Here is a 246,423-nt window from a genome sequence, read left to right on the forward strand (position 1 = left end):
GATTTACATTCTCTCGTTTCCCTGTCCATCAAGCTAGACAATCGGTTGCGGGAGAGGCGTCGGGAGAGAGGCGATCGGCCACATCTAGGAGGACGAGTTCCCCAGCCTTCAACCACTCGAGTCTCGCCTCTCCGGAGTCGGCAGCTTCTTGTTCCTGATTCCATCCCGAGCACAGAGGAGGAACCTATGCAAGTGGGTCGAGCTCGACTACCTCCAGCAGAGCGGCAACGGCGCCTCCAGGCGGGTGAGTGCCTGTACTGTGGAGACGCCACACACATTCTGGCTACATGCCCTAAGCGGCCAAAAGACAAGGCTCGCTCGTAACGGTGGGTCTACTTGCGAGCCCAGAGTTAGATCCTGAACCCATCATTCCCCGATTACAAGTACCTGTAACCTTACGTTTCCAGAGTCATTCCCTGCCACTCTCAGCTCTCGTAGACTCAGGTGCAGAAGATAACTTTATTAGCCACCAGTTCGTTACACAAGCTCGTATCCCCATGGAGCCACTACCTACCCCCATTCGGGTCACAGCCCTTGATGGGCGCCTCCTCGGAGATAACTCATCAAACCACCCCCGTTTCCCTAGTGATTTCTGGCAATCATTGTGAAAGCATTCAGCTAAGAGTTATGTCTGGCTCAGCTACCTCCCTAATCCTTGGCTTCCCCTGGTTGGCTCTTCACAACCCACAAATTGATTGGACACGTCACACCATTCTCAGTTGGAGCACTAACTGCCATTCCGAGTGCCTGAGGTCAGCGGTTCCCCCACTAAGTGTAACCCAACTCCTCCCTCAGCTCCTCTTGATCTGTCATCTGTCCCCAAAGAATACCATGACTTAGCGGAGGTTTTCAGTAAGGACAAGGCTCTGTCTCTACCACCACATAGGCCTTATGATTGCCCTATTGAACTGCTTCCTGGTGCTCCCTTGCCCTCTAGTCGGTTATACAATCTGTCCCGACCGGAAAGAGAGGCAATGGAGCAGTACATTGGTGATTCTCTGGTCTCGGGCATAATCCGTCCTCGTCGTCTCCTTTGGGTGCAGGTTTCTTTTTCGTGGAAAGAAGGACAAGTCGTTACGCCCCTGTATCGATTTCAGGGGTTTAAACAACATAACTGTTAAAAACAAGTATCCCCTTCCACTCATCAACTCAGCTTTTGAACCTCTGCATGGCGCCACAGTGTTTTCCAAGCTCGACCTCAGGAATGCTTATCACCTTGTCCGAATCCGAAAGGGAGATGAGTGGAAAAACCGCTTTCAACACTCCACTGGGACATTTTGAGTATTTGGTCGTGCCCTTTGGGCTTTCAAATGCCCCTGCGGTTTTCAAGCCATGGTGAACGATGTTCTTAGGGATTTTTTGAACCGTTTTGTCTTTGTATACCTGGATGATATTCTTGTTTTTTCCAAGTCACCCGAGGAGCATGAGTCACACGTCCGTCAAGTCCTTCAACGGCTCTTGGAGAACAAGCTGTACGTCAAAGCAGAGAAGTGTGAGTTCCACAAACAGTCTACATCGTTCCTTGGATTCATAATTGAGAGCGGGCAGGTGAAGGCGGACCCCGAGAAGATCCGGGCAGTGACGGAATGGCCCACACCCACCACCCGTAAGCAACTTCAACGATTTTTGGGCTTTGCTAACTTCTACCGTGAGATTCATTAAGGGTTTTAGTAGAGTGGTGGCACCCCCTACGAGACTCACATCTCCTAAAGTCCCTTTTCGGTGGTCCCCTGAGGCGGAGCAGGCGGTAGGGGGTTTTGAAGGAACTGTTTTCCACCTCCCCGTGTTGATACACCCCAATACCTCTCTGCAGTTTGTTGTGGAGGTGGACGCGTCGGACTCAGGTGTGGGAGCAGTCCTCTCCCCAGCGCTCCCCCACTGACCAAAAGCTTCACCCCTGTGCTTTTTTCTCCAAGAAATTGTCACCCACAGAACGAATTACGACGTTGGAAACCGGGAACTGCTGGCGGTCAAGCTTGCACTGGAAGAATGGCGGCACTGGCTGGATGGAGCTGAACTGCCGTTTGTGGTCTGGACTGACCACAAAAACTTGGCTTACATCCAAGCCACTAAGAGACTCAACTCACGCCAAGCCAGATGGGCCCTGTTTTTAGTAGGTTTAACTTTATTCTTACATACAGACCGGGGTCAAGAAATGTTAAACCAGATGCTTTGTCCCGCCAGTTTGCTGACCCTTCGGAGACCAGCGAGCCTGGAGGCAGTCCTGCCTTCCTCATGCGTCGTGGCGGCTGTTCAGTGGGAGATCGAGTCTCTGTGAAGACTGCACTTGCCACGGACCCGGGACCGGGTGATGGACCTCCCAACCTACTCTTTGTTCCCGAGACGGTCCGGTCTCAGGTGTTGCAGTGGATTCACACCTCCCGTTTTGCTGGTCACCCTGGGATGAGACGCACGTTGACGCTGCTTAGGAGACATTTTTGGTGGCCTTCAATGGAAACTGACGTTCGGGCTTTTTGTGGCAGCCTGTTCAACCTGTGCTCGGGGCAAAGCCTCCCATCAGTCCCCTTCGGGGCTGCTGCTACCCCTCCCAGTTCCCAGCCGTCCCTGGTCCCACATTGCCATGGGATTTTGTCACCGGCCTACCCAAGTCTGAAGGTAATGATACTATACTTACCATTGTGGACAGATTCTCTAAATCTGTCCACTATATAGCATTACCAAAATTACCGTCTGCCAGTGAGACAGCGGACCTCCTAGTCCAACATGTATTCCGTCTCCCATGGAATACCTGTGGACATCGTATCTGATAGAGGCCCACAGTTTACTTCCCGTGTTTGGAAGGTTTTCTGTTCTGCTTTGGGTGCTTCCGTTAGTCTGTCCTCAGGGTTTCATCCCCAGACCAACGGTCAAACAGAAAGAGCCAATCAAAACCTCGAAGCAACCCTTCGTTGTGTGGCTGCTCAACATCCATCATCCTGGGCCAAACATCTGCCCTGGATAGAGTACGCCCACAACTCCCTCACCGCCTCTGCCACCGGTCTTTCACCCTTCGAGGTTACCATGGGTTATCAACCCCCTCTGTTTCCTGCTCAGGAGAAGGAATTGGCTGTTCCTTCGGTTCAGGAGAACCTCCGCCGCTGCCAGAGAGTGTGGAGCGACGCTCGGGAAGCATTGCTTCGGACCACCGACAGGAACAAGACAACAGCGGATAGGAGCAGGACTCCCGCACCTGTGTTTCATCCTGGTCAAGAGGTTTGGCTGTCATCTAAGAACGTACCTCTTCGTACCAAATCACGCAAGCTGTCTCCTCGGTACCTGGGTCCGTTTGTGGTGAGTCCATCATTAACCCCGCTGCGGTTCGTTTGAAGTTGCCTTCAGCCATGAAGATACACCCTACTTTCCACGTCTCCCAACTGAAACCTGTGTCCTCCAGCCTTTTGTGTCCGCCCGGCTGATCCACCTCCACCTGTTCGCCTCATTGACGACCATCCGGCCTAACACCGTCAGTAGGCTCCTGGACTCTCGGAGGCGGGGTAGGGGTCTCCAATACCTAGTCGATTGGGAAGGTTATGGACCAGAGGAGAGGTCTTGGGTCCCTAAGCGTTTTGTGTTGGATCCTCAGCTGATCACGGACTTCCATCACGACAACCCTGACAGGCCTGGTGGGTCGCCAGGTGGCGACCATTGAGGGGGGTACTGTTATGTGGGCAGCTTGTCTCTCCCTTTTCTGTTTCCCTTCCTCCTTGTTTTGTCCCCTCTTTTTCTGTTGTATCTGTATGTGTGTTTGTCCCCTTTATGTGGGTGTGTCTGGAGTGGATCAGGGGCGTGCTCAGGATCTGCCTCTCCTGTGCAGCTGCGGGTTGTTTCCAGTGATTCCTGCCTACGCAGCTGCATCCTATTCTCTCATCAACCTGCACTACTTATTCCTGGGCATGGCTCTCCACCGGCGCCAGATCGTTGTTCTTACCAGAGCGTTTCGGACATATCTCCCAACCTGCCTGCCTTCCTGCCTGTCGGTCTGCCTGCCTGCCTGCCTGCCTGCCTGCCTGCCTGCCTGCCTGCCTCAGCCTCTCCTTCCTCCGGAGCCACTAGCCCACTCTGTTCCTTTACTTCAGTTGTTTTTTGGACTAAGACAATTTTAACTTTGATTAAATATTTTGTTTCTTCCACTCCCTTTGTCGTGTTGTTTCTCTGAGTGCTGGGTTGAACCATAGCCTAACACCTCTAAAATGGTACACACATCCCTGGAATAGCAGACATTATTCAGACTCTGTTCTTCCTAGTCACAAAGAAAGGGATTTGTGTATGTTTGGTAGTGGAAGTAGGGAGCCAAGATATCAGTATGTTGGGCTGGTGTCCCTATTGATATTCCTTCAGTCTGTTACACATTCAATGCTCCTCTTTACTGGCTCTCCTCCAGGTTTCCTTGAAAGACCAGATTAAGCTTTAAGCCTCCAATCATTGCTGTCAATACACATTGACAGTTATTCTACGCAGGGCCGTGTGCGCTGAATGCCAAAACACAGAGGGAACTTAACTTTCAGACAAATCCCGTTTGGGGATGTGAAAGAAAGATCTCTCATTGTGTCGGACATGCAGCAGTGTTTATTCTCCGCAAGAACTTTCCCCCCATCCCCCCTAAATCAGTTTAAAAGAGCACACCACACTGCTGTGATGGGATTTTCAAATTCAGAAATGATGACATCACAGACATTTTAATTGTTCCTTCTACGGTGACAATTCCTTCTACGGTGACAATTACCTTTTTGAATCCCACCGTACCTTCTCCGCTATGCAATCTGGTTTCCGAGCTGGTCATGGGTGCACCTCAGCCACGCTCAAGGTCCTAAACTATATAATAACTGCGATCGATAAAAGACAGTACTGTGCAGCCGTCTTCATCGACCTGGCCAAGGCTTTTGACTTTGTCAATCACCGCATTCTTATTGGCAGACTAAATAGCCTTGGTTTCTCAAATGACTGCCTCGCCTGGTTCACCAACTACTTCTCAGATAGAGTTCAATGTGTCAAATCGGAGGGCCTGTTGTCTGGACCTCTGGCAGTCTCAATGGAGGTGCCACAGGGTTCAAATCTCGGGTCGACTCTATTCTCTGTGTATATCAATGATGTCGCTCTTGCTGCTGGTGACTCTCAGATCCACCTCTACGCAGACGACACCCATTTTGTATACATCTGGCCCTTCATTGGACACTGTGTTAACAAACCTCCAAACGAGCTTCAATGCCATACAACACTCCTTCCGTGGCTTCCAACTGCTCTTAAACGCTAGTAAAACTAAATGCATGCTCTTCAATCGAACGCTGCTTGCACTTTCGCCCGCCCGACTAGAATCACTACTCTCGGCGGGTCTGACTTAGAATATGTGGACAACTACAAATACCTAGGTGTCTGGTTAGACCGTAAACTCTCCTTCCAGACTCATTAAGCATCTCCAATCCAAAGTTAAATCTAGAATCGGCTTCCTATTTCGCAACAAAGCCTCCTTCACTCATGCTGCCAAACATGCCCTCGTAAAACTGACTATCCTACCGATCCTTGACTTTGGCGATGTCATTTACAAAATAGCCTCCAACACTCTACTCAGCAAATTGGATGTTGTCTATCACAGTGCCATCCGTTTTGTCACCAAAGCCCCATATACTACCCACCATTGTGACCTGTACGCTCTCGTTGGCTGGCCCTCACTACATATTCGTCACGAAACCCACTGGCTCCAGGTCATCTATAAATCACTTCTAGGCAAATCCCCGCCTTATCTTAGCTCATTGGTCACCATAGCAACACCCACCCGTAGTCTGCGCTCCAGCAGGTATATCTCACTGGTCATCCCCGAAGCCAACACCTCCTTTGGCCGCCATTCCTTCCAGTTCTCTGCTGCAAATGACTGGAACGAACTGCAAAAATCTCTGAAACTGGAGACACTTATCTCCCTCACTAACTTTAAGCATCAGTTGTCAGAGCACCTTACCGATCACTGCACCTGTACACAGCCCATCTGTAATTAGCCCACCCAACTACCTCATCCCCATATTGTTATTTACATTGTTATTTATTTTGCTCATTTGCACCCCAGTATCTCTATTTGCACATCATCTTCTGCACATCTATCACTCCAGTGTTAATACTAAATTGTAATTATTTTGCACTGTGGCCTATTTATTGCCTTACCTCCATATCGTACTACATTTGCACACACTGTATATAGATTTTCTATTGTGTTATTGACTGTACATTTTGTTTATTCCATATGTAACTCTGTGTTGTTGTTGTTTTTATCGCACTGCTTTGCTTTATCTTGGCCAGGTCGCAGTTGTAAATGAGAACTTGTTCTCAACTGGCTTACCTGGTTAAATAAAGGTTAAATAAAAAAATAAAAAATAAAAATTTGGAGACGTTCTTACCCTCTAGCCCTCCAGGATGTCTCATCTTACAGCTTGACCTCAGATGAACTATAGTCATTTCAGAACTCCTAATCTCCTAATCCCCTTACTATAGCCCCCGACGGTTGTCTTCTAACATTTTACACTTGATGCACTTGACACGGAGGTCAAGCAATTGGCTCAATTGCTCATTCTCCTACTGTTGTGTTAAATGGACGAGACTGGGGCTTTAGTCCTGCTAGCCAATGTAGTATAATAGTGATAGCATAAATCATTCAGTCTAACAACAGAGGGGTCCTGGAAGAGAGAGGCTTTCCTCTCCCCCTCTAACCACCTGTATTGATTCTTCCAGGCCTCCCTGTGAGGATGCTCCACCCAGGCCAGCAGGCTCTTACCTATGAATGATTCATGGAGCAGCAAAGCGTGGAGATGAATTGGAAATGAGGAACTATCTTTCTGAATAAAAGAGGAAACGTCTTAGGAAAACTGTCAGGGTGAGATTAGCTAGTGGGGCCAGGCAGTAGGGGTGCTCTCAGCTCTCTACTGCTACTCAGTGTTGTTGGTACACCTTTAGAAAAAAGGGTTCCAAAAGGGTTCTTCGGCTCTCCCCATAGGAGAACCCTTTTTGGTTCCAGGTAGAACCCTTTCGCGTTCCATGTAGTGGGGTTCTTCAAATGGTTGAAAAAAGGGTTCTTCAAATGGTTCTCCTATGGGACAGCCGAAGATCCCTTTAAGGTTCTAGATAGCACCTTTTTTTTTCTAAGAGTGTGCTGACATGACGTTTTCTCAGTGTTCTCTTGATGCTGACTTATGGGTGCTGTTGTTGTTGGATAGCATGGGAGACACGTAGCAGGATCTGATTATTAAACCTGTCGGTTCCGGTTGGTTGCTTTGACGCGTCCATTATGCCAGGTTACCAGGTCAAATAAAGGAACTCTCTTCACTCGAGGAATGAGGACTTGAGATATAATTCCATCAGGTTAACTGTACTGTAGACCTACTGATTGCCTCAACAGGCTTTGTAGTGTTAATGTACCATTATGTGAACTGCCGAGCTGAAGTGTACACTACAGCCTCTTCTCTTGGATAGCATGGGAGACACGTAGCAGGATCTGATTATTAAACCTGTCGGTTCCGGTTGGTTGCTTTGACGCGTCCATTATGCCAGGTTACCAGGTCAAATAAAGGAACTCTCTTCACTCGAGGAATGAGGACTTGAGATATAATTCCATCAGGTTAACTGTACTGTAGACCTACTGATTGCCTCAACAGGCTTTGTAGTGTTAATGTACCATTATGTGAACTGCCGAGCTGAAGTGTACACTACAGCCTCTTCTCTTGAGTTATCATTGACATTTAGTTTGGCTACTGGAGCTGACCTTCGCCCTCGCAAACTGTTATTCTACAACTGATAGGAAAAGAGTCAATCACTCTTAGTCCCTAAGGCTTGGTATTTTCATAAAGTGAGCCCTTACGCAAAGCTGGCTGCAAAACCTGGACTGGAACCAAATGCCCTGGCTCCCTGTTCTGTGTTTGATCTGGTTCAGTCAGGAGAATAGTTAATACAGCTGTACAGCATAGCAACACATTGTGATTGTTGTGTATATGACTGGTCAGCTGTCCTTTTCCCCTCCACACAGTTCTGCTGTTTCCCTTTGGGCCGTGTAGCATTGTAACATCCCTGTTCATGTTCATCTTAAGTAAGTGACGGCATCCCACTGGGCACAGACGTCAATTCAACGTCTATTCCACATTGGTTCAACGTAATTTCATTGAAATTACGTGGAAACAACGTTGATTCAACCAGTGTGTGCCCAGTGGGATGGTCGTTAATCAAGAAGGAAGGGAAGGCGGCCACAGCTCATGAGGGTTATCGAAACACTGGTCACTGATGCTCGAACACTTGTGGCAGAGTTAACGTACGGCGAGGGGGTATCTTGACAAACAGGACGTGAAGGATATCTCTCTCTCTCGTCTTCCCCTATCCTCTCTGATGTGATGTCCGTATGATAAAGCCATGTGTTCTTTCTGATAGAATAGATATTCAAGACGGTTTGCTAATGGGGGGCTTGTTGTGTGAAGGAGTAATTGCGTAAAGATGTGCCCCTACTATGACCCCATGGTACGAGGCGCTAGCTGCTCAATGTGCAAATGAACAGTGATATGAGTGGCACTCGAGTCTGAAGGCATCTCTATACTGCTGTGCTTCACCACCTCTACTCACAGTCCTTTCTATCTCATTCTTGCCATGATGTCAAGTCAGACATACACTATATATACAAAAGTATGTGGACACTCCTTCAAATTAGTGGATTCGGCTATTTCAGCCACACCCGTTGCTGACAGGTGTATAAAATCGAGCACACAGCCATGCAATCTCCATAGACAAACATTGGCAGTAGAATGGCTTTACTGAAGAGCTCAGTGACATTCAACGTGGCACCGTCATAGGATGCTACCTTTCCCAACAAGTCAGTTTGTCACATTTCTGCCCTGCTAGAGCTGCCCTGGTCAACTGTAAGTGCTGTTATTGTGAAGTGGAAACATCTAGGAGCAACAACGGTTCAGCCGCGAAGTGGTAGGCCACACAAGTTCACAGAACGGGACCACAGAGGGCTGAAGTGCGTAGCGCGTAAAAATCATCTGTCCTCGGTTGCATCACTCAATAACAAGTTCCAAACTGCTTCTGGAAGCAATGTCAGCACAATAACTGTTCGTCAGGAGCTTCATGAAATGGGTGTCCATGGCTGAGCAGCCGCACACCAAGCCTAAGATCAAAATGCGCAATGCCAAGCGTCGGCTGGAGTGGTGTAAAGCAAGCCGCCATTGGACTCTGGAGCAATGGAAACACGTTCTCTGGAGTGATGAATCATGCTTCACCATCTGGCAGTCCGATGGACGAATCAGGGTTTGGCGGATGCCAGAAGAACGCTACCTTCCCCAATGCATAGTGCCAACTGTAAAGTTTGGTTGAGTAGGAATAATGATCTGGGGCTGTTTTTCATGGTTCGGGCTAGGCCCCTTAGTTCCAGTGAAGGAAAATCTTAATGCTACAGCATACAATGACATTCTAGACAATTCTGTGCTTCCAACTTTGTGGCAACAGTTTGGGGAAGGCTCTTTCCTGTTTCTGCATGACAATGCCCCTGTGCACAAAGTGAGGTCCATTCAGAAATGGTTTGTCAAGATCAGTGTGGAAGAACTTGACTGGCCTGCACAGAGCCCTGACCTCAACCCCATTGAATACCTTTGGGATGAATTGGAACACCGACTGCGAGCCAGGCCTAATCGCCCAACATCAGTGCCCAACCTCACTAATGCTCTTGTGGCTGAATGGCAGCAAGTCCCCGCAGCAATGTTCCAACATCTAGTGGAAAGCCTTCCCAGAAGAGTGGAGGCTGTTATAGCAGCAAAGGGGGGACCAACTCCATATTAATGCCCATGATTTTGGAATGAGATGTTTGACGAACAGGTGTCCATACTTTTGTTCATGTAGTGTACATTTGCCAATTTGGCTTGGTTAAAATGGGTCCATAGTTAAAGAATTTTCAGCAATTACAGCTCCTTTTCAATTTCCGAGCCCTTACCTAACACACTGCTGGATTGCTTGATAATGGTGACAACTGACCCTAAACCAGTACATTTGATGCTCATTACCAATTAACTGTTTTAGTGACTGATGAGTATATGGATTTGAATATCCCAGTATGGACAAAACCAGGGTTACAGGGGGTCAGTGGCAATGTCCCCTCTAAGCTGCTTGCGTGCATGGCTGCGCACTTCCTCCAGGACTGCCGCGCAGAAGAAATGCCATGCCTCGCAAAGACGCAAGATTTGAACTTCACTGAGTTCTGCCCATTAGTTTGCACCAGTGGCGATTTTAGCATGTCAATCTTGGTAGGGCAAACAAAAACAAAATGTGAGGAATGCGTGCCAGCAAAGCCACTACACAACACAACACTAAACAATATATTAATTGCACTATAACGGTGACAAACGGTGCCCACAATCTGTTCGGGCCTACATAAAGCTGTCCCAACAGCAGAGTCCCAACAGCAGTCCCAACACCTTACCACTGCTACACCTAGCTATTAGCGGAGCCTTGTCTGGCAGCAAAACAGTTCATTCAGCCTCATTTACTGCCTTTAAATAAAACATAGCTGATATGGCTGACTTGCTTAAACAAATGTGGTTTCTACTGACAATTGAGATGTACAAACTATGGCATAAGGGGACTACGAGCGTATAAGATATTTCGATAAAGATATTAATGAGTGAGCTAGGACGGACGTAGTCAATATAACTATTTGTTCAGCACTTTTGAAATGTACAGTGACAGAATTCAGAACATGGGCCGTTCTTACAGTAATCTCCCTGTACACCAAGTCAGAACCGTAGGATAAATAAAGGGGGCATATTAGCAGACAATGAAAGCTCTTACAATATTCGATGATTACATTTCTCTAAAACAGGTTATAGGCTACATGTGCACCACCAAGTCAGAACAGTAGGTGAAATGATGAGGGGAAAAGGGACCAAATTATTAGGGTGAAGCACATGGGCTACTAACAGCTTACTACACAACATACACTTAGTATTACTTTCTTAGTTACAGTATACATATCTCCCTGGCATATTACATCATTTATGCAGAAGCATACAATACATTTTTGGACTCACCTTGTTGTGCTGTGATCACTTGAACAGGAATGTGGCGCGACGGTCCTTCATGGGCAAATTCTGTCATCAAACTTTGTCATCAAAGTTTGGCATTCTCTGGACTTATGGTGCTTTTGTCACAAACGAGACTCCCGCTGTTCCTCCTGCTCACCACCAGAGGGAACCCTCTCCTGAGTATTAAACCCCTGAACTACATTTCCCACATACCTGGCTCTGATTACCGTTGCACCTGACTCCCATCAGTAGACTATTTAGGTGCTCTCAAACTCTCTCTCTTTGCGAAGTCTTGTTTACCCTGGTGATCATTTCTGAGCGTTTTCGCCTGTGTCCGTCTGCCCGTGGATTTACTCTGGACTGTTTTCCCTCCTTGATTCTTTGCTGCCTGCCCTGGACTATATTCTTTACTGGACTGATTTTTTGTAAGCTTGCTGCCTGCCCTGACCTTATGCCTGTACCTGGATTACGAGTTGCCTTATCCCTACTGTTGTGTCTGCTGGCGATTGACCCTGTTTGTACGACCCAGATTGTAATAAAACTGCAAATGGATCCTCACTCTCCTGGAGCGTCATTACAGAAGACTTCGCCACACACGATCCAGCAGCTCTGGTTCAGATGTCCACGGAGATCTCCACTCAAGCTCACCAACTTCGCCATTCATCAACAGCAGCTAACCCATTTAACTACAGTAACAGAGGAACTCGTCAGGACGCTACAGAGGTTGCCGGTGTATGCTAGCGAACCCAGCCCCTCCTCCACCGAACGCGAGTGTGGGGCTTCTCCACCACCGTCACTCACAGTTAACCCCACGTCTGGCTCTCCCTGATAAGTTCGACGGCAACCCAACTAAAAGTAAGGGATTTCTACTGCAATGTTCATTATTCATTGATCAACAACCAGCTATGTATGTCACCGATGCCAGCAAGATTTCCTTGGTATGCTCACTCCTCGCTGACAAGGCGTTAGAGTGGGTGACGGTCGGTCTGGAGAGAGGATGGCACTGCTTTTCCATCGTTTGGTACCTTTCTTCAACGCTTCGGAAATATTTGAACACCCGGAGGGAGGTATGAGAGCTGATGACCGACTACTTGCGTTGAGCCAGGGCAGAATACCGCAGCAGAATATGCTTTGACATTTCGCACTCTAGCAGCTCAAACCGACTGGGTGGAGAGCACACTTAAACTGCTCTTTCGCCAAGGGACTCAGCTTAGTTGCAATCCGAACTGGCCTGCCGAGATGAAGGGAAATCGCTGAATCAATTCATCGAACTAACCATTCAGATTGACAATCTGATTCGTTCACGTCGTCCACTCAGAACGGTACCCACCAGCACACAATACCCGGTCACTCTGTCTCAAACTGAACCCATGCAGCTCGGATATACTCACCTGACTCCGGAAGAACGAGAACGCCGCATACGTCAACATCTCTGCCTCTATTGTGGTCAACGGGCCATCTGAGGGCGTTTTTGCCCCACAAGACCACCTCCTCGTAATCCCTCTTCGGTGAGTCCTTGTGTTCAAGCACATCATTCCAGTTCTTGCATCAAAGTACCTATAGTATTATCTCTAGAGGGCAATCATATATCACATCAGCTCTATTAGACTCAGGAGCAGCCGGGAACTTTATGTCTCACGAGTTTGCCCAACAACAACAACTCCCATTAATCTCCTGTAACTCTCAATTAGCAGGTGGAGGCGCTAGATGGACGGCCTCTCGGCGATGGGAGGGTCCTGCACACCACCGTGGACCTTCAACTACAGACCGGTACCTTCACACTGAGGTAATTCGTTTCTACGTCATCTCATCACCTCATAACCCGGTTATTCTTGGACTCCCCTGGCTACGTCAACATAATCCCCTCATCTCATGGAGGGAGGGTCGTATCATCAAATGGGACCCGTCATGTCACTCCAACTGCTTAACTGGCAGCCCTTCACTCTCCATTCAGACCGTCACGCTAAAGGACGAGCCGGTCCTTTTCCCCACTCTTCCCATTGAATACTCTGACCCTCATCGAAGCTTTTAGCAAGACCAAGGCGATGGAACTCCCCCTCCACCCGATCAAGCGACTGTTCCATCGAACTATTACCAGGCACAACACCACCTAAGGGCCGAATCTTCCCCTATCACAACCCGAATCAGAAGCCATGAACAACTACATCGAGGAGGAACTTTCGAAGGGGTTCATTAGAACGTCGACATCACCTGCAGCCTCTGGCTTCTTCTTTGTTAAAAAAAAGACGGTGGCCTACGCCCTGTATCGACCACCGGGGTCTCAAACGACATCACCGTCAAGTTTCGATATCCTTTACCGCTGGTACCAGCTGCCCTAGAACAACTCCGCAAAGCCAAGTACTTCTCCAAACTGGACCTCCATAGCGCCTACAATCTCATTCGCATCTGGGACGGTGATGAATGGAAGACAGCCTTCTCTACCAGCACTGGGCACTATGAGTATTTGGTGATGCCTTTCGGCTGTCCAATAGTCCGTCCGTATTTCAGTCGTTTATCAATGGCGTCTTTCGGGACATGCTTAATCGTTGGGTAATTGTTTACATCGATGACATTCTCGTCTATTCCAACACCTATGAGGAACACGTGCAACACGTGAGAACAGTATTACAACGACTCATTGATCACCAATTATACGCCAAAGCAGAGAAGTGCGAATTTCACCAGACTTCCACGTCTTTCTTGGGCTACATCATCAACCAGGAGGGGAGTCGCCATGGACGAGAAGAAGGTCAAGGCCGTTCTAGACTGGCCACTGCCAGTAACCTTAAAGGAGTTACAACGCTTCTTGGGATTTGCGAACTTCTGCACCCTTCATCAGGAATTTCAGCTCGGTAGCCTCTCCCCTTAACCTCTATGACTAAGAGAAATGCACCACACCTCACCTGGTCAACTACAGCACAGGAGGCTTTCGCAGAAACCTCAAGTCACGTTTCACATCTGCCCCCATCCTCCACCACCCTAATCCTGAAATCCCGTTTACAGTTGAGGTGGACGCTTCTATTACGGGCATTGGAGCCATCCTCTCACAGCGGCACGGATCCCCACTCAAGCTCTATCCGTGCGCCTATTACTCCCGCAAACTTAGTCCAGCCCGAACAGAACTATGACGTCGGAAACCGAGAACTGTTGGCCAGAAAGCAGCTATGGAGGAGTGGCGTCATTGGCTGGAGGGAGCTAAACACCCGTTTGTGATTCTAACTGACCACAAGAATCTGGAATACTTGCGATCTGCCAAGAGACTGAATCCCAGACAAGCGAGGTGGGCTCTCTTCTTTACACGATTTGACTTCACCGTTACCTATCGTCCCGGTTCAAAGAACACCAAAGCAGACGCATTATCACGCCAACACGACGGTGTAGTTCCCACTGAATCAGGAAACCCTGCTTCCTGAGTCATTAATCGTGGCCCCTATTCAGTGGGACATCATGACAGAGCTCACCCAGGCCAATTCACAAAGACCCCTCCTCCCGAATGCCCCCTAACAAAACTTTTTGTACCTCAGGATCTCTGTCAGAAAGTGCTACAGCAAAGTTCACTCCGTACTCAGCTCCGGTCATCCTGGAATCGCTGCCACTGTTCACCTGCTTCAGAACAGCTTTTGGTGGCCAACCTTGCGGGCAGACACAATAAAATTCATTAACGAATGCACCACCTGTTAACACAAGCAAACATCTCAGACAACTACCATCGGGCCTACTGCAACCACTGCCAGTTCCCCACCCGACCATGGTCCCATCTTGCCATAGACTTTATTACCGATCTTCCCAAGTCCAATGGGAACACCACAATACTCACTGTCATAGATCGCTTCTCCAAGGCCTGCGGTTGATTCCACTTCCCAAACTGCCCACAGCATTGGAAACAGCCGAACTCATGTGCAACCTTGTGTTTCGCTTCTATGGCCTGCCTGAGGACATCGTGTCGGACCGGGGGCCCCAATTCACATCCAGAGTATGGTCAGCATTCTTCCAACAACTCAACATCAACATTAGCCTCACTTCAGGATATCACCCACAATCTAATGGTCAGACAGAACGCCTCAATCAGAGATCACCCGGTTTCTCAGAGCCTACTGTCATCAGAACCAAGCAGACTGGAGTCGATTCCTCATGTGGGCGGAGTAGCCCAGAACTACTCCAGAAACCCTCCACCGGTCTAACTCCATTCCAATGTGTCATGGGCTTCCAACCTCCCCTATTTCCCATGGTCAGGGGAACCCACCGAGTACCCTCTGTCAACGACTGGCTCCAGAGAAGCGAGGACATCTGGAGTCAGGCTCACACCCACTTGCTACGTGCTGTCAGGAAACAAAGTTGCAGGCCAATCGTCACCGTCGCCCCAATCCCGAATATACTCCAGGTCAATGGGTCTGGCTATCCACTCGAGACCTACGCCTCAGACTTCCTTGCAAGAAACTCAGTCCCAGGTATGTAGGTCCCCTTCCAAATTGTTAAACAGATTACACCAGTTTCCTTCCGTTTGGCATTACCCTCTAATTATCGTATCTCTCCCCACTTTTCATGTATCACTTCTCAAACCCGCTGGTGGTCCGAGAGCGGAGGAGGAGGAGCAGACCAGTGATCAGGGCCCCCCACCCATCTTGGTGGACGGCGGGAGGCATATCAGGTTCGAGATCTACTCGATTCCAGACGCCGGGGCAGGCTCCTCCAATATCTGGTGGATTGGGAGGGGTACGGACCGGAAGAGCGATCCTGGGTTAATACAGAGGACATACTCGACCCCGCACTCATGACTGAGTTCCATAGGGCGCACCCGGAGAAACCCGGCCCCCGACCTCGAGGAAGACCCCCGGCGTCGTTCGCCTCTTCGCGTCAGGAGCCGCTCGCAGGGGGCTCTGTCTACGAGACTCCGCTGTTCCTCCTGCTCACCACCAGAGGGAACCCTCTCCTGAGTATTAAACCCTGAACTACATTTCCCACATACCTGGCTCTGATTACCGTTGCACCTGACTCCCATCAGTAGACTATTTAGGTGCTCTCAAACTCTCTCTCTTGCGAAGTCTTGTTTACCCTGGTGATCATTTCTGAGCGTTTCGCCTGTGTCCGTCTGCCCGTGGATTTACTCTGGACTGTTTTCCCTCCTTGATTCTTTGCTGCCTGCCCTGGACTATATTCTTTACTGGACTGATTTTTGTAAGCTTGCTGCCTGCCCTGACCTTATGCCTGTACCTGGATTACGAGTTGCCTTATCCCTACTGTTGTGTCTGCTGGCGATTGACCCTGTTTGTACGACCCAGATTGTAATAAAACTGCAAATGGATCCTCACTCTCCTGGAGCGTCATTACAGATTTCAAGACAACTGGGTACTCGGAAAAAAACAAGGTTGAATCATGATGACGTCAGTGACCTTCAGATCGGAGCTCTAGAAAGAGGCCCGAGTTTTTTCGACTTGCAATTCCGAGTTGGATGACCGTTCAAAATGTATTTTCCCAGTCGGAGCCAGTTTTTTTCAGAGTTCCCAGTTGTCTTGAACTCACTGAATTCTGAGATTTCCCAGTTCCGAGTTTCCAGTTGTTTTAAGCAAGGCAGAAGTCATGCTGGATTGACAGCATGGCCAATGTTGAATGTTTATCCTTTTAACCTTGGAAAAGAGACCCTTAAACCCAGACTTGGGACCACACACCCACTCCACTGAATAGCAGCCTAGTGATTGCTTGCAGTTAGCCACTGATTCCTTCCAAATCACTCATTGTTGAATTTGCGACTTCAACTTTTTTGTTTCTGTCCGATGAGCACATGTACGTTTATTTATAATTTCTCTTCATTATCTTTCTTCATATGACAAAGGGTTGAAAAGGATTTGCCAGTAGATTGTCGTCTTGATTCATGTTGATGACTGCTAGCTTGAGTTTGAAATAAATGTTGACATGATCAGTCCAATCAAAGCTACTGTAGATATAACGTGATTTGACATCATTTTATCTGTGGCCAATGACCTTGAGCCTTCTTGGATGGGCACTTCTAGTGTAACTCTATAGCAGCACCCAAGGGGCTTGAATTTTCGAGCTCTACCCTTAGATTTTGCCGCAAAGTAGTGTCCCCGTGAGTGACAGAACACTGAGCCAATCACAGCGCAACCAGAGAACATTACCAACCCCTACACTCCATATTTTCTGCTGGCTGCTGCACTCCAGGCTAAAACACCTGCATTTTGGAGCTGCCTTACTGAAAGCAAAAAGAATACACATTTGTATGCTGCTTTATTAACTCAATTATGTTTCGTTTTTTTCTACATTGTTTGCAAACTGATATGTGACACATATTAATGCCAAAATAACATGCAAAACAGAAGAAGAAAAAAGCTAAACAGGTGGCATACTGGTTTGCACTATTAGATCATCGTTTTTCTGTGATCGAATCAACATAATATCAGCCACTTTGCAATGCAACAAACCAAAACAAATCTAACTTAGCAAGATTGAGTCTGTGATTTTGTTTTAGGCAGAGCCAGACCAGAGCGCAACTGGAGTAGAATTCTATTGGGGGGTAGCCCATGAGCGGCCTTTCAATCACCCCGCAGAGTGAAACCTCTTTTCAGATCAGAATGCAGAGCCGCAGGTGTCCACATTTGTTGATATTCTTTGCTAGTTAACGAGTTATTAGCCCAGTTATAGATAAGTATAGTTCAGCAATGCGGAGTTACTGCTTCCTACAAGAGCACAAAACGTGTCGGCTACATTTCAAGCAGTCTTTGAAAAGCCAGTCAGGTAAAAAGCTTAGGTCTTAATTAAAGGGGCAGTGTTTTATTTTGAGACAGGCTTGAATATGCAAATAAGCCAATAGGCAGAGGGGTAGCCTACATTGTCTAATTCTCTGTATGGTAATAATAATGTATTTTATTTTGTATTGTGGTTTCTTGTTTCATACAACAGGTGTTGACTGAGTAAAAAATCATTAATTAATGTCAAGCCCTTCATAAAAGTCTCATGCAATGTAGGCCTGCATTGAACACCATATATAGGCAACTGTGGCCTATATATATTTTTTATTTATTTCACCTTTATTTAACCAGGTAAGCCAGTTGAGAACAGGTTCTCATTTACAACTGCGACCTGGCCAAGATAAAGCAAAGCAGTGCAATAAAAACAACACAGAGTTACATATGGGGTAAAAAAACATAAAGTCAAAAATACAACAGAAAATATATATACAGTGTGTGCAAATGTAGCAAGTTATGGAGGTAAGGCAATAAATAGGCTATAGTGCAAATAATTACAATAGTATTAACACTGGAATGCTAGATGTGCAAGAGATTATGTGCAAATAGAGATACTGGGGTGCAAAAAGAGCAAAATAAATAACAATATAGGGATGAGGTAGTTGGGTGGGCTAATTTCAGATGGGCTGTGTACAGGTGCAGTGATCGGTAAGGTGCTCTGACAACTGATGCTTAAAGTTAGTGAGGGAGATAAGAGTCTCCAGCTTCAGAGAAATCAAAGCTATTTTTCATGTGAAATGTTATGGGATTTGCTCCATTGGTTTTGTTGGTAGGCCCACAGCACATTATGCTCAAATAGCCACAACAGCCTATTGGCTACTGTCTAAAACTGTATGGGTACAGCCTCAGTGTTCACATACATTTCTCGCAAGTGTCCGCTCGACAAGACCTAAAATCTGCTCAATGCCCCAAAACATTTGAGGGAACATTGGGTGTAAATTCACATGAATGAGGCTGACCCTGTCCCTGGACAAATGCCACTGTGGGTATTTGTTTGCCTGGGCCGGTGTGATTAAGAGGGAATTGATCAGTGTCTTACAAGGCATCACTGTCCCTTTCATCTGTGTCACCAGACCTGGGGACAGCAGCACCAGGCCACTCATAACTCTGGAAACCCCACGTGGTACCAGCTCTGCAAAGGGAATGAATGGGAAAAGTTCTTTGAAGCTCCCGAAGTCATTATTGTCCCAGGATTCTCAATCAGCATTACCAATTAGGAAGTACACATTTTGCCCTAGGATTTGTAAGGCTATCATTCCTGATTGAGGATGGGTATGTGGTGGATTGAGGATTGTGTTGGGAATAACCCTGTCTTTATTCAAATGCAATCTATCGGTTCTTGGCATTTACTTGGCTTTAGAATAAACTTGGCATTTGCTTCAGACAGACTGCTAATTGTTGTTGTAGAAAGCATTTGTTGATGTAATTGCCTTAGATAGTAGTAATAGTAGTAGTACAACACCATTTTATGCCATGTTTTTGTACAGAGTACCTCTTCAGTACACAGGGGGCTTGATGGAGTAATGAGTTGTCCTGATCCAGCCGGATCCACCCAGAGGGATGTTCTCTAACTCTCCCTGGCCCGATTGATTCCCTATTAACAGTTAAATAGTGTCTCCCCCTCTCCTCCTCTCCTCCTCCCCCACCCTCCCACGTCCTCCCCTATCCCTTGTAATCACACAGGTGAGATATCCCATAGGGGGAGGAAGGGAAGAAGAGGGAGAGGGAGAGGGGGGAGGCAGAGCGAGTGGGATGGAAGTGTCTCCTATGGATGAAGGAAGGACCAAATGAAAAGTCTCCTTTCTGTGTGTGTTAGAGGGCTAGATTAAAATGTTGCCGGGGTGAAAGGGTCAATGGACGAATGGTGAGATTGCAGCACGCTGGGGAGCATTATGAGAAAGAAGGAGTTATTCCAACCTGTCCTCATTACTGGCCCTGGTCTCAATGGACACACACACACACACACACACACACACACACATATAACACATACACATACAGACAGAGGCTAGGGGAGAGGGATTCTCATCACCATTAGGAGACCCTACTCATAGATGTTCTGTCGCTACATCATTTGACAGAGGGGTAGAGGGTCCTCTCTGTACACTTGGTTTGGCTGGCTGTGGACTGTAACGTGGTGCTAATGTTGCATGCACACATCAAACTGCTTCGACAGCACTGGCTCCAGCTCGCACGCCACACGCCACCGCTGTCATCCTCCTCCTAATTGTATTTTTCATCTGAATTACCATGCCCGTTGGGAGTTTCTGATTTGCAATGTACTTTTTCACTGAATATGTTTAGCTCAATGGGGTGTACACACGCTGAAGGATAGCTGAGGTGGCATAGTTAATAGCCTAGATCCAGACACCAAACACAAAGCCCAAAAAACACAGTGATATTTTTGGGTCGCTTTGCTCGAACCACAAACCCTGCTGGGTTGCCAGGTCTGGTGGTCATGGCAACCCAGTGGTTAATTTCCCCAATTTGTCAAACTCAGGTCCCTCTTTTTGCAGGGGCAGGCAGTGAGTGGGGAGGCTAGGGTTTGGGCTGGGTGGTGATGGAGTGGATGTGGCAGTACAGAACTTACTCCTAGACAGTAATCTGGAGCCTGAGTGGCTGTCAGTTCATATATACAGGAGGATGGACACACACACACTGCATGGTGGGTAAAATAATACTGAGACCCGCAGAAAATGAAACATTGGAGAGACAAAGGAATCAGACTAGTTTCTGTTTGTCTCATATGAGAGTGATGAAGAATTATCTTCAGGAATGTTGCTTAATGTTAACAAAACAGAAAGTTCAATGTTTTACCATAATAATCATTCTGTGTGTTTCACCGTGTGTGTGTGTGTGTCTGTCTTTCTGTCTGTCTGTGAGTTTGTCTGTGTGTGTGTATGTATGTATGTATGCGTGTGTGTGTGTGTGTGTGTCTGTCTGTCTGTCTGTCTGTGTGTGTGTGTGTGTGTGTGTGTGTGTGTGTGTGTGTGTGTATATGCGTGTGCGCGCATGAGTGTGTGTGTGTGTTAATCAGGTAAACCCTTTCCCTCTCTAGATCCAGGGAAGTCAGATTATTCATGGTCTGTTGAGATAAACCATGTATTACCAGCACACTAGCACCACAACCTTACATTATTGATAAGACAATAGCTCTCATCCCACTGGCTGAATTACTACTACTGGCCTGGGGCTCTTGACTGGACCTGAGCTCCTCTGATTGGATGGCCTGGAGATGACTAGGTAGCCTGGTCCCAGGTCTGTTTGTGCTCTTATGGTCGTTGGCATTGACAATGACAAAGAGTTGGCAAGACGGCACAAATAGATCTGGGACCTGGGTATGGGGTATTTGTGGAGCTGTAGCTGCTTCTATTCTGTAGTATCTATACTGTTCTCCATGTATTTTAGTATTTGTGTATCTTAATATAATCTCAATGTATTTCTACAAAGGATTGTTTTCTTCCTGATGTAATTGTAGGTCTGTTTTGCATCTATGTGCTACTGAGTCACAGTTTCAGCAGGGGTCCTTATGCCTGAGGTGTCTTACTGATTAGCCTCCCCATTAATGCTATAAACTTGACCAATCTTCAGAAGACTTAATCAGCCTGTGTGTTATTTAGACTCCTGCTGAGAGCTCTACATTTACACTGCTGATGCTGCGAAGGAAGGGGATGTGATTTTAGTTCCACTGGAGGGGAATGGAAGTTTGAGGAATGCCATGATGATGCCGAAAAAACACATCAGTTTACGCATATTTGTAGTTTGTTCTTCATTTGTTTGTTTGTTTGTTTGTTTGTTCATTAATTAATTCATTCATTAATTCATTCATTCATTCATTCATTCATTCATTTCTTTCTCCTATCCTCGGAGTTACCTGGAGATACTGTTCATTCCCCCACCCTAATCACCTGATCCACCTTGAGACCGACCTGTCTGTTCCCTCTGGACAGACTTATTCCTCCTCCTAGTCCTGCGAGATGTCCTCCTTCCACAGACCTCCCTGCAGCCAGACCCCTCACTCCTCATCTCCTCTCTGCTACACTTCCTCTGCACTCCCACTGAGAAAGCCTTAGAAAGCCCACCACATTCTATATTCTATACACGGTCCATCTCAGCCCAGACTAGCCCAGTCCATCCTCCTAGTCTGAATGCGGAATCCAGCCCCAATGCCTGCACTTCTTAATTCAACCTAGCTCAAGTTAACCCAGTACTGGTGTGATGTGCTGGTTCCCACTCTAATCTCCTAGGACTTCCTGTGTATCCTGCTTCGCTTGGTCCCTGAATTATTGATCCTTTCCTATCTGAATTCTCCGCAGGTCCAAGCCCCCGCACACCAACACGTTACATTTTAAATGGAGAGCAAGGAGAAGATGGGGCAGTTGTAACTACTGGCTTGGTTGAGAGACCATGAAGGGGTTGGTTGGGGGTTTCATTACATTTACATTTTAGTCATTTAGCAGACGCTCTTATCCAGAGTGCATACATTTTTATACTGGCCCCCCGTGGGAAACGAACCCACAACCCTGGCGTCTACCAACTGAGCTACAGGGGACTAGCATGCTCTCCAGTTAGTGGCCTAGAGTCAGTGTCGTTTTCATTGCAGGGAAATGTCATATGTAGCTATGGCAGCCCTTAACTAGATGACAATATGTTTGTTTAATTAAGCCACCATGTTCTGATGGAGAATCACAGGGGTCATTTTATTCAGCAGTGTAATGCACTCATCAATTAATGATGGAAGAAGTCGGCTCTTGGTGTGTGCTTAAAGAACACGTTACACATAAACAGATACACGCGTAGAGTGAACATGGGTGAACACATGCATACACGCAAGCACACAGACATGTGCATGCACAAAGGCACGCTCGTACGCACATACACACACACAAAACAACCCGTGACTGAAGCAAATGTATCTTGTGTTGATACGTATAACACCAATTATTCCAGAACGTTTCCTCGTGATAGAGAGATAGGTGGATGCATTTGAGATCCCTCCTTTGGAGTGCATGAGAAACACAGGGGAAAGGAATCCCAATTGTCATTGCCCCCATAAACCTCTCCTGAGTCTCCTCCAGACTCATCAATCAGCTGTCATCTGCACAGAATGATAAGGAACCTTGAGAGGAAGCTTACATCCATTAGACGTAGCCAGCATTCTTGGGGCTGCCGCAAGATTCATTACATATTGGAAACATTGGATGTATGATGTTTCTTGCCCCTGTCTTAGTCTTAGTGACGGACCATGAGGTTAAATTCAGAGGGGGAGGGAGCGCAGTTGGTTTCTCCTCTCTTTTGTTTTGTCCCTTCCTCACCTCAGAAAGGCTTCTGGGAATTCACATGACTGCATCCTCCATTTATAGCAGACAGACAGTAAGACAGACAGACAGAGGAGTCTGGAGGATGCGTCTCACCTGTCTAGACAGGGATAGGGAGGCTTGGCCAGGAGCCAGTCCTTGGAACTCCAACATCCTCATTGTATTTCCCTGTGTGTTCAGCTGAGATTCTAATGGTGAATCCCCCAAGCGACCAGGGGGAGAGGAGAAGATCTGTCTGGCGGCACAGGCCCCAAGCTGAGCTCTGGTCCATTTGGTCCGTGGACAGGGAACAGTAGCCATGAGTGGGCGATTGGAGGCTGGCGGGCCCAGTGTGTCTGTTACAGTGGCAGAGCAGAGAGAGCCTCTTAAAGTGGTCCATAGGGGAACAGTGTGGGGCCACGTTAAGTGCACATGAATGGGCCATTTTGTCAGGCGTCTCTGGAAAGCTTGACAGGCCAATGTTGTCTGGGCGTAGTCAGTGGGAATGGTTCATTCTTCTTCATCAGGACAATAGAGGCTGGCTGCATATCTACATGAAACGCAGAAATGCAGACAGGCAGCTCAGACTGTCTGTGGAGGGTTTCTGTGGTTAAAATGATGCAATGACACACATAGGGCTACATGCACACATGCACGCGCACACGCACACATACATATATTTTTAAAGCAGACATTTAAAAACAGACATATTTTATACTTATTTACACTCCACATGCATGCATCAACAATCTGGCTTATTTCTTTATAATAGCATATCATTCAAACCCTGTTTAAAAGCAAACAGATAGTCTCTCCCTGTGTCCCTGAGGTGGGCGGGGTGTATCTGTGATGTCGTAAGAGCCTGACTCAGAGCTCAGGGGCGGTTTGCACGACGACAGCACGGCGACGACAGCCCAACCAGAGCTCACTGTATGTGTGACCTGTGATTAATTCACACACCAGTAATCAACACTGGCTATAGCTCACTCTCTGTTTGTGATGTTTGCCTCGCTACCATCTGTGTCTAAATACTGTTGATTCACCCTCTTACTCACTTGGCTCTTAAACAGTCCATTTCAGTTTAGTGGAACTATGTTGTTCTGTGCTTGTGATTGATACTTACTCACGTGTCTCCTGTACTTCATGACCACTTAGCAGTAGCATCTGCTGTTGTTTCCAGACACACCTCCCTCCGGTGTGTCATTGATTATTATAGATCATTTAAAATATCACACCTGTCTTTAAATAATGCACATTCTGCTCAATAACTGGAGAGTCCAGCAGCAAATAACTCCCTTTTCATGAAAATGCCAATTTCCTTCTAAAGGTTGGTTAGCCCCGTTGGGGCAGTGGGTAGATGGACAGGGAGGCGGGCGGAGCCTGCAGAGCATGCTGGGTAAGTATGCATTCAGTTCCTGCCCTCCCAGTGTAAATATTAGTCATGCAGGTTTCAACGCAGAGATATGATTGCATTCAGGCAGCTGACACTGGGGCCTCAGTGAGAGTGCCGCCGCCCGTGCATGTGTGTGTGTGTGTGTGTGGGGTGGGGTGGGGGGGGATGGACGTGCGAGTCATGCTCCCTACCCGCTGCCCAGGCTTCATTAACAGCTGCTCCTCAGTAAGGCATCGGCACCGCTGGATCGGTTGCCTGGCAACTGAGACCCTCCGCGACCAATCAGAGGGCGGATGGATGCAACAGGAGTAGTTCTCACTAGACACATGCAAGAGGAATGAGATCTCTTCTAATTTCAATAGATTTTGCCTCTCTGTCACTCACTTCTAGGGCAGCGGGCCAGGCAGAGCAGGAGCAGAGCAGTGGCAGAGACGACAGCCCCATTTGAGGAACAAAGTCATGTTAATTCAGCTGTTTGGAGGGATTCTCACACATTGCTGCTGTCACAAGCGCTCACTCGGCCTCGACAAACAAATCGGCAGCAAAAAGACCAGACGTGTTAAAGGGTGATGAAAAGACAAAATCCCACTCCTCCTCTCCTCTCTTGAATGGGGTCAAATATGTGAGACATGCACACTGTATGGAACGACAAAACAAGAGGAAGTGCTGATGCAAGTTTGTCTTTACGCTATCCCTGTCGTTTATATTCACCGGCGCGGCCATTTGCATAAGATGGGGCCGGCGAAGATAGGACAGTAAAGAAAGGTCCATTAGAGCCACCCTCTGAGTCATTTTAAAACATGGCCGCCGCCCAAATCGTTGGCGAGGAGGAACACGGCTAATACATCATAATACATTTCTCTCTCTCTCTCTCTCTCTCTCTCTCTCTCTCTCTCTCTCTCTCTCTCTCTCTCTCTCTCTTTTCTCATGCTGTTCAGATAAACGAAGTGTTGCTTACATGAAACTGCTACAGACATATGGTCTTGTTCAGCTAGTTAGAGAGGACACTTTACACCATGCACCAGCACAGTGTGTATGATCAGAAGTGAGATACCATGTCCAGCATATCTACCACTCTGTCTCCAGCAGTTCTTCCTAGATCAGTGTTAAGGCGCTGCTTCCTTCACACAAGTTTCTCTTACACGCTCTGTCTATCCCATGCTGTGCTGTGCTGCTGTGTTCTATAAAAACATCTATCACAACAAGCCAGTAGAAAAGGACTGAGCCATGAGATGAAAGCCTCCTAGCTTTTATCTGAGATAAAAGTTTCTTCTCTCGGCTGCTTGTGTGTTTCTGAGGATGTTTGTGTTGTGTGTTGTTGTCCGACTCAAGCAGACATGAAGGTGGCCGTGCTGCAGTTTGATCAGCTCTTTGGTGCTTCTGAGAGAAATGTTTACCTCCAGCTCACATCTCCAAATGCATCTGGTGAGATTGCAATCATCCGACTGTTTTTTTTCTTCAGAGTTTTACTCAAAACTGAGGAATGACATTTTTCCAAAATGTGCTATTTATCCTCCATGTACTGTAGATCTGTTCATGTCTCAGTGTTTTCTGGTAATGTATCCCCGTTTGAATGCCTAGAGCATGTTGATACATAACAGGCCTACAATGCCTGGTCTTTCCCCCCTGAAATGAACATATAACTGCTCTGAAATATTGTACTTACTGGTAGTCATATTCCTTTGTGACAATGTAACAGTCATAACACCAGTATGTACGACTTGATCTGCAATAGATGCTGATGGTGCACACTGGACCATGCCTGGGGGTGCTGTCTCTGCGTCTACAGGCTAACCCTGATCTATGCTCTCCTATCCCCACAGCTCCCTCCCTCTCTCTCTCCCTCCCTCTCTCCCTCCCTCTCTCCCTCCCACCTTCCCTTGCTCTGACACAAAAAGTAAATTGGATATCCAATAGCAGCAAGGCACACTCAATTAATATTTAACTGCAACAGCGGTGGCGCTTGTCTCTCGGTCCATGTGATGAATAGCACGGTTACACCTGGGCCTGGACCTCAGCACAGATCCACAATGCATCACTCTACCCAGCCCAAGTAGGGGAAACATATTGGCCGTTATCTTTTTCAGGCTGTCTCACTGGAAGACAATGCCTCTTCTTTCTATCAAATTAGTTTAGATATCGTAGTAGATTCTCTCTCAATGTTCATTACAAGGAGATTGAAAGACAAGAGACTGTGCTCCCTAGATTTGGCATGCATTGGAAAAGCTCTAGATGAAAACAATGTTGAATTATTGGCGTTTACAAATACAGTGTGTGCATTGAAATACGTTTGTATTGCCATTACCATTTGTAACACAGATCTACTCCATTTCCACTGTGTTCCATCTTGCAACATAAGATTATAAAACTCAATGTTCTATTCTCAGCTTCACTCCATTCTCTTCCAATCTAACCTTTGAGCATGTTGTTGACTCTATGGCAGGGCTCTCCAACCCTATTCCCGGAGAGCTACTCTCCACGAGTAGGTTTTCGCTCCAACCCTAATCTGGCACACCTGATTCTAATAACTAGCTGGTTGATAAACTGATCTGGTTAGTTACAACTGGGTTTGGAGTAAAAACCTCCGGGAACAGGGTTGGAGAGCCCTGCTCTATGGTACACCTCGCCGGTTCTCATGGTCTTTTCACCTGTGTGTGTTTCCATTGACACTGACCTGTGTGTGTTTCCATTGACACTGACCTGTGTGTGTTTCCATTGACACTAACCTGTGTGGTACTAGCGCTCCCTGACACAGGTGTCTCTCCAATGAACTCCTTGCTGACAGTCGACAGCACCAATCTAATTCCGCCCTGGTTTGTGCCGCTCCTCCTCGGAGGAGAAGGAGAAGGTGTGGTGCTTGGCATGTCACAGTCAGCTGTAAGACAGTTCTGTTTCATTACTCTGCTACACCAAGTACAGCAGGAGCACGCTTCTCACACACATCACACACACACACACACACACACACACACACACACACACACACACACACACACACACACACACACACACACACACACACACACACACACGTACTTCAGCTCGGAGCATGGTGATAATCAGGCACCGGGAAGAGAGATCATGTTATTATAATAACTTTAGGACGCTGATTGTCTTTGCTCCCTGAGTGAGTGAGAAGGGCATTTTATGCATGGTTACAGTCTAATGAGGCCATATGAGAATGGGAGCTAGTCGGCCTGCTGTTTATTCAAACAATGAACCATCACAGCAAGACACAGATAAAAGATGAATGGGACTTTTCACTGCGCTACTTTGACTGTGCTGACATGGTTTGCAGTAAAGATGACACCATTCGTTTTTGGTAGAGGACTACATTTTAGAACTTAAACATGGCTATTGTTTTATCCGGAGTCTCTACGGTTTCGCGGCTAGCAGTGAACGTTAAGGAGGTAGAATGAATGAGGTTGTCCGAAAATGTCACAATTAATTTTGCTATGAATCAATAACATAATAATGATTTAGGGTCACACCCTGTAACCTAGGTCTAATCTGAACAACACCATACAAATAATTTACAGTAACATTAAGGCTATCCTTTCACATGGCCATGTTCACAAATGGAATGTTCTACTGCAATAGGCTGCCCTTATGCCACAGATGAATGTGTTTTGATATAACTCTTACCACCAATAGGTCACAGCTAGTATATCTCTTCTGTGAATATGACCCCCATTTTTTTTACATAATCAAGTCTATTTTCCCTGAATGCTGAACACATTGGATTATTAGTGGGTGGGATGAGATATGTTAATGTGTAATCTACAGTGAAATCTGATTGGCCACCCTCCTCTGTAGGAGCTTATTAAGCTCACTCACTCAGTGAGACTTAAGATCAGGGGATGAACTGAACCAGTCCCGTTTCCTCTTAATGAATGGATTTAAGACATGCAGCTAATCTTTACACGCCCACCTATCATTTTCATGGGCTAATAATGACAGCACTAGCCTGGTTAACCCTGTCTGGTGTACACAGCATTCAGTCTGGTTTCAGCAGCCTATGACAACACTACATTTGCACTTAATCTCCAACAAACACAACATCCAGTATGTTGGTTCACCTTTATAAGCATGCGTTCACACTGAAGCAGCTATCTAGGGTGGATCTATAATACTAGCCCTTTCCTCATTCAAGAGGTGTGTTTCTCAATCAGTGCAGCCTTTCAGTGTTTGGCTGGGCAATAAAGCTGTTTATTGTAGGTTTATTGTGTCTTTGTTCACAGCCGTCCAGTGTGGAAGGCAATGGGTATTAAGGTGTAATAATATTGCTTCCCTGGAGGGGTGGTACGGCGAGATAAAAGGATTTATCGGACTTCAGACACTTGTAATCCCTTTTCAGTCCCGTCTGTTGCTGACAGGGATTTTGTTCCCACCACCCCGCCCCGCCCCGCCTCCACCCAGCCCAAAACCCATCTCTGTTATCACTGCATCAAACGGGGTCCAACGCAGGGGCCCCGACCCCTCCTTCCGAAGCCAGGGTTAGAAGGCAACAGGTTCAGACAGTAATAGATAGCAGCAGACCTCTGGTGGCTCCAGCTCTGCACAGCCTGCTGTTGATATATGCCCATTTGTGTTTTATTAACCCTGATCGCCAGGCTAAATCATTGGAGGATTAGTGTTTTATTAACCCTGATCACTAGGCGAAACCATTGGAGGATTTGTCAGGCTACAGCTAGAGTACAGGGATGAGACTGGTGATAAGGCCACGAATGAGAGAGTTCTGTAACAGCTGAGGAAAATGTTAAGCTTGATAAAACACATTTTCTTTGATCTCGTAAAAGATTCCTGAAAAGCAGGAAGTGTAAACCCCCGCAAGGCAAAGCCCAGGGTAACTCCTCTAGAATTTGTAATTGAACCTCCTTGGCGGTGTCTTCGTATGTATGTGTTTGTATTTATGCTTAGTCATAAATATGAATAGTGGCACCAAGAATCCTCCATCATCTTGGGTAAACATTTGCCAACTTCAGCACTTCTGCTGCTGAGCGAAGGCCTGACCCATGTGACTACTAGGCCGTCTTTTGTTATTGTCTTGGAAGAGTTCAACTGCCTGCCTTTCCAGTAGCAGGAAGCAGGATCATTGAGATTGTAATGTACGATTAGCATTCACAAACGCTGCATATGAATCGGGTTAATTTGCATGACCAATGGAAGACGCTGGGAAGTCTGATGACGTTTGCGCTTTATGTGAAGATTAGGAGGATCAAATTTGATCGGCCTCACAGCTTCTTTCTTTATAGTATATTATTTATTTATTTATCACTTGGTGTCATCACTGTGAGGATACTTTAAAACATGATCATATCTAGGCAGAGGTCTATTTCCACATGAACTATATGATCTGTCTCTTCATTGTTCTGTTGTTACAGCTCCAGTGTCAAACGTGGAACCATTTTGATGTTCCAGGAGCGACATGCAGCATTACTATAGGAAATAAAGGTACTTAGTGACACTCTTTGGCTTCATTGGCAGGTTTGAATCATCCAGATAATGTCAGCATCATCCATGTAGACCTAGATGCATACTGGGCTCTGAGCTACAGACACTCTCCTCCAGGGGAATTAATGTGGAGCCATGCCATGATGCCATGCTATAGTCAAGCAGACTCCCCACACACACACTACAATGGATCAATAAACTAGAAGAAAACCTAAAAGAGCAGACATCTGACTTAATATACAACCACTGTACTGATAAAGCGATGTGATGAAACCACTATTATGCAAGGGCCAATGAGAGTTCAGCGTTCATCCATGGTTAAACCTCTCAATATGTCTTAGTTCTGGGTTTAGGCCTGTGATCATGGCCTAAACCCAGTATCTCTGCAAGGAGGCATATGCTCAGCCTTAGCCGTGCTCTCCAGTTGATTCCTACGCTCCAGTTGGGAATAGAAATGTGCGCTCAGTTCCTTATTGTGTCAGTCACCCAATATGTGACTTCAACACATGGCGTTTACCTTTCACTACAAGAGATCGATGAACATTGAGGATAAAGCCACAGTTCTTCTAATGTACAGTATGTTGTGTCTGGTGCTGCCATGGACTTTATACTGTTAAACCCTGTTTCTGACACAATACAGCAATGTTAATAGTGACATGAATCTGATAAAATAGGCCCCTTTTGCAGTCTCATAGCAGACACAGTTGATCCCTCCACTGTATGGGCGGCAGGTAGCCTAGCGGTTCAGAGCGTTGGGCCAGTAACCGAAAGGTTGCTGGATCGAATCCCTTTGCAGAATAGGTGAAAAAATTGGCCTGTGCCCTTGAACAACCCTAATTGCTCCTGTAAATCACTCTGGATAATAGCATTTTCTAAATTACTAAAATGTATGAAAAACTGCACATAAACACACTCACACTATCTCATGACTGGAATGGAGCAGGGACTTAGATTTGGGACATGACACATGATGGGTATGGGGTAAATGACCACCTCTATCTCCTGAATGTTTTGGCATTCAGGTCCAAAAAGTCACTTTCTGACCACTTCTTCCATAAGAAACAAAAACCAAAAGTACAGTATGGTTTAAAGCAAATATTTTAATATATTTTTTACAATATGTAACAGTAAAGACAAATAGTTCAGCTATTCATATAAATTCAACTGGGCAATTTGACTAATGTCACTTTTAATATCACTACTGATCATCTTAACTGATATTCCTGGTTTACTATCTCAACCACCATGCCCCCAGGAGCTGCGGTACAGTATACCAATCAAACTGTAAGCTGAAAGAGCTGCCTGAGTCCATGCCAGATTCAGCCCCACGGACAGCGACACCACACTCAGTACAGTGTACCAGTCAAGCTGTAAACTGAAAGAGCTGCCTGAGTCCATGCCAGATTCAGCACCACGGACAGCGACACCACACTCAGCCTGCCTGGTGGCTCCAGTCTCACTCTCTTCTACACTACCAGTGGTGGAGACGGAAAGTGCCCTGAGGCACTGGTCCAGAGCCAACTTTGTTTATCAAGCTAATGAAGCCTGTGGATAGGCAATGGAAAACAAAGGCAGGTCCTAGATCAGATCTTGGGGGTATGCTATTCTCTGCCTCTAGTCCCGAGCAGTTGACACCACTGCACTATTGCATGAACACCAGACCTGGGTTCAAATACATGTGTATTTGATTATTTAAATACACACAACTTTCATAAAGAAAGGCCTTTAATGTCCCTTTACAGTCTGTTGAAAACCCTGCAGCCATACTTTATGAACATACAGGCTTCCTTAATGATCTCTCGTCACTAGTAATTGAATGCCCATAAAACACAAAGCAGCCGGACTGTGTTAAAACATGTATAACTTGCTCTGTGAGAATGCTTGTTTTACAAAGCAAAGTTATACTGGGTTCATCAACCTCTCCTAAACAACTTTAATATTTGATAAGCTGGAACAGTGTGTTACTGTTACTGCTCACTATAGTGTGTGGCTGCAATGTAGCTACATACAACAGTGGCTATCATTGCATTTTCAAAGCTAGTCTGTTTGAGCGATAGTTGAAACCTGCTTTTTACTTTTATTTGTGAAGTATTCTGGATTGCTCTGGATATTATATAATGTAATTGTATAGATGGAACTCACAGAAATAAAAAGGTACCTGATAACCTGTAAAACAAATACTGTTAGATGCACACTTGACAGCTCTATGGATTCATCAAGTTGACTGTCAGTAAATTAAAGTCAAAGTAGTTCAAAACAGAGAATATAAAGAGAAACAGAAGGGGTAAGGCCAGTCCAGGGGAGTTCACATTTGTAGCTACATTTGTTTCCTATTTGGCCGTATAGATTTTTCTAGCCATCGGTTAACAGGCCCTGTTGTGAATTCAGACTCTCAATCTGGTTTGTATATTTTCAATCACAAGATTGCTCAACAAACCTCAGAGGGAAAATTGATTTTCAAGTACAAGATTAAGGTGACATTTTCTAATGAACAAACTTGACATTGCAATCAGTTTTATTGCTGTCATGTTCGTTGAATACAGGATTGGACCAAGGTGCAGCGTGGAATGCATACATGTTTATTAACGACGTTAACACACGACAAAACAACAAAAGCAACGTAACGTGATGCTCACAATGGCTACACACAAACAAGCCAAACAAGAGTCAAGATCCCCACAACATAGGTAGGCAAAATGGCTACCTAAGTATGATCCCCAATCAGAGACAACGAACGACAGCTGCCTCTGATTGGGAACCACACCCGGCCAACATAGATCTAAACATACTAGATCTACACATAGATATACACATTACATAGATACTCACACCCTGACCAAACCAACTAGCGAACTCTATGTCAGGGCGTGACATTACCCCCCCCAAAAGGTGCGTACTCGGCCGCACCAACCTGACTCATTAGGGGAGGGTCCGGGTGGGCATTCAGCCTCGGTGGCGGCTCCGGCTCCGGGCGTGACATCCTCTCCCTTACTGCTCCCCGTTGCACCCCTGGTCCGGTCTGGACCTCGGCGCGATGCTTCTCCTCTCAGTCCTCCCACGATGCACCAAGCCCTGTCTGGACCCTGGTGTGGGAGGCCCCGACCCTGGAGAGTGGCTGACATCTGGTTCTGGAGTGGAGCCACTGACCGGAGCTGAACTGGACCCCCCGGTGGAACGGACTACTCTGGCACTGGAGTGGAGCCGCTGACCGGAGCTGGACTAGGCACCGGTGGAGCAGACTGCTCTGGCACTGGAGTGGAGCAGCTGACCAGAGCTGGACTGGGCACCGGTGGAGCGGACTGCTCTGGCACTGGAGTGGAGCAGCTGACTGGAGCTGGATTTGGCACCGGTGGAGCGGACTGCTCTGGCACTGGAGTGGAGCAGCTGACCGGAGCTGGACTAGACACCAGTGGAGCGGACTGCTCTGGCACCAGCCGTACTGGGCTGGGGACACACACCACTGGTCTGGTGCGAGGAACAGGCATGGGCCGCACCGGGCTGGGAACACGCACCACTGGTCTGGTGCGAGGAGCAGGCACGGGCCATGCCGGACTGGAGACGTGCACCACTAGTTTGGTGCGAGGAGCAGGCACGGGCCGTGCCGGACTGGATACACGCACCACTAGTTTGGCATGGGGAGCAGGTACGGGGCGTACCGGGCTGGCGACATGCACCACTGGTTTGGTGCGAGGAGCAGGTACGGGCCGTGCCAGGCTGGAGACATGCACCACTGGTTTGGTGCGGGGAGCAGGTATGGGACTGTGGAGTGTAAAGCTGGCACAACCCGTCCTGGCTGGATGCCCACTTTCGCACGGCACGTGCGGGGCGCTGGCACAGGACGCACTGGGCTGTGAAGGCGCACTGGCGACACAGTGCGTATCTCCGCATAACTTGGTTCCTCAATGAACACACGCTCCTTCTGTTGCCTGGCCAGCTCCTCTCTCCGTGCATCCACTAATTCCTTCTCCCTAAGGGCCTCCTGCAGTGCCTCCTCTTGAAGGGAGCTCTCCTGCTCTATCCTCGCTATCAGCCCCCATAATGTGGTGGCCTCCTCTCTCAAACTGCTGATCCGCAGGTCTTGGAGGACCTCTAAAATAGCGGCCTCCTACTCTACAGTCAGCCCTTTCACGGCCTCCTGCTACTTCGTCGACCACCCCGTGTGCCCCCCCCCAAAATCTTTTCTTGGGGTTGCCTCTCGGGTATCCTTCGTCATTTCGCATTTTGGAGTCGCCGTTGATCCAGACTCCAGCCCTCCTCCATTACCTCACCGTAACGGACAGCTCCTCCTCAGTAATTTTTCCCCAACCGAGGAGGACATCTACCTACAGTGGGGGAAAAAAGTATTTAGTCAGCCACCAATTGTGCAAGTTCTCCCACTTAAAAAGATGAGAGAGGCCTGTAGTTTTCATCATAGGTACACGTCAACTATGACAGACAAATGGAGGAAAAAAAATCAGGAAAATCACATTGTAGGATTTTTTATGAATTTATTTGCAAATTATGGTGGAAAATAAGTATTTGGTCACCTACAAACAAGCAAGATTTCTTGCTCTCACAGACCTGTAACTTCTTCTTTAAGAGGCTCCTCTGTCCTCCAATCGTTACCTGTATTAATGGCACCTGTTTGAACTTGTTATCAGTATAAAAGACACCTGTCCACAAACTCAAACAGTCACACTCCATACTCCACTATGGCCAAGACCAAAGAGCTGTCAAAGGACAACAGAAACAAAATTGTAGACCTGCACCAGGCTGGGAAGACTGAATCTGCAATAGGTAAAGCAGCTTGGTTTGAAGAAATCAACTGTGGGAGCAATTATTGGGAAATGGAAGACGTACAAGACCACTGATAATCTCCCTTGATCTGGGGCTCCACGCAAGATCTCACCCCGTGGGGTCAAAATGATCACAAGAACGGTGAGCAAAAATCCCAGAACCACACGGGAGGACCTAGTGAATGACCTGCAGAGAGCTGGGACCAGTAACAAAGCCTACCATCAGTAACACAGTACGCGCCAGGGACTCAAATCCTGTGTCCCCTGCTGAAGCCAGTACATGTCCAGGCCCGTCTGAAGTTTGCTAGAGTGCATGTGGATGATCCAGAAGAGGATTGGGAGAATGTCATATGGTCAGATGAAACCAAAATATAACTTTTGGTAAAAACTCAACTCGTCGTGTTTGGAGGACAAAGAATGCTGAGTTGCATCCAAAGAACACCATACCTACTATGAAGCATGGGGGTGGAAACATCATGCTTTGGGGCTGTTTTTCTGCAAAGGGACCAGGACGACTGATCCGTGTAAAGGAAAGAATGAATGTATCGTGAGATTTTGAGTGAAAACCTCCTTCCATCAGCAAGGGCATTGAAGATGAAACGTGGCTGGGTCTTTCAGCATGACAATGATCCCAAACACACCACCCGGGCAACGAAGGAGTGGCTCGTAAGATGCATTCAAGGTCCTGGAGTGGCCTAGCCAGTCTCCAGATCTCAACCCCATAGAAAATCTTTGGAGGGAGTTGAAAGTCCGTGTTGCCCAGTGACAGCCCCAAAACATCACTGCTCTAGAGGAGATCTGCATGGAGGAATGGGCCAAAATACCAGCAACAGTGTGTGAAAACCTTGTGAAGACTTACAGAAAACGTTTGACCTGTGTCATTGCCAACAAAGGGTATATAACAAAGTATTGAGAAACTTTTGTTATTGACCAAATACTTATTTTCCACCATAATTTGCAAATAAATTCATAAAAAATCCTACAATGTGATTTTCTGGATTTTTGTTCCTCATTTTGTCTGTCATAGTTGACGTGTACCTATGATGAAAATTACAGGCCTCTCTCATCTTTTTAAGTGGGAGAACTTGCACAATTGGTGGCTGACTAAATACTTTTTTTCCCCACTGTACCAATGTTGCTTCCCGCTGTGTCCAGGGTGTTTGCTCCTCCTGGGCATGCTGCTTGGTCCGTTGGTGGTGGGATCTTCTGTCACGTTCGTTGAATACAGGATTGGACCAAGGTGCAGTGTGGAATGCATACATGTTTATTAACGACGTTAACACACGACAAAACAACAAAAGCAACGTAACGTGACGCTCACAATGGCTACACACAAACAAGCCAAACAAGAGTCAAGATCCCCACAACATACAGTGGGGGAAAAAAGTATTTAGTCAGCCACCAATTGTGCAAGTTCTCCCACTTAAAAAGATGAGAGAGGCCTGTAATTTTCATCATAGGGACACGTCAACTATGACAGACAAAATGAGAAATAAAATTCCAGAAAATCACATTGTAGGATTTTTTATGAATTTATTTGCAAATTATGGTGGAAAATAAGTATTTGGTCAATAACAAAAGTCTCTCAATACTTTGTTATATACCCTTTGTTGGCAATGACACAGGTCAAACGTTTTCTGTAAGTCTTCACAAGGTTTTCACACACTGTTGCTGGTATTTTGGCCCATTCCTCCATGCAGATCTCCTCTAGAGCAGTGATGTTTTGGGGCTGTCGCTCGGCAACACAGACTTTCAACTCCCTCCAAAGATGTTCTATGGGGTTGAGATCTGGAGACTGGCTAGGCCACTCCAGGACCTTGAAATGCTTCTTACGAAGCCACGCCTTCGTTGCCCGGCGGTGTGTTTGGGATCATTGTCATGCTGAAAGACCCAGCCACGTTTCATCTTCAATGCCCTTGCTGATGGAAGGAGGTTTTCACTCAAAATCTCACGATACATGGCCCCATTCATTCTTTCCTTTACACAGATCAGTCGTCCTGGTCCCTTTGCAGAAAAACAGCCCCAAAGCATGATGTTTCCACCCCCATGCTTCACAGTAGGTATGGTGTTCTTTGGATGCAACTCAGCATTCTTTGTCCTCCAAACACGACTAGTTGAGTTTTTACCAAAAAGTTATATTTTGGTTTCATCTGACCATATGACATTCTCCCAATCCTCTTCTGGATCATCCAAATGCACTGTAGCAAACTTCAGACGGGCCTGGACATGTACTGGCTTAAGCAGGGGGACACGTCTGGCACTGCAGGGATTTGAGTCCCTGGCGGCGTAGTGTGTTACTGATGGTAGGCTTTGTTACTTTGGTCCCAGCTCTCTGCAGGTCATTCACTAGATCCCCCCGTGTGGTTCTGGATTTTTGCTCACCGTTCTTGTGATCATTTTGACCCCACGGGGTGAGATCTTGCGTGAGCCCCAGATCGAGGGAGATTATCAGTGGTCTTGTATGTCTTCCATTTCCTAATAATTGCTCCCACAGTTGATTTCTTCAAACCAAGCTGCTTACCCTTTGCAGATTCAGTCTTCCCAGCCTGGTGCAGGTCTACAATTTTGTTTCTGGTGTCCTTTGACAGCTCTTTGGTCTTGGCCATAGTGGAGTTTGGAGTGTGACTGTTTGAGGTTGTGGATAGGTGTCTTTTATACTGATAACAAGTTCAAACAGGTGCCATTAATACAGGTAACGAGTGGAGGACAGAGGAGCCTCTTAAAGAATAAGTTACAGGTCTGTGAGAGCCAGAAATCTTGCTTGTTTGTAGGTGACCAAATACTTATTTTCCACCATAATTTGCAAATAAATTCATTAAAAATCCTACAATGTGATTTTCTGGATTATTTTTCCTCAATTTGTCTGTCATAGTTGACGTGTACCTATGATGAAAATTACAGGCCTCTCTCATCTTTTTAAGTGGGAGAACTTGCACAATTGGTGGCTGACTAAATACGTTTTTCCCCCACTGTAGGTAGGCAAAATGGCTACCTAAGTATGATCCCTAATCAGAGACAACGAATGACAGCTGCCTCTGATTGGGAACCACACCCGGCCAACATAGATCTAAACATACTAGATCTACACATAGATATTGTGACGTCACGAGAGGCTACACAGCTTTCAGCGGGATTGCTCAAGTAGTGCAAGGAGACAAGGTTCAAACAAAACAAGGATTTTATTAAAGGTCTTGGGGAACTAACGAAAGTATAACACAATTCTGTTCTCTGGTGGCTCTTTAAGGGTTAACAGTTCAGGGATGTCTCTTCCACATCCAAAATCATAACTCTCCCTCGCTCAAATAACTTTTCCCCAGTCTTACTGTATTCCACGTTGCAGCTAGTGGCCAACCCAGCAAAACGTCCTTCCAAATGTCCCACACGTATTTCCACAGGTGCATATATCCAAAGGTGAGTATTTCCCAAAGGTAAGTATCTCCAAATCCTTATATTCCTCATGGAAGTGGACGTGCAGCACTCTTGTCCTCCAGAGAGCCCAGCTTGGAGACCGTGTCTCTTCCCTTCAACAAACCTTCAGCTCATCAGCTCCTCATTGGTTTCAGCTGCGTGGGAAGATTGGCCATAGAGGGTTGGAGTTCCCGACCATACCAGCAGATGGAGCCATAGCTGTCTGGGTTTGCAGCCATCTCAGGGGGATGTAACGTCCCTCCAGGACACAGCCTCTCGTGACATCACAATATACACATTACATAGATACTCACACCCTGACCAAACCAACTAGCGAACTCTATGTCAGGGCGTGACAATTGCAAACACACACTCCCGTTCAAAAGTTTGTGGTCACTTAGAAATATCCTTGTTTTCGAAAGAAAAATAATTTTTTTGTCCATTAAAATTACATCACATTTATCAGAAATACAGTGTAGACAACTCCGGGATGCTGACCTAGGCAGAGTTGCAAAGAAAAAGCCATATCTCAGACTGGCCAATAAAAAGAAAAGATTAAGATGGGCAAAAGAACACAGACACTGGACTTTTTCTTTGCAACTCTGCCTAGGTCAGCATCCCGGGGTGCCTCTTCACTGTTGATGTTGAAGCTGGTGGTTTTGCGGGTACTATTTAATGAAGCTGCCAGTTGAGGACCTGTGAGGTGTCTGTTTCTCAAACTAGACACTCTAATGTATTTGTCCTCTTGCTCCGTTGTGCACCGGGGCCTCCCACTCCTCTTTCTATTCTGGTTAGAGACAGTTTACGCTGTTCTGTGAAGGGAGTAGTACACAGCGTTGTACGAGATCTTCAGTTTCTTGGCAATTTCTCACATGGAATAGCCTTCATTTCTCAGAACAAGAATAGACTGACGAGTTTCAGAAGAAAGTTCTTTGTTTCTGGCCATTTGATCCTGTAATCAAACCCACAATTGCTGATGCTCAAGATACTCAACTAATCTCAAGAAGGCCCGTTTTATTGCTTCTTTAATCAGCACAACAGTTTTCAGCTGTGCTAACATAATTGCAAAAGAGTTTTATAATTATCAATTAGCCTTTTAAAATGCTAAACTTGGATTAGCAAACACAACGTGGCATTGGAACACAGGACTGATGGTTGCTGATAATGGGCCTCTGTACACCTATGTAGATATTCCATAAAAAATCAGCCATTTCCAGTTATAATAGCCATTACCAACATTAACAATGTCTACACTGTATTTCTGATCAATTTTATGTTATTTTAATGTACAAAAAAATTGCTTTTCTTTCGAAAACAAGGACATTTCTAAGTGACCCCAAACTTTTGAACGGTAGTGTACATTGGCTATTTGAGAAAAGGAGACTGGAAAACGATTGATATTGCTCTGTGGCAATATTGTAGTGAAGGACACATTGTTAGATGATTTTATATTCTGTTAGGGGGCTTCATTCATAACACATTGATAAGCATAACATATCAATTCATAGCTAATTAATACATATTTAAAGACTACTAATGTACACAGATTGCAGTATAGTCTTGGTATGCTATAGCAATATGAATTTCAGTTGATCTTATTACTATATGATCAAATGAAACTGCTATTTTGAAAGACACAATCGACCTACTGCAGGCTACTGGTCCCACATTCGTTCCAGATGCCAGTCAGTGTTTTCCTGCACAGCAGAAAGATAGAGGCATTCTGGAGGGTAATGCTGCTGGAGAATACCGTAAGCCTATAGTGCATGCTTACTAGACATCCTTATAAGGTAACCTAAGGCTATTCACCAATGCATTGAGTGCAAAATACAACCCTGTGTGTTTAATCAGATGATGAGATAAAGTATGGAACAATCTCAAATCATAGACTCACAGTCAAAGTATGGAACAATCTCAAATCATAGACTCACAGTCAAGGTTTGCATGGCAATGTTTGTAACATCCATGAAGGTATTACATTTTTGGAACCCCTCGTTTTTTTAAGAGAGCAGAGAGCACCAATGTGGGTCAACAGAGAAGAGACGACAACATATGCCTAGGCCTATAGTCCCCTCGGAAACGGTCTGAAGTGGAAAAGAAAGGAGGTCCAGTGGTGACATTTGCCTATAAATGGGACCAATAATAGGAAACTGCATTTGTCCGACGGAGCAGTTTGAGGTAGGCCTCCTCATCTTACATGACCATGTCTGTCCGGTCTGACATCTGTCAGTGACAGACTGGCACATCTACCTGTAGGAACGTCCTCAGAGGTGTAAAAAAATAAAATAAAATAATGTACTGCGTGCCCAATAAATGCTCCACAGAGCCTAATATCTCGGGCAAAATGTTGTAGGTTTAAAGAGCAACAACTAAAGATATGTTCAATGTTGCAGTCGTCTGGCGAGATGTAAACGTAATTGGAAGCACAGGCTTGATTACTACACATTTTATTCCGAGCCTGGCAGAAACCATCTCTGTGAAAGGGAAAGGTGAGAATGCAGGGAAGTGGAGGGAATATTTTGTTGTGAATGCATTGATCCGATTGTAAAACTGTCATGTGTGTTTTCAATAGGCTAACTGGACCAATAAAATACATTTTAAATGACATAACATTAGGCTGTGACAATATGATGACTGTATTTTTAAAAGGGCTATTTATATATGTAATGTTAATATATATCATACAGACATGTTGCAAATTCCTGACACTTCCAAATGTAATTTAGTATTCGAATGGACAGCATTAGGCTGCCCTTTACGCATTAGGCTATTCTTCTTTTAAATAAAACTTGTGCATAATTTTTCTTACAAGAGAAAAAATAAAAATGTAATACACAAATTCCATGTATCGTGACCATATTCTGGTGAGCAGAGAATTGAACAGCTGCAACTTTAAGATGCAGCACACCTCCCCTCCGCCAGCTAAAACAATGGTCCTTACCGACTCTGCTTCTCGCATCAGGAATTTGTAACGTGCCATATTTTTACCAATGGGTATATCTAGAGAACCAAATGTCACCACCGAACAGGGCAATTTCAAGTTTTTGAAAATGCCAGCGGTTTATGCAGCCGCACCTTTCATCGGAGATTTCTTGTCGCTGCTTTTTGCCAGTGACGCTTCATCCTAGGACTGGATTGCCCGCTAATGGTCCCAGCTGTGCGAATCCTTTAGCTCTCCGAGACCGCAGTTGTCATTGATCCATTGAAGGAGCCTACATACAGTAGCCTAAAGGAAAAAAAAAACGTAAGTATGGAAATTGTTGTCGGCGAATAGAATGTAATGGATTGTTTCACCGGGTGCCTGTCGAGATTATGATTGCACCCCACGACCTGCTATTTGCACAGAGTGCGCGCTCAAGGTGGTTTAGAAATAGGCAACCTCTCATCCTCAACTTCCTTAATGATGTGTAAGATGCTGGTGTAGCCTACTAAAGATGAACGGACGTGGCCATAGCCTACATTTGCGTTAGTATGTAACCAATGCCTATAGTATAGTGGAGAGCTACAGAAAATCCGGACACTGTCACAGTGTAGCGAAAGAGATAGTTCAAAGGGGCGGGATGGAGAGGCATGCATGATGTAATGCACTTAACAACGGCCAAGGATTCTCCCCAATTATCATTACAGAGCATGGAAAACAATGTTACTGTGCAAAGATGAGATGAGTTCACCATTCCGGTGCATGTCATGTGTTTCTGAGGAATAGAACACTGAGAGGGCTGTCACGAGGAGAATATGTGCCCCTTCTCTACATTAGCAGTGAATACTATTCACATCTGAGGAATGAGTGAACATGGAGCATTCAGGCTCATTCTGCCCACACACACACACACACACACACACACACACACACACACACACACACACACACACACACACACAGAGTGATGGATGAATACCTAATTAAATCACATATATGCCCTTAACTCAGTAATTATAGCGCATTAACATCTCATTCAATTATGCAAGTTATATCATTATGCTCTTTGCCACTGCAATGTTAATGTAGAAAATGACAGATGAAACCAAATATACAAGCCATACCATTATTACAAATGCTCTGCTCGTGTTCTCTGATCCACCTTTGGGTGCACGTTCTACTGGATACATGTGCAAGTTTAATGTAGACTAGTGATATAGTAATATAAATAACTCAGTTGATTTTCCTCTGATGCAAATACACTGTGCTTAATATGTCTGGTGAGAGAACTGCCCTTATTGCTAGATGGGATCATGCAGATGGCTACCAGTAGTAGCAGGCAGAGAGAGAGAACTGCCCTTATTGCTAGATGGGATCATGCAGATGGCTACCAGTAGTAGCAGGCAGAGAGAGAGAGCAGCCTTTATGCCCATAAAATTATGATTTAATGGCATTTTTTATGGCCCAATTTAAATGATTGCCAGACACCAAAGTAAAAGTAGGGAAAATGCCCGGCTTTTCCATTGAAACGGTGTCAGACTGACCCTGCCGACCGGCTGCAAATCAGATCTGGCCTTTATTGTCTTTTTGGGCCATTTCTATTTGTGTTCTTATTCATCTCCATCGATTGATGGTTTGCATGACCTTGCTGTAGGGGGTTTGTGGTATAGGGGAGGCCGTTCTCCGGCAACGCTGGTTCGAGCACATATATATATACACACACACACATAAACAGTCCTCTGCCCACTCCCTCCTGCTCCTTAATGACAGCGTGCTGGGTGAAACTCTACACTCAACCCCACTTCTCATCCCCACCCCACCCTAGTCGGCAGCCCATTCACTAGTTGTGAGAGTCAGTGGGGCGGGGGGAGACGTGATGCTTTACTCAATGAACCAGCCACTCACAGGTCCTGTGCCCTACATTTGTATCTAACTTGGGTTATATTACACACACAATGTACTGAGCTCAGTGGCATGGTCGGATGACATTGATTTCATGTCAGAAAACCAGGCACTGCTTGCCTTGTCAATATTTGACTCATTAAACATATGGAGAGGTCCTAGACTTCCAGTGCATTGAGCATTGTTTAAATGTGAGGGATCTTCCATCATCAACCATGTTAATGTTCTCTGAACCTGCTTCTCAAGAGACTAGGGTTCTGTCGCAGTGATTGCATTGGAAGGGGTTGAATTGCTGTCTTTTTGGCAGCCAAAAGCATTGTTTTCTGCAGTGTATTTGCGGGTATAGGCTGTCATATGAAGGGGAATTTCTGTCCTCTTCTCCCTCATTCACAAAACTGCTCTGTCATTTGTTTCCACCTGCCCATGTGCTACAGATGCCAAAGTGAGAATGAGTGAGTGTGGCTTAATAGTTTTTCCTGATACGCTTAAGATCATCAAAGCATTCCACTGCTGCGCATTGGGCCTAGGCGCATGCCAAGAAATCAAACACGAACATTATTTAAAAGTAGATCTGCCTTTAGTCAGCATCAATGTACCCTCTAAGATGCGCACACTTCCTCCAGGACTGCTGCACAGAAGAAATGCCAGGCCATGCAGAGAGACGCACTTTATACATCATCGTTTTTTCTGTGATCGAATCAACATTATAAACTGGGTGGTTTGAGCCCTGAATGCTGATTGGCTGACAGCCATGCTATATCAGACCGTATACCACGATTATGACAAAACATTTCGTTTTACTGCTCTAATTACGTTGGTAACCAGCAACAAGGCACCTCGGGTGTTTGTGATATATGGCCAATATACCATGGCTAAGGACTGTATCCAGGCACTCCATGTTGCGTCATGCGTAAGAACAGCCCTTAGCCATGGTATATTGGCCATATACCACACCCCCTCGGGCCTTATTGTTAATTATATCAGCCCCTTTTCAATGCAACAAACCAAAACAAATCTAACTTTGCAAGATTGAGTCTGTGATTTTGTTGTAGACTGTCTTTCAATCACGCTCGAGTGAATCTGCTTTTCAGATCAGTTCAGATCAGAGCGCAGAGCCGCACGTGTACACATTTGTTGATATTCTTTGCTAGTTAGCGAGTTATTAGCCCAGTTATAGATAAGTATAGGTCAGCAATGGGGAGTTACTGCTTCCTACAAGAGCACAAAATGTGTAGGCTACATTTTCAAGCTGTCTTTGAAAAGCCAGTCAGGTACAAAGCTTACTTCTTAATTAAAGGGGCAGTGTTTTATTTTGAGACAGGACTTGAATATGCAAATAAGCCAATAGGCTACATTGTCTAATTCTCTGTATGGTAATAATAATAAATTGTATTTTGTAAAGTGGTTTCTTTCATCATACAACACAATACAATGCAATTTACAGTCACCTATTTGGACCATGGTGTTACAGACCAAATAAAAAAAGTATTAATTAATGTCAAGACCTTCATAATGTAAAAACGTTTTTAAAAGTCTCATGCAATGTAGGCCTGCATTGAACACCGTATATAGGCTACTGTAGGCTATATCATAGAAATCAAAAACTATTTCCATGTGAACATTTTATGGGATTTGCTCCATTGGTTTTGTTGGTAGGCCCACAGTACATTATGCTCAAATAGCCACAACAGCCTATTGGCTACTGTCTAAAACGTTAAGGGTACAGCCTCAGTGTTCACTATAAACACGCGCCGGAAGTTGCACAAAATTCTCACAACGTTCAAGTTTCCGTTCATAAGACCTAAAATTAGCTCAGTGCACCAAAAAATGTGAGGGAACTTTGCACACAATACCACAAAAAATACATAAAACATACTATACAGAGGAAAGGTACAAGTTCATCAAATACACAACAACCTTTCTGATGCATTTCAGTCACTTCAAACCATACTTCCTTCAGATTGAAATACTGTCAAAAGTACTGTCAGACTGATTTGTAATAACTGTCATAGCCCCAATTAAAAAAGTAAACATTGGCCTTTGATTACATCACTTTTTTTATATGGTGGGGGTCGCCAAAATGTTTTGATATCAAAATGCGGTCACGGGCCAAAAAGGTTTGGGAACCACTGGTCGAGTGCATATTGTGCTGATGTAAGTCTTGGTGTTGTTCATCGCACAACAGCTCTCCTTGTCATTCACATGGTGAAGAATGGGAACAATTGATCTCAACTCAGCTAATATTTCACACCTTAGAAATGTGTTGCAGTTTACTAGGTGTCAAGGTTTATGTGACTTATCAACAGGTGGTTTCTAGCATGCCCTCTGTAACGTAGGTACAGAGGACTGTTGGTACATAGGAAATTACTGACATAGTCAAATTATTGATAATTTGACATATGTCATAACCTGTTAATAAGATGTCTACCTGTATGTCATTTTTGACGAAGGTGTCAGAACCACATCATTCAAATTAGAGTACTCTAACATTACTGATAAAAAGGTCACAGTATGTCTCTGATGTGATTACAACCTGATGTATACGCTTCATTTGATTTCTTATATCCCTACTTTTACACATCCTCTCTACATGTCTTTCCATGTTCCTGGGTGTTGAGAATAGTGCTGAATAGCCACGCTTGGCTGTATCACTCTGGTCCAGGCCCTTGTTGTGTGGCTGTTGTGGAGCTCCTTATCTAATATCTACCCACTGAATCGTTCCCATTAATTAGATTAACTCAAGACATTCAGGAAATTAGAGTGAACTTGCTGATGTGCACTTGCCAGAGTGGAATGGTTAGTGCAGGACCGTTGGGACTTCCATTTGTAAGTGCCTTGGTCACAGTTCCAATGTGGATGTTTAGCCACCTGCTGTGATGTAATATTTCTCATTACTTTTTATTTGTGGACATTTTCTATGTGCTTTCTGTCTTCCAACCATAGCCAGTAAATAGTCAATTAAATATCTAAGATAATTCCAAAGATACATGATGGCAATCAATATACAGTACAGTGATACAGTGAGGGAAAAAAGTATTTGATCCCCTGCTGATTTTGTACGTTTGCCCACTGACAAAGAAATGATCAGTCTATAATTTTAATGGTAGGTTTATTTGAACAGTGAGAGACAGAATAACAACAACAAAAAACAGAAAGACGCATGTCAAAAATGTTATAAATTGATTTGCATTTTAATGATGCAAATAAGTATTTGACCCCTCTGCAAAACATGACTTAGTACTTGGTGGCAAAACCCTTTCAGACGTTTCTTGTAGTTGGCCACCAGGTTTGCACACATCTCAGGAGGGATTTTGTCCCACTCCTCTTTGCAGATCTTCTCCAAGTCATTAAGGTTTCGAGCCTGATGTTTTTGATATATAGGGTTGTTCCATGCATGCGTTGTGATAGACACCTTAATGTGGTGAGTAACGGGGATGGTTAAAGTGCTGCATTGTCATAGGTCAACATCTGCTTCTGTGAGGTTTGTGGACACAGCTGACAAGGTACAGACCGGTGGAGGAGGTGAGCAAAGATCAGCCATAACCTCCTAGGAATGATATAGCTTCAAATATTCACAATAGTATAGATCTGCTGCATTATGCAACCAGACACAGGCTGGCCCATAAAATAGTATGAGTGTTAAAACTAGGGCAGAACAAACGGCCAGCCTCCCAAGGCTTCGACGCAGCCTTGAAACACTGGAGAGATGTGGAGCCATGCTCCAAGTGTGTCTCTCTCTCTCTCTCTCTCTCTCTCTCACACACACACAACAAACAACACACGCACACAAAACACAACACACACACGTCCTTGCCAAGAGAATCTCCCTGCCCTAAGCAGGAGGTCACTGAGGACCAGAGCTCTCTAAGCCGTCTGGCCCCATACAGTGGAGACACTCTCCTCTGTCATCCCTCACGTCGTGTCCCTGGTGTCTTTGAGTCTGAGGGAAGGTGACACCAATCAAGGCTTTGTAAACACAGGGTTGATGCTGCCTCTCTAGATGAGATGGAGGCTCACAGTGCTGCAGTTTTGAAAGTGTAGGACTACATAATCTCTATTTCTGGTCGAGATCTTTGTATTTTGTATGACTGAAACACAGAATGAATCACCTAATCATCACTTAAAACATCTGATTTATGTACAGGTTTATGGCTTGATCATTAGACTGTTGTAAGATCCACAAGGTTTTCCTGTAACAACATCACAATAAAACGCCCTAGCCCTAGCCCTACCTCACATAGAACAACCACTGAGCATCACCCTCTGACCTGGCTAACCTTTGACCCCCTTCCCCCCCACCCAGGGCGAGATGATGTGCGAGGTGATGCCCACCATCAGCGAGGACACGGCGCTGAGCCAGCGGGGCTCTCAGAGCAGCGCCTCGGACCCCGACTCCCACTTTGAGCAGCTGATGGTCAACATGCTGGACGAGAGAGATCGCCTGCTGGACACGCTGAGGGAGACCCAGGAGAGCCTGGGGCTGTCCCAGCAGCACCTGGAGGATGTCATCTACGACCGGGACTCACTGCAGCGCCAGCTCAGCTCCGCCCTGCCACAGGTAACATACCATTCAGCCCAGGAGCCTCTTCCTTCTTAATGTATATTAAGCATACAGTAATGTGCAGGTCCATCATGGCTATTGGAGATGACAGTGGTTGTGTGTACAATGCCCATACTGTATGGTCCAGTTCTATTCTGAGATAAAGCGCATAGATATTGATGGAGCACAACTGTGCACATTTTCTTAGCTCCGCTCTGCCACAAGTATTGTACGGCATAGGAGCCAATTCCTTCCACTTCAGAGATGAGAGAGGTTGTATTTTTATTGCACATACCATACAGGATGGTCCAATTCTAGATTTAAGCAATAAGGCCCGAGGGGGTGTGGTACATGGCCAATATACCACGGCTAAGGGCTGTTCTTAAGCATGATGCAACGCGGAGTGCCTTATTGCTATTATAAACTGGTTACCAACGTAAATAGAGCAGTAAAACTAAATGTTTTGTCATACCCATGGTATACGGTCTGATATACGACGACTGTCAGCCAATCAGCATTCAGGGCTCGAACCACCCAGTTTATAATGAGATGAAGAACATAGGTGAACATAGGTGACCGTCACCATTAACTTTTTTTTTGTAATTTATCTTCCTGAAAATAAAGACCCATCAACATTTCACAAAGTGAGCAGCTTGCATGTTCTCTGTTTGGTTGAAGATTAAGATAAAGACCGTAAGTCAAACCCCTTGGTTGTGGCATCCATATTGATATCTCTCTTGGCTTGTGATACACATCTCATTGAAAGTGAGCTGCTACACAATATTAGTTTCAATGGCGGCATGTAGCCTAGGGGCTAAGAGCGTTGGGCGAGTAACAGAAAGGTCGCTGGTTCGAATCCCCAAGCCGGCTAGGTGAAAAATCTGTCTGTGCCCTTGAGCAAGGCACTTAACCCTAATTGCTCCTGTAAGTCACTCTGGATAAGAGCGTCTGCTAAAGGATTAAAATGTAATGTAAATGCATTCATCCATAGTGGTCCCATGGCAATAAAAACACAATTTGGAATACAGTGAGAAGCAGTGAAATGGAATGGAATTGTGCTGTAATTTTGGGTCTAGTGTGTTCATTGATTGTTCGTTTCCCAGCAATATGGGCAAATAATGGCTTGCGTAATAATTCCTATTAAAGTAGAGATTATCTCGCTGGCAGAAAGTGTGTAAATAATTCTAGTCACAAGTTCCCCCTGCTTCCTCACCAGAAGACTCTTGAGGTTTCACTGGAAGAAAAGAGATCTTTGTTCACAGGCGGTGCTGGCCGATACCGACTATTAATCCACATGGTTTTAGAGACACAAGCAAAGCATACATACTGTATTCGCTTTGGTTTGATCACACAGGCAAACACTTACTTAAAAGGGGTTGTCGGGTGTTATAATGCCATAATAATGTATCTGAAATCACATAATACTACCAAAAAGTAGTTTCTTTATGATCTGGTCTTGCCTCTGGAACGTTTTAAATCTCACATCTATTTTCTTAGAATTTATATAACCTAGAAATTGACCAATTACCTTTATAGGTGACCGGGTCATAGGGTTACAGACCAGGTCTTAGAGTTACAGACCAGGACATATGGTTACAGACCAGATCATAGGGTTACAGACCAGGTCATAGGGTTACAGACCAGGTCATAGGGTTTCAGACCAGGACATATGGTTACAGACCAGGTCATAGGGTTACAGACCAGGTCATAGGGTTACAGACCAGGTCATATGGTTACAGACCAGGTCATAGGGTTACAGACCAGGTCATAGGGTTACAGACCAGGACATAGGATCACAGACCAGGTCATAGGGTTACAGACCAGGTCATAGGGTTACAGACCAGGACATATGGTTACAGACCAGGTCATAGGGTTACAGACCAGGTCATAGGGTTACAGACCAGATCATAGGGTTACAGACCAGATCATAGGGTTACAGACCAGGACATATGGTTACAGACCAGGTCATAGGGTTACAGACCAGGTCATAGGGTTACAGACCAGGACATAGGATCACAGACCAGATCATAGGGTTACAGACCAGGACATATGGTTACAGACCAGGTCATATGGTTACAGACCAGGTCATAGGGTTACAGACCAGGTCATAAGGTTACAGACCAGGTCATAGGATCACAGACCAGGTCATAGGGTTACAGACAGTGGTGGAAAAAGTACCCAATTGTCATACTTGAGTAAATGTAAAGATATCTTATTAGAAAATGACTCAAGCAAAAGTGAAAGTCACCCAGTAAAATACTACTTGAGTAAAAGTCTAAAGGTATTTGGTTTTAAAAATACACTACCGTTCTAAAGTTTGGGGTCTCTTAGAAATGTCCTTGTTTTACATTTCTAAGTGACCCCAAACGTTTGAACGGTAGTGTACTTAAGTATCAAAGTAAATGTAATTTCAAAAATATACTTAAGTATCAAAAGTGAAAGTAAAATTATAAATAATTTCAAATTCCTTATATTAAGAAAACCAGGCAGCACAATTTTCTTGTTTTTTATTTAACTTATGGATAGCCAGGTGCACACTCCAACACTCTGACATAATTTACAAACGAAGCATTTGTGTTTAGTGAGTCTGCCAGATCAGAGGCAGTAGGGATGACAATGGATGTTCTCTTGATAAGTGTGTGAATTTGACAATTTTTCAAAATGTAACGAGTACTTTTGGGTGTCAAGGAAAATGTATGGAGTAAAAAGTACATAATTTTCTTTAGGAATGTAGTGAAGTAAAAGTAAAAGTAGTCAAAAATATAAATATTAAAGTAAAGACCACGTCATAGGGTTACAGACCAGGTCATAGGGTTACACAGTAGATGTATGTTCAGTATATCCTCTGTGAGTCTGTGGGTTCTATGTTCTATCTTTAGCCTCAGTGACTGTATATATTTCTTATGATTTATTCATGCATGTGTCTGTGTTTGAACTCAGGGTTATTTGGTCTATTGCTCCAACGGTATACTTTGCCTTAGGGGGTCTCTCACCCTCTTCAGCTGCTATTATCACACCGGCATACAGAGGCTGGCTGGGGGAAGGAAACAGTGCTACTGGACCAAAACACAAAACTCCTTGTGAAAGACTGAGGGTTTGTAGTGCTCTGTTTGCAAATACACACCGTTCAGTTGTCAGTATGCATCGCCCTGATGGATTACAAGTTAAGATAAATATTAAAATAGCCACAGCGCTCCGCAGGATATGAGTATATAGCCACAACCCCTACTTCAAACTTCAACTCAGATATTGAAATCCATTGGCAGAGTGCTTACATCTGGCAGTGGTAGTAGTATTGAGAGCATCTTTCCCGTCATGTCTATGAATTTATGCCCGCTTCATTCCCGGATGAAAACGTCTGGGGCCGAAAATGAAATAGCGACAAAATGAAATAGCGCTGCCATTATCCCATGTTTCTAACAGATGTTTCCTCTGCTAGTAAAACACAACAGTTAATGATGTATGGCTTGTCACTGTCTAATGACATCGATGTTGACGTACTATTCTGTGGCGCTCCTAGGCACCATTTTAAATGAGATGTCACCGGGCATCTCCGGCAATGTTACCCCCATGCACAAACGCTTCCATTAATTAATGTGGTGGCAGCATTTTTATTAGCCTGTATGATATCAACATCACACTGATGCTTTATGAAGCAGTTTGTTGGACCTCTGTAATTGTGGGGAGGTACTTACCCAGGAGAAAAGGTGGCTCCTGTCTCCCATTTTAATGGATGACTGATAAAGATTCCTTGTACAGAGAGAGAGAGACAGTTGGACAAGGAACGGGATAACGGATTTTTATAAAACAGTGTACAAAACATTAAGAACACCTGCTCTTTCCATGACATAGACTGACCAGGTGAATCCAGGTGAAAGCTATGATCCCTTATTGATGTCACTTGTTAAATCCACTTCAATCAGTGTAGATGAAGGGGAGGAGACAGGTTAAAGAAGGATTTTTAAGCATTGAGACAATTGAGGCATGGATTGTGTATGTGTGCCATTCGGTGGGTGAATGGGCAAGACAAAAGATTGAAGTGTCTTTGAACAGGGTATGGTAGTAGGTGCCAGGCACACAGGTTTGTGTCAAGAACTGCAACGCTGCTGAGTTTTTCATGCTCAACAGTTTCCTGTGTGTATGAAGAATGGTCCACCATCCAAAGGACATCCTGCCAACTTGACACAACTGTGGGAAGCATTGGAGTCAACATGGGCCAGCATCCCTGTAGAACGCTTTCGACACCTTGTAGAGTCCATGCCCCGACGAATTGAGGCTGTTCTGAGGGCAAAAGGAGGTGCAACTCAATATTTGGAAGGTGTCCTTAATGTTAGTGTATAACTGTAGTAGAATAATGTCATATGTTACATCATTTTGATAGTGCTTGGTTATGTTTGTAGGATCTTTCAAATAATTTTGAAACATTGCTTTTTTCAATACTACAAGGCAGTGCAGGGAATTAAGTAAGCTGGTAGACATAATTATTTAGGGTAGATCTTAAAGAGGCCGAGAGATAGCTGCCGGGTGAATGAGTTTGTGCTTGTGTTTGTGTGTGTGTATGTGCGCGTGTTTGTGTGCGTGTGTGTGTGTGTGTGTGTGTGTGTGTGTGTGTAGGGTGGTGAGATGAGGAGAGATGCAGAGACTTTCTTTAGAAATGGAATTGGCCTCATTCAGTAGCTTGTGGTGGAGCCCACACCGAGGTATGGAGCAGCAGCAGGCTTCAGTTAGGCCCATCCCAAACCTCTGCCCTATAGTCCCACTTTCTCTCTCTCTCTCTCTCTCTCTCTCTCTCTCTCTCTCTCTCTCTCTCTCTCTCTCTCTCTCTCTCTCTCCCTCTGTCAGGGTCATGGCTCGTCTGTTCCTCGTCACGACACGTCTGGCTGATCAGAGTGACATACTCTGTCCCACTCCACGCCTTGAGGTCATATCCTATCCGCGTTGTGCATAACAATGCAACAACATCCGTCTTCCATCCATCCCTCCGTCCGTTGTGGTCCAGAACAGAGGGGAGGTGGGGGGGGACATGGAGCGGTGGCGGGCAATGGGCAGCCATTAGCTCCCTTTGTGTCGGCAACTCATGCCCGCTTGGAACCCGTGCATGGCAGAGCCGGCTGCCAAGAAGCCACTGACTTCAACGGCATGTTTAAGCCCTGCCGCCGCCTTTGTATGGGCAGCATGTGGTGGTTTGTATGGGCAGCACGTGGTGGGCACGCTCACCCGAGACTGTAGAGACTAGTGAGAGAGGGAGAGGGCCTTTGGACATGGCCGCTCAGCTGGTAGCACAACAAACCCAGCTGGCAGTGGGCTCGGGACCTGCTGGTGCCTCTGTTTCTGTCTCATAGACTGACTGGCTGCCCAGAGCAGAGACGACCGTGGCTCTGTGTCTCTGTGTCCTGCTCTCTCCAAACTGTCTGACTCTGACAGCACTCCTGCACCTGTAGGAATCCCACCTTACTCAGTATACTAAAGTTGATCATGCCCATATGAGCTTGGGGTCAGTGGGGAGTTAGCATAGACAGCTAAAACAGACTGTAGATATTTCTCTACTGTGCCCTTTAAAAGCAGACATTATTTGTATTTCAACACCTGATGCAAAAGCGCATCTTCTTTTATTAATTGATCCCTGTCTAATTTTTAGTCCCCACAACACCATACTCCTGTGTCAGTCAGTCAGTGAGTGAGTGAGTGAGTGAGTGAGTGAGTGAGTGAGTGAGTGAGGTGAGAGAGAGAGTAGAGAGAGAGTGTGAGAGAGAGAGAGAGAGAGAGAGAGAGAGAGAGAGAGAGAGAGAGAGAGAGAGAGAGAGAGAGAGAGAGAGAGAGAGAGAGAGAGAGAGAGAGAGAGAGAGAGAGAGAGAGAGAGAGAGAGAGAGAGAGAGAGAGAGAGAGAGAGAGAGAGAGAAAGCAGACATCCACAGGGCCTGCAGCGTGGTGCCGGGGACAATGTGACCTGCCTGTGTGTCCTCTCTCCCTGAAACAGACTTCCTCCTCCGGTGCACTCAGCTGTGTTACTGTACTGTAGTCAGAGAGCCCCAGGCCCTCTGTGTGTCTCCCATTCCCTACGCTGTTTAGTTACCAAAACATGGCCGCCTCGTCTAAAGGCTGCTCTGGCTGTTCATTCCTACTGCTAGTGGGCCACTGACAGTCACTACCACTCCCATAGGCTCAGGCCCAGTCCCAATCTGACCCCTAGCCCCTATCCCCCTACACATTGTAAATCTGGAAGGATTGGATCAGTATAAACAATATGGTAATAGTCCCATAATGCAACAGATTCTAGTCACAGATTCTGTCTATCTGACTTGATTGAACGTCAGTCGAAGGTCTTGTTCTGTAAAGGAAGTGATGTCATTAACTGTGTGATGCCAGGTCCCCCCTGGTGAGAAGACAGGCACTCTATTTGTGGTTGATGTACAGATGTGTAAATCCTAGTTATCAGACACTCTCCCCTCCCCCCAGCCCAGACGCCGATCCCAGCTCTCCTCTCCCCTCCCCACCCGGCCAGACAGTAATGAGATACTAGTCTATTGATCACTCACGCAGATGTTAGAATGAAGGTCTAAGATTGCACTAGATTACTGTATAGGCACCCCTCGCCAAGCCCATTCATGTCTGTCTGACTGGCTGCAGTTGAAATAATACCAGACAACTTCTCAATAAAAAGTCCTGAAAATCAACTTGGGAATGATTTTTATAGTAATTGTGGAGCATTAGCTTGTAATGATTATAGTCATCATGACCCCATTGAAATTATCAGAAGGGGTAAGCATTAAGTGTGACACCTCTGCCTTTTGGCTTGATAACACTCATTAGTGAGTGTGTCATTAGTGAGGCGAACCAAGTCAATGATTCCCCCACGTTCCCCCCATCCATACATCATACATGGTACGGCCATCCGTCAACACTCTGGCCACAAGGCAAATAGCTGCCTCCTCAAGATCCAGCCAATAACACTATACAACCATGTGTAGTCATAGACTGAACTATTACGTTCCTTTCTGAAGGGGTGTCTGGGTTGTGGGAGTGAGAGGGAGTCAGTGGAAGCCTCACAAGGGGCAGAGCGTGGAAGGAAGGGAAGATGACTAAGCCGAGGAGGACGACGAGGGGCGAATCCCCTCTGCTCCTCCCCTCCCTCTCTTTCTTTCCCTCTCTCTCTCTCTCTCTGGATGCAGTGTGCTACTGCTGTTGCACAGCGGCCCTCTCGCTCTAGGCTGAGGCAGGCAGCACAACGCAAGCAGTCAGTCAGCTGGTCTGGTCTGCCAGAGCAGCACATGATTTGCCGTGATTACTGTTATTGTTTGTGCCCCAGTTCACTTCCGCCGCAGGGTAGATCAACGGTGTGAGAGAGAGAGAGAGAGAGAGAGAGAGAGAGAGAGAGAGAGAGAGAGAGAGAGAGAGAGAGAGAGAGAGAGAGAGAGAGAGAGAGAGAGAGAGAGAGAGAGAGAGAGAGAGAGAGAGAGAGAGAGAGAGAGAGAGATGCTGATGATCTGGTGTTTCTGTCCCCAACCAAGGAGGGCCTACAGCAGCACCTCCATCTTCTGCACAGATTCTGTCAGACCTCGACCCTGACAGTAAATCTAAGTAAGACAAAAATAATGGTGTTCCAAAACAAGTCCAGTTGCCAAGGACCACAAATACAAAATCCATCTAGACACCGTTTCCCTAGAGCACACAAAAAATGATACATACCTCGGTCCTAAACATCATCGCTACAGGTAACTACCACAAAGCTGTGAACGATCTGAGAGACAAGGCAAGAAGGGCCTTCTGTGCCATCAAAAGGAACATAACATTTACAAAAAAACTGTGCAAACTAGAATGCTATTTGGCCCTAAACAGAGAGTACACAGTGGCAGAATACTTGACCCAAAATTAAGGAAATCTTTGTACAGACTCAGTGAGCATAGCCTTACTATTGAGAAAGGCCGCCGTAGGCAGACCTGGCTCTCAAGAGAAGACAGGCTATGTGCACACTGCCACAAAATGAGGTGGAAACTGAGCTGCACTTCCTAACTTCATGCCAAATGTATGACCATGTTAGAGACACATACTTCCCTCAGATTACACAGACCCACAAAGAATTCGAAAACAAATCCAATTTGGATAAACTCCCATATCTATTGGGTGAAATACCAGTGTGCCATCACAGCAGCAAGATTTGTGACCTGTTGCCACAAGAAAAGGGCAACCAGTGAAGAGCAAACACCATTGTAAATACAATCTATATTTATGTTTATTTATTTTCCTTTTTGTACTTTAACTATTTGCAAATCATTATAACACTGTATATAGACATAATATGACATTTGAAATGTCTTTATTCTTTTGGAACTTTTGTGTAATGTTTACTGTTAATTTTTTATTGTTTATTTCACTTTTGTTTATCATCTATTTCACTTGCTTTGGCAATGTTAACATATGTTTCCCATGCCGAGAGAGAGAGAGAGAGAGAGAGAGAGAGAGAGAGAGAGAGAGAGAGAGAGAGAGAGAGAGAGAGAGAGAGAGAGAGAGAGAGAGAGAGAGAGAGAGAGAGAGAGAGAGAGAGAGAGAGAGAGAGAGAGAGAGAGAGAGAGAGAGAGAGAGAGAGAGAGAGAGAGAGAGAGAGAGAGAGAGAGAGAGAGAGAGAGAGAGACTACAAAGACGAGTGTGGATGGGAGGAGGGGTATAGCAGAGCCACACTGGTAATGGCTGGCTGTCTTCCACAGTAAAAGGGCCTTTAAGGCTCGGGTACTATGATCTAAATGCCATGTTTGTTTTTGAGTCCTGTTTTTTAAAAATGTTTATGTTGCAGTAGTCTCTGGTCTTGGAAATAATGAGAATGTTGTTTGGGTAGGTTTATAAGCAGCTCTTGGTGTATAGACTGGTGCCAGGTGATCAGTCACCTTGGCAGTTATTAGTCTGTTTATGTACTCACAGAGCCCTTGTATACTTCTAGTGATCTTCATATGCCCTTTATATCCTTACTTAGTTAGACAGACAATCACAGTGGAGTCCATGTTTTTTCCAAGTGGTGATTTGCAAGATAAAGCGTCTCTCTCCCTCACATCCTCTTTTTATGCTCAATTTACCCCAAAGCCTTGTTTTTCTTTGCTCTCCTCCCTCTCCCCTTTAATCTTCCCCAGATTGAGGAAGCGGGGCTCGGGCGGGTTTGGCAGAACACGCCGTTGCCCATCGAGCGTCCGTAATGGTTCTATCAGAGATTCTTGATCAATAACCTTGAAAGGTTACCTCTGATAGGTCTGATTAGGCAGACAACATATCTCTCCCCACCACCCAGATGACTCATTGATGCAACGCTTCAGTTTGTCGCTAATGCAGGTCTGCTTCATTCAGACACAGGTTTGGGTTCGGGAGAAGTGCTGCTGTTGCGGACAGGAAAGACGGATCCCTGCAGATGTCATTATCTCACTGATGAAGAACCCAGTGTGAGACTATCCTGTGACCGTTGTACAGCAGAGAGTACAACAGTAGCAGTGTTAGCTAGCTAAATTAGATGGAGAGGCTTGAATAATCCCCACAATCCTCTCTGGTCACTGTTTCATTCAACCCGTTATTAGCTTCTAATTATGTACCGGTGTGTAATTATTAGGCCTAATGACCCAAGCTGGGCGTGCAGTGATAGAGAATGGATGGGCTTTAGCTAGAACTCATTGAGTTTCATTGAGTCTCACCAGGTACATGCTGCCTGTTCCACTTTGCTCCATTAGGTTCACAAGGCAGAGCCCTCTAAGCCTGGAGGCTCCATGGCACTGAAGGACCAGTTATGGCTCCAGTATGGACTGTTTTGGTGTGCTACTGACTGCAGGTTGGTGTCAGGCTCAGCAGAGTGAACCGTTTTCCTGGGCTTCAGCCAACCTCCACTACGGATGGGCACGGTTACCCCTCAAGGGGATTGTGGGTTGTAGCAGTGGGAGAGCCAGTGTGGCACATATCTGTGAGCATTTCTGCATGTCCTGTTTGTTGCTGCAATGGCCTGGAAAATCATGTCCCAATCAGCATCAGCAGATTTCTGGCTAGCACCAAAGCTGAGGAAAGGACTTAAGATATTACAACGTAGTACTCTGCAATACTGGGTCAAATCAAACTTGATAGAATGGTATTAATACACATCTAATTTCTGTGAGATTGGTGGAGTGCCAGATTCTGATAATGCAAAATGATATGTTTAATTTTCACTGTGGGTTTTCAAGAAAAAGCTAAGAGTAAACACGATAAGATGGATAACATGAGATGAAGAAAAGTTGACATGATGAATAACACAAGATGAAGAGGCCTCCGTGTGTGGAGGCTGGTCTCATGCAGAGCTCTTTGATGTCATCTCTCCCAGCAGTGTGTTCTGTTCTGGAGGTGTCTGTCTGGGTGTAATATGGCCGTGACTCACACACCCACACACACCTCCCCTTGAGGTTAAAAACACAGCTCCAGTCTCACTATAACACGGCCACAAACTCTGCCTCTCTGACTTCACCCCAGTCATTTGCAGAGCAGTTCCGTCGAGAGGCCTCAAGTGAGGAAAGTGAAATGAGGTTACAACCAATACATAGTGTTGCACCTCAGAAATGTCATCCGTCACAGAGGGCCACTGGGTCTTAATTTTTTTACTCTCGTATAGAAAAATGATAGCTCAGATGTCAGCCTCAGCGTATATGCTACATAGCGTATATGCTACATAGCGTATAATATACATAGCGTATATGCTACATAGCGTATAATATACATAGCGTATATGCTACATAGCGTATATACTGCCCAGCGTATATGCTACATAGCGTATATGCTACATAGCGTATATACTGCCCAGCGTATATGCTACATAGTGTATATGCTACATAGCGTATATGCTACATAGTGTATAATATACATTGCGTATATGCTACATAGCGTATATGCTACATAGCGTATATACTACCCAGCGTATATGCTACATAGCGTATATGCTACATAGCGTATATACTGCCCAGCGTATATGCTACATAGTGTATATGCTACATAGTGTATATGCTACATAGCGTATATGCTGCCCAGCGTATATGCTACATAGTGTATATGCTACATAGTGCATATGCTACCCAGCGTATATGCTATGTATGATATCTTCTGTTACTCTCCAAAATCAGAGGAGTATACGCTGGGAACTAGAAATAAGAGATGCATAATTAAAATACCATCACCAAATTAAAGCAACAAAATTAGCATCTGATAATTAGTGATTTTATGAGTGGACATAAAACTTGAACCCTCCATGTCGAGTGGGACCAGTGTGTGCTCTGAATAGCAGTGAATTACCAGATGAATGAGAGGAAGAAGGCCTGGTATTTTAGAACATGCAGCTGGTCCCCCATTAATGGATACCTTTTAGCTTCCGAATGCTCCACTTGAGCGCCAGAAATAGAACATGATGTCATAGCCACTCTGCACTGGATAAGATGCTTGTTCAAGGACTGCTGAGAAATCCACATGCATCCACAAGGCAGGGGTGTCCTAGCTAGCTTCCATAACTGGTGCCACAACCGTTTCTGCTACTGTATGGATCTCAATAAAGATGTCTTTCTATGGTACAATTGCAAAGGAATGAAAATGTCCATACAGTCTCATAAAGGTTCACCAAGAAGTGACAACATCATTTTGTACATTGTACCATGTTAGCACTTTTATTAAACCCCTGTCTACTGTATGTATTTAAGCCAATATGTGTCAGATAATGAGAGGTATTGTATTAGCCTTTCTGAGCAGAAGGCCCTGTCACGTTCGTTTACACACGGGTCAGACCAAGGCGCAGCGTGATATGCATACATGTTTATTTAAATGAATAAACAACCGACAAAACAACAAACCAACGAAACGTGAGGTCCAAGGCAGCACAGCACAACATACCTTAACCGGAACAGGCCGGACCGGGCTGGCGACGCGCACCACTGGCTTAGTGCGGGGAGCAGGAACGGGCCGGGCCGGGCTGGCGACGCGCACCACTGGCTTAGTGCGGGGAGCAGGAACGGGCCGGGCCGGGCTGGCGACGCGCACCACTGGCTTAGTGCGGGGAGCAGGAACGGGCCGGGCCGGGCTGGCGACGCGCACCACTGGCTTAGTGCGGGGAGCAGGAACGGGCCGGACCGGACTGGCGACACGCACCACTTGCCTTCTGCTGCCTAACCAGCTCCTCTCGCCGTGCCTCTACACTTTCCTTCTCCCTTTTAGCCTCCTGTAGCCTCGTCATCTACCCCGTGTGCCCCCCCAAAAAATGTTATTGGGGTTGCCTCTCGGATCTCTGTCGTCGGCACTCCTCTTCCCGTGAGGACTCCTCCGGGAGCCCCCACGAGTTGGGGAACAGAAACTCGTCGTCGTCGTCATCCTCCGACTCCTCCGTATAATACTGTTCCCACTCCTCTTCCCATGGTCGTAGGGACCCAATCTTGAAACCAACCGGGTGCAGTGGTCGAGGCTCTTCTCTCTCGCTCCCCGACCACCCCTTTAGCCCCCCCAAAAAGTATTGGGGCTGCTTCTCGGGCTTCCTCCTCGGCTGGCTTCCGTGTTGCCGTTGCTCCTCTCCTGCCTGGGCATCTACCTTTTCCCATGGCCCTTTCCCCGCGAATATCTCTTCCCATGACCACAATTTGCCCACCTGTGACATGGCTATTCGCTTCTCCTGGGCACGCTGCTTGGTCCTCGTTTGGTGGGATCTTCTGTCACGATCGTTGATGAACGGGTCAGACCAAGGCGCAGCGTGATATGCATACATGTTTATTTATACTGAATAAACACCACGACAAAACAACAAATGAAACGAAACGTGAAGTCCAAGGTAGACAAACAACATACCTCACACGGAACAAGATCCCACAACCCACTAGTGCCAATAGGCTACCTAAGTATGGTCCCCAATCAGAGAAAACGAGCGACAGCTGCCTCTGATTGGGAACCACACCGGCCAATATAGATCTAGACGATCTAGATCTAAACCTAGATAATACAACATAGAACATACCACACAGAAAATACACACCCTGACTCAACAAATACGAGTCCCCAGAGTCAGGGCGTGACAGGCCCTCCAGCCCCTCCAGCCAACTTCAAGGCAACAAATGCATTAACTCAAATCAAATAATCAAATCAAATTGTATTGGACGCACATACTTAGCAGATGTTATTGCGCTTGTAGCGAAATGCTTGTTAATTAGCTTTGGCCAAACAGCAGGGCTTTTTATTTATGTCTTTTTATATATGGCTTTTTATAGCATAGAAAAGTCCTATACATTATTGCCTGCCCCCTTCAGCTTCTATACTATATATTCTACATTCATATCACATGGATGAGATACGTAGTGGGAAATGTGGAGCGTTTTAATGTGTTTTTCATTTCTCCATCCCTATTACCTCCTCTGGATAGAACTGATTTACGGTACAACATTGACTCCTTTGCTCGTGACTGATTCAATCATAAGAACATCTATCCTCGTGTTGTAAGGGACCTTGAGGACTCAGAGGGGTGGTAATGCTCTGGCTCTGGTTGATGGAGAGAAACCCTCCTCTCTCTCTACAGGGGTCCACAATACAACCCATTGATGTGACTAAGGTGTGCCCTCCCGCTGGGCTTATCAGAGCAATGAATATTATAATGTCACTCCTAATAACAGTGGTGAAATCAGGAACTATTGTGAGGGTATAGGAGTTTGGGAGGTCTTACGAGGGTATTGGTGTTTAAATTACTAGGTTACGTTAGTAAGGCTCATGCCACCCTCTGTTTTATGCACCATTCTGCTTGAATTCATTACTTAAAATGCGCTAATGATAATTCAAGGTCAGAATTGCAAATTCAAAACAACCCAATTACCCAGTGAACAAAGTGTGTTTCGAGTTAATAGCCTTAATAGGTGGAAGTATGGAACCAACAATATTTACACCTTCTAGTTTTCTGGATTTTGGACTGGTTGTTGTAGTCAGAATGGATCAGAATTTTATAGTCAGTGTATAGAAGTGTAACTGGCTCCCAGTTAGGGCCAACTTCCTAGCGCTAGCCTGGTTATGTTTTTTTGTGATAATTACAGCCTGGCTGCATTTAAAGACGGCCAGCCCACCCACCGCTACCCCAGCTGCTTGTTTTGTTCCCAGAGTCGAGTGCAGTCATCTGGTGCCAGAATCCTGAACCCTGCTGCAGTCTCCAGCTGCTGCACCACCCTGGGAGGGAAGTCTTTCTGCAGGTAGTCCACAGGGCAGATCAGATGGTGTCCTGGATCCGCTCCAGGTTGGAGCTTTATAGAGGTTCATTAGTTCCTACCCTTTCAGCTCAGGGCACATAACCTAAGCAAAGTGACCTGCCAGGTGCTTGATTTGGTGTGACGAGCCTGAGGTAACCAGGATCCAGATATCCAGATATGACATGGAGGAGGATTGTGGGTAGGGATAGTTGAGGAGATTTCGGTACCAAACAAGTCCTCAAGTGTAGCAGAGGGATACCATCCAGTTTGAAACTATACTACATGACCAAAAGTATGTGGACACCTGCTTGTCGAACATCTCATTCCAAAATCATGGGCATTGATATGGAGTTGGTCCCCCCTTTGCTGCTATAACAGCCTCCACTCTTCTGGGAAGGCTTTCCACTAGATGTTGGAACATTGCTGCGGGGACTTGCTTCCATTCAGCCACAAGAGCATTAGTGTGGTCGGGCATTGATGTTGGGCGATTAGGCCTGGCTCGCAGTCGGCATTCCAATTCATCCCAAAGGTGTTCGATGGGGTTGAGGTAAGGGCTCTGTGCAGGCCAGTCAAGTTCTACCACACCGATCTTGACAAACCAGAATCGCACAGAATCGTCTAGAATGTCATTGTATGCTGTAGCGTTAAGATTTCCCTTCACTGGAACTAAGGGGCCTAGCCCGAACCATGAAAAACAGCCCCAGACCATTATTCCTCCTCCACCAAACTTTACACTTGGCACTATACATTGCGGCAGGTAGCGTTCTCCTGGCATCCGCCAAACCCAGATTTGTCCATCGGACTGCCAGATGGGGAAGCGTGATTCATCACTCCAGAGAACGCGTTTCCACTGCTCCAGAGTCGAATGGCGGCAAGCTTTACACCACTCCAGCCGACACTTGGCATTGCGCATGGTGATCTCATGCTTGTATGTGGCTGCTCGGCCATGGAAACCCATTTCATGAAGCTCCCGACGAACAGTTATTGTGCTGACGTTGCTTCCAGAGGCAGTTTGGAACTCGGTAGTGAGTGTTGCAACAGAGGACAGACAATGTTTACACGCTAAGCATTTCAGCACTCGGTGGTCCCGTTCTGTGAGCTTGTGTGGCCTACCACTTTGCGGCTGAGCCGTTGTTGCTCCTAGACATTTCCACTTCACAATAACAGCACTTACAGTTGACCGGGGCAGCTCTAGCAGGGCAGAAATGTGACAAACTGTCTTGTTGGAAAGGTGCCATCCTATGATGGTGCCACGTTCAAAGTCACTGAGCTCAGAACCTCCTTTCGACATTTATAAAAATATGGCATCACATAGATCATTTTCATGAGGCACAAATGGGAGAAAATGTTGTGAAACAGAAAAGGAAAATTGTAATTATTATTGGACAGGTGCAGGTAGTACCTGCCTAGTTTCTAAAGGTTTTCTCCTGTTTGGTGAATTGAACGCAACCCTAATTTCCTCTGAACTCCATCAGCAAATAACCCACCAATTAAATTATGAATTCGGGGGAAAAGTATTTTAATATAAAGTAGGCTGTCATTGGTAACGTGAGCATACGTTCGGCAGTGTTCCGTTCCTTCAACGTAGCACCATGAGTCATTTGATGACAGTAGTTTCAGTGTTTCATTTCAGCCTCTTCTATGAAGCATCATTTTTCATTTGCTCTCAACAAAGGCCCATTTTACCCAGCCAGCATGTGATAGCCTGTGAATATGAAGTGTTCCACTGCCGGGGGATGTGAGAACCACAGGTTTCATGCTATGTCTGCCAATGATTGGTGGCCTGTGGGCCCAAAGTAATATTGAACATTTTGAGTCGTCTGTGTTTTCTTCCTGTGTGTTTCCTATGCCATGCCAAATGCACACAGAATATAGATAGACAGGTACACTCAATTTGAATCTGCCATCTTTGTGCTCTGGCTCACCACTGAAAAGCTTAATGCAGCTAATTACCATCTTGATTGGACAATGGCAGTGTCTGTACATCACAGCCTCTGATGGCTTTAGTCATGTAATATGGGATGGTATAACATGCCCCCCTGGAGTGTGAACTAGATTCAATATCCCTGGATGTTAGACATGGTTCTTATTCTCCATTGTCTTATTCATTTTCTTATATATTACACAGGCATTACACATGAATAGGTGTTATCAGCGGTAGGATGATTGGTGTATAGTGCTGTGCTAGGGATTTTGTTCTGCCACAAAGTCAATCAATATTAGTTCTTGCATTGTTGTTCACAAACAACACTTCTCTTTAAATATGGGTTCCTGCGAGGAGTTTTAAAAACCACCTTTCTGTGACGGATCTTACATGTATTATATCTAGATGGCTGGGGGTTTATTTCAGAGTCTGCATCCAAGGATAGCATTATTTCCATCAAACCAACAGTGTGACAGAGATAACAACAGACAGTGTGAATCTCTCAGACAGATGCCGCCTGTCAATCCGCTCCTATTGTTCTCTATGTTCTGAACAGACTTGTCATAAGTAGTTAACCACCATCAGCCTGAGTTATGGAAACACTGTGCTTTGTCTCTTTATGAAGCTGACAGTACTAAAAAGGCCCCCAGAGAACATCTCTCCCTCTCATCAACTTCTAAATATAGAGAAAATTCAAGATAGTAAGATACGCTATGAGTCCACGATGTAGAGGAGGTACTGTGTGTTCGTCATGGTTTCTAGATTTGTTTACTTCACATGACTGAATTGGCAGACTTTCACCTTCAGAGCTGGAGGATGCGCTATTGATTTTAGCTGCTTCCAACTCTAATGTATTCTGATTGAAAGGTCTTCAGAAAGCAGTGGGACGGACATCAGCTGTAGGAGGCAGCCATGTTGGGAGATTGGCAACACAATATGCAACATGTTTGTGTGTGTGTGTGTGTGTTTGTGTGCACATGCGTGTGTGTGTGTGTTGTGTATTTGAAAGGTAAATGCGTGGTTGAGCAGTGTTTAGGCCTACGGCTAATTAAATAAATATGTGATGATGCTTCATTAGAAAGGAGGACTGTTCTTGCAATCAAACTAGATTTTAGTGTTGAGGTGGTCTTTACACTAGAAAAAAGGGTTCCAAAAGTGTTTTTCAGCTGTCCCCATAGGAGAACCCTTTTGGGTTCCATGTAGAACTCTTTTCACAGAGGGTTCTACATTGAACCCAAAAGGGTTCTATGTGGAACCAAAAAGGGTTTTCCAAAGGTCTCCTATGGGGACAGCCGAATAACCCTTTTAGGTTGTAGATAGTACCTTTTTTCCTAATAGTGTAGTTCTCGCCCCTTGTTTGTCCATTATCTCTCTTTCATGCTGTTACTATCTATTACTGTAATAGGAGAGGTTCAACATGTGTCTTTTGTAGTGGACTGACTCCTGTCATCCACACTGTTTCATCTCGTAGATGTAAATCAACACTTCAACTAGACAATGTCACAGCAAAGGACAGGATAAAAGGCACACAATTACCGCTACTCCTTTGTGAGATTTTCAAGAATTAAGATACTTTGCGGGTTTGGAAAGCCAATTATGTATCAGGTGACGTACATGAGGTAACTGACGTCGCAAAGGAGACGCGGTGTGGATGTTGTAAAGCCGTTTTAACATTGTCGTAGTAATGTCAAGACCCATCTCTGTTAGACAGACAATGGTGGGAGTTCATCCTCTATAAAAGCCTGCTAATTGCCCATTTGTCACTGAGCATGATGCCTTGTTATGACACAGAGCCAATGCTGTGATACTTGACTATAATTGGTCCATAAAAATGTGACTGTGTTAATTGATGATTTCCATCAGAGAGAGAGAGAGAGAGAGAGAGAGAGAGAGAGAGAGAGAGAGAGAGAGAGAGAGAGAGAGAGAGAGAGAGAGAGAGAGAGAGAGAGAGAGAGAGAGAGAGAGAGAGAGAGAGAGAGAGAGAGAGAGAGAGAGAGAGAGAGAGAGAGAGAGAGAGAGAGAGAGAGAGAGAGAGAGACGTCTGGCTGTAATTCAGCCCTGTGGTTCATCGTTCTCTTCTCTGTCATTCATATGTTTCATTGAAGGCCACTCCGCCCCTGATTAAGGTCCCTGGGGCACTGGTGGAAGGATGGGTGCTTGTGTCTGGGTCTGTGTGGCTTTAGGCAATCGCTGCCTGCCCAGCTGTTGACCAAACCTCATCACATCACTGTGTAGCAGCTAGCTGATATATCCTTTACGTCTTGATATGTGTGATATATGATTATGTCTGGTATCTAATTGCTATTGCATGATTGATGATGAGGTTACTTCACTGTTGTTGTGATATTGAGCAGGATCCAGTCACTCCCAGTATCTGACAAGGCAGAGGTAAATTGACACAAGCTCCCGTTTCTCTCCTGTGCGGCCCTGGCCGAGGCTCTGTTTTGTAAATGGATCGCTGGCCATTCAGTGAGTTGACACTCAATAATTCTGCCGCCATTTACCTAGAACTAACGGATCCCTGTGCCACCTTCCTGTGCTAATGGAGTCATCCAATGTGTTCACGGAAGAGGCTGAATCATATTTTACTGACACAGCAGGCCCATACACACACACACACACACACACAGTCTTGTACAGCTTACCTTGTGGGAACACACAATTCAGTCCCATTGTTACGAACCCCGTGGCTCTAAACGTCTAGGGTGGATGGACATGAGACCCGTAACATAAATTATGCAAATTATAAGTGTAACCTGGAACAGCGAGAACCAAAAATGACACAACAACCGTGAACTACCGTCAAACACAAAGTGTTTATTACTAAACACACGGTAAAGGTTTGGGAAAAAGGGGCTGAGCAGGACCCAAGAAATGAAACAATAATGTAAAACCCCCTAAACTGATCTAGCCTGCCTGAAGAACCGCTAGGCTACTGCTAGTCATACAAAAATACAGTGGGTGGTCCGCTCAGGTCTAACTGGTGTTTATAGACAGATTTCTTCCTACGGGTAATGTACGCCCAAGGGCATCTAGCTTAAACTCCCCTTTTCCCAGAAACACACAAAGCTACCAAACAGGGTAATCAGCAATTAAATAAGTACACAGGATACAACAGTATCCACACTCAGGTAAAGAAATATATTCTAATAATGTTACCAATAGGGTAACCAACAACTTAGTGCGTACACAACACACAGGACACCACCGTGTCCATACTCACATATGGCAAAAAGTCTCTCTCTCTTGCAACAAACACAAGTCTGGTTTTATACAATGGGCTGTGTGATTCAACAAACGAGTAACAGGTGGTGCTATTCACAGGAATGTTCACTGATTGGTCCAATCAGCAGACACCTCAACGACCACCAATCAGGAACATACAGGACACCTGTGATTAGGGCAGAAAGAGTAGAAACACACAAAAACACAGGATACCTGTATCCGTAACACTCCCACCCTTAAAAGAGCAAACCAAAATGGTTTGCGACACACGTACCATCACAACACCCAAAATTCAATAATCCTCCTGCCGGGATAACAAAAAAACCTAGATCATTACACACGAGACAAAGCATCTGCCAACACATTATCTAACCCCTTTTTGTGGCGGATCTCCAAATTATAATTTTGCACGACAAGTGCCCAACGCATAAGGCGTTGGTTCTGGTTGTACATCCGGTGGAGAAACACTAAGGGGTTATGGTCAGTATACACTATTACTGGTAATGCACTGGAACCAACATAAACTTCAAAGTACTGCAGAGCTAACAACAAAGCTAGAGCTTCTTGTTCAATGGTGGAATAGTTTGTCTGACATTTGTTAAATTTCCGTGAAAAATAACAGACAGGATGGTCCACTCCACTCTGGTCTTGCTGCAGTAGAACAGCACCAGCACCTCTGGCACTTGCATCTACCTCCAGTTTAAACGGCCGCTCAAAATCTGGCGCAGCAAGAACAGGAGTACTACACAAGAGTGCTTTAGCAGTGTTGAAAGCAGTACAACAATCTTCAGACCATACAAATTTTCTCGCCGGACTGAGCAAATCCGTTAATGGAGCAACTACCGCAGAGAAATTTTTACAGAAACTACGGTAGTAGCCAACCATCCCTAAAAAACGGCGTAGCTCTCTTCTGGTGGTAGGTGCGGGAAATGTGTTTATAGCTGAGACCTTGGCATCTACAGGGCGCACCTGACCATGGCCGACCTGTTTACCCAGATAAGTAACAGTGGCCTTCCCAAACTCGCACTTTGCTAAGTTCAGGGTTAGAGAAGCGGTTGCTAGACGTTCACACACTACCCTTAGAGTGTTAACATGATCAGACCACTCAGTTGAATAAATGACCAGATCATCAAGGTAAGCACTACAATTGGGAACTCCAGCCAATACTGTGTTAACCAGGCGTTGGAAAGTGGCTGGTGCGTTCCGCATCCCAAATGCCATGACAGCATATTGTAGGAAGTGATCTGGGGTCACAAAGGCAGAGATGTCGGAGGCACGTGGGGTTAACGGCACCTGCCAGTAACCTTTTAGAAGATCTAGTTTGGTTACATAAGTAGCAGCACCAACAGTATCAATACAGTCATCCAGTCTGGGTAACGGGAACGAGTCGGGCACTGTGACAGCATTGACTTTCCGATAGTCCGTACATAATCTGGATGTCCCATCAGGTTTAGGAACCAGAATGCACGGAGAACTCCAAGGACTTGAACTTGGCATAGCCAGGTTATTCTCCAGCAAATAACCGACCTCACCCCTCATTATCTTTCTCTTAGCGACGTTGACACGATAAGGATGTTGCTTGATAGGTGCAGCGTTTCCAACATTAATGTCATGTTCTAACACATTTGTACATGTAGGAACATCATTAAAAAGACATGGAAAGCTGTGTAACAGTCTCACAATCTCATCTGACTGTCTGTCCGTTAAATGAATCAGGCTTGACGGGAGAGACAGCAGCATCTCTGAATTGGGCAATCTAGCACACTGCTGCTGAGTATTGCGCAACTCCAAAACCATCTCCGTCCACATCATTAACATGACCTCCCACTACAGCCGTAGCAGCAACAGAGACAGCCGACTCGGCCAGTTTCTCTGGACTGTCTACCTGAGTGACGGGTCTGTTGTGGTATGTCTTCAACATGTTAACGTGGCACACACGAGATTGGCGTTTTCTATCAGGAGTCTGTATCACATAGTCAGTTTCCAGTTAGTTTCTTTTCAATGACATAAGGCCCAGAGAAACGTGCTGACAATGACGCTCCTGGCACAGGCAACAACACAAGAACTCGGTCACCTGGCTGCAGTGAACGAGAAACAGCCTGTGTGTCATAGTGTCGTTTCATCCGTTTCTGTGAGGAAGACAGCGCTTCCTTTGCTAGAGCACAGGCAGCATGTAGGCGCTCACGAAAGCGACTAACGTAGTCCAACACATTTTCTTTCACACACAACTCTTGTGACAAAAACTGATCCTTAAGGACTTTCATAGGTCCTCTCATGGTGTGTCCAAACACCAGTTCAGCTGGGCTGAACCCTAGGGATTCCTGTACTGTCTCACGGACAGCAAACAATACTAGAGGAACTCCCTCATCCCAATCTTTCTCAGATTCCAAGCAATATTTACGGAGCATAGACTTCAGGGTCTGATGCCAACGTTCAAGCGCACCCTGAGACTCTGGGTGATATGCGCTTGACACACGGTGTGTAACTGACAAGGATTTTAACACTTGTTTGAAAAGTTTAGAAAGGAAATTCGTACCCTGATCAGTTTGTATCACCTTAGGTAATCCAAAAGTTGAGAAGAATTTGATCAACGCTTTACTCACCACCGGAGCAGTAATCCTTCGCAGAGGAATGGCCTCTGGGTACCTGGTGGCCACACACATAATTGTCAACATAAACTGGTTACCAGATTTTGTTTTCGGTAATGGTCCAACACAATCAACCATCACATGTTCGAATGGTTCACCTATGGCCGGTATGGGACAAAGAGGCGCGGGGGAAATAACCTGGTTCGGTTTCCCAACTACTTGACAGGTGTGGCAAGTCCGACAGAACTGAGCCACATCTTGTTTTAAGCCAGGCCAAAAGAAATGTCGCAAAACTCGATCATAAGTCTTGGTGACTCCCAGATGTCCGGACCACTGGTGATCATGAGCGAGGGATAAAACATTTTGTCGAAAGGCTGTAGGAATCACTATTTGGTAAACAGCATTCCAATCTCCGCCAGCGTCAACATGGGATGTCCATTTACGCATGAGGAGATTACCATCAATGAAGTATGCCATGTTTTTCTTCTTTAGCTCCTCCTCTGAGACAACACTAGAAAAACATTTAGCCAGGCTAATGTCAACCTGTTGGTTAGCGATCAGCTGCTCACGAGTAACTGGTAACTGTATTGCCTCAGCAACAAGTTCCATTTCCTTCTTCCTTTCTCTGGGCTGTTGGTCAGACTGCACCAGCTTACCAGAGGTAGCACCCGAACTATCCTCTGGGTCACACTCTCTGAATAGAATCGTGTCTGACAAATCTACCACTTCACCCACTTGTCGTGCTTGAGCACGTGTGACAGCACAAGCGGGGAACACATCTGGATAACCCTGTGCCAGCTCCTCGGAGAGAGACTGGTCACTTTTATCCAATACCTCCAATATGGGTATTACCTTTCCTCCGGCAATATCGTTGCCCATTATAAAGGTCACCCCTTTTACTGGCAACATCGGACGTACGCCAACTCTGAACAATCCACTGACTAACTCAGAGTGTACGTTCACAAAGTGCAATGGCACTGGGACGAAACCCATTTCAATTCCTTGTACTAACACACTGGAACCACAATATGTATTATTAGACAAGGGCAACACATCAGCTAGTATGAACGACTGCGCCGCACCAGTATCTCTGAGGATTCTAACTGGGACGCTGAGACGCTTCATCATCTGATATAGAAACAAACCCCTCAAAAATGAACGGTTCATAACTGTGATCTGGGACAGGGACTTTCAAACCACATTCACTATGAGGCTTCTGTCTTGCTTCCGGCCTTACAACCGTGCGAATCAGCCCAACACCCGTTGGCGGCCTGGCGTGCTGAGGCATCCCGGTTTGCGTTTTAGCAGAAAGCAATCATTAACTATATGTCCCACCTTATGACAATAGAAACAGTGACGCACATCTTTTGGGCGTGCTGGATGTACTGCTGGTCGACTAGGACTAGAAGTTAGCAACTCCGCAGCCCTGCTCTCCGTACGAGCCGAAAACACGCTCTTATGCGTCAACACAAACTTCGTCTGCCAATACAGACGCTTCCGACAGTGAGGATACTTTCTGTTCGTTCAGATAAACTACAATGCGTTCCGGTAAACAATTTTTAAACTCTTCTAACAAGATTAACTCCCGTAGAGAGTTAAAATCAGTTACCTTACTAGCACTGTGCCATTTGTCAAACAGATTTCCTTTGTCTCTAGCAAACTCCACATAAGTCTGAGTAGGAGACTTTTTATGAGACCTAAATCTCTGTCGATATGCCTCAGGAACAAGCTCATAGGCACGAAGAACAGTAGCTTTGACCACCTCATAATTCAAACTGTCTTCAAGAGGTAGCGCTGCCAGAACCTCTTGGGCTTTACCTGTTAGCTTACACTGAAGTAATAGGCACCATACCTCGTCGGGCCATTTCAATGCTACCGCTATACGTTCAAAAACACTGAAATAGGAATCAACCTCTGACTCCTGAACACAGGTACCAAGGTGATCTGCCTACTAATATCAAACGTAGCAGATGACACAGCTGGTGAGGATGGCTCACTAGCAGGCATAGTATTAGCAGAGACTAACCTCGCTGTTTCTGCCTCTAGTTCCATTTTACGCATCGCCAGTTCTTGATCAAGCCTCGCGTCTCCAGTTCTTGATCAAGCCTACGCGTCTCCAGTTCTTGATCAAGCCTACGCGTCTCCAGTTCCATCTTACGCGTCTCCTGTTCTATCTTACGCGTCTCCTGTTCTGCCTTACGCGTCTCCTGTTCTGCCTCTAGCTCCATTTTACGCATCTCCAGCTTGTCTTGCCTGATTTGTGCCCGCTCTTCCGCCTCCATTTGGAGCCGCGTCGAGCGGACATCGATCCTGGCATCACTGTCAGTCAGTGGGGAGAGTGGATCATAACGGGCAATGTGGCTGGAGCCTTAGCCTCGTCCTCAGACACTGATGGGCTTACAGAAACATCAACCACATCCCCTACAGGAGCAGCAGACTCAGGCGGCGGTAACTCAAGCACTCGCTCGTTTAACAATATCGCTAGCACTACTTCCCTAACTTCTGCTTTCACTATACCCCTCGGTATGGGTACAGAAAAGTGGTCAGCCAAAGCCTGTAGATCCACTCTACGACAATTCTCAAAAATCTCCCACGTAGGGTTTTCCAAAAATGCTTCCACATCAAAAGTAGCCATCCTACTAACTACACGAGCCGTCGACTACTGAACACACACAAAAAAAAAACAGGTAGTTACAGCTGCTAAGCTCAACACTGAACCAGACACTTACTAATTTGCACGAGTAGCATGGGATATATCCCAGACGAGCCCCCACTTTATGTTACGAACCCCGTGGCTCTAAACGTCTAGGGTGGATGGACATGAGACCCGTAACATAAATTATGCAAATTATAAGTGTAACCTGGAACAGCGAGAACCAAAAATGACACAACAACCGTGAACTACCGTCAAACACAAAGTGTTTATTACTAAACACACGGTAAAGGTTTGGGAAAAAGGGGCTGAGCAGGACCCAAGAAATGAAACAATAATGTAAAACCCCCTAAACTGATCTAGCCTGCCTGAAGAACCGCTAGGCTACTGCTAGTCATACAAAAATACAGTGGGTGGTCCGCTCAGGTCTAACTGGTGTTTATAGACAGATTTCTTCCTACGGGTAATGTACGCCCAAGGGCATCTAGCTTAAACTCCCTTTTCCCGAAAACACACAAAGCTACCAAACAGGGTAATCAGCAATTAAATAAGTACACAGGATACAACAGTATCCACACTCAGGTAAAGAAATATATTCTAATAATGTTACCAATAGGGTAACCAACAACTTAGTGCGTACACAACACACAGGACACCACCGTGTCCATACTCACATATGGCAAAAAGTCTCTCTCTCTTGCAACAAACACAAGTCTGGTTTTATACAATGGGCTGTGTGATTCAACAAACGAGTAACAGGTGGTGCTATTCACAGGAATGTTCACTGATTGGTCCAATCAGCAGACACCTCAACGACCACCAATCAGGAACATACAGGACACCTGTGATTAGGGCAGAAAGAGTAGAAACACACAAAAACACAGGATACCTGTATCCGTAACACCCATTCATAACCCTATTTTCCCTAACCACTAACCCTAACCTGTACTCTTACCCTAACCCTAACCTTAACCCAAACCTTAACCCGAAAACCTAACCCTAGCTCCTAGCTCCTAACCCTAAACCTAATTCTAACACTAACACTAATTCTAATCTTAACCCTAAACCCCCTAGAAATAGCATTTGACCTTGTGGGGACCAACAAAATGTCCCCAGTTGGTCCAAAATAAAAAAGTGTACTATTCCTGGGGACTTCTGGTCCCCACAAGTATAGTTAAACACACACACACACACACACACACACACACACACACACACACTTTAATGCTTGAACAGATAAACAGCGGGCAGTCCATCCATCCAATTCCTCTCCTACCTGTATATTATGCAATGTCTTATTTTAGGAAACACAAACCGTTATTCAGAGTGCATCATTATCTGTTCATCTGCTATTTGAATTAAGTGTCCTAAAGGAAAGAGAAGCGGAAAAGCCCCAAAATAAATCTCTAGTGTGGAAGATTCTAGTATTTAGAGTGAAGCGGGCGGCACCCTTTCAGCACCCAGTTAGACAATGTGACACACAGCTAGCTGCCCCTCTAGTATAGACCATGCATCCATCTAGAGAGAGAGGGAGGGACAGAGACAGAGGGATGGAGAGAGAGATGAGGGGGAGAGAGAGGGTTAGAGAGACAGAGGGAAATAGCGGGAGGGAGAGGAAGTTAGAGAGAGGAAGGGAAATGGATAGAAAGAGGGAGGGAATTAGATCAATAGAGGGAGGAAGAGGGTTAGAGAGAGAGGGTTAAAGAAAGTGAACGGGTTAGAGAGAGGGAGGGAAATAGAGGGAGAGGGAGAGACATTAGAGAGAGAGAGAGGGTTAGAGAGAGGGAAAGAGAGAGAGGGTTAGAGGGAGGGAGATAGAGAGAGGGTTAGAGGGAGGGAAAGAGAGAGAGAGGGTTAGAGGGAGGGAAAGAGAGAGAGGGTTAGAGGGAGGGAAAGAGAGAGAGAGGGTTAGAGGGAGGGAAAGAGAGAGAGAGGGTTAGAGGGAGGGAGATAGAGAGAGGGTTAGAGGGAGGGAAAGAGAGAGAGAGGGTTAGAGGGAGGGAAAGTGAGAGAGAGGGTTAGAGGGAGGGAAAGAGAGAGATAGGGGTTAGAGGGGGAGGAAAGAGAGAGAGAGGGTTAGAGGAGGGAGATAGAGAGAGGGGTTAGAGGGAGGGGAGATAGAGAGAGAGGGGGTTAGAGGGAGGGAAAGAGAGAGAGGGTTAGCGGGAGGGAGATAGAGATAGGGTTAGAGGGAGGGAAAGAGAGAGAGAGGGTTAGAGGGAGGGAGATAGAGAGAGGGGGTTAGAGGGAGGGAAAGAGAGAGAGGGTTAGCGGGAGGGAGATAGAGAGAGGGTTAGAGGGAGGGAAAGAGAGAGAGAGGGTTAGAGGGAGGGAGATAGAGAGAGGGGGTTAGAGGGAGGGAAAAAGAGAGAGAGGGTTAGAGGGAGGGAGATAGAGAGAGAGGGTTAGAGGGAGGGAGATAGAGAGAGAGGGTTAGAGGGAGGGAAAGAGAGAGAGAGGGTTAGAGGGAGGGAGATAGAGAGAGAGGGTTAGAGGGAGGGAAAGAGAGAGAGAGGGTTAGAGGGAGGGAAAGTGAGAGAGAGGGTTAGAGGGAGGGAAAGAGAGAGATAGGGTTAGAGGGAGGGAGATAGAGAGAGAGAGGTTAGAGGGGGGAGGGAAGAGAGAGAGGGTTAGAGGGAGGGAAAGAGAGAGAGAGGGTTAGAGGGAGGGAGATAGAGAGAGAGGGTTAGAGGGAGGGAAAGAGAGAGAGAGGTTAGGAGGGAGGGAGATAGAGAGAGAGGGTTAGAGGGAGGGAAAGAGAGAGAAGGGTTAGAGGGAGGGAAAGTGAGAGAGAGGGTTAGAGGGAGGGAGATAGAGAGAGGGTTAGAGGGAGGGAGATAGAGAGAGAGGGTTAGAGGGAGGGAGATAGAGAGAGGGTTAGAGGGAGGGAGATAGAGAGAGGGTTAGAGGGAGGGAAAGAGAGAGAGAGGGTTAGAGGGAGGGAAAGAGAGAGAGAGGGTTAGAGGGAGGGAGATAGAGAGAGAGAGTTAGAGGGAGGGAGATAGAGAGAGAGGGTTAGAGGGAGGGAGATAGAGAGAGAGGGTTAGAGGGAGGGAAAGAGCTAGAGAGCGTTAGAGGGAGGGAGAGAGAGAGGGTTAGAGGGAGGGAGATAGAGAGAGGGTTAGAGGGAGGGAGATAGAGAGAGAGAGTTAGAGGGAGGGAGATAGAGAGAGAGGGTTAGAGGGAGGGAGATAGAGAGAGAGGGTTAGAGGGAGGGAAAGAGCTAGAGGGGGTTAGAGGGAGGGAGAGAGAGAGGGTTAGAGGGAGGGAGATAGAGAGAGGGTTAGAGGGAGGGAGATAGAGAGAGAGGGTTAGAGGGAGGGAGATAGAGAGAGAGAGGGTTAGAGGGAGGGAGATAGAGAGAGGGTTAGAGGGAGGGAGATAGAGAGAGAGGGTTAGAGGGAGGGAGATAGAGAGAGGGTTAGAGGGAGGGAAAGAGCTGAGAGAGGGTTAGAGGGAGGGAGATGGAGAGAGGGTTAGGAGGGATAGAGAGTTGGGGAGGGAGATAGAGAGGGAGAGGAGGGAAAGAGCTAGAGAGGGTTAGAGGGAGGGAGATAGAGAGAGGGTTAGAGGGAGGGAGATAGAGAGAGGGTTAGAGGGAGGGAAAGAGCTAGAGAGGGTTAGAGGGAGGGAGATAGAGAGAGGGTTAGAGGGAGGGAGATAGAGAGAGGGTTAGAGGGAGGGAAAGAGCTAGAGAGGGTTAGAGGGAGGGAGATAGAGAGAGGGTTAGAGGGAGGGAGGGAGATAGAGAGAGGGTTAGAGAGGGAGATAGAGAGAGGGGTCGAGGGAGGGAGATAGAGGGAGAGACAGAGGAGGCGAAATAGATAAATGGAGAGAAAGAGAGTGAAGTACCAGCCTTTGGTTTCTGCCTCCCTGCCTTTGCCAGTGGTCCACAGGCCGAGGAGAGTCAGAGCTGGGGGGAGGGAGAAGGCTGGGTTTGGGGGACAGCATTGTCGTCTGGCTCATCACAGAACTCACCAAGTGAAGAGAGCGGACTCAGAGGTCTGACTACAGAGCCAGGGACGGTAGCAGTCAGACTAGACAGGGGCAGTGAAGCTAAGTAGTCAAGCCAAGAATAAACAGCATCTTCCTCTCATTTATTTGGCATCATATCAGCTTATGCTTTGGGATGTGTAAATGTGAGCCAACCCAAATATGTTTTAGACTTATTTGGATGTACAAACATGACGCTCTACTGCTATTTTGACCCATACCTCTGAAGAGAGACGTATTATTTATTAGTGTTACATTCTGTGTGAGCTCCAAAATAGCTCCCTCTCATCATCTGCTAAAAATAAACTGTCTGTGGCTCTTTTTTATCAAAGTGTGGAGTGAACTACAGTCATACAGTAGAAACGTAATGTGGTTTAAATAGAGCTGCTTTCTCTGGATGTGTCCCAAATGGTACCCTATTCCCTATTCCTAATAGTGCACTACTTTTGGCCAGAGCCCTATGGACCCCTATGGGCCTTGGTCAAAAGTAGTGCACTATAAAGGGAATAGGGTGCCATTTGGGACACAACGCCGTCTTACCATCAGTCATACTGTGCCTGGGTGACAAATAGCCTAAAATAGCAAGTAGCAACAATGGATACTCCCCATTTAACTCCAATAGACAAACATGGACCTACCACTAATGATCCTGTCACTGAACGCCTTCTCATTGTTTAGCAGATTATTTAAGCTGCTTTAGATGGGGGAGTAGCTGAGTGGGTTTTAACATGGGGAGACTGGTGAGGAGCTATATGTTAGACCTCTGCTCACTTGATTGTTTATTTCACTTTTATTTATTATCTATTTAAGTTGCTTTGGCAATGTAAACATATGTTTCCCATGCCAATAAAGCACCCTGAATTTAATTTAATTTAATTGAGAGAGAGAGAGAGAGAGAGAGAGGAGGGAGGGAAGGAGGAGGGGGGGGGGCAACAGCTCTGGCAACAGCTCTGGTGGACATTCCTGCAGTCAGCATGCCAATTACATGCTCCCTCAAAACTTGAGACATCTGTGGCATTGTGTGACAAAATGGCACAATTTGTGCCTTTTATTGTCCCCAGCACGAGATGCACCTGTGTAATGATCATGCTGTTTAACAGCTTCTTGATATGCCACACCTGTCAGGTGGATGGATTATCTTGGCAAAGGAGAAATGCTCACTAACAGGGATGTAAACAAATTTGTGCACAAAATTTGAGAGAAATAAACATTTTGTGTGTATGGAACATACAGTTGAAGTCGGAAGTTTACATACACTTAGGTTGGAGTCATTAAAACTCGTTTTTCAACCACTCCACAAAGTTCTTGTTAACAAACTATAGTTTTGGCAAGTCGGTTAGGACATCTACTTTGCGCATGACACAAGTAATTTTTCCAACAATTGTTTACAGACAGATTATTTCACTTATAATTCACTGTATCACAATTCCAGTGGGCCAGAAGTTTACATACACTAAGTTGACTGTGCCTTTAAACAGCTTGGAAAATTCCAGAAAATTATGTAACGGCTTTAGAAGCTTCTGATAGGCTAATTGACATAATTTGAGTCAATTGGAGGTGTACCTGTGGATGTATTCCAAGGCCTAACTTCAAACTTAGTGCCTCTTTGCTTCACATCATGGGAAAATCAAAAGAAATCAGCCAAGAATTGTAGACCTCCACAAGTCTGGTTCATCCTTGGGAGCAATTTCCAAACACCTGAAGGTACTACGTTCATCTGTACAAACAATAGTACGCAAGTATAAACACCATGGGACCACGCAGCCGTCATACCACTCAGAAAGGAGACGCGTTCTGTCTCCTAGAGATGAACGTACTTTGGTGAGAAAAGTGCAAATCAGTCCCAGAACAACAGCAAAGGACCTTGTGAAGATGCTGGAGAAAACAGGTACCAAGGGATCTATATCCACAGTAACACGAGTCCTATATCTACATAACCTGAAAGGCCGCTCAGCAAGGAAGAAGCCACTGCTCCAAAACCGCCATAAAAAAGCCTGACTACGGTTTGCAACTGCACATGGGGACAAAGATCGTACTTTTTGGAGAAATGTCCTCTGGTCTGATGAAACAAAAATAGAACTGTTTGGCCATAATGACCATCGTTATGTTTGGAGGAAAAAGGTGTTGCTTGCAAGCTCGAAGAACACCATCCCAACCGTGAAGCACGGGGTGGCAGCATCATGCTTTGGGGGTGCTTTGCTGCAGGAGGGACTGGTGCACTTCACAAAATAGATGGCATCATGAGGAAGGAAAATTATGCGGATATATTGAAGCAACATCTCAAGACATCAGTCAGGAAGTTAAAGCTTGGTCGCAAATGTGTCTTCCAAATGGACAATGACCCCAAGCATACTTCCAAAGTTGTGGCAAAATGGCTTAAGGACAACAAAAGTCAAGGTATTGGAGTGGCCATCACAAAGCCCTGACCTCAATCCTATAGAAAATGTGTGGGCAGAACTGAAAAAGCGAGTGTGAGCAAGAGGCCTACAAACCTGACTCAGTTACACCAGCTCTGTCAGGAGGAATGGGCCAAAATTCACCCAACTTATTGTGGGAAGGTTGTGGAAGGCTACCAGAAATGTTTGACCCAAGTTAAACAATTTAAAGGCAATGCTACCAAATACTAATTGAGTGTATGTAAACTTCTGACCCACTGGGAATGTGATGAAAGAAATAAAAGCTGAAATAAATCATTCTCTCTACTATTATTCTGACATTTCACATTCTTAAAATAAAGTGGTGATCCTAACTGACCTAAAACAGGGCATTTTTACTAGGATTAAATGTCAGGAATTGTGAAAAACTGAGTTTAAATGTATTTGGCTAAGGTGTATGTAAACTTCCGACTTTAACTGTATCTTTGATATTTTATTTCAGCTCATGAAATATGGGACCAACACTTTACATGTTGCATTTATATTTTTGTTCAGTATATATATGGCAACGGTGCATTATAATAACCTACAGCCAGTGTTCTCCTAGCCCAGTTCCTCTAACACTACTATTCACAGCAAAATGATGGTAGCTTTTCACATGTCTCATGACTTTAAAAGCATTGTGGCCGTTAACAGTTTTGATGTGAGGTTGCGTTATAACACACACATTTGCTTATTTTTAGGCCTCTGATGTCATCAGTTCCAAATGAGACACAGCTTGGCAGGTCCTTGCCCCTCTAATACGGTGCTTTCAGTTCAGTTTTAAATGGGAGGGAGAGGGAGTCTTCTCTTGTAAATGCATTACCTCCATAATTTACAGCATTAAAACCAAGGAGATAAATGGTTTGCCAGTGAATAGCTGAAATGTACAGACTTCCTCTCTCTCTCTCTCGTACTGTGTGAGTAGTCTCCTCTACTCTAAAGCTAGTGACAGGCCTTAGCTCTTTTAACGTACCTGAGCTCCACACTCACCAAGTCAACCCTCTGGGCCCTCCCTGTGACTTCATAGGGGCAGAGGTAACCATGGCGATATGGCAGGATGGTAGTATGGGTTGAAGAGGGAGACTGGGATTAGGGTCGAGAGAGCATCTTACAGATGTAGGATCTTAATTTGATCATCCTGTACTGGATAACGTTCCTGCAATGCAGGGAATGTAAAACGTGTAGTGTATTTGAGGTTTATAAAGGCTTCTTTCTACTTTGACATTTCAGACTTGATTTTCCCTTATGAAAAATGTATCAACCCCTACCAAAATGTTTTTTCATTATAATATAAAACTGGCTCAAATTAAGATCCTACAGCTGTAACATGGTGATGGTGCAGAGTGAGAGGTTGAGAACTGGACATGGGTAACAAAGACATGTAAGAGAACAGTTGGGGGTACCTGTGGGTGCAGTGACTGAAGCTGATGTTATTTCAAACTGGAGTAATGTGATCTCTAATTACTCTCAGTGGCCATTAGGTTCTTCTCTCTATTAAGGACACAACACTGACATCGATTTTACTTCGGGCCCAAATGTTAAGCACTTCGGACTGATGTCATAATGAAATATCAGTTAATGTTGTGAAAAATTGATCTTCCTTCCGATGGAAGGGAAACATTGATATGCATGGCTTGCATGTAGAAAATGTATGAGAAGTATTTGGTTATTGATGGTCTTGAGAAGTTGTGACTTTATTTAGGAAAAAGTAAAGCTCTATCGCCTACTTTGTATACGAATGGCAAGCTGTTAAAATCTACAGTAGAATGGAATGGATCTTTCTACAGCTGTCTGGCCCGTTACTACACTGCTCCCAGAGGGGATAGCATTTGTTCAGTCCAGGTACATGATAAGTCAGGAGCCAGCCAGTCAGACAGAGTGGTGGTTTCCCTTTTTTTCAGCTTCAGGTTGACTTCATCTGTCTCTCACTGCAGCTGCCCTTTGAACAGCAGTACAGGCGCTCTTACACCGCCTCTAGCCATGTTTAGGATTCAGCTTTCGACCAGAGAAGAGCCGCCTCCTGCCGCAACGTTCAATACTACACATCCGAAGACAGGTTCTGCGCTGTGGATTTCCAGCCCTCTCATGTTCCCTGTCTTGTGAATCCAAGCTACCGTGGTCCTGAGTGGACAATCTTCCTCCGTATTCTCTCAATCCTTTTCTCACGGGGCAGTGTTCTCCTAGTAGAGACACCAGCTGCCAAATACTTTGAAGGTGTGATTTTAGCAGGGACCGGGGATAGAGGGGGAGGACAGAGATGACTTGTGGGTAATTGGGGGCAGACAACAGAGCGAGAGCAGGTGTCCTTGACCTTCAAAAGCTGTGAGGCTCAGACTGTGGCAGGCAGGAGAGTGGATCTGTCGACACGTCCCCAGTCCCCACCCCACTCTCCACGGATCCCTCACTCATACAACCCTGGTCTATGTTACATACAATCTGTCATGGTCATAATGATCATTTTCCTAATCATGATCTAAGTTATACTTTTCTCATTTAATCAAAACTCTACTACTACTAGAACAACACTCAACAGGGTTCCAAAAGGGTTCTGCGGCTGTCCTCATAGGATACCCCTTTTTGGTTCTAATTAGAACACTTTTTGGTTCCATGTAGAACTCTCTGTGGAATGGTTCTACATGGAACCCAAAAGGGTTGTACCTGGAACGAAAAGGGTTCTTCTACCTGGAACCAAAAGGTGTTCTTCAAAGTGTTGTCCTATGGGGACAGCCGAAGAACCCTTTTTGGTTCTAGATAGCACCTTTTTTTCTAAGGGTCTACCACTACCACTACATTTTTACATTTTAGTCATTTAGCAGACGCTCTTATCCAGAGCGACTTACAGTTAGTGAGTGCATACATTATTATTATTATAAAAAATTAAATAAAAATCATACCCCCCGTGGGAATCGAACCCACAACCCTGGTGTTGCAAACGCCATGTTCTACCAACTGAGCTACATCCCTGCCGGCCATTCCCTCCCCTACCCTGGACGACGCCGCCCCATGGGTCTCCCGGTCGCGGCCGGCTACGACAGAGCCTGGATTCGAACCAGGATCTCTAGTGGCACAGCCACTTGGGAGGCCTACCACCACTACCACCACTACTACCACCACTACTACCACCACTACTACCACCACTACTACTACCACCACCACCACCACCACCACCACTACTACTACTACTACTACTACTACTACTACAACTACAACTACAACTACAACTACAACTACAACTACAACAACATATTACCAGGCATGTATCTCTCATCTGTTCTATGATTGACATCTGACCTGTCTTCTTTTCTATTGCATTGCAAATACATCACACTCGTTCCCCAATCAGCCCCCCCTATGTTCACTGCTTCCCTAAACACCATGTCAGAACCCGTATGGAGATGAGGTGGAGGAAAAGATAAGTCATCCACTGAGGGTAATGAGTTCACGTAATCCACTGTGCTTTCATACCTCTGCTTCCTGCCCAACAGTGCTGCTGCTACTGCCTATTGGGACTGGTGACTTTGTAAAGTGTTCTACTGAACGCTGCCTACTGCTATTATGCTATGAGACGTGTGTGCGTGTGCATGTGTGCAGTATGAGGTTAGACTACAGCAGTCTCTATGAGTCACAAGTTTATTATATGAGGTTTTTGTTGATAGATGGAGTAGATCTCGTTGTCGTAATGGCGCTGTTGTACCTGGATAGAGCTCCTGCATTAGATGATTAGACTGGCTCATTTGGGTGCAGTCCCTTGGAGCGAGGGAGGGAGAGAGGGAGATGGAGGAGGTAGAAAAGAAGGAGAAAGAGGGAAAGAGAGAGGTGGGAAAGTGAGGGGGGATGGGGGGAAATAACTCCTTATCAGGGAAGGAATACAAAAAAAGATGGATACCAAGTTGAATATGAGCTGAATTCTGGGCCAAAACTCTCTGCTACCTTCCCTCCCATAATTCCCAAAAATATTGCACAACTGTGACCTGCAAATTACATAAGGCCTGTGTCCCAGCTTCCCCTCCCCCTTACTCTCTATTCCTCAAACCCTGCACTCACTCTATCCTTATCTGTCATTTCTTTACCCCTAACTCCTTCTCACTAAATACTCAGATGACTTTCTCTGTCTCTCTCTCACACACACTACTCTCTCCCTCCCTCTCCCTCTGTCTCTCTCTCCCTCTCTCTCTCTCTGTCTCTCTCTCTCTCCCTCTGTCTCTCTCTCTCTCCCTCTGTCTCTCTCTCTCTCCCTCTGTCTCTATCTCTCTCTCTCTCTCTCTCTCTCTCTCTCTCTCTCTCTCTCTGTCTCTCTCTCTCTCTCTCTCTGCTCTGTCTCTCTCTCTCTCTCTCTCTCTCTCTCTCTCTCTCTCTCTCTCTCTCTCTCTCCTCTCTCTCTCTCTCTCTCTCTCTCTCTGTCTCTCTCTCTCTGTCTCTCTGTCTCTGTCTCTCTCTCTCTCTCTCTCTCTCTCTCTTCTCTCTCTCTCTCTCTCTCTCTCTCTCTCTCTCTCTCTCTCTCTCTCTCTCTTCTCTCTTCTCTCTCCCCCAGCCTGTAGATGAATGGAGAGACAGAGACCCCCCCCCCACAAACACACAGTGACCACAACACACACAGTCTCTCTCTGTGATTGGTTGATCATCACACTGGCCCAGGCACCACAGTCTCCCTGGAGCTGGATGCCAAGGAGTGATGTCATCTCAGTATAGGAGCCAGGCCAGGCCAGAACATCTCTCCTCAACAAAGACATACAGTACTGGACTTGCTTTGTTTCATTTAGACACTGGCTGATTGGGCTTGGGAGTCATCTGTGTGTGTGTGTGTATGCGTGTGTGTATGTGCACATTCTTAATGCTCTAGTCTAGCGTCTCTGTGTGTGTGTCTGTGTGTGTGTGTGTGTGTGTGTGTGTGTGTGTTCTGTGGTAGTGCAAACTCAAGCAGAAAATGAAATGAATGCATCCAGTCCATCAACATCCCAAACTTGATTGAATGCTATCCATGTCCACTTTCTCCCTTAGACTAAGGGCTTACGATGACACTATATAGGATGCATAGAGGCTACTAAATAATGGATTTATGGGTATAGTAGTTTATGCATGAACACCACATACAACTCTGTAGACACACAGTAGCTCTAAATCATTCATATGAACTTCACATCCTAAATGCCCAGAAGCCAGGCCCGGTTTGTGCTCATACAGGCTATTGATATTTAAATGTCAAACGTGTCAGTGCACAGAACCACATAGGGGCTATCCTTAAGACGCAGCAGCCAGAGAGAGAGGAGCCATTGTGGGGCTAGCAGGAGCCGTCTAACTGCCTCCTAACGGTCTTCTCCATCAGCAGCACTGATAAAGTAATGATGCCTCGACGGCCCTGGGTGATGTGTGTCTGTGTGTAATGAGTAAGATGGCCTGTCCCTGTGTAGATAGTCACGTGAAAGCGATGGACCAAAAGGTCTTCAGTGAAGAGTCATGCATGTTCAGTCTCTGTGTCTGTCACTGTGATCAGACAGGGCGACAGGTTGGCACCACACAGTAAACACATCAGGTTTACTATAGAGTCATCCTACTATAACACATACATTTACTTTATACACATTATTCACTGCATACACATGTACATATATGTGGGTGTGCACTCATGCATGCATGTACAAAACCGAACACGCACAAACATGCCGTCGCTCGTTCACCCATAAACACACACTCACACACACACCTGAACCCTCCATGAGGATGATTACATCACCATCACACCTGTAATAGAGACAGGGATGAGTAGAACCCTCTGAGCACTTGCTCAAACTCAACACTGTGTTTGTCTCCCTCCAGTGGCCATCTGTGGAACTTCTCATGGTTATCTCTCTCTCCTTCCCCATCCCCCTCTGTCCATCCCAGAGAGAGAGAGACGGATACAGAGAGAGAGAGAGATAGACGGATACAGAGAGAGAGAGGCTTGCGTGACAACAAGCAGTCCCTAGAGAGAGAGAGAGGGGGAGAAAGGAAGGGACAGAGAGAGACAGAAAGAAAGACAAAGACAGACAGAGAGAGACAGATACAGAGAGAGAGAAGGAGTGATTGAGAGGAGAGAGGCTTGCGTGACAACCAGTAGTCCCTAAAGCCACACAGCGACTTTGTCTGAGAGGTCAAATCAGCTCACATTCCCTCACGCCAGCTGATTCCGTACTCTCCATCCCTTCCCTTCTGTACCGGGTGGACACCCTGTTCCCAGTCTGTTCTATGTTCCTATCCACCAACCCAACCAGCAGTCTCTGAGGGCAAAAAGAGAAGGCGTTTTAAACAGTCTTGCGTAATTGGTCAGATGCTCGATTATGTTCTGGGTCCATACATGTTAAGAGAAGAGATGAAGAGATGCTAGAACGAGGAGCTCCACCCTCTCTCATTGCAAGTTATGGGCAAGTGTATGGGCCAAATGTCTCCCCACTTCTGAAATTCGAAAGATGCTAACACCTGCGAAATCTTGATTTGTCCAAATAACCAGTGAGGAAAAACCCAAGCATCAGAACTATTGCTGCTCATTATCAATCGGTGCTCATAGTATAAAGACAGATCTATGGTACCATTTATGTTTACGTAGTCTGTCCACCAGAGATTCATCTTTAGTTAGGTTCAGCTGGTTAAGCTGTCCCCATGACAATGAAGTATGAGGACAGATCAGAACACTGAGACCATCCTCTCTCTCTCTCTCTCGCTCTCTCTCTCTCTCTCTCTCTCCTCGTTCTCTCTCTCTCTCTCTCTCTCTCTCTCTCTCTCTCTCTCTCTCTCTCTCTCTCTCTCTCTCTCTCTCTCTCTCTCTCTCTCTCTCTCTCTTGTCTCTCTCTCTCTCTCTCTCTCTCTCTGTGTGATGTCACCGAGCTGACAGGACTGCTCCAGAGGCATTCTGGGAGTCCACAAGGCCGCTGACGACCAAAGATATCCAGCCTCTGTCAGAGACACGTCTCCAGTGATGTCAGAGCACATCGGAGCGCCGAAACAGCTTTATAAGATTCATCCCATCTCAAAGAAAACAAAACAGGGAAATAGAGAGAATAGGGGAAAGAGAGATAAAGAGAGAGGGAGAGAGAGATGCATCCCTCAATTATAGCCAGAGGATTGGCTGTGTCTCTGCAGCTCGTGTTGATATGTGGTTTGATGTTCACGTTTGCTGGCGGCTCTGTGTTGTGTGTGTGTGTGCACGTGTGTGTGTGTGTGTGTGTGTGTACGTGCCTTTGTGAATGTGTGTGTTGCCTAATGGACATGAACTCATCCAGAGGAAATTGTGTGTGTGTGTGTGTGTGTGTGTGTGTGTGTGTGTGTGTGTGTTAACGAGCAAGCCTGTTTACCCTGCATGCATCTCTCAGCTCTCATTACTGGATGTGTTGTCACGCAAAAGAGGTGAACAGTACACACAAGCCTGTTAGAACTGTCATACACAGCCTTGTTGTATGTTCTATTTGTGTCGTGCAAAAGAGGTTCACAGAACATGTATCATAACAAGAATCCTTCATGGAAGGTTTTAGTAAAGACAAGGCATCTACAGCCCTCCGTAAGTATTGGGACAGTGAAGCATTGTTTCTTCTTTTGGCTCTATTCCAAAAGTTTGGATTTCAAATCAAACAATGACTATGAGGTTACAGTACAGACTGTCAGCTTTAATTTGAGGGTATTTTCATCCATATCGGGTGAACCGTTTAGAAATTACAGCTCTTTGTGTACATAGTCCCCCCATTTTAGGAGACCAAAAGTATTGGGAGAAACTCACTTGTATGTGTATTAAAGTAGTAAAAAGTGAAGTATTTGGTCCCATATTCATAGCATGCAATGAGTACATCAAGATTGTGACTCTACACATTTGCTGTTTGATTTGGTTGTGTTTCAGATGATTTTGTGCCCAATAGAAATGAATGGTAAATAATGTATTGTGTCATTTTGGAGTCACTTTGTTGTAAATAAGAATAGAATATGTTTCTAAACACTTCTACATGAATGTGGATGCTACCATGATTACGGATGATCCTGAATGAATCGTGAATAATGATGAGTGAGAAAGTTACAGACGCATAAATATCATACCCCCCAAAAAATGCTAACCGCCCCTGTTATTGTAATGTTGAGAGGTTTACATGTCTTGGGGGTATGATATTTGTGCGTCTGTAACTTTCTCACTCATCATTATTCACGATTCATTCAAAATGAGTACTTTTGCTCCCCTAAAATGGGGGGACTATGTATAAAAAAATACCCTCAAATTAAAGCTGACAGTCTGAACTTTTGTTTGATTGCAAATCCAAAAGTTTGGAGTAGAGAGCCAAAATAAGAAGAAATGCTTCCCAACAATTATGGAGGGCACTGTACATCTTGTATGGCTTTGACACATTCTGACACCCACCTACTCAGGTCTGACTCACTAAGTTTAAAGACATTTTGACACCTTTCTACACATTTGTAAGCAGGCCGTTTGACACAGTGTCCGAAGCAGTGTATGTTGTGATGTGTGTAGAAGCTGTATGGCATGTTCCTCATGTTTTTGTAGAGTTTGTAAAGTACAAGTTGTTCTAATATATATTTTTTGTCTCTCTTCTTATTTCCTTCCTTTACCGTCTTCCTCTCCAAATGGATTACATGGACTGGTCATCTCTCTCTATGTGAGCAGGTAAACAACTCTTTCTCTTTTGATGAATAATGGGAAACAATGATACAGCAGAAAATCATATATTTGATTCAGATAAAGGCTATGTCTACTGTATATGACCAAAGAGCTTTGTCTGGTATACACCGACACGAAACAGAAAATGTACTTATTGTAATCAACAACACACAGAGCATACAATCTATTGTGCCTTGTATTACTTGTTCAAAGAGAGTGAGAACATGCGTGCATCCTGAGCAACCTGAGAGCAGAGTGGGTGAAGATTGGTCAAGACACCCTGACTCAAGTTCTCTGAATGACTCACTCTCTCAGGAGCGGCTACCTCGCTTACTCCATCTTTGTTTCCCTGTCTGAGCTATGGTCCCCGTGTGGTCAGTCAGCCCCAGTGGTTTATGGGCCTGACAGCTCAAGCGGCTCCGTGGCGCTCTGTCTCTGACGCCTGGCCAACAGGAGCCCCGTGGAGACGCTTCAATTTGGGAAATTGAGTGTAGCGGGTACTGCATCTCATTACTGCCATAGCTCAGCGAGAGAGGTAGAGAGAGAGATAGTGAGAGAGGTAGCGAGAGGTATAGAGAGAGGCTAGAGAGAAGTAGCGAGCGGTAGAGAGAGGCTAGAGAGGGAGGCTAGAGGGAGGTAGAGAGAGAGGCTAGAGAGGTAGAGAGAGGTAGAGAGAGGTAGTGTGAGGTAAAGGCAGAGAGAGGTAGAGCGAGAGAGAGAGCCTAGAGGGAGGTAGCGAGAGGTAGAGAGAGAGGCTAGAGAGGGAGGCTAGAGGGAGGTAGAGAGAGAGGATAGAGAGGGAGGCTAGAGGGAGGTAGAGAGAGAGGATAGAGGGTCTAGAGAGAGATGCTAGAGAAGAGGCTAGAGTGGGAGAGGTAGAGGTAGCGAGAGGTAGTGGTAGAGAGAGGAGGTGAGAGGTAAAGACAGAGAGAGGTAGAGAGAGAGGTATCGAGAAAGGTAGAGGTAGAGAGAGAGAGAGGTAGTGAGAGGCAGAGAGAGACAGAGAGAGAGTTAGCGAGAGGTAGAGAGAGAGGTAGAGAGAGGCAGAGAGCGAGGTAGAGAGAGGCAGAGAGAGAGGTAGCGAGAGAGGTAGAGAGAGAGGTAGCGAGAGAGGTAGAGAGAGGCAGAGAGAGAGGCAGAGAGAGGCAGAGAGAGAGGTAGAGAGAGGCAGAGAGAGAGGTAGAGAGAGGTAGAGAGAAGCAGAGAGAGAGGTAGAGAGAGGTAGAGAGAGAGTTAGAGAGAGGCAGAGAGAGAGGTAGCGAGAGGTAGAGAGAGGCATAGAGAGAGGTAGCGAGAGGTAGAGAGAGGTAGAGAGAGGCAGAGAGAGACGTAGCGAGAAGCAGAGAGAGGTAGAGGCAGAGTGAGAGGTAGAGAGAGGCAGAGAGAGAGGCAGAGAGAGAGGCAGAGAGAGAGGCAGAGAGAGAGGTAGTGTGAGGTAAAGGCAGAGAGAGGTAGAGAGATAGCGAGAGGTAGAGAGAGAGACTAGAGATAGAGGCTAGAGAGAGGTACCGAGAGAGGTAGCGAGGGAGGTAGCGAGAGAGAGAGGCTAGAGAGAGAGAGACTAGAGGGAGCTAGCGAGAGAGGCTAGAGTGAGAGATAGTGAGATAGAGAGAGAGAGAGAGGCTACAGAGAGGTAGAGGTGGAGAGAGAGGCTAGAGAGAGAGGCTAGAGAGAGAGGTAGAGAGAGAGGTAGAGAGAGACAGATAGAGAGAGGCTAGAGAGAGAAGTAGAGAGAGGCTCTGGCTGGCTGCTAATGCCAGGGCATCTGGGTCCTACTCAGACTAGAAGTACACATTATACACACTGGACACACACACACACACAATCGACACACTCCACACACACTCTTGTCCCCTCAGTAGCGTTCCCATGTCGTAGTGCGGGGCTGTGAAATGTCACATTGCAAAAGGTCATTTCCTGTCTCATTTCCACCCAGGCGAAAGCGGAGACAACCGTATTTCTGTTTGAGCCGATGCCAGGGGTGGGAGCAGGGTCAATGTTTGTCCACCATTTGTCCAGAGGGAGGCTAAGTATTATGGTACTTAATCACTGCAGCAGATGATACTGATAGCAGGGAATTGTGCAGCGTTTGATTTGTATACAGTGGATGTTGGAATGAATCAATGAGTCACAATTTCAGTGGCTGTCAATAGGATACACTGGCCAAAATGGTGGTATGTATTTCATGTAGAATATTGTGTTGCTCTATTTTACACTAAAGGTTTGACGTAGACACTCACTTGTACATGGGAGTGCACACTGAAGCACAGTCGTCTCTCTTACAAAGAGTGGCTGTAGCCTGCTGATTGGCAGCTGTCTCTCCCCTCAGACACTGCAGGAGAGAGAGAGAGAGAGAGAGAGAGAGAGAGAGAGAGAGAGAGAGAGAGAGAGAGAGAGAGAGAGAAGGAGAGAGAGAGAGAGAGAGAGAGAGAGAGAGAGAGAGAGAGAGAGAGAGAGAGAGAGAGAGAGAGAGAGAGAGAGAGAGAGAGAGAGAGAGAGAGAGAGAGAGAGAGAGAGACAGAGAGAGACAGAGACAGAGACAGAGACAGAGACAGAGACAGAGCGAGAGGAGAGCGAGAGAGAGAGAGAGAGAGAGAGGACAAAGCATGCAGTAATTCTCTCCTATACGCACACACAAAGAGCTGACACCCACACTGACGTACGCACACTTGCTAGGTCATACACACACAACACAAGATCCACAGCCCTGCATGGAGCACAGAGCAGGAGCATCCATTATTACAGTTGACTACACCCTGTAGGTTGTCCAGCCATGATTAGAAGTGCCTCCTCCATTCCCCTCTACCTACAGGCTGAAGTGCCTCCTCCATTCCCCTCTACCTGCAGGCTGAAGTGCCTCCTCCATTCCCCTCTACATACAGGCTGAAGTGCCTCCTCCATTCCCCTCTACCTACAGGCTGAAGTGCCTCCTCCATTCCCCTCTACCTACAGGCTGAAGTGCCTCCTCCATTCCCCTCTACCTACAGGCTGAAGTGCCTCCTCCATTCCCCTCTACCTGCAGGCTGAAGTGCCTCCTCCATTCCCCTCTACCTACAGGCTGAAGTGCCTCCTCCCTTCCCCTCTACCTACAGGCTGAAGTGCCTCCTCCATTCCCCTCTACCTACAGGCTGAAGTGCCTCCTCCATTCCCCTCTACCTGCAGGCTGAAGTGCCTCCTCCATTCCCCTCTACCTACAGGCTGAAGTGCCTCCTCCATTCCCCTCTACCTACAGGCTGAAGTCTCTCCTCCATTCCCCTCTACCTACAGGCTGAAGTGCCTCCTCCATTCCCCTCTACCTACAGGCTGAAGTGCCTACTCCATTTCCCTCTACCTACAGGCTGAAGTGTCTCCTCCATTCCCCTCTACCTACAGGCTGAAGTGCCTCCTCCATTCCCCTCTACCTGCAGGCTGAAGTGCCTCCTCCATTCCCCTCTACCTACAGGCTGAAGTGCCTCCTCCATTCCCCTCTACCTACAGGCTGAAGTCTCTCCTCCATTCCCCTCTACCAACAGGCTGAAGTGCCTCCTCCATTCCCCTCTACCTACAGGCTGAAGTGCCTACTCCATTTCCCTCTACCTACAGGCTGAAGTGTCTCCTCCATTCCCCTCTACCTACAGGCTGAAGTGCCTCCTCCATTCCCCTCTACCTACAGGCTGAAGTGCCTCCTCCATTCCCCTCTACCTACAGGCTGAAGTGTCTCCTCCATTCCCCTCTACCTACAGGCTGAAGTGTCTCCTCCATTCCCCTCTACCTACAGGCTGAAGTGCCTCCTCCATTCCCCTCTACCTACAGGCTGAAGTGTCTCCTCCATTCCCCTCCATAGCCCTGCATGGAGCACAGAGCAGGAGCCTCCATTATTACAGTTGACTACACCCTGTAGGTTGTCCAGCCATGATTAGAAGTGCCTCCTCCATTCCCCTCTACCTACAGGCTGAAGTGCCTCCTCCATTCCCCTCTACCTACAGGCTGAAGTGCCTCCTCCATTCCCCTCTACCTACAGGCTGAAGTGCCTCCTCCATTCCCCTCTACCTACAGGCTGAAGTGACTACTCCATTCCCCTCTACCTACAGGCTGAAGTGCCTCCTCCATTCCCCTCTACCTACAGGCTGAAGTGCCTCCTCCATTCCCCTCTACCTACAGGCTGAAGTGCCTCCTCCATTCCCCTCTACCTACAGGCTGAAGTGTCTCCTCCATTCCCCTCTACCTACAGGCTGAAGTGCCTCCTCCATTCCCCTCTACCTACAGGCTGAAATGCCTCCTCCATTCCCCTCTACCTACAGGCTGAAGTGCCTCCTCCATTCCCCTCTACCTGCAGGCTGAAGTGTCTCCTCCATTCCCCTCTACCTACAGGCTGAAGTGCCTCCTCCATTCCCCTCTACCTACAGGCTGAAGTGCCTCCTCCATTCCCCTCTACCTACAGGCTGAAGTCTCTCCTCCATTTCCCCTCTACCAACAGGCTGAAGTGCCTCCTCCATTCCCCTCTACCTACAGGCTGAAGTGCCTACTCCATTTCCCTCTACCTACAGGCTGAAGTGTCTCCTCCATTCCCCTCTACCTACAGGCTGAAGTGTCTCTTCCATTCCCCTCTACCTACAGGCTGAAGTGCCTCCTCCATTCCCCTCTACCTACAGGCTGAAGTGCCTCCTCCATTCCCCTCTACCTACAGGCTGAAATGCCTCCTCCATTCCCCTTAACCTACAGGCTGAAGTGCCTCCTCCATTCCCCTCTACCTGCAGGCTGAAGTGTCTCCTCCATTCCCCTCTACCTACAGGCTGAAGTGCCTCCTCCATTCCCCTCTACCTGCAGGCTGAAGTGTCTCTTCCATTCCCCTCTACCTACAGGCTGAAGTGCCTCCTCCATTCCCCTCTACCTACAGGCTGAAGTGCCTCCTCCATTCCCCTCTACCTACAGGCTGAAGTGTCTCCTCCATTCCCCTCTACCTACAGGCTGAAGTGTCTCCTCCATTCCCCTCTACCTACAGGCTGAAGTGCCTCCTCCATTCCCCTCTACCTACAGGCTGAAGTGACTACTCCATTCCCCTCTACCTACAGGCTGAAGTGCCTCCTCCATTCCCCTCTACCTACAGGCTGAAGTGCCTCCTCCATTCCCCTCTACCTACAGGCTGAAGTCTCTCCTCCATTCCCCTCTACCAACAGGCTGAAGTGCCTCCTCCATTCCCCTCTACCTACAGGCTGAAGTGCCTACTCCATTTCCCTCTACCTACAGGCTGAAGTGTCTCCTCCATTCCCCTCTACCTACAGGCTGAAGTGTCTCTTCCATTCCCCTCTACCTACAGGCTGAAGTGCCTCCTCCATTCCCCCTCTACCTACAGGCTGAAGTGCCTCCTCCATTCCCCTCTACCTACAGGCTGAAATGCCTCCTCCATTCCCCTCTACCTACAGGCTGAAGTGCCTCCTCCATTCCCCTCTACCTGCAGGCTGAAGTGTCTCCTCCATTCCCCTCTACCTACAGGCTGAAGTGCCTCCTCCATTCCCCTCTACCTGCAGGCTGAAGTGTCTCTTCCATTCCCCTCTACCTACAGGCTGAAGTGCCTCCTCCATTCCCCTCTACCTACAGGCTGAAGTGCCTCCTCCATTCCCCTCTACCTACAGGCTGAAGTGTCTCCTCCATTCCCCTCTACCTACAGGCTGAAGTGTCTCCTCCATTCCCCTCTACCTACAGGCTGAAGTGCCTCCTCCATTTCCCTCTACCTACAGGCTGAAGTGTCTCCTCCATTCCCCTCTACCTACAGGCTGAAGTGTCTCTTCCATTCCCCTCTACCTACAGGCTGAAGTGCCTCCTCCATTCCCCTCTACCTACAGGCTGAAGTGCCTCCTCCATTCCCCTCTACCTACAGGCTGAAATGCCTCCTCCATTCCCCTCTACCTACAGGCTGAAGTGCCTCCTCCATTCCCCTCTACCTGCAGGCTGAAGTGTCTCCTCCATTCCCCTCTACCTACAGGCTGAAGTGCCTCCTCCATTCCCCTCTACCTGCAGGCTGAAGTGTCTCTTCCATTCCCCTCTACCTACAGGCTGAAGTGCCTCCTCCATTCCCCTCTACCTACAGGCTGAAGTGCCTCCTCCATTCCCCTCTACCTACAGGCTGAAGTGTCTCCTCCATTCCCCTCTACCTACAGGCTGAAGTGTCTCCTCCATTCCCCTCTACCTACAGGCTGAAGTGCCTCCTCCATTCCCCTCTACCTACAGGCTGAAGTGTCTCCTCCATTCCCCTCCATAGCCCTGCATGGAGCACAGAGCAGGAGCCTCCATTATTACAGTTGACTACACCCTGTAGGTTGTCCAGCCATGATTAGAAGTGCCTCCTCCATTCCCCTCTACCTACAGGCTGAAGTGCCTCCTCCATTCCCCTCTACCTACAGGCTGAAGTGCCTCCTCCATTCCCCTCTACCTACAGGCTGAAGTGCCTCCTCCATTCCCCTCTACCTACAGGCTGAAGTGCCTCCTCCATTCCCCTCTACCTACAGGCTGAAGTGCCTCCTCCATTCCCCTCTACCTACAGGCTGAAGTGCCTCCTCCATTCCCCTCTACCTACAGGCTGAAGTGCCTCCTCCATTCCCCTCTACCTACAGGCTGAAGTGTCTCCTCCATTCCCCTCTACCTACAGGCTGAAGTGCCTACTCCATTCCCCTCTACCTACAGGCTGAAGTGTCTCCTCCACTCCCCTCTACCTACAGGCTGAAGTACCTCCTCCATTCCCCTCTACCTACAGGCTGAAGTACCTCCTCCATTCCCCTCTACCTACAGGCTGAAGTGTCTCCTCCACTCCCCTCTACCTACAGGCTGTTGAGGGATGGTGTAATTCACTGCCTTGCTTGAGACTGTGGTTACTAGAAGGATAATATGTATCATGTTGCACAGGGCTACTCTATTCCCACAGTGAGACATTCAATTCTGATCAGCTCCTCCTGACTTCAAGGCCTGGTCAGGGAGATGGCTGTGTTCTGATTGGTTGCTGTTTTGCAGACGCCCGTGGACAAGACAGTCCCCGATAGATTCTGCAGGGTGGATCAGGCTGTCTCTATTCCCCAAGTCCTGCTTTGCTACAGCACAGGGATGAATGGACTGATGTGAAGGGTGTATGATAGATGCAGGGCAGATGCTATTAGGATTGGTATAATTTTAATTAATCACATTAGGTTTGATACAGTTTTTCTTGGGGTAAGGTTGTGGTTTCGCTATTCCTTCTACTGCCTGTTGAGAATGGGCTTGTATTGAAATCAGCCACTTGAGATGCAAAAATGTGTGTGCATAGAGGTTGTATGGACGGAGGGTATGTCTGTTCTTTGAACAATAAAGCCTTGGAATAGAAAGGCTAAGCCCTGAGGGAGTCTGGGTAACATGTCTCTTCTCTTCCTGGAGATGTCTCTCACTGCAGTCTCCAACAAGAGTTCTTAGTGTTCATTAAGGGGTTTCATTGTTAGGTGATTCTGCCATCTACTGTATGAATTGAGTAATACAAATGGATGTGATTTCTATAATATATAATATTATTGGCAGGTAATAAATGTCTAGTCTCAATGAGCAACTTACTTCATGTCTAATGAGGTGTGTTTAAGGATTTATGTTAATATTTGTTTTAAAAGATACTCCAGTTAATTGGGTGCAATAAAATTGTAGGTATCCTTTTCTGCTGTATAAATAAATAAATAAATATTTATCTTGTCTGTCTTTTATCTGGGAAGTTAAAGAATTAAACTAGAGAAATGGATGTTGTTGGATGTAAGGATGAAGCACAAGCACATTCTTACCTGGTAGCTAGACCGTTGAGATCATGCATATATATGGGAGTAATGGTGCTAACCACAAATGTCCAGCAGAGGGTAGAGTTCACTAAGAAATACATGCAGCCAGTGACTAACTGTGATTTCAGCCTACATTATGCAAGCTAATGTAATCAGCTCCCTGCTTCCCACTGTTAACACTACCGTTATGATATCACACTGCCATGCTACGGCGGTTTAAAGCCTTATATCTCTTCTAACTAGCAGCATCTTCACCTTGAGTCATTATGAATCCATTGATCTAGAGAGACGATCCGTCCACTACTGGAAGCCATGATCATTTCCCCCAGCCATTCCTCTTGGTACCTCCAGGTTAGCTCTGTCAGTAGAATACGAATTGGCTTTCACTGCGGAGGGCAAATCACGGCCATAAATCAATGGCCATTACTGTCAGCACAGTGCTTCAGACTCCATAATGTTCTTTATCAGGTTAATGGACCAACCAGTGTCAACGGATGATTTTCCCTGCTCCATTCATCTCCACAGAGGAACTCAACACTGTATTTACTGGCCACAGTAATTGCAGTCTCTGTTTCACCATGGGTTCACCATGGTGTCGTACGGTTTCACTGTAGGTTACATGTAAATATGTCTACCTTTCCCAGGGTGACTAATTGTAGGTCCATGCAGTAGTGATGGAGATCACCGCTTGTTCTGTTCAGTTCGATTCTATTGGGCATAATGGGGCGATGAAATGGCTGTGATGTAGCTATTTAGCCCACCTCCTTTCAAGACATTGGGAAATGATGTGTCATAGCCTAAGCATGTAGCCGTCATCAGTGGGTGTGTGTGCATGTTAGAGTGTGCATATGTGTGTGTGTGTGTGCGTTTGTGGCTGCATGTGTGTTTGTGCATGTGCCTGCGCATTTATGTGTGTGTTTCTGTCTGTGTGTGTCTTTTTGGCTGTCAGGTGGCCAATTAATGAGTGTGATCAAGTGGGCGTGTCCATTGGCTCCCAGCCTCCCCCTGACAGCTCAGAAGACTTAGTGCTGTGAGTCCACATGGGGGAGAAAGGATAGGCTGGATTGGGACACTGTTTGTTCTGTCTGTGAAACCGAGTGGGGATGCGTTTCATTCCCATCACTCAAGTCCAGACGTGATGACTTGCCCTTTAGGGAAGTGGGCTGCCTGCTACTTCAGTCTTTTAATGACTTTTTGGGGATGGGGACTGGGAAGTGAAAACACATATTTTGGCTGTTGACAAAACTGTGTGTTGCTTGTTGACTGACTTAGATGTTCAGTACAGTTTTCTTGCATCAATGGCTCTTAGCCATGATTTGTTCATATTAACTATTTCCAAAACAAAGATATTTGCTACTCAGGCATTCATCATAAATACAGCGACAGGTTTTCCTTCAAGTTCTGGAAAAAATTAGTTCACTTTTTGTTGTGTAATGGTATCATTATGTACTCTTTATCTGTGCTGTGTCTCATCCAAATATCAAGAGAGCCTAAAATATCAGCTGTGCTCCGTTTTAGGACCCCCATCCGCCCTACCCTCGCAGCTCTCTAACCGGCTTTCCTCTGCTCTTTATTTGATTTCTTAATGAGTTTCTGGGGTAGAGCGAGAGGAAAAAGCAGCAGAAATGATATTTGAGTCCCAAAAGCAGGCTGTTGTATCCGGGAGCTGCAGCATTTGTCTCGGTACTGGGGGCGGTAATTAGAAAGTTATGAGATTGTTCCTCCTCCCCATACAGTCAGCCAGAAGACTGATGAGCTTGAACTTGCAAATTAAGTAAAAACAATCAGAGGAGAAGAAGAGACGCCCACAGACGCTTATCACCCGGGATGAAAAGAGCTGTGTTAGTACACCAGGGAAGATTGATCACGTCAATTTCCTACTTTGTTTCTGCTGCTCAAGGTTTAGCCCAGATATCCACCTGGTTTCTGTTTCCCTTAGGACCTAGAAGAATAACACACCATTGGGTTGAACCTGCAACCAAAGAGTCGTAACCAAAGACACAATCTTAATTAAAGTTAGGTTGAATGTGACTACTCCATCTTTGTTTTGTTATCAATATAATGATGCCGATTGTGCTTAGCCCAGTACAAATCCTCCCAAACATGCTTTGTAAGGCGTCCCACTGGAAATGTGTGTTATTGTGATTATTGGCACCATGTGATGCGGTCGTTGGGTACAAGGCAATCCGTTTTGTAATGAATGGTATCCCACAAACTAATACGTTGACGTCAACCTCTATTGTATTCAATGGAGACCTCAAGGTTGTTCCTCTACTCTTCCTCCCACTTTTCCTGTAGTTGGTATTAAATCTGCCTCCGTTACTCCTCCTCCTCACGCTGCTCACCACCCTGACAGGGACAGACAGGGGGAAATAGCTGCTCATCTGCCCACTAAAATGACTCCCTTCAATCCGTTAGCTCATGCAGAGGCCCCATCAGTAACCCAGGGCTGTTAAACTGCTGATGGAACAGATTCACCTGGCGTGGGCTTGACTGGTTGGTTGGATGCTTTGTACATATTACTATCATGCCAATCTTATAAGACTGTCAATCCTTGCATCCATAGCTCTGTATATGAATTTGAGAGTGGTTACATTTCTCCAGCATCATCCCTTAGCTTACCCAACAAAGTAGAAGGGTCAGGCTGTTGAAATGGCCAATTGTGGATATGGCTTTGAGGCTGTGCTGGGGTGTTGGGTCCAATGCTGTATGGTTCAGGTCCCTGGAGATAGACTAAGCTACCATATTGGCTCTCCTCAGTTACATTTTAACAGTGGCCTTGGCTTTAGAGTGTGCCGGCTGTACTGCCTTCACAGTGCAAGGTTAAGGAGTCTATCCCCCAGTCAAGCCTGTTCAAATCGTCAGAGAGCTAATGGCGGTTATGGTGGTCTTAGTGGCCGTGGTCTAAGGGCCATGTCTGGGGTGTTGACCTCTCCATGGATTGGTGCCCAGTAGTAACATGAAACAGAGATAACCTCCCAAAATCGACTGTACATACCCCAGAGAATATAGCCATACGGCAGACAGTTTGGTAACTTGAAGAGATATAGGCCTATTGCCTCATTATGTCTTACTTTGACTTTACTTTTGATTGAATAATTAACCCACTTTCGTAGGTTATAGTACTCCTCTAAGTCACACTTCCCCTGGTGTGAAGTTGATGTTCACAACACTGTACTTAACCGCTGGCTGTTCCCACTCCCACATGGACATGATTGACTGTGCTGGATACCTTGATTGACACCCTATATGCCTACATCAGAGCCTTATGTTGAAACTGCTGACTGGGGAACAAAACGGTGACTGGAGCGGCCTGCTTCTTGTGTTTGAAATGCAATGTTATATGATTGAAAACCCCACCTGGAATTTTCCCGTCTTTTCTCCTCAGATGGTTTTGATTAGTTCCTGTATCTAATTTCTCCCGTAACCTCTGCTTGTTGGCTGAACTCTCACACTAAATATTTTCTGGTGAGAAACTCAGTCAGCGTTATTTTCAACAACAAAGGCCTGTGTGTTACAAGTGCTGAATGTCAAACCGTTATTAAAGCACATCGGGTGTGTTTGTGGATGGTTGGGTTAGGCCACAATATAACCTATTGTCTAGCATAGCAGAGGAACTCCAATCCACTCCCAATAAGAGTGTGTTTGTGTGACCTTTGGTGGGGATGTGGTGCATTGCATTCGTTTTCATCACAAGGCTGCCAAGGGCGTGATTTTCCCCAGTTGCATGACATCCAATAGTTCTGATGTGTTTCAGCGGTAACATACAGATAGATACAGTCCAGATAAGTCACTGTGTGTGTGTGTGTGTGTGTGTGTGTGTGTGTGTGTGTGTGTGTGTGTGTGTGTGTGTGTGTGTGTGTGTGTGTGTGTGTGTGTGTGTGTGTGTGTGTGTGTGTGTGTGTGTGTGCGCGTACTTTTCCCCACTGTTCCCCCAGTATGGAGCAGAGGTGTCTGGGTCAGAGAGAGGGGAGATGAGAGGGGGAGACATCAGGAGGCTTTTCCCTATGCTTCCCTTGTCTGTCAGGGATCAGGTAGAGGGGTTGAGGGCTCAGTTACCCAGAGGGAAACCACCACCACTGTCTGCACATCTCCTCTATCTCCTGTCTCCTCAACCCTCAGCACTCTCTCTGGGGTGTTCCATTGGAACTTTTTTACTTAGCCACAGTATGTAAACAGAACATAGTCGTATTCTTTGAAATAATACCACTATGGCCAAATGTCTGCCTTTCAAATGAGCTTCGAAGCAGAATCAGTCGTATCTTTGTTGTTCCAAAGCAAGAGGTATTTGGGAATTTCCCGATGTGCAATGACTTCATTCATAGTACTGCATATTAACAACTAAGTGTACGTTCTTGAAAATGTCCCCTCAGGCCTCTCGCTCAGCGCCAACTAGGAACACTTGTCTTGCACAACCTGCTTTAAGATAGTCCAGTTTAAATGTGACGGTCTTATGTAGCAAAATGTGAAATTGTGTTTTTTACATTGGATAAAAGTAGAGACTCAGAGCTAGAAAATGGTGTATCATACACTGCAGTTGAGGAACAATGGGAAAGTAATTCTGCATTGAAAGTTGATAAACTTGTTACCCCACTTTTGAGAAAATGGCCCTTGAATGTTTTGGTACACCTACTGGAGAGCTCTTCTTTGTCTACACCCATTCAGCATCGTTCACACCCTCTTAAGCCTTAGCCCCACCCATCTCTTTAAGGATTCACATGTGAGGCCATGTGGTAAACACATGCTATATCAACTAAAATAAAATGGTATTTGTCACATGCACAGGATCCAGAAGGTGTAAACGGTACAGTGAAGTGGTTACTTGCATAGTAGCAATATCAAAAACAGAAAGTGTCCAGATACAAATATTTTATAAATATTTTATCATTATTAGATGATGCTTACCCGACACACTTGTCTAAATTGATGGGTCACGTGAAATAAATGCTATAACCACCCCCCAGCCACATCTAGCTAAGTGGATGGGTCACTATTGTCTAGACACATGTTAATGAAATACAATAGATGGCCGTAATCACCCCCAGACACACCTGGCTAATTTGATGGGTCATGTAATAATCTGGCCAAAGTGGAGTCTTTTGTTTAGACATGTAGCTAGCTAGGAAGCTAGCTAGCTAAACAATGAACCGGCATAATCCCAACTCATACTACTACCAATGCAAACGCAAACATTGTCATAGCTGTTGTATGAATCTGCAGGTAGCTAAAGCTTACAAACTAGGTTCAATGTTAGCTAGCTAACATTAGGCTATAACTAGCAATTCAAATGGTTTCTGATTCAAATAATATCACTACACAGATCATACACGTAACGTTAGCTAGGGAGCCAGCAAGCTAACGTTTTCTAGCTAACTAACAGTACGCTTTAACTTGCAATAAAAAAAAACAAATTTGACATTTATATCTGAAAATGTAGCTAGACTCTTACCCGTATACATGGATGAATGCTTCACGGCAGACTGGAACCATTGAACTTTTGTTTGTAGCTACATCTTGTTTGGCCAGCGTTGAGTCACGACACTCCGGTTCACACTGCAGAAAGTAGCCCATCACTTTTTCCATCTAATCTGTCAATAGTGCCTGCTAAATTATGGGCATCAATGTTGTTGAGAAAAGTAGCTAAACTTTTGTAGTTCTCGATGGCTAACGTTATATCTTCCAAAAACGGTGCGGTAGAAAGGACTGTCAACGCATACTGAACAGCTCACGTTATAGACAGAAGCATGCTACATGGCAGACCAATCCAAACACATCTCCCTGCATGTCCAGCCCATTCATTTTCTCAGCCAATCATGGTTAGCGGGAAGGTTCCTGTCTTTTTCCGTGGCTAAACCAACTAGGCTCGTAATGTAACAATTGTATTCGTATTTATGGATGGAATATAAGTGTGTTATTAAGGCACATGATTCACATGTTCCAGAAGGCAGTTCTGCAGAAAAAAGCATTTTGATAAAAAATGTATGTTTACGTTCAAATTTCTCTCCTGTGAAGTAGTGACATGCAACATAAGCCTAGTTTCCTGAAACGAGTCTCAAATGAGAACGTGATCCTTTTAATTGCGTTCACCCTTGACCCAAAAGGCAACACACAGAAGTCAAATGCTGAATTAATGGATTCATCAAAACCACCACATAAGACACAACAAACCCTGAAAACAACCGTGCTGCTGTTTTTCTTGTCAGCATAAGGAGTTGAACGTCAAAGGACTCGCACATGAAAGATGTCTGCCGGTGACAGAGAGAGAGTGATTGAGCGAGATGGAGAGATAAAGACTGGGAGGGAGGCAGAGTGGGTTTATCCTCCCACTGTGTGTGCTGTAGCCGTGCCCTGCTTCCCGGGCCCTTTGACATCGCTTCTAATCTATCCCCCTGTGAGACTCCCCGCTCTCAACTCACCAGGGCTCCGAGACTGAAAGAGAGAGAGATACACTGTAGAGAGAGAGAGAGATACTATATATATATAGAGAGAGAGCGAGAGAGATACTGTAGAGTGATAGAGAGAGAGTGTGAGAGAGAGAGAGACAGAGAAAGAGGGAGACAGAGTGAGAGAGAGCGAGAGAGAGAGAGAGATACTGTAGAGCGATAGAGCGAGAGTGAGAGAGACCGAGAAAGAGAGAGATACTATAGAGAGAGAGATACTGTAGAGTGAGAGAGATACTGTAGAGAGAGAGAGAGAGATACTGTAGAGCGAGAGAGAGATACTGTAGAGCGAGAGAGAGATACTGTAGAGAGAGAGAGATACTGTAGAGAGAGAGAGATACTGTAGAGCGAGAGAGAGATACTGTAGAGAGAGAGAGAGATACTGTAGAGAGAGAGAGATACTGTAGATAGAAAGAAACAGGGGCCCAACTTTCACTGGGGCTCTGGTGATGTCACACCTCTGCAGCAGGGTGACTGAGTGGCAGGCCCCAGCTGTCTATTAGGGCTGGCCACATTCTGATTTTGCATTTATGTCCTCCCCAGTTTTATCATTGGAATGTGATAGAAAACGAGGCAGCGGTGTGCTTTAGGACCATGTGGACGCCTATGAGCGGTCGGGTAGGCTGTTTGGAGTGTTTATCTGACTGCATAAAACAATACTAAAAATGATGTCCCACCCACTTCCAAAACCAAAGTTGTGCCCCTGGATAGAGATACTGTTGAGAGATAGAGATATTTTTGAGAGATAGAGATACTGTTGAGAGATAGAGAGATACTGTAGAGAGATAGAGATACTATAGAGAGATAAAGATACTGTTGAGAGATAGAGATACTGTAGAGAGATACATCTGTATTGATGTGAACAAGATAAAAAAAAGAGGTACATTTTCAAAACCACTTCTCAATCTATTGTGAAATAAGTGTTTCTCCTCCTCTGTTTCATTGAGCTGGATTGATGTGAGTAGGCTACAGTCATCTTTGTAGCAGGAGACGAGACACCTGCGGAGCTGCGGAGCTGCGGGTTCTATTTAAATGCTTGTCACATCCTCTGTCACAGTGGTGGCTTTACCCTTGAAAAGGTGCGTGGGAGCCCCTGCGTGCCACTCGCTCCCCATGTCACATCCCATCAGTGCAATGAGGTCCCCCCCAGCCACCAGGGCTCTGGTGATGTCACACCTCTGCAGCAGGGTGACTGAGTGACAGGCCCCGGCTGTCTATTAGGGCTGGCCACGTACGTACCTGTGCTGACACCATCAATATGCCCATGCAGTTCTAGGTCTGGTTTAGATCTGGTTGAAGAAGGCTCAATGCTTTGACTAGGACCCTGTTTTCTGACCTTCGACTATGTACAGGTAAAATGCTGGGCCGTAGTTAGATACAAACTATAGCTAAGGCCCAGATCTTTTCCTGGTCAGGAAAAAGTCTGGCCCTAGCCAATAGCCATGACCTTTGCTAACACCACTGAGTCCAGTATGTCTGACAGAGCCAGACATAAAAATCTCCCACCCAGATAAGACAAATACAGACATTTGTTTTGGCTGACCATCAAGTAACTAATTGTTTGGGTGTCTGTCTTGGTGCATTCGGCAAAAATTCTCACGGCAATGGAACTTTACAAAAATGCTGGGAGGGTTTTTGGAGACAGAGGAAGCATACGGCACAGTAATGGCTGTGAAATGTATCTTGCGGGCTAATTTGGCAGAAAAACAACAAATCTGACATGAAAGTGACTTGTTGTTGATCATCCCAGCACAGCCAGTACAGGATTTGGCATGCAGCGTTAGAGCGGGGAAGGGCCCAATTAGGCTCTGACACGTCTGATTTGGGAGGGTGGCGGCGTGACAGTCGCCTAGAGGGGTCCTCTCAACACCGACACCAACAGGCCAATATGAAGGCTGCTTCACATTACACAGGAAGTTACACATTACACAGACAAGAGGAGCTAGTGGTACGAGGGGGTTTCTACTAGGTAGAACTTTATTATGTATTATCAAGCAAATATGCACTGCAAATCCTGCTCCATCATGAAATATAAAGAAACTAGGCTTTCATAATGGCACTAGGCTTTGAAAATTGCCTATTTCCTCACAGTAAAGCACCAAGGGAGCTTGTTCCTGGCATATTTTGATCTGTTCCTTCTCTGTAATCTGTCTCTCTTCTCCTCTACACCCTGTGGATGGCTCTGTGCAGACTTAGTACTAGCTTAACTGACAGGCCCGGTCTTTGGGGAGCTGTTGTAGGTACTGTGCCGACAGCCCAGCCTGACGTCTTGAAGCCTGGCTCTGTCTCCAGTCAGCTTGTTAAGGCTGCCTATGTTTGACACTGTGTGCTGGGTAATGCTAACATGTCTGTCTCTTTCCCTTGTGTGTCTCTATGCACGGTGACAGTAGAAATGCTAATGCTAACATGTCTGTCTCTCTCCCCAGAGAGATCTATCATGTGCTTCATATCAATGAACTACTGGCTATTGAAGGTTTACCTCCTGCTCTGTATTGCGGGAGCATCCAATCATGCCATTTGATTGCATACTGTGCCAAGTTCTAGTATATGCATGACATATTGTATGTTGGCAGTTGTTGATAGGTTGAGGATCAAGGAGATTTCATTTGACTCACTGGTGGTGGCTTTGGAATGAATGAGTGGTCACATATGTACGACCATTGAATAATGCAAGGGGAAAACTTGACATGTTGTCCTGAATCACATTGATTTAATGTACATATTTGATGAGGTTTTCCTTAATCCGTGGAAAGATGCCTCCGCAGCAAACCTAATGAATATGTAGTCGTATGGACCAAGTCTCTTTTGTTGTTGTAATACTGATTCACATAATTGTTATTTATGTCGTGAGGAGAGGTCGTAAAGAGTGTCATGGATGTATTTTATGTAACAGGAGATCATTAGGATTTGATAGCTACTCTGTAGCAAGGTGCAGTAGCATGCTGCCTCTGCATATGAGGATGACTTACCAAACTGAAGGAGAAGAAACAGTCTGAAACTGACAAGCCATTGCAGTCATACAGCCGATAAACATGCTTTTGAAAGTGAATTGCTTGTCTCACATAAGATTCGGATGATTAGCGTGATTTGGCTGGAAGTAATGCTCCTTATAGCTCAGCAGATATCATCTTCCAACAACATCATCCTTTCTGACAGTTTGGGTTTCAAACGTGTATTTTTCCGTCGCATGAGAGGGCAGACTACCTCCAACAGACTTACAAAAATGTTTGTGGTTTTTGCACATAATTGTTTTCTGTCATTTCAATTGTCCCCTTGGGGAGAGGATGTAGGAGTACTGTATGTAACCACATAATTGGGGTACTCTGTTGCCGTTCAGCAGCTCCATATGCCATGGTTAAACCAGCGTGCTGCTAAAGTGCCTCATATTCTTCTCCCAGCACATCTGAAATTGTGTTTTTAATATTTAAACTTATATTTCAAAGTCTTCACTTGTTTACATTCTGTTCCTGATGTATTTCCCCACCCCCCCACCCCCCCACCCCCCCACCCCGCATCGCTTCATGGTAATTTTCCATATTGGATGGATAGCCTTGGAAGTTCAGTGGAGTATAGTGATAGCTAAGTAGTGATATGACTGCTTCTGTGTTGTAGCCTCTCCTTCCTGTACTGTGCCTCATTTTCAAAACATTTGCATAAGCAGTATAAGTGGCTGTTTGCTCAAAGAAGCTTGCAGCAAAATATGATTTCGCAAACATGTTTGCATGCTCACACACAGACACGCACAGATGCACAAACACACAGGCAGAGACACACACACCTTCATCTCAACACACAAACCCGCACACAACTACCACACTACGATTTTATTCTCTCACTCTCTGGTTTTCATGCATATATATTGTGTATTGCCACATTCTCATATGTTTTTGTGTATATCAGCGTTCTCTGTATGCCCAGTGTCATGGTTTCCATAGTGATTGTATCACTGGGGCCTCTGCTCAAGTATGTCACGTCATCCATTTTGACAGCATGGGCTGTATTGAAATGACTTGGGTGTAATAACATAGGAATACTCAGACACCAATCTCTGTCTCAAAATATCAATATTGTCGTTCGATAGGTTGTGTTGGTTATCAAATCCTATGACAGTTGTTTGATAATAAGATCTGCAAGATATTGGTTCTCCTATGAATGGTATCCAATGCCTCAGTAATAATAGTACTATCTAATCATGTTAATTCTGTTTTTAGATTCAGAAAATATCAATGTGAATAGCCTAGTCCTCACTGTGAATGCTACTCCGACCACGTGACAGGTAGGCATTTCTACGTGTATTTCTGTAGATAATTCATTACAGAACATAGAGGAGGTGTTCTAAGGTGTTCTGTAGTCATAGACCTGAAAGAAGTCATTTATCTTTACAGATCAAGTGGAACACATTCTAGTTTCCTCTATATTTCCTCCTCTGTCATCTCTCTGGGAATATGAGCTCATTAACCATAATGTGTATCATGTGTTCTACCTTCTTAGATTTTAATGAGGTATCTTATCTGTCTCTAAAAAGGACTTCTCAAAGCAACGCCACATATTCCTGCTTAATTACATATTAGCTGTGTTCCGTTGTTAGAAAACACAGCTCGCTCCTATAGTCTAATACACACACTATCTTGTCAGCTGGCCTCCAAGATTAGAGCATTGGAATGATCAAACACAGGCTGTCAACGAAAAATCAATTTGTTTGAGCTCTTTGATTGATGAAACAGTGTTGCGTGTGTGATGTTAGGGATTTAAACAGAGATGTGTATGTGTGCGTGTATGTTGTTAGGGATTTAAACATAGGTGTGTGTGTGTGTGTGTGTGTGTGTGTTGTAAGAGATTTAAACAGAGGTGTGTATGTGTGTGTGTGTGTGTGTGTGTGTGTGTGTGTGTGTGTGTGTGTGTGTGTGAATACACTGCAACACACACTCAGGTGTTCATCTTAATGAGCAGGGCTGTTCTCTGAGCATGCTCTGCTTTAATGGAGCTGAATAGATGAAGGGTCTTCAGTATACATTGACTTTAGTCAACACCAGTGTTATTACTGCATATTTGCAGTATTTACAAATCCTCAAAATAGATTTTTAAAAAGAAATAACCTGCAAAAGTAATACTGTTTAGTACATGACACTGGCCTGTACTGTAGTAATTTCCTATTTTGATTTATGGTAAGACGGTTCTAAGGCAATCAAATGTAATCAAATGTGTGTGTCTGTGATCATGTGTCAGATTTGCAGTGTTCCTATGAGGACTAAAATAATGCTGTTCTGAGCAGGCCAGCCAGACACATGCAGGGGATTGAAAGCTCAGCGCTCTGTCTCAACAGCCAATCAGCTCGCAGGGCCCTAAGCCAGGCCCACTGCACATCTGTATGATGATGTCATTGGCCACTGCAGACAGGTCTGTGTGCATGACAGCTGATCGACCAGGCTTAGTAGCACCAGGCTCCCATGATCCTTCTGCATGTCCTCACTCTGCTACAGCACAGCACAGTACAGCTCAGCACAGTACAGGAGCACAGTGCTACTATGACAAAAGCAGTTTGAGTCACACTAACTGGCCTTTATCCCAGGGTAAGAGTCTGTAATTCCCCCTGAAACTGAGCACACAGTCAAATGGATCCACTCTTGTAACTTGTACCGATCCAAAAATTCTGGATTGTTGTCATTTTATGCTTTAAAGTTTTCTTGGGTGCAATCTTTATATGTCCGTCTTCCTGATGCTTCTCCCTTGTAGAAAGGACTGATGTCATCCAAGCCTATATGGATGGAAATTAGCAAGCACCGTTAAGATGCGCAAAAACAACTGTTGATAATGACAGAGACAAATTGCTTCCTAGATGTTACATACAGATGAAGTCGGAAGTTTACATACACCTTAGCCAAATACATTTAAACTCAGTTTTTCACAATTCCTGACATTTAATCCTAGTAAAAATTCCCTGTCTTAGGTCAGTTAGGATCACCACTTTATTTTAAGAATGTGTAATGTCAGAATAATAGTAGGGAGAATGATTTATTTCAGCTTTTATTTATTTCATCACATTCCCAGTGGGTCAGAAGTTTACATACATTAAATTACTATTTTGGTAGCATTGTCTTTAAATTGTTTAACTTGGGTCAAACGTTTCGGGTAGCCTTCCACAAGCTTCCCACAATAATTTGGGTGAATTTTGGCCTATTCCTCCTGACAGAGCTGGTGTAACTGAGTCAGGTTTGTAGGCCTCCTTGCTCGCACACACTTTTTCAGTTTTGGCCACAAATATTCTATAGGATTGAGGTCAGGGCTTTGTGATGGCCACTCCAATACCTTGACTTTGTTGCCATGAATTTGGAAGTATGCTTGGGGTCATTGTCCATTTGGAAAACCCATTTGCAACTAAGCTTTAACTTCCTGACTGATGTCTTGAGATGTTGCATCAATATATCCACATCATTTTCCTTCGTCATCTATTTTGTGAAGTGCACCAGTCCCTCCTGCAGTAAAGCACCCCCACAGCATGATGCTGCCACCCCCGTGCTTCACGGTTGGGATGGTGTGCTTCGGCTCGCAAGCGTCCCCCTTTTTCCTCCAAACATAACGATGGTCATTATGGCCAAACAGTTCTATTTTTGATTCATCAGACCAGAGGACATTTCTCCAAAAAGTACGATCTTTGTCCCCATGTGCAGTTGCAAACCGTAGTCAGGCTTTTTTATGGCGGTTTTGGAGCAGTGGCTTCTTCCTTGCTGAGCGGCCTTTCAGGTTATGTCGATATAGGACTTGTTTTACTGTGGATATAGATACTTTTGTACCTGTTTCCTCCAGTATCTTCACAAGGTCCTTTGCTATTGTTCTGGGATTGATTTGCAAAGTACGTTCATCTCTATGAGACAGAACACGTCTCCTTCCTGAGCGGAATGACGGCTGCGTGGTCCCATGGTGTTTATACTTGCATACTATTGAGGAACGTGGTACCTTCAGGCATTTGGAAATTGCTCCCAACGATGAACCCAACTTGTGGAGGTCTACAAAAAATGTTCAGAGGTCTTTGATTATTTATTTTGATTTTCACATGATGTCAAGCAAAGAGGCACTGAGTTTGAAGGTAGGCCTTGAAATACATCCACTGGTACACCTCCAATTGACTCAAATGATGTTAATTAGCCTATCAGAAGCTTCTAAAGCCATGACATCATTTTTTTTAATTTGCCAAGCTGTTTAAAGGCACAGTCAACTTAGTGTATGTAAACTTCTGACCCACTGGAATTGTGATACAGTGAATTATAAGTCAAATAATCTGTCTGTAAACAATTGTTGGAAAAATTACTAACTGACTTGCCAAAACTATAGTTCGTTAACAAGAAATTTGTGGAGGGGTTGAAAACTAGTTTTAATGACTCCAACCTAAGTGTATGTAAACTTCCGACTTCAACTGTACATTACATATGGACAGAATTAAAGCATGACAACAGTGACTGAGGAGAGTCAGAGACGCGAGACAGACAGACACATCTGGCTTGTTTATGTGGTGGTGAGAGACGAGGCTCAGCATGCTTGAGGACACAGCCCAGACGGACAGACGCTCTCCTCCCCTATCGCCCCTGGGAGCTATACCACTGTGTGCAAATGCTCAGGCATGGGCTCATTATCCAATCAGAGCTCTGGATACTTGGCCCCATCTGCCATGTCTGTGCCCAGCTCTGCCCTGGCATCTCCCTGCGTAGGGGGTAGAGGATGTGGAGCATCAGTTCCACTTCCCAGCATTCAGGTCCCCATGGATGGACAAACAAGGGGAGAGAGGAGAATTCGATAACGTTTAAAACCCTTGCCTTTTGCCCATTTCCATTTCCATTACTTTAACTCGGTGGCTGCAGCAGCTTCAGCACGATGTCATCGGTTCTTATTAGAGCAGAGGCCTTGGGGAATCAGACGGTCACTAAGACGCGATAGTCTCTCGATTAAGGCCCATTTCCACAGGCATTTCACGGGTCTGAGGACCGGAGCTTTACCACACTCTACCGTAATTACCAGAATCATATTATTATTCGGCCAGTCTGAGCCGCCTACTGATATAGAATCTCATTTTGAAGGGGGTTGTTATCATGCAATTAAGGTCAAGACCAAAAGGATGTATCTGGGTCCCGGCTTGTATTTTTTTATTATTTTTTCACCTTTATTTAACCAGGTAAGCCAGTTGAAAACAAGTTCTCATTTACAACTGCGACCTGGCCAAGACAAAGCAAAGCAGTGCGATAAAAACAACAACACAGAGTTACATATGGGGTAAAACAAAACATAAAGTAATTAATACCACATAAAATATATATAACAGTGTGTGCAAATGTAGCAAGTTATGGAGGTAAGGCAATAAATAGGCCATAGTGCAAAATAATTACAATTAGTATTAACACTGGAATGATAGATGTGCAAGAGATGATGTGCAAATAGAGATACTGGGGTGCAAATGAGCAAAATAAATAACAATATGGGGATGAGGTAGTTGAGTGGGCTAATTTCAGAAGGGCTGTGTACAGGTGCAGTGATCAGTAAGGTGCTCTGACAACTAATGCTTAAAGTTAGTGAGGGAGATAAGAGTCTCCAGCTTCAGAGATTTTTGCAGTTTGTTCCAGTCATTGGCAGCAGAGAACTGGAAGGAATGGCGGCCAAAGGAGGTGTTGGCTTTGGGGATGACCAGTGAGATATACCTGCTGGAGCGCATACTACGGGTGGGTGCTGCTATGGTGACCAATGAGCTAAGATAAGGCGGAGATTTGCCTAGCAGTGATTTATAGATGGCCTGGAGCCAGTGGGTTTGGCGACAAATATGTAGTGAGGACCAGCCAACAAGAGCGTACAGGTCACAGTGGTGGGTAGTATATGGGGCTTTGGTGACAAAACGGATGGCACTGTGATAGACTACATCCAATTTGCTGAGTAGAGTGTTGGAGGCTATTTTGTAAATGACATCGCCAAAGTCAAGGATCGGTTGGATAGTCAGTTTTACGAGGGCATGTTTGGCAGCATGAGTGAAGGAGGCTTTGTTGCGAAATAGGAAGCCGATTCTAGATTTCACTTTGGATTGGAGATGCTTAATGTTAGTCTGGAAGGAGAGTTTACAGTCTAACCAGACACCTAGGTATTTGTAGTTGTCCATATACTCTAGGTCAGACTCGTCAAGAGTAGTGATTCTAGTCGGGTGGGCGGGTGCCAGCAGCGTTCGATTGAAGAGCATGCATTTAGTTTTACTAGTGTTTACGAGCAGTTGGAGGCTATGGAAGGAGTGTTGAATGGCATTGAAGCTCGTTTGGAGGTTTGTTAACACAGTGTCCAATGAAGGGCCAGATGTATACAAAATGGTGTCGTCTGCGTAGAGGTGGATCTGAGAGTCACCAGCAGCAAGAGTGACATCATTGATATACATGGAGAAAAGAGTCGGCCACAGAATTGAACCCTGTGGCACTCCCATACATACTTGCCATAGGTCCAGACAACAGGCCCTCCGATTTGACACATTGAACTCTATCTGAGAAGTAGTTGGTGAACCAGGCGAGGCAGTCATTTGAGAAACCAAGGCTATTTAGTCTGCCAATAAGAATGCGGTGGTTGACAGAGTTGAAAGCCTAGGCCAGGTCGATGAAGACGGCTGCACAGTACTGTCTATTATCGATTGCGGTTATAATATCGTTTAGGACCTTGAGCGTGGCTGAGGTGCACACATGACCAGCTTGGAAACCGGATTGCATAGCGGAGAAGGTACGGTGGGATTCGAAATGGTCGGTGATCTGTTTGTTAACTTGGCTTTCAAAAACTTTCGAAAGGCAGGGCAGGATGGATATAGGTCTGTAACAGTTTGGATCTAGAGTGTCACCCCCTTTGAAGAGGGGGATGACCGCGGCAGCTTTCCAATCTCTGGGGATCTCAGACGTTACGAAAGAGAGGTTGAACAGGCCTGTAATAGGGCTTGCCGTGTAGCAAACTATGTATGGTTTGGAGAATGGTTTGGAGTGCTTCCAGTGATGGTTTCAGAAACATATAAAATATTTGCCATAACACTGTTGAACTGTTGTTCATAGGATCGGATGTAGTGCTAGTAGTAATAAAGCAAAACCTGTCATATAAAGACCATATGCTTTGATATCCTCAATGCCATATCCCACTAGAATGGGTCTATGCTCAATTGAAACAAGGTCACCCACAACGTCTGCTACAGTTGAAGTCGGAAGTTTACATACACTTAGGTTGGAATCATTAAAACTTGTTTTTCAACCACTCTACAAATGTCTTGTTAAAAAACTATAGTTTTGGCAAGTCAGTTAGAACATCTACTTTGTGCGTGACACAAGTAATTTTTCCAACAATTGTTTACAGACAGATTATTTGATTTATAATTCACTGTATCACAATTCCAGTGGGTCAGAAGTTTACATACACTAAGTTGACTGTGCCTTTAAACAGCTTGGAAAATTCCAGAAAATGATGTCATGGCTTTAGAAGCTTCTGATAGGCTAATTGACATAATTTGTGTCAATTAGAGGTGTACCTGTGGATGTATTTCAAGGCCTACCTTCAAACTCCGTGCCTCTTTGCTTGACATCATGGGAAAATGAAAAGAAATCAGCCAAGACCTCAGAAAAAAAATTGTAGACCTCCACAAGTCAGGTTCATCCATGGGAGCAATTTCTAAATGCCTGAAGGTACTACGTTCATCTGTACAAACAATAGTACGCAAGTATAAACACCATGAGACCAGGCAGCCGTCATACCGCTCAGGAAGGAGACGCGTTCTGTCTCCTAGAGATGAACGTACTTTGGTGCGAAAAGTGCAAATCAATCACCGAACAACAGCAAAGGACCTTGTGAAGATGCTGGAGGAAACAGGTAGCTAAGTGGTTAAGAGTGTTGTGCCAGTAACCGAAAGGTCGCTGGTTCTAATCCCCGAGCCGACTAGGTGAAAAATCTGCCGATGTGCCCTTGAGCAAGGCACTTAACCCTAATTGCTCCTGTAAGTCGCTCTGGATAAGAGCGTCTAATAAATGACTAAAATGTAAATGTAAAATGTATCTATATCCACAGTAAAACAAGTCCTATATCGACATAACATGAAAGGCCGCTCAGCAAGGAAGAAGCCACTGCTCCAAAACCGCCATAAAAAAGCCAGACTACGGTTTGCAACTGCACATGGGGACAAAGATCTTACTTTTTGGAGAAATGTTCTCTGGTCTGATGAAACAAAAATAGAACTGTTTGGCCATAATGACCATCGTTATGTTTGGAGGAAAAAGGGGGACGCTTGCGAGCCGAAGAACACCATCCCAACCGTGAAGCACGGGGGTGGCAGCGTCATGCTGTGGGGGTGCTTTGCTGCAAGAGGGTGTGGTGCACTTCCCAAAATAGATGGCATCATGAGGAAGGAAAATGATGTGGATATATTGAAGCAACATCTCAAGACATCAGTCAGGAAGTTAAAGCTTGTCGCAAATGGGTTTTCCAAATGGACAATGACCCCAAGCATGCTTCCAAAGTTGTGGCAAAATGGCTTAAGGACAACAAAGTCAAGGTATTGGAGTGGCCATCACAAGGCCTTGACCTCAGTCCTATAGAACATTTGTGGGCAGAACTGAAAAAGCGTGTGTGAGCAAGGAGGCCTACAAACCTGACTCAGTTACACCAGCTCTGTCAGGAGGAATGGGCCAAAATTCACCCAACTTATTGTGGGAAGCTTGTGGAAGGCTACCCGAAATGTTTGACCCAAGTTAAACAATTTAAAGGCAATGCTACCAAATACTAATTGAGTGTATGTAAACTTCTGACCCACTGGGAATGTGATGAAAGAAATAAAAGCTGAAATAAATCATTCGCTATACTATTATTCTGACATTTCACATTCTTCAAATAAAGTGGTGATCCTAACTGACCTAAGACATGGCATTTTTACTAGGATTAAATGTCAGGAATTGTGAAAAACTGAGTTTAAATGTATTTGGCTAAGGTGTATGTAAACTTCCCACTTCAACTTTATGTTGTTTTTTTATACCGTTATTTATCCAGGCGAGCCAATGAAGAGCCAAATACATAGCCGAGTTAGTCTTCAAGTACATCTGAATTTTAAATGTTATTTTAATAGTACATTTTTGCAATGCGTTATGCATAAATATTCACTTTTAGTAAGCCTACAAAGACATTCTAATAGGATGTCTGCATTGGGCTTAAAGGGATACTTTGGGATTTTGGCAATGAGGTCCTTTATCTACTTCCCCAGAGTCAGATGAACTTGTGGATACCATTTTTTATATATCTGTGTCCAGTATGAAGGAAGTTAGAGGTGATTTTGCATGCTAGATTTCCAGTATACCCATAGATTTTCAGTAATTGTGCTAAATTTAAAGTATCCCTTTAAACAAGAAAAAAATACCACTTAAATGTTTTATTGATTAAAGTCCAGTAAATGGACTATTGGTACCTTGGCCATAGAATTGGATTACATAGTTCAACAATGGCAGCTTGTACTCTCCCAGAGAGCCAGGAGCCAGTCGATGGGAGGAAATTGGATGAGGCCACACCAGGCTATCCCCCTCATAGGAAGTCTATGGAACTGAATGTCATCCACTTTATAAAATGGTAGATAAAAGCTGCTCTTGGTCAATGCTGCGTTCATCTTAAATGAATGAAATTGTTCTCTTTTATAGAGAACTCAGGGAGCAGGGGAAAAAATCTATATGGAGGATGGAAGATATTGAAGTTTTCTGGAAATGGATTTTGAGTAAGTGGTCTGATTGAGGCTTTGGAATTGGTTCAGGGCAGACCAAGTGTAATACTACATATTTACAGTTGTATAACCTTTGATTGCAGATTACAGATAGTCTAATGAAAACAAGATGTAGAGGAAAGATGTTTCTATGTGTGACTCGGTTGGACCTTCAGTCCCACAGAATGTCCCTTAAACATCTTACTCTCCCCCTCTCTCTCTTTCGCTCTCTCTCCCCCCTCCATCCCCCTTCCCTCTTACTCTCTCTCTCCATCCTTCTATATCTCCCTCTCACTCTGTCTTTTCCCCTCCTCCTCTCTCTCCTTCTGTATGGATCTCTCTTAGGGAGATCTGCCTGACTCAGGCCAGAGCTGCAGAGCTGAAAGGTGCTGTGCTATGTGCTCTGTGCCAGAGGTGCTGCTAGCTGGTCCCCAGTGAAGTCATTACTGCACACAGCTCCTGCCTGCCAAGATCCGCACACTCACGCCTTACATTGAGCAAGGGTGTTGCCTAGAGTATAATCAAATCAACGTTTATTGGTCGCGTACACAGATTTGCTGATGTTATCGCAGGTGCAGCGAAATACCTGTGCAGCGCAGCACTCTACAACAGATGTGTGCTGCGCTGCAAGGACTGGAACTTTTGTAGTCTTCATTATGTCTGTGGATAGCCTTCAACAAATGCTATGATCAAGGAAATACAGTATATTTTTGCTTTATTGTGTATCCCATGGTTGCGTCTCCCATAGCTGCCATTATTTTTAAAAAGGCAAAATAATGTATTTTTTATATATTTTGAAATTTATTTTAATGTGCGACATACATTTGTAAATGTTTTTGGAATACATACATTTGTATGGAAATATATATTGTTTGGCAATTTTTATTTATTTCGCATGTATTTTTTTCGGTATGGGATATGAAAGCTGTATCCTAAAGCTGTATCCAATTGGACAGTACATGTAATATAGCTGTAATAAACTGTAGCCTAACAACTGTACACATTTAGTACAAATAGAGAGATGGTAATAACTGAAATGACTGAGTACACACACTATCTGGCACATCAATAGTCCACACATCATGGACACTGATGCTCCTTCTCTCTCTTCTGGAGAGAAAACGAATACATAAGGAATGCAACCATCCCTCACAGTAATCTAGAGAGGGAGAGAGAGAGAGAGGGTCCCTCCCCTGTAAACCCACTCTGCGTGTTCTCTGGAGGCAATATGGTATTGGTTAGCCTCCCGCTGATGCTCAGAATAATTACTCGTGGAGGCAGTGGCGGATAGGAGGGAGGTGATTATCTTGGCAAACAGATGGACTGGTCCGAGGCACTGTCAGAATTGTGCTGTGCGACGAGCGCAAGGCATTCATGGACCCCCTTATATTTAACCGAATTTTCCTCAGCCGGCCAATCGATAACGCATCCTGCTTTGTATAGAGCAGCGTCCACTGCGCCTCTGATCGGTTGTGAAGAAACTGGAGAGAGAGGGGGGTCTCATCTTTTGATTGCGACCGTTGCGCGTCGCCTTGCCTGGACCCTCTCTAATGTGGGTGTGCGGTGCCGAGAGTGCTGCCACCACGACACCTCCGTCGGGACAGGTTTGAAGTTATCCTTTGCAGCACCCAGATGTGTGCAAGCACATGTTTTGATATTCTTAATAGGCTACATCGGTTTTTAAAATCTCTGAACACTTTTGGATTGCTTCGAAGGAAATATGATTTTCTCAGATATGAGCACCGGGACCAACTCCCCGAAGGTGCACCCGCCGAACGGGACAAGATATTACACATTCCAGGCAAGTACCTTTACCATTACTCCGAATGTTGACATGCCAGTGAATGCGACCATGTGATGGGCGTTGGTTCAATATGAGGTTTGCGTTTAATTGTCTATATTTACGTTTTTCTCGAAGCGAATGTGATGTGTTTATTGGCTGACCATAGATCTATTTAAAGGACATTCGCTATGTTTAAGCTACCTTGATTGCTTGGGTGCTTTTGGAGCTCTGCTTGTTTTTTATAGTGCTAAAGGAATTGTTAGGATTGTCAAATTAGCATATCACATGGTTTAAAGCTATTGGCATATTATTTGTTTAATATTCGGTGCGTAATTAGGAACCAACCGTATGTGCGCATGGGTACGGTTTGCACAACGTTATACTACCCATACTACTTTTTATTGTAAGTTGCTTTAAATCGTTTTTACACTTGCCTTGGGATGTATCTTATGCATTTATCAAGGCAAAGTGGTGGAGTAGTCTACTGGGTGCGTTTTATGGGGTATTGTTAAGTGTTGAATCAGAGGTGAAAAGGCATCATCCGCAGGCGCGTGTGCGCGATCAAGCGACCGTAGTTCGGATTCCTCTGGGGATGTGCGTTACCACTGAGTCACGGCGACCAGAAGAAATGACACTAGGACACATCCCTGCCTCCTCCTCTCATCCTATGAGATGGATAGAAAAGAGCACAAGGTCTGAACTATCCAATCAGACTCCAGTCCTACCTACTTACACATGCATGCGTCCCACACACTATGTGTAATGTCATGAGAAGATATGACTACTCTCTCAGTTCTCGACTTTTAAAAGAAGATATTGCCTAGTATACTATCAAAGTATAGTATGAATAGAAAACTCTTGATATTGATTATTGCAATAGTGGGTAAAGTGACCTGGGAAGCCTTTCCAGAAAAAAGTAATATTACAACCTGTGTGTTGTGATAATTGCGTTGTTTGCTCTATAACCTGTTAGTTCATATGCCTTGACACGTGATATATAGGCCTAAGGCCGAGACATTAAGAAGACAGTGGCAGAATAAATTCAACCACAAATTTGTTTCATTACAAAACCGGAGAGCAACCTCTGTCCAGTGAAGTCCACAAAACATATAGCATGTAACAAACAATTGTATTATGAGAGTGTTATAATGTATTTATTTGATTAGTTTTTGTGTAGTAGTTGCCAAGTGCAACATGGACTCATGCTGGGAGCAACAATAGGGGTCCAAGCTCCACTAGGGAGACAGGTTAGGATAGGGATCCTCAACAAAGATGGATTGCCTTGAATATATTACTTGATGACAAACAGTTATGGCTCATAAATCTATATGGACCAAATAATGATGATCCAAACTTCTTTGAAAATATTTACTATAATCTAATTAGTCACCTAAATTTACTTAATTATATTATAATGGGGACTACAACACAGTATTAAGTACATCAATACACCGTAAAGGCTGCCATACTACCAACTTTTTAAACGAAAACTAAGGAATTTATAACTGATTTTCTTCGCATAATACAGGTTCAGCGGATCTACTTATAGTATGGGATGCCTTTAAGTGTGTCTTTAGAGGTAACTCAATTCAATTTTCATCCCAAAAACAAAAACGGATTTGGTCAACAGAGAAAAGGCTTACAGCAGAAATAAAATAACTAACATTGCAAATCAATGTTCTACAGAAGTACTGAATAGTTTAGACGCAAAACAAAAGGAGTTTGAGGAACTTATTCAGGAAAGATCTGGTTTCATTTATCAAAAAAAACGAGCAAAATGGATGGAGAACGGCGAAAAATGCACCTTCAACAAAGAAATGCGACCAAAAATAACCTACAGAAAACAGTGACAAATGATGGAGAAAACATTGTCTCACCAAAGGACATTTTGAATGAAGAAGCAAAATAATGTTAAAAAATATTTTCCTTTCAAGTTCCTCGAACTTCACTGATGAAGAGTGTTGTGATATCCTTTTCCTTAAAAATCAGGTTGAACTATCTGCACCACAAAAATTATCCTGCGAAGGACAAATTACACAGGATGAACTACGGTTGGCAATTGACTGCTTTCACACTGGGAAAACCCCTGGCCTTGATGGCGTTCCAATAGAAATATATCAAACATTTTATGAATTATTGAAAGCATGTCTTAATTATTCATATATAAATGTTAAACTGTCTGACACACAAAAAGAAGGGTTGATTGCTCAGGAGCGCCCCTGGTATAAAGACTCAGTCTCACTAAAAATATTGGAGCCCCCTCACCCTTCAATGTTGCACCGCAAAAATATTGGCAAAATGTTTTGCTCATAGAATAAAAAAAAGTTGGATATAATTAATCACGATCAGACAGGATTATTAGAAATAATTGAAAACTATGAGAATGCAAGGAAAACAGGCATAATCTTTATAGCAGATTATGAGAAAGCCTTCAATAAAGTACGGCTAGAATTTATTTGTAAGTGCCTGGAATATTTCAATTTAGGAGAATCTCTTGTAAAATGGATAAAAGTAATGTATAACACTCCTTTATGTAAAATGATAAATAATGGTTATTTCTCTGAGAATGTTGAATTGTTAAGAGGTGTAAAACAGGGTTGCCCTCTTTCACCATACTTGTTTGCTATGGGTGTTGAATTGTTAATTATAAAAATCAGATCCAATGATAAAATTAAGGGGTTAAAAATGTATGGATTAGAAACAAAGGTATGCTGATGATTCAAGTTTTTTCTTGAGTCCACAATCTTCAACCCTGAACGGTCTTATTGAGGACCTGGATAATGTCTCCAGTTTATCTGGATTAAACCCCAACTATGATAAGTACTATTACAAGTTGAGTCTCTAAAAGACACAAACAAGCGTCGGCTGGAGTGGTGTAAAGCTCGCCGCCATTGGACTCTGGAGCAGTGGAAACACATACTCTGGAATGATGAATCAAGTCCCCACAGCAATGTTCCACCATCTCATGGAAAGCCTTCCCAGAACAGTGGAGGCTGGTATAGCAGCAAAGGGGGGACCAACGCCATATTAATGCCCATGATTTTGGAATGAAATGTCCGACGAGCAGGTGTCCACATACTTTTTGGTCATGTAGTGTAGATATGCTACACATACTGAGAAAGAGGGGCGCTGTTTCGTTCGCTCTGATACTTTCTCCGGTGAGAAACATTCAGCCTCTTGCGAATTGAAGGACATTTATGAAACACAGAGACACAATCAATAATTTTGTTTGTTTTTTTGTTTTATGGGGGGTCTGGCTTCCCTTGACATCCATGAATACACGCCACATAGGATCCAAGTCTCCTATGGCTGTTGTAACTACGCCAGCCATTTAAATTTAACTGTGTGAAGAAGAAGGAAACACCTTAGAGATGACCCCTGCCTGTGTGACTCCGCCATCTCCATTTCTCACAGCACCTATTCAAGAGCCTGCTTGGCTTTGTTGTCCCTGCTCTGTGGAGGCTAAAAGAGATGGATGTTGAAACACTGTTTCCAGGTGCAGCGGATATTATTAATAAAGCATTGGATCTATTGATGTTGATTGGAGTGGGGGTCTCCTGATAAAAACGCAGACGCTGCTTTTTGAAGTGAGCCTAAGTATGGAGATGTTGCTGACTCATGATAGAATGTTGATGATTACATGAATGGCGGACACAAGGCATTTGTTTTGGTCCAAGCTTTGATCACAAGGTCTATCACAATGGGTGCTGCGGTAATTGATGTGTTAAAGGCAGTTTTAGTTGGTATGTTTCTTCCTTCTCTACTCATTGGACCCGTTCACCCCGGGCTTAATGGACATTAATGATTATGGACAAAAAGATAATGGTTTGTCACATTTTTCGAATATTCTTTATAGCTCAGTTGAGAGATCCAACACCTACCCACATATGACAGTCTACAACGTTCACACCTTGCAGTTTATACCATCACTGACCTGTTGTTTTCATTGTAATGTCCTATGAGGGTGACATCTTTGGTTTATTGGTTTCGCCCTGAAGGACTCCTGTTGTTCTAGCTGGTTTTTGCTGTTAGAAATGCATTATGAGATGTCAGGCTCACCTATCACAGAGATGGTACAACGGGGCAAAAGCAACACAGTTTCCACACTCTATTGTATTTTCCCTCTCTGTTAACCGGTTACATCCAATATCCCGGGCCGCTGCCCTCTAACCCTCTAGTTGCTATCGTCTCAAGATCTAAAATATGTTTCTTTTTCAGTATTTGTCTAGGGCCCCATATACCTCAGCTTGGCTTGTTGTCATATCAAGTCATTAGCAGAGAGAAGCTCCTAGAGTCCCAATGGGCCCGTGACTGAAAGACTCCCTCACATATCAAAAAGTAATAAAATCCCATTTCACAGGTTTTAGTCACACAAAACAGACATAACAAAAATAATCTAAGCTGCCGTAGCAAATAGCAAATACTCGCTGGCTTAAATAACCCCAACACTTGTTGTTTACTAGCTCCCGATGTCATTCACCTTCTCAACCTGGCCTCTATTTGCAATTATCTGCTGTCTGGGCAAGTTGAATTAAATTGCAAAGTAGATGGTCCTCGGTGGCGCTATCAAGATAATGTAGTTATCCAATTCCTTTATTATTCCCCACAAGACTCGGAACACATTCACGAGGAGTCAATATTAGAGTTGGCAGAGCCAAGCAGATCTGGAGCTCCACATACTCAGCCTGCTGTGTGTACACTCTAAGTATGCATCACAATTGGCACCCTATCACCTATATAGGGCACTACTTTTGACCAGAGCCCTATGGGCCCTGGTCAAAAGTAGTGCACTGTATGGAATAGGGTACCATTTGGGACTCAACCAAAGACTCTCCTGAGCATCGCTCATCCAGCCTTTTGAACTCCACCTATATCTTATAAAATTGTCTGATGACATTTACAGTCATATAAAGGCTGACCCCTGACCTATTAAGGGCGAACAAGTGCCCCTGGCTTCCTCTGCCTTCCTCATATCTCTGGTTTTAAGTCAAGCTCCGTCTCCAGACTACTGAATAAATGAATCAATGAATAAAAGAACGCTCCCCTCTTTCATAACATTAGGAGCAGTGATTGGTTTATGATACCTTTTTTTGACCCATGTGATGTGCTGCTCAGTGTCTGTCTGGTTGAGGTTACAGCCATGAGCTGAGAGGATGTCATTAGGCTGATGTGTGTGTTACTGTTAACCCACTGGCTGTGTTGGAGTCTGTCCCAGGTATGAAGGTGCTCCAATGGGATTATAGACACTGGCCAGACCTTGTCAGGGGTTTCAGAGGGAGACTGTTAGTCAAGGGCCTCTTTGATGTTAAGGGCACTCTATGTGCATGCGCACGCACACACACACCCACACACACATGAGACGTGCAAAATGAGGAGTCCCAGGAGAGTGGCTTTCTAAAGCAGGTTCATAACAACCTTTGATCGGTAGCTAATAGAGAGAGAGAGAGACAGTGAGAGAGAAAGAGGGGGAGAGGGAGAGGGAGAGGGAGACAGAGACAGAGAGAGACACACAGAGAGACAGAGAGACAAAGAGAGAGGTAGTGAGTTCAAGCAGGCTAACAGGGAGGACTTTTATCTAGTATTCAGACAGGGTCATGAGGTAAGTGCTGTACTGCAGTAGTGCCCAGCTGCACCACTGATCCATACATCACTAGAATATTCAACATGCAGCTGTCGTCAGAGAGACTATAGATAGACTTTGTTGCATGAAATATGTTCTCCTGTATATGTGAGTTACCTGAGTGCAAGTGAGTTTGTATTACTGAGTTCAACCTTATTTTGAAGTATGTAGAAATGCATTTCCAGGCACTTTAAGTCAAACTAGATATTATTCTCCACAGATGGCATTCTTGAATTTGGGGATATGTCTAACGTGATTATATTTACGAGGGTAATAATGTTGGTGGAGGTAATTGAAATGAGAAAAAACTTTTACAAATAAATACTAATATTTAATAAATACTAATATTTGTCCATTATTCTACACACATTTGACATACATGGCACTTTTTTTTCTCCACAGTAGTTACATAGCAAGAATAAAGTAATTTGATATTTTGATATACATTACATCTGGATAGATAATACTTATACATTATACATAGTGTTTTCAGTCATAGCTATTATAAAACATGAGCTACACTGAGTGTACAAAACATTAGGAACACCTGCTCTTTCCATGACATAGACTGACCAGGTGAATCCAGGTGAAAGCTATGATCCCTTATTGATGTCACTTGTTAAATCCACTTCAATCAGTGTAGATGAAGGGGATGAGACAGGTTAAATAAGGGTTTTTAAGCCTTGAGACAGTCGAGACATGGATTGTGTATGTGTGCCATTCAGATGGGGAATGGGCAACACAAAATATTTAAGTGCCTTTGAACGGGGTATGGTAGTAGGTGCCAGGCGCACCGGTTTGAGTGTGTCAAGAACTGCAACGCTGCTGGGTTTTTCACGCTCAACAGTTTCCCATGTGTATCAAGAATGGTCCACCACCCAAAGGACATCCAGCCAACTTGACACAACTGTGGGATGCATTGGAATCAACATGGGCCAGCATCCCTGGAACTCTTTCGACACCTTGTAGAGTCCATGCTCCGACGAATTGAGGCTGTTCTGAGGGCAAAGGGGTCTCGCTGCGCCGCTGCGCTGTCTTGTGTTACGTAACCAATATTCAATCTGAAATGAGTAGCACAGATCACACCTAATTAACACAATTATAATAACGACAATTAGGTAATGCCCGCTACCCATTAAAATTAGCAGCGCTCGGGCAAAAGACATCCAAAAGTTGGTTGGCGTAAAACTTCCAGACAGTTAGGCTAATGTTCGTCTCACGGCCATCTCCTCTGCTGCCCTGACAGTCATCAACACTGACAGCATCCCCCAGCCCTCAATTTAAGTGGAGAGTGAGAGGATGACTTGGCCCCATGTCTCTGCCTCAAATAGACTGGAATCTAAACCAAATATCGCTGTTTCAATTTGTTTGGATTCCAGGCTGTCCCTCAAACCAAAGCCTAGTTTTCTCCCCTCAAAGCCCTATCTGTGGTGAATCTGAATCAGCACTTGAAGTGTTGTTGGCAGCCGGTCCCCGGGTGTTTTGGCTGTGGATCTGTCATTGATGCTCTGCAGCCACCAGGCTCTATCTCTTTAAGGAGCTGTCCTCAGTGTTCTTTTTGTAATCTGGCCCAATGCCTGCTCTATCCCTGGTCCCTCCCTGATCCATCCCTCCTCTATCCCTGATCCATCCCTCCTCCATCCCTCCTCTATCCCTGATCCATCCCTCCTCCATCCCTCCTCTATCCCTGATCCATCCCTCCTCCATCCCTCCTCCATCTCTGATCCATCCCTCATCCATCCCTGCTCCATTCCTGATCCATCCCTCCTCCATCTCTGATCCATCCCTCCTCCATCCCTCCTCTATCCCTGATCCATCCCTCCTCCATCCCTCCTCTATCCCTGATCCATCCCTCCTCCATCCCTCCTCCATCTCTGATCCATCCCTCATCCATCCCTGTTCCATTCCTGATCCATCCCTCCTCCATCTCTGATCCATCCCTCCTCCATCTCTGATCCATCTCTGATCCATCCCCATCCCTCCTCCATCTCTCCTCCATCCCTCCTCCATCTCTCCTCCATCCCTCCTCCATCCCTCCTCCATCCCTCCTCTATCCCTGATCCATCCCTCCTCCATCCCTCCTCTATCCCTGATCCATCTCTCCTCCATCCCTCCTCCATCTCTGATCCATCCCTCCTCTATCCCTGATCCATCCCTCCTCCATCCCTCCTCAATCTCTGATCCATCCCTCCTCCATCCCTCCTCCATCTCTGATCCATCCCTCCTCCATCTCTGATCCATCTCTGATCCATCCCCATCCCTCCTCCATCTCTCCTCCATCCCTCCTCCATCTCTCCTCCATCCCTCCTCCATCTCTCCTCCATCCCTCCTCCATCTCTGATCCATCCCTCCTCCATCTTTGATCCATCTCTCCTCCATCCCTCCTCCATCTCTGATCCATCCCTCCCCCATCCCTCCTCCATCTCTCCTCCATCTCTCCTCCATCCCTCCTCCATCTCTCCTCCATCCCTCCTCTATCTCTGATCCATCCCTCCTCCATCCCTGCTCCATCTCTCCTCCATCCCTCCTCCATCCCTCCTCTATCTCTACTCCATACCTGGTCTCCAGTGAGCACTTGATCAAAGCAATTAAGAAGGAGGCCCGCTTGGCTTGTAGTCGCACGGCGGACGGGCAGACGCACTTAGCACATGGGCCTGACTGGCAAGACGGACGATGCGCTTGCAACTTCTCATTAAAAGTGCAACTTTCCCTTCCACTCAGGAACAATTTGAGCCTGGGTGAACTTTCTATGGACTCTGGCAGTGCTGGATTGGCATCATGCCTCAGTCATTTTGCACCACATACACACTTATTCATAACAGTCATACTCACACCATAAGCCAGATGATTTGACACACAGAGAAATGTGATAAGCAGACTGAAAATATAACCCAGGCTAAATGTATCCTGACTCTGGTTTGGAAGTGATGCTGTTTAAATGACAAACATATGATGGAATGTGGAGGGAATACTTTTGATTCATTCCTCCCCAGAATTGTGAAATTACTTATCCCCTAATTACCGAAGCAAATTAGATAATGGGCTATATCTCTATGGAGAAAAATTTATCCTAAAGTTTACCTAAAGTTATGGCTGTGAGATTGGGACTGAAATACTGCAATGCAAATGTAACTTTTCAGACTGAATTACTCACTCAGTTCAGTTGTAACAAGAAGTGTGTCAGGCTTCACCTGCCAGGCTTGGGTGGTTCTGCATCTGAATTCTGAAAATGGCTAAGTGCCACATTGACTCTTCGCTGTCACTGCTTCTTTAGCAGAAAAGAGTGAAGCCCCTCTGTGTGTAAATGAGAAATGAAGGACACCTCCATTTCCCCACGGCAACAAAGGAAACCGTGTCCTCTACTTCCACTTTCCTTTCCCCACAGGATGAGGAAGTCCTTTGAAACGTCTCAATCACAACAAAGATTAGACCTGAGCAGAACATGACTCATTCCCTTCTCCTTAGAGAGCGAGCCTCTCTTCCTCTAGTCTGCACTATAAAGCACAGTGACACAGCTAGTTGTGTCTGGATGGATTATTCTATATGTATTGGGTTCAGTTCCTGTTTGACTGAATCTACACTCTTAGAAAAAAGGGTTCCAAAAGGGTTCTTCGACTGTCCCCATAGGATAACCCTTTTTGGTTCCAGGTAGAACCCTTTTTGGTTCCAGGTAGAACCCTTTTTGGTTCCAGGTAGAACCCTCTGTAGAAAGGGTTCTACATGGAACCTAAAAGGGTTCTGCCTGGAACCAAATTGGTTCTACCTGCAACCAAAAAGGGTTCTTCAAAGGGTTCTCCTATGGGGACAGCCGAAGAACCCTTTAAGGTCCTAGATAGCACCTTTTTTTCTAAGAGTGTATGGTTATTTGGAATGTCAGAAATCCCTATTGGAATGGCCATGTGACTGAGGAGGAGTAGGGTCAAGCCCTGTGTATATTAATACAACAGGATTAAAGCTGATATGTAGCTGATATCAATAGTGAACCCCATGACACTGGAGCAGTATTTGCTCCTGAACAGAAGTGATGATCACGTTGGGTGTGTTGTGACAGGTCCTTGCCCTCGATGTATGTGAACTGTGTCACTCCTCCGGGTTAGTAGTGTTCTCTCTGGTCACCTGGAACAGGCATGCACACACACACTCACAGACAGTGCATACACACACACACACACACACACACACACACACACACACACACACACACACACACACACACACACACACACACACACAGTAGAAACACACACACACACACACACACACACACAGTAGAAACATACACACACACACACACAGTAGAAACATACACACACACACACACACACAGTGGACATACACAGTGAACACACACACACACACACTGTAGAAACACACACACACACACACACACACACACACACACACACACACACACACAGTGGACACACACAGTAAACACACACACACAGTGAACACACACACACAGTGAACACACACACGCACACAGTAGACACAGTCACAGTGGATACACACACAGTGGACACACACACACACACACACAGTAGACACAGACACAGTGGATACCCACAGTGGACACACACACACACACACACAGTAGACATAGACATAGTGGATACACACAGTGGACACATACACAGTGGACACATACACACAGTAGACACAGACACAGTGGATACACACAGTGGACACACACACACACACACACACACACACACAGTGGACACAGACACAGTGGATACACACAGTGGACACACACACACACACAGTGGACACATACACACATACACACACGCACACACACACACACACACACACACACACACATACACACACAGTGGACACAAACACAGTGGATACACACAGTGGACACACACACACACACACACACACACTATGAATGTACATAGACATGTTTATCTCTCCAGCTGCTTCAGTCACTGCCATTTTTATACACCTCCCTCCCTCCCTCCACTCTCAGGCCTCCAGGGACAAGAGGGAATAACAAAACGTGCGCATATGTAAATGAACTTGAACAGGGCAAATTGATACGAGGCCCAGCAATTGGAGATGAGGTGCTTGACCTTTTGGTTATTGTGGCGGCCATATCATAATTGCTTATAAATGCCTGCCTGCCACCCCCCCATTCCCCCCATCACCACCTCATGAAATGTGAGTACTTCTCCATTCACCCCGGTCTCCTTTATACAGAGTGTGTATCAGAAACGTTTGGCATATTTTCCCCAGTTCTTTTTTTAATCAGCCCTGGTGCATAAAAATCTGGGCAGGGCAGATAGGAATGGAGTTTGACCCACTTTGATGGATTCCACACCGATTAAAAGGATGAGGGAGCTTTCTAAAGTAAGAAGGCTGTCCTGTGTGTGTGTGTGTGTGGTAGGTTAATTTGTGTAGATGGACGATATAAATGATGGGTGTGTTTACATGCACACTATTATGTTAAATTATGCTTTTGCTTGAATGTGTTGTTGTTGTTGTTGTTTTACCCCCATGACCAAATCCACAGCCACGGACTGCCTCCACATGTAGAGCATGTAGAGCAGAAGACTTAGTGACCCAACCAGAGCTCTCACACTGACACAGCTCTCTCTCGCTCTCTCTCCTCCTCCCTCCCTCCCTCCCCTCTCTCTTGCTCTCTCTATCTCCTCCTCCCTCCCTCCCTCCCCCCCCTCTCTCTCTCCCACTCTCTCTCTCCCCCTCCCTCTCTCCCTCCCTCTATTAAAGCTCACAGTTCAAAGAGGATGCGAGGTCCACAGATAGTTCATGACCAGGCCAATGTAGAATATAGATCCTATAGATCCTATAGAGGACTAGCAAGCTGACGTCATATCAAACACGAGCTTGATTGCGTGAGCTGATCTACAGAGAAATATGGGGCAGGCAGTGCACACGTTGCAGTCCTGAGTCAGAGGTTTTAATGCATGTTCAGATGTCAGAGCATCTTATTTCTGTAAAGGGTCCCTGCTGTACAATATGGCGTCAGTGCTATTGTATATCCAACTGGAATACGATTATACAATAGTCATGTAAGGATAATCATATGGAACTGTTTCTTCAGTATGTGTGTTACTTCACATTGTTTTCCTCCAGGGGTGAAGTAACACTAGTTGAATTAGGATACTAGCATTGACGAGTTCATTGTAGACATTGGATGGCCGGATATTGGTGCTTTATTCATGCCTTCTGAGAGAGCCGGTGCGTGTGTGTGTGTGTGTGTGTGTGTGTGTGCATGTGCATGTGCATGTGCATGTGCATATATCTGTGTCTGTAACTTTGTTCGAGGTGGACTGGTAGTCATTACTAGCATTAGATCTAGCCTACACTGAGTGTACAAAACATTAAGAACACCCCCTTTTGCCATCAGAGCAGCCTCAATTCGTCGGGGCATGGACTCCAATGTTTCACACAGTTGTGTCAAGTTGGCTGAATGTCCTTTGGATGGTGGACCATTCTTGATACAGTCTTGCCCATTCCCCCTCTGAATGGCACACATACACAATCCATGTCTCAATTGTCTCAAGGCTTAAAGATAATTCTTTAACCTGTATCCTCCCCTTCATCTACACTGATTGAAGTGGATTTAACAATAACGGATTATAGCTTTCACCTGGATTCACCTGGTCAGTCTATGTCATGGAAAGAGCAGGTGTTTGTTCATAATGTTTTGTAGAGTCAGTGTAGAAGTGGTCTGACCACATGAGACACAGGCTCAGCTATTCATGATGTTCATCATCAGCAATTACAGTGCTGTCTTTTGAGGTCAAATGCACCGTGAACAATCATCTTGTGGCCAATCACATCGTAAATAATTGAAACAGCAAAGAAGACAGTGGCAAGTCTATAGTATATAAGATGGAGTAAGTAGATTAGCACTATTGTATGTCTGTCTCTCTGCAGCCCTAGTTCAGTGGACCTCACTGTTTTTTTCATTTATTATTTCACCTTTATTTAACCAGGTAGGCCAGTTGAGAACAAGTTCTCATTTACAACTGCGACCTGGCCAAGATAAAGCAAAGCGGTGCGATAAAAACAACAACAACACAGAGTTACATATGGAATAAACAAAAACGTACAGTCAATAACACAATAGAAAATCTATATACAGTGTGTGCAAATTTAGTAAAGTTATGGAGGTAAGGCAATAAATAGGCCATAGTGCAAAATAATTACAATTTAGTATTAACACTGGAGTGATATATGTGCAGAAGATGATGTGCAAATAGAGATACTGGGATGCAAATGAGCAAAATAAATAACAATGTAAATAACAATATGGGGATGAGGTAGTTGGGTGGGCTAATTACAGATGGGCTGTGTACAGGTGCAGTGATCGGTAAGCTGCTCTGACAACTGATGCTTAAAGTTAGTGAGGGAGAGAAGTGTCTCCAGCTTCAGAGATTTTTGTAGATTGTTCCAGCCATTTGCAGCAGAGAACTGGAAGGAATGGCGGCCAAAGGAGGTGTCGGCTTTGGGGATGACCAGTGAGATATACCTGCTGGAGCGCAGACTGCTGGGCTGTTACTGTACCACCCTGCCCTGTATCTCTGGCCCAGTAGGGGTTTTATCTCCTCTCCTCTGGTCACACAGAACCACGCCAGGACTCCTCCGTCAGCACATTTTTCACCACCGTTCTGTTCCCTCGTTCGTCTCATGTGGGGAAGTGGATTACTCATGTGGTAGAAGGATTACTTTATCCTATCCCAGGTATTCCTTAAAGAGGTGGGGTTTCAAATGTCTCCGGAAGGTGGTGAGTGACTCCGCTGTCCTGGCGTCGTGAGGGAGCTTGTTCCACCATTGGGGTGCCAGAGCAGCGAACAGTTTTGACTGGGCTGAGCGGGAACTATGCTTCCGCAGAGGTAGGGGAGCCAGCAGGCCAGAGGTGGATGAACGCAATGCCCTCGTTTGGGTGTAGGGACTGATCAGAGCCTGAAGGTACGGAGGTGCCGATCCCCTCACAGCTCCATAGGCAAGCACCATGGTCTTGTAACAGATGCGAGCTTCAACTGGAAGCCAGTGGAGTGTGCGGAGGAGCGGGGTGACGTGAGAGAACTTGGGAAGGTTGAACACCAGACGGGCTGCGGCATTCTGGATGAGTTGTAGGGGTTTAATGGCACAGGCAGGGAGCCCAGCCAACAGCGAGTTGCAGTAATCCAGACGGGAGATGACAAGTGCCTGGATTAGGACCTGTGCCCTAGATAGTAAACAAAAGTGAAATAAACAATAAATATTAACAGTAAACATTACACTCAGAAGTTTCAAAAGAATAAAGTATTATGTATATATACAGTGTTGTAACAACGTGCAAATAGTTAAAGTACAAATGGGAAAATAAATAAACATAAATATGGGTTGTATTTACAATGGTGTTTGTTCTTCACTGGTTGCCCTTTTCTTGTGGCAACAGGTCACAAATCTTGCTGCTGTGATGGCACACTGTGGTTTTTCACCCAGTAGATAAGGGAGTTTATCAAAATTGGGTTTGTTTTCGAATTCTTTGTGGATCGCTGTAATCTGAGGGAAATATGTGTCTCTAATATGGTCATACATTTGGCAGGAGGTTAGGAAGTGCAGCTCAGTTTCCACCTCATTTTGTGGGCAGTGTGCACATAGCCTGTCTTCTCTTGAGAGCCAGGTCTGCCTACGGCGGCCTTTCTCAATAGCAAGGCTATGCTCACTGAGTCTGTACATAGTCAAAGCTTTCCTTAAGTTTGGGTCAGTCACAGTGGTCAGGTATTCTGCCACTGTGTACTCTCTGTTTAGGGCCAAATAGCATTCTAGTTTGCTCTGTTTTTTTGTTTGTTCTTTCCAATGTGTCAAGTAATTCTCTTTTTGTTTTCTCATGATTTGGGTGGGTGTAGTTGTGTTGTTGTTGTTGTTGTCCTGGGGCTGTGTGGGGTCTGTTTGTGTTTGTGAACAGAGCCCCAGGACAAGCTTAATTAGGGGACTCTTCTCCAAGTTCATCTCTCTGTAGGTGATGGCTTTGTTATGGAAGGTTTGGGAATCGCTTCCTTTTAAGTGGTTATAGAATTTAACAGCTCTTTTCTGGATTTTGATAATTAGCGGGTATTGGCCTAATTCTGCTCTGCATGCATTATTTGGTGTTTTACGTTGTACACGGAGGATGTTTTTGCAGAATTCTGCATGCAGAGTCTCAATTTGGTGTTTGTCCCATTTTGTGAATTCTTGGTTGGTGAGCGGACCCCAGACCTCAGAACCATAAAGGGCAATGGGTTCTATAACTGATTCAAGTATTTTTAGCCAGATCCTAATTGGTATGTCAAATTTTATGTTCCTTTTGATGGCATAGAAGGCCCTTCTTGCCTTGTCTCCTCTCTCTCTCTCTCTCTCTCTCTCTCTCTCTCTCTCTCTCTCTCTCTCTCTCTCTCTCTCTCTCTCTCTCTCTCTCTCTCTCTCTCTCTCTCTCTCTCTCTCTCTCTCTCTCTCTCTCTCTCTCTCTCTCTCTCTCTGTCTCTCTCTCTCTCTCTCTCTCTCTCTGTCTCTCTGTCTCTCTCCCTCCCTGTTAGAGAATGCCATGTTGCTGTCCAACGCGCTGAAAAAGGAACTCACGTCTCATAAAGCTCCACAGGCTTTTAATTTCATGGCTTGCACTCCTTATGGGAGGAATGAGAAGAGATCCCTCACGTACACACACACACGCACACACATGCACACACACACACACACACACACACACACACACACACACACACACACACACACACACACACACACACACACACACACACACACACACACACACACACACACACACACACACACACACATGCACACACACACACACACACCAGTGCGCACACACACACACACTGAACACTGGGGGTTTCCTGCTCTCTCTTTCTCTCCCTCCCTCTCTCTTTGTGTCTTTCTCTCTGTCTCTCTCCACACACACACCACCAAATCCATCTCCCCGCGCCCCCACTTTACAGGGCTCAGCAGCCTCAATGCAAGAGCAAAACACAGATTGTTTAGAAACCATTTACTTTGTTTCATCAGCCTGTGGTCTGGTCTGCGTGCATACTCACTTACTTAGCTCTATCCCCCCTCCACCACCGCCAACAACACCTCCTCTGGTGTGCTATTACAGAGCCATTTCACTGTTGTGTTTTTATCTGCGTCTGTGGTGCAGTGTTCCCCTGTCCCCCCTGCAGACTACAGTCATTCCCATGGTTGTTGTAGATATTCGTGGCCTTTGTGAATAATGCAGTGGCAGTAAAATCTCATGCCATGTTCAATTAAGACAGCATTTACTGCCTGTCTGTCTGTCTGTCTGCCTGTCTGTCTGTCTGTCTGTCTGTCTGCCCACAGGGCGGAGCAGGGCCGTAAAGACATCAGACATCACATCCATCCTCTTTATATGCCTATTAAACCACAACTCTGCCCGGGAACATAGCAGTGAAATATGGAACCCAGAGAAACATAGCTGTCTATTCACCTAGTAGGGTTGTAACAGTTTTCATCAGGTCAAACAAGGCCCCTCTCAAAGATAGTTTTTTTTTTTTGTCAGATTATTTTCTGTGATTGCGGTTCGGTGCTTTAGGCTCTGGTGTAGCTGCTAGTTGATCTGATTTCAGCCCTGCTCTTGGCTGTGGGTTAAGTACTAAATGTATGTTAAGACCCTGCTCAGTTGCCTGGGGGTCAGTAGAGCGATGGCTGGTAGAGTGTTTTAACACTGATCTGTGATCAGTGCCTCTCCACAGGGGGCAGCAAGTCAATGCAGGGTTATTGATGACCTCTGACCCCTACATTCACACTGAGGTTAAACAAAGGGTTCATCAGTATTCACTCCCCCTGGTTATTAGCAGTAGAAAGCTGGAGTGGACATCATGCAATATGCATAGACGTTATATTACATGACAATGTATTACAGAGCAGTCTGGTTGCCTGTCATTGGATTTCTACAGACACACACATAGTACATGACACGCTGCAGAGAGAGGTTGTAAAGCACGCTCCGTCTGGTGTGTAAGACAAAGAGCTTGTCAAGTATACGAGGTGCTAGGGACCACATATATTATGTACGACACAATCTGCAAAACATGATTTATTTGACTAGAGGCAAACTCACACACCCAGTGAACCCATTGTTGAGAACACTTTGTTGTTCCCCTTATCCAAACACAGGCTTGATAAACCTTAAATTCAAACAATTGCAAAATGCATAGTAAAACCCAGACAGCTACTGTGTGAGAGTAGACTGTAAATGGCCATGGAGTGCTGTTTGTTGCTGGCGGTGCTGTCTTTGCCTGTAGCAGTACAACGTGTGTCGGCGCCTTGCCTCTGGATTCCCTGACAGTCAGTAGAATGACACCTCAGAAATCAATAAAAGTCTCACCAGAGCAGATGGGCTAAACAGGAGCTGTTCTGTTCGTCCAGTCCAGTCTACATTTCCTCACACAGCTCCTGCAGTGACTACAATATCTCTACATACAGTAGCACCCAGAGACAAAACACTCATGCTGTTTATTCCTCAAGATATCCATACACAATCTGTTTGGTTAAGTCAATTGCTTTGTTCAATTGGATTGAACAGGAAAATGGCCTCAGATTTGTCCTGCTAAACCTCAGCCCCATGGTTTCGTGCTTTGGCATTTTGGGATAGTACTGAGAACATTTCACCCATTTTCCTGGGATAATGTAAGCCACACGCCTTCCAGGTGATCTTTAAGTAGAATCCTGGATGGTTTTAATGATGAGTATAATGCTGCCACAGCTGGGTCTGGAGTTGCCAGGGTCTATCTGACAGGACACAGGGGAAGGCTAGGGCCCACTTACCAGGGGCAAAGCAATTAACACAGAGCGAGAGAAAGAGAGAGATAAAGAGAGATTGGATTAAATTCACAAAATTCATCCTTTTCTCTTTTCACTCAGTAAAAGCTTTATTTTCTCGTGAAAGATTCAATTAATATGGAGGAGCAGCGAAAGCGATGTGTCGCATCTCCAGCAGTCTCGGGTGTACCCATCAACCTGACACGCCGATTGTTAAGCTTGCTGGGATGGTTTTTGCATGGTAAATACCTGTTGTAGTAAATTACCTCAGCTTTTGGTAGTCATTATACTGTGCCCCACGGGTATCATACATATTTTGAGCTGAAGATTTGCAGAGGATTTGGCATTAGTATGAAAACACTGTCATGGTCTATCTAAGGAGATAGTTGCAGAAAACGATGCACCTTTTCATACATTTGCCTGGTTTATATCATGATAACTGTTGGTGGGGAATGGAACTCAATTTTTCCTTTGTCTGCTGCTTACTTCTTGCCAGCCTTTGCAGGTACAGTAACAACAAACGTTGGCATCCTCCCAGTGGGTGGAGCCCACCCCTAACTAGCATGCTCTAACACCCCTTCCTCCGGTCTCTCTGTGTGCCCATTGGTGGAGAGAGACAGTTCATCGTCCTGACAGTCTAGTCAGTGCCCATATAGGTAGCTGGCCATAGAACAAAGACAGAGAGACTGAGTGTGTCCGAAATGACACAATTCTCCCTGAGGGAAAAAAGTATTTGATCCCCTGCTGATTTTGCACGTTTGCCCACTGACAAAGAAATGATCAGTCTATAATTTTAATGGTAGGTTTATTTGAACAGTGAGAGACAGAATAACAACAAAAAAATCCAGAAAAACGCATGTCAAAAATGTTATAAATTGATTTGCATTTTAATGAGGGAAATAAGTATTTGACCCCTCTGCAAAACATGACTTAGTACTTGGTGGCAAAACCCTTGTTGGCAATCACAGAGGTCAGACGTTTCTTGTAGTTGGCCACCAGGTTTGCACACATCTCAGGAGGGATTTTGTTCCACTCCTCTTTGCAGATCTTCTCCAAGTCATTAAGGTTTCGAGGCTGACGTTTGGCAACTCAAACCTTCAGCTCCCTCCACAGATTTTCTATGGGATTAAGGTCTGGAGACTGGCTAGGCCACTCCAGGACCTTAATGTGCCTCTTCTTGAGCCACTACTTTGTTGCCTTGGCCGTGTGTTTTGGGTCATTGTCATGCTGGAATACCCATCCACAACCCATTTTCAATGCCCTGGCTGAGGGAAGGAGGTTCTCACCCAAGATTTGACGGTACATGGCCACGTCCATCATCCCTTTGATGCGGTGAAGTTGTCCTGTCCCCTTAGCAGAAAAACACCCCCAAAGCATAATGTTTCCACCTCCATGTGGGGATGGTGTTCTTGGGGTCATAGGCAGCATTCCTCCTCCTCCAAACACGTTGAGTTGAGTTGATGCCAAAGAGCTCCATTTTGGTCTCATCTGACCACAACACATTCACCCAGTTCTCCTCTGAATCATTCAGATGTTCATTGGCAAACTTCAGACGGCCCTGTATATGTGCTTTCTTGAGCAGGGGGACCTTGCGGGCACTGCAGGATTTCATTCCTTCACGGTGTAGTGTGTTACCAATTGTTTTCTTGGTGACTATGGTCCCAGCTGCCTTGAGATCATTGACAAGATCCTCCCGTGTAGTTCTGGGCTGATTCCTCACCGTTCTCATGATCATTGCAACTCCACGAGGTGAGATCTTGCATGGAGCCCCAGGCCGAGGGAGATTGACAGGTCTTTTGTGTTTCTTCCATTTGCGAATAATCGCACCAACTGTTGTCACCTTCTCACCAAGCTGCTTGGCAATGGTCTTGTAGCCCATTCCAGCCTTGTGTAGGTCTACAATCTTGTCCCTGACATCCTTGGAGAGCTCTTTGGTCTTGGCCATGGTGGAGAGTTTGGAATCTGATTGATTGATTGCTTCTGTGGACAGGTGTCTTTTATACAGGTAACGAGCTAAGATTAGGAGCACTTAAGAGTGTGCTCCTAATCTCAGCTCGTTACCTGTATAAAAGACACCTGGGAGCCAGACATCTTTCTGATTGAGAGGGGGTCAAATACTTATTTCCCTCATTAAAATGCAAATCAATTTATAACATTTTTGACATGCGTTTTTCTGGATTTTTTTGTTGTTATTCTGTCTCTCACTGTTCAAATAAACCTACCATTAAAATTATAGACTGATCATTTATTTGTCAGTGGGCAAACATACAAAATCAGAAGGGGATCAAATACTTTTCTTCCCTCACTGTAGTGCAGTGCACTATTTTTAATCAGAGCTAAATTGGCAACATAGGGAATAAGAAACCATTTCAGACACTGCCGCAGCCATTGTCTCTGTCTGCCAGGCCTGTAAAGAACAAAGAGGATGATGACCTGCCGTAGCCCCACAGGAGAGTCTGAGGGGAGACAGAAGTGTAACTCTCCACTCTGTAAAAAGCCTCCATTGTTGTTGGAGAAGGATAACATAGCTCCATATATCGTAGCTCCACTCCCTGAGGTCCCCAGGGCTGTGTGTGTGAGAGAGGGGTTGGCAGCAGTGCTTAGGAAATAGCCTAAGCAATCTTAAAGGTGATGTTCTGGGGCGTGTTCAAGTAAGCTTCAGTACACTCCTATTGTATTGAAGCCGAGCACCTTTAATGAATGCGATATGATGTTCTTTTGCTATTCGCCTACCAGAGGGCATTAACCGAAGCTCTGTGAATGTCTGAATGTCTGCCAGTGTGAAACAGTCATGTCATACACTGCAGGTATAGATCAAACATCCCCATGCACTGCTTGCCTTAGAAAACCTGAGTCATAGGATCAGATGTGTGAAATGTCACCTTTCCTCCCAGTAAGAGGATGCTGAAGGATGCTGACACAGAGCAGGACTGGCTCTTTCTCCAACTCGTGGTAACGTGAGCTGACAGACAGACCGACAGATAGCATTGCAAGCATACAGGGCTCTGCAGGGCATACATACCTGCATACATGCGCGCATACACACACATCCTCATACTCCTCCAGTGGAGAGCACAGAGACAGAGATAGCACAAAGCACTACCTGCCACAGTGAGACTGCTCCCTACAGCACGACTAACACCGCGGGCATCCAAACTCCGTGGCGGCCGGTGCATTGCCGTGGTGATCTCGACGGAGACAGTGACGGCTTGTACGCTCGTGTTGAGCGTCGCTCAGCCTCTCATTGTCTTGTTGTCTTGTCTCACGCTGGAGGCTCGGCTGTGCCACGCCCATGAGCGGTGAGATGGAAAAAGAGAGGAGGAGAGGAGGAGGACTCCCCCAACACTCATCATCAGAGAGCGGTAACCAGTACAGGAAACGTGGGCTGAGAATCTGTGTGTAGACAACAAAGGCAGATGTGTTCCTCCTTTATTGAGTTAGGATTCTACAGAGGGCTATACACTGCTCTATAGCAATATATGGATCTCCATACATCCATACTGTTACCATTTTCATATGCTAAGGAATATTTCTATGGTGAGCGTTACAGTGTTTAAACTCATTTACCGTTAGATGCAAAATATGCATTGAATGCAGACACAGTGGATAGTCTCTTTGTCTGCTGAGAGTTAGTTGTTTGCATGGTGTTCTCAGATACCACAGTAAAAATAAGGTCCCTCAGATATGTCAGTTAACCCAACAGCACTGTCTCCCTCTATCATGTCTAAGACCATATGTTGGGCCAACGTTGAGGTTTGTCAGAGGTTTGTTGTTTCCCTCAGAGCAGGCAGATACAGCACTGCTACACAGAGATTTGAATCCCCAGCCTGGAATTAATCTTGGTAAATGTCGTCGAGTCATGCCACTGCCATGGACATGTTAGGCACTGTGTAGCTACAACATCACACAGATTTCCCCTGGCGCCAAAGTAAACACACACAGATAAACAATTTATCAAATCCTGCGGCCACAAATTATTACAAGCGGGATTTGTCTGTTCATTATTCACAAAGCCAGGAGGGCCTGCCAGCACTGGGAATAGGGAGACTAGCGCTCCGATGCTAATGGTAGCTAGCGGTGGCGGATCAACTTTGCATTGGAATTAGATAAGGAGTAAGGGGACCGTGTGGAAAGAAAATGAAGGATGGCTCTGTGTAAAATTGTGCTCTAGTTATTTGTGCTTTGAAATTATACCCCACAGCCTTATAGGCTGCTACTCTGTAGAGGAGCACTTGTGCTTTCAGACACACAGTAATGTGCTCTTCAAAGGCAAGTGCTCCAATTTCTTTAGGAGATATGTGTGCTCTGCATTTATGCATATTTAAAACCTTTAACGATGTTGGTTGAAGAACAGCATGGAGACAGCTGCAGTTTCAAATTGTCACAACGGCAATTTGTTAGTGATTTCTGTCATTGTCTGACAATGACAATGACATTTATTCGGATTAAATCCTTGTGTACTGTAGGCAAGTCCATTTCAGAGAACAGTCGGTGTATTTTCAGTCCAATGAATGTACCATGATCGTCAAGCAGTGCGTGGCTTTCTGTTCCACTGACATGCTAGTTCAGAGCATTCTGTTGTTGTTATCTTTCATTATTTAGCTATTGACCATTTTTCATCATGAAGTATACATGCATTATTCACTGAGATGGCACGGGTAAGTCAACATCTCATCATACATTTAGTACGTGTGATTTGCTCCTGAATACTAACCCTTTTCAACTGTTCTGCCATGTCCTTGGTGACCGCTGAAGTGCCTGAAGACCCCATTGGAAATCGATGTATAATTTAGCATTAACCACTTTCTCTACCTTCTAAATACCTTTACTATGTATTGATTTACAGATCAGTACAGCATGGAAATCAATACATTATTTAACTCAATAATTGTGTCAACATTGGAGTGCTTCTTCTTTGTCGTAGCATTACTCAATCTTAGCAATTTAATATTTCTTATTGGAATGGTACAAATCTGTTTTATCGGTGGGATTTCAAGGTTAAATATTACGAATTTCTCTCCCAATGTAGCGTGTTCAGCATGTTAGGGCAGACTAATTGAGGTTCTTACCCAGACACTCAGACATACAGTGGGGAAAAAAAGTATTTAGTCAGCCACCAATTGTGCAAGTTCTCCCACTTAAAAAGATGAGAGAGGCCTGTAATTTTCATCATAGGTACACGTCAACTATGACAGACAAATTGAGGAAAAAAAATCCAGAAAATCACATTGTAGGATTTTTTATGAATTTATTTGCAAATTATGGTGGAAAATAAGTATTTGGTCACCTACAAACAAGCAAGATTTCTGGCTCTCACAGACCTGTAACTTCTTCTTTAAGAGGCTCCTCTGTCCTCCACTCGTTACCTGTATTAATGGCACCTGTTTGAACTTGTTATCAGTATAAAATACACCTGTCCACAACCTCAAACAGTCACACTCCAAACTCCACTATGGCCAAGACCAAAGAGCTGTCAAAGGACACCAGAAACAAAATTGTAGACCTGCACCAGGCTGGGAAGACTGAATCTGCAATAGGTAAGCAGCTTGGTTTGAAGAAATCAACTGTGGGAGCAATTATTAGGAAATGGAAGACATACAAGACCACTGATAATCTCCCTCGATCTGGGGCTCCACAAAAGATCTCACCCCGTGGGGTCAAAATGATCACAAGAACGGTGAGCAAAAATCCCAGAACCACACGGGGGGACCTAGTGAATGACCTGCAGAGAGCTGGGACCAAAGTAACAAAGCCTACCATCAGTAACACACTACGCCACCAGGGACTCAAATCCTGCAGTGCCAGACGTGTCCCCCTGCTTAAGCCAGTACATGTCCAGGCCCATCTGAAGTTTGCTAGAGTGCATTTGGATGATCCAGAAGAGGATTGGGAGAATGTCATATGGTCAGATGAAACCAAAATAGAACTTTTTGGTAAAAACTCAACTCGTCGTGTTTGGAGGACAAAGAATGCTGAGTTGCATCCAAAGAACACCATACCTACTGTGAAGCATGGGGGTGGAAACATCATGCTTTGGGGCTGTTTTTCTGCAAAGGGACCAGGACGACTGATCCGTGTAAAGGAAAGAATGAATGGGGCCATGTATCGTGAGATTTTGAGTGAAAACCTCCTTCCATCAGCAAGGGCATTGAATATGAAACGTGGCTGGGTCTTTCAGCATGAAAATGATCCCAAACACACAGCCCGGGCAACGAAGGAAGGTTCGTAAGAAGCATTTCAAGGTCCTGGAGTGGCCTAGCCAGTCTCCAGATCTCAACCCCATAGAAAATCTTTGGAGGGAGTTGAATGTCTGCGTTGCCCAGCGACAGCCCCAAAACATCACTCTAGAGGAGATATGCATGGAGGAATGGGCCAAAATACCAGCAACAGTGTGTGAAAACCTTGTGAAAACTTACAGAAAACGTTTGACCTGTGTCATTGCCAACAAAGGGTATATAACAAAGTATTGAGAAACTTTTGTTATTGACCAAATACTTATTTTCCACCATAATTTGCAAATAAATTCATAAGAAATCCTACAATGTGATTTTCTGGATTTATTTTCCTCATTTTGTCTGTCATAGTTGACGTGTACCTATGATGAAAATTACAGGCCTCTCTCATCTTTTTAAGTGGGAGAACTTGCACAATTGGTGGCTGCCTAAATACTTTTTTTCCCCACTGTATCAGTGTCTGTTGGAACTCTATGTATTATTCATGTGTGTATGTACACAGGAACTCCCATGGAAATGAGAAGTTATATTGTTTTGAACCCAGCAGTCTTCCCACTAATTCCAGTCATACATCAACAGCTATATAGCACCAGTATTCAGAACCTCTGCAGTGGTTGAAGGACTGAACGTGTGTGTGTGTGTGTGTGTGTGTGTGTGTGTGTGTGTGTGTGTGTGTGTGTTTTTTGTGTGGGAGGGCTCAGCTCCCAGTCTGAGGAATAATACAGCTTTTATTGTATTCCTCTGACATCAGCCTGTTTGCCGGTGTATCAGCCTGTTTGCCGGTGTTTGCCGGTGTGTGCTTGTGCATGTGTGTGTGTGAGTTTATGTGTGTGTGCTGTCTCCAGCCAGGGACATCCGTGCCCCACATCTAACAGAGCCAGCTGTTGCATCACGCTGGGCCAGGCAGCAGCCCTGTGATCTGCCTAAGGCCCCACGCTACCCAGTGCTACCCCGCTAACAGCTCTGATCTATCCCAAGCTTCCCAGACCATGAATCTGCTTGAGTCAATGCACCAGAGGCAGCTCCCACTGCTCTGATGTCACCAGGGAAACATCCTCTTAGGATGAAGGGTGTGTGTCTAGCCAGTGGGTCAGTACAGTGTGTGGGTGGTTATCTGAGTGTACACAGTGAAAGCTGTAGGAGGGATAGAGGCGTGTTGGGACGTGGTGGTTGGATGGAGGGATGGATGGATGGATGGAGAGGTATAGTACATTTGTTCTCTTCACCTCCCTGCAAGGAGAGTGGATCTAAATCCAGCCTGCTCCAAAGCCTCTTCACACACAATCTCGCTCTCCCTCCCTCTCTCTCTCTCTTTCACTCTCTCTCTCTCTCTTTCTCTCCCTCTCTCTTTCTCTCCCTCTCTCTCTCTCTCTCTCTCTCTTTCTCTCGCTCTGTCTCTCTCTCCTCTCTCTCTCTCTCTCTCTCTCTCTCTCTCTCTCTCTCTCTCTCTCTCTCTCTCTCTCTCTCTCTCTCTCTCTCTCTCTCTCTCTCTCTCTCTCTCTCTCTCTCTCTCTCTCTCTCTCTCTCTCTCTCTCTCTCTCTCTGTCCCCCCTCTCTCTCGCTCTCTCTTTCTCTCTCTATCTTTCTCTCTCTCTCTTCCATATATCCATCTGTTGCATTACACCAGCCATCCCCCATACCAACTGTAGCTTCCTTACACTGTATTGGAATGTATTTCCTCATTTTCACTGCTCTTTGTGAGAAAGGAATGACTTTTGATGACTTTGACTATGTCAATAATTACACTGAGTGAATGGCAGGTCTGTTGAAGATTAGCTTCTTTGAAGGAAGAATTCCAGGAAAACATCATAGTGGAGGCGTTAACAAAGCTGCTGACTCTGCCCCCAGCAGCCAAACATATTGATGATTTGTACATCGATGTACATTGATGATGTTTACATTCTCTGTAGGATGTACATTAGCATAATGTTGAAAGAGCGTTAATATTCATGAGTAGCCAGCCCAGGGTCCCGCCTCTCATGAATCAGTGGGCAAATCACATTCCTCTAAACCCTGACTCCTACGTCCAAACCCCGCCCATGCATCCTCACAGTTCCAGAATGGTGAAGTCCCAGTGCCCTGGGTAGTGGCCGTGGAATCACCATGACGATGACACCCTTCATTAGGCACGTCATGCATGACGACAGGCAGCCTGTTGTCATGAGGTTTTCCTATAAGCCCTTAAAGCATGACAGTAATCGTACTACACCGGCTCCGACGCTCGTCGGATGTGGCAGGGCTTGCAAACTATTACAAACTACAAAGGGAAGCACAGCCGCGAGCTGCCCAGTGACACAAGCCTACCATAAGTGCTAAATCAATTCTATGCTCGCTTTGAGGCAAACAACACTGAAGCATGCATGAGAGCATCAGCTGTTCCGGATGACTATGTGATCACACTCTCCGTAGCCAATGTGAGTAAGACTTTTAAGCAGGTCAACATTCACAAGGCCGCAGGGCCAGACGGATTACCAGGACGTGTACTCCGAGCATGCGCTGACCAACTGGCAAATGTCTTCACTGACATTTTCAACATGTCCCTGACTGAGTCTGTAATACCTACATGTTTCAAGCAGACCACTATAGTCCCTGTGCCCAAGAACACTAAGATAACCTGCCTAAATGACTACTGACCCGTAGCACTCACGTCTGTAGCCATGAAGTGCTTTGAAAGGCTGGTCATGGCTCACATCAACACCATTATCCCAGAAACACTAGACCCACTCCAATTTGCATACCACCCCAACAGATCCACAGATGATGCAATCTCTATTGCACTCCACACTGCCCTTTCCCACCTGGACAAGAGGAACACATACGTGAGAATGCTGTTCATTGACTACAGCTCAGCGTTCAACACCATAGTGCCCTCAAAGCTCATCACTAAGCTACGGACCCTGGGACTAATCACCTCCCTCTGCAACTGGATCCTGGACTTCCCAGGTGGTAAGGGTAGGTAACAACACATCTGCCACTATGATCCTCAACACTGGGGCCCCTCAGGGGTGCGTGCTCAGTCCCCTCCTGTACTCCCTGTTCACCTATGACTGCATGGCCAGGCTCGACTCCAACACCATCATTAAGTTTGCCGACCACACAACAGTGGTAGGCCTGATCACTGACAACGATGAGACAGCCTATAGGGAGGAGGTCAGAGACCTGGCCGTGTGGTGCCAGGATAACAACCTCTCCCTCAACGTGATCAAGACAAACGAGATGATTGTGAACTACAGGAAAAAAAAGAAGACTGAAGCACACCCCCATTCTCATCGATGGGGCTGTATTGGAACAGGTTGAGAGCTTCAAGTTCCTTGGTGTCCACATCACCAACAAACTATCATGGTCCAAACACACCAAGACAGTCGTGAAGAGGGCACAACAAAGCCTATTCCCCCTCAGGAGACAGCTGCACCATCGAGAGCATCCTGACTGGTTGCATCACTGCCTGGTATGGCAACTGCTCGGCTTCCGATCGCAAGGCACTACAGAGGGTAGTGCGTACGACCCAGTACATCACTGGGGCCAAGCTTCCTGCCATCCAGGACCTTTATACCAGGCGGTGTCAGAGGAAGGTCCTAAAATTGTCAAAGACTCCAGCCACCCTAGTCATAGACTGTTCTCTCTGCTACTGCACGGCAAGCGGTACCGGAGCACCAAGTCTAGGTCCAAAAGGCTTCTTAACAGCTTCTACCCCCAAGCCAGAAGACTCCTGAACAGGTAATCATGGCTACCTGGACTATTTGCATTTATGCTTGGCATACATCTGCATCCTCACAGTCATTGCTCTGACTGCACCTAATTTATCAGTGCTGAATTAATTTATTAATGGACTAAACCTAACGCTTCTTGCATTTCAATGTGTTTCTGATTTGTTATCAGTTCTCTTTTGTTAATTTTTGCAAATATCCCCAGAAAGATGATTGATACAGTATGTTATCAAATGATGTTTATACGTGACAGATTCTGCATATTCTCAGGGGATACAGAAAGGAGATATAGAAAGCAGCTCACTGTACTATACTGCACTTCCAGACTGACTGAATGCAGATGGTGTGAAGGAAAATGCACTCATGGAATACATTAGAATACATTACTAATGCTAGGTGTGTGTACTGCAGATTTCATGGCACTCAGGTGATCTACCTTGATCTCGGCGCTCCTGACATTTTCCAGAGAAGTGCTCCTGCTTTCTCTCACACCACTCCATCCTTTAAATACATCACGTCTCATTTCAGAGTCTCTTTGAGCGTTAGGTTTTGAGGGTAAATATCAGCATGACTTATTTTAGCTTTGTGAACGAAAGCCTAGTATCGTCCCTCTGTATCTAAGTAGATTTGCTAACAGTGCCTATTTTCCCATCAAATCTCTGAAGGTCATCCGTGATTGACCGTCCAGTCATCATAACAACAGCATCCATCTCTATTTTCCTCTTCCATCACACTATTTTACAAGGTTTTGATATGATACCGGTTTTCTTGAGTCTAGGTGATTTCTACATTAATTCCTACAATCATACATTTATTTTTGCATGCATGTTATTTTGGTACCATGTTTGTATTTTTTTCTCTGCATGTTTTTCTGTTTGCATATATCGGTTGCTGTGGCCAGTGGGGCTACGGTAGCTAACGGAGGCCTGCGCCCCACAGCTCCAGGATGGCGGCTCCCAGAAAGGTTCAGTCTCTGTGGTGTGAAGGGCCGTTGGTCAGTATTCATAAATTGTCTGAGAGAAGAAGTCCAGAGCGTAGGACTATAAGGTTCTATCTGCAAAAAGATGATTCTGAGATAATTGGCTTTAAAGTTCCGAACCCTCATTGGTTTGAATGGTGTCAGCAATTTTTTTATCTTCTATTCTTTTAAACTTAGCAACATGAATTGGGGTATTTAGAGTACTATATAGGTAGAGAACATTGAAAAAGAACAAGGCTATGTCAATAACTACATTTTGACAAAAATACAGATAGATCCAAGCTCTCGAAGTGCTGATCTAGGATCATGTCCCCCCAGTCAGTGCTTGATTTGGTCTGAAATAGGTGCCGGTACTCATTTTTGGTGCCGGTACTGTTTATCTTTAGGTGCAGGAACTCCTCAATACTTTTGAGCTAATATTCTATAAGAGGTGCAGGAGTTCAAGCAGTAGAAAATGTGAGGTGCCGGTACTCAGCTCCGGTGAACTTCTGCCCAAGTCAAGCACTGCCCCCTGTCCGTATAATCATTCCGATCTAAAATGAAAAACTGATCCTATATCAGCACTCCTACTCTGAGACTCTTTGTGGATACAGGCCCTGGTGGGGGGAGGTTGTGCCAGATCATAATTACATACAGTAGGACCATACCATACAGTAGGACCATACCATACAGTAGAATCGCAGTAAAGAATCAGAAAGGTCTATTTGGAGATTGTGGTGAAAGGAGATTTATTTTCCTTATTTCTACTGCTGAGAAGTCACTGATCTCATGTTGCTGTTGTAATGGATGCTGCTTTGTCCAGTGATTCAGTGGGTGCTCCAATATGGGTCAATAGTAGCAACTCCTGCACAGTAGGAGCAACTCCTGCACACATTCCACCACTGCCTTCTATACCTTCTGGCTCCAGCAGGCTCAGCTGGCAACATAATCCCATTAAAACGTTCTAACATAAGGGGAAGCTGTTTTACTGTAGGTGGTAATTTATCCTGCCAGCCAACCATAGAAGTCTGGTTTGAGATGCTGTAACACACAGGGTGAGGGTGTAAAGAAGTGAACCAGGTCCACCGTGCGCCCAAGGCCCCGCTCATTATCTAACTTACTCTATCTAGCACATATGTTTGTTCTTCATTATAAACTGTGTGGTTCGAGCCCAGAATGCTGATTGGCTGACAGCCGTGGTATACCACGGGTATGACAAAACATTTATTTTTACTGCTCTAATTACGTTGGTAACCAGTTTATAATAGCAATAAGGCACCTCAGGGGTTTGTGGTATATGGCCAATATACCACGGCTAAGGGCTGTATCCAGGCACTCCGCGTTGGTCATATACCACACCCCCTCGGGCCTTGTTGCTTAAATAATTCATTTGCGTGACATCATGGAAAACAAATACAACATGGTCTGCATCTAAAATGGAAACCTATTCCCTACATAGTGCACTACTTTTGACCAGTGTCACACCCTGGCTCTGGGACTCTATATGTTGAGCCAGGGTGTGTTCATTCTATGTGTTCTGTTTCTATGTTGGGAGTTCTAGTTTGTTTATTTCTATGTTGGCCTGAGTGACTCCCAATCAGAGGCAACGAGTGTCAGCTTGGCTGGTTGTCTCTGATTGGGAGCCATATTTAACTGTCGGTTTTCCCTTAGTGTTTGTGGGATCTTGTTCCAGTTGGTTGTGTTTAGACTTAGGACGTCACGGTATCGTTTGTTGTTTTGTTATTCGTGTGTGCACTTTAATTAAATAAAGTATGTTCGCTCAACACGCTGCGCCTTGGTCTACTCCTTACGACGATCTTGACAACCAGAGCCCTATAGGCCCTATGTAGGGAATTGGGTGCCATTTGGGACGCAGCCATGGGCTTTTTAAAACATTTGGGCAAAAAAAACTTTTACGTCAACCATGAGCAAGCTGAACCTGATTTAATTGGCTTTTGTACTATTCATATTACTCACTGAGAATGGAGTTAACTGGAGCTATATGAAGATACTGATGACAAAGACATCTGACCAATATGTTTTGTTGTGTTCACTTTGCGGCCACTTTTCAGGGTGGTGTGTGTTATTTTCGCTCCACAATCAAATTGGTTAGCCATAATAGGTAAGGTAAGACTCTCTTGGAAATGACCGTACACAGATGCTCTTGTCTCCCCATACAATCCTCTCCATTGTTTACTAAGGACCTCATGGTCTTTAATCATATGAAAGGTTCACCAGTTCATTTTAATGACCTAATTTTAATAACTTAATCAATTTAACTGTAAAGACGGGTACGTTGGCTTTATTGAGAGGTGATTGAAAGCACTAGGAGGTAATGTCATAGTCCTGTAGTGATGGAATTTGTGTTTATTGTAAAACTGGGTGATTTGTGATTCTCCGCAGTAGGAAGGAATCCTCCAGGTTGATTGGGTTTGGGGTCTCTGTGGTGTCTCTGTGATTGTAAGACGTGCTCCTTTTTCCTGGTAACACCCTGTATAGCCTAGCCTGTAGCCTGCGCTGTGCTTCCACCCCACTGTTCCCCTCCCGCCCTCCCCATGCTGTCTTCTCATCTCCCCCCGGGCCTCCCTCCTGACAGGTGACTGACCTCATCAATCCCTCCACTCTGCTAGGGGAAGACCAGGGCAGCGAGAACCCCACCGCAACCCCATCGCCCTCACAGCCACGGGGCCAAGCCCTTGGTCAGCATAGCAGAAAGGCAATGTGATTAATCCCCCCTGGAAATTACCTGGGCCTGCCTATAGCTCCATACAATCCTCTTATCTAATTCGGCTTGACTGGTTCCCCTCTATACCTTCCATCTCCCCTATATATACAGCAAATGAACAACGGCAATAGAGCTGGTCTGCAGTACATCCAGGAAGATGGAAGGTATAGATGTGTGACAGGTGGCTAATGGTTGTCAATGGCTACAGGCAGTGCTGCTTTAGTTCATTTCCCCCCTCGTTCCCTGGTCCGTCCTCTTCCTCCTCCTCCCCCCGGACACTCCATAATACAAGTTGACAGACAGGAAATGACATGGCACTATCTTCCGGTCCATCACCACCGTGTCGACATGGTCATCACAATCTGATCTGTACTGCCCCTCGTTTGAGCAATTTAATGCGTGCTTGTCTTTTTGATGATGTGTAATTCTGTCTGTTATGTGTTATAGATGGACTCACTGGCTAGCGTTTGGCTTGACATGTGTTGCATATGCTTGGGTTTGACGACTGTGCTTGAGTTTGATAACTGTGCTAGCTCATTTTTAGCATGACACATATCCCCTTTGTCAAATGGGCTTAGCTATTGCTTTACACAGTTGACTTGCCATGAATAATGACACAGGTGTATAAATCCTAGCACTTTTCATCGTAATTCAATGAAAACTCAATGCTTCAGAGTCAAGAGTGCGCTGCCTTGCGTTTCTTCCCAAGCTGCACTATTATCTGGCAGAAGAGTTAGTGTGTGAAGTGGCCCCTTCATGATGTCAAGGAAGGTATCTCTAGGGGTAAGAGTGAGTCTTTCTGAGTTGGTCTCTCACAACCTCTCTCTCTGAACAGAACTGAAGTCTCTCTCTCTCTCTCTCTCTCTCTCTCTCTCTCTCTCTCTCTCCCTCTCTCTCTTTGGCAGGGTGGCCCGCTGGCTTTATTAATAAAAACACTTTTTTTTAAACCAATGTTGTATTGTTGGACATAACAGACTGTACGAACACCAGCTGCAAGTGATTTTAATTTAAGAAATGTGTTCCCAAGTATTCCCACACATAATAGAGAGACATGATCGTATACAAATATAAGCAATGTTTGAAATTATTATGTTTTAGTCAAATATTATATCTGTTTGGGCTTCGTGCGGTTAATTTGCAGTCTACAAATTATTTGTAATTATGTTCCGGCCCCCCGACCATCCGCTGAAGAAGAAATCGGACCGCGGCTGGATCTAGTTGATGATCCCTGCTCAATGGACACTGCAGCCAAGCGTAGGCCAGGGCGAGCGTATATATCTGATGCAAAGTGATTGCAGCCCTTATTAATAATCAGCAGCTATGAAATTACCATGTTCCTGGCTGTGCCAAGTTGACATTTCTGTTAACATACACAGCTCTTTCCATAAGCAGATTGAGCTACCCTGATTCCATCAATGCATCATTCAATCATTCCACATTTCTGGGTGCACATTGATAGGTTTCCATTGTTGTGTTGATTGTAATTATTGCAGTGAATCAGATATCTTGGGAAAGTTACAGTGGGGGAAAAAAGTATTTAGTCAGCCACCAATTGTGCAAGTTCTCCCACTTAAAAAGATGAGAGAGGCCTGTAATTTTCATCATAGGTACACGTCAACTATGACAGACAAAATTAGATTTTTTTTCTCCAGATAATCACATTGTAGGATTTTTTATGAATTTATTTGCAAATTATGGTGGAAAATAAGTATTTGGTCAATAACAAAAGTTTCGCAATACTTTGTTATATACCCTTTGTTGGCAATGACACAGGTCAAACATTTTCTGTAAGTCTTCACAAGGTTTTCACACACTGTTGCTGGTATTTTGGCCCATTCCTCCATGCAGATCTCCTCTAGAGCAGTGATGTTTTGGGGCTGTCGCTGGGCAACACGGACTTTCAACTCCCTCCAAAGATTTTCTATAGGGTTGAGATCTGGAGACTGGCTAGGCCACTCCAGGACCTTGAAATGCTTCTTACGAAGCCACTCCTTCGTTGCCCGGGCGGTGTGTTTGGGATCATTGTCATGCTGAAAGACCCAGCCACGTTTCATCTTCAATGCCCTTGCTGATGGAAGGAGGTTTTCACTCAAAATCTCACGATACATGGCCCCATTCATTCTTTCCTTTACACGGATCAGTCGTCCTGGTCCCTTTGCAGAAAAACAGCCCCAAAGCATGATGTTTCCACCCCCATGCTTCACAGTAGGTATGGTGTTCTTTGGATGCAACTCAGCATTCTTTGTCCTCCAAACACGACGAGTTGAGTTTTTACCAAAAAGTTCTATTTTGGTTTCATCTGACCATATGACATTCTCCCAATCCTCTTCTGGATCATCCAAATGCACTCTAGCAAACTTCAGACGGGCCTGGACATGTACTGGCTTAAGCAGGGGGACACGTCTGGCACTGCAGGATTTGAGTCCCTGGCGGCGTAGTGTGTTACTGATGGTAGGCTTTGTTACTTTGGTCCCAGCTCTCTGCAGGTCATTCACTACGTCCCCCCGTGTGGTTTTGGGATTTTTGCTCACCGTTCTTGTGATCATTTTGACCCCACGGGGTGAGATCTTGCGTGGAGCCCCAGATCGAGGGAGATTATCAGTGGTCTTGTATGTCTTCCATTTCCTAATAATTGCTCCCACAGTTGATTTCTTCAAACCAAGCTGCTTACCTATTGCAGATTCAGTCTTCCCAGCCTGGTGCAGGTCTACAATTTTGTTTTCTGGTGTCCTTTGACAGCTCTTTGGTCTTGGCCATAGTGGAGTTTGGAGTGTGACTGTTTGAGGTTGTAAACAGGTGTCTTTTATACTGATAACAAGTTCAAACAGGTGCCATTAATACAGGTAACGAGTGGAGGACAGAGGAGCCTCTTAAAGAAGAAGTTACAGGTCTGTGAGAGCCAGAAATCTTGCTTGTTTGTAGGTGACCAAATACTTATTTTCCACCATAATTTGCAAATAAATTCATAAAAAAATCCTACAATGTGATTTTCTGGAGAAAAAAAATCTCAATTTGTCTGTCATAGTTGACGTGTACCTATGATGAAAATTACAGGCCTCTCATCTTTTTAAGTGGGAGAACTTGCACAATTGGTGGCTGACTAAATACTTTTTTTCCCCACTGTACATAAACAATTTCTAGTTATCGGCCCTCTGGAACTATTTGAGAAGTGAGTGTGTTATGTCTGGTAGGCCTAATCTTTAACTAGCATGTGTTGTGGATGTGCTGCAGCCAAATGTGGGACTGCTGCTACTGGCTCTATTGGTCAGTCAGACATGCATCTGAAGTTTCTCTCCCTCCGGCTTTGATGTTGGGTCTAAGTTGGGTTTCTTGTCTGTTGTGAAGATAAGGCCCCCTTGTGATGCTCGGGGGTCCCAGAGGCCCACATATCTGCCTGCCAGAAAGAGAGAAAGGGGAAAGTGAGACAAAGAGAGAGACAGGGGACTGGGGAGGGTCCCTGCTGTGGTGTACACTCTCAATGTCAGTCAGAACTCTCCAGCGACAGAGGCAGGATGGAGTCGGCCCACTGATAAATAAAGAATCAAAACATCCACCAATGAGATGCCACCACCCGCCAGCACACTCTGTTTTGTCACTGTAAATTGTCCTTGGAGTGATTACTGATCATTTTCTCATGCAGCCACTGTCATTGAGACATGCAGATGCATTAGGCTGAATCAATGGATCAATGTCAATCACATACAGAGACATTGACTATTGATCTAAGACTAGAGAAAGGCAACCAGTGCAGAGAGAACTTATTTTAAAACCCAGTCGATCAATTTGAGGAGTACAATGGCTGTCTGTGATGTGTTGGGCTTACAGTTGGTCTTGGTTGTTTTTGATGATAGCTGACTGTTAATGCTGTGCTGGGTAGTGAGGCTATGAGTGCTGAGGCCTATAATCTGTCATTGACCACAGGCTAATTGTCAGAGACAGTGGTTTTCTGTTGATGGATGGAAGCGTCATGGGTTCAAACAGTAGGTGAGCACCTTTCTGAATGGGGACAGATTAATCACACTCTAAATGGCATCACAGTCTAAAAGGGTATTTGGGTGCTTTTGTAGTGTTATTGCTGCATCCCGACATGACAATTTGAGTATTACTGGACACAAATTCATGTTGGCTGTGGATTGGTAGCTGAGTGGTTGTTGTTCAGAGCCTGCTCCTCTTTAATTGAGTATTAGGCCTATTTGTTTGTAGTGTTCTTATTGTTATTGTTGTTGTTAACATCATGCTCATGACAATCAATTCTAAGAGCACAGAGAGTAAACATGTTTGGCAGGTGAAACGTGAAATAGACTAAGTGATGTGTTGTGAGTCCTGACCTATATTACCTTGTCTCAATGCTACCATACAAAACACACCAAATCTTAAAATGTACACCAGGGAATTAATATTAACTGTATTTGGTTATTATAAATTACCTTCAATTCATGTTAATTATTTGATAAGATACCACGTTGTAAAGCCAACATGACACCATTATTTTCTCCAGTTAAATTACTTACAATAGCTACTGTTGAATTCGAACCCTGGGAAATTACACACAAAAGTATATCCTGGGTAGAGCCTTGTAACTTGGCAGGTACAGTTAGATTTCCAGATGATGAGACATGGCGGTTGGAGTGATCACAGCAATTTTCATCCATTAGGAAGACCTTCCTGACTCATTCTCCTCTTGTTCTATTCTATTACCCTGTCATGGAAAGAAGGGAGAAGTGGTGGCTTTGAGAAGAATTGAAAGGAATTGAATTTGAATGAATGAATAGGATTTCCATAATGTGGTGTCTGAGTCATCAGAGTTTAGCTGTCAGCTCTCTGGATTAAACCCTATGTGTATACAGTACTTTCTAATACTTTCCCATAGAAGTTTCTCAGCAAAGGTAAGTTGTGCTTTTTGCTTACACTATTTATCAGAGGCTTGATTCAATGTTCTGTCCAAGACACTTTGTCTTTAACCTTACCGTAGTAAAAATTGAGTGATGCTCCAATGTGTTTTTCAAGGAAGAGGTGGTGTTGACTTGACTGAACCACAGACAGGGTGACATGGAGGAAGACTGTAGTTCTGAACCACTGACAGGGAGACCTGGAGGAAGACTGCAGTTCTGAACCACTGACAGGGAGACCTGGAGGAAGACTGTAGTTCTGAACCACTGACAGGGTGACCTGGAGGAAGACTGTAGTTCTGAACCACTGACAGGGAGACCTGGAGCAACGCTGTAGTTCTGAACCACTGACAGGGTGACCTGGAGGAAGACTGTAGTTCTGAACCACTGACAGGGTGACCTGGAGGAAGACTGTAGTTCTGAACCACTGACAGGGTGACCTGGAGGAAGACTGTAGTTCTGAACCACTGACAGGGTGACCTGGAGGAAGACTGTAGTTCTGAACCACTGACAGGGTGACCTGGAGGAACATTGTAGTTCTGTGGTTCTTCTCTATCTACTGATCTGTGTTTATTGAGCTCTCAATTTAACCAGAGATGGACTCTCCTTTCATTTCATTCTAAGCAGTGGCTAACGGGAATTTGTAGTTGTTCTGTTCAACCAGAACTCCATCTGTGTGTTTCGCCCCTATGTTGAAGATATAGGCTACAATAGGGTACTCTCTGGTCAATACAGCACACTTCATAAAGCTATCGATGGAGAAGGAGAAGCTATAGAAGCATGTTAGGAAATGTCAGAAATGTCAGATTGGAGTTATTCTTCTGAGGTAGATTTTGACAATGGACACTGAGCGGTCGAAAAATGATTGAGTGGGGAAGACTGTCTTTTTCAGTCAATGTATGAGCAAATGTGACTAGAAATAGGGAATCCTACTTGACTTGTGCTATTTTTTACGTTTTATGAAGATTTCAATTGTTGGGGATTAGGACAACAATAAAACAGTCAATTCAGTTCCTGTATTGTTCTATAGTAATATCTTGTTTATAGTAATAGTAATTGGAAGATGAGGTTGTGGTTTAAAGCTTGAAAATCTTGACATACAAACCCAGGACCTTGTTTGCATTGGTTTTTGGAAGTGTGTGAAACCATCTCCTCTTCTTATTACTAGCTGATCATGATATTTACAGTCCCAGTGAGGGGGAAAGGAGCACAGACACACTCTTCTATGCTACCACTCCTATTCCTCTGCAGCACAGTCCCCATATTTACCACAGCATACAGGGTTAGCACTTAGCACATAGCTTATAGCTAACATGTGCACTCTCAGAGAAAAGGATATGGTTAGGGTACAGGATTGTTCCCTGTGGTATAAAAATATAAAAATACACATAATGTACCTTCAGAGGTAGACATATGATCTCACGTGGTACTGTTCGGTACCTATTAGGGTACATGTGCAGATAATCTAGTGTAATGGTACATTTTGGTACCCAATATTTTTTAAATAAAGGTACAATCATTGGAGGCGTGGCTTAGTGGGGGCGTTGTTAAGATAAATTATTAACTAACTATTTCAGTGTCTCTGTGCGTCTCCCAAAAGGTTGTAAGGCTTTTGGATCAAGAAACGGACAGAGATCCCAGTCTGCAATAGCCAGGTGGTCTTTATTCAGAGAACTCTGCCCAGAGAATTCTGTTATCACAATTTCAGAGTCGATCTTTTATACACACACGTCATACAAAAATCCCACCCCGCTTTAGGCGGGCTGTATTTTTCCGCTGTACACACCTTGTAAGCTCACACCTGGGTTTAGCTCATGTTTTCCTCTGCTCTCCTGACCATCAGGTCACACACACACACACACACACACACACACACACACACACACACACACACACACACACACACACACACACACATACACATACACACACACACACACACACACACATATACACACACACACACACACACATACATGTTCTTATCATAGTCTACTCCCTGCTCGGGCAGGCTGCATTCCTCAGTTATCGCCGTCCTCACAATATTCTGACTGCCTCATTGTACTTCTAACTAAGCTACACATATTATCAGATTATAGTCTTATGATTCTAACACTTTTCACACAGTTTCAGTGTGTAATAATTAGTCACTACTAAGAAAGTACTAATCATACTTAAAACAAGAACATTTCACAACTCTATTTAAGGGTGGAACATTTAGTCATTACTTTTAACCTGTATATATTTTAATTTCTATATCAGGCGTGGCTTTCAGTTAGTTATTTTTAGCCACCCGTGAGTGGAAGTGTTTTACCAGTTTAAGTGGTCTACGGTTATGTTAATTATAGTTTGAGCATATCCACTGACAGTTATGAATTCTTTATAAAGGCTTATAAGAGTTTGTGACAATTAAAGAGCTGTAATTAATATTGTAGCAACCTTAACTCAACACTGAGCGACCTAGTCAAGAGGTCTGAACCTCTTGGCGTAATGGTTAAGGTGTTGGCTTGACAGTCGCTGGACCCAGGTTTGTGTCCCGGTCGGGCTACCCCACAAATTCGCTATATTGATGTCAGAAATGGGATGGTGGAGAGGCATGTCTCGTGAGGGACTTCGTATAGCGAAGAGCTATAGTTTTGCCACTTAAAAAACGTTTAAGGTACGAACTGCAAGGGTATAGTTATGTACCTATAACTAATAATAATGGCACAATGGATGTACCTTACAGGGTACAGTGACAAACGTTTGTACCAAGGGGTTGGGTCTGGAATCATGGTTTCGAGTGCTCCTACAGTCTTGCTTCGGTACTGCAGTTTAACTGACGTCCAGCCCATAAATACTATTTCCATAGACGGCCCCATAGAGAAGTCAGATTTGAACATTCCTAATAAGACACTTTAGTCATCACCTTTGTGCACAATGCATCCATTGAATTATTCAAATAATTGTCGCTGAGGCCGATTTTTTATTTTTTTATCACTCCATCAATCACAGCAGACATGACATGATGACGTCATCGCTGCTCGCGCTGCTCCCTGTGCACACGAGAAGTTGGGCCGTGTAAACTGAATGCAACCCAGATATAGATGGTCCATGAATCGGCGTATGCAAACGTGAGTAGATTACCTTGAAAACAATGGTCGGACATCTTGTACTCAGTCTCCAGTTCTTTCATACCTCAATGGTTTGTAGCCCTTTAAGTACCTTTTTTTTCAGAGTGTGGTTAATATTGTTTTGCTAGCCTATCTACAGTAAGACACTGTGCCTCAATCACTGTGCCTCAATCATAGTATGGCGTATGTTAGTATCTCATTACAGTTACCTGTGTATTAGTCAAATTAGATCGATGTGCCATTGATTCAGTAGACGTTTACATTTTAGTCATTTAGCCGGCGCTCTTATCCAGAGCGACTTACAGGGCACATCAACAGATGTTTCACCTAGTCGGCTCAGGGATTTGAACCAGCGACCTTTCGGTTACTGGCCCAATGCTCTTAACCACTAAGCTACCTAACTCTTATTAGCCCCAATCCCCAAATGATTGATGCTAACCTTTGGGGAGGGCTAGCAGCAAATGAGTCTGTTGTTGCAAAGACACACACACACACACACACCCTCTCTGTGTGAATGTCAGACTCATGAGGACAAACCTACGATGGATGCTGTGTCTTCACAGCGTGACTGTCATTTGGTGCCAATGTAGTGTCTGGTGATCTCTAAAGGATGGATTGTCCTTTTACACACTCAGGGTTTGATTGGACCAATGTTAGGTCAACTACATCAATGTCCCCTGTGAAAACAACACATGCCCAGCTTAGGAAAATTCACCTTAGGTTTTTCCCTTCATATGCCCTTGCTTCTCACTTTGATTGATTTCAATGCCACATTCTCAACCTCAAAGATTTCATATTAATTTGGCCTGATTACCAAGATCTAGCTTTCAATCTCCATATATTGTGTACTAAACATTGTACATATACTATACATGAATTTGTGGAATTCCCATGTAAATGCTCCTGAATGTAGCCAGAAAGCCAGTCCCCCACATATAAAGTACCCTTGCACAGAGATAGACAAGGAAAGAGCCCAGGGTAACCAGTCATTTTTAGAATGTGGTTATTTTGAGATAATACTTTCATGCATTATTCAAGCAGATGACCCCCAGTATCTCAGCCCACAGTCCGTTGGCTGCCTTGCCTTGTCCTATTTCATCGACAGGGAGAGTTTTTATCCACAGTGTTTTAGTGTGTTTTTTATACACTGGTAGATTCATACCAACCGCTATCAACAGGGTTAATACTCATCTTCTCAGCGTGATTAATCGCTTTCATCTTTTAGAGTAATTAATTCACGTTTCATGTGCAGAAGTCTGAAACTATTCCTGACACCGCATGGGCAAATGTTTTTAGCTAAACCAAGATAGACCACAGCTTGTCGTTTCAAATGGGAACGAATGAGTCATAGTGGGCAGAACAAGCATGGAGGTGGGCAGAGTCAAGCATGAGCTAGCGAGATCCTATTGGCACATTCTAGCATACCTAGCCTACTCTGTGAAGTGTGTGTGTGCAATAACTCAATTTGCCTTTGCACTCCTTCGAAACAATACCAATTTTACAAGTCTACAAAATGTAGTCCACTCTGTTCGTAACAGATTCTAGTTTTGGGAACAGAAAACTGTATTCAGATCAAATGTTTAATTGATGAGAAAATCTGCAGAATGTCAGCCAAAATACATCATGTTCCATCTTTGTGGTCCTCTGTAGCTCAGCTGGTAGAGCACGGCGCTTGTAACGCCAAGGTAGTGGGTTCGATCCCCGGGACCACCCATACACAAAAAATTTATGCACACATGACTGTAAGTCGCTTTGGATAAAAGCGTCTGCTAAATGGCATATTATTATTATTATTATTATTATTATTATCTTCTCCCACTGCCGGCCACTGTGCTTCCTCTCACTACCATATTTGGTAGTGAGTGAAAACACCAAGTGGATGCTTCACATTTAGACATCCAGTGAAATATCTGTGGCATTGTTCTATATGTGACGTGGGTGGCTAAGAAAAGCTTGTAGCCATGGAAACAATACACATTTGATGCTTGAAGTTAGATAATTAGTTTTGTAGCGTATAATGAATGTATGCATGAAAACACATCATCTGTGGGGTGAGAGAAGAGAAAGCATTTTTGTTGTTATTGCTGGTAATGTGGTATAATTGCAAGCTGATTTATAGTTGTGGTCTTTCTGAATGATACACTGTTTATTTACTACAAGTTGAAATGTTGGGCGAAAATTACCCTTCATGCTACCTTATGCTTTTGTGTTCTGATTATATATATATGTTTTATTTTTTGGGGGCCCATCCAATATTTCCCTCCAGCAACAAACTGTTCTGTGAAAAATATTTGTCCAAACAAGTGTAATTTTGCAGGAAAAAAACAGAAGTGGTGTAGTCTTTTCTTTTTTTTTTTTAGCTATCTGAGCTAAACAGAGATTTCCTTCCTGCAGACAAGCCTTTTCAAAAGCCAGTCTTGCCACAACAGTAATATATATCCTATTGATGAACAGGTGTAAGCACAAATCTATTCTGCTTACACCTGTAGAAATACTGTATCTAGATGTCACTAGATTACAACAGGACAACAATGACAGTACTATTGTACTGAGGGAAGTAAACACAACACACTGGCCATGTAGAGGTTAATCACGTGTTCTTTCTGCTCCAGAGGACAACAGTTTGCAATAAACAGGAGGAGAGAGGTCACATGGTTCACTATGGTAATGACGTCAGGCGGATCAAGAGGAATTCTGGTTTCCAAGATGAGGATGTTGCCGTGGTGCAGACTGTAGGTAAAACCGTATGGAGACCACATCACCTCGAGGTAGCTACGGATGCATGATGAAATGTTGTACTACCACAAACAATCAGAAGACAGAGAAGTAGTTACTGTATCCCTCTGTAGTTTTCATCAGCAGCAAATGAAACTTCAATTCATTATTTAGGTATTTGAAATTGAACCATGTTTAATTAACATTAAATATGCAATTCCTCAAATATCGTTTTAACTGTGCATCTCCCAGTTACAAGTGCAGTTCTCATTCATTTCTATGATTTCTATGACTACGGACTGGAAGGTTGTAAGCTTTTGAGTTCGATATAGAGGAGTTTTTATATCCACATCCCAACACATCTAAATTCCAAGAACTAAATCAAATTTAAACTCAAAGGACGTCCAATTACTTCTTAAAATGTGCAATTAAAGGAGAAAGATGCAATTTAAAATGCCATTGCGCCTGTATGATTGAATCATTAATAGCAGAAGGGTCTCTTGTGTCCTGTGGGTCAAAGCCAGTTGAGCTGGCCCCAGTCAATCTCCTCTCCCCCTCTCTTCCCCCTCTATTCAGATTGCAGGATCTAAGCCCTCATAATAATTTGCCAGGGCGCTCAGCTGCTGCGATCCTTGTTCTAATTAAAGACTTGTGTCTAGGGGAGCTGGCACCGCCATTAATGAAAGGGACAAGCAAAGGAGAACTTCTAAGAGATATAAATGGATGCTTTTGTAGGCTAAGATTCCTTGTTGGGTTAGCGGCGAGTTTGTGGTATATCACGCTCACTGATTAACATAGAAGGCTATTGTTGCCCATGTGCTTGCAGGGTGTCAGATGACACGCACACACACGCACACACACACACACACACACACACACACACACACACACACACACACACACACACACACACACACACACACACACACACCATTGTAATGTTTTAGCGCTCCAGTCGACAGGACACACTGAGAGTGTTCGTATAGAGAGCCAAAGCTCTCATTAACAATTCAACCTAACAATTTAAGGTAGAGTGTTTGAAAGGATACGATGTTGTTCCCCCCTAAAGGGCATTTAGTGTAAACCACACCAGAGCAAGGTAGACAGAAGGAGTCCTGCGCTGTCAGACCAGGAGAACCAACACACAGTGATATTAGTACAACAGTAGTGCATTAGTCCATGTTGTCACTGTACTATTTTTGTACCCTGGTGTGTCACACAATTACTATTCAAAATGGCCTGTTTTGGGCATAGTGGGTACACTCAATATACGTTTGTTTTGTCTCGAAGTAGCTGCACTTCACAAAGACCCACTTGAAATAGATATACTCCCTTTTTGTAACCCTCTCTGTGTGGAGTACTCTAGTAATGGTGATGTACACTACAGTTCTGTGGGTTGTTGTCCCAGTTCAAGGTCCACCTCCCCTGCTCAGACCAGCCCAGTGCTCATGATGATGTATCTGTTCTATGATTCATCCAATGATTCCTCTAGCCTTCACCATCAGACAGCTTCTGTTGCTGTGTGTCATACAGTATGGGGTTGGCACAAATGGTATGTGTGTGTGCCTGTGTACATGTGTGTTTGCCAGTGTATGTGCGTGCTGGCCTGCGTGCGCATGGCAAAGAAAAGAAGAAAAGCTATTTCCCCTGCTGATGCACTCAGTTCATAAGTTGGTTGGTTTACAAAAGGTGTACAGATTACCACTTCAAAGTAGCTGCTGTATGTACCTCTTTCACTTATTAATTGCCCGTCTTCAGATGCAACACCCTTCCTCCACAATGTCATGTGACATATCACAGAACACACATCAGACTCAATCCTGTTGCAGTCCATAGATTAGTTAGCTTTAAATCAAATCTAATGTCATTTTATTTGTCACATGCGCCGAATACAACGGGTGTAGACTATACCGTGAGATGTTTGCTTACGAGTCTTTCCCTACGATGCAGAGTTTAAAAAATATCATAACAAATAAAAAATAGTAATACAAGAGCAATAAAATACACAAGAATGGAACTATATACAGGGAGTACCAGTACCAGATCAATAATGGAGCTATATACAGGGAGTACCAGTACCAGATCAATAATGGAGCTATATACAGGGATTACCAGTACCAGATCAATAATGGAGCTATATACAGGGAGTACCAGTACCAGATCAATAATGGAGCTATATACAGGGAGTACCAGTACCAGATCAATGTGCAGAGGTACAAGGTATTTGAGGTAGATATGTACATGAAGGCAGGGTAGTGACTAGGAATCAGGATAGATAATAATAAGAGTAAAATAAAGAACAGAGCAGCAGCAGCATATGATGAGTGTAAAAGTGTGTAGGTGCGTGTGTGTGTGTAAGTGTGTGGGTTTTGTGTGAGAGTGTCGGTGTAGTGTGTGTGAGTGAGTGTGTGTATATATAGTCTATATATACAGTGGGGAGAACAAGTATTTGATACACTGCCGATTTTGCAGGTTTTCCTACTTACAAAGCATGTAGTGATCTGTAATTTTTATCATAGGTACACTTCAACTGTGAGAGACGGAATCTAAAACAAAAATCCAGAAAATCACATTGTATGATTTTAAAGTAATTCATTTTTATTTTATTGCATGACATAAGTATTTGATACATCAGAAAAGCAGAACTTAATATTTGGTACAGAAACCTTTGTTTGCAATTACAGAGATCATACGTTTCCTGTAGGTCTTGACCAGGTTTGCACACACTGCAGCAGGGATTTTGGCCCATTCCTCCATACAGACCTTCTCCAGATCCTTCAGGTTTCGGGGCTGTCGCTGGGCAATACGGACTTTCAGCTCCCTCCAAAGATTTTCTATTGGGTTCAGGTCTGGAGACTGGCTAGGCCACTCCAGGACCTTGAGATGCTTCTTACGGAGCCACTCCTTAGTTGCCCTGGCTGTGTGTTTCGGGTCTTTGTCATGCTGGAAGACCCAGCCACGACCCATCTTCAATGCTCTTACTGAGGGAAGGAGGTTGTTGGCCAAGATCTCGCGATACATGGCCCCATCCATCCTCCCCCTCAATACGGTGCAGTCGTCCTGTTCCCTTTGCAGAAAAGCATCCCCAAAGAATGATGTTTCCACCTCCATGCTTCACGGTTGGGATGGTGTTCTTGGGGTTGTACTCATCCTTCTTCTTCCTCCAAACACGGCGAGTGGAGTTTAGACCAAAAAGCTCTATTTTTGTCTCATCAGACCACATGACCTTCTCCCATTCCTCCTCTGGATCATCCAGATGGTCATTGGCAAACTTCAGACGGGCCTGGACATGCGCTGGCTTGAGCAGGGGGACCTTGCGTGCGCTGCAGGATTTTAATCCATGACGGCGTAGTGTGTTACTAATGGTTTTCTTTGAGACTGTGGTCCCAGCTCTCTTCAGGTCATTGACCAGGTCCTGCCGTGTAGTTCTGGGCTGATCCCTCACCTTCCTCATGATCATTGATGCCCCACGAGGTGAGATCTTACATGGAGCCCCAGACCGAGGGTGATTGACCGTCATCTTGAACTTCTTCCATTTTCTAATAATTGCACCAACAGTTGTTGCCTTCTCACCAAGCTGCTTGCCTATTGTCCTGTAGCCCATCCCAGCCTTGTGCAGGTCTACAATTTTATCCCTGATGTCCTTACACAGCTCTCTGGTCTTGGCTATTGTGGAGGTTGGAGTCTGTTTGATTGAGTGTGTGGACAGGTGTCTTTTATACTGGTAACGAGTTCAAACAGGTGCAGTTAATACAGGTAATGAGTGGAGAACAGGAGGGCTTCTTAAAGAAAAACTAACAGGTCTGTGAGAGCCGGAATTCTTACTGGTTGGTAGGTGATCAAATACTTATGTCATGCAATAAAATGCAAATTAATTCCTTAAAAATCACACAATGTGATTTTCTGGATTTTGGTTTTAGTTTCCGTCTCTCACAGTTGAAGTGTACCTATGATAAAAATTACAGACCTCTACATGCTTTGTAAGTAGGAAAACCTGCACAATCGGCAGTGTATCAAATACTTGTTCTCCCCACTGTATATATATAGCCTGAGTACACAAAACATTAAGAACACCTGCTCTTTCCATGACAGACTGACTAGGTGAATCCAGGTGAAAGCTATGATCCCTTGTTGATGTCACTTGTTAAATCCACTTCAATCAGTGTAGATGAAGGGGAGGAGACAGGTTAAAGAAGGATTTTTAAGCCTTGAGACAATTGAGACATGGATTTTGTATGTGTGCCATTCAGAGGGTGAATGGGCAAGACAAAATATATAAGTGACTTTGAACAGGGTATGGTAGGATGTGCCAGGCGCACTGATTTGTGTCAAGAACTGCAACGCTGCTGGGTTTTTCACACTCAACAGTTTCCCGTGTGTATCAAGAATGGTCCACCACCCAAAGGACATCCAGCCAACTTGACATAACTGTGGGAACCATTGGAGTCAACATGTGCCAGCATCCCTATGGAACACATTTGATGAATTGAGTGTCACGCTCTGGCTCCGGGACTTTGTATTATTGAGCCAGGGTGTGTTCATTTTTGTTGTGTTTGGGGATTAGTTGGGTTGTTATTGGTTGTTTCATTGTTTGGTCCAGTGACTCCCAATCAGTGGTAACGAGTGTCAGCTGTCGGCTCGTTATCTCTGATTGGGAGCCATATTTAAACTGTCATTGTTCACCTTGGGGTTGTGGGTTTTTGTTCTATGTTTCAGTCGTTGTCACTGAGGATTTCATGATCGTGTTTTGTTTTGTATTCTCGTGTATTGCATTAAAGTCAATATGTTCGCTACCAACGCTGCGCTTTGGTCCTACTTCATAGACGATCGTGACAGAAAAACCCACCACAACGAGACCAAGCAGCGTTTCCAGGAGTTGGATGACGAGTGGTGGAGACAGAAGAGCGAAGGTTGGGAGAGGACTATAGAGGCCTGGTCCACCGAGAGGAGAGACCCCCAGAAAATTTTTAGGGGGGGGCTCACGACGTCGGGGCAGCAGGAGTACGGGTTAGAGGAGTGCAGTAGGTTGGCAGAAAAGGCCGCCAAGTTAAGGGGGCCACTGGTCACGAAGGGGAAGGAAGGTGTGGAGGCACGGCGAAGGGTACTGGGGTGTGTTACCAGTCCGGTCCGGCCCGTTCCTGATCCCCGTGTAGGGCCAGGGGTGTGTGTCCTCAGTGCGGTCCTGTCTGTTCCTGTTCCTCGCATGGAGCCTGTGGTGCGCGCCGCCAGCCCGACTCGGTCTGTTCCTGCTCCCTGCACCAAGTCTGTGGTGCGTTTCGTCGGCCCTGTCCGGCCCATGCCTGCTCCCCACACCAAGCCAACGGTGTGCGTCGCTAGGCCAGCTCGACCTGTCCCTGCTCCCCGCACCAAGCCAGTGGTGCGCGTCGCCAGCCCAGCCCGGCCTGTCCCTGCTCTACGCACCAAGCCAAAGGGGTGCGTCGCCAGCCCAGCCCGGCCGGTTCCTGCTCCACGCATCAAAACTACGGTGTGCGTCGCCGGCCCAACCCGGACTGTTCCTGCCACTCGCACCAGGCTAAGGGTGCGAGTCGTCAACCTGGGTCAGCTCGTTCCGGCTACTCGCACCAAACCAAGGGGGCGAGTCGTCAACCTGGTTCAGCCTATTCCTGCTACGCGCACCAAGCCAGGGAGGCGAGTCGTCAGCCTGAGGAGGTCCGTTCGGCTCCACGCACCAAGCCGAGGATGCGTATCGTCAGCCAGGTCCGGTCCGTCCCTGCCTCACGCGCCAAGCTAGGGGTGCGCGTCATCAGTCCGGATCCAGCCAGCTGGGTGGGATCGGACCGGGGCCATTACGGGGGGAGGGATGTAGGAAGGTGGTCAAGCCCGGAGCCAGAGCCGGAGCCGCCTCCGAGGAGCAACACCCACCCAGCCCTCCCCTATTTGGGTTCTTTGGGGGGGGGGTACTGTCACGCTCTGGCTCCGGGACTTTGTATTATTGAGCCAGGGTGTGTTCATTTTTGTTGTGTTTGGGGATTAGTTGGGTTGTTATTGGTTGTTTCATTGTTTGGTCCAGTGACTCCCAATCAGTGGTAACGAGTGTCAGCTGTCGGCTCGTTATCTCTGATTGGGAGCCATATTTAAACTGTCATTGTTCACCTTGGGGTTGTGGGTTTTTGTTCTATGTTTCAGTCGTTGTCACTGAGGACTTCATGATCGTGTTTTGTTTTGTATTCTCGTGTATTGCATTAAAGTCAATATGTTCGCTACCAACGCTGCGCTTTGGTCCTACTTCATAGACGATCGTGACATTGAGGCTGTTCTGAGGGCAAAAGGGGGGTGCAACTCAATATTTTAGAAGGTGTTCCTAATGTTTTGTACACTCAGTGTATGTATATAGTGTGTATTAGCCTACAAACACATTCTAAAGAACAATTGAACCATGTGGGTTACTAGCTATGGTATGTTTCTGGGTCTAGCTTGGTAGGCTAGTCCTATGTTAGTATTCTTCCACAGGAAAAATGGCTACCAAGCATCACACGCTCATATCCCAGTGGTATGTCTGCTTGTTGAATAAACAAAGCCATCCCAGTTGAATTTGATGTGGAAGAAGAAGACATTGTAATGATTTATGAAATCAATCAACACCCTCTTATTAAGCCGCAGGCAGAATTCATCACAGCAATTAGACCTTGTGAAGAACGCTAATTACCGAATCAAAAAAACAAAATGGTTCTCAGTGATCTTTTAGTGGAAGTTAAGAAAGACTGTACTTTTAAACTTTGTTGGCTGCAGCTTTGAAGCCATAATTTACCATGGCATCACAATGGTGTTGCATTAACAGACTTTGAGTAATCACAGAATTTCATTAAGTTTTTTTGTAATCATACACAACTAATTCTCAGAAGTGGAAGTTGATTGACATGTTTGACAAATTTTTGCGTACCTTGTTTTTGTTTTCTCCAAGAAAGTAATACGAGTTCATTGATGTCATCCCTCTTTCACAACCATTTGACAGGTTTTAGAGGAGATAGTTACCTTCCTCTTCAACTTTGAAATATTCGATTTTAACACTGTTTCTACCCACCAAGACAGTTGGAAACTAGAAACTTGCTTCAAAACGGTTTGTCTCTGTGGGCGAGAACACTCAGCAATGTGTACAGTCAGTGTGCCCTCTCACTGCCAGCATGGAGTCAGTGGGAGTTCACATTATGTGGCTATCTCCCAGGCACAGGCATGTCCCACCGCGGGACATATCTGGCAACCCAACCACCCACAAGGGCCTATGGCACATCATCTAGAAACCCAACAGCCAACAGCCCTGGAGAGAGCTGACTGGCACTGTCTGGCAACCCTCCCAGGATAAGCCAATCGAACACACCAACACTTGCTCGCTAGAGTCCCGACTTCTGCTCACGCCAGCTATCACAACAATGTCACCCCTTCCCATGTGTCCCCTGGCCGTGACGACAGCCTGCTGAGAGAGTTAATCAACCTTTTGTTTCCTTTGGTGTTTGATGAAATAATAATGAAAACCTAAATGGTGTGTGGTAGGCTAATTGTTGTTTTTGCTGCTTGATAATTGCGCCGAGGTAAGAAGGTCAGGGTTGTTTGAGAAAGGCAGAGTGTGTGTATGCTTGACCAACCATGCATGCCTAGCTCTCAGAGCCTCCTCAGTAATAACAGTGGAGTGGAGGGACAAAGGGAAGCCAATGGGAAGACTCGGGCAGGATCAAGCTGGATGGATGGCACACTGAAAGTGCTGACGGTGGAATGTCTAGGCATTTCTTCGGTTGTCACTCCAATGCAAGGTAGTACTACTATGGGAGGTCATGCAATGAAAGGTCCTGATGCCTGAAAATGCTCAACTTTCTATGGTTAAAAATGTTCACCGTTATCCTGAATTACTCCTGTAGGTTTCTGACATTTGCTGTGAAACATTTTCAGGTTCACACTTCTCTGTAGACATCATCACTGTATGTATTATAGAGGTGGTTGTCAATGAGAGAAGAGAAGAGAAGAGAAGAGAAGAGAAGAGAAGAGAAGAGAAGAGAAGAGGAGAGGAGTGGAGTGGAGGAGGGGAGAGAAGGGAAGTGGAGGGAGAGGAGAAGAGAGGGAGAGAGTTGGGGGGTGAGAGAGAGAGAGAGAGAGAGAGAGAGAGCACTTTAAAGGAAGCGATTCCCAAACCTTTTATAACAAAGCCATCACCTACAGCGAGATGAACCTGGAGAAGAGTCCCTAAGCAAGCTGGTCCTGGGGCTCTGTTCACAAACACAAACAAACCCCACAAAGCCCCAGGACAACAACACAATTAGACCCAACCAAATCATGAGAAAACAAAAAGAGAATTACTTGACACAATGGAAAGAATTAACAAAAAAACAGAGCAAACTAGGCTTGGCTCTAAACAGAGAGTACACAGTGGCAGAAAACCTGACCACTGTGACTGACCCAAACTTAAGGAAAGCTTTGACTATGTACAGACTCAGTGAGCATAGCCTTGCTATTGAGAAAGGCCGCCGTAGGCAGACCTGGCTCTCAAGAGAAGACAGGCTATGTGCACACTGCCCACAAAATGAGGTGGAAACTGAGCTGCACTTCCTAACCTCCTGCCAAATGTATGACCATATTAGAGACACATATTTCCCTCAGATTACAGAGATAATAATATAATATAATATGCCATTTAGCAGACGCTTTTATCCAAAGCGACTTACAGTCATGCGTGCATACACTTTTTGTGTATGGGTGGTCCTGGGGATCGAACCCACTACCTTGGCGTTACAAGCGCCATGCTCTACCAGCTGAGCTACAGAGGACCATAAGGCAGAGATCCACAAAGAATTCAAAATCAAACCCAATTTTGATAAACTCCCTTATCTACTGGGTGAAAAACCACAGTTTGCCATCACAGCAGCAAGATTTGTGACCTGTTGCCACAAGAAAAGGTCAACCAGTGAAGAACAAACACCATTGTAAATACAACCCATATTTATGTTTATTTATTTTCCCATTTGTACTTTAACTATTTGCACATTGTTACAACACTGTATATATACATACTATTTTGGAACTTCTGAGTGTAATGTTTACTGTTAATATTGATTGTTTATTTCACTTTTGTTTACTATCTACTTCACTTGCTTTGGCAATGTTAACATATGTTTCCCATGCCAATAAAGCCCTTAAATTGAATTGAATTGAGAGAGAGAGATATGATTATGTATGGTAATTTATTTATTTTTAGGGAGTGTAAAGACAATAATGAGTTTCTTCACTTGGTGATGTCACCTCTCATTGGAAGCAACTCATCCAGAAGTGTCCAGAGACCAAAGTAGTCCACTGGCAGAGCGCCTGCCTCACGGGGTCCAACAGAAAACTGAAGAACTATGAGCAGCTATCATTCCTTCTCTCTGCTCCATAGTAGATATAGCTTCTGCTGCAATAAGAATAACTAGGCCTAATCAATGTTGTCCTATTGATTCTGAGGAGTTAGCGGATATTGTTATTCATACTCTGTTTCTATAGTGTTGTTTTAGTTTATATCCCCAAACCCGGCAGTTTCCTTCCACCATATTGACGTTATCATTCCGGTAGGGCTGTGTCTGTGTTATTGTTTGGCCATCATTGATTTCTGCTCCGCTGCACAGTTCCGCACGTCCTCGGCTGGGACTGCATTGGAGGATTGCGTACTGAAAAAATTATAATGGTCTGTTACATACTCTAGTCTAGAGTCTAGGATTTCTCAGTTGTAGAAATAAGCTTTGTACGTGGCTAATGTGAATGTAATGTGAATCCTATAAGCCATGGAGACGGGTGTTGTTTTGGTCAACGTCCATTGGGTTTGCTGTCTCTGAGGAGATATGAATGCCTGCTGAGTCCCAGGTGGTTCCCTCCCATGTACGAGACCTTCTAGAAAATGCCATGGATTCCCAACACTGGGCCTGTTATACTAATTCAGTTTGAATTGCGCTGGAGGCCATTGGACTTTCCATGTTTACCTGGCAGTGTGTGTGTGTGTGTACAAGCTTTTGCCAATGTGTGTATATGAAGATGCATGTTTCAATGATATTTATGCTGTCTTTTCGTCGTGTTCCATTCAGGACCAGTAGTAATAACGTAACCTGGCAAGCAGCTGTTCATTTTGGGATCCAGTATGATACAGGCAGCCCACCCAGTCAGACAGCATGATGATACAGCATGGGAGTTTAATCTCTGGACAGTCTTTAAACCAGTCCCGTATGACGGCTCATCAAAACTCCCCAGGGAACCACAGATACTATCATCCTCAAATGGGCCTGTTGATTGATTCAATTTGAGCCCATATAATTCATGTTAGGATCTTGTGATGCAGACGATCCAAGTGGCCACTAAAAGTGTGCAGGAGGACAGGCTGGAGGATGGAGATAAGGCCTGAGCACAAAGACAGCTCAGCCACAGAGCTAAGACAAGATGAGGGCTAGGAGATGCGTGTTGGTGTGTGTGTGTTGGGGTGTGTGTGTGTGTGGTGTGCGCGAGTGTGTGTGAGCGAGCATTTGAGATAGTGTGTGTGGGTGTAATTCATTCTTCTTTAATAGTGACCTCACATCTCCCCACAGCCATCCACCCCTCAGGAGTCTTATTACCCAAATGTTCCCCAACTGTAGTTCTGCCAAATGCTGTTTACACCTAATATAGTCACTCGCATATCTAACTGTTTGATCATCCAGCACTGGAATCATAGATGTACTCTACCCACATTTAAATGGCTTAATAATGTTAAATCAGGGTCCCCTCTCAAATTTCCTTCAAAGTGGTTTAACATGTTATGTTTAAAACTGGTGTACATGTGTGATACTGCAATGTATTGCTAACAAATGTAATCTGTAACAGGTGTGTTGCCTTGCCTCTGGTGCATGTTCTCAATCTCTGACACACAGCCCTGTCCTATGGTCTCTCCAACATGCTGATATTGGAATTGTTCATTTATTCCGTCGGATATTTACAAGCCATTTAACTTTTAATAGTATGTCCAGGGCTAAACGGATAGACCATTACGCTGCATCCATATACAGTGTTTAATGATCCGCCATTTGCCATTATATGGTCACCTTGATGTCTTGAGTAGTCTCTCCATGACTGTTATGTTCTCCCCTCTGTGTAGTTCGTCTGAGGAGAAGACGTAAATGCCCGGGCCTGCGCACACAATGTAAACTAGATGGATGGGGAAGAAATGTGGAGTGTAATGAACTAAAATAACCAGACACAACAACCAGAACTCAATGTTAGCCCTCAGGGACGTTTAGTAAAGTAATTAAACAAAATTATACAACACCCATAAAGAAACAGTAAATGAAAGAAAAACCAATCAAACAAACCAGGGAAGGTAAGAGAAGGGAATGTTTGGGAATGGGGTCCAAGTAATGAAAATAAACAAAAGGTCCCTCCTCTTCTACACACCTAATCCTTCCTATCACACTCTAATCCTTAACCAGCTTTCCTACCTGTTACCACAAATACAGGGGTGACACCCGCCCGGCTAACCTAGTGTGTAAAACAGTGGGTTATCTACGTGTGAATGTACACCCATGGGCAGAACTACCTTTCCCTTCTCCAGGACCCAGGTAGGGTGGAATACAGCAGGAGGACAGGCTGGAACACAAACAAAGATAAATTAAAACAACCAGTAACCAACTCCTCAGCCAAACAAAAAGTACCCCCTCTTCCTCTCGAGCTCACATGGCAAACAATTTATACTCTAGTCAATCAGCCACAGCTGCCAGGACTCTGGACCAAAGCCACGCCCACCATCGTCAGCCGCAACTCAGCACACCTGTAATGACCAGAACCCACAAACAGAACAACCACTCTGAACCACACACACCACAAAGGAAGATTGGGAGAAAGAAAAACATGTCACACGTAACACGCCCCCCCCGCCCCAAAAAAAATAGTAAACCCCCAGGTTTATGATAAGAACATTACATTTAAATATTTTATTAATTTTTCTGAACTAGGCACGTGACAGAGCATCCGCAACAACGTTTGCTGCACCTTTTATATATGATGAATTTTTAAATTATAACCCTGTATAACCAACGCCCAACGCATAAGACGTTGGTTGTGGTTGTACATACGGCTCAAAAAAGTTAAAGGGTTGTGGTCTGTGTACACCACAACAGGCAACACACTGGAGCCAACATAAACCTCAACAAATGGTAAGGCAAACAACAGTGCCAGAGTCTCCTGTTCGATAGTGGAATAACGTGACTGACAGCTGAATTTGTGAGAGAAGTAACAAACGGGGCGATCTAGACCATCGTGTTCCTGTAATAGAACAGCACTGAACTGGCATCCACCTCCAACTTAAATGGTTTCTTGAAATCAGGGGCAGAAAGAACAGGAGAAGTACACAATAGTGCTTTTACAGAGTCAAAGGCAGATTGACACTAAGCGTTCGACTCAAAGGACACTGAAGGACTGAGTAACCTAGTCATTGGGGCTACAACAGTTGAGAAATTCCTACAAAATGTACGATAATAACCCGTCATGCCTAAGAATCTGCGTAATTCCCGTCGAGTGGCAGGGGCAGGAAACCGGGTGATAGCGTCCACCTTAGCTGTTACTGTACGAACCTGACCCCGCCCCACCTCTTTACCCAAATATGTAACAGTAGCCTTTCCAAACTCACATTTGGCTAAGTTAAGGGTCAAAGAAGCGCTGGCCAAGCATGCAAACACAGCCCTCAATGTGCTCATGTGATCAAGCCAGGTTGTCGAATGAACAACCAGGTCATCAAGATATGCAGTACAATCAGGAACATCAGCCAATACAATATTTACCAAACGTTGAAACGTGGCCAGGGCGTTCCTCATTCCAAAAGCCATTACCGTGTACTGGCAGAAACTGTCAGGGGTTACAAAAGCAGACACCTCAGAGGCGCGAGGGGTTAAAGGCACCTGCCAATAACCTTTTAACAAGTCAAGCTTAGTAACATACGCAGCCGATCCAATAGTGTCTATACAGTCGTCCATGCGAGGTAAAGGGAATGAGTCAGGTATAGTAACATTATTCACTTTTCTGTAGTCAGTGCAAAACCTTTGAGTCCCGTCAGGCTTTGGAATCAGCAGACAGGGGGAACTCCAAGGACTGCCACTGGGGATTGCCATCTCATTTTCCAGTAAATAAGTTATCTTTCTTCATCACTCCCCTCTTGGTTGAATTGACACAATAAGGGTGCTGTTTGATTGGAGCAGCATCACCTACATTTATATCATGTTTCAACACATTTGTACGACTGGGAACATCCTTAAAGAGACTCTGAAAATCAGTGATTAGTAATTCAATATCAGCCCTCTGCTGATCATTCAAGTGCAACAAATGGGATTGGAGAGACGCTACCATCTCCGAATTAAATAAACGAGCACACTGCTCAGGAGTATTTCGCATCACCAAACCGTCCTCATCATTTATGCTGACTCCTGGGTGAGTAACCATGTTCACAGAAGCAACAGAGGATACAACAGGATTTTCACTGGTAATGGGGGATTCGATACCAACTCTAACATGATAGGCTTTAATCATGTTAATGTGACATACCCGAAATGGGCGTCTACGGTCTGGCGTTTTGATAACATAATCAGTATCACTGAGTTTTGGCTCCACCACATATGGGCCAGAGAAACTGGAAGAGAGACACGAGACAGGGTACCGGCAACAACACCAAGACTTGGTCACCTGGGTGAAAAGAACGAGACACAGTTTTTACATCAAAGTGATGTTTCATTTTCTTTTGTGTAGAAGACAGATTTTCTCTGGCTACAGCACATGCGTCATGCAACCGCTCCTGGACTTGACTAACATAGTCTAGTACATTAGTAGAGGACCCAACTGAATCATCAGCCATAATTTGTTCTTTCAGTACCTTGAGAGGCCCTCTCAAGGTGTGACCAAAGATTAGCTCAGCTGGGCTAAACCCAAGAGACTCTTATACGGTCTCCCGAATAGCAAACAGCACGTACGGCACCCCCTCATCCCAATCTTTTTTTGTGTCCATACAGTATTTACACAACATGGCTTTTAGCATCTGATGCCAACGTTCCAGCGCACCCTGACTCTCCGGGTGGTAAGCGCTAGACATCTGATGGGACACTGACAAGGATTTCAACACACTTCCAAACAATCTCGATGTAAAATTAGTGCCTTGATCCGTCTGTACGAGTTTTGGAAATCCAAAAGGTAGAGAAATACTTAATCAGCGCCTTCACAATTGCCTTGTAATTTTACGCATAGGAATCGCCTCTGGGTACCTTGTAGCAGTGCACATTATTGTTAACAAGAATTGATTACCCGACTTAGTCCTGGGTAATGGACCAACACAATCGATTATTGCTTTCTCAAACGGCTCTCCCATGACCGGAATCGGGCAGAGAGGAGCCGGGGAAATTACCTGGTTAGGCTTCCCCACCACTTGGCACGTACTACATGTACGGCAATAACGAGCCACATCCCGTTTCATTCCCGGCTAGAAGAAATGACGGAGGATTCGATCGTAGGTTTTAGTCAACCCTAGATGACCAGACCAGGGAATATCATGAGCTAGGGACAACACCTTCGTCTGAAACGTGGCAGGAACTACAATCTGGAAAAACGGAACTCCAATAATTTTCTAGGTCAGCACGGGGAGTCAATTTTCTCATCAAAAGACCCTTCAAGGAAATACGTCACACCTTTCCTTTTTGCCTCACTCAAAGGTAACATGGAGGAAAAACATTTGGCCCACATCCTCTTTCTGGGCAGCTATTAGCTTCTCCCGAGTAACTGGCAACCTTAAACAGTCCACCGATGAAGCCATTGTCTTGTCTTTATTACCATCATCATAATCAGAACTCACTGGGAACACAGGAGTAGAACACTGGATATCTTCCCCATTCAACATAGGTGCAAGCACAGAGTCAGCTAAGTCTACCATGGTACCTAAGCTACGCGACTGCGCACGCGTAATGGCACACGCTGGAAATGCTTCGGGAAACGTAGTGGCCAAAACATCAGCACTTGACTGAGCATCAGGCTTGTCTAGTACTTCTAACACAGGCACACCTTTGCCTCCTGCTAGATCGTTACCCATGATTAGAGCAACCCCATTTACGGGAAGCTCGGAATGTACACGATTCTGAAACACCCACTCACTAGATCAGAAATCAAATGGACAGGATGTAACGGAACAGGCACACAACCCATTTCGATCCCCCTTAATAATACACTAGTGCCACAATAAGACTCCTCTGACCAGGGCAGAACACTGGAGAGAATTACAGACTGAGCCGCACCAGTATCTCTCAATATCAAAACTGGCTTTTGTTCTCCAGAATCACCTGTCAGTGAAACAAAGCCTTTAAATATGAACGGGTCGTATGTTGGATTGGGACAACTTAGTACAACCCCAGGACTCTCCTTTACAGAGCTCTTAGAGTTTACCTTAATCAAACCCACACTTTTATGGGGTGTAGGGGTTGAAGGTGGTGACTTGCGTTTTAGAGACATACATCCCGAAATTGTGTCCGACTTTATGACAGTAAAAACATGCGCGTTCCTCCTTTGGAGTCAGCCGTGTACCTCCTGAGTAACGGTGGGATTTGTAGACAGGAGAGGATACAACCGGTCTATTCTCACTACGGTGTGTGGGAAACACCGTTTTATGTGTTAACACAAATTCATCTGCAAGCACCGTGACGTCAGATAACTTTAACACTTTCTGTTCATTAATGTATACAACCAACCGCTCTGGGAGGCTGTTTTTAAATTCTTCCAATAACATTAATTCACGAAGACCTTCAAAGTCATTGATTTTACTCGCTGAGCACCATTTGTCAAAGAGAGACTCCTTCTCTCTAGCGAATTCAACTAAAGTTTTTATAGAGGATTTGGAGTGCTTTCTAAACTTTTGTCTATAAGCCTCCGGCACAAGCTCATACCCCCGGAGCACAGTAGCCTTAACAATGTCGTAATTAAGACTATCAGCGAGAGAGAGAGTACCCATCACCTCCTGAGCTTTACCGGACAATTTACACTGAAGTAACAGCGGCCACACCTCCCTAGGCCAATTCAAAGCCACTGCTATGCGTTCGAAGGCACAAAAGTAAGAGTCAACCTCAGACTCACGGAATTGTGGAACTAAAGCAATATGCCAGCTAATGTCAAAGGTAGAGGCAAATCCTGGGGTGGAAAACACACTAGCGGAAACGGCAGGGACAGCGGCCAGCCTCGCCATCTCCGCCTCTAATTCCAATTTGCGCTTTTCGAAGTCCATCTGCCTTATCTTAATGTCCTTTTCTGCTTCCAACTCCAGTCGGCGCATCTCCAACTTGAGATGTAGCTCATCCTTTCGGAATTGTGCTCTCTCTTCTGCCTCCAGCTGCAAGTGTACAGCCGTAGGCATAGGAGAGAGAGGGTCAAATCGAGGCAAGGTGGCCGGGGCCTTATACTCGACCTCATCGTCGGGCCTATACGGGGTACCCGGAGCATCCACCCCCTCTCCAACCGCAGGCCGAGGCAAAACCAACACCTGCTGTTCAATCAGCGCCGCTAACACCAATGCCCTTACCTCCGCCTTAACAAAACCCCTTGGCACGGAGATATCTAAATGGTCTGCCAAAGTCTCTAAATCCACTCTCCTACAATTCTCAAAACCCTCCCACATAGGGTTATCCAGAAAAAACTTCAGGTTAAAGGTGGCCATTTTCTAAATCCACCACCTAAGTACAACATCCAACACAGAGCTAAACACTACACCCAACACAACAACCACACAATCCACATCTACTACCAAAGTGTGCGGGCACAAGCTGGATCAAATATCCCGGACAAGCCATGTTACGTTCTCCCCTCGGGTGTAGTTTGTCTGAGGAGGAGACGTAAATGCCCGTGCCTGCGCACACAATGTAAACTAGATGGATGGGGAAGAAATGTGGGGTGTAATGAACTAAAATAACCAGACACAACAACCAGAACTCAATGTTAGCCCTCATGGACGTTTAGTAAAGTAATTAAACAAAATTATACAACACCCATAAAGAAACAGTAAATTAAAGAAAAACCAATCAAACAAACCAGGGAAAGTAAGAGAAGGGAATGTTTGTGAATGGGGTCCAAGTAATGAAAATAAACAAAAGGTCCCTCCTCTTCTACACACCTAATCCTTCCTATCACACTCTAATCCTTAACCAGCTTTCCTACCTGTTACCATAAATACAGGGGTGACACCCGCCCGGCTAACCTAGTGTGTAAAACAGTGGGTTATCTACGTGTGAATGTACACCCATGGGCAGAACTACCTTTCCCTTCTCCAGGACCCAGGTAGGGTGGAATACAGCAGGAGGACAGGCTGGAACACAAACAAAGATACATTAAAACAACCAATAACCAACTCCTCAGCCAAACAAAAAGTACCCACTCTTCCTCTCGAGCTCACACGGCAAACAGTTTATACTCTAGTCAATCAGCCACAGCTGCCAGGACTCCGGACCGAAGCCACGCCCACCATCGTCAGCCGCAAATCAGCACACCTGTAATGACCAGAACCCACAAACAGAACAACCACTCTGAACCACACACACCACAAAGGAAGATTGGGAGAAAGAAAAACATGTCACATGTAACAATGACGAGTGGCGCAGTGGTCTAAGGCACTGCATTGCAGTGCTAGCTGTGCCACTAGAGATCCTGGTTCGAAACCGGGAGACCCATGGGGCGGCGCACAATTGGCCCAGCGTCGTCCAGGGTAGGGGAGGGAATGGCTGGCAGGGATGTAGCTCAGTTGGTAGAGCATGGCGTTTGCAACGCCAGGGTTGTGGGTTCGATTCCCACGGGGGCCAGTATGAAAAAAATCAAAATAATGTATGCACTCACTAACTGTAAGTCGCTCTGGATAAGAGCGTCTGCTAAATGACTAAAATGTAAATTACACTGCATCCATATACAGTGTTTAATGATCAGCCATTATATGGTCACCTTGATGTCTTGAGCAGTCTCTCCATGACTAAACGGATAGACCATTATGCTGCATCCATATACAGTGTTTAATGATCAGCCATTAGCCATTATATTGTCACCTTGATGACTTGAGCAGTCTCTCCATGGTACTGGTTAGTCTGTGTAAGGTGCTCTGTGGTGTAATGTACTAGTAATAAACTTTTATAGATGGCTCTTACCATGCATACTTTAGAAATGAACTGCTCGAGCCCTTAATGCTGATTGGCTGACAGCCTAAGAACAGCCCTTAGCTGTGGTATATTGGCCATATACCACACCTCCTCAGCCCTTATTGCTTAAGTGTCTCGTTAGAACAACAGACACAACCAGTATGTAGGGTAACATAGTGCATTATAATGATCTACTCCTCTCACAATGGATTATACACACATTTTGATTATGCCTCCACATGTGTTGGGCTATGAGTAATAAACGTTTGGATTTAGGGCAAAATACTGTAGCCCACATACTAAAGAATTTCCTGATTGAAACGGGTTGTAAATAGCTTTGGCATGTTGGGAAATGATGAAAAACACATGGATAGATAATTTTGTTACACAATTTGAATTTATGATATGTTGTGGAGTAGTTTAAAAATCCTATTGGAGAAGAAAACCACTTGATGAATCATGTGGCGTTTGACTGCCTCTCTCGCAACAGCCAGCTACAAGACGATATCCTTACTCCCCATGGTAGAATCCACTCTGAGAAATCAATTGTCTGTTTTTTATTTCGTTTCATGGAGGCAGTTTAGTTTTTCTACGTCTATAACCATTACTTTCAGTTGACTTATTTTGTGCTCCTGATCTCCGATGTCAGTGCAATTTCCCCAGTGGAAGGCAATAAGAAAAGGTATCGCTCTGATCGCTCCTTTGGCCAGCCATCCAGAACTCAATGAAGTAGAGAGATGGGTTTTCAGCAGCCTCTTAGACCCAGGTACCTGGTGCAGGAGAGAGGGAGAGGTTAGACAGAAGAAAAGAGGGGCAAAGGGTTAAGAGACTACAAATCCCATGTTTCATTTCTGCTGCCTTTTCCAGTCAATCGTCCAAAGACAAGGGATTACCACTTATACCGTCTAGGCTAGAAGAGCGAGAGAGACACACACAGAGCTATCATCTCATCTCAAAGACTCATTGCAGGTGAAATGATCCCAGTTGAAAAGGAAGGAATATGGAAGTTTTTTTTATTTTGAATTTTATGTGATAATGATGTATATGATATCCATTCTAACAGCCAAAAGGTCCCTAGGAGAGTGCATTTTGTACAGTCTATTCTCCAACTCCTGTTGTATATCCTCCATTGGCTTGCGATTTACACTTTTCTTGTTGTGAAGTCTCAGTCATACTTCAGTGTGTTTTCAGATGTACAAACAGTGTTTGGATGTCCATGGTTAGTTCCCAAGAATGTTATCTGTGGAATAAGGTGATGGAGTCATCAATGCTTGCCCAGAATCCCTCTCTGTAATCTATTTAGACCGAGCACCGTTCAAATCCCACAAGATGTATGATGATTTTAGAGTGTGGAAACTCGCCCACGCGAGAGTCTCTGTTGCCTTGTTATCGAAGCCCAAACTAAATTTTGTTGGCTATCTGGGATGGCAGACTCAGTCCTGATTAAGGCCCACTTTGAAGCAGAGCTCCACGGCCCATATTTATCAGCCAACACAGTCCTGCCTTCTGCCCAGCGCTTCCCACTTCCCTGACAGCTACTCCAGCCGTGTTTGCGGAACAGATTGATCGCTATCCAGAGAGAGGATTTCACACTTTTGTTTTATCGTCCCCCGTGGAGAAAGGTACGGCTGAGTCGCCGCCACCATCTAGCCCATCACATCTCTCCCCAGAACATAAAGACACCAGCTGGCTGAGTGTACACAGAATACAGACCCTCTCTCTCCACACTGAGACGGGTTCCCATCAAGCAACAGTGAGACACTCCCCACATGTTGATATGAAAGCCCAGGTTGGAGCATCGCTGACAAGCCAGGCAGACCTGTACATATTTCCATTTTAAATGAGAGTAGAGACAGTGAACTCCAGGGAGGGATGGAGGGGTGCCCAAGAGGGAATGAGAGAGAGAGAGAGAGAGAGACTAGAGAGAGAGAGAGAGACAGACTAGCAGTGATGCCTAAATGATCCCTGGAGAGCTTCCCAGTATGTATGGAGATAGGTACCTCCACCACCCCCCGGATGAATGTAAATATACCATAATCCCATGCAGGCTGCCATCTTTAGAACAGGTGAGCTAAAGGTGAGAAGACAGGGAGCTCTCAGCTATGAACATCATTCTATCCATCATCCCCCTCTTCCCTCTTCAGGTGCCATGCAAGGTGAAAGTAATGGAACACACCATTCCAGGCAGGAATACGGCCCTGGTATGTCCCTTGGAGAGCTGTGGCCCCTGTGCCTTGGTTGTTGTGTGTCTCCTCCAGTGCATTGCCTCTCCATCGGTAATGGATGATGAGTGGGCTGACATTTGCAGCCGCCGCTTGTTAAGTTGTTTTTGTCGCAAATGGCTAGCGACCATGTTTTCCACTGCTTCGCTGGCTGCTCACTCTTATCTGGTCTAAATAAAAAGCGCATGACACATCACGTCTGGGAAAAAGAGGAAATATCTTCTGTCCTCGCTAGACTATAAAGTTGTGATGTGGTTAGAAGTCAATGGATATGATTTATTTTTCTTCCCATTCTGTCTCTGACCTTTTAAAGATGTACAGTCTATCAACGTGACGAATAAGGCGATTCTAGTGGGAATACAAGGATCTATCTGTTGAGTGAGTGAAAGCAAACTTAATACACACATAATGTATCTCTAGAAGTATGTCTTGTGGATGAGCATTTTCATTCTCCTCATGAAACCTAAACCTCCATGGTATATGTAGCCCTGTGTCTTGTCTGCCCTGACCTTGGCCTCCTCCGAAGCTCCTCTCTCATCTAATGTGGAAGGGGAGCAGGCTTTTCCTGGCCACTGCTGACAGCATGTGTTGCTCTTTGTCTGTTCTGCGGTACAGCCTGCTGTAACAGGTATCACCCCGTCTCTGGGGGTAGAGGGAGGGAGAGACAGCAACATTCAGCGTGAAATCATTGTGTATCATGTTGGACCTTCCAGACATGCTGGTTACATTACAGTGCAGTACATGTTATACAGGGGAGCCCATCCCCTGGCGCTTGCCCCTACATACCCACAGAGAAGGGGCCCATGACAGTGGCTCTCTGGTCAGCCAGGCAGAGGGGGTTTGGTCTGAGGAGATCAGAATGAGTTATTAGGGATGTGACAGGCAGGAAATCGCAGGGCTATAATTTCCTCCACTCAGATTTATAGCCCGGCCCCCAGGGGGCCTCTACAGTAGAGTGACGACCCCTCTTAGCTCTCCAACCAAAGGTCATTGTAAATCACACACACGCTCCAGCCCCCTATGTTGGCCTGCTCAGGCCCAGGCTTCTGGGTCCTAACACTGGGAGAATAGGACTGGGGTGGAGGGGTTGACATTGCAGGCCTTTGTCAGGTCTCTATGGCTGGTGATCGATGTGTCAGCTCATCTCTCTCTCTCTACCGTGTCCATCTCCATCCTTTAACAGTCATTCCTCACTCAGGTGGGCTTGCTTCACATGTAGCAGGCCTGGGAACATGGGAATGACTGATCCTCTGGGACGCGTCTATCAACATATCTTCTGATCTATAGTGCTGAGGCATCCTGTCAAACACAACAGAGACATAGAAATATAATCCCTTGACTTGAAAGGTAAATCCCATTCTAGGTATTCTATTTCTATGAGAGTCTTATTGAGTCCCAGAAGGACTGGATCTCAGTGTGAAATCAAAATGGTGCTGCTCATATTGTTTAATTTCCCAGTTAATATTGGAAGTCATGCTGTTTGAAAGCTTCTCAGAGAGTATCCCATTACGAATCTCATCACGGTCAATCTGGCTGCATAAAATCAATACACTACATAGCTGAGTGAATTCCAACGATTCCCTGCTTTCATGGCCTGGTTCATTAAGTCACTAGTTAATTGTGAATGACTAATTGGTGGTGAGCTGATTATGCACTAATGACTGACCTAAGGGCATTATTGTCATTAACGATGTATAACGGTATACTGTATACATCCAAATCAAATCAAATCAAATGTATTTGTCACATACACTTTTTTGGACTAATACATTTGATTTGATTTGAAACAGGACATGTAGTGTATAATTCCGATGCTGAAAGACAGAAGGAACCGTCTCTTGAGTACCATAGTATAATGTGTTTTCTTTATGGTGCCCTGTTGTTATGTTTGTACAGGAAGCACTGAACCATAATCTACTGTATGTATCATTAGTTAGTCCCAGTACGTCATTCAATGCAAATATTTTGTTCACCATGAATTCTGTTGTAGTAAATTATGAGCAAATAGTTGTTCATCTAGAACAGATTTAATATCTTACCACCTATAGGGAAATGGAGTAGTCTTCTTATCGCGATGTTATCTGGTTGAGCAGTTTATATGCTGAGGTGGCTTTTGTACCAGACTATTGTCTATTCTGTACATTACATTTCTGGGAATCAGTTCAAATGATGAGCCCACAATCCAAAAAAGAATCATGCTTTACGAGGCTGTTGTGAAACGTAGTGGTTTAGCCTTGTTATATACCATGTAGGACAGTCATTTAGGTTCATACAGTGGCCGTTTCTCACAATCCATTTACAGGAGCAGAAGAGATGCATCATTGAAAAACCCATTTTGAAAATCACAAGTGAATGGCAGTTGTTGTATCGTTATGCTTGTCTCCAATGCACACTGTAGCCGTAGATCGTGAGGGTTCATGAACTGCTCAGTACTTATACAGATGACCTTCTTGAATGTTTAAAGGTCAAGGAAATTAGCCTAAAATGAGCTTGCTCGCTGGGCTGAAACTCATTGTGATGTGGGGCGTCCTCTGGGACACCCCTGGGTGTTCTCTCTGGCTGCCTGCCTGGCTGGCTGGTCAACCGATGCTGGTCCAGGTGTCCACTTAACTGGCTTCTAACATTGACCAAGGGCTGCCCTTACAGAATAACCTGCACATCCCACCTGTTTCAGCTGTAGCTGTAAGCCTTAGTCTTGGAAACTTGTAAATGAATTAATCCTGAATGTCTATATTGATATACCCATACGGAGTTACAGGTTACAATAGGGTTTTTATTGGACTCTTTTGTCTAGTAAAGGAGGAGATGACAGGAGATGTACTGTACCGGGTGGATATATGTGCCTCTTTCTCTCTGAGCTATCACTGAAAGGTTGATAGTGAAAACATTGTCTTCATCGTATATTTATAAGCTGGGTGATTCTCACGAAACCCGTTTTACCATGGCAGTAGCGAATTGAGTTTGAAAACCATGATGCATCTTCAACAATCAATCTATCATTAATACGCTGCCCTGTCCTCTCTCTGCTGTCATAGTAGAGTAGGTACTGTACTGTATATAACAGCAGAGCTATTGAAATATTGAAGAGATAGTCAAACAACGTGATAAAACCAGCTGTACTATATGAAGAGTGCAGATACTGTAGTTCCTGAGATGTAAAGTATATGTACACATCTTTGAGATCACACAAATAAGGGTTTGGGATTTTGTCTTAATGTCTTGTTCAACGCCTGGGTGGTTCCCACAATCCTCTCTGATTGGTATAATTAAAGTTGTGATCCGTATAAGAATAGCTCTCTTCTCAACTCTGAGTTTGTTGTTGCTACAGCTTGCATGATTTGTTTGGTTTCTCAGAGAAAAGGGCATCTGGAGGTTATTGCATCTGTTTGTCTCATCTTTAAGATACTGCTAGGGTTTGGAAGTTACCTGTAATAACTTGATTTTGAAGACTGCTACTGGCTTGCCCACGGGGGTATTGAATTATTTCCCATCGCCTCCAGCACTCTTTTTAGAATACCTCTCCACATTCCACATCATACAGTTGAAGTCGGAAGTTTGAATACACCTTAGCCAAATACATTTACACTCAGTTTTTCACAATTCCTGACATTTAATCCTAGTAAAAATTCCCTGTCAGTTAGGATCACCATTTTATTTTTATTTATTTTTTAATTATTTAGCAGACACTCTTATCCAGAGCGACTTACAGGAGCAATTAGGGTTAAGGGCACATCGAGAGATTTTTGACCTAGTAGGCTTGGGGATTAGAACCAGCAACCTTTCGGTTACTGGCACAACGCTCTTAACCACTAAGCTACCTGCCGCCCACTTTAATTTAAGAATGTGAAATGTCAGATTAATAGTAGAGAGAATTATTTATTTCAGCTTTTATTTCTTTCATCACATTCCCAGTGGGTCAGAAGTTTACATACACTCAATTAGTATTTGGTAGCATTGCCTTTACATTTTTTTTAACTTGGGTCAAACGTTTCGGGTAGCCTTCCACAAGCTTCCCACAATAAGTTGGGTGAATTTTGGCCCATTCCTCCTAACAGAGCTGGTGTAACTGAGTCAGGTTTGTAGGCCTACTTGCTCGCACACACTTTTTCAGTTCTGCCCGCATCTTTTCTATAGGATTGAGGTCAGGGCTTTGTTGTCCTTGACTTTGTTGTCCTTAAGCCATTTTGCCACAACTTTGGAAGTATGCTTGGGGTCATTGTCCATTTGGAAGACCAATTTGCGACCAAGCTTTAACTTCCTGACTGATGTCTTGAGATGTTGCTTCAATATATCCACATCATTTTCCTTCCTCATGATGCCATCTATATTGTGAAGTGCACCAGTCCCTCCTGCAGCAAAGCACCCCCACAGCATGATGCTGCCACCCCCTGTTTCCTTTTGGGATGGTGTTCTTCGGCTTGCAAGCCTACCCCTTTTTCCTACAGACATAACAATGGTCATTATGAGCAAACAGTTATATTTTCGTTTCATCAGACCAGAGGACATTTCTCCAAAAAGTACAATCTTTGTCCCCATGTGCAGTTGCAAACCGTAGTCTGGCTTTTTTATGGCGGTTTTGGAGCAGTGGCTTCTTCCTTGCTGAGCGGCCTTTCAGGTTATGTCAATATAGGACTCGTTTTACTGTGGATATAGATACTTTTGTACCTGTTTCCTCCAGCGTCTTCACAAGGTCCTTTGCTGTTGTTCTGGGATTGATTTGCACTTTTTGCACCAAAGTACGTTCATCTCTAGGAGACAGAACGCGTCTCCTTCCTGAGCGGTATGACGTCCCATGGTGTTTATACTTGCGTACTATTGTTTGTACAGATGAACGTAGTACCTTCAGGCATTTAGAAATTGCTCCCATGGATGAACCTGACTTGTGGAGGTCTACAATTTTTTTTCTGAGGTCTTGGCTGATTTCTTTTCATTTTCCCATGATGTCAAGCAAAGAGGCACTGAGTTTGAAGGTAGGCCTTGAAATACATCCATAGGTACACCTCCAATTGACTCAAATTATGTCAGTTAGCCTATCAGAAGCTTCTAAAGCCATGAAATCATTTTCTGGAATTTTCCAAGCTGTTTAAAGGCACTGTCAACGTAGTGTATGTAAACTTCTGACCCACTGGAATTGTGAGACAGTGAATTATAAGTGAAATAATCTGTCTGTAAACAATTATTTGAAAAATTACTTGTGTCATGCACAAAGTAGATGTCCTAATCGACTTGCCAAAGAAATTTGTGGAGTGGTTGAAAAACGAGTTTTAATGACTCCAACCTAAGTGTATGTAAACTTCTGACTTCAATTGTACATTGCATTGTATTGAAGCCAGTGAATCATGATCCACTGGTGCCTCTCCAAATGACTGATGTCCGTATACTTTGGGCCTTGTTTTAGTCTAGTAGCATAAGCCTCTCTCTCCTGAGCTGAATGTCAAACCCACTCACAGACACATATAGGCTGTCTTTGGATCACACACCTCACGAGGAAATTCCCATTGTTCCTCCATTTCCTGTCTGTACTGACGTGCTCCTCATCTCCTCCAGGCGTTTCAGTTGAGATAGAGTTGAGATAGTTCTATTGTGGTGCATTTTTAAAAGCTCCCCTCAGTTTTTCTGCTCACTTGACCTGACCGGGACAAACTCCTGACAGGGAAATACTTTATAATGCACATAGCTCATCATTAAGTAATCCATCTCATAAAGTAAACCCTCTACCTTAACCCCCCAGTTCCCCCTCCTACAGCCTAATTTAGAACAACAAGGCTCATACTGTCCTGATGCTAATCTCGTCTCCCACAGACTCACACCTCTGAAGTACAGACTGAGACAGCGTTCGTTCTGATCAACACTTCCCAATTATCACTTACAGCAGCTTGTCGGTGGCCTTGGGTGGCGCAGGAGTACAGTCGAGCAACGTTTGAGCAGCATTTGATCAGCGTTTGCCAGCAAACAGAACACCCTAACATCCTCTTCCCAATCCAGGACGCCTCTCTCTTGCTTACTGGGGCCCTATGCCCCTGGTTTTGGCCCCCATTATACTGTACACTCTTAGAATTAAGGGTGATTCGAGGAACCCAGGAGATTCTCGAAGAACCCTAGAGTTCCTCAAGGAACCATTGCTGTCAGTGGGTTCATATTTGCATCTTTGGTTAGTTGAGAGTTCTTGGAGGAACCTTTTAATATTTAAATGGGGCGCGTGCGGAGCACTTTGAATTCATATCACCATTGGATTTGTTGTGCTGCCAGACTCAGAAGATATCGGCGATGGCTTTATGGGATAGATTGCAGCTTGAAAGCCACGCCTCCAATAAGCCACACCTATCTTCTGATAGGCTGCTGAACCCCTCCCAACACAAAAAGGTTGAACCTTTACACAGGGGTTATTCAAATGACCTTTTCAGAGGGGTTCCTCAAGGAACCGTTTTGACCTGAAAAGGTTCCCCTACAGTGGCAATTTTTTGAACCCCAAAAGGTTCTTCAAGGCTCCTTTACTTCTAAGAGTGTACTGTATATAGGTAGCTAGTTAGATGTGGTTCCCACTGGATCTGTGCTTGTATAACCACAGCAGATGTTGAAGGTCTCTGTAAGTGAAGCAGAAAGATTGGGTTATTACGCGAGCGTGTGCATCCCTGTACACTCAGGGGCTTTCACTCTCTTTCACCTATCTCTCCTCTCTATCCATCTCCATCTCTCTCTGCCAGTGGGCTACTATGGTATCTGGACACTTCTGGATGAGTTGCTTCCAATGAGAGGTGACATCATTATTATCTTAACACCCCCTATGCTCTCCCTCTCTCTCTCTCTCTCTCTCTCTCTCTCTCTCTCTCTCTCTCTCTCTCCTCTCTCTCTCTATCTCTCTCTCCTCTCTCTCTCTCTCTCTCTCGCTCTCTCTCTCTCTCTCTCTCTCTCTCTCTCTCTCTCTCTCTCTCTCTCTCTCTCTCTCTCTCTCTCTCTCTCTCTCGCTCTCTCTCTCTCTCTCTCTCTCACTCAACCCAGTGGTTATCCTTCACATGCCCATTCATTCAGCCCTCCACCTAGCAGCCAAGGCCTTTTCCTAGGAATATAATACCACTGTTGTGTTTTACTTAAGAGAGCACAATAAAATAGATATACTGGAGTGGATTGAGACACATTGTTTGTGGATATGAATCATTTGGAATGGAAGGAACATTATAAATACCGTGTTACGCTCTGCCTGACATGGTTAATGGAGACGACCATGTGTATATCACCAAACTAAAAACGAAACAGTATAATCTTCACTTTAAATTCACGGTGAGTCACCATATGTGGCCGGGGACAGAAAACAACTCCAGCATATTGATTCTAAATGTAAACAACGTTAGCAGAATAACTTGTTTACATGACTTGGTATTACACCTCTATAACTATATCAGCATCTACAGCCGTGACCTACATTACAATCGCTAGATATAAACAACAAAAACATCAGCTAATTTGGTCCTGAAGTGTTATCTTGGTAGTTTGATGAGCGTTGCCTGTGCAAGCCGTGTGACTTTCGCTTTCCTTGCATTCCGTGTGATGGTTTGGGTGCGAGACCATGCCGTTAATTAAAGGGTGTGAGGGCGTGATCAGACCGAGGCGCGAGGCAAGGCGAGCAAACATACATTCAGGCCCACAGACCCACAATGCACTGCTGCTTTGGCATCCTGTTTGATCGTCTTCCTACTTTCTTCCTAAGTCACGTCAGTGTGACTGAAGAGTGTATTACAGATGAGTTTGTGTGGACGGGCAATTTATTGGACGTTTTTGAAGTCTCCTCTTTATTAATGGTGCTTTTCTTTAGTGCTTCCCATAGCAACCCTTCTCCAGGCTGGCAGTGTTGGCCTTTAGGGAGAGGCAGTGTTTAATAAAAGCATGTCAGGACCCTGTGGACCAGATCATTTCTCTCTAACTTCATTTTGAAAGAGGGATTTGGGCAAGACAGCTGGTTTAAAAGCTCAGCCAGTTAGCACTGGAGCGAGAGAGAGAGAGAGAGTGTGTGTGTGTGTGTGTGTGTGTGTGTGTGCGTGCGTGCGTGCGTGCGTGCGTGCGTGCGTGCGTGCGTGCGTGCGTGTGTGTATGTACTGTAGCACACCACAGCCTTTTCTCCACCTGCCACGGTTCTGTTCAGCCACCGGAGCAGAAGTATGTGTGTGTGTGTCCGTCAAGTCGGCCGGTTTTCCACGTGAACACCTCCTCCACCTCATCGTTTTCATAATAACCGAAGGGCCCGACAGGTGACCCGATCTCTGCTGTCTCAGTGAGTTGTTGCACTAGGGGAAACATGTTAACATTTAGGCTAGTTAAAAATACATGTTTCTATGACAGTGGCTGTACCAAGTTGACGTGACTTTTAAGTTAGCTCAGAAGTCTAAAATGTTCGACTTAAAGGATGTTGTTTATTGAGATGGAGCAGAGGGATATAGTCATGTGGTGGTTTCTCTGGCCCTTGAGCCTGTCTATTTCATTGACCCTGAAGGACAACTTGGAGGAATAACGTAATTGCAACATAACTAAAGACTGTGCAGTTATATCAAATCAATAGATTTGGGAAAAATTACCCTATAACATCAATACCAATATGCCAACATGCAATTTCATATCTGAAGGACTTTATAGAGCCCAATGCAATACCCAGCAATAATTAGAGGACTATTGCAGCACAGGAGTAAGACAAATCTATGCATCTTAATGCGGTCTCATTGTCGTTGAAGGGCAAGTTACATGCTCCCAATTCCCTCATCTCTAAACACACACACACACACACACACACACACACACACACACACACACACCTTCCACTTCTTCATCACCGGCCTCTGAGCCCAGCCTCATGTTTGTTGATCGTTCACGTAGCTAGGCCCACTTGTTATTGACTTCTCAACTCACCTCGGAATGAAATGAAAAATTCAAACCCTCTTGCCACTCAAAAGGGCCACAGCAGACACTCGTTTGCATGTTTTATCTCCTTTCCACTGTGCACCCCTTCAAGACCTGTCGGCTCCCAACGTCTTTCATTTATGACAGGCTGAAGATTTTAAGTCATGTCGATGTCAGTCATTCTGTCAAGGTTGTTTACCTAAATGTACCAACACCAGAGAATACACTAGAGTCTAGACAACACTTAGGGTGAGTAAGTGAGTAACAAAGTAGCACAGACAATGGTTAGAGCAGCCCACACTTCAACCCCCAGTCTCCCCGGCCAGAAGGAGTGTTTTTGGGATAATGGCAGGTCATATAGGGGACCTGTGGAGCTCGGCCCTGTGGTGGTAATTGATAGCTAAAGCTATCAGATAACAAGCATATCTATTCTGACTCAGTAAAGTTAGAGTTTAGGCTCTACTTCACTCCTGCCTCAGTAGTCTGGATGCCTGCTGTGGTGGTGGTGGTGGTGTTGTATGACAGCATCTCACTAAGGAATAGTTAGAGAAGTTAGTGTGTGTCCAATTTAGCTGTACAGTAGCCTCATTGTTCTCTTTATTGATCGACTACACTGACTCCCATCTTATTTCAAAGGGTCCTAGACTGGACAGTGCCTGCCTTCCATGCTAGGCTTGTAATGCTGGCCTATGCTGACTACCACCACACTTCTTTTTGCTTTGTGCTGACAGTACAGTACAGTACAGCACAGCACAGCACAGTAGTCATGTTTAAGTCCACTATGGCTGGCCCGGTGCCCACTAGTCTCCTCGGGGGCCAATCCTCTTACAGCCTGTGTGTACAGATTACCATTAGCACATTCACATTATATTCTCTGCCAAACCGAATTTCCACTTTTCCCAGAACCCACAGGTTTTAACCTGTTTTCTGTGGTGTTGGTAGTTGTCTGGAAACACATCGCCAAAGTCTGGGAAATCCGCAATAAGATCAGGGAGTCAGTTTGTCTAATTTAGCCTACAGTGCAACCCAATGTGGAAAAGAAACGTCAGTAAACCAGTATACCATCAATAACATAAAGGGAGAATTAAAAAAGGCTGTATTCCCTTTGGATTGGGCATGATTAACATAGTTTTTGAACTATGTCTGTGAACTGTGGGCTAGTCCATTGAGTATGACATGGGAGTGATGGGGTGGGGGGGCTTGTTTAATGACTGTCTCATATTTCCTAACGATATTGTGCGGTATGGATGCCAATGACGTGGATGGCTGTTTTGTGGGTTATGATGATGATGATGATGATGAAGATGATGTATTGTGTGTTATGGATGGTGCTGTGATGCTGACCTCTATGTTCTGTATTGTTGCTGTACAGGAGTTTGCAGCCCTGACCAAGGAGCTGAACGTATGCAGAGAGAACCTTCTGGAGAAGGAGGAGGAGATCTCTGAGCTCAAGGCCGAGAGGAACAACACCAGGGTACGTGGAGAGGAGACACACACTCACTGATGCGCACGAGCAGACACAAGACTGCGCGCACGCACAAACACACACACATTTTTCTGCCCAATTCTAACCACATACATTGACCTGAACCACAACGGCTCAGAGCCTATGGAGATCAACAATGTTTTCATCTGTTGACGTGGTTGACTGGTCATCTGTAACATATGTAAATGGAACCGGTAGCCTCCATTTCCCCAGGGGACAGATTTGGACCCCATGTACATAACTCTGAATTCCAATTCCGATAATACCCTTTCATTAGGCAGAGTAACCAAATCTTGCTATTGACAGATAAGGCTGGTTTTTCCCACCAGGCTGTATAATGGGAGACTCACAGAGTCACACTGACTGACTGCACACCACCAGTCTGCCAGAGAGGATTTTAGCACTGCCATTTTAGTAGGCCTGTCACTGCTCTGCCATCTTGAGAGAGAGAGAGAGAGAGAGAGAGAGAGAGAGAGAGAGAGAGAGAGAGAGAGAGAGAGAGAGAGAGAGAGAGAGAGAGAGAGAGAGAGAGAGAGAGAGAGATGGGGGGGACGGACGGACGGACGGACGGACGGAGAGGGAGAGAGAGAGACAGAGAGAGGGAAGTAATTTAGTCTCTCTCTCTCTTCATTATCACCTTGAATCCTCTGCAGAGCGATTATGAGGCAGACTTTTAATATATCTGCTTTTTTTGTTGTAAAGGTTTTAAAGTTCCTAATTAAATATTTGAAGCCAGGTGCATGCAATCAGTGGGTTGGAGGGCTGACAACAGAATGGATGATGGTGTACCTCTAGGTTTTAGGCCTGAACACTGTAAGCTGGATAAGAGCTTGTGCCAAATGACTTGCATACAAAGCCATGCAGTGTAGAAACATGATAAGAGAGAAATGATGAGCCACAGAGAGGGGATAGAGAGAGGAGGAGAAGGAGGAGGAGGAGGAGGAGAAGGAGGAGGAGAGGGTGTTTGTAGGTGTACGTTGCTTTTTATTATTCCGGCGAGGCGACCACTGAGGTAGAGCTGGGGCCAGCGTTCAGACTCTGATTGATTAGACCCATGGGGCGGCGCACAATTGGCCCAGTGTCGTCCAGGGGAGGGGAGGGAATGGCCGGCAGGGATGTAGCTCAGTTGGTAGAGCATGGCGTTTGCAACGCCAGGGTTGTGGGTTTGATTCCCACGGGGGGCCAGTATGAAAAAATAAATAATGTATGCACTCACTAACTGTAAGTCGCTCTGGATAAGAGCGTCTGCTAAATGACTAAAATGTAAATGTAAACAGTGGGGGTTTGGATGTGGGGAGGGAAGGTGGGGGGATCTCAGCCTGCTGGCAGCCCTTCAGATGCTCAAGGAGGGAAGGAAGGACGGACAGCCCTCTTGAAGCCCTCCAAAACTAGTCCACACCACTCTGTCTGCACCTTCTCCCTGACTCCAACTTATTAAGTAAGACAGCAACAGAGACAATGGCTCAGTTCCAATGTTGTTTCTAGCATATCATTTAGAATGGAGCAATGTATTCAGCATGCATTTTAAAGGGTATGCTAGTGTGGATATTGAAACAGAGCCTATGTTTACCATTTAGGCCCCACCCAACATAGCCTCTGCAGTGCCTGATGTGTAGTGTAGTGCAACACTGAAGTCCTAGTGACGTTTTACCAGGTTGAGTGAATATGTCTTTACTTTGAAAATGTGGTTGATGTCTGTATGTCTAATGGTTCTTAATGCCTGGAAGATTAAGGGATTACAGTCTATGGTTTAAGCACAATGCTTGGACGGGCTCACAACACCACCAGAGCCCTGCTTAAAGATGGGTTTAGTAGTAAATTACTTCCTTGGTTACATACTATGGCGACGCCAGTGTGAAAACTCTCCCAAACTATTGGTGAACCACACCGTTACATTATTATCCAGCCGCAGCGTGTGGCGACGCCGAGAAGGGGTTGTTTGGCCTAGTGAAGCACAGTCAGGGTTAGAAACAAGGCATTTGGGACGTGAAGATGAAGAAAACTGTCAATGTTTCTCAGAATGACCAGACAACAAAGCTGAAGACACTACATGAACCTCTCCTCAGATCACTATCTCAGCGGATCTTGGTGTATTCCTAACAGGGCAGATAGCATCATCATTAGCTTGCTCGATTAGTTGCTTGTCTGTTAGGCATTTGCATTCCCTCCAAAACACTAGGCCTTCATAAGACCAGGTTATGGGCCAAATCTAGACCCCAAAAGCCTATCTATTCAGACTAGCACACCCAGACTTCCCTCAGTCCCCCATCCCTCCACTGTGCCTGTATGACAGAGATCAGAGGACAGTGTTCACCTTTATGGTCCCTGTGTGTCTCTACTCCTCCTCACTCCTGTTCCGCCTACTCCCAGCGGACTCATCTCATCCCTTTGTGTTGCTGGAAGTTGACTCTCCCTGTCCTTGGGAATCTTTCCACTGAGAATTGATTCGGCACACCACCTACACCAGCCCAGCATAGTAACTACATTAGCATAATCTATTTTGTGTGCAGGCCAGAGAGTTTCAATTTGTTTTGAGTGCCTTTATTGTTCCGAGTGCCATAATTGATTTCCGTATGTCTCGTGTTTTTACACTGAACGGTTATTGTTCTCCTTCTCCCCCCGACCAAAAGTTGGAAAATTAAATGAAATGACCAAGTTGAGAAGATCTCATTGATTACTTTGATTTCTTTTCATTGCGGTTAATCAGGGTTGATAAAAAATGTCTTTAGAGAATCACATGAAGACCAGTAACCTTGTGTGGTTGGTACAATACAGTCCAATAGTCAGGCCACAGCATGTTGACATTTAGAATCATATCACTACATCTTCTCTGGTGCCAGGATAATTGATGATGCAGACGATAACGGTAATAGGGTTGATGATGATGTCAATCATACAGATGATGCAGATAGCCTTTATGATGATGATGCGGATGATGATGATTATATGAACTCTAATTTCTGTCCCTATGTCTGTCTCTATAGTTGCTTCTGGAGCATCTGGAGTGCCTGGTGTCCAGACATGAGCGGTCACTACGTATGACCGTGGTGAAGCGGCAGGCCCAATCCCCCTCAGGCGTGTCCAGTGAGGTAGAGGTCCTCAAAGCGCTCAAGTCCCTGTTCGAGCACCACAAAGCTCTAGACGAGAAGGTAAGACCATACATTAGTGATGTAGCCTATATAATGTGTATGCACAGTAGCTATTCTTTTTTGCTGACTGGAAGAATGGATTATACACGCGGATAGAGATTCTTCAATTGATTGTACGGTATATTTGACTGATGACAGTACACATGGAGAGGTATTGCTAACATAGTGCCATCCTGGTATTGAATATCCTTTGTTTTGGCATAAGTCACCACCAGAGTTCCATTGTAAGGTCCTACCAGAGGTTGTGTACAGTAACTGACTCATGGGGGGTTGTTGTGTGTTTCTTTTCTTCAGGTGAGGGAGAGACTGCGGGTGTCGCTAGAGAGGGTCTCGGCATTGGAGGAGGAGCTAACATCAGCCAACCAGGAGGTGAGAAACATGTCACAGTATCATGTCCACAGGTGCTCTGACTGAGACGTCAGTTCTATTCATTTCATCGGCCTTAGTCAGGAATTTGTCCATGTTTTAGTTGACTTTCAGAGTACTTTGATGTTAACAGTTCTACTGAGGAGGACTCCTCTTCAGGGGGTAGTCATTCTGTCTTAAGATGGAGTTCGGTGTGTGATGGGGTGAAGTATGGCATTGACAGATGAGAGCTGGCCCGTGGCGTTAGCAGGGTGGCGTAACCCCTCTGCCCAGCCTCTCAGGATCTCAGCCTCTCTCTGCCAGTCTCTGCCAGGGCAGATGGTCATGTTCCAGCTGAGAGGAGCCCTCAGGCTGGCGCTCTACAGGAGCCAAATTAACCACTCTGCACTGCCAGAGAAGAGGGAGAAGAGGGAGGGAGAGAGAGAGAGAGAGAGAGAGAGAGAGAGAGAGAGAGAGAGAGAGAGAGAGAGAGAGAGAGAGAGAGAGAGAGAGAGAGAGAGAGAGAGAGAGAGAGAGAGAGAGAGAGAGGTGAGAGAATGGTGGAAGACATGAGCAGTGAGGGAGTGAGAGGTAGGGTGAGAGATGGCGGGGGGGAGAGAGAGAGAGAGAAGTGTGAGAGAGATAGGTACAGTGGTTCCTCAATTAAACGTTTTGAGTTTATGCCGCAATCGTTTGTGGTAGATGGTGGCAGATTGTGGTAAATTGCGTCATTCTGTCATTGAACCACACTATCACAAGGGGGAGTTAGAAAGCTGATCTATCTGTAGTCTAAACTGTGGCACAAATGTACTATCTTTTCGTAAATTAATGGAGGTGCGAATGTTTCAGTCCAAGAGTCTCTCTTCTCTGGCACTAGAGTCCTGCATCAGGCAAAACATTTTATAGCTGGCGGGTGGTCCCAGAGTTGAGAGAGAACTTGGGTAAATACAATGGCGCAATTACACGGTGGGCTTTTGGTTTCTCTCCCTCTAAAAACAGAAATAAATAATTCTAAATAACAAACTGGCTTTATTTACCATAGTGTGAAAGAGTGACAGCCCCTCTATATGAAGTGAGTTTGTGAAACACGGAGTCCTTCTATGCTGATGTGAAGAAGAAACTGAATGAGAGAGAGTCCAGCGAGGATAGGGAGGGGAAAAGGTTGTTCATATTTTCAAGACCTGAGCTACTTCCTGTATTTATGAAATGTACTAGTTTATTTAGGTTATTTAATATATGTGTTTAGGCTTGGCCTATTTACTAGGCTATTTCGCAGCTAAAGCTATATTTGTCAGTATAAAGCTGAGTGATTCACTCATTCGTGGCTTTGGATCAAAAAAATAAGTACCAACATCCTTTCTGATAGCCTTTCATAAAGAAATGTAAACTAAATAAATCAAATAAATCCTATTCATAGTGAATAATCAGATGCGTGTTGCAAGCTTGTCATTTTTCCTTATTGTAGTTTTTTGTACGATTTTATTTGATACAAAACATACATATACAAAGGACAACTACGTCACACCTGCCCAGACCCACCTGCTCACACCCCCATCTCCAGTGTCCACATCACGCTCCGCCACATGGCCTCAAACTGCACCATTTAGTTTCTCTCCGTCTCCCACACTCACTTTCAACATTTGGATAATAAAGCATTTAAAGGCTGACATTGGTTGATTTTCAGTTTTTAAGTATATGTTTTTTCAAGATGATTGACAAGGATGATCACTGCACCCTTATATGCACTTTTTTTGAAATATGCAGACAGACGGATTAAAAGTTAATTTCCATTGTAATACTTCTGACAGCCAAATTTCTAACTCCACCCATAACTTTTGGACTTCATAACATTCCCAGAAGGCATGGATTATTATAACCTAATGAAAAATGAACCTGGAAATCTAATTTAATTTACTGCATGCCCAATACCTATGGGTTTAACCTTCTGAATGAATGAATATAATGAAGATAGAAACTGCCTCTTAATGAGTTAAAAGAGCCGATCCGTTACACAACAAAATAATATCAGTTTATTTAGCCTAATTGTTACCAGGTGGACAGTAGAGAGAGGAGAGAGAGAGAGAGAGAGAGAGAGAGAGAGAGAGAGAGAGAGAGAGAGAGAGAGAGAGAGAGAGAGAGAGAGAGAGAGAGAGAGAGAGAGAGAGAGAGAGAGAGAGAGAGAGAGAGAGAGAGAGAGAGAGAGAGAGAGAGAGAGAGAGAGAGAGAGAGAGAGAGAGAGAGAGAGAGAGAGAGAGAGGTGAGAGAATGGTGGAAGACATGAGCAGTGAGGGAGTGAGAGGTAGGGTGAGAGATGGCTCCTCTGTAGCTCAACTGGTAGAGCACGGCGCTTGAAACGCCAAGGTAGTGGGTTCGAGCCCCGGGACCACCCATACACAAAGAAAATGTATGCACGCATGACTGTAAGTCGCTTTGGATAAAAGCGTCTGCTAAATGGCATATTATTATTATTATATGGCGGGGGGGAGAGAGAGAGAGAGAGAGAAGTGTGAGAGAGATAGGTACAGTGGTTCCTCAATTAAAAGTTTTGAGTTTATGCCGCAACCGCTTGTGGTAGATGGTGGCAGATTGTGGTAAATGGCGTCATTCTGTCATTGAACCACACTATCACAAGGGGGAGTTAGAAAGCTTATCTATCTGTAGTCTAAACTGTGGCACAAATGTACTATCTTTTCGTAAATTAATGGAGGTGCGAATGTTTCAGTCCAAGAGTCTCTCTTCTCTGGCACTAGAGTCCTGCATCAGGCAAAACATTTTATAGCTGGCGGGTGGTCCCAGAGTTGAGAGAGAACTTGGGTAAATACAATGGCGCAATTACACGGTGGGCTTTTGGTTTCTCTCCCTCTAAAAACAGAAATAAATAATTCTAAATAACAAACTGGCTTTATTTACCATAGTGTGAAAGAGTGACAGCCCCTCTATATGAAGTGAGTTTGTGAAACACGGAGTCCTTCTATGCTGATGTGAAGAAGAAACTGAATGAGAGAGAGTCCAGCGAGGATAGGGAGGGGAAAAGGTTGTTCATATTTTCAAGACCTGAGCTACTTCCTGTATTTATGAAATGTACTAGTTTATTTAGGCTATTTAATATATGTGTTTAGGCTTGGCCTATTTACTAGGCTATTTAATATATGTGTTTAGGCTTGGCCTATTTACTAGGCTATTTAATATATGTGTTTAGGCTTGGCCTATTTACTAGGCTATTTAATATATGTGTTTAGGCTTGGCCTATTTACTAGGCTATTTAATATATGTGTTTAGGCTTGGCCTATTTACTAGGCTATTTTGCAGCTAAAGCTATATTTGTCAGTATAAAGCTGAGTGATTCACTCATTCATGGCTTTGGATCAAAATAAATAAGTACCAACATCCTTTCTGATAGTCTTTCATAAAGAAATGTAAACTAAATAAATCAAATAAATCCTATTCATAGTGAATAATCAGATGCGTGTTGCAAGCTTGTCATTTTTCCTTATTGTAGTTTTTTGTACGATTTTATTTGATACAAAACATACATATACAAAGGACAACTACGTCACACCTGCCCAGACCCACCTGCTCACACCCCCATCTCCAGTGTCCACATCACGCTCCGCCACATGGCCTCAAACTGCACCATTTAGTTTCTCTCCGTCTCCCACACGCACTTTCAACATTTGGATAATAAAGCATTTAAAGGCTGGCATTGGTTGATTTTAAGTTTTTAAGTATATGTTTTTTCAAGAGGATTGACAAGGATGATCACTGCACCCTTATATGCAATTTTTTTGAAATATGCAGACAGCCGGATTAAAAGTTAATTTCCATTGTAATACTTCTGACAGCCAAATTTCTAACTCCACCCATAACTTTTGGACTTCATAACATTCCCAGAAGGCATGGATTATTATAACCTAATGAAAAATGAACCTGGAAATCTAATTTAATTTACTGCATGCCCAAGACCTATGGGTTTAACCTTCTGAATGAATGAATATATTGAAGATAGAAACTGCCTCTTAATGAGTTAAAAGAGCCGATCCGTTACACAACAAAATAATATCAGTTTATTTAGCCTAATTGTTACCAGGTGGACAGTAGAGAGAGGAGTGAGTGAGAGAGAAAAGAGAGAGAGAGAGAAAAGAGAGAGAGAGAGAGAGAGAGAGAGAGAGAGAGAGAGAGAGAGAGAGAGAGAGAGAGAGAGAGAGAGAGAGAGAGAGAGAGAGAGAGAGAGAGGTAGACATTTAAAATTCTGCTCTAGCAGCCACACAGGCCTTAGGAGGTGAGAGGAAACCCTGGTCAACAACTAATCTGCCCCGGGTATAGAAAACAAGTACAGTGTTACACCTCAACATACATTTTACTGAGTCGAGGCAGAGTTCTTTATTAGATTAAATATTTGCCTTGGTGAAATAGAGTACACATTCATTACGTTGCCATTATAATACAGTGACTATACTTCATATGACTACAGTGGCTACATAACTTGCTGCTGTGTCATGGTGAGACAGTCTGCTGAGTGAGTGGGTGTTGAGGCCCGGTGATGGGGGCTGCGGTTAAATAAGCACTGCTGAATAGAAACGTCCACACTTCCACACGTCTGAGCCTCCAGGGAGGACGTTGGGTCCCAGTGGCTGCCTGCCCCAGCTCCAGACTGTTAATTGATTTGGGATGGAGATCTGCCTCGAGTCGCTCTCCTCTGGGGCTTCAGTCTGCAGATAACACCACCTGCAATCCTGGAGCCTCCCATAGAGAGCTGCACTGCCTAATGACATAGATGACCTTCGACCTCCCAGTCTCAGGTGTTTAAGTGATCCAGATATGACCTCCCAGTCTCAGGTGTTTAAGTGGTCCAGATTTGAATATCCATTGTGCGTACTCTCTCAGAGCTGATTTCTTTAAAATGTTTCAATTTAGAATAAATAGTTCAATATGCAACAGCAAGCAAATCCACTGTCTATGGATGAAATCTCAAACCCTGTGTGCTGGGACATTGTCGAGGCTTAATTTAAAGGGAATCCTACATTGTAATTGTGAAATAATCCCTCCCTGCCCTTTGCCCTCTTAGAATGAAAATAATGAATGTAATACTTGCATCTAGTGAGTGCCTCCCTCTGTGCTTTAAAAAAGTGGTGTTTTATAGTTGTATAGCTTTAAGGCTATTTCTGGCACACAGTGGCAGAGGCAGTTATGTGTCGCATTTTCACATCAATCATTCTTCATTGACGGAGTTGTCATTGAATGCCCTCTAAGTCTTGAACGCAGCTCCACTGGAGCGGATGGTGAAACACTTGGCAACCGTGTTGGATTCTCTCACTGTGTTGTTTTATTGTGATGTCATCGCCTCCTTCTGAGAAATGTAATTCTGTCGGTCTCTCCGGGGGTGCAGACACAGCCCAGTGATAGATCTGGGATTCCCACAAATGGGAAGTGCCCAACAAATAATCAGGCTTAATTAATTTATTGCAGACAGAGATGGCATTCCAATAACAGTAATACTGATATACTGTGTGGATTTTACCGATCAGGACTTGAAGGCCCAATTGCAGCACTGCCTCAGTCTGTAGTATGATGGATTGCCATGTTTAGCAAAATACTGTATTATACAGTATGACTGTCATAGGCTGCTACACTATCCTTCCTGGATTCTTCTCTCTCTCATTGGCGTCATAATATTGATGTCTCCGATGGGGGAAACAAGGTCGGTTTGTTTCCTAAATCCAGATGAAATCCTGAGATTAAAGCCTAAAATATCCTGTGATCAGTGGTAATAGCAGCACGCTGTCATTTTAATCACACCATTCTGTTTGCCTCCCAGCTGGGTCTGTTCGTTATGGAAAATCTGTCAATGTCTGAGCTCATGATTACATAATAATGGACAATGAGCAAACTAATTCAAAGCAACCAATATTTTAGTTTGTACTGGTGGAGGCCTCTGGGAAGCATAGTGACCGGCTACAGGTATTTATGACAATGACATGGTGCATCTCTCTACTGTAGTTGTCAAACAGTAAAATCACGTCTTTTGTAAAAATATTTTCACACACCAAAAAATGACAGTTATGCCAAAAAAATTATGGTTAGCACATCATGAAACAATGACTGTCTTCTCCTAGTTTCAAGGTCTGGGAGGTTTCCCTGAAACTGACTTTTCAGTGAAGGCAGACCCTACAGGCATCATGTAGTCTCCCTGGTATTGCTGTCACTCGTCGTTAGCAATGGTGTAAAATTGCATTAGAAGTGAGAGGGCCCCATAAAGGAACTGATACCATGCTGTTTGTACTGTCCAAGAATATGTTATAGTCCAACAATTTGGACAATTATAGCTGTGTCTCTACCCTGCTATTTCCCCCTTCCTCCCCCTCGGAAAGTCCTAATCAGCCGTCACTGTCAGGGAAAACCCTCATTATGCTTGTCGTGTCACTCGTTTGTAGCCCCTGGCAACGTGATTAAGAGTGAACACCAGATGCTTCAGGTGATACAGAGAGAGAGAGATGGGTTCGCCGAACAAGATAATCATAGTGATCACGTCAAAACCTTGACTTAACATGACTTAGCTGGCAGCGTAATGTTCCGGAAATTCCTACACAGACAAGCTGTAACAGTAGGATATAACCTGTTAGCTGTCGTTGAGGAAATAATTAGGTTGTTTGTGTTTTGGAAAGTGAATGAGATCCTGACCCTTGACCTTAATAAATTGGCGCATCAGTTTTATTCCCCTGAGGCACTGACAGTACAGCCCCATGCCTGGCTGGAGCTGACAACTGTGTGTGTGCGTATCTGTGTCCGCGTGCTCGTCTGTGTGCTATGTGTGCCTGCATGTGTGATTGACTGCTAGGCTGATCTCTGCTGTGTATTGTAATTCTAGACCTGTGTATTAACCTCTGTCATGTGTCCCTCTCTGTAGATTGTGGCCTTACAGGAGCAGAATGCCCACATCCAAAGGAAGGTGGCGTCAGGGGACGGGTCAGAGGACATACTGGAGGGCACTGATGCCAGCCAGAAGGTACATAGCAAGGTGGGCATCCATTGCATTTACTGTCTTTCTTTTTTTCCTGTCAATATCCACAGCTCCAACACTCTCAACATTTCAGTTTTCACATCAACGTAAAAGTGTCGGATATAGATACTTTTCAAACATCATTTTCATTGATTCAACAAAGTTGTCCATTCATAGTCTGATATTAGTATCATCGTGGTATCAATCATGTTATCATTTCACTAGCTAGATAGATACAGCCCTTGACTGTCAGCAGTGTCTTTGAGCAGCCTGATAGGCAGCGTGAAGGACACCCACAATCAGGTGATATGTACTGTCTATGACCCCACCAGATTCCATTATACTGGAGCACCCATACTTCTGAATACATCTGCATATAAATGGTCCTAGATCACACATTCATACATTGTCCTATAATGCATCCACACTTCCATGATTAGTCAGACCAGAGTGAAACACAGTACCTTGAGCAGTCAAAGCGTAGGAAATGTCCTGATACTCCCAGACATCAAAACAGCACTTAGAATGCAGAAAGCAACAGTGTCTTAATCTCATAGAGGCTGGTACTGCAGAACAACAAACAGAGACATCAATGACAATTCAATTCTAGCTCTCGTCTCATGGTTTGGATGTGAGCTGAATCTCTAGGCTCGTGGATGAGCTGTACCGTGTGATGGGGACGGGTTGCCAGGAGTGTACGATTCAGTTGAGCCTGACTGGGCGACAGCTGTCTGTGGCCTGTCATTCTGCAGAGTAGGGGGGTGGGGATGAGAGTGGTTGGAAGGTTGAAACTCCCCGTCACACACACACACACCCTCCTTGGTGTTAGTGAGAGGGCAGTCACTCACTGTCACCATCCAGAGGTAGTGACACGGATGATCTTTGGGGCAACTTTCTCCCGGGGGGCGGGGCAGAGTCCTCCTCTCCGTCTCACTGCTCCTGGGTAGAAGGGTGTTGGAGTAGAATGAACACACAGGCTAACGTCGTCATCAGGCTGTTGTCACCCGTGTGTCAGGTGGAGGTGTGTGTGTGTTGTGTGTGTGTGTGTGTGTGTGTGTGTGTGTGTGTGTGTGTGTGTGTGTGTGTGTGTGTGTGTGTGTGTGTGTGTGCACGTGTTGCGCCTGAATTAACCATCAGGTCACATCATCACCCCGGGGCATAGAGCTAGCTTAACCTGACAAGACAGCTAATGCAGTCAGACAGCCATGGCCTTTCCCTTCTAACCATCAAGACCTCAATATTATATAGTGATCGAAACTCTGAATATTTCCTGTTGAATAGTAAAACCAAGAAGATTTATCCATAGCGGTAATCTTTTACAGTTAGCAATTTCAAAACATAACGATAAAATATAAGCTAGACTAGTTTTTACTGACATGCCCAAGCTATTGGTGCTGGGCTCCCCCACTGCAATTTAGCAGCGCTGTAAAGTTGCTGTGATATGTAGACAACTAGACGTATAAAACGGGTCTAATTTAGCAAAAGGAAACTGCCACGGTACACAGTAGCTTGTTCCCTACCAGATCAATCTGCCTCGATGGAGAAACAATGTTTAACTCCATGTCCATCACTCTTAAAGGCATTGTTACAAGTATCAAGTCCACCTCGTCCCCAACCGGATAACTCCCCTGCAGGCTTTACGAGTATACTCTCCGACGCTCCGCAATTAAGTTTTTATTTCGAGAACCGGCCGTATAACTTGTTATCTCTGGGAAAAGTTCAAACCAACCCGCACTAAAAGCCAAGCTAAGGAGATGAATCCCAAAGTTTGTCCATTATGAGAGTTGGCTGTTGTGTTGGTATTAAAACCAGCGGGCTGATTTAGTGGGGCCTGTTGCCTTACACGGTGAATCATTTATCACAGGCAGTAGGGAGAGAGGCCCAATTAGGGCTGTCTGGCCAGATGGATGGGTATGGATGGGCAGCTGGCCCTGATACATGAGGATGGGTAGAGGAGGGAGAGAGAGGGGGGAGGGGGGGAGGAGAAAGAGAGAAGGGAAAGAGAGATGGGAGAGGAGAGACAGACAGACAGACAGACAGACAGACAGACAGACAGAGAGAGGGGTACAGAAAGAGAGATGAGAGAGGAGAGACAGACAGACAGAGAGAGGGGTACAGATAGAGAGATGGGAGAGGAGAGACAGACAGACAGAGAGAGGGTTACAGATAGAGAGAGGAGAGACAGACAGACAGAGAGAGGGGTACAGATAGAGAGAGGAGAGACAGACAGAGAGAGGGGTACAGAAAGAGAGATGAGAGAGGAGAGACAGACAGACAGAGAGAGGGGTACAGATAGAGAGATGGGAGAGGAGAGACAGACAGACAGAGAGAGGGGTACAGATAGAGAGAGGAGAGACAGACAGACAGAGAGAGGGGTACAGATAGAGAGAGGAGAGACAGACAGACAGAGAGAGGGGTACAGATAGAGAGAGGAGAGACAGACAGACAGAGAGAGGGGTACAGAAAGAGAGATGAGAGAGGAGAGACAGACAGACAGAGAGAGGGGTACAGAAAGAGAGATGAGAGAGGAGAGACAGACAGACAGAGAGAGGGGTACAGATAGAGAGATGAGAGAGGAGAGACAGACAGACAGAGAGAGGGGTACAGATAGAGAGATGAGAGAGGAGAGACAGACAGACAGAGAGAGGGGTACAGATAGAGAGATGAGAGAGGAGAGACAGACAGACAGAGAGAGGGGTACAGATAGAGAGATGAGAGAGGAGAGACAGACAGACAGAGAGAGGGGAGAGGAAAAGAGAAACATAAGTCCCCCTCCCTCTCTCTGTCTGTCTCCTCCTCCCTTCTAGAGTCAAACCAAATCATATTCCTAATGCAAGTGCCAAACTCTTCAATGCAGTCTGGAGGAATATTTATAGTGCCTCCATCACCCTGGCTGTGTGTCCATCTGAAATGAAACCAGAATAGGGGGCCAACAACCTCCAGCTCCTAAATTTATTAGAGCGCTAACACTATCTCTCTTGAGTGGGAAATGCAGAGGTCTGATTCAAGGCCCTCTCAGCCTGTACTTCAGCACTCACTGCAGAGGGCTTGACTGGAAATTATGTTGTTTCAGCTCATCCATTTCAATTCAGCTAGCTAACACAGTTTTTGTGTCATGGGACCTTAATTAACTCAATCCACGAAATTGCTGAAATTGCTGAAAAGCAATTTAGAAATTAATTTAGAAATTAATTTTTGATTCTTGACTTAGCTCCTGATTTGACTGAATGGAAATGGAGTTGAGCCCAATCCTGCCAGCTTTATCCAATACGAGTCAAAACGTCTGGTTAAATGTCTCATTCTCTCTCATTCTCTCTCCTCCTGGTCCCCCAGCGCCTGTCCAACGGCTCCATGGAGTCGGCCCACGAGGCCAGCCAGGTGGTGGAGCTGCAGGACCTGCTGGAGAAGCAGAACTATGAGCTGGCCCAGATGAAGGAGCGCATGTCCTCCCTGTCCTCCCGCGTCTCCGAGGTGGAGCAGGAGCTGGACACCGCCCGCAAGGACCTCATCAAGACAGAGGAGATGAGTACTAAGTACCAGAGGGACATCAAAGAGGTGAGGAGAGAGGTACATTCATAGGAGATGCACCCACTCTCTAAGGAGAGACACTCACACACACACTGTTAATTGAGAGTTAGGGTTGTTGAGAACATACATTAACATGCATGAGGGACATATGCATTCACTACCTCAACCTCCTCTCTGACGACTTAGAGGAGTTACTGCCTCAGACAATCTGGATGGTTCTTGGAAAAGTAATGTATCCAGGCTTCTTACTACACATTGGTACTCGGAGATGGTCTCTACTCATCTGTCCTGTGCTATAGGCGGACCATTATAGTCACACAATCACTGGACCCTCTTATTTGGAGGAGAAGTGAATGTCCATCCGGTGATGTGAATCTGAATGTGACCTGGCTCTTGTTCTGCCTTGCTAGCGGCTAACCCTGGTTGAGATTGCTATTGATTGCTAATGATGATGGCAGCCTGGGCTCAGGAAGTGAGGCCCAGCTAGTACACTGATCTCAGATCCTTTATCAGCCCAGTCCTGTCTAAGTAATTACCACTGTCTGTGGAGACTGGTCTGAGAACAGTGTTATATCATAACAGCGCTAGAGGACATTTCCTTCCCCTCTATACACATACTCACTGAGACTCCATACAGGAAATTAACCGTAGGAGATTTAGGGAGATACTGTTTATGCTGTTGAGAGGGAAATGTACAATGCACAGACACACACACACACACACAGTTGAGTACATGTAAATCTGTCTCACTGTGTGTGTGTGTGTGTGTGTGTGTGTGTGTGTGTGTGTGTGTGTGTGTGTGTGTGTGTGTGTGTGTGTGTGTGTGTGTGTGTGTGTGTGTGTGTGTGTGAGTGTGTGTGTTTGTCCCTACAGGCTATGTGTCAGAAGGAGGACATGGAGGAGAGGATCGTCACTCTGGAGAAGCGGTACCTCAGCGCCCAGAGAGAGTCCACCTCCCTGCACGACATCAGCGACAAACTGGAGAATGAGCTGGCCAATAAGGAAGCGTTCCTCAGACAGGTCACTTACCCTCTTCCACCAATCCTAACTTTAACCATTAAAGTAATGGGGGAGCTGGGGGGGATACAAAACTGAACTAAGATCAGCATCTGAGGGATACTTCTTTAACCCCACTGACTTTAAACCTTTGGTTTTAGGGTCACAACCCAGAAGGAATCAGAAGTGTCCCCACCGTGGGTCCCACCCACCTAGAAAAACCATGCCCTTTAGTACATGTTATTGCTAAGGCAAAACTCAATTACATCTCGCATCTCTGGTTAAAGGAGATCTCCATGGGCTCAGGATCGTTCTCTACATTAATGGAGGACCATAGTTACAATACCACACATATTTACTGAAATCACCTGCGATCTGGATGAATAGCACACTGTTCATTGCCAGTAGTGGATCAAGGATAACTCTCGTCTTTGATGAATAAGAGTTCATAACATTCTGAAATGAGAGGATATCTTGACATTGTGTTTAACTCCAGCTGAGTAATGTGCGTATGGGTCAGGAATTGTAATGTAGTTGCTTGAAGAGGCTGTGTGGGTGGATGTGCATGGATGCTTATCTGTGCCTGAATAATGTTATGATTAAGGAGGGGGAGCAATCACAGATACAGCACCAACAGCTGAGCTCAAGGCAGATGGATTTTCATACATTTTTATTGCCAAGCTTTAGAGAACACACACATCACACACACACACACACACACACACACACACACACACACACACACATGAATCCGCATTTCTTAAACAGAAGGTACTCCGTGCACATTTAAGCAATAAGGCCTGAGGAGGTGTGGTATATGGTCTGATATACCACGGCTGTCAACCAATCAGCATTCAGGGCTCGAACCACGCAGTTTATAAAAGGAAATAAACCATAAGCAATTTACATGTGCAATTTTCTAAACTTACATTTCTAATCCAATGTTTGCCCTTGGTTTGTGTCTGGCATCAGCCCCTTGGTTCTTTCCAATGGCATCCTGGCCCATTCCCTTGCCACTAGGAAGCTTGGGCTAAGTTTAACTCTGAACTCCAACCAGGGATGAGAGTTGAATGGTACTCCATCCAGCAGCATTCAAAGAGCATACAGAAATAAAGCCCCAACCCCCCCAATGGACCCAGCAGTCACATCACACCACCACCCCTGCAGATCTGGTTTGTCTTGTTGCCGCGCCAACGGCCCTGCCCCAGGGTCTGGGCACTGACTTTTGAAGATGAGCAACTCAAGAGGGACGAAGAGGGGAGACGGAGAGATTGAAGGAGGGATGGAGACAGAGGGTGCAGGGAATACAGAGCCTCAAGTGTTTTTTCCAAAGCCAGTAGGGTGCTGGGCCTGTGTATACATACAGTAGTAGTAAACACACAGTAAAGCAGAGAGACGCACACAGAGAGCCCTGGTTAGGCCCCTCCAGGCCCCCCATGGCCTCCAGCCCACTCATGTCTAATTACTGGATATGGGCTACCAAGGCCAATGCTATGGGGGGACAGGAGCATCTGTCACTGGTGGAGACAGCTGCCAAGTAGTCTCTGGAAATGGATCAGTCTGAAACTGAGCAGAGTCAGGAGGAAGATTGGCCGTAGGGAAACAGAGGTTTCACTTTGTCTCTACTACTGTACCTTAAATTATGTATACTAGGGGTGTGTTTCTTTCCCTTTCAAGACGATTCGATACGTATCTAGATACTTGGGCTCCGATACGATATAGGAACGATACGTTTAAGTTTGAAACGATTCTGTGCGATTCGGTTTGAGTAGAGAACGAATCGATGCGATTTGATGCGACACGAATCGATGCAGAAATATTTGTTGCATAAACACATTCATTTTCACATTCAATATCTGCTGCTGATGGAGCTCCTGAGCTGGGCCTCTCTGAGCTGATTCATCTGATCTGACGTGTGTGTGTGTGTGTGTGTGTGTGTGTGTGTAAATGATGTATGTCTATGGTGTATGTACCATGTAGGCACCTGAGAGGACGCATCAGTTGTCACAAAAGATGAGAGGTATTTCCGGAAGGTAGAAAGAATGTAATATGAGCAAAACATTTTAGTGAACCAGCGATTCGTAACGTTTGAATACATTTTCTGACCGATCCATGCTACATTTGGATCGGTTTGGGGTCCGCGGAACGATGCACTTGTAGCTTATTAAACATTTGAATAGGGGACCGATGCGTATCGGTGAATCGATACATCCCTAATGTATACTCAAATCAAATCAAATCAAATTGTATTTGTCACATACACGTGTTTAGCAGATGTTATAGCGGGTGTAGCGAAATGCTTGTCTGTGTAGTGGAAGGTGAGTGTTGTCTGTGTTTCTGATATAGAATGACTTTAGTGTATACATACAGTATATATACTGTATACTCTTCTATATTTATTACCTGTTACCTAGCCTGTCCAGAAATACTCAGATAACTCTCTCTTGAGATTGGCATTGAGTTGTACTTGATGTGACGTTATTTCAGCCAAGTGCACTTCATGTGTGATATGGGTCGAGGTCATAAGTCACAATGTTTCCCTGTGTGTGTGTGTGTGTGTGTGTGTGTGTGTGTGTGTGTGTGTGTGTGTGTGTGTGTGTGTGTGCAGATGGAGGATAAGAACAGGCAGCTGCAGGAGCGTTTGGAGCTAGCAGAGCAGAAGCTGCAGCAGACCATGAGAAAGGCTGAGACCCTGCCAGAGGTGGAGGCTGAACTGGCCCAGAGGATAGCAGCACTCACCAAGGTGAGAGGACACACACACACACACACACTTGTATGCATGCAGACACACACGCAGCACACATTGCTCCCATCATTAAAGTAACTCCAGTGTTTCCAGATTTCTATGAAAAATGACCTATAATTAATTACAATATGAGTGAAATAGTTTTCCTTCCCCAGAAATGTCATTAATTATGTTAAAAAGCAGCTTTTCTGTGTTGGAATGGTGTGGGCGTACCCCATCAACAGAATGCTATGGGCATATACCGGTCATTAAAAGCATTAATGCGAGTAGACCGCTGATTGGCTTGCTCATCCTATCATCCTCTATGAGGAAATAGCAAGCATTTTTTAAACAGTCTGTTTGAGATACAAGGTTGAGGTGGGGTTTTTGAAGTGTTTTTTTCTCCCAATGTATGCTTTGGCCACATACGAGTATAGGATGAGTCAACAACATTATATGGGTATGCGTTAACAGCATATTAACTTTAAAAAATGTGAGATTTTCACTTGACAGTTACTTTAATCACTCCATCATATTCCAAGAGAGGTAATTTCAAAACTGGTTATGTATAACTGATTATCATCATACATGAGTGTGTCTTTTTAATGATGTGTTGTTTGTTATGTGCTAGTATGTGTAGGCTATGCATGCCATCACCTCTGACCCTGTGATATGTTCCTCTCCTCTCCTGCTGCTCCATAGTCTGACTCGAGCTCCGCCTCCTCTCCTGATGATTATCAGTTTGTTATGGAAGCTAAACTCCAAGACATGAACTCCATTCTTAGGAAGGTAGTCCCACAGGGTGCCACAGTACTGTCGCTAACTACTAGACTATATTTAAAAAGATCCATGCTGGTTTTATTTATTTCTGTTGTCACGAGTCATTGTACTGGGATTGCTTGTGGGGAATATTTGTTTTTCCTTGTGTCCGTAGGCAGGGTTGAAACAGTGGGAAAAGTTGCATGTCACTGGCTGGGCTCATTGCTAGTAGACTTAACTGCTGCAGCAACTGCTTGTGACCTGGCCCCTCTCTCACCCCTCTCTCTACCTGTGCTTTAGTGATCTATCTGTTCCATCTGAGATTGGGGGAGTAGAGGTTTTTGGCTCTGTCTTGCCTTGTTGCCCCTGCATTATGTGCCTGTGTTGCCCTCCATGGCTGCTAAACTGGCGGGTCACTGTGTCCCCTGCCCCCCTCTCCCCCCCCCATTCCTGCCTGTGTGGTGGCCCCTGCAGGCAGAGGAGCGCCACGGCAGCATCGAGGAACGCATGAGGCACCTGGAGGGCCAGCTGGAGGAGAAGCACCAGGAGCTGCTCAGAGTGAGTCACCCCCGGGGGAATATGCTAACATGCTAGGCTAGGTTATGCTACATGCCACCTGTTTGCTGACCATGGGCAGCCTAGCGTGCTAGCTGCCATAAGGCTAGTATGCTAGGTTAAGCTAAATGCCACCCATCACAGACTGGCTTCATTGCACCTGCTCCTCATATAAGTTTAAGAGAATGACTTTGCACTATCCAGTTGACTTGTTTCTGGTTAGATAATTGGCTAGTATGGTAAGACATACTGTCAAGCTTCTGCTTTTAAAGTCACACACTTTGTATTTTTTGTCCCCCTCAGGCTCGGCAGAGAGAAAAGATGAATGAGGAACACAACAAGCGCCTGTCGGACACGGTGGACAGACTTCTCACAGAGTCCAACGAACGTCTTCAGCTCCACCTCAAGGAGAGGATGGCTGCTCTGGAAGAGAAGGTTAAACATGGAGACCACATCAATAGCAACATGTCATAAAGTTTTATTTCAGACAAATTTTAGGAAATGGCCATAGATTGACTGGAATACTTCACTTTCCATTTCAGAACGTTTTAATACAAGACTCGGAAGGCTACAGAAAACAGTATGAGGATTCAATCCATGAAAAAGTAGGTCCCCCCGGATCACAAATGATTACATTTTTCTCTCCCTCTTTTTTGAATTTTACCTGAGGTTGGTTTAATAAAGTGTTTTTTAATAGATAAATATGATCTGGGTGTTGGGTTGAATTTGTTATCATCTTCTCCATTGAATATTCACAAGATACCGTTGCTCTCGGTTCAGATAGTGAGATAGAAATCCCTAACCAGGCAGAGTTCGAGAACTGACTAGCAAGTGCTGTCCAATCATGTTGTGGAAATTGAAATTGAAATCCAGGGTTTTACAGTAATGAATAAGAAACTTCACAAGGTTTTATGTACATCTCATGTTGTCCCTTTTTTTCCGGCTTCCCTCCAGACTCATCTGGCAGATGAAATAGACAAGCTGAGATCAGAGCTGGACCAGTTCCGACTGAGAACAGGCTCCCTCACAGAACCCACTCTGTCACGGTATGGGTGAGTTTGTAGGACAGTGTGTGTGTGTGTGTGTGCATATACACTGAGTGTACAAAACATTAAGAACACCTTCCTAATATTGAGTTGCAACCCCCCCTTTTGCCCTCAGAACAGCCTCAATTCGTCGGGGCATGGACTCTACAAGGTGTCGAAAGCTTTCCACAGGGATGCTGGCCCATGTTGACTCCAATGCTTCTCACAATTGTGTCAAGTTGGCTGGATGTCCTTTGGGTAGTGGACCATTCTTGATACACACGGGAAACTGTTGAGCGTGAAAAACCCAGCACAGTTGCAGTTCTTGATACAAACCAGTGCCCCTGGCACCTACTACCAAACTCTGTTCAAATACACTTAAATATTTTGTCTTGCCCATTCACCTTCTGAATGGCACACATACACAATCCATGTCTCAATTGTCTCAAGGCTTAAAAATCCTTTCCCAACAACTCCATTTAGATTCAGCTACATTTCTCTGAGATGATTAGAGATAACATCACTATGTAGATCCTTCTGCTTCCCTCAATACCTACATTTAAACTAAATATATTTTTCCACTGACAAAATGTGTGATAAAGTCAAAATAACTGGGCTGGAGTTCTGTGATGACAGCAGCTATCATGATCTTCTGATTGTCCTCTTCAGTCACAACTCATTAGAAAAGCAATTTGCCACAGGTTGAAAACCACACAAGCACTGACTGTTGATTCCTTACAAATTGCCTGATGCATCACGACACTGTCTTGCTACTAGATAAACAAGCAGGCCATTTTAAACAAGCAGATCATTTTGGTTCGGTCTGATTACTGTCAAGAGTTTTCTTTACTGTTATTATAAGCCTACTGACATTGTAAGCCTAGAGTCATGCAGACATTTTGATAGTTAGACTACATTGGCTGTATTGTTCTTTGCACAATATCTGTGATTTCAATGCTGCCTTCAGTTTGAACAAAGTTGTTGTTATGGTGTCTGACATGCATGTTCTCTCTCTCTCTCTCTCTCTCTCTCTCTCTCTCTCTCTCTCTCTCTCTCTCTCTCTCTGTGTTTCTCTCCATCTATCTCCCTGTCTCTCTATCTATCTCCCTGTCTCTCTATATATCTCTCTATCTATCTATCTATCTATCTATCTATCTATCTATCTATCTATCTATCTATCTATCTATCTATCTATCTATCTATCTATCTATCTATCTATCTATCTATCTATCTATCTATCTATCTATCTATCTATCTATCTATCTATCTATCTATCTATCTATCTATCTATCTATCTATCTATCTATCTATCTATCTATCTATCTATCTATCTATCTATCTATCAATCAATCAATCAATCAATCAGGTCTCACCTGGACACGTCGGGGGAGCTCCGCTTCTCCCTGGGCTCCCTGGCTGAGACCCAGTCAGACCACTACCGGTCAGCCAAGGTCATCCGCAGGCCCAGGAGAGGACGCATGGGTCTCCGCAGGGATGAGAGCAAGGTCAGGAACTAGTCTCTCTCTGGTCAGCCCTGGCTGAGGTAGAAGCAGGAGTAGAACTATTCTATCAGTAGAATAGTTCAGGGGCTATTCTACTGATCCATTAAGTCAGGAAAGCTTAAACAAGTACAGATAAAGTATTTGAACTCAGGTCTGTATGACATACATGGTTTCATGGAGCCAGACTGTTAGCATTAGCAAGACAGAGGGGAAAACTGTTGGATCATTGTTATAAAGTGCTACTGTTACCGTGTCTCATGATTGTAACATAAATCACGATGAAGACTGAAATAACCTGGAGTTAAATAATGAGATTCAGCATTAATCTGAGAAGCTTGTTTTAGCATATTTTTATATTTATTAAAAAGTATTTAATGGCTTATTGAGATACTTTGGGGCATATTAAAAGTCAAGCCTCATTATTTTGTCTAATGAAAGGAGAATTAGTAGAGAACTTGTAGGCTCCTTGAAGCTGTCAGATTTACTTAGCCAATTATTTTATAAAACCAGAATACTGTATATGCATTATTGGATGCATTAATCATAATGTGTGCTGTAATATTTGTACAGTGCAAAAAAATATTCAAGTCTCTTTATAATAAAACTTTCACATCTCTCTACAGTTACAGTTGAAGTCGGAAGTTTACATACACCTTAACCAAATACATTTAAACTCAGTTTTTTCACAATTCCTGACATTTAATCCTAGTAAAAATTCCCTGTCTTAAGTCAGTTAGGATCACCACTTTAATTTAAGAATGTGAAATGTCAGAATAATAGTAGAGAAAATGATTTATTTCAGCTTTTATTTATTTCATCACATTCCCAGTGGATCAGAAGTTTACATACACTCAATTAGTATTTGGTAGCATTGCCTTCAAATTGTTTAACCTGGGTCAAACGTTTCGGGTAGCCTTCCACAAGCTTCCCACAATAAGTTGGGTGAATTTTGGCCCATTCCTCCTGACAGAGCTGGTGTAACTGTGTCAGGTTTGTAGGCCTCCTTGCTCACACACGCTTTTTCAGTTCTGCCCACACATTTTGTATAGGATTGAGGTCAGGGCTTTGTGATGGCCACTCCAATACCTTGACTTTGTTGTCCTTAAGCCCTTTTGCCACAACTTTGGAAGTATGCTTGGGGTCATTGTCCATTTGGAAGACCCATTTGCGACCAAGCTTTAACTTCCTGACTGATGTCTTGAGATGTTGCTTCAATATATCCACATAATCTTCCTTCCTCATGATGCCATCTATTTTGTGAAGTGCACCAGTCCCTCCTGCAGCAAATCACCCCCAAAGCATGATGCTGCCACCCCCGTGCTTCACGGTTGGGATGGTGTTCTTCGGCTTGCAAGTTCCCCCTTTTTCCTCCAAACATAATGATGGTCATTGTGGCCAAACAGTTCTATTTTTGTTTCATCAGACCAGAGGACATTTCTCCAAAAAGTAAGATATTTGTCCAGTAGTCTGGCTTTTTTATGGCGGTTTTGGAACAGTGGCTTCTTCCTTGCTGAGCGGCCTTTCAGGTTATGTCGATATAGGACTTTTTTTACTGTGGATATAGACTTTTGTACCGGTTTCCTCCAGCATCTTCACAAGGTCCTTTGCTGTTGTTCTGGGATTGATTTGCACTTTTCACACCAAAGTACGTTCATCTCTAGCAGACAGAATGCGTCTCCTTCCTGAGCGGTATGACATCTGCGTGGTCCCATGGTGTTTATACTTGCATACTATTGTTTGTACAGATGAACGTGGAACCTTCAGGCATTTGGAAATGTCTCCCAAGGATGAACCAGACTTGTGGAGGTCTACAATTTATTTTCTGAGGTCTTGGCTGATTTCTTTTGATTTTCCCATGATGTCAAGCAAAGAGGCACTGAGTTTGAAGGTAGGCCTTGAAATACAGCCACAGGTACACCTCCAATTGACTCAAATGATGTCAATTAGCCTATCAGAAGCTTCTAAAGCCATTACATCATTTTCTGGAGTTTCCCAAGCTGTTTAAAGGCACAGTCAACTTAGTGTATGTAAACTTCTGATCCACTGGAATTGTGATACAGTGAATTATAAGTGAAATAATCTGTCTGTAAACAATTGTTGGAAAAATTACTTGTGTCATGCACAAAGTAGATGTCCTAACCAACTTGCCAAAACTATAGTTTGTTAACAAGAAATGTGTGGAGTGGTTGAAAAACAAGTTTCAATGACTCCAACCTAAGTGTATGTAAACTTCCGACTTCAACTGCATGTCATTCTGCCCATGATGCTTTACCAGGATTACCTCAACAACACTCCCTTCCCTTGATTAGTACACACTTCCCTTGATTAGTGCACACTTCTGTATCTGTAAACCCTCCCTCCCCCCTACAGGCTAAGTCACTGGGGGAGCACGAGTGGCGGTCTCAGCAGCTAGGCATCCTGGGTAGCCACCCCTTTGAGAGTGAGTTGTCTGACATGTCGGACATTGATGATGATGACCGGGAGACCATGTTCAGCTCCATGGACCTGCTATCCCCCGGCGGTCACTCAGACGCCCAGACCCTGGCCATGATGCTGCAGGAGCAGCTGGACGCCATTAACAAAGAGATACGGTAAGGGACTTTAACCCAGCTCTTATTGGACAGACCATGCTAGGGGCCAGACATTTACCTGACTTTAACCCTGCTTGTATTGGACAGACCATGCTAGGGGCCAGACATTTACCTGACTTTAACCCTGCTTGTATTGGACAGACCATGCTAGGGGCCAGACATTTACCTGACTTTAACCCTGCTTGTATTGGACAGACCATGCTAGGGGCCAGACATTTACCTGACTTTAACCCTGCTCGTATTGGACAGACCATGCTAGGGACCAGACATTTACCTGACTTTAACCCTGCTCGTATTGGACAGACCATGCTAGGGGCCAGACATTTACCTGACTTTAACCCTGCTCGTATTGGACAGACCATGCTAGGGACCAGACATTTACCTGACTTTAACCCTGCTGGTATTGGACAGACCATGCTAGGGACCAGACATTTACCTGACTTTAACCCTGCTGGTATTGGACAGACCATGCTAGGGACCAGACATTTACCTGACTTTAACCCTGCTCGTATTGGACAGACCATGATAGGGACCAGAGAAAAACTCTGGGCTTCCTGGTCAGGTCACATGGCCAGGAAACACCCCTAGTGACTGATTTTTATGTAAATCAAGTTGTATGTTATGCGGATAAAGTTCCTTGGGAAACATTACTGACACATTGATTTAATTCATCCATGTTGATCACTTCATTGTTGATCTGAAAAATATGCCTCTTAGTGCTTGATATGAGGGAGAGTTTCTGGGTGTCGGCCTAGCTATCTCCACCCCTAAGACTGGCTCATCCTATCAGTGGGCTCCGTGTCTTGGGTTTCTGTGGTGATGGAATTGAATTAATGAGAGTAATTGATTGGATATCCAGGGATGTGTGTGGACACACTTGTCTTCAGGGCTGAAGCTTGTTGGCTCTTGTCTGCAGAGTGTGATGCCCTGTCTAGATGAATTAAACACAAACCTCAAATACTAGCAGTTACAGTACCTAGAAATGCTGCGAGGAGCTGACACTGATATACTGTAGTTTTATGCAAGTATTGATCAATTACCCAGTTAGCTGTTAGAATAATCTAATTTATTAAGATAATTAACGCTTGGTTAACATTGGGAGCCTGACACAGTTTGAGATCAAACAACAATATTTACTGGTTTGGGCTTATTCAAGGTCTGTTACTTGCTTGTTAATATTGTCATTATATTCTTGTCTGGTGATTAGCCAAACATTAGTACACACAACCCCAAGCTTAAGTGACATTTTGAAGTGAAGTGTTGTTAATTTTCCTAAGGCCATCATTGCTTTTTTGCTTATAAGCACAATCGATAGAGACATGCCTCATCAGGGTGATTTCTGGGAAAGTAAATGCTGAGTTGGAATACGATTTCAGCTCCGATGGCAGATAGGAATATGGAGCTCTGGGAATTAAATTCTAAACGAATTAGTAAACTGTTCGCCTATATGGTTTATGGGTAATGAACTGGCTTTTTGTCTCCCTGCTTTGCCTTTAAGAGGAGCCCTATGGGTCTGCAGTGGAGGTTTCCATGAACATCCAGAGAATTTAACCACAAAGGGCCAAGGGATTCTGAGAATTCTCAGAATACTGTTGGGTGAATGAGCTTTCTATATATTCAGTGTCTGGATGTGGAGGGGGGGATACAACTGTGAAATAAGTCTAATCAATCCCTCCCTCCCTCTCTGCCTCCCCCTCGACCTCCCTCCCAGACTGATCCAGGAGGAGAAGGAGTCGACAGAGCTGCGGGCGGAGGAGATAGAGAACCGTGTGGCCAGCGTCAGCCTGGAGGGCCTCAACCTGGCTCGCATGCACCACCCCGGAGCCTCCATCACCGCCTCGGCCACCGCCTCCTCCCTGGCCTCCTCCTCCCCGCCCAGCGGACACTCCACCCCCAAGTTGGACCACCGCAGCACATCCGACATGGAGCGTATGGGCATCATGACACTGGTACGCTGCTGGGGGCAGGACGGGGTGTGGTGGTGGTGGTGGGGGGGGTCTGTGCATGCGTACGTGCGTGTGTGTGTGTATGTACGAGTGTATCCCAGTCTTGACGAAGGCTACCCCAGCCGTATCGTGCTCTGTCTGTATTGTAGTGCAGGACAGGGCCAATAGAAGCGCCTGGGATCAGTATTCACAGTAAGCTGTGTTTGGCCTCTCTTTCTTTGTTCTCAGTATATCTTTATTCTCAGCCTTGCTCTTTCAATAGACCTCATACAGCTACTTCACCAGAGCTGCCCTTGATTATGCTATAACGGAGAGTCAACTCAATTTGATGGCAAACTAGTAACCTCAGAAGACCCTGGACCAGATTTCAAAGCAGCTCTGAGACAGATTAGATTTTTTCATAAGCCAGCCACTTGTAAAAGCATGTATTGGCTTTCTTTCAACTTGATTTAGATGGTGTTCTTTCATTCTTAGTGCGTTGATGGATTGAGTTGCATAATCTATCTGGCTGGGGTTCATTACTCCTTCATCCTAGAGCTTGGTTTGTGTGTGTTGTAGATGCCAGGATGTGATAGTCTGTGCTATGTTTGTTTACTATGTTTAAAGGACTTCAGAAGATTTTTTATATTTTGCCACTTACTATTGTCCCATTGAGCAATAAAGGTACTGTCTACGTTAGGTCAATAAAAGTACTGTCTACATTAGGTCAATAAAAGTACTGTCTACATTAGGTCAATAAAAGTACTGTCTACGTTAGGTCAATAAAAGTACTGTCTACGTTAGGTCAATAAAAGTACTGTCTACGTTAGGTCAATAAAAGTACTGTCTACGTTAGGTCAATAAAAGTACTGTCTACGTTAGGTCAATAAAAGTTACTTTTTACATTAGGTCAATAAAAGTACTTTCTACATTGGGTCAATAAAAGTTACTTTCTACATTAGGTCAATAAAAGTACTTTCTACATTAGGTCAATAAAAGTTACTTTCTACATTAGGTCAATAAAAGTACTTTCTACATTAGGTCAATAAAAGTACTTTCTACATTAGGTCAACAAAAGTACTGTCTACGTTAGGTCAATAAAAGTTACTTTCTACATTAGGTCAATAAAAGTACTTTCTACATTAGGTCAATAAAAGTACTTTCTACATTAGGTCAATAAAAGTACTTTCTACATTAGGTCAATAAAAGTACTTTCTACATTAGGTCAATAAAAGTACTTTCTACATTAGGTCAGACTGTTGCAACACTTCCCTGTCATGTGCCTTGGTACATTGGTTGTTTTTACTGGTGTGTAGCTCTAGCTGCTCCATCTTCTGATGTAGACAATACTACCGAGGAAAATAGGTCTGCCCTGATGAATCCCCAGATGACATTATTGAATGCCAGGCTAGAAATAGACACATAAAGATGAACTGATCAGTTGACTGTGTGTACCGCCGATAGAGGATTTTCTCTCTCTAGCTCTTTATTTGTTTGTTTGTTTGTTTGTTTGTTTGTCTGTCTGTCACACACACACACACACACTCATCACGCTGACCCAGGGCTGTAGTGCTCCAGATGTCCTCATCACAGGGAGTCTTTCTCTTTTTTTCTATCCTCCACTGGGCTAAAAATATTCCAAATCCCCACAATCCATCCATCCATCCATCCATCCATCCATCCATCCAGCCAGCCAGCCAGCCAGCCAGCCATCCATCCAGCCAGCCAGCCAGCCAGCCAGCCCAGCCAGACAGTCTCAGAGCTTGAATGTTACCAATACCCAGGGGCTTTTAAAGAATGAGCCTTTGATTTTATTGACCTCTCAAATGAATAGTGGCAATGCAGGTGATTTTGTTAACAAATCACTGTAATTGATTGTGTGGTGCAATGTGTAATTGACGGGGCATGTGCCCACCTGATGGTATATTGGCTATATGTCTATAATTATAAATGAGGTGTTTCTGTATGGGCGGGGGACATTTGTTTAATCTTACTGATTTATTGTAAATGGATGTTTTCCTTTTCTTTCCTGTCCTCCACCCTGCAGCCCAGTGATCTGAGGAAACACAGGAGAAAGGTACAGTAGCAATGATATGTTCATTTTATTACATTAGACATTTCAAATTCATAGCACCTCTGTCTTCCTGTAGATCAGGGTTCTTCAATTCTGGTCCTGGAGGGCCGAAACACTTCTGTTTTTTATTTCTACCTGGTAGTTAATTGCACTCACCTGGTGTCCCAGGTCTGAATTAGCCCCTGATTAGAAGGAGAGGATGAAAAACAGAGGAACCCTGCTGTAGATGATTGTCATGGTCTGGTGTATCCTTGCCATTATTGGAATCTGAAGGCCTATTATCAATGTTCCTATAAGCAAACAGTGTTGTAGAGATTGATGTGTGAGGTGTTACTATAGTGTAATAACAGTGTTGTAGAGATTGATGTGTGAGGTGTTACTATAGTGTAATAACAGTGTTGTAGAGATTGATGTGTGAGGTGTTACTATAGTGTAATAACAGTATTGTGGAGATTGATGTGTGAGGTGTTACTATAGTGTAATAACAGTGTTGTAGAGATTGATGTGTGAGGTGTTACTATAGTGTAATAACAGTATTGTGGAGATTGATGTGTGAGGTGTTACTATAGTGTAATAACAGTGTTGTAGAGATTGATGTGTGAGGTGTTACTATCGTGTAATAACAGTGTTGTAGAGATTGATGTGTGAGGTGTTACTATAGTGTAATAACAGTGTTGTAGAGATTGATGTGTGAGGTGTTACTATAGTGTAATAACAGTGTTGTAGAGATTGATGTGTGAGGTGTTACTATAGTGTAATAACAGTGTTGTAGAGATTGATGTGTGAGGTGTTACTATAGTGTAATAACAGTGTTGTAGAGATTGATGTGTGAGGTGTTACTATAGTGTAATAACAGTGTTGTAGAGATTGATGTGTGAGGTGATACTATACTAGTTTAATAAGAGCTACTAACAGGTCTCTTCACCTCTCCACGGTCAGATTGCGGCCACCGACGATGACGGCCAGGACAAGGCTACCATCAAGTGTGAGACGTCCCCTCCCCCCACGCCCCGGACCGTACGCATGACCCGCACACTGCCAGCCTCCTCACACAACGAGGCCCGGGGGTATGTTGCACTTATAGCGCACGCACGCAACCATACACACATACACACACACACACACACACACACACACACACACACACACACACACACACACACACACACACACACTCCACCTTCATCCTGACGGTAATTTATAAGTTGTATCTTTATCCTTGACCGTGCGTGTGTGTGTGTGTGTGTGTGTGTGTGTGTGTGTGTGTGTGTGTGTGTGTGTGTGTGTGTGTGTGTGTGTGTGTGTGTGTGTGTGTGTGTGTGTGTGTGTGTGTGTGTGTGTGTGTGCGTGCGTGCGTGCGTGCGTGCGTGCGTGCGTGCGTGTGTGTGTGTGTGCGTGCGTGCCTGCGTGTGTGTGTGTGTTTGCAGCATTGCTGCCAGCCTGGAGGCTGAGGCCAGTGCTCTGAGCAGCGTAGCCAGCAGTCAGGACTCCATCAACAAGCAGCCCAAGAAGAAGGGCATCAAGTCCTCCATCGGACGCCTGTTTGGCAAGAAGGAGAAGACCAGACTGGCACAGCTGCATGCCCACAGGGAGGCCATCGGGCAGAGCCAAGGTACTGGTCTACACTCAGCACCTCTCTGATATGAATGGCTCCTATCTGTTCTACATACTTTGGTTAATGAGTAGTCATACATTTACATTTACATTTGAGTCATTTAGCAGACGCTCTTATTCAGAACGACTTACAGGAGCAAATAGGGTTAAGTGCCTTGCAAAGGGGTTAATACTTTCTCAAATCAAATTGTATTAATCACATGCGCCGAATACAACAGGTGTAGACTTTACAGTGAAATGCTTGCTTACGAAAATGTCCCAACGATGCAGTTAAAAAAAATTATGATACAAAATAAAATAGAGGAGTAAAATAAAATACACAATAATGGAGCTATATACAGGGAGTACCAGTACCAGATCAATAATGGAGCTATATACAGGGAGTACCAGTACCAGATCAATAATGGAGCTATATACAGGGAGTACCAGTACCAGATCAATAATGGAGCTATATACAGGGAGTACTAGTACCAGATCAATAATGGCGCTATATACAGGGATTACCAGTACCAGATCAATAATGGCGCTATATACAGGGAGTACCAGTACCAGATCAATAATGGCGCTATATACAGGGAGTACCAGTACCAGATCAATAATGGAGCTATATACAGGGAGTACCAGTACCAGATCAATAATGGAGCTATATACAGGGAGTACCAGTACCAGATCAATAATGGAGCTATATACAGGGAGTACCAGTACCAGATCAATAATGGAGCTATATACAGGGAGTACCAGTACCAGATCAATAATGGAGCTATATACAGGGAGTACCAGTACCAGATCAATAATGGAGCTATATACAGGGAGTACCAGTACCAGATCAATGTGGAGCTATATACAGGGAGTACCAGTACCAGATCAATGTGCAGAGGTACAAGGTATTTGAGGTAGATATGTACATGAAGGCAGGGTAGTGACTAGGAATCAGGATAGATAACAATAAGAGTAAAATAAAGAACAGAGCAGCAGCAGCAAAGGATGAGTGTGTGTGTGCGTGTGTGTATGCATGTTTGTTTGTTTGTATTGTGTCGGTATGCGTGTGTGTGTTACGTGTGTGTGTGTGCGTCTGGATTTGTGTATGAGTGACAGTGTAGTGTGTCTGAGTGAGTGTGTATATGGTGTGTAAATATCGTCTAGTGAGTGTGCATAGGGTCAGTGCAAGATAGAGTCAGTGCAGATAGTTTTGGTACCATTAATTGACTATTTAGCAGTCTGGCTATTTAGCAGCCTTATGGCTTAGGGATAGAAGCTGTCTCGGAGCCTGTTGGTCCGAGACCCGGTGCTCCTGTACCGTGTGCCAAACGGTAGCAGAGTGAGCAGTCTATGGCTTGTGTGGCTGGAGTTATTTTTCGGGCCTTCCTCTGACACCGCCTGATATAGAGGTCCTGGATGGCAGGGAGCTCGGCCCCAGTGATGTAAAGTGCTGGCCGCACCACCCTTTGTATCGCTTTGCAGTCAAGGGCGGCGCAATTGCCATACCAAGCGGTGATGCAGCCAGTCAAGATGCTCTCGATGGTGCAGCTGTAGGACTTTTTGAGGATCTGAGGGCCCGAATGTGCCTGTATTATGTTAGATGATACTTGTCACAGGGGTTATTACTTGCCATCTCACCACCCAAACATCACCTCTATTGACTCTGCCATCTGTGTGAAGTAGATATGTGTTATATGACTATGAACAAGCGTAAACTCTCCGTTGAGTACAGATTCAGAGGAAGTAAGGGTGGCTCCTTGCTAGGACTGTCTGGATACTATCTACAGTGGATGATTTCTGTGAGCCATGCAGGCAGTGCAGTAACGTCCCATTCTCCCTTTCCCACAGGAGTGTCTGATCCAGACCTGGGTCAGGACATGGCTGTGGGGAAGCTGGGGACTCAGGCTGAGAAAGACCGCCGGCTGAAAAAGAAGTAAGCTTTCCCAACACCCCCCTCCGGCACCTCAAACCTGCCACCACAGCATTTCACCCAAAAAAAAAAAAAAACCTGCGCTCAATAATACTCTATTGACTCACATCACAGCCAGTGGGAGAGACATCATACCTGTGTCACTAGAAACACAGTGGGCAATGTACCACACCAGCACTAACATCCACCTGTGATAATCTACTGTACATTACACCATTGTATTAGTGTTATGATACACACGCCTTTTTATGTGCCAGACAGCACCTGCAGAACCCGCAGTGCCTGTCTATAGTCAAGCTGAATAAAGATCATTATCCTCTTTCCAACCTTTGACCCCTTACACAGTGGTTGGTGAGGAATCCCTGTGGGGTTTCATTAGTCCTTTCCCTGTATAGGAGGCAGTTGCCCATGTGGCTGGATAGAAGATACATCTCCAATACTCCCACTCTCCAGCAGAGAGGATCAATACAGGCCAGGAACCTGAATAGACTTACAATAGAGGGATCCCCCTAACCAAACACACACAGTCAGACTATTGATTGGGTTAGAAGTCTATTCATGTCACACATGTAGGCCTACGATTCTTAGTTTATGGTTTTGGTTTGGTTTTCCAGATATAGTCCTCCTTTAAACCCACACATGAATTAAAAAACAGGGGGGTTCCCTCATGTACAAGTTTAATCTCCCTTCAACTGGGGATGTATGTGTCTACCTTGTCAGTGCCACATGACAAATGCGTTCTCTATAGGCGAGCATTGAGTTGTCATGACAAATAACTTTCCCACCCTTACAGATGATCAATAGAAGGTATTATGATGATGGCAAATGTGTGTTTTTATTTGAGCTCGATTCTCCAGTTTTCCAGGAATTGGACCGCCTTGCATCTTGATGCTCTCCTCCAGTGCATGCTATTGAACTGCCTGCTGAATTTACATTTTCAGCCTGGTCAATATCGTGATCGTGCATTGGTTCATTGCTGATGTGTTGTGTAATGTTTGGCATTTGGCTGGTTTGTTCCTGTGAAGAATGTGAACCAATGCATTGCAGGTGTCTTGCCCCAAGTGCATTATCTTTCGTCTGCCTGCACGCGATGCTGTAAAAAGCTGCATCGACCAAAAAGAAGAAGAAAGTGGCCTTTCTTTTGCTAACCAATACTACTCTTTGACTTGTCATTCTACTGTTCTAATGTCAGTCTTTGGAAAAAGCTCTTGTCACATGTCTACTTGAGAGACTGTTTCTATTCTGAAGTGTGTGTGTGTGGGTGCCTGCGTCCATGTGTGTGTGTTTGTATATGTGTCCGTGCATGTATGGGCAGTGTGTGTGTCTGTGCATTCGTGTGTGTTTGGGGGCAGGGGTGGTAAGGGGGTGCTGTTAACTCATTAACGTTTGTGCACTTTTTGTCTCCCGTCACTTTCTCTTCCTCTCTCTCTCCTCGCACTCTTCCTCCCTCCCTCTCATCATATGACTAAAGAAGCGGGTAAGTTGTGACAGTGTGACACCTGGACATCTCCATTGTCAGCGCTGTGCCGTCTGTCCACCTCTCTGTCCATCCATCTGTCCCCCTCCCAACGGCCGGTGCCAAAGCTGACGTCACTCTGACCCCTTGCTTTCTATCTTTCTTCCTTCCTTTCGCTCTTTTGATCTTTTCATTTACCGTATAAAATGTTTCTCCCCCACAGTGCAGTGGCGGCTGCATCCATGGCTGGACAAAGAATGTGTGCCGTCACCCGTTAATGGGGTTGATTTTTATACCTGGAATGTCCAATACCTTCCTCCCTCCTTGTGTTTCTATATCTGTGACTGTGAGATATAACCGGTTCTGATACCGGGTTATGGGGCGTCAAATCTTGTTGTTGTTTATTTTATTTTTTTTATAACTGTTTCCTTCCTTTCCTAGCTAAGTTCAGTGGATGTATATCTCATGCATAAGAACCTGACATGAACATATCTATCTATATACATGTTGTATTGATACAGCACTGAATGAAAAAATTGAATATTGATTGATATCAATGGACACATCTCCTACGTTGTGTGTCAGTCCATTCAGTCTTTGTATGCTGTATTCAAGTGCCCTTTCTCTGCACTGAGGCCTTCAACTCTGAACGAGTCACATACATAATGTGTTACATGCCTTTTCTCCATATGCCTCATGTTGACCACTATGTCTCGAGTTGGAAGACATTTTAGCTGCACTCAAGAACTTGTTTCTGCCTTAGAACTCTCATGAAGTATTCTGTTCACTGAATAGAATTGTAACTTCAGAAGTCCGTTTTTATGTCCATTTTTATGTGTGTAGCATGTTGTGTGAGTTATGTATTAATATGCTCAACAGGCCCTCTCTATATTCAGACTCTTAGCTCTGTTGACAAACCAAACTCAGCGTATACACTATGAACTGTCTTTAGAAAGTAACGTTCCACAGTTAGGTATCTCTCTAGCGTAGCCTCTCTGGTTCTTTTCTACACCATAGGCCTCCCATCCATCTGCACATGGCAATAAAGATGAGACACCCAAACACATATTTATATAGACTGTTCATCAGTTCTATGTCTCTCACTCTGCCTAACAGAGTTGGCGTCGCAGGAATCAGCATATTACAAATTGCCTGGGTAAAGAGAACATCTATCTGCTCTCCTCTGCTCTCCCTAGATAAGGTGCAATTTACTCTGAGCTGAGTAGGGCGGTGGGAGTGCTTAGCACAGCTTTCAAAGTGGTGCTCAGCACAAATAACACATTTCTCTATTTCACTCCGGCCATCTTAGTTCACCTATTGAACACTTCCACCGCCACACAAAAATGCAGTATTCACTTTTTTTTGGCCCAAAGAATGTGAATAAAGACGCCAAACACGATTTAAAGATGGCCAGAAAGAATACATTCAGCAAGACTCTCAAAAGGGTATCACAGTCAGCCGAAAAAGCCCAGTCTCTCTGTAGTTAGTATCTCAGCAGTAGTAATACATTCCCAGCTGCAGCACAGAGACAAGTGGAGATTGATGGTTCTTCAGATTAGCAACTCAAAGTCAGGCTTCAGTGAGCAGCCCAGCAGCCCTAGCTGTCCCTTGAAGGTGTGTCTCTGGACCAGATGGTGAGACAGAGAGAGGGGCAGAGAGAAAGAGAGAGAGGGAGAGCGGCAGAGAGAAAAAGAGGCAGAGAGAGAAGGGCAGACAGAGAGATAGGGAGAGGTAGAGAGACAGACAGAGAGGGAGAGAGAGGCAGAGAGCGAGAGAGAGAGGGGCAGAGAGAGAGAGTACTCATTTTACAGGCAGTGAGTGTGGAGAGATTGATGTATGATAAGGCTGTGTCCTTTTAGAAATCTCTGGTCTGTGAGAGATAAAGTGTGTGGCACTGTACAGTGAACACACACACACACACACACACACACACACACACACACACACACACACAAAATCTCTGTGTAATACTAGTGCCTTGTGTGTGTGTGTGGGGGGGGTCTCAGTATATGTGTGTGTGCAGTGCATTAATCCCATGTCTCTGCTCCCGCCCTCAGGCACGAGCTATTGGAAGAGGCGAGGAGGAAAGGCTTACCTTTCGCCCAATGGGACGGCCCCACAGTGGTGGCCTGGCTGGAGGTAGGCACTCCTCTACTCTGGCCTGGAGCCATTCTCAATCCTCCTGCCTCTGGGATAGATTTACAAGGTCTGTGCCAGACCCCCACTCTGTGAAGAAGATAATATTCTCCGCCCCAGTGAGGTGGTCTATTCCTCCATGACTTCCCAGTCTGCACACTCAGCATTCACCTGAGATACGACACCCATTATTCTCTAACCTTTGAACCGTTGATGATGTTTCACATTTCAAATCAATTACCCGATGCCTTTCCACAGCCTAATGTTCTCCCTTTCTAATATGGCACTTCGAAATGCAAACCAGATACTTTCCTTTAATCAAAACATGACTGGTAATGGATATGGAATGACACAGTGCTGTTACATAATCGTTGGATGTATTGTGTTGTAATTACGACGCAAGGAACTCTAACGCCGCAGTCAGCATGTTACCGAGAGTTATTAATGAATGATTACGCCTCCGGCTGACATTACTCTTTGTGCTTTATTATATTAAGTCTATTATCTAATCTAGTGTTTCCCAACTCCAGTCCTCCTGTACCCCCAACAGTACTCCATTTTATTGTAGCCCTGGGCAAGCACACCTGATTCAACTTGTCAACTAATCATCAAGCCCTAAATGAGTTGAATGAGGTGTGTTTGTCCCGGGCTACAAAAGAAATGTGTACTGTTGGAGGTACTTGAGGAATGGAGTTGGGAAACACTCTGGCAATGGGCCTATGGGACCAGCAGTGGGTTGAATCTGGATCTCACTGATATTATGGGAAACAATGACCCATATTTTGATGTCACCTTGGTGGAAGCCTCAGAGGCCTGTTGGTAAAGGTCTACTCTGTGATTTACTATGACATGTTCTCCCCAGCACATCCTTTCCCTGTTAAATCAATTACAAATGGGTTTGATTATAATTGATTGAAATTACACCTCATAAAGGCCATAGAGTGATGTTGTTTAATATTAACATGGGTGTTCATTAAGTAAATGAATGTGTTGCCTATCAATGAATCATCACAGTTCATTTTCTGTCTTAATTGAAATATCCTATGTCTGTATTCAGTTTTTCTCATTTCCTCAGATAGAACATTCTTGGCATATAAATTCAACATTTCAACCATGTCTGCCCCCTAGTGTTTATCAGTAGATATTTATTAAAACAATGAAGCACTACACAACTTGTCTACCATAAGTAAAGAAACATTGTTTCTCCCTCTCCCACCACATCACCTATAATTTGTCAAACAAGCTCACTCGCTACTTTACATTAAATCATGGATGGTCTTCCTCCTCCTGTTTCAGTTGTGGCTGGGGATGCCCGCCTGGTACGTGGCGGCATGTCGTGCCAACGTGAAGAGCGGTGCCATCATGTCTGCCCTGTCAGACACAGAGATCCAGAGGGAGATTGGCATCAGTAACCCCCTGCACCGCCTCAAACTACGCCTGGCCATCCAGGAGATGGTCTCCCTCACCAGTCCATCTGCCCCGCCAACCTCCAGAACCGTGAGTGTCCATTGACACACACACACACACACACACACGCACCCACCCATGTATGTAACTGCCATCAGTGTGCTAGCTTAGCATATAGCGCTGCCTCCCAGAACCTGCCTCTGACTGGGCTTTAACCAGGCTCCTCTACCTCACCAACACACGTGACCGCCCGCTTGACTACAAACACATTGAGCTATAGAAAAAGGATCCTATTCGATAGCTCCATCGGCGACATTTCGAGTGCGCTTACAACACGTTCTTAACTCCAACACACACGCATGCACGCACACGCATACATACACACAGACTGTATAGTCTTCAAGGTAAAGACACTCAAGAAACTCAAAGCTATTTCTGCTACTTTGCATTGTAATGCCTGCACAGTCAGAGAACCTTACTTGTGTACCATCTCTATAATTTGTGTTGGTAACTGAATGTTGGAGAGAGTGGGAGGAGGCGGTTAAGGCTGGCTTGTTTATCACTCAGTAGTGTCAGTCAGCTCATCCACTTAATTGAGCACCGCAGCAGTTGCTCTGATTTACCACACCAGCAGCTATTTTATACCTGTCTGTTTCACAGCTCTGAGTTGTCATGGTGATTTCATGTAACCTCTGAGGAACCTGCTGTGTTTCATGCTACAAACTGTTCATTCTATGTAGCTTTATCACACCCTCAGACCCACACACACACACACACACACACACACACACACACACACACACACACACACACAAACTGCTCATGAATCTTTCATCAAGGAGCAGTGAACTCTGGGAATGTGACTCTATAGACCCCCCTCTGCCCTAGTACCCCCTGCTGTGACGGGTGGTCAGTTCCCTGCCCCACTGAACCAAACAGACGTACAGCTGGTCTTGGCTCGGCTCTATAGTGTGAAACAGGCATGCATGACAGCCTTTTAGTACGGTGTCTTTAATAGAGATTGTCTTATCTAGGTCATGACAGCTTGATCCAGTGGGGCAGCAAGGCACAGCAATCATGGCTGCTAAAATTAGAATCAACAACAGTTTAGAATGGGTTAGAAAGGGGTTTAACGGTGTGGTACACTGAGGTATATCAGACTAGATTGAGTGGGTTAGAAAGGGGTTTAACGGTGTGGTACACTGAGGTATATCAGACTAGACTGAGGTGGATATGCATGTTTGTATTTGTGTCTGTTTGCTCCCAACACCTGTACTAATCCACTACTGCACTAGCTTATGGTGAACCAGTCTTGTCATGCATGCTAAATGTGTTCCTTTGGCACCGTGTGTGTTGCACCTGTGTAGGTGGGCTGCCCCAGTGCTCCTGTGTTGTTATGTGTTTGTGATACAGGATCAGATAGTATTTCACCCCTTAAATGGATAAGGTTATGATGGGGGTAGAGTCATCTGATCCTAGATCTGTGGTTAAGGACAACTTCTTCCTCAACAGTTTTGTGTCTGTGTTTGTTTGTGTACTGTGTTGCCCTTTGACCCCAGAGGGGCGGGCCTGCTCATCATCTGACCATGATGCTATAACACTATTGGCTTACAGTGGTGCTGCTCTTCTTCTTTAATACTGCTTGCCCCTCCTGGCGGACTACTACTGCTGCTGCCTTCTCTTGGGCACCGCACTCCTAGCCGTCAGGCAATGTATGGGTGACCCACGAGGAAATGGAGACCCTCGCAGCACCCTCCTCCAAAACGGTTAGTCCTTCCTCTCCTTTGACCTCTTCTCTGCTCTCACTCACTCCCTCTCTGCTTCCCTCTTTTCTTGCTTTCACTGCAGTTGAGACCTGTCAATGGCTGCTTTACTGAGTTCTGGGCGGCAGGTAGCCTAGCAGTTAGAGAATTGGGCCAGTAACCGAAAGGTCACTGGTTCGAATACCCGAGCCGACAAGGTGAAAAATCTGTCGTTGTGCAAGGCACTTCACCCTAATTTGCTCCAGGGGATTGTCATCCCTGTACTACTATGGCTGAGACTATATTTACCAGTGTGTGTTGGTGTTACTGCTATGATTCAGGGAGCTGCATTGCCCTTGGGTACCATACTGTAGTTACCCTATATTACCAGTCTTTATGTTATGTTTCAGATACAGCAGTTGTCAAGACATAATGCTATTTTTGCCCTTAGCAATGTCATCCTTTTAAACCTGACAGTGATCAGCTGATTGTACATAGGATTCACCATACAAGACAGGTGTAAGAAGCTAAATCAAATCGGATACAGGTCTGCTAATTGATACAGTATGTTGCGAACATGTCCATTTAAAACCAATTGCTTCTGTCTCAAGATTAAAGCTTACATGAATATTGGTCACTGCAGGTGTCATTCATGTCAATCACTAGGACACAGACTGCTATGTAATGTACATGTAAGAATAGATCTCTTTGAGCTTGAACATAAAGGTTATCCTTTGTTCCACTGTTCTCCCTGCTGCCTGCCTCTAATACAGCCTGCATGTCAGGCACAATGAGGCTAATAGCCAACTCAGTACCATTGTACGGAGGGCGAACCACGGAAAAAAGGCTCTCATTTGTGCCAGCCGTTTTGTGCAAATGGGACTGGATTGGCCTAATGTGGCAGCAGCGCCTGTCTCCAAATCAAATATAATCTGGCAGCAGCTCAGCTCAGGCCAGGACTGAAGGGATAACTGTGTTACTATCCCATGGGGCCAGTTCAGTTCACACGCTAAAGGTGGGAAATCATTTTCCCTTCTCAGATTGCAGCTAAATCCCACAGGCCATTTTCTCTACCTTGAATAGGGAGTTTTCATACATATTTAAATGGAGCTCTACTTTTAGTTTGGAATAGTTTGTTAGGGGAATGTATGCGAGGGAGAACTTTGCTGTACATTCTGAGGCCTTTGCTCTGGCTTGAGCAAGTCAACAGCCTCTGATGCTAAAGTAGAGACTTTTGGACTGTAGTCCAATGACCTGTTGCTATTATGTTCTCATGCATATTGCTACTGTTTCTTTTCCATGCCTGACCAATGACAGAGGTCCGGGGAGTCCGAGGAGGGGAGCTGGGCGCAGGTAAAGAATTTGCTGTCGCTCTCATGGATTAAAACAGTAGAATTGTCGTTTATTTAGAGTTACTCTAGTTCACACCAGAGTTGGTTTACAGTAAAACAGTGTCTATATGGCTACTTTTCAACTTGATCAAATGTAGTTTACAGATTAACAATGGGCTACAGTACGTAATTGTTTCCTTGCCATTGTTTCCTGTCAGACTCTAGCGTATGGTGACATGAACCATGAGTGGATAGGGAACGAGTGGTTGCCCAGTCTAGGACTACCTCAGTACCGCAGCTATTTCATGGAGTGCCTGGTGGATGCCCGCATGCTGGACCACCTTACCAAGAAGGACCTCCGGGTGCATCTCAAAATGGTGGACAGCTTTCACAGGTACACTAGCTTCACCTGCCCTCCTCCTGCATGATGTAGAAAAGTAGGATTTGGTCAGAAAGTTTTGTGTTTAGTCTCATTTTGTGGTAATAAGTGCAGAATATTATTGTGTTTGTCTTTCAAAAAATGGCTTTTCTAATGTTCGCATGACTGTAGGACGAGTTTGCAGTATGGCATCATGGGTCTGAAGAAGCTCAACTATGACAGGAAAGAGCTGGAGAGACGCAGAGAGCACAGCCAGCATGAAACAAGAGGTACTTAAAGGACAATTCCTCCCAAAAACTATATTTTGGTATTTGTTTCATTAGTCCATTGTTGACATAGTCCCAAAATGTTTTGCTTGTCAGCAATCAAGTTTTCAAGATATTTAACTTTCAAAATACAGAAAGCATCATATGATGCAAAATGCATCAGATGGGGATGATTTCTGTATTTTGAAAGTTATATACAGTACCTTGAAAACTTGATTGGTGACAAACAAAACATTTTGGGACTATGTCAACAATGGACTAATGAAACAAATACCAAAAAGATAGTCTTTGGGTGGAATTTTCCTTTTCCTTTAAAGACTGCTCAAGGAATGATGATAAAGCCCTTTAAGCTAAAATATATCTAGTAGTGTCTAATTACAATCTCCTTAGTAATCTGCTAAGGCAAGTAATAGTTGTGGAAGCGCACTTACTTTACAGTATGTATTGCATTCTATTGTGTCTACCTATCATAGAGCTAGGAGGTGACGGTCATTAAGGACCAATCTAGCAGAGCCCTGAAGATTTTCTTCATCATGTAAACAGACTTGGAAAAATTATGTTTCTGTGGCCAAACACCCATGTTGTGTTGTACTGTAATAAGGGCTTGTAAGTAAGCACTGTTGTATTCGGCGCATGTAACAAATACAATTTGATTTGATTTAATACCATGTCTGTGTGCCCCAGATGTGCTGGTGTGGAGCAACGAGCGGGTTATCCGCTGGGTCCAGAGCATCGGCCTGAAGGACTATGCCAACATCCTGCTGGAGAGCGGTGTGCACGGGGCCCTGGTCGCCCTCGACGACAACTTTGACTACACCAGCCTGGCGCTGCTCATCCAGATCCCCAACCAAAGCACTCAGGTCAGATCCCTCTGCCCTGCATCATGCTATAGCATAGTTACGCCACAAGAGTGCGATGCACAATGTACTAGCACAACCATACCACAAGAGGGAGACATTAACGTCTTAATTCCAAGAGTCTGTGTTTGTAGTCTTGTCTCTCTGAGCTAAAAGCAAGTTAATTATGATGTTTCACCCCAGGACAGAATAGATTATTTAGATGATCATCATTAGCAGTACACTTCAAACACATATTTTCATTTCTCAGTCTTTTCATCTCAAACAGGTCTAATAATACCCTGAGTGCCAGACCAGTAGAACAGTGAGCTGTTTGGTAATGCTGGCTTGGTATCAAAATGACTGAAAGCGTCTGTAGCCCAAAATAAAGAGACCTTAAACTTCAATTTCAAATGTACCTAATAAGAACTATTTATCCTTCCTATCCTCAGGCACGTCAGATTCTGGAGAGGGAATATAATAACCTGCTAGCCCTGGGCACTGAGAGACGACTGGACGAGGTGAGTGACTCCTGTCACCCGGACAGCTAGCCCCGCTGTTACCATGGGTGATGGGCCGTGACAGACACGCAGACAGACACACACACCTGGGTTTGTTGTCAATCATTACTCAGTTTTCCACCATCTCACTGCACCTCAGACCTTTCCTCAATTTTTACTTCCCACCCAATCCACCCGTCTCTCATATTGTCTTAGAGTTTGTTTGAGTTTCTAAATTGGGAAATTAGTAATATTTGTTAGCTACTATAAACACTACTGTATATGCAGACACAAGCTGTTCTCAGACCAGTTTATTTGGTGATAAGATAATGGCCGCCATCTCTAAACTCAATCTCTAACCTGTCCCTGTCTGTGTCTGTGTGTCTGTCCGTCAGTATGAAGATAATGACCTCCGGGGGCCATCGTGGAGGAGGCAATTCCCCCCGCGGGACGTCCAAGGGATCAGTATGATGCCCGGCTCGGCAGAGACCCTCCCCGCTGGCTTCCGCGTCACCACCGGCTCACACTCCCGTAGGCTACCCCCCGAAGGTAAACTCCCCCACAGACTCACACACTGGCCCCCTGCATGGCCAAGACCCCCACAAAGTAGACCTAACAATTAGACTAGAGCCTCCAGTTCAGGGCACTTAGCATGGATGAATGTGAATTGCTAATAATGCTACATTTGATGGTAAAATTGCACTCATCAAACACTTGCTGGCTGCCACACAATCATTCAGTAGTAGCCCCATTAGTCTTACACTTAGAATAATATAAAACATGCTAATGTATTTGATTAAGATTGTACCTGGTTGCATTTCTGTTTTAGAGTTTGGGGGGGTGGTCCTCTTGCCCCTCTCTTTACTTGGAGCTCTCTCTCCCCATCACACTCTCTCTTCTATCGGTGTATGGATGGAGCGTGTTGCTGACTATATCTCTATTTTCTCTGCTCTGGGACTGCTGCTCTGTGTGCAGTGCTCTATGAGGCGCTGGATGACAGTCCTGACGACATGTATTTGGACTGGTTTCAAGGTCAGATATACTGGAGCTATACCATGTGGCCTGCTGTTGGCCTATGTGCCTTTACATCCCCCAACACTCCCTGGTTCCTGCTTCCCACCCTACCGTACATCCTCTCTTCTCTCTCTACTGCTCTGTTCCTCTCTGTTTCTTTCTGTCCCCGATGCCAACTACAAGGTTGGCCATTTGCTTGTCAAGGTTGTCAGTTTGTTATAGTAGACATTGTGAGTCGAGTAATTGTCACTCAGGTTACTGTTATTAGTACAGTAGTTGGTAGTTGCAGCCTCTGCTGCTGCACCCTTGAAGTTAAAGCAATGAATCCCCTATACATATGTTAGTTGAGCTATGTTAGTTGAGCTATGTTAGTTGAGCTATGTTAGTTGCCCTGTAAAAGGAGGTTTACATAAAATAATCATGAAGACTTATGATGTATAAGATGGATGTTTTACAGTTGCCGGTTTGTGTTGCTCCTCGCCCTGTTGTTAAAAGAGGACGCTGGTCAAAATCTTCATGTTTTCAAGGGGATGAACGCTGTATTGAAACTTGCGTCTGTGGCCCAGTGAGTTATACCTGGACTGTAGTACAGTAGGCTTTGTTATGCCAGAACTTCTGATACAAGTAAGTCTATGGCTGACATCCGAATGCAGGTTTTGACCACAGTTCTTCTCTAACACAGTCCCCAGTGTAACTGGTCTGCCTTCCTGTCTCTGCCTCTATCTGTGGTCCCTGGTCTGTGGTGGTGATGATGACATTAACAGACTTGTTCCTGTACGAGGTGTGATTCACTCAAAATGGCCACGTGCACTCCTCCTCTGAGTGTGCGATGCAATGTGCCTTGGCTTTGCTAGCTGACATTTTGACTAACCTCGTTCCCATGTGTGGTGTGGTGCGTGTGTGTGCAGTGTGTTTTATCCACAGTATGGTGTACTGTACTCCTAGCCCTTATCAACTGGTTTAGAGTCAGTTTTGTTTGTCTCTCTCATTTGTTTGTCCCTCTCACAGTGGGCAATGGGAGCTGATCCTGTGTCAGTTGTTATGGGCATAAAGTAAGTTTGATAGCATTCTCTACTGACCCTGGGCCCACTCTGGGTGTTGAAGCTGAGTGACTAAGTGACGTGTCTCTGTCTCCCCCTACAGTTGGCCCCTCAGCAGTGCAGCGTCTGGACAGCTCTACAGTGAGGACCTACTCCTGCTGAGGGAGGAGAAGAGAGACTGTAAGCTGTAAGTCACGCACATTATCCCTGTACAAGCTATCAGTTGCGCATACACACATGCTCACACACACACAAACTCTCCCTCTCTCTTACATCTGTCGTTCTGCTCAGGGAAAGCAAATTACTCTGAGAAATTGGAACGGGGTGAGAGGGTAACTTGTCTTTACAGATAACCATGTTTGCTTGGAGAGGAGAGTCCCTCCTTTAGTGCAGGCATCCATGATTAGGTGATAGGAGTCAAAGCCAGCAGCATGAGGCGGCCTCACTCTGTTGTCTCTCCTTTAATCTCTGTCCAGCACAGACAACTACAGCCACAGTACACATGGAACTCTATTCCACATCAGGTAACTGATGCAAGTAGTAGATCAATAAAAGATACAAATACACCTTATGGAACAGTGGGGACTGTGAAGAGACACACACACTGGTACAGACACACGCCTACGCACTCACACACACTCTACACACACGTACATTGTAATATTGTTGTAAGGTGGTATTATACATTTGGATTGTAGATATGTAGTAGTGTAATAATGTTATATGATGTACCGTTGTATCTTTTGTTTTATGTATGATGCAAGTGCCTTAATGTGTTTGGACCCCAGGAAGAGTAGCTGCTGCCTTGGCAGGAAGTAATGGGGATCCCTAATAAATACATAAATATCCCTGAATGCCAAGGTAGAGAGATATGGCAGCTACATGAATCTGTCTCAAATGAGATAATGTTATACAATTAGTAATGTCAACAATAATTCCCATATGATCAAATCCATGTTTATGACAACTGCACTGTGACTGTGGATAAAGCTTCACAGTGGCACAGTGTAATTACATCATACCCCCTCTCTTTCAGGTCCAGATACTGTATGTATAGAAGGTCTTACTGTACCTTGGAGCTGCTGGACGGGTCAACCTGCCTGGAACAAATATTCTGACGAGACGCACTGCCAAGAAGCGCCCCCCTACCCCCAAAAGAGAGAGAGAGGGGGGCCAGCGAGGGGTGCCTCCTGCCAAGCCACCCCCCTCTGCACTTACAAGCCAAGGCCCCCTGAAACCTGGACAGCAGCTGCCGGTGCTACTTTCCTTCAGTTTGTCCTGTTGTCACCGTTTCTACCTTTTACATGTACAATAACTTATTGAAGCATAATGTACTGTGTATTTCTTCTACCAGGAGATGTGTAGGTTATCTGTAAATTAATATAAATATGAGGTTTTTTTAATATATATATAAATATATACACATCTATATTACAAAAAAGAAAAGATATTCAGTGTTTGTGCAAATAAACCTCCCCTTCCCATTTAAAGTCCATTAACTTGGTTAAAATATGCTGCTCTTTGAACATTTCTCCATCATTCCCTGAGACCATTTTGTACACAGTTATTTTCCATTGTGCCGATGAACGTGTGTTGCACCTTGGACAGACTGTCCACCTGGTCGCCACGTGACCCCTCCCCCCCAGCTGGTAAAGCCTGCCCTCTAGTGGCATGTACAGCCCCATGTATCTGAGTGACCATCCACCATTCACAGCCCATCACCTCACAATCATGACGGGAGCCCATCTCATAGCAAAGCATTCTGGGAGGAGGACACAGAAACGCACTGTGACGTTTACTGATGATGTGACAAGCACTTTGATACAACCACAGAAACTCCGGACCACAGCCACAGACTAAAGGATAGACTCCACTCTGAAGCTACTCAGCTCAGAGTTCAACTAACACCAGGAACACTCTTCATCAGATGCTATCACTCACCTATAGTACCTTGACAATAAGTCAGGCCATACATGAAGAAACTCTTGACAATATACACACTCATCCAAGCTGGCCTTTTTTTTTTTTTTGCCGTGGTGTCCGACTCAGTATCGCTGAGAAATAACTGAAAGACAGACTGCTTAACTCAGTGTGCGTAGAGTGTATATGGACATGTCGAAGTGAGGTGAATTTTAATGACAAACCTGTTGCTTGCTGTGACATTGGTGTAACTGTTAACTCTTTGTTTTTGTCTGAGTTGCCAGGGAAACCTATTGTACAGCCCTCCTACCTGTCTTTGAGTTATTTCTGCTGGAGTACTCAATCAAGTTTGACTTTTTTGTTGACTTTTTACATCTTCAATTTGCACAAACAAAGAATCATTTTATTTTGTGTCCATTTTTTTTTTTATTACTAATTGTATTTTGGTCAAAACTAAGTGGTGATCAAACAAATGTTCATTGCCAATAAAAAAATACTGTCAGTGAAGTAGCTGTTGAAATGACTCTTTTTTCACTCATTGCTTCACTTCAGCGCTCTAGTATGAAGAGTTCATCCATCATATTAAACTATAAGCTATAAAATAAACATGACAATTAACACATCAATGTATCAATAAGGTAGATTGGATGATAGATGCAGGATGTGGAACACCTGAATATCCACTCCAGAGCTCAGTTCTGGCATCATTAGTGCTTTCAGCTATATTCCGTTGACTGCAAAATGATTATGTTATTGTAGTAATATGAAGGGATTTTGATTTGTACGGTTGTGGTTTGTTGAAGTCTGTAATTAGGCATAAAGTAAGCTTCATTAATAGTGTTAAAATGTTGGCAGCATGAGGATTGAACACAAACTGAAGCTAAACTGTGAGGTGGGAGACCCTTCCAGCGACTACAGCAGCCTGTTCAGGAGGACATAACGTAACAGAATGTTCAGATAGAAATGTATTGTGTAGAACAAAAAAATATTGTCTATCAGATGGATCATGTCAGCTCTAGTCAGTCTATTTCTAACTGCAATGTTCAGTGTTTAACGTTCCTGAATACACCCAGGGCTCAGACGTTTTCCTGGACCCAAATTACTTACAGGTCAAATGCAGCCGTTTTTATCTCAAAATCAAACAATTTCTGTTTAACAATTAAATACCTTACTGTGATTGCTTTCAATCAAAAATAAACAAAAATACCTTAGCCAAAACAGGATGACATTTCAGGTAGTCATTTCAAACAGCTCTTACACAATTCCACAGTATTATTCCAAAATCATAGTGTGTTAATATATACAAAACACAGGAAAATCACGTTTTTGACTGTGTGACAAAGTGAAAATGTAGAGTTTCCATCAACCTCGCTCGCGCTGCGCGCAATGTAGATATCGAAGAACACCGCTGTTCGCAGGCAGAGTAGTGGGTGAAACCATTCACTTCAGAAAAAGGTTTGATATTAATAAAGTTTCCTTTCATTATGTGTTGTCGAATTCATAAAAATATTTGCTGTCATTGTAGTAAGGTTGGCAATACGAGAGGTCTTCAGACTTACCATTTTTGTATTATTTTCCTTGAAAGAACAACTTTTGGGTTTTGAGTGCTTCTCCCCTATTTGGAAAGTTGGTCTGCCTGCTCTGCTCTTCAGTCAGAGATATTCTGAGAACAAGTTCGTGTTTCCTTCTGTACATAAAAACTGTTTAAAACTGTATAACACAATAGTGTCTTTGGAAAACTGGTTCATATATCCCAAAGTCAATAGCGAATGTGACTATGTATATATTTATGTTGCCGTTAATGTATTTAAAGCCTATTTCGGCAAGTTAATCAAGTGTTTGCTGGCTTAGTTAGCCATGTTAATAACGAGCTAACTAGAACCGTCAGTCAGTGCACTGTAATTTATTTTATTTATTTATTTAACTAGGCAAGTCACGCTAGCTATTGCTAGCAGGTGTTTTATTGGTAATTCAAGACTTCTTTATTGAAATATTAAGTGCATGTTTATTTTCTTACTACCTTAAAAGGTTTAAATAAAAAGGGTTGTACTTGTGCTCTGTGTTTATGGATTGATGTCACTTTACATTGAGGGCATGTATCATTACTGTTGCTCCTATCTAAAATATATATTGTGTCCTACCTAACCAGTGAACGTGTGGCTGTGACCATCCTGTCAATGCCTGTCATCACTGTTTGATATATTTTACTGCAGGTATACTTTTCTATATTTTTGTTATTTTCTGAACACAACACATTTATGTTATTGGTCACTTTGTGCATTGAGTCAGAGATATTCTGAGAGCCGTAAACGTGTGGCTGTGACCGCCCTGTCAATGCCTGTCATCACTGTTTGATATATTTTACTGCAGATAAAAACCAAGTCAACCTGAAGTGTGGGTGTCCGTGTGCCTTTCTTCTGGGTGGCTATATGAAGTTGGTTACAACTGCACTGGGCCTTCAATAGACCAATAACAAGGGGAGTTGCAAACCTCTCTGCCAATAACAGCTAGTTTTCAGGTTACATAAACATATCGCTCCAATTAGGCCCCTCACTCAGACCACTCCCGAACAGTCACTTTGCAAATTTAATTGAGAAGCATCACAGTAAGGTAGTTAACTTGTACCCAGAAATGTTTTGATACTGAGATTTTTAAAAAGGCTGCATTGGACCATAAAATCGGACCTATAAATAATTAACATAATGCATGATGGCTATTTGAACAATTTTGGCACAGAGTTTCTAAACCCAGTGGCGCAACATCGCGAGTCTTCTGGGAGCGCTTGCGAAGCAAACTCGGCAGACCAGACAAGGGTTTGAGAAGTCAATGGGAGAAGTGAAAAATGCATCCTTAGTTGTTAACTTTCTCGAAATCTAAAGGCAAAACCTTGATTCGAGCCAATGTCTGAAGTAGTTGAACATGTTATTACTCCAACCTAATGAAAGTGACAAACTGACACGTTTTCATTTTCGTCAAAAACAACTTTATATCGAAGGACTTCCTTTTAGAGGTCTTCACGGATCCACCTGTACCCGAATCAAAGTATCTGAGATCCGATCCGGGACCTGAGAGGAATTCTAAATAATGTCACGGGTCTGGGTCGGATCTGATACGATTGTCATGGGACTCGGGTATGTGTAAATTGAACTGACTTGTCCGGAAGGGCCCGTACGGATCCGGACACGACTGCTGCAGTAGAGAGAGAAAGAAATTGTATAATATCTGCTTCTGCTCTTGCTTTTCACGAGAGTGGAGCGTGGCTCGTGTAGCTTGTTGGCCAATCATAAGTCTTATAAGCGGCAATAGGCTACAGTCATATAGCCTCATTCCGTGTGTGGTAAAAGTTAGAAGATATCTATATGGATATCAATGGAAGATGTCATTAAAATGATGGAATTAAAAGTTAAAGGAGAATGATAGGCTACAACGACCAAGAGCCAACAGGTAGGCAGGCTGCTACTTATTAATATTCTGAATGGTTGTTATTTGTAACTGTAGAATGAGAAAGCACATGCACTGCAGCCTCAGTTAGCCTAGCTAGCTAACATTCGCTTCTCCCGGTTTGATGCAGTCCAAGACAGGTAGCTACTACATAATCATATTTGATATTAAATAACCTAGCTATGGTAGCTATTAGTCTATTATAGCGCAAGTCGGCTTGTTTGGTTGTTTGCTGTCTCTAGTCTCTCCCTCCCTCCTCCCCGTGTCACTCGCTCACAGTACGGCCCCTCCCCCGCCTGCTAGAGCAGCACCTCTCTCCCTCCTCTCGCACTTTATCAGCTCCGGTTAATAAAGTAGCTTAAAAAATGACTTCTGCTGCTTCCCTCACTCGGATCGGACCGGGTCTGGATCCGACCAGGTCTATACGGAATGAGTCTAGTTGTCCTTGGGTCTGTTTGGAACGGGTCTCTATATTTAAAATAAATATTTATACGTATCAGGTGCAGGTGGGAAAGCCCCAGGTTCATTTCGTGAAGACCTCTACTGCCTGCACATGCGCAGTTCTGCATGACACGACCATTAGACCCGATGACATCGCCTACAAAGTGTGATCTGGGATTTCTGTTGGAGAGGCAGTTTCTGCCTCTCTTCATCCTGTACTATCTTTGATATTGGTACCCATGACTAGTAACCCCATGAGGATATGACAAATTTAGGCTTCAAACCACATAGCGGTTGTTTTGGTGGAGTCTGAGGTGGAACTGCGTTAGAGCTATGAAATGCACAAGCGGCTCCTGGCGTTATACATTTACATTTACGTCATTTAGCAGACGCTCTTATCCAGAGCGACTTACAAATTGGATGATTTGTGACCCACTATCAGTAAATGTTGAAAGTAAAGAGACATTAGATTATAATGCACCATTAACTCCTTCTTTTCCTCCATTGGAAACAGCCGTGGCCAAACTTGGAGGTGGTGTTGATGAACTTGAGGTCGCTCTTCTCCAGGGCACGAAGGCTCGACTGCACCAACAGAGACTGAAAACAGAAGTTAATCAATATGACATTTTACAACCGCACATGCCATTCACATATTATACCTAAAGCAGACATTGCCATTGGCTGCACAAAATCTCATTAAGAGAAATACCACGCATCCCTGTTTACAAGTTTGAACACTGGAATGTGTGTTGTAATCTACACCTTGATTAGGCTGATAGACATCCACATTATTTTGTTGAATGATTTTCAATTTGAGCATCATTATTTCTATATAGCCTACACTTTCTCCTTCTGAACTTCTAACATGAGTGGGACGGGTGTGGCTTTGTGACAATGATCAGGAGCAGCTTCTCACCAATTTGACACCGCCAAAACAGTTATGTGGATGTCGGCTATTGCCGGTTAACTCTTGATCTGACTCTAGGCCTTACTCAGAGAATTGACAGTATAGCTATACCAAGTTTTTTCACAATTTATTTCACAGTGTTAAATATACTACACATTTTCACAAGATTGTTAACCAATGTTCAAGGTCTACAGTACATACTATCAAGTTATTTCATGTCATTTCTTGTCCTGGCTATTCAATGTCACCCCCACACAGAGGTAGTGACACCCATCTCTCAGAATGACTGTTCCCTTTGGGTAATGTTAGACGGCGTAACTGTGAAATAGTGAAGATATACTGTAACCTGTTTGCAGATCTGCTTGTGCTATAGTCAACTCCTTCTATTGTGCCATGTTCATTGTCACGCCAATGAAAGTCAGAGGAGTGAAGTGGCTAAAGTACATACAGCTCTAGCGACCAGCGATCGGACTGTTTTCTGTCCAGTCAGAGGTACAGTTCTAGTCCACTCTTCATGGTAGACTGCACTGTCTGCAGTCCAGGTGGAGGGTTAGAGCAGGAGGTTAGAGAGTTACTGTCCAGCGGCTCTCAGCTCCTGTTTCACCATCTTCTCAATGTCCTTATATACATCTGGGTCCTCAATGGTAGGAGATATCTGTGGAGACAGACACAGTCTTCCATACTACTAGTAGTAGCCATTTTTTTTTTCATTTCTATTTTTGATCTGTTTAAATCTTATTACATCGTGAGTGAATTTCATCTTTGATATAATCCTCAAACTTTTATTCAATTTGTCGGTATGAATTAAATTGATCCAACATCGGCTCGCCAGATAATTGGCAGCTGTACAGGAATAATAATCCAGTGCTATTCTTGGTGAATAATTGTGCCTTTGTCTTCCAGTACCAACCAACTTTATTTATTAATATGCAGCCATGACTCAAAGTGTGCCTTGGCTTCAATCCAAGTACAGGATTGACAAGCATTGACATGGTGGGTGAATGTGTGGTGAGTTACCGTGTATAGCTTCCCGTTGACCAGGTTAGCCACGGAGGAGCGGGGGATCTTCCCAGAGCGGGTCTTGGGGAGACCTCTGACAATCAGCACCTTCCTGAAAGCAGCCACTGGTCCAATGGTCTCTCTGACCAGGCTCACCATCTCCTTCACCACGTCTTCCTGGCTCTTCTGTAGGTCTGAGACATACCCACATTCACAGATGTTTGACTTTTTATAACCCCACAGTCACAGGAATGTTGGATCCCCAAACTGCTCAATTAAATGGACCTTTATCCTGTATCTCTCTGGGTCACTGTGTCTCTTACCATTTCTGAGGACACACAGAGCCAGGGGGACGTGACCCTTCAGGGAGTCCTCCAGACCCACCACAGCACAGTCCACCACCCCGGGGTGCAGCAGACTGGAACACACATAGCCTTTTTTAGAATCCGAGGGTGAAATACTTACACACCCGTCTCTAACATGTAGGCTCAGCATTCCCAAACAATCCCATTACAAGTCAGAATGTTGAACAAACTTCATTTCAACTTATTTTACCTGTTGTGGAGGCTGCTGAGGGGAGGACGGCTCACAATAATGGCTGGAACGGAGCGAATGGAATGGCATCAAACACATGCAAACCACGTTCGCGCTTGACAAACACTTGCACAATATGGCAGAGCTTAACCGAACCACAGACCAAACGGCAAACACTTTCAGCTGATTGTGAGGAAATGTGCTTCGGTCGACTACGTTCAGTTACATTTGGCTATTGTTTACATATTGTGCATCATATGCAATGCGTTAAGAGATTGAAAATACAAGCGACAGACCCTACCGGCGCTGCAAAAAGTCGGGAAAACAACACTTTCCTGTGGATCAGTGGCGGTCAGTGCTGTTTCAGACGAGGGAGGAGGATTTTTTTTTCATGAGCATGGCCTCATTTCTATTACAGCATATTGCATGACTGTCATTCATATTCCATTCACCCAGTTAAATGTAACAGCAATAGGTTTAGGCTACTACATGATACTCAAATTTCCCTATTCCCATCATTAGGTTGCTACAACCTCGCCTATGAATAAAAGTTTACAACGTAGGTGCACACACATGGACAGACAGTGACATTCAATACCACCTTGCACACTCTTGCCTGCATCCAGCTGATATTGTAATCATTAGTCCAACAGTTGCAAACAAGAGTTTCTATTGGACAAATTCAGGTATGTTTATCCCCATTTTGTTCAGTTTTTCAACAGAATCGGCAGAATGAATACACCCCCGATCACGCGTAAACACAGTTTCATATCAGCCACGTTGTATTCCTTCTCGCATCTACGTTATGCGGTCTCCTCCTTTCACCTTTGCTTGTTGACTTCAATGCACAACACATCAGCTGTATGTGACCAGGAAAAAAAAGAAAAAAGAAGACAAACCGCTACATCGTTGTCACCATATTAGCTAAAGTAACATCATAGTCAGCATAGCTAATAGAACTAACGCGTTAGTAAACCCGCTACAATCATGCAGTAAAGTTACAGTGTACAGTCAGTAAGCAGTTACACCGGCGGGCCCCGGTGGCAATAAATTAGGAAAACCAAAAGCTTACCTTGACTTGGAAGAGTTCCAGTGTTGTGTTGCATAGTCATAGCCAGCTAGCTAACAAAGCATCCCTCTGTTTGAGCAGGGTGTTTCAGTAGGCTAAACTAGCTAGCTGCATTTGCTAGCTAAGCAAGTGAGAAAAAAAAAGACAATCTCTCTCTCTATTTCTCTCTTACTTCTCCTTCATTTAGGAAGAAATTAATTTGTTCAAAACTGTTCAACTATTTTCTTTCTCTCCGAGTCAACTACTCACCACATTGTATGCACTGCAGTGCTAGCTAGCTGTAGCTTATGCTTTCAGTACTAGATTAATTCTCTAATCCTTTGATTGGGTGGACAACATGTCAGTTCATGCTGCAAGAGCTCTGATAGGTTGGAGGACGTCCTCCGGAAGTTGTCATAATTACTGTGTAAGTCTATGGAAGGAGGTGAGAACCATGAGCCTCCTAAGTTTTGTATTGAAGTCAATGTACTCAGAGGAGGATGGAAGCTAGCTGTCCTCCGGCTACACCATGGTGCTACCCTACAGAGTGCTGTTGAGGCTACTGTAGACCTTCTTTGCAAAATAGTGTGTTTTAATCAATTATTTGGTGACGTGATTATATTTAGTAAAGTTTTATGAAATTCACTGAGGAGGATGGTCCTCCCCTTCCTCCTCTGAGGAGCCTCCACTGCTGTGGATACCCTATCTCCAACTCCAACCTCCAAAAGGACCAACAACATGTACAACCGGTAAAGTAACTGTAAATAACATTTTATTCAACATTCTGGCTTGTAGAGACTATTGAGAATTTTTTAGGGCGACTTCGATCAGACTGAAAATCCATGGCGTAACCATGGCACAGTCTGATGTTTAGGCAAGAACATTCAGAGATGTTACAATACATTTCTGGTCAGGTTACATGAAGAAACCTTTTTCCAAATGACATTTCTACTCCAGTCATTAGCTATGTGTCTCCACCGTGTGGCTGACACAGACACCACAACACAAGGGAATAACCTGTTAACAGGTGGATTCATATCCATGCAATCTGAGTCTATTAGTCTCTCCGCTCATACCTCTTCCAGTGCCCCTGCCGACAGCCTGTGGCCCGCCACATTGATGACATCATCAGAGCGAGACATGATGTACAGGAAACCCTCCTCATCCACGTAGCCTGCGTCCATGGTGTCATAGAAACCCTAAGGTAAAACAGCAGGTAATGACTGACATTAGCGTATATCACTTTTGAGTGTTTTTGATCTGTTATCTACACTGAGTGTACAAAACATTAGGAACACCTTCCTAATATTGAGTTGCCCTCAGAACAGCCTACTTTCATCGGGGCATGGACTCTACAAGGTGTCGAAAGCGTTCCAAAGGGATGCTGGCCCATGTTGACTCTAATGCTTCCAACAGTTGTGTCAAGTTGGCTGAATGTCCTTTGGGTGGTGGACCATTCTTGATACACACGGGAAACTGTTGAGTGTGAAAAACCCAGCAGGGTTGCAGTTCTTGACACACTCAAACCGGTGCACCTGGCACCTACTACCATACTCATTCAAAGGCACTTAAATCTTTTGTCTTGCCCATTCACCCTCTGAATGGCACACATACACAATCCATGTCTCACTTGTCTCAAGGCTTAAAAATCCTTATTTAACCTGTCTCCTCCCCTTCATCTACATTGATTGAAGTGGATTTTAACAAGTGACATCAATCAGGGATCATAGCTTTCACCTGGTCAGTCTATATCATGGAAAGAGCAGGTGTTCCTAATGTTTTGTCCACTCAGTGTATAATCATTCATTACATTTGAACCACTAGATGGCATCACTGGCCAGCAAAAAATAAATCCACGTACCTTGTCCCTATTTACATGGTAATTCAAGAGTTTAAATCTACAATGAGATCACCTACAGGGAACTTGGTGAAGTAGAGCTCCTTGAAAAGCTCTTGGTTCTGCCACAGAGATACGGCTGCTCCTGGTGGTAGTGGCAGTCTGGAGGAGAGAGAGACAGAGAGGGTGTGTGTGTGAGAGAGAGACTAGTGTCTGACACACAACAGACAGCAGCAGTGAGAGGTGACACTGTGGGACAGCTGGATCTCCAGGCCAATCACGGTGAGGACTATTACAGTGGAACAGAGGGAAGAAAGAGCCATACTCTGTAATGCTACAAATAACATCCAACAACAACTAGAGCTAATAACAAATGCTACAAAACAACAGTTCCTTTATAACTTTAATGTCAGAGGAGGTCTAGGGTTGTCTTCTCTTACCCATGAACCCATTGTCACAATAACCCGCCCCCGGCATCAAGATGTCTAAGGCACTGTTTTTCTATGGAGAGATAAGATACTCTAGGATATCTAAACCCTTATAATACTTTGGGTTTAGCAAGTGTCTAAATTGGAAAGATAAGCCTGTCAGTCTATAAGGTTTATAAAAGAGTTGGGGGGGCTGTGGTCGTGGATACTATTACACTACACCTTAGTGGGTTCAGACATGTTGCCCAGTGTCTGCTGGGCCTGACCTGACCCTCCGTGTGAACACACACACACATATAGGGTGACTGAGTATCTGAGCCTTTGTTTACCCAGGGTCACTCGATCACCCCCAAATGTTCTTGAGAGGGTCATCCAAGTTCAAGCCCTGTCTGCATCACACCAGTTTACAAAGCAGCATGTTTGTGTACTGTAGTTGCATCAAGAACAAATAACCTTTGAACAAAGTTGGAATAGATAAAAAAAAGTATGTACTGAGAGTATTCAAACTTTCCCCGTCTGTCTTTGACTGCAGCCAGATCTAGGGCACCTCTGATATTGCTCTGATAAACCAAGACCTAATCATGTTCCATGGTTCAACCGCCTGCATTTATATCCTAATTTGGCTGTCACCCTTTTTTGAATGCACTTCCACACACACACACACACACACACACACACACACACACACACACACACACACACACACAAATAACAGCCTTTGAAGCAACAAAACAAACCAAATTCAATTAGGGCGCTAATGCTTTTTCTTAACACATGAGATCCTCGCCACCCAAAGGCAATAACAATGCCTAAGGTTCATTTGCACAATGCACTATAAGAAAATAAAAGTCTGGGGTGGAGGACTTCTGATGCCTCCCACCATCTTGACTCTCGAAGAGAGATTCTCCATTATTAATTCACCTCAGAGCTAGGTGTTAGTTCTTAAACAGAGAAAAGGGTTGGTTTTAAGAGTTGCGGCTATTTGTTCTCTGATGAAAAGCTCCATAGCAGCTTGGGCTGAATCCATTGTAATCCACCTTGTTGGTGCAGAAACAGTGGCAGCAATAACAATGAGGTGGTGAATGGAAGATGGGAGTGATTTCCAGGTAACAGGCTCACAGATAAGAGCACAATGGGGAGGAATGACTGATGTGCCCTTGCCGTGACCCGGCTCACACAATCAGCTCCCAACACAACTCGCTCATCAACTTATCCTTGACCGCTGGCTATGTCCCTTCCGTCTTCAAGAGAGCGAGAGTTGCACCCCTTCTCAAAAAACCTACACTCGATCCCTCCGATGTCAATAACTACAGACCAGTATCCCTTCTTTCTTTTCTCTCCAAAACTCTTGAGCGTGCCGTCTTTAGCCAACTCTCTTGCTATCTCTCTCAGAATTACCTTCTTGATCCAAACCAGTCAGGTTTCAAGACGGGTCATTCAACTGAGACTGCTCTTCTCTGTGTCACGGAGGCTCTCCGCACTGCTAAAGCTAACTCTCTCTCCTCTGCTCTTGTCCTTCTAGACCTGTCTGCTGCCTTTGATATTGTGAACCATCAGATCCTCCTCTCCACCCTCACCGAGTTGGGCATCTCCGGCGCGGCTCACTCTTGGATTGCGTCCTACCTGACCGGTCGCTCCTACCAAGTGGCGTGGCAAGAATCTGTCTCCGCACCACGTGCTCTCACCACTGGTGTCCCCAAGGGCTCAGTTCTAGGCCCTCTCCTATTCTCGCTATTAGGGGTGTAACGATCCATCTACTACATCGATGTATCGATTTATATTCCTATGATCCAACTACATCGATCTGTGCTCGGCGAGTTGGCCTTTTGGACAACATATATCAATCTAACATCGTTTTAAAATGTAATAAATCGATTGTATCGATACTAGGAAATAACCCATTGGATTTAAGCACGTCAGACTTTATATGGATGTTTTTTCTTAGCACTTTTAATGATAAAGGCTTTAAACATTACTCGATTCAGTCTGCCTATCCGTGACGTCATTGCCCAGCGCCAGCAGCTAGCGCAAAGGCGCAAAGACAACAAAACATAGCATGGCGGACGACAGAGGAGAAGCCGACGAGCGAGAAATTATCAAGCCACCATTGAGGTCCTTACAAGAAACAGGAATCTAGGAAACTTCACCTGCACTGTCCAGTATCCAGGTATTTATTTCAGTCACACTGGTTGAATTTTTGGCTAAAAGGTTACTGAATCGATTTCAAGTCACTGAATCGTTTCGGATCGTTCTAAATGAACCAATATCGTCCTTGAATCGTATCGACAACCACGAATCGTGATACAAATCGAATCGTTGTTAAAACGAATCGTTACACCCCTACTCGCTATACACCAAGTCACTTGGCTCTGTCATATCCTCACATGGCTTCTCCTATCATTGCTACGCAGACGACACACAACTAATCTTCTCCTTTCCCCCTTCTGATAACCAGGTGGCGAATCGCATCTCTGCATGTCTGGCAGACATATCAGTGTGGATGACGGATCACCACCTCAAGCTGAACCTCGGCAAGACGGAGCTGCTCTTCCTCCCGGGGAAGGACTGCCCGTTCCATGATCTGCCATCACGGTTGACAACTCCGTTGTGTCCTCCTCCTAGAGTGCGAAGAGCCTTGGTGTGACCCTGGACAACACCCTGTCGTTCTCCGCTAACATCAAGGCGGTGACCCGATCCTGTAGGTTCATGCTCTACAACATTCGGAGAGTACGACCCTGCCTTACACGGGAAGCGGCACAGGTC

At 44.8% G+C, this 246,423-nt stretch overlaps 2 protein-coding genes across 8 annotated transcripts; one reads left to right on the top strand and one right to left on the bottom strand.

Moving 5' to 3' along the window:
• The first annotated feature begins 41,051 nt into the window (after positions 1-41,051).
• LOC121579061 (liprin-alpha-2) lies at positions 41,052-234,541 on the top strand. Of its 7 annotated transcripts, XM_045215338.1 has the most exons (33): positions 41,052-41,368; positions 47,250-47,504; positions 188,191-188,292; positions 191,289-191,453; positions 191,748-191,822; positions 198,703-198,813; positions 202,129-202,362; positions 203,197-203,343; positions 205,928-206,062; positions 207,278-207,361; positions 207,662-207,793; positions 207,901-207,963; positions 208,313-208,410; positions 209,750-209,888; positions 212,256-212,476; positions 214,188-214,425; positions 216,449-216,478; positions 217,415-217,542; positions 217,903-218,087; positions 219,917-220,001; positions 221,470-221,475; positions 223,512-223,593; positions 224,887-225,087; positions 226,698-226,763; positions 228,057-228,092; positions 228,289-228,464; positions 228,621-228,718; positions 229,400-229,575; positions 230,004-230,072; positions 230,447-230,600; positions 231,027-231,083; positions 232,074-232,117; positions 232,209-232,294. In XM_045215338.1, the coding sequence occupies exons 2-32, from the start codon at positions 47,256-47,258 to the stop codon at positions 232,088-232,090; spliced, it is 3,759 nt and encodes a 1,252-aa protein (XP_045071273.1). In that variant the 5' UTR covers positions 41,052-41,368; positions 47,250-47,255; the 3' UTR covers positions 232,091-232,117; positions 232,209-232,294. The 7 variants fall into 7 exon arrangements, with proteins under 7 accessions (XP_045071273.1, XP_045071274.1, XP_045071275.1 ...); XM_045215339.1 differs by lacking the exons at positions 231,027-231,083; positions 232,074-232,117 and adding an exon at positions 233,142-234,541 and having other exon boundaries at positions 232,209-232,292; XM_045215340.1 differs by lacking the exons at positions 221,470-221,475; positions 231,027-231,083; positions 232,074-232,117 and adding an exon at positions 233,142-234,541 and having other exon boundaries at positions 232,209-232,292.
• A 4,418-nt stretch (positions 234,542-238,959) lies between these two features.
• Positions 238,960-243,394, bottom strand: LOC123484733 (acyl-CoA synthetase short-chain family member 3, mitochondrial-like; the record flags this gene model as incomplete). Its single annotated transcript, XM_045215334.1, has 6 exons — positions 238,960-239,469; positions 239,832-240,007; positions 240,137-240,231; positions 241,420-241,424; positions 242,472-242,594; positions 243,313-243,394. Coding segments are annotated over 6 exons (565 nt in total), but the record flags the coding sequence as incomplete, so codon positions are not given.
• Positions 243,395-246,423: the final 3,029 nt, after the last annotated feature.

The sequence above is a fragment of the Coregonus clupeaformis genome, unplaced genomic scaffold (genome assembly GCF_020615455.1).
Source record: "Coregonus clupeaformis isolate EN_2021a unplaced genomic scaffold, ASM2061545v1 scaf0424, whole genome shotgun sequence".
Classification (NCBI taxonomy): domain Eukaryota; kingdom Metazoa; phylum Chordata; class Actinopteri; order Salmoniformes; family Salmonidae; genus Coregonus; species Coregonus clupeaformis.

Bases quoted from the DNA above. Each gene is read 5' to 3' on its own strand.
- LOC121579061 (XM_045215335.1), top strand. From the start codon at position 47,256: ATGATGTGCGAGGTGATGCCCACCATCAGCGAGGACACGGCGCTGAGC. The intron at 191,454-191,747 runs GTAAGACCATAC...TCTTTTCTTCAG, and splicing joins ACAAAGCTCTAGACGAGAAG to GTGAGGGAGAGACTGCGGGT. The intron at 209,889-212,255 runs GTCAGGAACTAG...TCCCCCCTACAG, and splicing joins TCCGCAGGGATGAGAGCAAG to GCTAAGTCACTGGGGGAGCA.